Source organism: Miniopterus natalensis, chromosome 4 (assembly GCF_054644295.1).
Source record: "Miniopterus natalensis isolate mMinNat1 chromosome 4, mMinNat1.hap1, whole genome shotgun sequence".
Taxonomy (NCBI): domain Eukaryota; kingdom Metazoa; phylum Chordata; class Mammalia; order Chiroptera; family Miniopteridae; genus Miniopterus; species Miniopterus natalensis.
This window is the reverse complement of record NC_142084.1, coordinates 37,191,948-37,468,496: the sequence shown is the minus strand read 5'-3', so window position 1 is coordinate 37,468,496 and position 276,549 is coordinate 37,191,948. Positions and strand designations below refer to the sequence as shown.

General features: G+C 41.8%; 2 protein-coding genes across 2 annotated transcripts; one reads left to right on the top strand and one right to left on the bottom strand.

Annotated features, from left to right (window-relative positions):
* Nucleotides 1-6,125: 6,125 nt before the first annotated feature.
* NOAZFP (nucleolar atypical zinc finger) lies at nt 6,126-19,707 on the bottom strand. The gene is made up of 9 exons (XM_016206934.2): nt 17,517-19,707; nt 15,622-15,641; nt 15,454-15,524; nt 13,142-13,221; nt 11,114-11,240; nt 10,557-10,661; nt 9,337-9,383; nt 8,224-8,341; nt 6,126-7,101 (listed from the first exon to the last, which is right to left on the bottom strand). The coding sequence occupies exons 1-9, from the start codon at nt 17,634-17,636 to the stop codon at nt 6,830-6,832; spliced, it is 960 nt and encodes a 319-aa protein (XP_016062420.2). The 5' UTR covers nt 17,637-19,707; the 3' UTR covers nt 6,126-6,829.
* Nucleotides 19,708-68,013: 48,306 nt separating this feature from the next.
* On the top strand, nt 68,014-240,509 carry RNF150 (ring finger protein 150). Its single transcript, XM_016206935.2, has 7 exons — nt 68,014-68,500; nt 169,970-170,220; nt 177,426-177,497; nt 179,035-179,117; nt 198,003-198,099; nt 204,818-205,028; nt 231,980-240,509. Exons 1-7 carry the CDS (start codon nt 68,026-68,028, stop codon nt 232,096-232,098), a joined length of 1,308 nt encoding a protein of 435 aa, XP_016062421.1. The 5' UTR covers nt 68,014-68,025; the 3' UTR covers nt 232,099-240,509.
* The last annotated feature ends 36,040 nt before the right edge of the window (nt 240,510-276,549 follow it).

Sequence of the window (276,549 nt, the reverse complement as noted above, 5' to 3'; positions counted from 1 at the left end):
CTCCTATGATATAGTTTAATAAATTCTCTTTCTTTCTTGCATTGCTCTCTGTTGTGATCTTTTGGTCTCTATTTTGGCTCTTCACCCGTCTCCACACCGTACCTGCATGAAAGAAACCCTGGGCATTTCAGGCTGGTTGTGCTTAGAAAAGAGTTTTTCATGGGTCTCAGCCTAGGTCACCAGAATTCTGGATTAAAGCAAAATTCCCCACCTGATAATAAAGTATAACTGTGCCCTTTTCTCTGTATATTTATTTCATTCAATAAGGGTAGCTACGCTAGGGCTGGAATCTGGTATTCGTTTCTCATCTGGCCAAGTAACATCATTGTGCAACAAGTTATGTTTTCCTGTCCCAATAAGAGCATATACTTTTTTGAATCAATGGGTCCCTATTAAGTTTCTTATGTATCAACCCCAGAACTTGATCATAGTGGCTGTGTCAGCTAATCTTTAATGAATATTAATTACTGCTGTGCAGAAGAGCCTCAAGAAATTTGTTAAATGGGATGAAACGTTCCCTTTGTTTTTATTTCTTAAAGCCTCTAAGTGAAGAATTGAATCCAACAGCTCCTACTATTACTTTCAAACCACTATAGGGGAATTAAGATTTTAATGAGCAATGTTTTTGGAATGCCAACTTGGTGGAGTAGACACACTGAGGGTGGTCAAAGATTAAACAAACAAACAAAAAGGCACCTCTCTTACCCCCAAGAGCTTTATATTTCTAAATCACATTGACAGGCACATGTAAAGCAAAAAGGGGGATTTCAAAGATGGAGGGCACTTTGTCAAGCTGAAAGATAAAGAAGCTCAAACATTTTCTTTAGACTGAAGTTTAAGGCTGGGTTGAGAGGCCAGGTGGCATTCCAGACTGAAATTCTAAGAGAAAAACATTTTCTTTAAACTTTTCTTTTATCCAAAAAAAGACAAAGCTTCAATAACACTATTCCTTTTTTATGATTGTGTGGTAGTATTAAGTACATTTCTAGGAAAAAAAAAAAAAATAGAGACCCCCATCAACAAAGTAAGGTAATCTGATGAACATATCAGGTATATTATATACCCATTGGCTTAGACACTAGATACTTAAAGATCAAAACTATATAGATTATGTGAACCCACTTGCATTGCATTTTTAAAGCTTTTCTTCTTGGAGGCTAAGAAAAACTTGATGTCTAAGATTAGAATCAAGTAAATAGAGATTTGTACTTAATTAGTTTAATAAGGAATATATAAACATAGGTAGGTATATTACACAGGTAGTATGTAAATCTTAAACTTTAAGATAGATATGTGTATGCACCCTGCATATTACATTTGTGATTATACCATACAGTAGTCATTTCCTAGCATTAACCATGTAAAAATTAGTTACTTCTTTACAGTTATATGAGCTATTTAGAGAGTCTATTGTTACTTTTACTCTGCCTTTTATAGCTATGTTTAGCTTATACGTTTTGCACAAAAAGAGCTATGCCCTCTTAACAGGTACATCCCATCGACTTGTGGGGGTGCACAATTGCATTCCCAGGGCTGTGCAAGTTCTCAGATATGAGACACCGTCACAGAGCATTTCTTCTCAGCACATTTTCTTACATTAGCTCAAGTTTGGAATTCTCAACATACTACATCTAGCCCAGGGAAGTTGTACTGTAATAAAATCTTACTTCTCCAGTGTTTAGTGTGGGTTTGTTTTGGTATTTCATTAATGACTTAGAGCCTCATTGGTCTACAAAAGGCTCATAGGTGGTACTGAATAAAGAACTCCAGAGAAATATAACAGCCATGATAACTAGCAGTATCAATAATTTAGCACCTTTTGTTTTCATTGCAGCCTGGTGACAATATTCCAGAGTATAGAGTTTCATGAGGCAGTTTTAAATTGCTTCATTAATGCAAATCAGACAATGTGCTGATGTTGTGGGACTCGGTTTTCCCACCCTCTACCTCCACTTTTTGAGACATTCTATTGCAGTAAATTTCTGCACCTAACTTATGGTTTAGTTAATAATTACTTCACCGTAAACTCTGGGAGCATTTAAATTCTGTTTGGAAATAATAACTATGCTATGTGAAAACATCTGATCCTCTAGTTACAGGCCAAAGTGTTAATGTTTTCATTTAAGGTTTAGGGGACAATTAACATATTAGTTTCTTATTGCTGCTGTAACAAGTTACACGTTTAGTGGTTTAAAACAATGCAATTTTATCATCTTACAGTTCGTCGGTTAGAAGTCTGACAGTCTCCTGCACTATGATTGAGGCGTTCTTCTCTGAAGGCTCCAGGGGAGGTTCATTCCTTGCCTTTTTCTTCTCCTAGAGGTTGCCCGTACTCCTTGGCTCACGGTCCCCTTTCTCCATAGTCAAAACCAGCAAGGGAGACTTGAGCCCTTTGCCCATCGTATCACTTTGACTTTTTCTTCTGCCTCCCTCTTCCACCTTTGTGATTACATTAGGCCCATCCAGATAACCCAAAATACTCTTAAGAGCACCTGGTTAGCAAATTTAACTCCGTCTGCTACTTTCATTCCTCTTTGCAACGTAACATGCAGTTTCCCTGGGATTAACACGTGGACATCTTTGGGAAGGCGTTATTCTGCCTACCACACTAAAACAGATTTTTTAAAGCTGCCAAAACTCAAAAAATCTACCCATGAGTCAGGATCTCATGAGCCTATCTACTTAAGCCTCAGGTACAAATGGTTAACTTTATTCTGTATTATAATATTCATTTCCTGTTAAGATACAGACACAACTATACATAGTTCTAAAAAAAAGCACAGTATTTAAATAATTTGGATCAACTTACTAGGTGATCTACAGAAGACATCTGAGTAGGGTAGGGAACTAAACCAGGTGACACAGGGTTCTTTCTAACTTTGTAAATCTGCTGAGGACCTGCAGAGTCCTGCTCTTCCATTTGTGCCTTCCTCTCAGTCACCAGGAAGCCATCGATGTTTAATTTTTTAGGATATAGAAATTATAAAAATCAACTCCTCCCCAAGAGATCCACCAGAACTTCAGGATTCTCACCAAGTTCGCCTTAGGACTTTTCTTCTCTGAATATGGGAATGAAACTTAAAAATTAAAAAGAAAATCAAGGATATTGGTTGCCATGATTTCTCCTGACAAGCAAAAAATGTACTTACATTAAACCTGTATAAATATACTTTTTAAAACTTATGTCACTTAAATGTAAAGTTGGTAGAAAGAATTATTCTTATACTGATGGAAAACCAGACAAGATTTTTTAAGGCAAGATGTGTAAGTTAACAGAGTTTAGAAATAGATACACACAGTACCACAAGTAGATTTTTGTCATCCATATTAACAGAATCCTTGTGTGGATGGAAAACAATACAGCAAAGAGCCACAAAGGACTAGTTTCTATGCAGTAAACTATGTCAAGATTGTGACTGAACTCCAGCCAGAGTGAAACATCGGGGACCAAATCTACTCTCCCACCAGAAAAAAAAGGGAGGGTAGGTGGACAAAATATGTGAAATAATCATTTTCAAGATACAGGACATCAGGTAATGAATGGGATAGTGACCCCTAAGAGATGAGGAACACACAAGATGAGCCTTGCAATTGCCCCAACTTACTGCCTTCAGAGATTTTACACATCACAGCTGAGGGAAGGGGGACCCGGGGCAGTCCCGGACCCTGAGTAGAAGAGAAAGAGCTAAGAATCCGAATAGGCTTGCAGCTCGGCTTCTCCGTGCAGCAGGGAAACCAGCAAATTGCCGTCAGCATATTCGTTTGCCATCCCACAGATTCTCTCAGTCAGAAACACTCTGGCTTTTATATACATGGTTTTAATTCTGACTTACAAAGATTGCTTCAGTATGTCTAACGTATCATTTGTACTATGTCTGATCCCACAAAACATTATTAAGCACTTAATATATTTTCAGCCTTTGAATTGCTCCCATTGGACAAATCAGTAACCATGATGACTCTGTAAAGCCCAGGTGGGTGTGTGATACGGTCTATTCACTTTCTGAAATGCACGAATACATCCTGCATGAGCAGAAGCTTGTAGGTGACACGTAAAGGTCACCCTCACACACATCATTACATTAGTCCAGCAGTTTACTAACCACGACCAGAATGAAGAGGAGGAAATATATCCCCCCACCCACCCCGTTGTTATCACCTCCTACCTGACTGCTGCCACCTCTGCTGGTCTCAGATTACCTGGAGGCATGACCTGGGCCCTCATCCCCTGGGGACCTCGTCACCACACCCTTCTCAGGCTGGGGTAGTTTGCCATGTCCATTTATGGTCAAGTAAGAAAAGCAGCACCTAGAAAACCCAAGTGAATTACCTGAACTCCACTCATACTCCTCTCTGCTCCAGTCACAGAGGCAACCCTACCTCCTCTTAGAGTCACTATCATCTGCCAAGACAGTGATTTTTTCTTGCATGCTGATCCCTGGGCATAAAAAGCTAAAACTGCCAAGTCGGCAGGCACAGTTTATAATTCAATGGAGTGCTTATTGGGTACCATGAAGAAAGGTGCCCCCTTTGGGAGCATAGAATTCTAAACATGGACAGCCATGTCCGAGATGGGAAGAAAAATGCCCCCCCCCCCCCGTTAATTTATTTTTCCCCTACGGGTGCTGTATGCATTCTATCAGCCTCCTTTATAACTCTCCGCAGGTGAGGCCCCCTTGGCTAACCACTCCCAGTTTGAGGTTAGGCATTGTAGCTTGGCCAATATTTTTTCAGGGTCTTATCACCCATTGCTCTCAGCAAACTAAACTTTGTAATAGTTTGTTTCTACTGTGAGCAGTGGCCTAGTTACCACTAAAGTGTTTAGTGACCCTTGTCCCCTTCCTGCCCCCATCAATTCTTATCTTTATGGCCTTGTTCAATGGTCTGTCCCTGGCCTTCCAGTTGAACATAATCATCTGATGGATCTTCCACCAGTCAAAGACAATCCATCCACTCCAGCCTGTCCATTTTCCTCACACTTTTAGCCCTCCCTCCACCGTCTGCCACAGTAAACTGGCATTTCAGCTTTGCTCAGAATTGGCCATAGCTTTTCCTATGTTTCTAGCAGCCATCTCCTGGGATCCTAGCCTATTTAAGTCCTACTATTTAAGCCCCACAACCCAAGGACCCAATGTGGTGCTATCAAACTTCTCCCTAATTTTGTCTTGACGTCTGTTATCAACACCCTCAGATTCCAGTCTCAAGTGTACTCTTGCTTCTCCCAGCACATCCTGGCAAATTCTTGGGGCTCCTTTGGGGAATAGTGGCTTCTCCTCTCTGCTGGCCCAGCTGAGTTGTGCATAACCCTAATCTTCCAGTTATGTAACCCTAATTCTAGGCCTAGTAACCTGGGGATAGGACAAATCCTGAAGGGGGCGTATGCTGCCTGGGGAGGAGACCTCTGCATTGTCATCCAGCTCAGGAGTGGGATGGGGGATGCACGTCCCTAACAGAGAGGTGAGCTGATTGCAGGCTCAGAAAGTTCAGAAATCTGGGGAGTAAAAATCTGCAGCAGCATCCATTCAGATATCTCCATCTCACTTGTCAGGGTCCTGGGTTTTCCCCAACAGCGCCTTGCCCTTTGCATAATAGACCTGCCTTGATTGGCAACTGTTTTTGACATGCATCCATTCAGAGTATTAAATCCTGCGCTTGGTCCTGTTTTCTCAGCCCTGCTGCCATAAGAGATGAAAGCTTTTTCTGCATGCATCCAGAGGCCCTCTGGCTTTCACACCTGGTTTTCTTTGCCTGTTATTGCCCTCGCCTATTCATGATGTTTCTATAGAATAAACCATCCAACCTTGTTAACCTCAGACCTGCAGTTTTCTGCATACTTCTCAAACGCCAGTCAGTCCAACAATGCATTTCTATCACTTCATCCCAATTCACTGCCAGCATTAAGTTGTAACAACTGGAACTTGTGCCAGCAACTGTCTGTTCTCCGACTTCACCATGAATGATGGGGTCTGGCTGCGTAACTTTGTGTCTACCACAATATTAATCTCTGCTATCTATTTCGCATATTAAGACCAAAAAAAATAAAGCAAACAGATTATACAAAAATATTAGAATGCTTTCCAAAGTTTACAAAATTGAGAACAAGAAATTAAATAAAATATCAAAAGTATGGAACTGTAATACTAGATTTATTCAAAAAGAAATGAAATTTTCTGGGTAAAGCATCTGTGTAATAATACTATTTCTGATTCTGTGTCTGAAAAATGGCTATGTAGTCACCTTTGTCTATACATTTAGGCATTAATAGGTACTATTCAGCATGTACATTGTGAAGAAATAAATGAATCAGTTGTTAAAGCACACATATCATGACTATGTAAGATGACATGGAGATTTAATGAAAATTTAGCATAGAATATCTGACTTGTATTCTCTGGACAAAAAGGAAAAATACAATAACTCATTTTACCCATTACATTTTACAAAATCGGACGGAATGAATTTATAAGCAGTGTTTTTTCATAAAAACAGCAATTTAATTTCAAATATATTACCCTCCTATTCCTTTATCCTATATATGTATCTAATTGGCAAAACCTACCAGATTACTGAAATCAGTAAAATTCCAATCCATGATGCTTCAATTGCTTGTATCAATAAACATCTTACATTTGAAATTAATTTTTCTTATGCCATAAGCCTGATTAGCAGTTCCTATAAAAATGCTATGCCCCACTCCTTGCCCCAGTAAGTGTGACTAGTCTTTTGCACAAGGCTAAGCAACAGTACTTCTGAACATCCACACAGGATTCATCAAGCACACACTCCCCTGCTCCTCTCAGACAAGGTCACCAATGGGCAAGCAGCTTCCCTAATTCTCTTGTTCCTCATAGTGAGCATAGCCACTGGCGTAGGTCCTTCCTAAATTTAAATTAGTAAACAAATCTGATGACTCAGTATCTGAATCCTTTCCACCTTCGTCGTCGTCATCTTCATCATCCTCTGCTTCATACTCATCCTCCTCATCGTGGTAGCTGGTATCACCATACTTATCAGATGAAAGGTTCTTCCAATAGGCATCATACCCAGAAGCTCCATCTCCCTCTTCACCTCCAGCCTGCCTGCCAAATTTCAGGGAGCGTGCTATAAAACACAGATATGTACATAGCACCATATTAGTTCCTGTTCTCTACATTCTCATTTGGCTCTATAATACATAAAATTACATGAACTTAATTGGCTGCTTCCTACCCCAGATGAAAAAGCAAGCCACAATTTTCCTACCTTCCTAATTTAATGTTTAATTGGGGAAAAAAGACCTTAACAAACAACAATCTATTCTGTCCAACTTGGAGTCTACATACATACCACATGTAATAAATGATAAAGATAACAGTGTAATTTCATTAAACCTAGAAAGAGCTAGAAAACAAAACAGCACTCTCTAAACATAAATAAGGCATGCTAAAATTAAAATAAAATGCCCTTTACTTGATCAATTAAAAGTTTATTTTTGAATCACAGAAGAGTTGATTTTCATGTCATTACATTAGAGCAATTTTGTAATTCAGATATCCTAAAAGACAAAGCCTCTCATTTCTTCTAGCAACACAACAATTAGCGCAAAAAAATCAGCAAAATCATCAGTCTCACCTCATTTGATTAAGTAAAGTCATTTAGAATTATGGTTCCATTCTGATATGTTTGGTAAAGGGTCAAATTCTCTTTAACAAATTGTAAGCTGCATTACTATAAATGTTTATGGTAGTCTTACTCCTTCATAGAAAAGTTATATAAAAACCAGAAAGCAATTTCCTACAGTAGTGATGTAGTACAGAGTAAGTATAGCTGCTCAAATACTATACACCTAAGAATAGCTTCAAAATGAATTCCAACTTTCAAGTACTAAAGATTACCAGCACTTAAATATTAAGGATTTATAGCTACTCAATTATTTAACAAGGAAGCCTCAGCGAAAAAAGAAAAATCCTTTTGGTCTTAAATTTCAGTATTCACTATGTCATTAAACTGAGGCAAATGCCAAATATCAAAGTGAATAATGGTTTATTTCTTAAGTTAAATTGAGAAATTTTACCCATATATTTTCCAAGGCTGTAAAATCCCACTTCTTTAAGAGAACACATTCATCTTTTCATATATGAAGAACAGGCAAAAACAAAAATAGAAAGAAAGGAAAAAAAAGATACAATTTTGCCTAAGCATAAAAGCAAAATTAACCCACTGGTATTTTAAGAAGAGCCTTACTTGACATGCTAAGATCCTTAGTTTCCTGAGTTTCATGTCCACATTTAGGGCAGGGAGGTTGTTTTCCTTTTTCTTGTTTAAACACCTTGCTCCTTGAATGATCATCACAGAAACAAGCCTATACAGAGAAGTAAAAATAAACAATAAATAGTTTAAAAATACACAAATACACATTATGCACTATTTTAAGGAAATTTAAAGATATGGTTCATTAGGGCAGAAGAGTTTTATTGGGATTGGTCACACTCCTGACTTTAATTTCTTAAGGGAAATGGTCTCTGCCAGGACTCTTCAGAACTATGACCTAACACAAGGCAGAAACTATACACAGGGTATGCTATGTAGATACGTATATTCATTCACAAATATATTAGTATTCGCAAAGCCCTGATGACATAATGGTGAAGAGCCTATCTTACCTTCACACGGTCTGCAGTCTAACTGGGGACATAGACAAGTGGAGAGGCTACTACAAGACCCTTTATGTTGAAAGAGAAGTGCAGAGGAGGGGAACTAAACAAGATGCAGGATTCTGGAAAGAACATGACATCTTAGCTGAGATCTGAAGGAGAAAGGGCATGCAGTAAAGATGGAAAAGAGATCTAAGGCAGAGGAAACAGCTTAGACAAAATTGGAAAAGAATGGAAAGAGAAGTGAGACAGGGTTAAGAATATAAGCAAAAACCAGAGAAATGTTTAAGAGGAAGTGAATCAGTTGCATCTATTTAGTGATCTCAGACAAACAGAAATGCTGGAGATAAGTTCCAAAGAAACAGAATGTTATGGAAATCTTCACTCTCCTAAGTAAGTGCATTTTGACATTAATTAAAATACACTCCAGCATTTTGTTCAGAATGTTTTCCATAAACATAAGGTGTGAAAACAGAGCTCAGATTCAGGAGGAATGTGCACTAGTGTCAACTCTAAGACAAGCCAAATGGATGGCCTTTACAAAGTCACGAAGCTCAATTCCACAATCTCTGAAATAAGAGAACTAAACTAAAATAATGTTTATGGATCCCTGCAGATTAATTGTAGCTATAAATAACCCAAGAATTGGTGGTGAAGTATGGATTAAAAACAAAACCTAAAAATAAAAAATACGCAAGTATACCTTACAACGGAGACAAGAATGCTGACCAAGCCGATTGCACGAAACACCTGTGGGGAAACACATAATGTCCAGACTAAACTTGGAATAAAAACACTACTTTCCACAGATTTGTACTTGAAGTACTATCTTACATCAATTGCTAACAGTTTTTGTTCTGTCTCATAATGCAGCTAGAAGATACATAAAAATGAGACTGAATTCCCAGCCAGAGGGAAGGAAGCCAACAATTGCTATATTCCTTGAGATGGTCCTTTAACCTCTGAGAACTTCTATAAAAATACTGTAAGAGTTACATATATAAAGTTGATACATATGTCTTAGACATAGATATATCTAATAATGACATATATATGTATCAACTTTAAATTCATAGTGAATATAACGATTAACAATTGATACCAGAACAAGAACCAATTCAAGGAAGTGAGTACCTGGGGAATTTCAGTCTTTCCCATGATGGTATTTACTATATAATAAAGGCTTTCAAAGTGCCAGGTACTATACTTATGCTTTTCTTTATATGGATTCTCATTGCAATGAACTCTTTAAAAAAGAAATTAGCACTTCCCATTTAAGGAAACTCAGGTTTAGAAAGATTTAGTGATTTCCCCTAAATCATATGGCCAACAAGTAGTAGTAGTATTTAACTCCAAAACTTGAGCTTTTGAGAATCAGAATAGAAATAAAATGCAATCCATCTGTGAAGATGATACCATCTACCGTCAGTAACACTGATTTCAAACAGGAAGATACTTGAGAATTATGTGTGCAGGTAAAATACATGTGCCTGGCACCCACCACAGACTTAAATATAGAATCTCCAGGGATGAGGTCTGAGTACCTGTACTTTTAAAAACCTCTACAGGTGTCTTTGATGCATACTCCTGTCTAAAATCACTGGAAACCCGGGGGCATGTGGAAGTGTGTGGGGGTGAAGGGAGTTGTTATAGTAACTTGGAGGTGAAAATGACATTTTGTATTCAGGACTAGTAATGATCATTCCCACAAAATGAAGAATTGGCCCAATCAAAATATCAGAGGCACCTCTGTTGAAAAGAGAAAATAGATATTATGACTTCTTTCTATAAACAGAAAACAGATATTGAGCTAAATACAGTCCATAAGAGGCTACATAAAAAACTAGATTCCTTTTTAATTGTTTAACACTTAGACTATTAAGAAACTTGAATATAAAGAATACTTAATGTATAAAAACTTACATTTAAACGTTTCCGCCTCTAAAACCTGACAGCTGGCTTGATGTTCAAATTGATCATCTTCACAGAGAAAGTTCTGGCAAAAAGAACAACTGAATATTCTGCCTCCTATTGGATTAAAAACCAAAACCTCATAATGTATATACGATAAGCTTTCATTTAAAAAACTCTTATCTATAAAACTGCTCAAAAAGGATGGCAAGTTATTTCAGATTTACACCAAAATGACACAGGAGTTTTTGTTCTGGTACAGGCTACAATGAAAACTGCCAAAATGAATCATAAAGAAGTGGACTCTCACTATCCCCTGGCTACACATATGTAAAACAAAGCTCAGGGACACTTGCTTTCCTGTAACTCCCTTCCCTACCTGTTTTGGTAAACAATCCAAATGACTGATACTGATAGCATAAGTCCCTTTTCCAACTAAACTGATAACCAAAACAGTGCCAGTAGTTAGGATTGACAGCATCCTGAAAAAAATCTTAAAGAGTATCCAGGATGTTTCAAAGTCAGCCTTCACTCAAAGCAAAGTTCGCTGCCTGTATGTAATCACTCACCATGGTCCCAGACGCCTCGTTCACATTCTACACACTCGGCATCGGTAAGAGGGCAGGCACAGGCATGTGTGCTGAGACATTTCCGACCATGACAAACCCATGCTTCACAGAAGTCACATATTGCACCCTGCAACCAAGGAGCATGAGAAATTAACCTTTGTCACTTGACTGGCTGCAGCCATTGTCTAGCCCAGCAATTTTCAACCAGTGAGCCATATGGAAAGGATTACCTAGCCATATGGAGAGGCACTGTGCCCAACCCACATCCAAACCAGGACACCTGGCAGGGAGTGAGCTGAGAGAATAAAGACCCAGATGGTATTCTCCTTCTACCTTAAGGTATCCTGCCAGGGTCTCCCAATGACGGAACCAAAGGGAAGCCATAAGGTAAGAAAGCCATGATCCAGTCAGGCTCCCAGGGCAAAGCAGAGAGGAGAAGAGGGAAAGGAGAGGGAATTTTGATGGGCAAATCACTTTTCTAGAATTTATAACTAATGATTCATGATTCTACTTAAATGTTTTCTTTATATAAGACCATACAGACTCATACAACTCAGTGAATTAAAGGGTCTGATAAATTTAGACATAAGCAAGCTACCAAGGAAGATTACAATGGTTTTTGAATCTTCAATTGGTTTTTAAAAGATAACACTGATAATTCTATATTTAAAATAAAGAGGAATTCACAAGATGATTATGAATAATTCTAGCTCCTTGCATCCATAAGATAAGCACACATGAAATATATCACATAAAGATCTGCCTCATGATGGAAAATTATATGTTCTTGGAAAGTTACTACAAATAAAATATTCTGCTTTATTTAAAATAGTATTATTTTCATCGTGGACTGAAATTTGGAATAGAGTATAAAAATCACACAATAGAATACAGTAAAACTGGTTAAAAGGATAACTTTTTAGTGAAAAAGAGAGCAAATGTGTCACACAAAACATGTTTTTATTATATAAAACAACAAATTTCCTTAGAAAAGTTCTACATGTAATGAAGTTATGTACAACTCTTTAGTATGTGCTTTAAGCATTAGAAAAACTATTAATCCTAGGTTATTTTGGAATGAGGTTGCTTAGTAAAAAACTTGAACCTTAGTTAAGCAGGGCTTTCAGTGTAGTAAATGAAGTCTAATTAAGACACACTAGAAAGGTACCACTGACAAATGAATTTTTTTTAAGTCAACATTAAATAAGTTTCCATCCCTTGTATGTTTCCAAATAAGAAAAAAAGGAGGCAATCAAAACCAAGAGGGTAATAAAAGAAAATCATACAAAAAGCATGCCACAAATAATCCAAGTAACTCCAGACTGACTGAACCAAGGGACAAAGCAGTATAAAATACAGTGGTTATAAAAAATAACTAATGGGCCTGGCCAGTTGGGCTCAGTGGTTAGAGTGTTGGTCCAAGAACCGAAGGGCATCTCAGGTTTAACTGCCTGTCAAGGGCACATACTTTGGTTGCAGGTTTGAGCCCTGCCATGGTCAGGATGTGTGCAGGAGGCAACCAATCTACATGCCTCTGTCACATCAATGTTTCTCTCTCTCTCCCCCCCTCCTCCCTCCCCTCTCCTCTATCTGAAAAATCAATGGAAAAAATATCCTCCAGTAAGGATTAAAAGTAAATAAATATATAAATAAATAGATAGATAGATAGATAGATAGATAGATAGATAGATAGATAGATAGATAGATAGATAGATAGATAATCATTGGTCAGAATGACATTTTGTTATCCTCGGACACGTACTAGTTTAAGACAGTGATTTTCAACCTTTTTTCATCCCATGACACATAAACTAATTGCCAAAAAATATATTTGCCAATCTGACAAAATATGTATTAATTTGGATTCATTCACACCAGACGGCTATTTGTTGTGTTGGCTATTGTCATTTTTTAATTTGACAATTTAGAGAAAAGAGGTCAGTGCCCATGACTAATTAGTAAGGTTTTAAAAATTCTTGCCCCACACTGATTGAAAATCACTGGTCTAAGAGATGATGAGATGCTTACCACCATCGCAAGGCCAGTACTGTATACACCAGCATGCTTTATGACACAGTCTGAAGACTTCATCATGCACTTTGTCTTCCCTAGTAAAGAAACAAATTTGTACTATTAGCCTGGCAAAGCAGTACATGGAAATATCCATTAATTCTTCTCTTTATCTAGCCTAGGTTACTATAAAATTAGCAGTTTGCTGCTTACATAACCAAAAATAGAAAATGAATATAACTGAGATCTCATTATCTGAGTCAGATCTTTTGAGATCAGAAATTTATTAAAAATCAATTGCACAATAAAGTTATATAATTCATATTTGTACTAAAATCAGAAATTGCAGGTTATGTTTCGTAACCAAACCATCATTGTAGTTTAAAATCTTGTAAATTTTCTGATGAATTAAAGCAGATTTTAAAATACTATGCTTTAAAAGAAGTTAACCTTTCATAATTCACAATAAAAAGTCTGTTTTAAAGTTATTGCTTATTTCTTTCTACAGAGTATCTTAAACCAAACCAAACCAGGTTATATATCCTATCTTGCTCACTTTTTAAGTTTATCCATATGTAAAAGTTTAGACATAGCCTCCAAATAAACATTTTTCCAACAGAATTTTCAAATAGTCCCCAAGTGAGCATAAAAACCAGCAATACAGTGATAGAGCTAAAAATCACCATACAGCCACAAAAACTCTGATATAGCAGCTAATTACCATCCTAAAACACTGTCAGGAAATTCGCTTATCATATACTATGGGAAGATTAATGATGACATAGTAATCACCCATCTCAGACTCCACAAAGTAGAACATGAAAGAAACAGAAGATACTCAATTTTCCATTATCCTGATTACCTGAGGAACAAAGCTAGACAACAGGAAATGAGAAGAAAGAGAAATTGGAAATGAGAAGCAGAGACTACCCAACTATTCCACGTCTAACACTAAGTACAAAATAAGTGAGAAATGAATCCACGGATAGCACTATAAAATTTAAGCTCACAAACACTGAAATTATGGGAAGGTCCTAGCAAGAACTTAATCTTTTCCATAAACTATTTTCTCATTCTATATTAATTTCTTTTGTAAAATAAGGATATAAAAGCTGGTAGATAAGTGGTCTACCTAAGCCAGGATTATCTTTTTCATTAATTATAAACCTCAATGATGTCTTGTTTGAAAGCTAGAACTACACTAGAAATGTAACCCTAAACATTCCTAACTTTCTGCAATGTTATGATACATAAACACATTTAAATGAGCACATCCCAAAATGTGTTCCACCTGAAATTATTATTCCAGAACCTTTGTTCAAATAAAGGTTTGGGAAGAAAATCTGTATTTCTTTACTAGAGGTTTTCAGAAACTTTAACATATAAATATGTAACAGAAATCTCCCAGATGGGAAGGGGGTGAAACATGCAGCATTTCTCAAATGTATACACTGTACTCAGAAATACTTATTAATATTGAAAGTATCCTAAGGAAGACTATTTGACAAACACCAATCTAGTTCTGTGAACTACCATTTAGTTTTACTCTGAATGATCACTTATTTACTCTTAATAAATTTTCACTTATACTTTGGAACTGAGTACATGGCTTAGGAACTCTATTCTAATCACTTGGGAATCCATGTGAGGAAATTAAAGAGTCATATGCTAATGCCAAACAGAAAACAAATTATCAGAAAAACTGGCACCAGATAAATGTGGAATGAAGTTACTCCCAATGGTCTAACATACTGCAGGTAAGATCAGCAGGAATCAAAATTTAGAAAAGTAAACAAATGGCTATCCACAATACTAAGGTAGTATCATTAAAAATTCAGGATCACCAAGTTGTTATTAGGCTGAAATCTGATCTTTTAATGTTTAAAACATGTTGGTAGCCCTGGCCGGTGTGGCTTAGTTGGCTGGGCGTCGTTCTGTGCACTGAAAGTTGCTGGTTTGATTCCTGGTCAGGGAATATGCCTGGGTTCTGGGCTCAGTCCCCAGTAGGGGGTATGCAGGAGGCAGCAGATATGTTTCTCTCTCTCTCCCCTCACACTCTGTAAAAATCAATAAAAAAAACCTTAAGAACAAAGCAAAAACATGTTGGTAACCTATATATAACCTGTATCTTAATCATTTTCCAGCATTATATCAAAAAGTCAAAATCAAGACTTGATAGTGTTTTGGTAGACCAAATAATATTTAATGTTATTTTATAAAGGTAAAGCATAACATTATTGAAAACAATGATAAACCCAGTTTCAAACAGATTAACTGCCAAACAAATGTTTGATAAAAGGCAGGTGCCCTTAGTTATCATATATACTTACCACACTGCGCACAAATTGGTAACTTCTGTACAGAATTACAAAAATAGCAAAACGCTCTATTCTTCTGCCGCCTTGTCATGTAAAATAAAATTTTAAAATATAGTCAATATCAGATAAAAGATCAAAGGATCTATATTATTACATATAGATAAAGAAATAAAAATTTACCTCTGACACTTGTCACATTCCTGTAAAATATAAACATGACATTAATTTTCTACTGGCTGAAAATTATAAATTTTCATTATAAAGAATATCCTGGTCTTCATGTTAAAATTTAAATGACACTTGCCCAAACCCTCCAACATCCCCCAGTGTACAAGCATCTACACATAACAAAGGTATGCTCTTTCGAATAACACCCTAAAGAAAGAAGTGGCATTTTTACAAAAGAGGGTAAATACAGAGGTAGTTTGTTTTTTTAATGAATCACACAAATAATAAAGAATAGAGACAAGAAACAGTGGCGAAACCAATATGATGAAGCTTACAGAAAATCCAAAATCTTAAACATGGTATTAAAAATTCTCAACAATCTGGTCTCTACTTTTCAAACCTTGCTGGCCTATTCTCTTCAGATTCAAGTCACTATTTGTTAGTCATTCTCAAAATATGCCTTGTACTCTCTTTTTTTTATGCCTTACTTATTCTAATACTTTGCCTTAAAAAGTCCCTCCTCACAGTTTTTACCTGTTGGAAGTCCTGGTGATGATCCCATCTCTTCTGTAAACTATACCCCATCCGCACATTCAACTTTATCACCTCTTAGTCCTAACTGTACCTCTACTGCAACACCTACCAAGTCTGGCCGTCATTTTATGTACTCATGTATGGGAGTCACTTCTTGTTTTGTCTGACCGATACCCCTTGTCTCTAGAAATGACCCTGACACACAGAAGGGAGCCCCCACTGTCCTACCTGTGCTATGTAATCCTGCTCCCCAACTCCAGCCATAAATGTTAGTCCTGGAAATGGCACCCACCAGATTCAAAGAATCAGAGTTCTTTCCCCCTTTGAGGGCAACAATATGTGATGTGAGACATGAGAGTTATCAGTGCCTATGAACCCAAACAAATGGAGTAAGGCAACCTGAGAAAAGGGAAATAATAAGCAAAAAGGAATACAAGCAAAAGACAGAACTACACGGGTGTTCCAGTTGTCACTGTTCCAGCTATATCCTTGCCCTGCCCAACTACACAAGTTAGTCCACTATTCATTCAGTAAACTATTTCTCCCAGTTATTTAGGTTGAATTTGTAATTTACAAACAAACAGTTCTTAAGTAATGCACAAAACAACTGATCCATAAGCTTGTGAAAACAGGACTGTGTCATTCACCTATGTATCCCCCACAGCAGCTAAAATAGTAACAGGCACAGAGTAGATGCACAGCAGTTTGTGCAATTAAGTCATGTTAAACATTTCATATGTGTTTAATTAAACAAAAGAAGAAAAAAAGGGAAGCAGTGGGAATAGGAAAAATAGAGAGAAGTAGAAATAGAGAAATGTGGGACAACTCAGAGAAATATGGTCAAAGAAAGAAAAGGAGTAATGCTGACATAAATAATCTCTTGCTTTTCACAACTTTGACTAGGTGATCAGGACTAACCCATCTGGCACAGGGAAATAAGGTAGTAGAACAGGAAAGCAAAAGAGATGTCAAGAACAGTGGAAAGTTTAGAAATGAGAAATCAAATGAGTTAAAAAGAATTGCTAAGAGACAATGATGAAAAGGCTCCAACTAATCGGACAAATTGAATTAAAGTACATGAGGTGAGAGAAGCTGGAAAATTTTTTGCAGAGATCCTAGTATATATTCTTGGTCAATAAGTATTTATCACCTACAGTAGCCAAAGTAATATGCTAGGTTTTATAAATAACAGAAAATCAAACAAAAATCATGGCTACTCAGTGTTAATGAAAACAACAAACATGCCTCTAACACAGATTTCAAAATCAGTAACATATATGCAGCAACACTGTATTCACTAAAATTTTTTTCCGGTGTTTTTCAGATATCTGATAGTTTTTCAACTATCAACTGCTACCATAAAAAGCTGTTACCATTGAAGCGTTGCATGGGTGTTTAGCTAAATCTATGGTGCCTCTCGATGCTCGCAGCTGTTTTTCACGTTCCCGGCGGTTCTCTGCCTTCTTCCTCGCACCAGTCTTTTTTTTAGGCATTTTTCTCCCTCTTTCAACACAGGAAAACAGAGAAGGTATAATTGCCAGGTTGCATTTGCTATTTTAAATAAACTAAGAAATTCATTCTCATTAAATTTTAAACTCAACCCTGTCATTTTGACAGTTAAGCAACTTTAAGCCTTTATGAAGCACTAAGCACACATTATCCCAAATAAAATAGATGCCTTTTAAATAATGCACTTATTTGCACTACCAAACAATTCTAACAAGTGTAAATACACATACACACAAAAATCATCCAAGTTTTCTTTCCCACAGAAAAAGGTTTCCCTGATGTTAAGTATTCTTTAAAAATTATTCTGTACCAAGTTAAAAAAATTATTAGGAAGAAATCATTAACAAGAAATCATTAAAAAGTATATAATATATGCAGTTTATATCACTTTTTGAACTATATATTCAAATGACTTGATGCTGACAAGACCTGAAGATTAACAAGTCATATTTCTCCTATGTAATATCTAAAACATCTACTATTTAAGTCAAATGACATCAACTACAAAGCCAAACTAGTCTCCTAAAAAGATATTAAAGGTATTATAGTTGCTTTGACTCTGAAAGCTGCCCTCCTGTCTACATGCAATGAGCATATTCAGGGAGGGCAAAAGTATGCAGTTGTAATACAAATAAATAATACATTAATAAACAATATGAGAATAAACTTTTGGTTACTCTAAACTGTAAACCTACTTTTGCCCACCCCTGTACATTGTCTTCACTTAACCTTGTGCACAGGTTCTACCACTTTCAGTGAAACGACTTATAATGAAACCAATTTTTATCAATGGCTAATTGACAAAAAGGGGAGTTAAGTTCCTAACCATCTCATGGTTACAACTAAATGACTTGAACAAAATGTTATTCTATGACCTGCTGTAATTTTAACAGGGTTCAAATTTATAAGAGTATATCTTTACCACATACTAAAATAATGACTTTAAAACTTTAAATGGCTTTCATTACTTAGCTGAAAGAACTACTACATTTAATAAAACGAGGTTCTTGCTAAATAACATTTTTATATGGTTTTTCATCAGTCTGAAAACTGCAAGTTCCCTGAGGATTCCAGCTCCATCTTTCTTCGATGGATGTTTGCCTCCCAGCTCTGCCTGACGTATATTAAGCACTCAATAAACCAAGAGATACACTAATGAAAGGGTCTATGTGCTTGCTTTGACATCAGAATCTCAAATTTCTTAATATTCTTCAAAATACATATTTTTAAAGTCTCTCCTCAGAGTGATTCCCAAAAATAAACTGTAGAAATTCCTAAAAATACAGATTTAGACTTCTCGGCCCTACTCAAGATCTAGGAATTCCAAACCTCCAAGGATGGGCTCAAGTTTCCCTGCGACTGTGACACACAACCTCCCTGAAGGCATAAACGTTCTGATGCAAAGAAATCAAAGCGTGTCCATGATACATGGACAGAGTTCAAGCAAGCACACCATCAAGAGATTTGTATTTCTTTTTCAAAGGGCATATTACAGACAGCAAAATCATGCACCAGCTTGTACTGAAAACAACACGAAGCTCACTCATAAACTTTTCCTATTTGGGGTTTCAACGCTTATGTTAGAATATCCAGTAAGAAAACAAGTGATGGGAAGTTGAGACTTAAAAAAAAAAAAAAAAGAAAGAAAGACAAATCAAGCCAGGAAGTTTAGTAGGTGGTTACTCAAGTAATGTCCAAGCCCAGCAGGTCACCCTTCCAGTATTTCACATGACAAAATCAACAGGGTGAAAAAAAACACGTGTCCTGCTGCGGCCAACAGAGCTGGGAAAATCATCCCGGGGCGATCACATGGCCGAACTCTCTACGTCCCCAGGGGTGAAGCCGCTGAGAAAGTGGGGCCTCCACTTTTCCCTCCAGCTTGTTTTGGAAATTTAAAGAATAAATTCTTTTTCTCAGCCTTCTATGGGGTTTAAGCCCTTGTCCAGGAACGCTCCGACTTCTTCAGGCCGTGGCCCGTGTCACCGCGGCTTTGGGGGGAAAGCCTGACGCCGCAGGACCCGGGGGGCGAAGGGGGCGGCCCGAGGAGGCTCCGCGGCGGTGCCACGCGGCTCGGGGAACCGGCGACCGTCACCCGCCCGCGGAACACCCGCCCTCGCGCGCGCTCCGGCCGACCTCGCTCACCCTCGCGGGCAGGCCGGGCTCGCTCGGCGGGCAGAGGGGCAGGGGACGGCGTGACACCGGCCCGCGGCGACAGCAAGACCGGCTCGCGGACCGCGCTCCGGGCTTAGAGGCTACAGAAACCCACGGAAAGGCGGACGGTCGCTTTCGGAGCCTCGGAGCCGGACCGGATGTCCTCTGACGTCAGCAGCGTCCCGACGGCAGCGCGTCGCCAGGAAAGGGCCCGCCCACTTCTGTTCGCGCCTCCCCCGTTCCCCCCGCTCCGGCGCGGCGGGGGCCTCGCCGTCCTGCGGAGAGGACCTGGCTGGAGGGCGGAGGCCGAGGGCAGAGGGAACGGCGGGGAAACAGAACTTTAGGGGCGGGGCAGGCCCCCTCCATTTTATTTTTCCGGAAAAGGAGAAATTTAAGGAAAGGGGAACATCTAAAAGGAAGAGGCGCATGAGCTCACGAGCTTGGTACTGTATCTGTCGACCCAAACAACAAAACTCTGGCCTAACTCTTTGGGAAAGCCTCCGCCGCTGATTCCTCACGTCCCACTTTTGATGGCTGCTGCACGAGCTGTGCCTTTAGTTGCCCGGTGAAGGTCTGTGTGACACGCCTGTGCCTCCTGCCTCCACGGGGCCCCTGGAATTCCATGCTTTTGTGAACAAACCCTGCCGCATTCTGGGGCTCTGGGGTGCGCTGCCTGCCCTCGGCCGCGACCTGGCAGCCTCTCCCGTGCGGAGGCTGCCTGACCATCTCTGCAGGGAAGGGTGCTCGTTTCTCCCACTTCCTCTCCGGGGAGGAGGTGGCGTCGGTCCCCTTGCTCCCAGGGCCTCCTTCAGATCATTATTCCTCGTTCCCATGCAGCCATGCCGCTTCCTATCCTTCATTGTTGTTATTTTCTACCCACAGCTTGTTGATGGAAAACTTTGGAACCTGACTTCCAACTTCTTCCATGACCCAGAGTTGCATTAACATCCAAATGGAGGACCCATTCTCTTGGGTTCTTGATTTCTTCATCTCCCATAGCCACCGCCTGCACCCCACTACAGGCACCCACTCTAATGACCGCGCTCCAGGGCTTGTCATCAGGTGCATCACTCATCACTGACACCCAAAGTCAAACCACCCATCCAACCTCCTGCCTTACCAACTCTCTTGCTCTGCTGCCCCTCCTAAGGAAGATATCAAATCTCTTGACCCTTGTGTCTTCTATCAATCATCTCTCTGCTTTCTTTCCTTCCCTCCCCCATTTTATAAAACACAATTTTTCACATCAGTTGCAACATGCCTTATTTTTCTTCTGATCAAACTGACAGAAACATTCCCAGTCCAATAGCTTTTCTTTTCTTGCCTTTACTGGACTTCTGAGTGTTGTTAAGGAAAAACAGAATTACACAATTATCATTTTACTCTACATCCAAAGTCACCAACTGCCACAAGGCTCTCAAAATTGTCCCTCAGTCATACTACATTTTCCTAATCAGAGCTATCTTTTCCATTCTCCGCATGGCTTTAACAAATCTTCTCTTTCCTTAAACTATCCATCACTTCCTCCATCAATTTCAACAGGTATTAATCCCTCCTATTTCACAGAGAAAATATAATAATATCAATAATGGCTATATATATATCATTCCGTGCTACTGATATCTTATTTTACATGTGCAATATTAACGCCTAACTTTACCCGTGAGGAAACAGGCAGAGAGACTTTGCAACTTGCTCCAAGATTACACAGATAGTTTCGCTTGTGGTATTGTCTATTGCAGCAGTTCTTAAATTGTTTTTGTCCCAGAACCCCTTAAAAACTCTTAAAAATTGAAGACTCTAACAAGCTTTTGTTTATGCGGGCTGTGTCTATCTATAGTTACCACATACAAATATTAAAACAAAGTTTTAAATATTTATCACTTCAGTAAAAATAATACTCATAAATAGGTTGCATGTTAGTATACATAACATATTTATATGGAAAAAATAACTATATTTTCCCAAACAAAAAACATAGAAGAGTGCTATTCTTTTTCAGTTTTGCAAATCTCTTTAATGGAAAGCTTAATAGAAGGCAGGTGAATTCTTATATATGCAATGCTATTGAGAAACGATTTGATGTTCTCATTTTCCCAACATATGGTTAGCCAGAGTAATTGCAAAGATCCCTCTGGGGAAAGACTGCGGGAATTATTACAGTGTACATCTTTTATCATATTCCAGGGCTTCCTCCTGGGGATCTAGCCTTTTCTCTGTTGATGGTTTCCAGATCTGAAAAGGGGCTCAGATTTAAAAACTGGGCAAAGAATTGTGACTCATTATTGGAGTATTGCTCTCAGCTCCTGGTCTTGCACTCCTTGATTTCTTTTGATTGTACAGACTAAGCAGTGTCTTTGTTTGGTGCCCATCCATTATGCTCTTGGGGACACCATATTCTGTTATCCATCTCCCTAATCTTCTAAGGATCAGGCCCTCTCCCTCATTGCCACTCATCCCTTACCACTGATTAAAATAAAATTACATTGTAAAAAAAGCCAAGTTATTGACCTGGTGGTCAGGAGGAAAGCTGAGGGCAGATCCTGAAGGGACCACAGGTTGTACTACAAGAAGGAAGCCTCCTCATTGTTTTCAAGCAAGTGGAGAGCATTAGTCATTTATCAGGAATATGGCCCATGTTCCCACTCAGAGGGTTCAGGAAAATCTGGGGATTCATGTATTTCAGGTGTTCATTGCATCAGGGTTTCTTTCCAGTCCAGCATTCTGACCTTGGTATGGCCAACCTAACTGGGCTGCATGGTTGTTAATCTCCAGTGGAGCTCTGCCACTCTTATGATGCAATGCTGGGCTTTTCTGCCCTCCCACTGCAGGAGATAAAAGCTTCTTAATTTGATACCAAAGAGGCCTTTTGTATTTTACTCTTATATTTTTAATAGCCATTAACCGTTCTCAGCTTTTTGCTTTTTGCAAAGAATCAATTTTGCTTAACAACTGCTAATTCCCCTGTTTTTGAGATTACTATTTCCTCATATTACTTAAGTGCCTAATGCATCACACCCACTCTAGTGTACAGGTAGCCCTCACTATTCAGAAGTTCACATTACACCATTTTGCTTTTACAAAAGACCTACATTCGTACCCACTTTTACTAACCGAAAGAAATCCAAAGAGGATTTTTGCTTTTACCGAAAAAAAGTAAAAATAGCCTTTAGCATTTGTTTTGCAGGGAGCCCTTATTGAGCCAACTCTCACCTGAGCTGAGAGAGTGGCCCTGCCAAGCTCCCTCGCTGAGAATTACACTCAGCATCTCTCCACCGAGCCCCATAGCTGGGAACTGTGTCTGTGAGCATCTGCGCTGTATCTTGACTTATTTTGTGCTTTGGTAGGAAGATGTGTCCTAAGGTATCAGAAAAGTCTGAGAATGCATAAGGGTGTTATGCTTGGCATAAAACTTGACAAAATTAAGTGTTATTTTTGGTTTTATGTGTTATTTGGTATAATCTGTTAGGTTATTTTGGGGGTCTGGGAATGAGCAAACATTTTTCCATATACTTTAATGGTAATTGCTTCTTTGCTTTCTGCCATTTCAGCTTATGAAAGGTTTCATAGGAATGCTCTCCTTTCATAGCAGAGGAAGCCTGTATCGCCTTCCATTAGAATACATCCCAGTTCACTACTAGTGAAGTTTTACCTATTGCCAAGGTCTGTCCTACATCTGTCACCAATGAGAAGGTCTCACTGACAGTCCACTGGCCAACGATTCAAGCCAAAAATTCCATGTTAGCTTCTCCTTTCTTCACTCATCCCTGACATTAGCATCTTGGATCAGCTTTTCTGGAAGCTTATCAAGTCAGAGGTGAGTGCAGAGAGTTTATTAGGGAGTGCTTTGGAATACCTGCAAAGGGAGGGTAGCAGGATTGGACAGAAGGAAGAGCTGGCTTGCAAGAAGTCTCAGTGAAGGCCTCGGCTGTGAATCTGGATGTCTCTTCAGAGTTAAGGGAGTGAGCTCAGCCTTTATACACCTGAGCTGATACGGGAAGTGGATAGACTACTTAGGTTAGACTATGAAAAGGGCTGGCAACTGCATTTTGTCAGCTTGCCGACTCCCAGCAGCCCGGGAATAAGTCCCTCATTTTTTAATTGGGATCTGGGTAGTGCCTCACAATGTTCACTACAAAGGGTGATAACTAAATAAAGACACATTCACACAAAGAAAGAGAATCTTTACCATTTCTAGACCCTCACTGAAAGAATTCCAAAGAGTGTACATAGGAAGGTGAGAATGGAATTCAGAAGAAAGGAGGGGGGCGCAAAAGAGTAATAGTATGTTATCGATTTATTTAATATACAGGGTAAATCTAAAATACTTGTACAAAACTACAGTAGACAATTTTGGTTATGAAAACTATGAGGAAATGAAATATTCTCTAAATTCAATGGGATTGAAATAAAATCCTGACAAAGATTTTTCTTTTATTGATTTTTTAGAGAGGGAGAAAGAGAGAAACTGACTTTAAGCAATTCTGGTTGGAGCATAAATTGTTAAACCTGTATTACTATATTTAGCAAAAAATTTGAAACTATCTTTTATTAGAGGAGGAATAAATTATATGCTATCTATGTAACAAAGTTCATGAACTTCATCTATAAATATCAACATGCATTGTCCCAAAACATTACCTTAAAGAAAAATTCTAATTGAAATATTATTTACGTAAAATTGTAAAGCAAAACAACTTTATACATTATTTGGTACTAGTTAAGTACCAAAACATCCATAGAAATGTTATTAACATCAGATTTTTATTATCTCTGGTGAGGAAAAGGGATGAGATGGATGATGCAGGACAATAGTTATACTTTTAGTTGTCAGAACAAAATTAATTTAAAAACATATCTAATATCACATCTACCAGAATGGATAAAATAAAAGAATATTTCATTTCCTCATAGTTTTCATAACCAAAATTGCCTACTGTAGTTTTTTACAAGTATTTTAGATTTACCCTGTATATTAAATAAATCGATAACACACTATTAGCCTGCAAGTTGGGTAAAATCAGACACTTTGTAGACCTCGACAGCAAGATGGGAGATTGCAGAGATTTCCGAAGACCTTGGCCCTGTTTATTCACTAAGTATCTTGAGTTGACCTATTCAGTACCCTCTACAGAGTTTTTGTTTCTTTTATGTAAAAGGGGATAATTGAAGTAGTCTCTAATATTTCATGGTTCTATATTGTGTAAGTATTAAAACATATCCTGAGATCTAGAGTGAAGGCACTCGACCAGCTAAAAGGGAGCTTGCAAGGAAGAATTGAAGCTCTCTTATAATTTCATTTTGTGTCTGAATCTTATATCATTAAGTGCATTGGTGGATGGAGGTCCTTTTTTCTTCCTGCCTTCTGTTTTCTTTATTTTTCTCCACATGGGCATTGATGCCATGGGAACAATGGGCTGTAGAAATGTGCCAGCCACTCGGCCGTTTTCCTCCTGTGCTTTTCTCTCTGTTGCAGGATTCTGGGTTAGATTCCACCAGTGAGAGGCAGAAGCCGTTATTATTTCTCTGGCAAGGTAGACACTCATTCTCGCTGACAGTAGAAATGGAGTTTTGCCAACCACTTCCAGTCATTTTCTGAGAATAACTCATTTCAGCTCCATAAATTACTGAGACCCTTGGTGGTTTCCTGTGGTTCCTTCAGTTTTCACATTTCATGAGAGGTGATTGTCCTCACTTTTGCTTCCTCAGCTGTTGTTCTGTGTTCTTCTTGTTTGATTTTAAAGTACTTAAAATCTTGTGTTAAATCCTTCCTGCTTGAAATACCTACAATGGTTTATCTCATCCTAAATTGAACCCTGACCGATAAGGTAAATGTTAAGGAAAAGCTACTCTGAAGTGGTTTATTTTCAAAGTTTTATACTGCCAAAACTTTAACAGTAAAAACAGAACAAAAGCTTCTATTAGAATCTGTATCTATATGAGTTAGTTTTGTGTTGCTGCCATAACAAATTACCACAAACTTAGTGACTTAAAACAACACAATTAAAAAAATAAACACAATTTTTTTAATCTTGCAGTTTCTGTAGGTCAGAGGTCTGGGTGGGCTTAAATGGGTACTCTGTATAGGGTTTCACAAGACAAAAATGAGGGTATCATGGGGTTGCATTCCTTGGTGGGGGCTGTGAAGAAGAATCCTTTTCCAATCTTGTTCAGCTTGTTAGTTAGCTTCAGTTTCTTATGATTGTAGGACTGAGGTCCTCATGTCTGTGTGAGCCACCGTCAGGGGCTGGCATTTGCTTTCAGAGGCTGCCCTAATTCACTTTCATGCTTTTTCTGTGGCCCCTCCAGCAATAGACTCATGGGGCTGAGTGTCTCACATTTATCTCTCAGACGTCTTCTGTTGCATCTCTGTGACTCCAGCCAGAGAAGGTTCTCTGCTGCACCCACCCAGAAGTCCCTTATGTTGAGTGACATAACATATCGTAAGTTTCCAGGATTAGGGCATGGTCACCTCTGGGTGGGCCATTCTGCCTACCACACCATCTAAAAATTTGAATATTATTTGTTATATTATTTGTTATATCTTCTTTATATGACACCCTCACTTGAAACCTTGCCATTGCTTTGACTATGGCAATCTTCTTTAACTTGGTATATGGGTTTTTGGACACTCCTTTAGGAAGAAGAGAGGGAGAGTTGGAAAGGAACAGCCAATGCAAGGAGAGCAACGATAAGAAAGCAGGCCCCAAGGTGATTGTAGAGAGAGTGCTCCAGGAGCAGTCACGGACACACCTGGAAATGCGGAGTACAGCGTCCTATGAAGATAGCACCTTGATTTCATTTTTAAAAATTAAGATGCAAGACCCACTTCTTCCCTTCTCCAGCAGTTACACATGTTACTCCTTTTTAATTGAATAACCTCTCTTCCAATACACACACACACGCACACGCACACGCACACGCACACACATGCACAAACACATGGCCAGAATTGGGAAACAGCAATTTCTTAAAATCAGTTTTTATGAAAAGCCTGCTCTGACGTGGATGGGGAATTTAGGATTGCTTTTTTGGACCTAGAAATTAAGAAGTTTCTCTGTGGGATATGATGACATCACCAATTCTCTTGTCAAATAAACAAATTATGTGTCTAGCTTTATATTGAGATGAGATATATTCCCTGCTATTTGGCTCCCAAGAAGAAATATTTCTCATAATAATAGATACCCCCTCACTCACAAACTGTAGTTGTGCTTTGATGTGGAACAGAAATATTCCTTAGAAGAATGGCTGAACCTTTGGTCCTGCCTCTAATAAATCCATCATCTATCCCAATAATAGAAACTATTTTTTCTCTCTAATTTTGTCTTCCCAGACCCAATTCCCATCCTTATTGCTTCCTTTATTACTTATGAAGCATAGTCTAAAAAGGAAAAAAAAATATCTGCAGAGATAAATAATAGCTTAAAAAATCTTGTTTTATCATCTCAGGTCCTTTGGTTTCTGAACATTATAGAAAAAAATAGATTGTGAAAAACATTTTATAAGCATTCTTCATGAATAGCATGTACACCTTTACTAGCCACTAAGGGTATGACAGGAGCTACAGAAACTCAAGATGACTTTTCAATACTTGAGATTTATATTATAAAATGAACGCAGTGAATTTTATTCCAGCTATTGATAGAAAATATGCATCAAATCTAGCCGCCTGTTAATATTCTAGTCTGGTGTCAAATGACCTTAAAAAGCATGTCAATATTTATTTGATGTAAGATCCCTTTACTTTAAGAATGTTTATCCCAAATGGGTTAACTATGTTCAGAAAAAGACCTCCAGGCATACATTTATAGAAATATATCAGATGGCCTTGCCAAAATTCTGCACTTTAAAATACCCCTGGGTTTCGCCTATATGAGAAAGTTTTTTAAAAAGTAATGAAGTCTTAGCTTGCAGTCTTGCTGACATTAGAACATTAATATCTCTGGCTCTAAAATCATTTATTAATATTCTACCAAAGACTGAGGACCAACTAGGCAAGTGTAAAATGTGTAAAGGAGCATAATCCTAATCTTTATATTTGTATTACAATTTATGTTTATTGAGAATTTTACTCTAATTGTTTTCTTTGGACAAGGTGTGTGTCAAAGTTGTTGCTGTGGCCCCAAGAGCTATTCCCAGCTCTGCCAATGACAGTAACCTCAGTTTATCTCCTTTAAAATCTCTCTCTGCACTGAAAAAATTCATCAGTGCCACAAATTCATAGGAAAGAGAGAAGGAGATAGGGTGGAGAATATTTGTACTTATTACATGTCTACTATATATTAAGTACTAGAGATGCAAAGGTGAGTAGATAAATTTTGTCTTTCTGCCGGAAAACAACAGGAAATTAATGAGGCATTTTAAACAAGGTGAGTGGTCTATCATAATTACTTCTTGCAAAGATCTTTCTGGGTGCAGCAGAAAGACCTTCCTCTCAATCCTCACACCACATGGATCATAAGCTGTCTGTAATTGTGCCTACGTGCCTCCTCCCTGTTCCATTCTCACTGCCTCTTCACGAGTGCGAGGCTTTCACCCCTTCTCACCTGGAAGATTGCTGGGGCACTGCTGTGCCTGCTTCTAAGGACATCCACCTGCATCCATCTTCCAGCTGCGGCAAGACTGATGCTTCCGAACTCAGCCCATTCATGATGCTTCTCTATTTCAAATGGACCTCATAATTTATAGTGTGAACTCCAAATTCCTTCACAAGCCAGGGTGTTTCATGGCCTGGGGCCTCTGATCTTTGTTCACAGTGAACTGCTTTGAGCTCCTGAATGTTTGCATTTGACACAGTGTCTCCTGGGCTTGGGGTTCTTTTCTCCCCATTCTCACCACCCTTCCTGCTGAGATCTACTCATTTGTCCAAAATTCTTAACAAGAATGTTAGCCCCTGTTCCCAGTCTAGAGGATAATTTTTTCTTCACTGTGCTTGGAAGAGCATGTTTATGTTACTCATAATTAGAAGCCAAGTGGTGGTGGTGGAGGTAGTGGAGGTGTAGAAGTGGTGGTGGTGATGGTGGTGGCAGTGATGGTGGTGATGATGATGGTGGTGGTGGTGGTGGTGGTGGTGGTGATGGTGGTGGTGGGAGAGGTGGTGGTGGGAGAGGTGGTGGTGGTGGTGATGGTGGTGGTGATGATGGTGGTGGCGGTGGTGTTGATGGTGGTGATGATGGTGGTGGTGGCGGTGATGGTGGTGGTGGTGGTGGTGATGGTGGTGATGATGATGATGATGGTGGTGGTGGCAGTGATGGTGGTGGTGGTGGTGGTGGTGGTGGTGGTGGTGATGGTGGTGATGATGATGGTGGTGGTGGCAGTGATGGTGATGGTGGTGGCGGTGGTGGTGATGGTGGTGATGATGATGGTGGTGGTGGCAGTGATGGTGGTGGTGGTGATGGTGGTGATGATGGTGGTGGCAGTGATGGTGATGGTGATGGTGGTGGCGGTGGTGGTGATGGTGGTGATGGTGATGGTGGTGGTGGCAGTGATGGTGGTGGTGGCGGTGGTGGTGGTGGTGGCGGTGGTGGTGGTGGTGGCGATGGTGGTGGTGATGGTGATGGTGGTGATGGTGATGGTGGCGGCGGTGGTGGTGGTGGTGGTGGTGGAGGAAGTGGTGGTGGTTGATCTGTCCAAAGTCACATCTTTTTTTTTCAATGGGCCTTTTTTTTATTCACCTCAAAACCCAAGCAGCACTGTGGGAAAAAGCAAAAAAACAAAACAAACAAAAAATAATAAAACCTCTTTTGGCCCGGCCGGGCGTGGCTCAGCAGTTAAGCATCGACCTAGGATCCAGGCGATCAGGGTTCGGTTCCCGGTCAGGGCACATGCCCAGGTTGTGGGCTGCAGCTGATCAATGACTCTCTCATCATTGATGTTTCTATCTCTCTCTCTCCCTCTCCTTTTCTCTCTCTGAAATCAATAAAGATATATTTTTAAAAAACAAACAAAAAAACCTCTTTTGAAGGTGTTCCCAAGATAATTTGCAAAGATTAAAAAAAAATTCTGAAAATTTCAGGAGGGTTGAGAATAACCTTTCCAGTCCTGGTGCCTTTGAGTCTCTCAGGTAAATTCAATTGAAGCGACTCTTGACTATCCCAAGGCCACAGGAGGAGAACTTGGTGACAAGCGCTTAATTAGTTCTCAGTCAATCACACAGAATGATCAGCGTCCACACTTTTAATTATAATCACATTCTATCTGCATAAATATGCCATGATCCTTTCTGTATTAAAGAAAAAAACTGCTGAACACAGATCCAATTGAGCGGTCGGTCATATAGTGAAAATGTATATTACAAAACAAAATTAGAAATAAATTTTGTGGCATTTCCAAAAACATGAATTCTATTTTTAAGTGCCTGCCAAACAACATACTCTCGATTTAAAGATTTAGTGCCACTGTACTCTCTACAGCCAGTATTAGTTTGCAGTTGCTGAGTAAAATATTATTGTTTATTAGTTTGGTAGTGGTCTGAACCCTAAAGACTTTTGAAATTATTTTTCTGTCACTAGATACTTAATAACTCTGTTTTCTCTTGTTAAGACAAATGCTAGTGATAAAACATTCAACTGCAGACAAAATTTAATATTAAGTATTGAGAATATTTTTCTTGTATAACTCACAAACTGATTTTGAAAGTATTTTCATACAAAATTCTAATACCCTTTTAAATGTTTGAAAAATGTTTTAAAGAAGAGAGTCTCCCCCTCAAAAAAAAAAAATTTGAAAATAATCATTCTATATTAATTTGTGTGATATTTTAAAAGTCTTCCTTTAAAGTCACACCTGGTAAAACATGGATGAAAGTATATTTAAGAATATATTTATTAACAAAATACCTGTATTCTGACTAAACACTGCTTGTGCTTAAGACAGGAATGATTTAGATATTTTAGTGGGGTCTTGTCTATTATTTTTACCTGCCCAGGAAGTTTCCCCCTCTTTATTCTTAAATAAGATACCCATCTTCCCTGATTCCACTTGATCCAGGACTTATATTTCCTAACAGTAGTGAGATGGTACATAACCCAAACGGGGATCATCAAAGTTTTTCCTAGATTTATGAAGAAGAAACAAACAAAAAATAATTCCTTCTACTGGGGTTTCTAAGATCATGCTCTTGGTAGCTATCTCCCATACTATAAGGAAAGAACCTACCTGCAAAATGAAGCCAAGGAGAGAGAGACTTAATAAGGTTGAGTCCCTGATTTAAGAAGTCCTCAAGGCTTTGGCTCCAAGAAGGAAGTAGCAGCAGGACTGCACCCATTTTCTCACATTCATGGGGGCACTGGGCCAGTGGCACGTCCAGAGAAGTAAGGAAGGTAACCTGGTTAGATGTCCTTGTACACACTTGAATGACTGCCCTTCTGGCAAATAAATAATATTTACTAGGAGATGAGTCCTCATCTATGTAACGTCTTTAGAAGGATGTTCCTGGTCTACTATGTATGATCACTTATAATAAACAAATCTGGAATCTATAGATGTATGGGGCATAGCTTCTCAGTAAATCTCATGTAAGCTATGGAAGTATTTGGGTACAAAGCAGAGATATTTCATAACCAAACAACATTCCTTTGCGTGAGTGATGTAGCCTCGGGCATTATTTATAGAACTCGTGTGTTAATTTGGGCCAGAGTATATAATTTATGTAACAAAATCATCACTACTTTAGTTTACACCCTATTAATATTGAGGGCATTATAATTTGGGGCAAAAGATAGAAGGTGGAAACTACTTTTTTCAATTTTTTAAAATTTATATACAAATTCATTCTTTGTGATGCACAGTTCTATGGTTTTAACCAAAACATATACACCATTGCACTCATGACACAGGACAGCTCCACCTGACAACTTCCCTCATGCTGGGCTTTTGCCATCAACCCTCTGTCTTCATCCCCTGACAACCATGCCTTTTTGAGAATGTCATAGAAATGAGGTCATACATTATATATTATTTTGGAACTAACTTCTTTTACTTAGAAAAATGCATTTAGGATTCATTCACATTATTGAGTATATCAGTAGTGTGCTTATTTCTCTTGCTGAGTACTGTCCCATTATATGGATGTATCATAATTGGTTTATCCGCTTATGGGCCAAAGGACATTTGGATCATCTCCAGCTTTGGGCAATTATGAATCAATGCTATAACCATTCGTATAAAGGCTTTTATGTAAATATGTTTTCATCCCCTTGGATAAAAGTAGATTTCTGGTTCACGTGTTAGGTGTATGTTTAACTTTATGGGAAACTGACAGACTGTTTTGCAAAGTGACTGTAGCATTTTGCATTCCCACCTTCAGTGTATGAAAGTGCCAGTTCCTCCATATCATCACTAGAACTCAGTATTGTGGGACTTTTTTATTTTAGCCATCCTAATACATATGTGGTGGTATCTCATTGTGTTTTCATTTGCATTTATCTAAATGATTAATGATATTTAGCAACTTTCAATGTATTTATTTACTATCCATATTTTTTTTGGCCAAGTGTCTGTTCAAATCTTTTGCTCACTTTTTATTGAGTTGCGTTTTCTTATTGCTGAGTTTTGAGAGTTCTTTGTATCTTCCAGATATAAGAATCTTTAAGATATGTGATTTGCAGATATTTTTTCCCAGTCTGTAAATTGTCTTTCATTGCCTTTTGAAGAGCAAAACTTTTTAACTTTGATGGAGTCTAATTCATCTTTTTTTTCCCCTTTAATAAGTCACGCTTTGGAGGTTGTGCAACTCTGCTTTCTGCAAAGCTCTCTAACTGCTCTGCATTAGCCCTACCTGGTAACATTTATTTTGAAGGCAGAGAGAAATGTCTGAGTTACTCTTAGCTCCAAACAGAATAAGAAAACTTCTATTGACTTTTGTCACATATGTATTTGAAATTTCTGAGTTTGTGGTCTGTGAATCCTTTGCTAACCCCAGAAGCCTTTCAGATGTACATTTATCTCTGTTTGTTCATGGCCTTACGTCCATAGCACCAACCACACTTACTTACCGGTTTTGCTCCTGTCATCTGCGTGCTCTTCAACCCCCTCAGGCTCCTCCGAAGCAGAGATGGTGTGTTGGCTTCCCTGTTAGCCCAGCACATAACAGATGCCCACCAACGCTTCATGTAATGAATGAGCCTCACCTTGTGTGAGCACTTCAGACAAGCTGGGAGACTTTCTGCGTGAACACAGTGGAAACAGTATAACTGAAAAGTCTGTGAGTTAATCCCTCATGATGTGTGAAAAGGGACAAATAAAGAAGAGTAGTTTAATGCCCTCTAAGGTAGTTTGTAGTGAAGGAAATTGAATCAGATCGCCTTGTTCACTTACTGAATAAATATTTAATTAAGCACTTTCTAGGTGTTGGGCTTAGGTCATTTCTTGTTTAGATCATTTCTTAATATTCAATCACTTGACTTTAGAAAACACAAATTCAAAAAGTTTTGATAACAGTGAATTTAGAAAGAAAATAAATTGTTTAGCTTCATTTTCTTTGTTATTCTGAAAATTGTTAAGAATTTTTAAATTAATACATTAACTATCTTTTAGTCTTTACCTTCTCTTATATTAAAATATTAAGATGATTAAATTGCAAAAAAGGAAATGGAAACACTCAAAATCAAGAAAATATGCATCTACCATTGGTACAAAATCAATATATTAGTGAATGCTCAAAACAACCCATATATGTTCAAGTTAAATTTTTTTTTTTTTTAAATATATCTTTATTGACTTCAGAGAGAGGAAAGGAGAGGGGGAGAGAGAGAAACATCAATGATGAGGGAGTCATTGATCAGCCGCCTCCTACACGCCTCCGACGGGATCGAGCCCGCAACCCGGGCATGTGCCCTGACCGGAAATCGAACCCCAATCACCTGGATCCTAGGTCGATGCTCAACCGCTGAGCCACGCCCGGCCGGGCTCAAGTTAAATTTTTTAAAAGAAACAAAGATATTAAAAATTGGATTGCAATTGTGAATTCACTAATATTTTGAGATGAATAATTTTTGATAAAAGTAAAATTTATCATGGCAAACAGAAGCTACCACCCAGATAAAAGAAAATGTCATGAAAAGATAAATTGTTAAAAGACTTTATCTTTGGGACAAAACTTAATCCAACTCTCAATATCAACCACTAATCAGGACAAGATGGCTTCATGCTAATGCTTGAAAACTGGAAATTATTGAAACAAAGCTCATCTTGGGACACACTAAGATGGATGGACCGTCGTCTAAGGGAGCTTTGGATCAGCTGGCCACCCGCTGTTCCTCCTCCCTGAGAAGCCCATTCTGGGAGAGGGGCAGTTGAAGGACTCAGTCACTTGGGCTGAGAAAGGGGAAAGAGTGGGTCACCTCTTACCAGAAAGGTCAGTGTGTGAAGCGACAGGAGATGCCAAAATGCATGTCTCGGCAAGGAGCCAAGGCCAAGTACAACCACAGTTCATCACCAGTTTCTCAGCCCTGGGTATGAACAGCGAGGTGGTACAACAGGTACTAGGACTGTTCGTTTTAGGAGTCATAACAACAGCAAATCAGTTATTACTAACTTTGGATTTCCACCAAAAGCCTTTCTAACCTGAAGAGAATGGTAGAGGAAGTATCTGAAGCAGTTCTCAGAATCAAAGGCAAAACTGAAGAACCTATGGTTTGCAAAGGGGGAAGCTAGGACAGCGATGAGGATCCAGGTAGCAAGAACTGATTACTCCTGAAACAGGATCCATCGTACCCAACAGTCCTCTGGCACATCACTGCTCTCAAGAGTCGGAGTCCCAAAAGGAGTCTAACTGGTCTAATTTGAGTCTTCTGTCTACTCCCTTGCTAGAGGAAGACCTGATCAACAGTTCCATTAAATGGAGAAAATATAAGTTCCCTGACGGGGTCAGGTTTTGTTCTTAGTAGAAAGGGTAAGGTCTGCTGGGAGGTCAAAACCCGTCAGAACTATTTACCTCTTTGTTTTGCATACAATGAGTTAATTTCTATTTCGAACACTATTCCACTTCTTTTCTTATGGTTTCTCTCAACACAGGCATTTTACTCCTGTTCCAGAGCTTTCTGCATTGCCAAGGCATAGGGTAGGGCATTCTGGATTTTGGTCTACTGTCCACATAGATTTCTTGGAGGATCCCATTCTGCTGGCTCTTTAACACATTCAACCTGAGCTTTGCATGTAGAAATCTTTAATGAGGTGCCTAGGATCCCCGCTTCCCAGCACACTTTGCAGCCAGTCCTCTCTAAAGTCATGTCACACGTTTGGGACTTTGTCAGGGAACAATGGTTGTTGGGTCTCTTTTCCTGGTAAAACCCTCAGATTGCAAATCCTGTCACAATCCAATAGAACCTTTACAAGAATTGTTTTCCCTTGTGTTCCTTTTAAATCATCTGCTTTCACAAATTCACTCAATCGTTCTACCAACCTTACGAACCTTCTAATTATCCTACTGACTAAGAATTTGAGCAAAGAACATCCGTACATTTTCCAAGTTACTAGTGCTTTCCATCCTAACCGCATCCCCCTACTTCCCACGGTCACTGAAGCCAGAAAGCTGATAGTCCAAGTCCAAGGTCATCTCAATGGGGGCAAGAGAGGGAGAAATAGAGGTTGGCAGGGCATTAACAAAGAAAAGATGCAGCTGCCCGGCCAGGTGTGGCTCAGTGGTTGAGCATGGACCTAGGATCCAGGAGATCCTGGTTCAACTCCCGGTCAGGGCACAAACCCAAGTTGTGGGCTTGATCCCAAGTTGAGAGTGTGCAGGAGGCAGCCAATCAATGACTCTCTCATCATTGATGTTTCTATCTCTCTCTCTCCCACTCTCTCTCTCTGAAGTCAATAGAGATGATATTTAAAAAACAAGCAAAAAAAAAGATGCAGGGAGAAAGCCACATAAAACAGTATCTGCAAAGATTATCTAGTCATGCCAAGGTCAAAGGATTAGCACTACTGGCACATGGAAATGACCTGGAATTATTCCAGGGACAGAGTTTGCAAGCCTTGCAGGGGCCCTTTACATAATCCCCGCTCAGAGTTGCAAGGGCAAGCTGAGTTCATTTAAAGGGGCAGACACTACAACAGGATCCCCAGGAAAGAATGAAGTATTTTTCCTGGTAGCCTGTGAAAGCAACCTCTTGTCTTCATTTTGATGAGGCGTTTATTCTTATGCTTGTGTGTGTGTGTGTGTGCATGTGTTTGGAAAGGGAACATGAAAGGGGAAAAAGTAGAAAAATGGATATTAGTCTTATATTTTAAATTTTCATTTTGAGTATGCGTGATTGCATTACATAATAGTAGCCAGTATTATTGTGTCTTTCCTATGCGCCAGATATCATTCTGAATGCTTTAGGTGTTTTGAATTAATTCATTTAATCTTCACCAGCACCCTGTGAGGTAGGTGCTACTATTAACCTCATTTTAAGTGACAAGTTTAAGTTTTTTCCTCTGTCACTATAGCTGGTGAAGACTCATGGAAATCAGATCAGAAATACAAGGACATGTAAATTTTTTTCCACATAACCAAGTGCCAAGTAAATTAACAGGACAGGAGACATAGTGAATGTTAAATGTATGACTGAATAAAACCAATGGTATTAGTCTTCTATATCTGCAAAACAAACATAGTGACCTTAAAACAATAGTCATTTATTTTCCCACAGTTTCTGTAGGTCGGAGATTCAACCATAGTTTACCTGGTCCCCTGCCCAGAGTCTCACAAGGTTGCAATGAAGTTGTCTGAAGGGCTGTGCTCTTCTGTGGAGTTAGTTCAGGAACTTCTTCCAGGCTCATTCAGGCTACTGGCAGAATTTAGTCTCTCATAGTTGTAGTGGTAGGTGGTCTCAGATTCTAGCTACATGATCATCTCAAAACACTTCAAAGCCCACTCTCCCTTTTAGGGCTCACCTGATAAGGTCAAGCCAACCCAGGATAATCTCCCTTTAGATTAACTCAAAGTCAACTGATTAGGGATCTTAATTACATCTGCAAAATTTCTTCACCTTTGCTTTATAACATAACCTAATTCACAGGTTTTGCTCCCACTTATGGGGAAGAGATGAGACTAGGCGTGCACACCAGGGAGCAGGTATTTGGGGGGCAATCTTAGAATTATGACTATCATACCTACGAAATGAATAGTTGAGCGATCTACTGCCATGGTCTGTGGGTTTAGGAAGTGTTACTCACACCCCACTGGTCATTCATTGCCTTTTCAAGGTAAGGACACAAACTCTCTGTCTTCTTTGCACATGACCACCAGGGTCACAGCTTCTTGGGGTCTTCAGCTAAGATAATTATATATGGAAAATGTTTTTTTCCTACTTGTTCTGTTGAGAGTTGTTGGGCATTTTAGTCCTTTAACCAGTTTCTTTCTAAAATCATCAACATGGGAGACCCACATCTAAGTGCTTAAGAAGCTCCAGTGCAGATTGACATGCTAGTTCATCTAAATACTGGGGAAATCAATATAGAGAAGGTTTTAGGTACTTTTCCTTAAGGTCAGATATGACAGAGTTAGCAGAAAACAGGTACACATTCAGTCATCGTATGATAGGGGAGAGGCTTTCCACAAACTACATCTCCATGTTCACTCCTCCCACTTTCAACTTCTTCCCACTGCTGATTATAAAAATGCTGGGTCTGTCTGTATAGATATATTCTCCGTTGCTGTGGCATGAGTAGTTTACCATTTATGCCCAGTTACTATGCAGCACAGTAACAATGACACACACCATTCAGTACAGAGGGGAGGCAAAAGTAGGTTTACAGCTGTGAGTTTGCAAAAGTTTATTCTTGTATTATTATTTATTAATTATTGTATTTCTATATGAACAACTGTAAACCTACTTTTCCCCTACCCTGTACTGAATGGTGTATATCATTGTTACTGTGCTGCATAGTAATTGGGCATAAATGGTAAACTACTCATGTCACAGGTAAGGCGACTTTATATTTTATTTAAACACTAAACTCTGTTTGGATGAGCATAGTCTTCATACTTTTAGATCATATCACATGGACATTTGATGAGAGAGCAAAAAATAAATTAGAACATTTGTATGCAAAAGAGAAAGTGGTGTTGAGTGAGTCAGAATGTCTATGCATGAGTGATTGCCCATGCCTAATCACAGAAGTAAACAAAATTAGAGCTACAGGGTATTTTTAAAGAGGTCAGATCAAGACTATCAAATACATGAACTTCAAAAAATTGTTTGGCTGGCAGAATTCATTTATTATTAATTATACACAGATGGAAAAACTTTCAACAGTTCAGGTCAATCGATTTCTGCACCTAATCACAATTATAGAAAGATTATACAGATTTTATTCTTTTTTTTCATGTGAAAGAAAGTTACATTAGTAACTTTTATAGCATTACCTACTAAGTTACCAGTAATTACCTAGAACATTTGTCCATGTTTTCTTTTCATTCTTGTGAAATGAAATATGAACCCACTTGCCCTTCAGGTGCACCCAGTGACTTAAGATACCACAGGTAGGAAGGAATTCAGTGGCAGATTATGTGATAAAAGTTGGTGTCAAAACCCAAGAGGCTGGTTGAGTGCTGAGTTATTAGTATATAACATCTCTAGCAGGGACAGAGTTTTATTAAACTGCATACTTTAGAAAGTAACTTTTAAAAATTAAATAGAGAATTTTACCATAATGCTTCTCTTGACTATCCCAAATCATGAAATTACTGATGTTACTTCATTTCTATAAATACAAGATTTACCCCAACCTGGTATATACTTCCACATTTACTACTCTAGGAATTTCAGTACCTGAGAAGAGTCCATGCAAAAAGAAAAACAACATCTGGGGGAGGGAACTTTTGAAAAGGAAAAAAAAAAAAAGTAATATTTTGAAAATAGTACATGTTCTTCTGTTATGCTTAATATACCACATAAACGTGTGATTTGCTGGTTCTATGCCGAATATTTTTTTAAGAAAAATTCAGACGGGAGTTATGGCACCAGACAGAAAAGGAGGAACATCTTAAGGCATGAGGAGAATGCCACCACCAAGAATACGGTTCTGATCCTGTAATAAATGGCATTGCAAAGGGTTGAGCAGAGTCCCCAGATAGGATCTATCACTGACTCTAGGTAACTAATGCCAAAGCCATCTCCAGTGCCCTTCTCCACTCCCCATTACCTCCTGTAAGGACTGGACAGCCTATGGCTCTTTCTTTTGCCCCCCAGCCGGAGCAGCCATGTAACCAGTTCTGGCCGACGAAACGGGAGGGGAAGTAAAGGAGCTGGGAGGCTTTGAGGGGGTCCCTCTCCTGGCTGAGATGGGAGCAGGAGGAGAAAGCCTTTGCTGCTGGCTGTCCGAGGCCTGAACATGCAGCAGAGGCTGCTGGGGCTGCTCAGCCCCGATGGCCTGAGAGTCACACAGACGCCGACCCGAAGTCTGACTTCGAGAGCCTCGGAAGGAACACCGCCGCCCATCCACACCCAGGGCTCTTGTTACGTGAGAAAAACCACGTCCTGTTGAAGCAGGTCCCAGCCAGGCCGCCCGTCGCTCAGAGCCCCGCGCCCCCTAAGTGGATGCTGAATTAAGATACTTGCGAATAGGAGGAAAAAGACAAACTGGATGGGCATCGGGGGTGACAGCAGAGCCGAGGCCTGGGGGTTTCTTTACTCAGCTGTGTTTCGTTTCCCAGGAGAAAGAGTGGGCGCCTGCCTCTGACCGTGGAGCCCCACCTTTCCGACCAGCTGAGCGCACTGTGATGTGGACCGCGTTGCGTTTTGTCACGCTCAGAAGAGCCCTTTGGCTGAAGAGAAATTAGTACTAATTAATCAGCTCCGTCTTTCCCCCGGGCTCCGCACGGCATGAGGACCGGTCAGCAGCTAGAGGGCTCTGGCCTGCCAGCCACGGTGCAATGACAAATCAGGAGGACAGAGCTCCTGCCTGGAGCCATCCACACAAGAAAGGAAGCGAATGCCCCAAATCCCTCTAAACCGTGTGGTGGGGGTTATGGAAGGTGAAAGGGTCCACTACGGAAATACAAGTGGGTTTAAGCCTCTGAAAGGGCAAAGCCCCAGCAGTGAAAACCCTATAAACAAGGGAGCATTTGAAACAAAATGAATTTAACCTTTGAAAGATTATGGAATAGTCATGCAATCCAATGACTTCTCTTTTACAAGACAAATCGCTGTTGAACTCCTTTAAATATTAAATCCCCTCGACAATGAAGGAAGAACTTTGAAATTCTTAACCTAAACTGGTAAGGAATTGTGCCAATGGAAGGTTAATTGGAAACAAAGCCAAAGAAGCTTATAAACTACAATAGGAGAAAGTGAGGCAATATTGTGGGACTTACACATGGGGAATAGTGATCGACTGTCGACCTGGTGCTGATGCTGAGCTGCTGGACACGGCGCCCGCTCTGCTGGAACATGGGGGAGGAACCTTTCACAAACGGGAGAGCTTAATATAGGTCATACATTACATATATTTCTATACCTATGGTCCCCTGAAAGAAAGGAACAGAGTTCTAAGGCAGAAAAATGAAAGAGGGTCCTAATTCAGAGGTCAAATAATTTTTCTGGAGAAAGTGGCATTGAACATAGACCTGAAAAATGACTAGGTGTTAGCCAGGGGAGGAGCGGGACCAGCATCCAGGAGGGAATACTCAATCACCGGAATACTTAGACTGCAAAAATATACAATCGAACCTGAAATATATATATATATATATATTTTAAATATGTCTTTATTGATTTTAGAGAGAGGAAGGGAGAGGAAGAGAGAGAAAGAGAAACATCAATGACGAGAGAGTCATTGACCCAGTCCGCAACCCGGGCATGTGCCCTGACCGGGAATCGAACCCCGATCGCCTAGATCCTAGGTCGACGCTCAATCGCTGAGCCACGCCCAGCCGGGCGAACCTGAAATATATTAATTAAACTTGACATTTAAGAAACAGTTGGAGCCCTGGACAGCCTTGCTCAGTGGCTAGAGTGTCCACCAAGACCCAAAGGGTCGTGGGTTTGATTTCTGGCCAAGGGCTCGTTGTACCTGGGTTGCAGGCTCGATCCCTGGCCCGGTTGGGCATGTGCAGGAGGCAAGCGATCAATGTGACAGTTCTCACACTGATGTTTCTCTCTCTCTCTCCCCTTCTCTCCGTTCCACTCTCTCTAGGGATCAATGGAAAAAATATCCTTCAGTGAGGATTAACAACAACAAAAAAACAAAAAAAGAAGCGGTTGAAGAACCTAAACTAGCATCCACATGAACTCCATATGGCCTGGCCCTTCGTCAGCACAAGCTCAACGCTTTGGCTGTACCTCCAGTCCCTGGACATTTGCAACCTCCCCCTCCCTCACCAGCCCCCAAGGAACTCATCTTCTTTAAGCTAAAGACAGTAAAAAAATGACAAGTGGGTCTCTCAACGGATCATTTTGAGTAATTGAGAAGTGGCCCCTGCTATGTACCTTCAAGTTTCTCCAGGAATTGTTCTTTCTGATACTTCTTTAACATGGAAAAAAATAGAGAATGTGAGAGAAATTTACTTATTTGAATCCAAAATACAGAGATGACCCTTTTATTACTCATTCAGGAAATTACCATTTTTAACCTTGATGCATATCGGCTGTTTAATTTGAAAAGTGTAAGGTTGTCATTTCCCATTTCCCCTCGAACATTTAATTATCATATTTGCTATTGTATTTATTACCTATAGCGCACTATAGCCGCAAAATGTAAACAGGCAAACAAACAAAAAAACAGTAAGCCCTTTGCTCTAAAGGAGCTATCAGCAAGCGCCTCCTGATCTCCCCAAGGTATCAATTAGATTTGCTGAACAGTTACAGTGATAAAGTACCAGGGCTCTTAATTTATTTTGTTCCATTAATTTTCTTCTCTCATGTCAGAGAAAGCAGGACAAGCACCGAGCGTGAGAAATCACAGGCCCAGGAAAGAGACTGCTAGCGCAGGCATCTAGACGGCGGAAATGCTCTTCCAAAAAAACTGGCTTCCTGGGAAACTTGGCCATTCCTGGACAGGGAAACGTAGTTTCTGTCCTGATCTTAACGGACATTTGAGGCTGTATCATAGGGAGAAAGGGGATGGAGGGCCGTGAAGGCGCCGCCCACACCCACGTCTGCATCTGTAGCCCTGCCGGCTGCCAGACTCGGCCCTCCTCGGTGGAAACATGGCCTTGGGTTTGGGAAGTGTCAGAATGGTGCCACAAGGCCAGGGCTGATTTGTGCATCTCAATCGTGGGTTCCCTGGAGGAAATCAGGAACACATTTTTAAGTGAACATTGGAATCTTCCTTTGCATAGGATTGTCTACAATCTAAGCTTTGGATGTTACCCCTTTTGCGATGGTCCCTGTTCCTTATGTAACTATAGATTGCTACCGATGATATTATAAAATTAAACTTTTTAGAGCTTGAATTTTTTTTACTAATCCTTGACTTAAAAATAAAACCAGCAGGCATGAGAGTGTTTACTAGAGAACATTTAAAAGGTTTAAAAGCTTTGAGCTAGTGAAATAAAATAGTGAGAATAAAAGGCACTGGATGGGCTATTTTGCTTGTTAATAAGATAAAAGAGGAGGAAATATTTATAAGTTAGATTCCCTGTGGATACTAAAAATGTAATCCATATCTTGTGTGGTGAAAGTTCTTTTCATCAGATTTTGTTGTTGTTAATCCTCAGTCAAGTATATTTTATATTTTTCCCATTGATTTTTAGAGAGCGAGTAAGGGAGAAGGTGGCAGAGAGAGAGGGAGGGAGAACCATCGATGTGAGAGAGACGCATCGAGTAGTTGTCTCCCGCACTCGCCCTGCCGGAGCGTGGATGGAGACTGCAATCCAGGTTCATGCCCTTGGCAGGGAATCGAACCCGAGACCCTTGGGCGTGAGGGCTGACGCTCTCACCTCTGAGCCGCATCTGCCAGGGCTCATCAGATTTTTAACTGTTTTATGCTTTACTGTGTTTAAATTATAGTTTGTTTATAAGTATACAAGGCAGTACTGCCAGTGAGTGGGTGGGAAAGTGAGAGGAATTCTGAGATTCAACAATCCAAAGGCCACCTTTGCAATGGACAAAACCATGTACTCAAATTCAACTTGACTCAGTAATAGGTCTGGCAGGCAGACTCCTTTGCTTTACCTCTTAGCTGGTTCTGAGTTCAAGTGGAAAACAGAATTGCAATATATGAGGCCCCCTTGAACCTCAGCATAACAAGTTTGAATGAAGGCCGTTACTTTTTACTATTTTTTTCTATCTGTTGTATAAAAATGGATTTTGACAGCTCTGATCATCTACAGGCAACCTTCAGCCATTCAAGCACTATACAGTGATTCATGTCACAATTAAAAGTAACCTACAGGTGCCCCAAGACATGGAGTAAATGTCATCTCTATGATAAAGTTCCTCAAAATAACTGAGAAATTACAAGCTACTTGGTCCAAGTGCGTTCATCAATGTATTGTATATTATCTGGCTTAGAAGTGTTACAAACATTTATAATAATGGAATATATTGTTTAACATGGTGAAGCCTGAAAAGGCTCATTAACTCTAAATTTGATTCAGTATCTCCATTTCTTTTCATTTGCACGACCATGATTTGGTAGTTCTATAACATTAGCTCAATTATGTGAGCAGCGAACCATCCCTAAATCTAGATTCATGTTTAGTTTGGTGCAAAATAAATATTAATATTGAGGTCTTATTTCTGAAATGCTTTTCTGAACAAATTCATTCATCTCCTTTATTTTTTTTTTTTCCTTGGGATTTCTAGACTATAACACAAATTAGAAATTGTAGAATTATGGATTTTTAGGAGCTGACGACCTGGGAGGGCACAGAAATGAGAAGAATGTATTAGACTCATGACTATGATAAGCTAAATAGGTCTTGTAAAGGTACCAGGATCATAATTACTTTTATAAATGCCAAAAAGGAGTGAATGGCAAAAATTACAGAAAGTTTAGACTTAAAAAGTGAGATAAGTAAATAAACAATTAGACACTTAAACTTAATAACTTAGATAAAGTAGATTCAAACCTTAATAGATAACTCAAAGGAAGCTGAGAATATTGCTGAGTATAGAGAGAAATTTACTTCCAGATGTGCGCATGCTCACTCCAGCCTGTCACGAATTGCATCCCAAACTTTCCCCTTTCAAATTAAACATGAGCCTTTCTATTGTGGTTCTTGGACATTTTCCTACTACTCAATATGAGAATCTTTCGTTTCTCCTTCCTAATGAATTACTTTATTCTTTACCATTAATTATAACCATTAAAATACTGCCCAATAAGTATGTATTGAGAAGTTAATCTTACCTTAGGTTTTTCCATGAGGTGACACATATTTACTGGTAAAGTTTTTATAATTATTCTTCTTACTCTTTTTGGCAAAGACATCTTATACAAAGTTACATACTTTCACATTCATACAATTATATGACACCTGAGATACGAGTCATGTCAGGCAGGATACCGACCAGCCTTTTCCCCGTAATGCAGATTTCTAGTTTCTCCAGTCACCCCCCTCCAGCAGCTTCCCTTTCCGTACTTGTGACAGTTGATTTGCCTGAGCCACGTAGCCCATGACAGCTCTCAGACTTCCTCTTTTTCCTTATTTTGTAGTTCGTTCTGACTGGTGGCTGTGGAACAGTGTGTTTTCAGATTTTAGCACACATTAGGGTCACCTGGAGGGCTTATGAAAACACAGGCTGCTGGGCCAGCTCCACAAATCTGGGGCGGGGGCTGAGAATCTGCGTTTCTAACAGGCGAGGCTGAGGCCGCTGATGGGGAGCCCAGGTTCCAGGGTCACAGCTGCAGCACTTTGGGAAACACCGGAGCTGCACAGCGAAGGATTGTTGCAAAATCTTCACAACTGTTGCCGCTTGTAACAGATGAAAGTAGTTTGGGAGTTAAAAAAACAACAATTGGTGTTTGACTATGTCTGAAATGTCAGGTAAACAAATCAGAAGTAAGAAAGACAGAGCTGGAAGCGTTTTCAAAGGCTGAAGGCTCATAAACATTGAGAGGATTTAGGATTCCTGAAGCTGCTGTCAGAGCTACCCCCAGTGTCTGCCACCTGGACACCCCAAATAGAGAATATCTACTTTTTTACGCACTTTTCAAAATTATCCTGATCTGCTTTGATATGACCTTTCTAGGGTGTCATTCGAGAAGGTCATGTTCTTTTACTAGAGTTCTTTGTTTATCTTTTAATTTCCAAGGTGTAGCTCAAAAAATTAAGAGTCTGTTCCTGGGATTAATGCTGTTTTCCCCAGCGTGGTACAGCTTTACCAGAGTAATCTGTAATCAAATCCTGTGAGGATTTGCCCTTGCCTTCTTCTTGAAGCCTTAGAAATAGATAAGAGAATGGAAAAGCGAAGTCTGGAAATTTTATCTTCCCCACTCATCTTTAGTGCCAGTGCCCAGATCACTATTAAATAGTATCTTAGCAAACAGAGGGTAGAAAGTCATCTGTCCAGAAATAAAGGCAAAATCACAGGTTTTCCCGAATTATGCAAAGGTACCTGAATTGTCCCCATGTATGTCCTGGGTCATGTATTTAAGGAAGCAATAAATCTAGAAAGAGATCTAGTAATATAACCAATGGATCCCAGCATTGTTTACAATATTAAAAATTGAAAACAAGCAAAAGGCTTATCAAAGAGGCTTCCATCTCTGGAGGCTCCACTCTCTCACAGTGTTGTGTTTTCTGGCCTTGAAGGGGAAAGTAAAGGTGGAGAAGCCACACCAGCTGTGGAGCCCTGGCTGAGAGGTGACATGACTTAATGACCTTCTCTACATACCACTGCACTGGGACCAGCACTAAGTGAAACAGTGGTGTGGACAGTTAGAGGATTGCAGCTTGTCCCCTCTTAGGACCCCCCCCCACAAAGAGACCTCGATCTCTCAGGTTGCTCTTTCCCCTAATTAATATCTGAAGTCAGCAAGCAGGCTATTGGGTTGGAAAACCAATTCACAAGTTAGATACCACCCTTTTGCGAATTGTATCCTTACAGTCCCCTCAATCTTAATAGATGTCACCTGAAAATAAACAGGGTAAAGAAAAAGGGCATGTGGTCCAATGCAGGGGTTGGCAAACTGGGCCCACCGGCCAGATCTGGTGCGCTGTCTGTCTGGGTGCACATTACAAACTCTGTACAAAACTCATACCGATGAGAGTTTTTAGATTTTTAAAGGTTGGGGGAAAATGTGTCAGGGATATATTACGGCATATGAAAATTATCTAAAATTCAAATTTCAGTGTCTATAAACAAAGTTTCATTGGGGCACAGCCACTCTTTCTTCTACACACTGTCCACAGCCCCTTTGGTGTCACAGTGGCAGATTGGGGAAGTTCCAACACAGACCCAGCAGGAGCCCCAAAGCCCAAAGCAGGTCCTCCTCGGGCCCTTCACAGAAGTTTGCTGCCCTCTGGTGGAAATATTTGGGAGCAGCCGGCTAAACAAAGTGACACCAACTGTTCCTTTGCTGTTGAGCTTCTCCCCCATGTAAAGCACTACTGCGGTTCTGCAGCTCCAAATGGAGGCTAGCGTTTGCAGCATTTCCTGGGCTGGCTTGACTGAGGAGCCCTTCTTTTTATAGCAGGTTTCATGCCATACATATTTTGAGGAACACCACTTGGGGAAATGCCATTCTGGAGCACAGGCCCTCAAAGTGGGGACACAAATTTAACAAAAAGGAATGAAGAATTAATGATGACCTATCTATGAACAAATTAGCAAGGATGGCCCAGGCAAAAAGAGGATTAGAGTTCTAAGTGTCTCTCAAATTATACCCATAGGAAGTTATAGATGGGCTCTTCCTTGGGACTATCACAGTGGGGGGAAAACAAATTTGAGGAAAGAATCTTTTCTATTAACAAAATAATCCCACCATCTTTGCATTGTAAAAATAAAAATTAAAAAATGAAATGGTCGTTCTAAATATGGAGAAATGTCACAGAAAAAAAATGGTTATGTCAGCTCAGCAGAATGTTTGGTAAATGTTAACACTAAATACACAAAGCATGAGATTTCTATAGTTGTAATCCCTAAAGCCTGGGGAAGTCAGTAAATATTATGTAACAACAGCTCCCATCATTTCACTTGGGATTTTGTAACAGGATCAGGCTCTTCTTTCAGGAAAAAAAAGAAAACATGTTCTGTTTTTGTGGAACAACAGCGACCTCCCGTGGCTGTCTTGTTACAGTGCTTTATATTTCCTCAAACTCTCCTAAAAAAATTATAAAAATGGAATGCACATTTTCCAGATTTTAAATGTGAGTCCATTTATTTAACAACTGTGTGTTGAGTGATTATGATGTTGTCGGCAGTGTTCTGAGAATTAGGAGGGGAGAGCAGAAAGCGCCCTGGGCGGAGTCAGAAGACCTGAGCTGCAAGACAAATGCTACAACCAAACGCTCTCTGACTTTAGACAGACACCTTTTGAAACACCCGAGCCTTGGTCTTCTCGCAGCGCTGTTTTGAGTAACAGGGAAACTATTTGTAGAAGCGCTCTTTATATTAGAATGCATATTGCAAGTAAGAGATGCTAATATGTTATTATCACATATGGTTCCTTAGAGTTTTAAAACATGCCAATAAATTTGAGGTATATGGGATGGGTATAGGAATGGGCAACAGGGCAGTCGGGGCTCCAGAAGAAGAGAAAATAGGTTGCTTTCTGAAAGCTAACATATGACGTCAACTCCAGGCGAACTGGAGAAAAGAAATGCGACATCCCCTGGGTTCTGGTGAATTCACTGGGATGGATGGACATCATTGGTTGCCGCTTCCTTCCCTGTTCTCCCTTGCTGGCAGCACCCTAGTTTTGTCCTGGGGTTCACCCTCCTGTGGGGTTCACATGTACTGTGAGTCACGAGAGGCTACGTCAGTCATGCTTCTAGTCTCCTTCCTCAGTGAATGGATTTGACCCGGGTCAGTGGGATCTGACTCCTCCGTGGGGGCAACAGCGTGCATGGCCGTGCTAGGAAAGATTTCTCTTGCTACTTAAAAAGGTTTTATAGAAAGTAATCTCCCCCAACCCCCGTTTTGGAGGCGATGTTGTCATGTTTGCATGTGGTACCTGAAACTCCTGCAATTACCTCAGTGAGGGGAGACACTGATGACACCCTGAAGGCGACGGAGCAGGGAGGCCGACGACAATGACGGCCTGAGCCCTTGATGCCAAGGTTGCATTGTTGGCTTGGCCAACCTTAGAACTGTCTGCCTCTGGACTTCTTGTGAGATACTGAGCCCGTTGTTTTCTAAGCCGTCTCCAGTTGGGAATTCTGCTATTGCAGAGGAAGGCATTCTTACATATCCCACACCCTCGAAGCCTCTAGGCTTGGAAATGCCTGGACCTTGGATTCGTTTCTTTTAATCATCTATAGCATATGCTCAGAGTTATAATTCCATATAGTGTGTACCATGATTTTCATGCTAGTGAAACAACAGAAGGTCAGACAAAAGAGGCATCCTGAAGGAGAGGATACTGGTAAAATATCTCTTTGATGAAGAATGACATCCCCAGGCTTTATTTTTACAAACAGGCACGCAGTTCTTATCTCCTTCCCTTCATGCCAGGCAGAGAGGTAGGATTACTGATAGGATTAAGTACGATTCGCAGCCTGAAACAGCAGTTCTCATTGAATAATGGTTTCCCTCTCTTCCTAGTCTCTACCAATATGTATCCTTTCATCCATCATATTTTGTCAAGAGCTCACCTTCTCACATAAGCTTTCCCCAAATTAAACTCACTTGTTAATTTAGGCCCTCCTTGCACTCAAGACTGTGGCTGCTTTTTACGTACAACCGCTTGCTTTTCTGCTGCACGCTCGCATGTTCTGTCTCTCTAGATACACACCAGGACTGCAAAGAGCTCAGGCGAGGAGAGATTTGGGCGTCCGCTTATTTGTGAGTATGTATGTTCTCTGACTCTGCTCAGTTTTTCCCTAATCCCCCAGCATTTAGCTAGTGGGTCTAAACATGGCCATTACTAAGAAGTGGTGAGAACAGCGTGCCTTAGTAACCCTACTCACAGACTGGTGTTGAGCTCTACGGATGGGCAAATGAAGGTCAGAGTGACCTTGCTCCGGATTAAGCAGCCTGCAGAGTTCCTTTTTTAGCTTTATAAAAGCTGGTTCCTCTCCCTAAGAAGGGAGAATTTGGCTATTTATGTGGGAAGGAAATAAGTTGGAATTTGGCCAAAGAACTGATAGCACTATCACCCAGACCCAAGTCCTGTTTTATGTCAGCTATTAAGGCAGAGCTTCCTTTTAACTCTGGACATTCTGGAAACGCCTAATGGCAGAGGCTTAATGAGTGCCTTTTATGTGCCTGGGATCATCCTAAGTGCTTTTCCATGTGTGTAGTCATTTAATACTCACAGCAAACTGAGGTAGGCATACTGATGACCTCTGGTTTACTCGTAAGGAAACAGAGGCAGAGAGAGGTGAGGAACGTTGCCCAAGAGCACACAACTAATAAGTGGCAGAGCTGGGATCAGCCTTGGCTAATCCCCTCGGTAGCCTGCTCTCTTAGCCATACGTTACGCCTCAGTGTGTGCTCCCCGCTGCACCCCTCCCCCAATTAACTACTGATCCATTCAGGAGACACGCGTAAGCGCCTACTGTGTGCAAAGAGCAGGGAGGGAGTTCAAACACAAATTACACTTCATCTCTGCTCTAAGGAACACCACAATCCATTTGGGCGACAAATAGAAAAATAGGTAACAGAGACCCAACATCCCTCTGGAAGTTCTCTTCCTACTGCGTCATCCGCCCATTCAGTGCTTTCTTTCTGTTCAAATAGATTAATGCCCAACAGATGATTTTTTTTTTACCATGATTGCTTTGCTATGTATATTAATGTGCTAGGGCTGCCATCACAGAGACTGGGTGGCTTTAAACAATCAAAGTTTATTTTCTCACATTTCTGGGGGCTAAATGTCCAAGATCAAGCTATCAGCAAGATTGGTGTCACCTGAGGCCTCTCTCCTTGGCCTGTAGGTGGCCGTCTTCTCCCTGTGTCTTCACAAGGTCTTCCCTCTATACCTGTCTGTGCCCAAATTACCTCTTCTTATAAGGACAGCAGTCAGATTGGTCTCAGTCCCATCCTAAGGACCTCATTTTAACTTAATTACCTCTCCAAAGGCCTTCTCTCCAAATACAGTCACATTCTTAGTTACTGGGGGTTAGGACTCCAAAATATAAATTCTGGGGAGGACACGACTCAGCCCATTATACTGCACTAACTCCCCCTCCTTACCAACCTCTCCAAAATGTGCTTTGACATCTTTAATGCCTGTAAACCCCCAACACTTGGAAGAATTAAAAACGTTTCTCAGCTCGAAGGAAAGAAGAACATAATTATGGATATTGCAAGCCAAGTGTATAATTAAGATGCTGTGAATGAGTCCTAGGGATATGCTTTTGGTTATTGGAAAACACTGCCTAGAATTGTTTTCATAGGCCGATTTAATATTCTTTTCATGCCAAGATATTACACGTATTACATATGTGTGTGCCCTGAAGTTTATCCTAAACACAAACAAACAAACAAAAATAGGTTGAACTCCTCTCTTCTCTCCCCTGAAGGGGTTAATATATCTCAAACATCTTCTGGGGCAAAGTAAAATGAAGAGCTGGCCCTAAGGATGACAATGAAGGAAACGGAACGATTGGGAAGACCTTGATACGTGACAGTGAGGCCCAGTACTCACCAGTGCAATTGAAGGCAGTGCTTCCTGGGAATAAAGTTTACCTTTTTTAATAGGCACAGGGATGGAAAGCACAGCTTACAGAATATAGTCAATAACATTGTAATAACTGTGTATGGTGCCAAGCGGGCACTAGACTTACTGGGGGATCACTTCATAAATTATATAAATGTCTAACCACTACGCTGTACACCTGAAACTAATATAAAATAATACTGAATGTCAACTGTAATGGACAAACAAAAAAACTCCAAAAATTACCTTTGTTTTACAAATAAATAATAACAAAACAGTGGATGGCACTCTGCAACTTGCAATATGCTGTACTGAAGTTTAACAGTCACGTCGCAGGCTGAAGCAATATTTAGATATTCCAGGTGCATTTCTTCAAGATAGAAGACTGTTCCCTCCCCACACTCATTGTTTAGCTATGTTCATCTCAAAACCTAACAACTTGGAAAAGGAATTCTCATGCTTTCTTTTCATATGACTGGACAAAAGTCCACAATGTGGGTGTTTAATCCACCCTCCAGGGATGCAGGCAATACAACTGAATTCCTACCTGAATTTCATCCTGGTGTTGTCTTACCTACTGAAGAATCCCTGTGGCCTAATATAATTCTCTAAAAAAACTTCACAACTCAAAACTTCATTTATTTCTAATGATTCATAGCAACATTCCCCAAATAGCTAGAGAGGGATTAATAGACTGCATAAAAGCCGTTGTTAAAATTGAGTAAATGACAATTTTATCACTGTTACGAAACTATGTATTTTCTTTGGACATAAATGAAAGGATTGTAGAAGAACACAAGGTAGGCTTACATCATGAATTTTTCCAAGAATTAAATATTTCCCAACAATACCTATCTGTTAAATCCATTTGAACAGCTTTTCATTTCTGAATGAAATTTAAAGCTGGTATATTAAAGAAAATTTTATGAAGAATTTTATTTTATCATGACAGCACATTGCCTTCCTCGGGGAATTTGAAATTATTTGTCAATACAAATGTTATAAAGATTAAGAGCATCATTTTCTTACTCATAAAATCCAGAAAACTTTGCAAACAGAATAATAAATAAAAGCCTCCCATAATGCTAGAATTGTTCTATTCTAAGGTAAAATGTTAGGTTAGATAACATTTAAGTTTCCTTCTGTTTCTAATATTTTTGCAATTTTCTGATTCTTCCAGATTACTATCACCCTAGCTAGAATAGTGTATTTTTTCAAACAGTAAAGAGTAAAAACTTGTGTAAACCTCTTTTAAAGAAAAACATGTCTTTAGCTCCCAGAGTTGACTTAAATTACTTTTATAATAATATTATTTAAGGAAGTTCAAACATAAAACTAGGTATATTCTTATAATTCTTAGGCAACTATAAAGAAAGAAAACTTATTTATAAATCAAACAATAAAAAATTAATTTAATATACCTGATCCATTCACTCATTCCAAAATTGTCTATTAATTATATACTATATTCCAAGAACTAGTGGGGAGAGACGGAGAAAGACAATTTTTTAAAATATCAACTATGTGCTGTGTTAAGTGGATATGAATTGAGGACAAAAAGTAGGAAAGGAAGTGGGTGATACAAGAGAAGGAGTGCTCATTTTTAATAGAGGTTTTCGTGTGCCAGGACTGGAAGTGGTGTATATAAGTTTGACTCACATTCCGTCTCCTAGAACTCAATCACATGGCCTCACTTCAGAATGAGGAAGATTGGGAAGGTTGGGAAATTTAGTCTAGCTCTAGGAACACAAGGCAGAAGAAATGGATTTTGGTGACAGCATAGAGTCTTGGCATGCCAATATTTCCTCCCAGAATTAAGCAGACTCACTCCTGAGAAACAGCAGAGCACCCCTTGCAGGGTAGAAGGTGCCTCACTGAGCTTATAGCTCGGCTGAGAGAAAGGCTCAGAGTGCACCCTCTGTGTGGTCAAGATTCCAGAGACAGGGAGGAAAGGGTTGATTGATTGAACATTACTAATTATTTCAATCTCATCAATCAGAACAAGGAGGAAGAGAGACTCTAGGAGTGCTAATCTAGGAAAATCATCCACTGGGAAATACGACCCTTCTCCTACCCTAGCTCCCTGACACAGCTGCCTGAGTATCCTGTAAAACACAAGTCAGGCGGCCTCCCTCCTTTGCACAAAGCCTCCAGGGGCGGTCCATCTCACCCAGAGGAAAGTCGACGGGTTTTAGAATGGCCTCCATGGCCCTTCATGAACTGACTCCCCCCACTCAGCATCCCATATCCCTGTCCCCACTGCTCCTCTGACATCACCTTTGCTCACTGCACTCCAGGCACACTCAGCTCCTTGCTGTTCCCTGGACGTGCCACACTTGCTGTCGCTCAAGGCCTTTGCGCTGGCTGTTCCCTCTGGAATCATGGTCTCCAAGGTGTCCATGTGGTTCATCCCCTCACCTCCTTCAAACCTTACTCGATTTCATTGAACTAAATGATGGGTCTCACTGTGAACTATGGAATACGGTCTTCCCAGCTCTTCTATTTACCCTCATTCTTAGGATCAACTCTGTTATTTTTCATACTCTCCCTTCCTCACGTATTAGCCAGACGTAGAGACTTCAGCAGAATACTCTGAGGCCCTTGGGATGATGAACCGCATTACTGAAGGTCATTGAGTGACCGTGTCGAAGGCCACCTGCCAAGTAGGAACATTCTTATTGGATTTCTCATGAGCAAGAAATAAACTTTTGTTGTGTTAAGCCACTGAGATTTTAGGGCTGGTTTGTTTGCAAGACAGCATTATTTATCATAACAAACACATTCACGTTCTCCAAAGAGCTATTATCAGTAATAAAGCAAATATATTGCCTCCATATTTCTGAATCCTTGTCTGTGTCTCAATTTGTTCTAACCTTGGGAATGGAAAGAGGGTGTTATTTATAGATTCCTTAGAGCTCTAACAGATTGCATAGTTCTCTTGGTATAGATAATAAAGTCACCTTGCGCGGGATGGGAGGCCTATAAGATGCATACCAGCAGGGCATTTGGTGGGTTTCATATCTATGAATACTACAAGTTTTGGCTAATATTCAATGGCAACATTGTGTAGAGAGCAGTGTACGGTTTTATCCCAAATGTGGACATTTTTTTACCCTTGAATTACACCCTCAGCAGATTCTTCTTGAGCCACATTGCTGCTAAATTCAGAGGTTATCTCACCTCCTTCCTAAGTCTTGCCAGCGGGCAGCCGGGTTTCACAGTCGAGGAGAAGGGGGCCTACCCCGCACCGTAAGGGTGGCTCATTCGTACCCACGGGCTGCCCTTTTTCCTAAAGAAGGAAATTAGGATCCTGTGGATGAGGCAGTGAACGTTTCCTACAGTTAGCAAGCAATTAGTCTTTTATAGTCATGTGATATTGGCGGTTAGGATTTTAAAAAGTTAAAGGTTTCCATCTGTACAAGGAATATTTCACCTGCACATGGTTTTCCTCCCCAGGAAAATAGGGTCAAAGGCTTGATTATTTAAACACAATATGAGGTGAATATAAAGATTATCATGACTTAGCCAATGGACCAACCCTGATTCTGGTTCATTAAACACGGCTCCCTACATAATATAAAGTAGTAAATCCAGTGTTGGTTAGATCACATCTCCCCTTCCCGAGTCCTATAGAGACTTAACCAGTAAAGCTCTCCCTTGTGATGCATCCGGAAAAGGGACCAACGGAAAGCTGGTTATGTCCCCATGAGCAGTGAGACACTGAAAATGTCTGAGCCCAGGCACATACCGAGGCAGGTATGGGTGATGTTACATCCGTCCTGACACAGAGATACCCTGAGACACACCGTGACTCCTCAAAACCTCCACAAGGTGGAAAAGTTGGGAACCTGAACCACGGCAGAACCCGAGCACTGGATCTTCCATAAGATACAGTCATCCAAGCAGGCCTGGCCCATGAGAGACTTCTGTCCTGGGTGAGTAAATGGGCCGCCCAGTTGATAGGAATTTATCTTTTCTCCCTTTTTGTCTATACACCAGAAAGTGAGATTTTCGTTTTCTTTTTGTAATATCTGGTTTTAAAGGTTATTCAATTTAGCGTAGCCATGACAAATATAGCAAGAGTTGAAACAGGCTATCAGTCATTGGCTAGCCCACAGGAGTTACGCTGTGATGAATGGTGAACTAGACTGTTCACAAATCCCTCTCTCTCTCTCTCCCCCCTCATCTGTTAATTGGAAATGATCCATGCATATTTTAGTCATATAGCCTTTTGAGTTCCTTTATTTTAAAATTGTCTTAATAGTTTTGTATTTCTTTATTGCCTGACTCATATTAAGCTAAGCTTCATAATGTTCTGCATTTTTGCCTATTTTTATTATTTTCATTTTATTCATGCTAAATGAAAATATTTCTATCTCAATTTGTATTTACTTCTTCATAGGTCGGTGTTTATTTTCTTTTTGTCACCTTAATATTTCAGAAACGATTTAAATTCTATACAGTTTTATTTGCCATTAAAATGTTACATTGTACACCTAGTTTGGGTAAAGTTCAGAAAATTGTTTAGCTAATTATGAACACTGGCTAGTGTGGGAATTGAGGCGTAACTGTTATTATTCATTAATTATTTCAGTTCTCACCCCTGCTGCCCCCAGTTATCTAAATTACCTATGGTTCTCAACCTGGCCACACATTACAAGTATCTGAGTTGTTTTTAAAATTACCACTGTGAGAGCCCCACCCCAGGTCAACTGAATTCAAATGTGTGTACGTTTGTTTCAGATCTAGACATAAATGAAACGATTTGACTGACCTCTTTCCCACAGCTCGCATCACAAATGAATCGAGGATGTGACCTGCGAATTAGGCAGTAAGGTAAAGTGACTCAAAATTTTAAAACTACCCAGATTTCACAAGATCAAATACCTGTATCTGATTTTACATTTTTAAAAAATTCTGAAATGACTCCTTGAGCTATAGAAAGATAGATACACACACAGACCCATACACATATATGTAAATGTACATATGATTATATATTTCTGTTTTCTATCTAGTAGTGTGCCCTTGCCAACTGTTTGCTTTAATAGCATGAGACTAGTTCCTACTATAGATCATTACACAATTAGGGTCCTCATTTAATGCTTAGTAAGCAGTCGTAGTAGCAGAAGTGGTAGTAAGTTACAGCAGTAATAGTTAATATTTAGTTAGCGCTGCTATAAGGAAGTCACTGTCCTATGCACTTTACGTAAGTGAATTTTAGCCTTTCTGTCTTGTATGTACCCTATTATCTCCATTTTATATGCTCCACAGAAATACCTTTATTGCATTCTGTTTTAATGCCTTCCTTTGAATTGTATAAAGGGTCAGTGAAGAAATACCCATTTGTACATGATTGTGCTTTTGGCAAAAATACAGTTAGAGACATTGATTATGATGCTACAATAATAATCACAGTAAATGTGAATACCTTGAAATCAGTTATAAGAAAAAAAATACCTCTAAAGACAAATAAATTGTCTTCATTCTTTTATTACACAAACAAAAAGTACTTAATCCAACATGTTTTCATTTATGCCCTATTAGGAAATATTGACCAAATTCAGTACTCAAGAGCAGTAATTAATATATTCTTGTGCTGGTCACATTTTTTAATACTCCTTTTAGTTGATTTGGTTTCATTTTTAATTTTTAATTGGCCTAATTTATATTATATTTGAGGTTGTAAATCTATACCAGTTGTTTTCCTGGAATAAGTGCAATGCAAATGTGAAGTAAATGTCTTAAGTAACCAAAACTGCATTTCAGTCTAGACCTTAGAGAGATTTCCATACTTAAAGTTCAGGCCAGAGGATGTGTTGCTTTGTCCTAGAGATATAAATACTCTATTATCAAATTGAAAAGCTTAGATGCAGTAGCCTTTCTTGTTACTGGAATTGGCCTTGATTAATTAGTTTGCCCATCCTTTCTTCCCTACCATATACTGCATATTTACTGAGACTCTACTATATATCAGCCCCCTTTTTTTTAATGCTTCCTATATATAAGAAGAATTTCAGAGAGAGGAAGGGAGAAGGAGAGAGTTGAAAAATCAATGATGAGAGAGTCATTGCACGCCCCCGCCTGGGGATCAAGCCCGCAACCTGGGCACGTGCCCTGACCAGGAATCTAACTGCGATCTCCTGGATCCTAGGTTGATGTTCAATGGCTGAGCCACTCCCTGAGGGGCTATACCAGCCCTTTCTAAGCTTTAGGAATATAGATTGTGTCCCTGCTTTCATGCCACTTATTTCTACTATTTAGGAAAGAAACACATAGCCCTTTAGAAATACTGTCCAAAGTAAATAAGTATTTCTTTTGTACATTTTCTCTGATTTAAAAAAAAAAAAAAATCATGTGTGATGATCCCATCCTTACCTTTTTTCACTGAAGGAAGGAATCATCTCTGTCCTACGTTCTCTGCTGTGTAAGCATATTCATGTTCCTAAAAGCTTAACGAGCATTAGAATTGAAAACAGAGCTCATCAGCCACCAAGGCTGATACGGAGGTGATCTTCTGCACAGATGTCATGCTCACCCCCAAACAACTGGTCTGGGCTCCTAAAAGCAAGGAATCACTGCGAACCAGGCTCCAAAGCAATTGTATAGAGCATGACAATTGCCAATTGCAGGATACTTGAACAAAACACAATCTTGATCAATGTGGCAGAGCCTCTGGCAAGAGGGTTGGGATGGCTGGTCAGATTGGTGCTGTGATGATCAGAATTATGTTCTTGGAATAATGCCTTTTGAGCAAATGCATGTCAAATTACAGACCACAAAGTCTTATCTAGTCACATAGCGGTTACAGTTCTTAAAGAAAGGAGAGCCCCACACATAGATAGCATGGTGAGGATTTTTGGTTTCCCTCCCCCACACTTTATTCTTCCCCTAAGTGGGAAGAAACATAACAATTGAAGAGGGGTGTTTATCTAAGGAGAGTGGTCAGGGGAAATATCTCTGAGAAAATGGCATTTAAAAGTAAGGGAAGAAACATTAGCCCTGTGGACAGTAAGGGAAAGTGCATTCTAGACACAGGGAAAGCATGTGCAAAAGCCCTGAGGAGAGTGGTGCTAGTGCTCACCACACTGAAGGATGTAACAGAAATCCAGTGGGGCCTGGTGATGAGAGGAGGGTGCCAGCCCGGAGAAAAGGCAGGGGCAGACCAAGAAAGTCATGGAATCATGTAATGAGGTGGAGAGTCAGATTTACATCTTAAATTCACTTTTAACGCTCTGTTAAGTCCCATGGGAGAGGGAAGCCCTAAGTCCAGTTAGGAGACTACGTATGCACTATATTCATCTTGATGGCAGGGGTCGAGGGGCAGGTAGACTCGACTAAAGTGGTAACAGGTAGATGGGGAGGAGAGAGTAGGTTGAAATTTATTTTGAAGACTGAATTAACAGACCTGGCTGATGGATTATATATATGAGTAGGGGGTGGGCAGTGGTGATTAAAAGGGCGGAATCAAGAAGGAATCCTGGCTCACGTCCCTGAGTGGGTGATGGTGCCATTTACTATCTGATGAACATAAGAATGGGAAGAATTAGTAGCTCAGAGTTTGGCATATTAATTCTGTGATATCCATAAATCATCAATATGGGATACGTAAATTAGGCAACAGAATAAGCGAGTTTGGGGCCTCAAGAAAAGAGATTCAGGAACCATCAGTTCAAAAATGAGATACCCAACACTGGAAAGCAGGTCGCCTAAATAGAGTCTAAAATGAAGAAGAGAGGCCGCAGCAACCCTTGGGGTTAGGGTCACTTAGGTACAGGGCCTTAGGACACCCTACATTTGCCTGTTGGACAGAGGAGCCAAAAGAGCAGTTCTAAGAAAATGTGAGAAGAGAGACGCTCAAGGGGAAGACAGTGGTCAACCGTGTGTCAGTGTCACATAAGGTGAAGACAGGAATGCTGCCGTTGGATTTGGAAAAGCGGTGCTCACTGGAGACCAGAGGCATTTCAGTGAGCGGCCTGGGCAGAAGACAGAATATAGTGGGTGCAGGATGGGATGCAGTGGCTGGGCTGCAGCCAGCTGACTCTTTTGAAAAGTTTTGCTGTAAAAAGAGAGGAAATGAGGTAGTAGCTGGGTGAGTGCGGAAGGTTTTAGGTGACACTGAGCATGGGTGCATGATGATTGGAAACTGCCCCTCAAAGGAAGTGACTAATGATGTGCGAGAGGCAGGGGGCGATCTTAAACCCCACGGCCTTCAGAAGGCAGGAGGGGACGAGATGCTGAGCAACAGCAGGAGAGTCGGCCTTGAGGAACTGGAGCGGCTTTCTTCACTAAAGCAATGGGAAGGGTGAGTGGGGTGAAAGTGGGCTGCTTCTCAATCAGATGTTGGGAAAGTGAGGAACTTGATTCTGAAGGCTTCCTTTTTCTAAATCATATTTGAGGTGAGATCACAAGCTAACAGTAAGAAACTAAGGAGTGTGTAGAAGGCGTGACAAGAGGAAGGCTATGAAATATTCAAAGGGGAGTGGAAAAGTGAGCCTGCCAGAGAAACGGTAGCATTGCCAGGAGGTGCCGATGTGAGCTTTACATCATAAATTTAAAGTAAAATTGATTTGCTCAGTAGTGAGATCTTTAATAATAATAGTGAATGGGAACTCTTTGTGACTCCTGCCACCCAATGCTCTCCCTGGTGGAACAGGATGAACTGGCTGCCATGCCGGCGGTGCCTTACCTGAACTTTCTTATCACACTCGGTCAAAGAGGGAAGCATCTCCAGGGAGAGGAGGCCTGCTCTTCTGTCAAGAGAACTGAGTGCTGCACAATGCAATATACAGATGATTCATTATACAATTGTACACTCGAAACCTATGTAATTTTACTAACCAATGTCATCCCAATAAACTCAATAAAAATTTTTTTTAAAGAGAGAGAGAGAATTGAGTGGCTAGTTTCCCCAGCTGGAAATTCCAAGGAAGTTCTTCAGATCTATTTGGAGACCCTCACAGAGTCCAGCCTAACAACAGAAAGGAATTGCATGATTGTATGTGACCCGAGTAAGGGACTCATCCGATCCACAGCATGTTAGAGATCTGCAGAAACCATCGGTTCTGACACACTCACTTTACAGAGGAAAAACAAGCTCGGAATGGGCTGGTCTGAGCTTTCACATTCGTTACCTGTAGCACCGTGGCAAAAACTCAGGCTAGATAACTTATATGAAAACTACACAGGGCCTGGTTTATGAGAAAAAAAGTTATTTTCTCTCCCTTGTTTCTTCTCAGTGACTTTACTCTGACATGAGAAGACCAGTTAATGGAAACACAGTGATGCCAAAGTCATGTGACGGGTCTGTGGGACTCCACTCAATGGATGTTTAGGAATTAGTATCCAAAGTAAAGTGTGCCAAAATGAGCCATTAGTCACCCCACAGTCTTGACCTAAATAGCAAATTAGGCACAAAGCTGGGATTAAGACCCTGACACCTGCTCCTTTCAATCCTAAAGCAGGCTGTCTGTCTCCCTCGATTGTGCTAATGGCTGTTCACCGGCCCTGTGGGAATGCACTTCGTCAAAGGGAAAATATTTACAAAAGTGTCCTTCTAAACAGTGGGCTATAAAGGGCAGCAGGAGCGCCTGGAGTCTCTCCCCTCTGGTATTTGACAAAGTGCAGTTTACAGCCGCTTGTGCCTACCAGCTGTTCCGGGCAGTGAGCATGCAATTCTCTGAATGCCTTGGCTCGCAGATGCATCCTCCCCCGTCTCAACTTTCTGGTGAAAGGGGAAGAGATGATCTTGAAAAGAACAAGACAAGAAAAGAAGCCAGTTTTAAAAAATATACCCAATTAAAGTAGTAATTTAGAACAAAATTTGAACAACCACTTATGAAATAATAAGACAAAAAGGAGTTGTACTGTGGTGGAAAAGTTTTCTGTTGGTTTTGGCTCGCGTCCCAAGAGAGTTTTTACATGCTGACTTTCCATGTCTAGTCTCTCAAAGAATTTTGTGACAAACTTGTTTGGAAGGGTTCTGGTTAATGAGGTGGGCAAAGAAGATCAAATTAAATTTCAAAACTGTACGGAAGACTGAAATAAGAACTCATTTGATCATTTAAAGGAGCAAAAAAGAAGAAAGGTTATTTTTAGCAATGTATTGTTCTGAAATTTGAGAACTTAATAAAGGAATAGAGAGGAAAGAAATGAATGTTACTAGTGTCAGGCGCACTCTCCAAAAAACACCCCCACACGTTCCCATAACCTTCCATTTCCGTCGGCAAGACTTGCAGCAGAAGCTACAGGAATGGCTGGACTCTGAAAGTGCGTGGTCTCGGAGACGCACTCCCACGCATGTGAGGTCCAAGGGTGAGCGTCAGAGCTGGAGTGAACAAAGGAATTAGCCAGAGGCGAAAAGACTGAAGTTACTCATCAGAGTCAAGTTCATGACCAAGGTGGTGAAAATGCAGGACAAGGAGAACACCAATGGAACAGTACGGCCCTTAGGACCAGAGGCCGGAGTGAGACGGCCAGGAAAAAAATGCCCGGCTCCCACACCTGCTCCTTGCATGGCCTCAGGCTCTTCTTCAAGTTTCTGTTTTCTCAGTTGTGTAATGGGACAAATGATACCTATGTCATAAAATCATCTTGAGAATTAAATAAGACAGTCTGTGTAAAGTGCTTAGAATGAATGGTGCCTGCATAGCTATTAAGTGCTCAAAAATGGCAGCTCTTCATTACTGTTTATTACTCGGCACGTTTATTGATGCTCACCATGGACCAGACATTGCAGCAGGTGCTTGGGATGTAAGCAGGAGTAGGACGTCCCGTCTGGAGGAGCCAGGCAGGCCGAGGCCCCCTCCAGGGATCTGTGTTAACTGTGATGCAGAATAACCTGGTTAGGCCAGCCTTATATTGTGTCATTTCTATGTAGCATTTGCTCTCGCTGAATTCTTCTTATCTGGGTGTTTTTAAAATGACCACACTCTACCTTCACAATTCCCTTGGATGGTTATGTCTGTCTGTAAAACTAGATTCTAAACTCCTGGAGAGGAGGGCCCTTGTCTATTCCTCAGCATCCAGCACAGGGCCTAACACAAATCAGACAACCATAAAACATAAATGATAAAACTGACTTTCTTGAAATGTTTTGGACATTAAAATTTCTAGGCTCTGTTCCCTCCTATCCCCTTGTCCTGGCCTCTCCTTGGAGTCTCTCTCACTCTTCTATGTGCCCAACATACGTTCCCTTTAGAATCTTCCAACATTCCTGGGAAAAGGTGTAATCAGTCCCATTTTAAAGAGAAAACTGTGGCTCAGCACTGATAAAACTGCCCCTGTGGCAGGGCCCAGATTCTATCCTGGTTCACCAGCTGCCAAGCCCCCCACGCCTCCAACCCAGCACGACATACTTCCCCTCTGAGCAAGTAGGGAAGGTGGGGAAGGGGAAAGAATACATGAAACTAAATGCCACAGCCTGATGCTCCACAGGAAACAGATCATTAAAATAATAATACACGAAGGTGATATGAGTCCCCTGCTATAGTTTGAGGATTCTTCCCCCTTCACAGACATGGAGAATATATTTTTGATGAGTTTCCCCATATTCAGTCATGGGGATAGTTATTTAAGAGTTTAGTGTGAAGAACTGAACAGGCATCCATTTTAAAAACTTGTGATCAATCAATCAATTAATGTCAAATTGGAAAAATACAATATGGATCAAATCTTACACATTGAAATTTCTTCACATTAAACTTTTAGAAGCCATTAAAATATGTATATGGAGTGGGGATTGCATTTTCAAATGTTTCTATTCATATCCTAAAGGTCTAGCATAGAATTCCCTTTGAACACGCAATGCACATGAATGGCAAGGTGACAAGGCAGTGTCAGGGGTGAGAGCGTCCGGGGGAAAGTCCAGTGTGCTGGCATTCAGAAATGGGACACTGCCACACTCCGCTGGGGCTGCTCTTTGTTTCTGAGTCATACACTTTCACGTTGCATGCATTCAAGCCAAATCTGCCTCCACCCTTCAGGAAAACAGGAACACCTCCCTACACCTGCTAACCTAAAAATTAAAGCCAAAGTGAGAGGCAATAGCATTTATTTGAGGTGCAAAAGAATAGCTATTTGGGATGCACTGATTCAGGCAGAAACCCAAATAATGCTCTTATTAGGAGGCGAAAGCAAGGGGTATTTATGAGATAGAGAAGGGGCACAATTACATCAATAGCAGGAATTTCTATAGGTGCAGATAAGCTAACACAGGGATGCTAATTCTAAAGAATGTCTTTAATTTTTAACCCTGTAGTCACCATGTCTGCTTTTGTGTTATGTTTCCAGTTTTGTGGAATACCATGCTGCTTTAGGCCCAGTCTAAAGATTTTTGTGCCCAGCTTTAACATTCCAGAGGCTTGAGGAGTGAGACTCGCAAGGCAGTACATCTGGGATGGCAGCTCTGACTCCGCGTTAAAGTGGCTCCATTTATACCATTTTTCACACACCAAAGAGCTCTGGGGACACCTGCTAATTCTATGTGGCCTGTGCTGCTTGGCTGATGAAGAAAGTCCCCCCTTAGGCCCAGACTCACCACTAAGCTATCTCCTGGTGATATTTCAAAAACTATTTTAGGGAGCTCCCTTTACTTTGGGGGCATGAAAGATGGAAAAGCAATTTGGCCTTGCTGGATGTGTCAATAACTTGAAAACCGTTCATGTGCTTTGACCCGGTAATCTTCCTTCTGGGACACTATACCGAGGCAAATTACACGATCCTTACCCCAACCAACTCCTCCTACAATCTTCCTCGTCTCAGATAGTGACAACTGCATTCCACCAGTTGCTTAGGCTCCAAACTGTAGAGTCCTTCTGGAATCTTCTCTTTCATATCCCATTTCAGATGCCCCAGAGAATTCTGTTTGTTCCATCTTCGAAATAGATTGAGGATCTGATCACTTCTCAGCATGTTCATTGACACTGTCTTGGCATAGCACTGTCCTGCTTCCCAAATTATGTTTATAGCTTCTGGTTGTTCTCCTTGCTTCCATACCTGCTCCAATACCATCAGAATAAACTTTTAAAGCATGTCAGACTGTGTCACTTCTCTCCTTAAAGCTCTCCAAAGGTTCTTCTCACTCAGATTCAAACCAAAGTGTTCTTACCCTGGACTGTAAGGCCCCATAGGATCTCCCTCCCATCTCTCTGGTCTCATCTCCTTCACTTTCTTTCTCTCACCCCTCTCCACCCTCCATGGTTTCTTTGCTCTTTTTCAAGCACATTAAGCACAAACTTACCTCAAGCCTGCTGAGTTTATGACTCCCTCTTCCTGGTACAACCAGGCCCCCTAATACACACATGGATCTCCTCCCTTCTTTCAAGGATTCTATTCCGAAGTCACCTCATCAGAGCAGCTGATCCTGATGTAAAATAGCAGCGTATCTAAAATAGGTCACCCTCCCTCATTCTGATGCCTTTTTCTTTTTTTTAAACTTCACCCAAGGACATTTTTTCCATTGCTTTTCAGAGAGAGTAGAAGGGGGGGGGAGAGAAAGAGAGAGAGAGAGAGAGAAACATCGATGTGAGAGAGACACATCGATTGATTGCCTCCTGCACATGCCCTGAAAGCAAGGTATGTGCCCTTGACCGGAATCAAACCCGAGACCCTTCAGTCCACCGGACAACACTCTAACCACTGAGCAAACCAGCTAGGACTGATGCCTTTTTCTTAATAGCACTTTCTGACATACTCTAAAACTTAAATTGTTTTTCAATTTCTCCCACTTCAGAATGTAAACTCCACGAAAGGGAGAACTTTATCTGTTTTTTCCCTCTTCTATACCCAGCTCAGTGGTTCAAGTGAAGCTACTAGAGCAAAGGAGCAGTTGTGCTGGAAGAGAATCATTAGCACAAAGCTGGAAACAGATTAATATCCTCCAACCCAACCACCCTAAAATAGCGGACTTTTGACTTTCTATTTTTTCATGGATTGGATTTCAGCTTCTCTGAAATAGTGGCTAGAAGAAACCAAGATCTTATAGATTATCATTTTTTTTTTCCTAAACCACTTGAGAGCAAGGTGCAGACAGAATGCCTCATCACTACTAAACACTGTCGGGCACATATCCCCCACACAAGGGCATCCTTCTGCATAGCTACAATGTGAACATCCAGAGCAGGTAGTCAGCATTGATAAGGCACTATCGTCCAATTCACAGATCTCATTCAATTTTTGCCAACGGTTTATTTTTCCTGTCTGGTCCAGGACCCAATCCAGCATCATTTGTTGGATTTAGTTGTCACATCTCTTAAGTCTCCTTTGACTTAGATCAATTCGATCTTCCATCTTTCCCTCTCATAAACTTAAGAGTTTTAAAGAATACAGATCTTCCATTTTGTGAGATGCCGCTCACTGTGGGTCCACCGAAAGTTTTCCTATGTCCAGATTCAGGCCACGCATTCTCAACAGGAATGCGACAGAAAAGATGCTGTGCTGGTCTCTGCACATCACAACAGGAGGTATGAGATGTGACCAGTTTTACTACTGGTGATGCTGATCTTGATCACTTGGTCAATTTGGTGTCTTCCAGGGTTCTCTTCAATAAATTAACCATTTCCCCCCTTGTTGTCAATAAGTACATTTCAGAAGCTACTTTGAGACTAGGCTAGCATCCTGCTTCACATCAAACACCCACCCACCCACCACCCTCAGCACCCACTGAGAACTCCTGCCTGAATCAATGGACATTGCCCAAGGGTGACTTTCTATTTCCATCAATCTTAGTTGGCCTTCTTCCACAAGAAAGAGCTATCCTTCCTTCCTCATTTATTTATTTATTCTATCATTATTTATTTACCCATTTATATTAGCATGGATTCACGGATTCTTGTTTTATCCAATGGGTTATTATCAGTTACTATCATTAATTATTTTGATGCTCAAGCTGTCCCAGATTTGGCCAGTGGGAGCTCCATCCAGCTGGCTCATGTGCCCTTTGGCATGTTCTTGTCATGCTTTGAGCACTTCCCTCCAAGTTTACTTTGCACTTTCCCAGCTCAAGCAGCCCTGGCTCCTTCTAAGAGAGAATGGCACTTAGAAGCCAAGATCCTCTGATCACTTGATGTGTCCATTGCTTCTAGCCTCTGAGTGAAGACAGCTCTGGTGTGTGTATGTATATATATGTAGGTTCATATATATAGGTGTACATATATACATCTATATATAATGATTTTGCACTCATTTTTAATCCAATCCAACACCTCATAGTTCTTTATAGCTTTCTTTCTTTCCATATTTATAAATACCTTTTCCAATACTAAAAATCCCAGTTCCCAATATAGTTAATATTTCACATACCTGCCCAATGCCTCTGTACTTAACCAATCTCCCAGCCAGAATGCTGCCTCCTTAATCCTGCAACCTCTTCGGCCTCAGGAGAGAAAGGGTAGGAGGTAATTGTGCATTCTGAATGACAGAGGCTCCCCAAGGGTTGTGGCTGGAGAAGAAGTTATAGAAACCTCTCTATAAGGCAGAGAGAGGTTTGGGGAACCACCTTGGTCTGCTAAGGAATCTGTACAGAACCTAGCTGGGGGGTGGGGGGGGTGGCCAATGGACTCCTCCCTCGGATCTCCCACCGTTCAGGAACCAGGGAGTCTCTACTTTTGCCTAAGGTATTGGGCACTATAAAAAGCACGGTCCCTGTTGCCTAGAAGCCTATTTTCTGAAGTGAAAACACACAAATCCAGCACATCAAATACCAAAGAGACAAATTCTTCTTAGTATTTCTTCTTGTGCCTGCTTCTAGCTTGGGTATAGCCACCAGTTTTTTGCATTGCTGCTGGAAGGAAAGGAAGCCGCTGGTGAACGGTCTTTAACAGAGAAGCCTGTGAACTACTAAGATCCTGGGGGAAAGGTGCACTTTTGTCTGCATGATGAATTGGGTCCTGGGTTGTCTGAAAACGTGCCAGGTGGGAAGTACAATGTGAGGGACTGAAAACCACCATGCAAACTAACTGGTTTAGAGACTTTATATGGCCCATATCCCAAGCCAAGGAAACTGCTGGTGTGAAAGGATAATAACCGAACATTTAATTGGGAAGGAATTGTGCTGTGTCACAGTCTTAAGAAGACTACTCCAGAGGGGATGTACTCTCTGCTGACTGGTTGTGATCCCTCTGCACACCTGGAGAACACACTATAAACAATAACCCAAACAAACCTCCCTTGCCTATTAACCCTGCGAGTCCTCTGTTACCAGTCCTGACAACCACAATAAACACAGTGAAGAAACATCTCACCCAGTTTCTCCTCCTGTAGTGAGGAAACACTCATTCTACAGGAAAACAAATGTCCAGCGTTTGCTTCCAGATGGGAGGAAAGCAGCCCATTCCTGGACTTGCCTGAATCGAGCGGTCCCCAGACCAGCAGCATTCAGCACCCTCTGGGAGCTTGTTAGAAAGGCATGCACTGCCCTGGAGCCCTGCCCTAGCTGTACTAACTCAGAAACTCCGCGGCAGGACCCACCAGTCTGCGTTTTAACCACCCCTAGGTGACGCCCATGCACCCTCACAGTTGATGGTCGCAGCCCTAGATGCTGCAGGCTGGCTGGAAGGGCCTCTCCCCCGGCCGGCCTCATCCTGCGGCCCTCGGGTGGGTAAGCAGCGAGCGCTCTGCAGGTGCTCCTGCCAAGGGGAAGGCTGTTTCGAACAGGCGCGCACACTTCGCTGCGTTTCAGGTGCAGGAAGTTGTTCCTCCAGGCGTAGGTCCAGGGGGCCCTTCCCCCTTTGCCTCCACCCGATCCGAATCGCAGGTTGGGTTGAACTTGACACCCAGCAGGGGTCGCTGCTGCCTATAAAGTGAGACCGAGGGAGCGCAGCAGCGAAGCCCCGAATCTTTGACATCACACTAAGCTCCTCCTTGCACGCACACATCTCCACACACACACACACACGCGCGCGCGCACACCGTGGACAGACCGCGTACTTCTCTCTGCCCGCTCGCACCCACTGCCCCGGAGCCGGCCTCTGCCTTGGCTGTGTGTCCGGCTCGGCCGCCCGCGAAGCGAGGAGCCAGGAGCGCAGCGCCCGCAGCGGGCGGGGACCGGCGCGCAGCAGGAGCGGTGGCCTGGCCGCCCGGGCAGCACCCCGCGCTTCCAGCAGCCGCGTCCGCCCGCGCCGGGGCTGCAGGGCGCGGAGCCGCCACCCCGCGGGCTCCTGGGCCCCCCGCTACCCCTATGCGAGAAGCCGAGCGAAGGAGCAGGACGCTCGGCAGCTGGACTCCTCCGCAAGCCCCGAGCGCCGCCTCCGCCTGCGCCCCTCCGGCGCCCAGGAAGCGACATGCAACCGCCGCGCTCCGGCTGAAAGGGGAAGGGGCCGGCGCCTTCCGCCAGCTCGGGATCCGGTCCCCGCGGCTGCGGCGCGTCCCGGCCGCGGCCCCCCGGGCTTGGGAGTGAGCGAGAAGCGGGAGCGGGAGCAAGAGGAGGCGGCGGCCGGCCCGGGGTTGGCCGGGGCGGGGGAGGAGGGACGGGGCGGGAGGAGGGCGCGGGGGGCGGGGAGGGGGCCCCGGCGGATAAAGATGGCAATGTCTCTCATCCAAGCGTGCCGCAGTCTGGCTCTCTCAACATGGCTGCTTTCCTTTTGTTTCGTGCATCTGCTCTGCCTGGACTTCACCGTGGCCGAGAAGGAGGAATGGTACACCGCCTTCGTGAACATCACCTACGCCGAGCCCGCGCCGGACCCCGGCGCGCCGGGCGGCGGCCCCGAGCTGCGCACCGAGAAGACCGAGTGCGGGCGCTACGGGGAGCACTCGCCCAAGCAGGACGCGCGCGGGGAGGTGGTCATGGCCAGCGCGGCGCACGACCGCCTGGCCTGCGACCCCAGCACCAAGTTCGCCGCCCCGGCCCACGGCAAGAGCTGGATCGCGCTCATCCCCAAGGGCAACTGCACGTACCGGGATAAGATCCGGAACGCGTTCCTGCAGAACGCCTCCGCCGTGGTCATCTTCAACGTGGGCTCCAACACCAACGAGACCATCACCATGTCCCACGCAGGTGAGCGGCCTCGGCGGGCGCGGGGGGCGGGGAACCCCGGGGGGGAGGTGCTGAGAAGCCCCCAGCGCCTGGCCCCCCTCCCCCCTTTTCTGGGAAGTCTGTGCTTTGCCAAAGACGCGTCTCCGTTCCCTGGACCTTCTAAGTTTTGTTGTGCGTCACTTTGGGGGGGTTTACAAAGAAAAAAGACTACCTGCATTGGGGGACTAGGGAGTGTGTTCAGTTTAGATGCGTGCGCCCGGACTGGGGGTCGCCGCCCAGGTGGGCTGACCTCTCAGAGCAGGACCTGAAAGGTGCGGTTGGGGCCGAGCTCAGGTATTGTTCTCGCTCAGGGACTGGCCCCGCACCTGCGTGGAGCAGGTAGATCTGATAAGTCAGCTCTGCACTCGCCGTGTGCATCAGGTATACGCCTGGTGCGGGCGCTTGTGTGTCAGGAGGTGGGTAGGGTTTCTGGTGTGAGCAGCTCACCTCGGAGAACTAGCTTCTTAAGTCGGGTTTCAGTTCTTCATGGGAGATGGAGCACCCCCGCCCCTCCCGCTGCTTTGACACACATCATAAATAATGTTAAAAGCCCTGTGCTCTGCCCGGCTGTCATCCGGAGAGGCTGACAGGCGGGCACCATGGTAAATAATAACAATTCTCACCAAGCCAAGAAAAGCATGGTGGCCCTGAAGTTATGTCTACTTTTTTCAGTATTGCATTGTCTTTTGCTTGATCGGGAGGTTAATTACGCTTGTGCCAATAAGAGGATTTCAGGATAGAAAGACTAAGCTTTTCTTAATGATCGCAGGGTGCCAGCACTAGAAATAGGTTACTGCCCTGAAACTGGCGATTTTTCCCTGACTGACATAGCGGTGCTTCCGTGGTAGGAAGAACACGAAGTCCTCTCCAGGCTCATCAGCATAAGCAGCTAGATGGAGCAGACTCCCGGAGTCCAGGGATGCTGCTTGTTTCTGTGTGCCTGAGGAGCGCGCCCTCCTTCCCCAGAGGGCTTCCTGGGTTGAGACTGTGACATCCAGGGGGAGGAGGTGATAGAAATGACAGATGGATTTTCTGACCGGAGCCGCTTAAGCAAAAACATCATTTTTCCTTCAAAGCCAGATATGAATAAGCAGTCACACTACTGAAATGGAACACCGAGCTTTGGCTACACTGGGGCGGGGGAGGGGTGCATTCTTTGGGGACAAGTTTTCTTCCAAGAGCTCGTACCACCTATTAGTGAAATATCCAGTTGGTTTGCCTATGGTAATCATCACCAGCTGCTTTAGGAGAGGAAACTGTCAACATGAACACAAACAGGTGGGGTGTGGACAGCAATGCTTCTGTCACCTAGGGCAGGAAAATACAATGTGGCAGTTAATGAAGAGGTGGAGAGGCAGTAAACTTAGGAAAGTTACAATAGTGCATTTGGGAACATGTGATATGCTTTCTTGAGCTCAACAATTGTGTAGGGGGACCTCGAGTCATAGGAGCATTACTTAAACTATGGTATTCAAGGGTTTGGAGGACTTTGGAAGAGCACTTTAAGTCATGTAAAGTATCTTTAAATAAACATATTAAATATCTTAACTTCAACTGGTGGGGTGGTGTGAAGGAGATTTTTTTTTTCCCCTTTAAAAGCCAAGAAGATTGTTGGCTGACTTTGCAGGATTCTTTCAATGTTTCTTTGTGCATATGCATGAAATCTTAAACTTGGCTTCTTGGAACACAAACTAAGAGGCATCATTTGTTCCTGTCTAAAAAGGTTCTCCAGAACTGCCAACACATTGGATCAATTAATGGCTTGCCTGTTTTTAAAGAAAGCAGTAAGCTGATTTTCTACACAAACGATGCTTGATTAAGACCTCGTGGGAGTAAAGGACTTAGTAACAGTTTGAAAGTTAAAGCCTAAAAAATGTAAATGAAATTCTCTACTATCTATTCTGTTTAGAAAAATGTGTTAATGCTCTATCTGCTAATAGCCATGAAACTTCCATAGTATCATTTGACATACTGCCACACTAAGAGACTCTGTATTCACTTTACTCAGAGATTGCATTGATTTCTGCTAAAGTCTCATTATAAGTAGATACATGACTCGGTAGCTTGGCAAACCCTTCACTTCACTCTTAAGTCCTTCTGCCTGAATCTGAAACAGTGCCAGCACTGGTCTGGCTGTCAGTGTCTTACTCTTAGCTCCAGAAGGCTTTAATTTTTCTAGTTAACTTTGAGTCAGACTTCTAAATTCATTTTAGGAAATACGTGTTAGATGCTAGTTTCATATTCTTATTTTGTGAACATGGGATGCAATGTACCAGAGAATCCTTACACTTGTAAACTCTTTAATTCAGTCTCTAAAAAAAAATCTCACCTCATCTCTAGATCCTTTATTTTTGGAGCTGCTAGCTTTCAGGTGAGGAAAAGGTCTGAACTTAGATTTATACAACCCATCATGTAACACACATTTAGGGTGATATGACCCCCACACTCCCACTATCTTGGAATTCCGTTACATGGAAATCATTTTCTCCTTCGCCTTTCCATATAGCCTTTCTTTCTGAAATTTTTCCCTTTCCTGCTTAAATGATTTAGGGTTTCTGCCACTTCTGCAATTATGGTTTCTCATTCACAAAGATACAGGTTCTCCTGGGATAGGCTAGTAGTTTTACTTTGTAACCAGGTTTTAAATCTTATTTAAAATATGACAGCTTTATTGGCATACAATTCACATACCATACAATTCACTCATTTAAAGTAAACAATTTAATGGCCTTTACCATACTGACAGAGTTGTACAACCCTCACCACTAATTCCCAAAAGAAACCGTGTGCCCATTAGCAGTTACTTGTCATTACTCACCAATCTCCCAGCCCTAGCTAATCGCTAATCCATTTTCTATCTCTCTTTATGGATCACCGATTCTGGACATTTCATATAAATGGAATCATGTAATATGTGGGGATTTTTTTATGACTGCCTTCTTTCACTTAGCGTAATATTTTTGAGGTCTAGCAATACTGTAGAATGTATCAGTACTACATTCCTCTTTGCCAAGTAATATTCCTGTGTATGTATATACCACCTTTTATTTATTCATCAATTAATGGACATTTAGATTTTCTTCACTTTTGGGTTATTAAGAATAATGCTTCTAGCTCTAGCCAGTTTGGCTCAGTGGTTAGAGCGTCGGCCTGGAGACTGAAGGGTCTTGGGTTCAATTTTGGCCAAGGGCACATACCTCGCTTTCAGACTCAATCCCCAGCCCTGGTCAGGGGCGTGTGGGAGGCAACCAACTGATGTGTCTCTCTCACATCGATATTTCTCTCTCTCTCTCTCTTCCACTCTCTCTGAAAAGAAGTAGGAAAAGATATCCTCCGGTGAAGATTAAAATAAAATAAAGAAAGAATAATGCTTCTATGAAAATCCATGTACATTTTGTGGACATTTCTCTTGGGTACATATCTAGAAGTGAAATTTCTGAGTCACATGCAGCTGTGTGGTTTAACCTTTTGAGGAACTGCCAGATTGTTTTCCACAGCAGCTCCCGTTTCACATCCCCACCAGCAGTGTGTGAGGGTTCCAGTTTCTCCACATCAACACTCCTCATTATCTGACTTTTTTATGTTGACCATCCCTGAGGTTGTGAAGTGATATCACCATTGTGGTTTTAATTTGCTTTTCCCTAATGACTACAGTTACTTTTCAGCATAATCTTAATTCTTTCTCTGCTTTTCATTTTGTTCCTTCCCCCTTGTTAGTCCTTTATTTGTTCTTTCAGCTCATACACTTTTGTCCCAGGGAAGAGAGAGAGAAAGAGATTGGTAGAGAAAAGAGATCCATCTCTTTCCATTAAAAAAAAAAGTCCATGGACCAGAGATTTTATATGTCCCCTATAAAAGGATGTGAGGAACTGTGTCTTCGTTGCTTTAGGGAGCTTCTGGCACGGTTTGCCTTGTGAAAGTGACAGGGGGGCAAGAGTAAAAAGCTGTACATATAGGAATACTGTCTCCACCTAGGGAGAGCCCCAGCAGTGTCCTTGCAGGCACAGGCAAAGGCCATGAGACCCAAATTAAAGAGTGTGGCCTCTAGAGCCAACCACTTGAGTTTGTGCCCTGGCTCTGCTACTTTCTCTCACTGTGGCTCTTTGAGCAAGTTACTCAACCTCTCGGGGCTTCAGCTTCCTCATCTGTGAAATGGGAGATAATAGTAACTTTCTCAGTTGGTTGTTTTGTGAATTAAATGAGTCAGTACAGTGCTTATATCTATAGCTGGGATGTAGCCATCAATAAATATTAACCCTTATAAGCACTGTACTCAGTGACACACAAGAGCCACAAACTGGATCACCCAGCCCCAGTGAGCCCTAGCAGCCTTGGGAAAGAGCCCTTGATTTACCCTCTCACGCATGAGAGGCCAGAGCAGTTGCTCCAGTCTCTGTGGTTCCTGTGATTTGAAACAAGTGCTCCAGCTCTTTCTGATGGTTGCTGAACATTTTAGGATTCTCCTGTTGTATTTGTGCTTTCTCTTGGCTTAAACTGAAATCTCATCATGACCAGGACCTATATGATAAACATGGTAGATCTGTAAGTCAATGGATATGGTTTCCAAGTGGGTTGTGATGTTGAAGAAATGGTGCGTTTTCTTTTTCCCCCCCTTTTAGAGTGTGTTTGCCACTTTTTGTCTATGACTCGCTCATAGTTAAAGGGAAAGGAGAAAACTAAACACCTAGGCTTCTAGGAAGAACTGTTGAGAGACCCGATCCCTAATAGTAATTCAAGGATAGAGGGAGGAGATGGCTGCAGTTAACTATCTAGACAAAAAGCTCAGCCCTTGGCGAGGAAGCACCCAGGATGAAGGATATCCCATGTATTCTAGGACTTTCTCCAAGGTTCGAGGAGAAAAAGTAGAATATTTACTGAGGTTCTTTCCTGCTTAAGTGGGTGCTAAGAGTTTAATTCCCGGGTTTATGCTGCATTTATGACCATTACTTTAATTGCTAAAGTCTGCCTTTGCCTTAACTCCTACAAAGGAACTAGCTGATGTTAATTTTCCTGCAGGACTCATTTTTCTAGAATATTTGCTGGTGTGTTTTTATTTTTATGTTTTCCTTTAAGTAATATGTTTGCATTAACTCTGTTTTTCAGGGTATCGTAGCCCTCTCTGGGTAGTAACGATATTGCTCATGCAGTACTTGCTCCGCGTCAGGCATGTTATATGCACTTTATGTGTGTTTGTTCATTTAGTCTTCATAGCTGTGCTGAGATAGGTACTGTTATCATCACTGTTTCACAGGCAAGGGAACTGAGACCTGGACAGGGGAGGCGGTTCGGCCATGCAGGTACAGCTGGACCTGCAAACCTCAGCAGCCTGCCTCCTGAGCCTGTGCTTGTAACTACTGCTCCACATACCCTCTCAACTTGAACGGATGCTCTGAACACTAGATGTGGACAGTGGTGACTTAATGGAGATGGGAAATGATCTGAAGCCGATTCCCATTTTGGAATACTTGAACGAGTCTACAGGCCAGATGCGCCGACTTGCAGACTGCATTTCTGTGCTGGAAGATGTAGGACCCACCTCTGATTAACCATTTGGCTTTGGGTCAGCCATTTTTTCTACCCTGGGTCTCAGTTTTCTTACTTTAAAAAAAATGAGAGGTTTGGTTAGTTCTCTAAGAGCTGTGTGAACTCCACAATCTCTTCCTTATATATTTAAAAATTAGGATATTTTTACTAAAATTCAAATTTCTGGCATCCCATTAGAAAATCTGGTAGCAGGGGCCCACAGCCCTGCGTGGTGGCAGCAGGCAGGTGGAGCAGAGCCCTGGCCGGCCCTGGAGATGGTCAGTGTGCCCATTAGCTGGCCAGGTCCCCGTCACTTCCTGTGGTCTGTCTGGCTCTTGGCCTGCACTGCTCATTGATGCCCCATCCGAACCCCAAGGCCATATGGGGCCTCAGCTATACATTATGGAGTCAAACTGGGGTCCATGAGGAGAGGTTACAGAAAGCAGACTTGGCCTATAAAGGGGGGAAATTCATAAGGCCAGAACTGTTTAGAAATGGAAGAGGTTTCCCTGGGAGGGGACGCTTTCTCTTGCATTCAGATGAATGTTGTGTGCTTGCTGAGCGCAGGATTCACGCACAAGGTTCCCATGGGTGACGTCTGAAGGGCCCTCCGGAGCCTGAGAGCCCATGACTCTCTGGCTTTCAGATAGTTAAGAAACATTTCTGAAGAGCCTCAGGTTCCACTTCACTTTTCTTTTAAGATGCATACAGAAAGCTATCATTTACGTTTGGTCTTAATCTCCCAGGCCCAAACAGTCTCACCCGCCCCTCTTTGTTTGTGTTCTTTTGTTTGGCTCTCAGCTGTACCTCTTCACCAGTCTCTCCACTGGCAGCCAGATAGCCAACAGCCAGGAATTCCAGACTCTGTTATTAAAAGCCATACTTCAGTGTCAGTGTGAAATAGCATTATTGGCAGCGTAACTTAATATGGCCCAGGCATTTCAAGAAACTGTGGGCCTTGTTTACTCATTGCAGGTCATAGAAATACACATCTGGGGGATCTGAAAGGAAGCCTGTCTCCTACCTGCTAATCTGTAGTAAGAATTCCACCCTAGTCTCTCCTGATGCCTCTGTTCTTAGGGCTCCCCCGACTTCTCAGAAAGGAAGGGATTTCATGGCTGTGAAATCTGGAAAGGTTTAGAGAGAGCTTGGGACTCTGTTACTTGTTCTTCTAGTTTCTTAGAAGGAATGATTGTGTCTCTGATGCTGTGTTAATTTGTTTAGAAAACAGCCTCAGCTTTTGAAAGGGAGGAGCTTAACCATTACTGTTACATTTTGGGACATGAAACTCAGTATATAAAGAATTTGGTATTTTGTAGCCCCTGAAAGTCTTCAGTTTATCTGCAGAAGAGATACTTTATTTTGTATACACTCTAAGGATCCTCACTTATTACTGACTGAAGCGGCGCTGGAACTCTGTGTGTGTGATAATGTAAGTCGAGAGAGGCTAAATTTGAATTAAAATGAAACCCAAGTTGCCAGAGGGAAAGGGGTGGAGAGTGAAGGGGGTCTTAATATATGGTGACAGGAGAAGATTTGACTTTGAGTGGTGGGCACGCAGTGCGACATACAGATTTTGTAACATAGAAACCCACACCTGAAACCTAGATGATCATATTAACCAATGTTACTCCAGTAAGTTTAATAAAAAAAGAAAAAAAAAGTAACCAATTCTTAAAGAAAATTATTATGCTTAAAAGAAATTAAGTCCTATTTGGGTTGTCGCAACTCTTGGGGATTTTATTGGTAACATAAATCCCAGAGACATAAGGCAACCTTGTGCCTTGTGACTGTTCTCCTGAAGCTGCAACTATGGTGGTTCTAGTAGATGGAAACCTTGTCTACAGGTATAATTTTTTATTTTAAACTTTCAGGATTAATCACTTGACAGTTTAATATATGATAGACTAAGTGTGTTTTGTAGATTGAAATAAAACTATTAATGATTAGGGTTAGATCTAGTTCTTATTTTTTTCTGTATAAGAGAGAGAAATTAAATATTTTTACCGCTTCAAAAGCATTGGTTATAAGTTTATTTCTATAAGTATATTTTTAAAAAATATCTTGCCTATTCTATAATACAGTAGTGTTTAGAAAATCTTTCCCAGTAGAAAGAAGCATTGTTTATCATAAAATTTAAGCTTATGTATTGGATGTTAGGCTTTTTCATATTCAGTGCATGAATATATATTTCATATAAGACATTTTTTTAAAAAATTAGATGTATTTTTGTATGAAATATATAGCTTATTCATATTCATGTCCTTTCCAGGCAAAGATGTGCATACAGTGAGTACATATATTAGGTAAAATCCAGGAAATGTCTTGTTTCTTAACCAATTCAGTCTGGTACCTCTCCATCATAGATGGTGTTTTACACACGCAGTCCACTTAAGACAAAGATTTGAGGTTTCTCAGAGGTGTTGTCATTCTGCATGCACAATGCCCCTTTCCCCTCCTTTAAATATGTCTTTTCTGCTGTCATCACTGTCTACGGAACATATTGTCTGGCCATTCCGCAGCCATGAGCTGACTGTCACACCCTCATCAGGAATGTAATTCAAATGCTCCAAAGAACAGTGGAGGAGAAAAGAGATTTTCCCCTTTATTTATCAAGAAGATGCTTGGAATGTTCTTCCTCCCAGATACCCCCAGGACTGGCTGCCCCTGCCTCTCGAAGGTCCCTTCTCTATGTGACCTCATCTCTGAGGCACTCCCTGGCTACTCTGCTGAAAACAGCAGCATCTGTCCCGCACATCCCATCCCCAGCACACCCGGCCCCCTCCCTGCTTCATAGGTGACATGTTTATGCAGCAGGATGTAAGCTCCACGAGCAGTAGAGCTTTTAGACATGTTTTGCTGTTGTTCATGGTAAAGTTCCCAGACCCTGGTGCCTGGAATGAGCTCAGTAAATATTTATTGTTAAGATCTCTTACATAAGCAGGAGACTGGAAAGATGGACTCTGTTAATGTTAGTCCCTAATCTCATGAAAAAATATTCTATGACATTAAGAAATTTTTTCTTAGCTTTTGACAGGGAAATTCTAATTTGAGTCTCCCATTAAAATGTTTGGTCATCTTGCAGATGTGGCATGAAGTGAGTGCCTGGTTCATGTTCGTGGTGGAAGAGGAAAAAGACATACTAAGTAACAAGCAGAGGGACCCAGGGTTTCAAAGTTATAACCAAATACAATTCTGTGCATGTGTTTGTGGTTTTGCATCTAGATAGATAGATAGATAGATAGATAGATAGATACATAGATGATAGATATGTGTATCTATATATGGATGTATCTATATATGTATATCTTTTTAAATGAATGAAATATGTTTCATAGAAAATTTTGAAAATGTGGAAACATGTAAAAAGAGGAAGCTAGTAACCATCATTAACTCAGCTATAATATTCCTCATTATGTGGTTACCTATTTGCTTTTACCCAATTGGGAATAATGTTACCTATATGTTTTAGTGGTTTTTTAAAATACAAGGTTATATTTTGAAATTTCTTGATGTTTCCATGATATTTCTATGATGTTTCCACTTTTCCTACATAGACAATGCTGCTGCACCTACAACCTTATGTACCTAAAAATGGGCGCATATCCATGATTCCTTTCTTAAGTCAGGCTCCTGAATGCAGCCCTAGTTAGTCAAAGGCTCCTCCTGCCTGGCTGCATGCAGGGTTTTATATAGCTCTGCGCTCACTCATGGTATGGCTCTCCTCTGAAGTACAAAGGACAGCTGGCAGTTTGGGGTGCCGCCGGTGCTGCTGCTGCAGTCCCAGCGCGGCTTTTCTGCATCGCTTTGCTCCACGGTAAACTAGTTTGGCAGCTGGAGCAAGACACAGACGGTGGAGAATCAGAAGAAATGAAGCCTCCGTGATAGAAGCATCAGAATTACAGTCAGTGAGACCCCCCCCGTTTCCCTTGTACCCATTCGTCTGTGGTTTACGTGCTGGGGGTGTCAAATGCAAATTGAACAGGGAGTTAGGAAACCTGGGTTTCGTTTGTGGTTCTACCACAAATGGGCCTTACCGTTGGCAAGTCACTTCCCCCATGGGATCTTGGTTTAGACCTACGGCTTCCCACCTTTGTTTCACATGAGAATCAGGGAGTTTAACTTACAGATGCCCAGAGATTCTGTTGGAATGGGTCTGGTGTTGGAAGGGGACACTTCAGGCTATTCTCATATCCAGCCAGGGTTGGCAGCCACCACACTGGGTGAATCTACATTCTTCCTCAGGTTCTTAGATCCCATGAATCTTTATTAAGTATTTAAAGAAATACTTAAAACTATTCCTTGGACATTAAAATCCTGCATGAAAAAAAAATTTAATATCTTTGCTATAGTGGTTAAAACTATGGTGACATGTACAGTTAAGTGTTACCTCAAGACGTGGGTTAGTGACTCGCTAATAATAACCAGATTTAGAGAGCAGCAAGGAGACAAATGGCAAGTGCAGCGAGTACAGGAAAGCATACAAACTCGTGTAAAGCAGTCGAAAAGAGTACGTGTCAGAAATGATTAGCATCGCTTCCCTTCCTTCTAATATCTATTCCACCCAGCACAGATAGAAGTTTGAAGTCATTCGGTTGGTGAGAGTGAGATGCTGCCCTTCTGGGATGTGAGCAGAGTGGGCAAGGGGCTGCCCAGAACTGGGGGCTTTGCTGGGCAGGGAGGGCCCGGAAAGCTCAAGAAGCAGGGGATTAACCTAAGCCTTTGAGTCTCCTCCACTTGAGAAGTGAGCCTCACACGTTCTCCGTCAGAGCTGTCGTGAACGCTTACACTACACAATGCAGCAAAGGGGAAACGCTGAGCACTTAATAAATGATTAGCCATTTAAGTTTAGTTGGGTGAAATTTTATTGGCATGTTCATTATCTTGATTGTAGGCTCTGGCATAAGAGGTAGAGACACCCTGATATTTTTACCAAGTAGGAAGTACCCCATTCCACGTATCTTGGTTGTCAGCACCCAGACTGGAAGGCAGGATAGGGTAGTGGCGAAAAAGATGATTCTAGATGGAGTTGATCTGGGTCTGAACCCTGAGAGAGTCACCTGTCTGGGGAGACATAAAGCAACCTAGGGCTGTCAAAATATATACATATTTGCAGTCGGACTACATCTTAACACCTATATTGTCACCAGTTGAGTCCCAGCTATCCTGACCTCTGCCTGGACCGCTGAGCTCCTCTAATGAACAGGGTGATAATTGGATGCATATGTCTGGAACCAAAAGAGGTGACTTTCAGAAAGGCTGTCTTAGCTTACACAAACAAAGGAGAGAATTTTCCTCGGTCACCTCCCATGGGAAGAGACGATAACTGAGAAACGGCTCAGTGGCTATTTGGAATGGCCGTGTCCTCACGTAGTGGCTGCCGATGGGCTCTGCTGCGGTCGTCTCGTGGTCTCACTAGAAGCTCCTGCGTTGGAGACGCTCAGGCCCTGGCCCTCCGGGGAACGGGTGTCCGACTGCTGTATGGCCCCAGAGCTGATCAATACCAAGGCAGGGTCTGAGGCCATCACTGAGTTGCTAGGCAACAAGGCCCTGGGAGGTGGAGAGGCTTATGTCACACCCGTTTGCATTTGAACCCTGCTGCCCCGTGACCTTGGCAACTGCACGCAAAACGTTTTCAATGCCCCCGGTTCCTGATCTGCGCTTACTCCCAGGGCATGGCCCTTCCGACTGTGTACCAGGTGGCCCCCTTCTTGACGGGCCCTGAGCTGCAGTTTTTGTCCTTCCTAAGCTCTCTGGGATTTCGGACATAGCGATTAGCTTTTTAGTCTCCTAACCAGTGGTTTTCTGGTGGTTTTCAAAGCATCTTGCCCTAATTATGAGCAGCTGAGGAGTCACCCAAGGCCTCAGGAGGAAACTGCGGGACATCCTCACTGCTCTGTGGTTCCTTGTAACCCTGGTCCTTGGTCTCTCAAGTTCTGGCAACTTTGGTAGCCTTTAACTCCAATTTTTTTTTCCTCCCCAACCCAGTAAGACTGCAGAAGGCCTCAGCTGTCGCTTTCTGTTTGGACACTACGGGTTGAGACCAAATTGGCAAATTCCCTGAGGCCAAAAAAAAAAGCGAATGTAGGGCTCCCGTAAGTGTATTTTTCTTCTTTCTAGGATCTTGGCCCGCCCCAGGCCCTGGTTGCCTGGATTCCTGTCATGATCTTTGAGTAGATATTTGTTTGATTTTTCTCTGAACCTGCCTTTTTCTGTTGCCGTTAATGGGAGGGTTATTCTGCTACAGTCTGCTCCAGCGCAGGCAGGAGAAATCGCCCTGTTTATCCCTCCCTGTGCCTTTTGGCTCCTAAATTCACCCTACTATCGATGACACCCCAGTTCAGAGCCTCAGAACCCTCGTGTCAGGTGTGTAAGAATTAACCCAGTTGGAAAAACTGTGAAGACGCCTGATCTACCCCAGTAGCTGTAGCCCAGTGTCCTCCCCAGGCAGGTCCGAGGCAGGCCGAGGCAGGAGCCCTGCGGAGATGCGAGCTGCGTTGGAGAGCGTCTCACACGTTCCTCCCTGGGTGACAGGAGAGGACCGCACAGCAACTTCCCTGAGAGAGGAGTGCGTCCGAGGTTATCAGAGGGGAGGGAGAACTGGAACAAGTTCATACCACATGAGCCACGCTGGTTGTGATAGAAAATGTAATTGGTGTGCTGGGATGTGTCAGAGGACAGCCAGAAGATCTGAATGAATGAAACTGGCTGGCGACTATCGGCCTTTGTCTCAGCCCAGTGTTACGGCATTTTAATGATTCCGCAAAAGGAAAGTGGGTGTGTGTGTAGTGTGTATATGTGTGTGTGTGTGTGTGTGTGTGTGACATGTGAATGGATATTAAAACGGTTTGATCTTTTCTAGTTTTCTTGGAAATTCCACTCATCGGAAAGAATGCTAATCCACTATACAGATAAAATTCCCCTTCCATGGAGTCCAAATGGCTCGGGGTTGTTGTCAGATGATGTAGCAGACCTCATGCCCACTGGCATATGTCCTCGCCACCTGAGCACAGTTATGTTCAAAAGGAAACTAACATTTTGTCCAGAATTCACTGTGCGTCAGGCACTGTGCTAGCCCGTCATGTGATTATTTGGACAGCCTACATTGTCTTAGTCGTTAGAGCCAGGCGAGAACCAGATTTTGAGGACACAAATCCCAGCTCTGCCTCGTAATAGCTTTGTGACCTGGGACAAGTTAACCGACCTCCCTGCTTCCGTATGCAAAATGGAAATCATCATAGTGGGACCTACGTCAGGGGGTTCTTGTGAGAATTAAATGGGCTAATATATATCAAGCACTTATCTATATAATAAGCACTATGAAAGCATTTGCTAATGAGAAAGCAGAGTAGCACGTGGTGCTGGAGTTCATGTCTATTTTAATCGATAGCCTATGCTTTTTCTCTGTGATATATGCTTCTACACACTAACTAATGCCTACTATTATGCTGTACAGATCACATTAAATTGATGTCACCTTTGATTTCTAGGAAAAGTGAATGCTAACAGAGAGAAAATATCTTTTATTATTGCATTTATAGTCATCCCTATTTGGGCATTGGCTGTGGCATCTTTTAACCTTTGGGTATATATTAGGTGAAGGCCTCGAACATTAAAAGATTATAGTCTTGGATTGTGCTTAATATATTCGTCTCTCTTTGACGTAGTACTTTTCTCTACTTGATTTCATTTCTTCTTATAATAGCACTTCACAGGTGAAAAGAATACTAGTGTCGCCGCCCACACATGAAGGCGTTGACGCTCCCAGAGTTTAAGTCCTAGCCAAAGTAGGACTCAGATTCACATCTTCTTCTTTTTAATTCAAACGTGTTTCTCACTGTTCACCTGCGTCTTTAGCGGCTGTGAATTGAGCACTCACCATGCGCAGGTGTATTAACCCCCAGCTGTATGAAGACTAGGTGCCACTTTTTCCAGCGCAGGTCACCATCCGGCGGACGAGAAGGGAACAGTGGATGTGTGACAGCGTTAGAGTGAACAGAGGACCAGAGAAACACTAATCATTCCAGGAATGATTAAATGGCCTCCAGATTTGAGGGGGAGGCGATACAGAGGAGTTGGCATTTTACAATAAGCAGAGTTGTGTGAAAGGGAGAAGAGGAGAGCGCTGTAGGCCGAGGAACCACTGATTTGATCGTTGAGGGAAGGTGAGTGGGCCGAAGGGACCAGTCGATGGGTCGTATGGCGAGGTGAGACTAACAACAGTTAGAGGTGGGAAGGGTGCCGAGGAAGTCGGGCATTTTCTTATAGGTGATTGATAGGAAATGTTAAAGGTTTTTAAGCAAACGTGTCAGAGCTCTGTTTTAGAAAATAATTGTGCTAGGTACTGAAGTGTGTGTATAGGAGACACTGGTTTTCGGAAATGTTAATTAGCAGGCTGATCACAAGAGTCTAGAGAGTTCAGAAATAATTTCTAGAAACTGGTGCCTGAATATAAGGGCGGAGTAAAAGTGATATGTTTGTGTGGGTGAGTGATGAATGGCATAATAAAAGTGGAATATAAGGGAAAGGAGGGATTTGGAAGGAAAATGTGGATGCAGTGTTGGGTGTGTTGCAGTGCTGGGTGTGTAGCATTTCTGAGGCTGCACACAGATGTTGGTGCCACTAATACAGTCCAGGTAGATGAAACTGGGAGAATGGATGGGACCAACACCAGAGGAGGTGTAGGTGAGGATAGACACCCGGGGTGGGGTTGAGGGTAGGGGGCAAGCATTTTGGAGATTGGGAGTACAAAGCAACTTTTTGATTAGAGAAATTCCAAAATGACTAAAATTATGGAAACCTAGGAGTGAGAGAATTTCAGTAAACAAGTACATAACAAGGCCAGATGCTGCTAACAGGGCAAGAGGCTGACAATATTGGACTTGACAAGTGCAATGATGCACTTGAACTAGATGATATCAAAGGTCCTATTCAATTAACACATTGGCTCTTACTCTGAGCTTTCTCTATGTTCTCCCAAGAGCAAATAATAATATTAGGCAAATAAGCCAATCTGGAGAAGCCCTTTAATTTACAAAACCATTACCAGAGGCCTATTCTTGTTTATCTTTGGGTATAAATTTCCCACTACCATTGCTAATCCTGGCATTCAGATCTCCAGAAAGAAATGTAATGGTTGGGTTATATAGAATTCAGAAATCTCTCTAAATGTAACTTATCCTTCTAAACAATAGGCATACAGGGTAGAGATTATAAAAATGAGGGCAAAGCATAGTCAACATATTAATTTTTGCGTGCCGTATCATGATGGGGATAAATAATGTCTGGGGATGGCAGTTGATGTATAAAGGTAGAAATGTGTGTGTGTGTGTGTGTGTGTGTGAGAGAGAGAGAGAGAGAGACAGAGAGAGAGAGAGAGAGGGAGTCACCATGATGGTGCTGGATTTGAATGATCACTGTTTATGCCATTGCAAATGCTAGCATTTCAGCAAGCATTACCTATTATTTGCCAAAAGAGGTTGACAGACCTCTTGGGCTCCTCTTATGTCTGCTACCAATTTGGATTTGGGACATTGAATAGAATCGTCAAATTATTATTGTCGTTGCTGTTGTGCAGAGCACCATTTGCTGCAGGCTCCAGAGAGAGGAAAGCAGTGTTTTGCACAAGCTTGAATGTGTATCGCTCTTAGTGTATAAACAGATCTCAAGGTAACATCTAGTCATTGGAACCTTGCAATCTCTTATAATTAACTCTTTTCCCCCTTAAAGATTATAAACATTTTATAGCTCTTCAGCTGCCAACTTGCTACTCAGCTCCAACTGCCATTAGCTCTACTGGAGGTGATTCAAAACAGATAGAAGACAGAGGCTTCTGCACGGAGAATTTTTCCGAGCGATGATGGTGTTGTAAGCGGTTGGGAAGCTGACTCTTGTGGTTATGCTTGGAACCCGTGGAGTAAGGGTGCACAGACACTTTTTCAGTCTTTACTAGTGGCCTCTGTTCTGAATTACAGGAGTCACTGCTCTCCTTTTGTGCTGTGAGCAGCAGCCACCTAATCTTCTCCACCAGGTTCAGGGGTGAGCCAGTTAGCTGACGTGCACAAACCAAGAGAACTTGACCTTCACTCTTTTCCTCTTATGCCCCCAAACCTCATCACCTCTTGCTTCTCTTTAGGATCCCTGATCAGAACACTCTGCATCCATTAAGTATTTCCTTACTGCAGTGTAACCTTGTTATATTTTTATGGGCTTATTCAGAATTGAGGTTAAGCACTACTTCCCACCCTGTATTCTTATGTGTCCTTAGCTAAAAACTAAACGGATGTCTGAGACCTTTGTGTTTGTAATTTTGTGTAAATGGAATCATCCCAGTACCTAAGGGGGCGGAACTTGACATCATAGGTGTTCCTATGACTTCCTGGAAAGAAATATATTTAATTACATTTCCACCTGTCTCATTAACCTTTTATATTAGTTGTTTTTCTAACTGCAAATTCAAAAAATAAATTTAGAAGGTTGGACAACACTCTTTCAAACAAATGAAACAGAAGAGAAAAATATTACAGTTCACTGCACACAATAGGGGTAGCTATTGTTTTGCAAAACTTTTATGACATAGCCACGAATGTGTGTGAGAGATCACAACAGATTTAAAAGCTAAGGTCTTAGATAACATCCCAGTGATTCACTGTGGTGTTTTGCTCTACTCTAAAAAAAAAAAATTGTCCGCAGCATTCAGCATTATGACCTTGTGTCATCTCCCCGTCTCCCCAGGAGTTCGGATGTAGGCCGATTCCCTCCGTTGCCAAGATTGTTAATGCGAGCTCTCACACAAGGGCCCCCGAGTAAAGGGGTCTTCACAACCTCTAGGCTAGACTTTCCCAAACCAAACACTATCCCTCAATTGTGCAGAAGCATTTATGGTTTTTATCGGAGGCAGAGGGCTGTGTGCTCACATGGAGTAGGGTCTCAGCAGTTTTATCTCCTATGAATCAGCAAATAGGATCCAGATCCTCTAGAGCCGTGTGAGTCCAGTTGGTGGAGCTGCCCAGCTAAGGAGCAAGGCCCTGTGCTGTAACCTCCAACCACAGAGGGTGAAGATCATGCAGTTGGCCTCTTCGTTGTCAAAGTGTCTGCGGAATGGAAGTGAGTGAGTACGACAGAGAATCAGGGAACAGGAAGGAAAAGCTTGTGGACTGGAAGCCACATCCACCAGGTGTAGGAACACCAGAACTGCACTCTAATTATCTACAATTTTTATTTTTACTTTTATTATTCAGTTATTTCTTTTGCGTAAAAACCCTATTTAGTAAGAGTAAACAGTTCATTCCATTGTATGAGATACATTTTTTTCAACCATGGCATTATAAATTTGGAGGTTAAAGGCCCTTCCTGTTGAATTAGCAGCCCAGCCGCCGTGGCAGGCACCCCTGTCGTCGCAATCACTGTGTTGACGTCCCCGGAGCCGGGAAAGCGGGTCCACCACAGCGTGATTTCTGGACGGGGTTATTTTTGTTTGTGGACACTGCCACTTACATAGGAATTTCCCAGCTTCGGGGTGAATATGACATTATCTACCTCTCTTTTAATGTGAAAACAGCGACCCTCCAGCTGCTTCCTGGTGTGGTAGGGAAGGTAGAAGGTGGATGACGGCAGAGTATTGGTGCTGATGGGCTGAAGCGTTCATGGCCTTTAGGAAAGAAAAGGGTCCGGGAGCAGCTGCCTCATGTGTGCACTAGAGCTTTTTCCTCTCTTTTCGTGCATTCTGTGTCTCGGCTACTCTAACTTTCTTGCATGGGCGAAGTAAGCAATGAAATCCTAATTGATATTTTTTCTACTTGTTGATAGTATTGCTATAGTGGTAGTAGAGAAATGGCTTGAAAAGGCTAACACATGATTTTGTTTACACACCTTCTGTGGATATACTTGCAGGCTTATCCTAAATACATCTGTTTCTGCAGTGCACACTCGTGTGCAGGACCCTCAGTGGCTCCCAGGTTAGATATCGCCGAGGCTGCTAGATGTCAGCAGGGGGAAGGGGCAGTAAAATTGTGTCCCTGTGTCGACTTTGCATTGTATCGATCACTTTGCAATGTGAAGGTGTGAACACCCCTGATGCCTTTCCTTATTTAATAGCATATTTCCAGTATTTGCGATTGTCGCTTTGGACATGATAGAAGAAAAATACTACTCCTTTTTATTAGTGCAAAACAGTTCAGAATCCATTTCTGAATTTCATCTCCAATGGGAGATGAAAATCTCTCACCCTGCTCTCCCAGGAGAGAATTATGTATTTAATTCTTTATGGAAATTACTGCTTTCCTTAAGACAGATTCTGAAAGGAACCGAAGACGTTCACAAATATATAAAGACTGGAATGTAATTACCACACGACAGAGTTATGCAAATGGTATTTGGGTAAAGAAGTAAAAGCCAAATATCAGTTGGGGATTTCTAGTCCCTTGTGTTCCACATTATATTAAATTGAATCTTCTTTCTATGTCCTATAAAAGTTTAAATCGTCAGATTCTTTGAGCTTTCCAGGGAGCTTATATTTTCATGGTTATCATGAGACCTTTGCTGATGGCTGTGTTTCACACCACCGTGCCTCACACCACAGGAACCCAAACCGCATTGACCCAGAGCTCATCAGGTTTCAGTCTCCCTCTCTCCCCTCAGCCCCCCTTCCCCCCCCTTCCTCCCTCGCCACCCCTCTTTCCATCCCCAAACAAATGCCCTACTGAAGCGTAACACACACAAAATCACAACCTTGTTTTTGTATGTAAGATCCTACTGAAAGTCTGAGGGTCCCATCACATACTGTATAGTTCACCATCGCATTGCAAACATTCTTTTTCTTGGCCTTTTTCTGAACTTCGGTGATGTGGGTGGGTGGGTGGCACATCCTGTTCTTTGCTCTTACGTCGAGTCACTCCCTGTTATAACCCCGTGTTCAAGCTGGGGCCCGGTCCCTGATTTTCCCATCTGCTCTCCTGAAACAGGCGTCGCTGTAACCCTTACTAGCCCTTCCACTTCTCAGCAGGCTCCTGGGGGGCCCGTGCCCTTCCTCTGTGGTGTAAGCCCCAAGGCTGGAGTAAATTTCCCAGGTCCCTGTGCGAGCATTTGACCGCTCAGCAGAAGTTACCCCGGGTGCTTCTCCCAGGCACACGCCAAACTTAAAGGCTCCCTGGCTCCTCTCTCCTCCCGTCTCTTCTTTCTTCTGCAGCTGCCAGCTCCAGACCATGCATTTCTCTCCTACCACTTTGTGGCACAGCAGCTTCAGCCTCTCCCCGAAGCTTTGGAAGCCAAGGATGCTCTGCTCTTGAGTTCTTTCATCTCCTGCCACAATCAAAGACCTTTCTGTGTTTAGAATAATTATTCTGGTGCTGGCTCTTTTTAAAAATAAAAATTCCTTGGGAGTCACATTGGTTAATAAAATTATATAGGTTTCAGGCATACAATTAATTCTACGATACATCATCTGCATATTGCATTGTGTTCACCACCCCAAGCCAAGTCTCCTTCCATCGCCGTTTATTCCCCCTTTACTTTCTTCTGCCTCCCTCCCCTCACCCCCTTCCCCCTGGCGGTCACCACAGTGTTGCCTGTGCTCATGAGTCTTTATTTTGTTGTGTGAAGGGATTAACCAGCTCTTTGGAAAGTAATATTTTTTTTTCACCACTTTACCAGCAATCATGAGAAGTGTGATGATTATACAAAATTTTATATTAAAACTGTAAATAATAAATCTGAGGATTAATTTTCAGTATATCTATGTAAGGAGATATGGGGACAGGAGGAAGGGGAAGAAATCCCCAAAAGCTACATTTCAGGAAAAAAACCTTTAATCTGAGTTAGGTAATTACAGAATAGATTTTTTGAGGAAGTGCTAAAGAAGTCCATCTTTGTGATTGTTAAAAACAACTGGGGAAATAATTCAGCTGCTCGTAGGGCCACTATGTGTTGGCTGAGGTGAGTGGGCCAGAGGTCTAATAACATTTTTTGAGGTTTCTAACCTTGACTTTCAACTCAATGCAGTCCTTGTGAAATGAGGAAGGAAAACACAGATCAAAGTGCTCTGTTAACTTAGGAGACAGTCCAGTAGTCCCCCCTTATCCATGATTTTGCTTTCTGTGGTTTCGTTACTTGCGGTCAACTAAGGTCTGAAAATATTAAAAGGAAATTTCCAGAAATAAACAATTCATACGTTTTAAATTGTGTGCTTTCTGAGTACCATAATGAAATCTTGAGCCATCCCGCTGTGTCCTGTTCGGGACGTGAATCACCTCTTTGTCTAGAGACTCCACTCTGTGTGTTCCCACTCCTCAGTCACTCAGTAGCCACCTCGGTTATCAGACCGACTGTCATGGTATCTCGGTGCTTGTGTGCAAGTAGTGGACCCAATGTGCAATAGTGGTGATGCTGGCCATCGGGGTCTGCCAAAGAGAAGCTGTAAGTGCTTCCTTTAAGTGAAAAGGTGAGTACAATACCATAAGATATTTTTGAGAGAGACCATATTCACGTAAATTACAGTATATTGCTATAATTGTTCTATTATATTATTAGTTATTGTTGGTAACCTCTTGCTGTGCCTAATTTATAAATTAAACTTCACCATAGGTATGTATGTACAGGAAAAAACATAGTATATATAGGGTTCCGTACTATCCATGGTTTCAGGCATCCACTGGGGCTCTTAGAACGTATCCCCCATGGATAAAGGGGGGACTACTGTATAGTGAAATGTTTAAGAAGAGCACCTTTGGAGAAAGACACACTTGAATTTTTTGTTGTGGTTTTTACTACTGGGCAGTAAATGAGGAGAGTTGTGAGGTATGTATCACAGAGCCAGAATATGGGCATTGGAAATAGGTATTCCAGCTGCTCGTGGCCAAAAGCTGAGCAAACTGAGACCCAGACAGGTAAAATTACTCCTGCAAGTTAGAGGCAAAGCCAAGGTTAGGCCCCATGACACCCGACTCTCAGTGCACGGCAATGCCAGGGACACACAGAGGCCCTGCCGAACTTGTGCGCTGGGGCGGTGGCAGGGAGGTCTGGCCCGCTGTGGCCCCGGAGGCCTGTGCAGCTAGGCCGGGGCCGCAGCGTTCGACCCGTGGCCCTCAGAAGCTGTTTCTCATCAGACAGGCTTTTTGTTGCCCCTGCTGATCACATTATTACCCCTAGGCAGCTGTGAAGTACCCCAAAGTGAATGCTGCTCTGGAAAGACCTAGAATGTCATTCTTTGAGTGAAATTGTGATCAAAGACAGGACTCTGCTGCAGGTTTCTGGGGTCTTATCATTTTAATGTAGGCTGATGCTAACTGGAGTTATTTCTAGCTGTGTGACATTTATCTGTATGAGATTTCCCCCCATCTATGAAGAAGGTATCTGGAAGAGATTGGTAAAATTGGATCAAATCAGAAACAGGCTGGCATCTCTTACTAGGTGAATGGGTCTCTGAATTGCAAAAGACACCATCAACAAGGTTAAAATGATGGATAAACTGAGAAAAATGTTTGCATGGGATATAGCAGAAAGGTTTAATATTTTAAATTTATAAAGTACTATCACCAAAAAAGTGAAATATAAGCATCTCAATAGAAGATGTGAAAAAAAAACACCCACAAAAACAGACAGTTTACAGAGGGGACCATAAATGGTTAAGAAATTGGAGGAGGAGAAGGCCATTTTCATGAGTAATCAAAGATATACAGGTTAAAACATTATGCCATTTTTATGTAAAATTGATAAAGATGACAAAGAAAACATGAAACTTAGTATTAGAACTTAGGACACTGAATTCCCTTCCATGGAACTGAAGCTGCCATCAGTGTGAAAGCCCAACATTATTTCATGTGTTATTAAGAAACAAAAAAGCCATTGAGTAAACTATGATATAATGCTGTCTTCTTTAGAATTTCATTTTATAATTATTGTAAGATATTTTTATACTTCTTTAGATGTAGATTTTGACCTTAAATCATGCCTGTGGGTAGGTTAAGGGGAAAATATGCATAAAATAAATTGGTTGAACTGGTTATTTTCTAAAACGTTTTCACAATGAGTGCAATGCTTCCGAATCACTTTTCAACTCATAGCATCAACCTCCCTGTTTGTTCACACTATAATCATCTGTGCCATCTCGAGCTCTGAAGATGTGGCATTTCTTAAAAGAGAGCTCGGCTCTGTCCTCTGGGATTGTTTTCCCCATGCCACTGACACCCCTTCTGTGAGATTCAATGCTGGCACTTTCTTAATCTTAAAGAAGGTGTCAAAATGTTTTCAGACGATAGTCAGCACTTAAATTCTTTCCTAAAATGGTCTTTAGGCAGTTTTCTGGCCAAGGTGTTGCAGAGTAGAGCAGGCAGAGTGAACCATGTCCCAACAGCCAGCTGCCTGGCAGTAATTTTAACGTGCCATCGACTGTAAGGAGCATTTTGATTTCATAGGTGTTAAAAGGTAAAAACAATGAATCAGTGCAATGTGGAATTTGTTATTGTAGAAACTTACATTTGATAATGCGTACCCTAAAAAATCCTTTGTAACGTTTATACTTTGAATGCAGAAAATAAACCTCAAAGGGATTTACCTTTATGTAGTTATTGTGAATGGACAATTTTATAAAGATGATTATTGTTTTTAAAAGTAAAATTTCTGAACTTGCCCAGATGTCCATAGATGGGGAGTTGGTGAAGCAAAGTAGGAACGTACTTTCCAGAAGGTGATGAACTTTGGTGAGAGTTGCATGTGTGGACATGAAAAGATGTATATGCTGTTATAAGAGTAAAGATCAAGTCATAAGACAAAGTGTATAATAAATTAATGGTAACTTTTATTTTTCTTTGTTTGAGTTTTTTATACAGTATCTATCATTAGAACAAAAGAACAATGCTATTTTCTTTTTAATCTGCCCCAGCCATCCATAGAAAAGGTTTCAGGTTTGTTGACAGCACATTTAGAGTAGATTCCATGTTTGTCGTGTATGTGATGCTGAATAAAGGGACAGACTACAGAGTAGCCAGAAGCCCAGGAATAGGCCATGTGGAGCAGTGCAGGTAATAGAAGGTTTAATGTTTATTTGCTTAAGGATTTGCGAGTACCTAGTATATCCAAAGCACTGTCATAGTGGTCCAACTTAAAGATTGTTTCACATCTTGGCCCAGTGCTTAAAGTGAGGGAGATGCATAAACAAAATGCTATGCACTTCTAAGGAAGAAAAAAGTCATTCAAGTCTGGGACTCATTGGAGACTTTCTACAGGAAGTGGCGTTTGAGTTAGAACAAGATTAGAAGTGTTGAGAATGTGTTGAACTGTATGAACAGTAACAGAAATCCACTTACACAAGCCATATGCTTTTTAAAAGTGTTATTTTTTCCCCCCAAAGTGAACTTCCTATTAAAGTATAACATGCACATATAGAAGTGCCCAAATCATAAACCCACTGCTTGGTGGATTTTCAACAAGTTGATCAAGCCCAGATTAAGAAACAAAACACTAACTAACCCCATTAGTTCTTTTATGCCCCTTCTGGTTGCTAACTTTCCCAAAGGTAACCACTGTCCCTACTTCAAATTCCATAGATTAGGTTTGCTTGGTTTTGAACTTATATAAACAAAATTATACAGAATGTACTCTTCTGTGTCTGGCATCTTTCACTCAACATCAGGTTGTCAGTTTTATCCATGTTGTTGCTGGGTAGATAAAATAACAAACTACTTTCTCTCCTTTGGTGTAGACATAACCTCCTGAAGGCATGAAAGTGCGTGAATGGTATTTGTAACCTCAGTATCTACTATCAAATTGGCTTAGAGTTGGCACTAAGTAAAGGCTTGTGAAATATATGGGTGGCTGGCTGAAATAAATTAATTTTCTGAGCTCAAAGCAAGCAAATGCACTCAGCGAACAGTTTATCAGTACCTGGGGTGTTCCTGGCACTGCACTAGATGCTCACACAAGGTTCCTTGTTCTACAGAAATCACATTCTATTTGGGGAGAAGTAAAAGGCTCCCAAACAACATAGTCCAGCATATCATGGTCTGCTTTGGTAAATAGTGCTTTAATATTCAGGCTGCTGTCTCTGATAAAGACCCATGGAAAGAGTAATTGCATCACATTTTCCACTCACTGAGGACATGGCTGCATCTAAATGAAGCCCAGAAGATTTTTAGACCTGGAAAGAACATTAGAGAGCATTAAGTCCCACATAAAGACCTTCTCACTGTGGTTGTTGGCCATTGTTAGTCCAACAAAGGTATTTTGAAGTCACTTAGGGATAAAAGAAATATAACACTGATGATTCTTGAAGTTTCTTGGAATTTTAGCCTAATTTGAGACTAATCGGGACTTCAGGATCTCTTGCCTGAGTAAAGGAGTATGCACTCTTGTAAATCATCATGTTACCTTGCCCAGAAGAAAAAATGAAAGGATTATTCGATCACAGTACAGTTAAATGCTATTTTTTTCTGAAGTGAACAGATATGGCCAAGAAGACTCTAAGGTATCATTATATATGGTATCTTTATTTTTAAACTTTTATGATTTTTTGCACCTTAGAAAAATTAAAGCTGTATAAACCTATGCTCATCCCTTCGAGGTACTTTTACTTTGTAGCAGAAAAAGAATTTCCTAAAATGAGTAAAATTCATTGTTTTACAAGCTAAAAATTATCTTTAGTGGTTTTTTTAAGAAAAAGTATGAATGCACACTACTCCTTGTGTTACCAAAAAAAAAAAAAAAAAACCCAAACCCAGAAACAGAAGCACATTGAGCAAGAAGTAAACGTGGCCATTAACCCTCTCCTCTACCCTCCCCAACACAGAGGGAGCTACTATTAACTGTTACAGGCCTATCTGCACAGAACTCTTATTTTAATTACAAAATGTGTCATGTATGAATGAGTGCATGTAACAAATATGTAAAGTTAAAAGATAATGATAAATAACAACAAATACATCTATCCTGGCACTCACTGTACTAACTAGATGATTCATAAATGGCAAGTTAGAAGCCCCTGGGTGCCTCTTTAGGATCCAGTGCCACTATCCTGAAATGTCGTATTGTTCTTATTGATTTGGGAGAGAGAAGAAGGGAGACAGACAGACACATCAAGTTATTGTCCACTTATTTATGCATTCATTGGTTGATTCTTGTATGTGTCCTTGCCAGGGATTGAACAGGCAACCTTGATGTGTATCGGAACGACCCTCTAACCAACCTAGCTACCTGGCCAAGGCTGTTCTGAAGTTCTTAAGTCATGCCCTTGCCTTGTTGTTTAATCCTTACATATGCAGCCCTAAAAATAAATATATACACACACATTTTTGTTTATATACTTTATAAAAGTGTGTGTATCTATCATCTTAAAATATATATATAACCTGATATACAAATTTTATACAACTTTATAGAACCAGTTAATTTTACTTAAGTGGAATCATTTTGTCCCTGTGTTGAATTAATCTATTTGCTCTGCACGTTCCCTTTTTTAAAGGGTAAAACTCCATATTTGGTTCTATTTCCTGGAGAAAAAAATGATAACCTGGATATTGTCTTCTAGATACAGAGCTTGAAAGGATATTTGAGAATATGTAGCATTACTACAGACCCAGAGCGATGAGAAGATAATATTCTTTTCAATTATTTAGGAGACAGTGATAGCACTTCAGGTCATGGAAAGAGTTATTTGCTAAGCTGAAGTCATTGAATGGTAAACACTCAGGACCGCTGAGCTGTCATTTCTTTGTCTTGTGTTTCTGATTCATGCCCAGGGATAAGGAAGGTGCATTCCATTTGAATATAGCTTCTACTTAAATTTAAATATGATTAAAATTAGGTGCAGTCTTATCCATACCACATTATACTACTTACTAGCAGATAGAAGTTAGGTACATATGTGCAGAGGAGGGGATATAGGGCACTTACAGAATCTACTTCCAAAGAGCATATTTTTGACTTTTGAGCAGCCTGCCTTTATGCGTATTTTAGTCAGCTGCCTTTGTAGTTTTCGTAAGTGTCTGGAAAGATATTAGAGTCATGTGAAGGTTTCGTACTGTGCAGCTTTGTGCACAAACATGTGAACTGTGTGTCCACTTTCTGTCACACTGGCAGAAAGGGCTCCACAGCCAACTTTGTGCCCATCCTCAGGGCCTCTGTGCATTTGGGCAAAAAAGAAGGCATGAGTGGAACAAGGCTCTCCTGTGACTCGGGTCTCCTGCTGACCAGGGCCCTCAGGTGCCCTTCGCACACTCACAGGCCTTTTAGGATTCTGGGTCTCAGCTGGGTTCAGCATCTTAACTTCCAGAAAGGCAGAGAAAACTCCTCCCCAAAACCAACACCACCAACATGTAAATCAAACCTGTTGGTAGCTCTTCCTAAGCTGAATAGAAGAGGGAGGGGAAGAGGGCAAGAAAGGAAGGGCTTAATTTAGGACAGAGTGGTCTTGGGCACAAGGCATTTTCAAAGAGTCATTTGATTCGGGGTTTTTTAGTATGGTTATGGATGTTTTTCCTGGTTATGGATGTGTTTCCTTTTTCCTGGCAAAAAGTCAGGATCTAACGATCTCATTTCCTAATTCTACAAACTCAGAAACACTGGTTATTTCTCTGTGCTTTTTTGGGTTCTCGGTAAGTCTTCCTTTGTTATGAAGGGGAGTTTTATGGTACTGTTAGTGGATTCACCTTTTTTCATGAACCATTCTGACGGTTCATTAGGAATATGCCTTTTACTGCAGAGGGTCTTAAAAGTCAGAAAACATAGGATCAGCATACTCTTAGTCTATATGATAAGTGTCTACAGAGGGTTTAGAAAAGATTGAAACACGAGAAAAATGGTGTATTACTGTCTTTTTTTCAGATTGTTATACCCATTGCCTTAATGTAGAGATCCTTCACCTGAAGCTGGAAGGAAACCGTACTGAGCATAGTATTTGCAACTGTAGCTAACATACTACTTAAAGATGAGTCTGCCCCATATTTCTTGACTTGGCGGACAGCCTGCTCTATTAGGCACATGTTCCCCCCTTGCATTAGTTAGAAAGGCTGAAGCAAGGAGGTAGAAAGGCAGGAGCAGGAGCAGGAGGAGAGCTGCCCCGAAATCATTCATCTCAGGACAAGAAGACCAGAACAGTCAGAAAATGCTAGAAAAACCATTCATGGTGCATATGGCTATTAGACAAGAACTGAATCGAGTCCCTCTATTATCTCATGCATTGGTTTCAAAGTTCTTCTGTTTCCCAGAAGCACGGCTCATACTGTATACAGCTGAACAGCGGTAACATGGAATCACTATCTAATCTCTCATTTATTATGTGCATCGCTTTCAGGCTTTTTCAAAAACCTTCAGGGAATATGGTAAATAATATGTATGACTACTTTGGATTATTTTAGTCTTTTTTCTCTGAAGAGTTTGAACAGCAGAGGGATTTGGAGCTCAAATGATGGTATGGCACCTTTAGGCTTCATGTGGGGACTGAGCAGATAACCTAAGTGGCAAAGCTGACGTATGCTTTGGGGGAGCAAACTGCATTTGGTTTCTTTGGTCCGAACACATAATTATACTTTGACAGTGAAACAGTACTGAATGGAGAGTAACCATAAAGCTCTGAGAACCTAGGGCACAAGTAGAACAGTTTATGGTTTTGAAAATTAAATAGAATTCCCCACAGGGAGTAGAAATGGGAAAGAATAATAAAAGCTCTTCTATTCTCTTGATATTAAATGGGGGCATATGCAAACACTATTGAAGGAAGCAATTTAAGTGATTTTTTTTTTTTTTAACACATGAAAATTCCCTATCTCTAAAGGAATAATTGGTTTTGGAAAACTATCAATCTATTCTCTTGCCCTGAATATAGGTAGGTAGATAAGTTCTCTCTCCGCACCACCTCCCCTCTCTCACACACATACCAATTGTTCAGTTATTTTTACTTTGTTCGAAAAGGCCTTGCATCTCACAGATCTCTATCTTGTCTTTGCTTATATTTCTACATTATGCTTTCAAGTGGTATTCAGGGATTTTTTTCAATAAATTTTGGAAGATAAACATTTCACTCCTTTAGCAGGGAAGTTTCATAAATTTAAAGGTGCTAAATATGGAACACACAAATCCCTCCATGCAAAGATCTGGTTGACAATGGTGTTTTCTTGTCTCCATCCAATAGAAGCAGTCGTCCCTAGGTGCTTCCATTTGGGGCAGTGTGGGTCCCTTTTTGTCTTATTTTTATTTCCTGTTTTCTATCAGCAAACACAAGAAGGCCTCTCCTGTAATTCCCTCTGCTTAGACTGAGTCTCTTGGCAGATGGAGTTAAAGAGGGAGCTCAGAGGAGACACAGGAAGAAGGCAGAGGAAATTTACCTAGCTCAAAATAACAGCTCAACTAACACCTAAATATCATTTATCTTAATGACTGATAGGGCCGTTTATAAAATGAAATAGAATTTCCCGATGCTGACACATCCTTGGCCCTGGCCTTCCTTTCCAGAATTTGAGCAGTAATGGCTGCTTGCATCTGACAGGGTCCTGTCCCTCAGGGCTGACAGTGTTGAAAGCTGCTGACACAGCAGCAGACCCTCCAGATGGTTGTGACTTCAGATGCTGTGTTAGAGGTGCTGTGCCATAGGAGGCCACTTATCCAAGGGTAGTATTTAGGAAATCCTGCTGCCCCTTAATGGTGACAACCATATCGGATTCATGTTCCAGTAAGTAGGTCACTCAACGCAGAGCCATATGAGCAGATCACGTTTGGTAATCAGACTTCGCATGTGTGGCCCAAGAACTTTCCATCCTTGTGCTCCCCGACTTCAGAGAGATTCTCACGGACTTCTTGTCACACTCGCTGCACCTTTGCCCTTGGTCTGACTTTCCTGGCTGGGGTGCAGCTCCAGTACCCTAGTCTCTCCCACCCCGGTCAGTCTTGTTCTAAAGCCCTCCTCAGAGCTGAGCTGGGGTTGTCACCGCTGACACATGTCCCCTTGCCCTTTCTCACACAAATATAATTCTTTCAGAGGCAGAAAAGAAAAAAAAAAAAGCAATTTTAGACAAGTAGCTGATATTTCACAGAACAGAACCTTTCTTAGGAGTCGTCGTGAGAAGAGAACATATTTGAGATGAGTCAGGAATATAAAGTGAAGCTAATGAAGAAATTAGACATGTCTTAAGCAGTCACAGTGCCACGTTGTGACAATGAGAAAAGAAAATTTAAATTGATAATAGCAGCTGGTGTTGGATTGGGTGAAGATAACAAAGTAGCCAGAATGTGGACAGGCATTTCAAATGTGATGGTGAACCAGAGGTTTGGTTTTGTATTTGTCTTTTGCAGCAAAAGCAAACCCAATAGTAGCAGACTGGCCGAGAACCTCCTAGTAGAGGGGGCGGGGAGAGGACAGATTTCAGAGATGCCTGAACAGAGGCAGGGGATTGCATGATAGATTATGGAGCGATTCACAGGGCCCTGGGGGTTAATCCTCCTATTACTGCCCACTCATCTGGCCTCCCTGGGAAGAGGTGTTTTTCAAGGGAGAAGTACTTTTTCATTTTCTGTTTGTTTAAAATATTACTTAAATATGACTTTTTTTGAACTAGGAATCTTTTTTCCAGTTTTCTGTATAATGTACACGTCTGGCTTATAATTTTAAACAATATATATTGAGTCCCGACTCTGCTTTATGCACCTTATTTCATACAATCATCGCAGCATTGCTCTGAACTCGGTACCACTTTCATTGACATTTACCTGTAATGGACTGCACTTCAAGGAGGTTAGCAATTTGCTCACAGTCTCACAAGCTTTCTGGTCCAGAGCCTACGGTTCTGACCACTATCACACAGGAGCAGGATACCAGCTAAATGCCAGGCATTAAGTCTGTGTCTAACAGACCCGTCAGGAGGCACTATTAACCCCATTTCACAGATGAGGAAACTGAGGCTCAGAACACAGGAAACCAGTACATGTTAGGATTTAAAATCATGCCTGTCTGACCCTCCAAATCATTCTCTTTCTACTGGTGTTTGTGGTGTTCTGTAGATGTTGACCTAATAACAACAGCTGCTTATAGGGGCATACCTCAGAGACATTGTGGCTTCGGCTCAACACCATAAAGCAAAGCAAATTCCATAAAGCAAGTCATCTGAATGTTTTGGTTTTACAAGTGCATACAAAAGCTATGTTTATACTATACTATAGTCTAAGTAGCATTATGTCTAAAAATTAAAAGCAATGTATATGCCTCAATGAAAGAAAACCTTTGATGCTAAAAAATGCTGACCATCATCCAAGCTTTCAATGAGTCATAATCTTTTTGCTGGTGGAGCATCTTGCCTCCATGTTGATGAAAATGCAGTATCTGTTAAGTGCAATAAAGCAAAGGTCAATAAAACAAGGTATGCCTGTACTTTTATAAAACTTATTATGTGCCAGGCACTGTTCTAAGCTCTTTACATTTATTAACTACTTTAAAAAAAATGATCCTGTGTGGTAAATACTCTCACTTACTATACCCCTTTTCAAATGAGGAAATTGAAGCTCAGAGAGGTTAAGTAACTTGCCCAAGGTCAGGTAACTATTCAATGGTAGAACTGGAATTTGGGCCCAGACAGTCTGACTCTAGCAGTTGATAACTTTATACACTCTTCTCAAAGAATGAAAATGAAAATAAGAAAAGAAAAAAAATCAAAGCTGCCTTTTGGCTTTCTTGGGAGTTTTAGTGGCCTAATGTTTTCAGAATAAAGCAAGGTTTCATTTGCTGATTAAAAACAGGACAGGACGTGCTGCAGTTGAGGAGAGCAGAAAGCCATCCTTTTTAGTGCAGTTGGCCTCTCCAAGCAGTCTCCACGCAAAGAATGCATCACAGCAGCGATACCCTCCTTATCTCTCTTTACAACAAATTAGGCAACTCTATCAGCAAGCTGGTCTCTATTAGAACCTGATGGGACTGATAAAGATGATGAAACAGCCTGGCTGGTATGGCTCAGTGGTTGAGCATCAACCTAGGATTCAGGAGATCGAGGTTCGATTCCCGGTCAGGGCACATGCCTGGGTTGCGGGCTTGGTCCCCAGTGCGGGCGTGCAGGAGGCAGCCGATCAATGACTCTCTCATCATTATGTTTCTCTCTCTCTCTCTTCCTCTCCCTTCCTCTCTCTGAAATCAATAAAGACATTAAAACAAAAAAATGATGAAACAACTCTTTATTAAATGGCACTACCTAACCCCATGCCATCACTGTGAGGTGTGCTTAGATATTCTGCGTTTGAAATGGAAGAGACTTTTTATAAACCCCTCCTTAATCTTAAACTCCTTTTAAAACTATTTTTAGACATAATCTGCTCTGATTTTGAAAGCAGGCCTGGTAATAGTTTAATATGGGATAGAGTGAAATCATTTCCCTTGCAAAACAGCAAAGCATGTAAAATGTAGGCCCTCTCCTCCAACACACCTTTTTTAAAAAAAATCCCACAAAGTCTTAGGAGATTTGGACTTGAGGTGTGGAGAGGAGAAGATGGACAGCTTTTCCTTTCATTCACTGAGGTCCACGTTGGCCCCAGGCAACCCAGTTGCACTTCACACTGACCCAGGGCATGGTCATGGTTACATATACAGTAAAATCTACTTTATTTATTGTACAGTCCTCTAAGCTTGACAAGAGTCATGTTCCACTGCCGCAGTCAAGATACAGAACAGGCCCATCCCCTGTGCTGCCCCTTTGTCAAGTCCTGTCCCACTTCCATCCCTAGCAATCACTGCCCGTTCTCTGCTGTATCCCTTGCCTTTCCCAGGATGTCATGATTAGTGGGATCATACAGTACTTAGCCGTTTGCATCCGGCCTCTTCTACTGAGTACACTGCGCTTGAGATTCACCCCCGGGTTCCCATGTAGCAATAGCTTGCTCCTGGGTGGCGTCCCTCTATGCGGATGTATCAGTTTGGGTGTTCATTCACCCACTGGGGACATTTGGGTCTGGGTGATTATAAATAAGGCTGCTGTCAACTTTCATGTGCAGGTTTTTGTGTGGACATCTGTTTTCACATCTCTTGGGTCCCCTCTTGCTTTTGAATGGGCCTAACTCATTAATTTTTATCTCCCCCTTTTTATAATTAAATTTATTGGGGTGACATTGGTTGATAAAATTATATAGGTTTCAAGTGTACAATTCTGTGATACATCATCTGTATATTGCACTGTGTGTTCACTACCCAAAATCAGATCTTCTGTCACCATATATTTGACCCCTTTTACCCTTTGCTGCTCCCCACGCCCCTTCCCTCTGGTGACCACACTGCACTGTTGTCTGTCTGAGTTTGTACGCGTCTGTGTTGTTTGTTCATTTGTTTCCCCTCTCCCCCTACGGGCAGAAAGAAGTGTAGCGAGCTCAGTTAAAGAGCACCGCAGCTCAGTCCCAGCGACTTTCCCAGGGCCCTTGGCTGCTCCTTCGCAAGCTGTACCCATCAGACTCACACTTTGGGGTTGGAGAGGCAAGAATAGCAATCTCATTGATATCAGGTGACTGGAGTGATGAGTTAGACCGAGCTGTTTTCTTTCAAGCAGGATCATTTTGACCAAGGGAAGGAAATGCCATTCACTGGCATATGAATGCATTCAACATTCAAATGTAAATAACATGTAAAGGCAAACATTTATTTAGTGCTTATTATATGAAATATTTTTGTGAATTATATTTGTGTTTTATAGGCAATATGGTTTTCTTTTGAGAGACTTACAAGTAAAGATCTCAAGAGGCCCAGCGTGTCAGTTCGCTAAAAGTATCAAAGCTGGTGGTGTAGGGGAGTCAGGAAGGGAGAATCAGGGTCCACCCACATGAAGATGCTAAATTTTGCAGGAAGAAGAATAAATGAAGGAAAAAACCCATAGTTTGAAGCCTTGAAAGAAAAACATATTGTGAAGGTGAAGAACCCAACCCTGAGTGACTGGCTGAATGAAGTCAGATGTGCTTGTGTTTTAGAATCCATGGCCTGATCTTATGCCTTAGGTCAAGGAAGAGAAAATAAGCATCTGTTTTAAGAGAAAATGAAAAAGAAAAACTGAATATGAATGATACAATTGTCTGCTATTTTTAAAAAAGCAGTTTTAATATAGAAATGGGAAGTAGACCTCAGTAAAGGCTGGTAGAGAGGAGGAATGAATTTGGAACAAAGAGCAAAATGCATTAGAGCAAAGCTTACAAGACCTGGGAAGCACTGGAAATGATTTAATCTATGCCTGTCAGCATATTTTGTGCAATGTTAGAAAACTCCAAAGAAATCTTAAAAGAATAGCTCCTTTTTGTGATTTTATAAAAGATATATAATCTTTTAATGGGTAGTATGTCCTCATGCATTTTTATGAAAACAGTTGACTAGATAGTGTCATCATTTTTCGATCAGATCTTGAAAACTGTTTTTAAAAGGAAAATGTTCTTATGCTAGAGATTTTCTCACCAAACCTCACATTAACAAAACGTAGGAAGGAATGACAAAAGTTTTTTTAAGTACTAGAAATGAAAATATTTTGGAAAGCCCAATGGAAAATTCTTTAAAGTTCTATTTGAATTAGATGCAACTCAAATTATATAGAAAAGCTGTAAGTCAAAAGTCATGAATTTAAAAACTACATTAGAGACAAAATAAAACTAAAGAGATTTTTTAAGTGATTTATTAATATAGAGGCGCAGTTCAGGGAAAAATACAGTAACATTCTGAATCTTTGATTATTAGACTGAGATTAAAGGGTATAATTATAGTTAGTAAACAATAGTGGACATTGGCCCTGCCCTCAAATTTTTAGCTGTTATCTAATGTTTCGTTTTGAGAGTTACTTCAAGATGGGCTTCTTTTACTGGGCTGACATTGGGTTAGACTTGGGTTAGAGGACCATGGCCCTCCCTGAGGCCAAATCCAGCCCACTGCCCATTTTTGTGAATAGTGTTTTATTGGAGCACAGCCACACCCATTTGTCTGTCTAGAGCAGGGTTGGGGAAACTTTTCTGTCAAGGGCCATTTGGATATTTATAACATCATTCAAGGGCCATACAAAATTATCAACTTAAAACTTAGCTAGGAAAAAAACTCCTAGATTTATTGAATTCTGAGTCCTGCCTATGGTTGAGTTGACAGGGCCAGACCAAATGATTTCACAAGGTGTATGTACACACAGGCATTCCCCACCCCTGGCTAGAGCTGCAATCTCACTGTAGAGCAGAATTGAGTAGTTACAACAGATTATGTGGCCCACAAAGCCTAAAATATTTACCTTCTCACTCTGCAGAAAAAGTCTGCCCACCCTTCCTCTAGAGTCAGCCCTGGAACCAGGGCTTCCCTCAGTTGGGTGACTTTGGTCTAGATTCAGTTCCTGGGACCAAGATTTTTTTAAAAGTTAAATTTGGTAACTTTTAGTCTGTTTGCATTTATTTAGTGTTTATTTTTTTATGTTATAATTTACATTTTATTTTTTAATTGCAGTTTACATTCAATATTATTTTATATTAGTTTCAGGTGTACAGCATAGTGGTTAGACAATCATATACTTTACAGAGTGTTCCTCCCCCCCGGTATTTCCAGTACCCACTTGGCACCATACATATTTGTTACAATATTATTGACTATATTTCCTATGCTGCACTTTACATCCCTGAGACTGTTTTGTAACTACCAATTTGTACTTCTTAATCTCTTCACCTTTTTCACCCAGTATCTTAATTTTCATTCAGGGAGATTGACTTGTACTAACAAAACTCATAGGAGGCTGTATTTCAAAATATAAAGAGCTATACCTGTTGCAACAGTTCCTGTGACACTGCTGCATGGTTGTAGGTGGACAGGTGCTCAGTGGTAATGCCCTAGAATCTCAGTAGAAGCTGCTGTGTCATAAAGAATCCCAGGCCCCAGACCTACTGAATCAGAATCTTTATTCTAACAGTATGCCTGGGTGGTTCATATGCACATTGGTTTGAAATTATGGCAGAATCTTTTTTGTTTTTCATTTTTTCTCCCACAAAGAAACAAAATAAGGGTTACCAAGAGCCAGCCCTGACATTCTAGCTTTCACTCTTTGGGACTGTACAAGTGCAGTGCTGTCCAGCTTTCAGAAGCGGAGGATGACCTTTATCCTGAAGAAACAAAAGCTCCCATCATGACCTCTTTTGATTGAAATGTCTGTACTTCCTAAAAGTGTGTAGGTGGCTCTGCTACCGTACAATTCTCCCTGTGCCACTTAACACATGACCTTTCAAGAGCCATAAGATGTGTTTTCATAGGAAAATGTTATCACACTCAAAAATCCCATATTTAAATTTGTACCATATTTTCCATCAATTAAACTCTAGGCCAAAATGTTTCATGCTTTTCCCAGCAATAAATGTCCTTCCTCACTCCTTCCTTCTTCCTCTTTTACTGCCTTCCCTTATTTTATTTTATTTTATTTTTTTATTTCTCCTTTTTGTTGTCAATATGCAAAAAGTATTTGAGGTCTCTCTTAAGAATTAAAGTGGAGCCCAGCCGGGTGGTTGAGCATCGACCTAGGATCCAGGACATCGAGGTTCAATTCCAGTTAGGGTTGCGGGCTCGATCCCCAGTCCAGGGTGTGCAGGAGGCAGCCGATCCATGACTCTCTCCTCTTTGATGTTTCTACCTCTCACTCTCCCTCTTCCTTCCTCTCACTGAAATCAATAGAGATATATTTAAAAAAAAGGAAAAAAGAATTAAAGTGGAAATGCTACCCAACTTTTTTATTCCTTTTTTTTTTTAAAGACAGCATTCACCAGTAATAACTTGGGGAGTGTTTTTACTTCCTCAATCTCAGTGCTAAAACTTGCCAGATAATTAGAGCTAGTTCAGTTCAGGAAGAATGTATCTTGACTCCATCCCAGTGGTAGAAAAAGATATTTTATAGGTGAATTTCTCCATAGAGATCCTTAATTTTTACCTGTATCTTTAGATGATTGCAAAACTTTTTATTTGGCCTTTCCTCTGGAGTTTTTGAGGTGTTTTCCATCTTACCATAAAGAGCCTTTCTGAGAAATTATCCTCTCTGAACTTGGAAACTGAAATCAAAGCTGAGGCTCTGAGCAACCACCTTTTAGTAATTTATAGTCAAGTCATTTGGCAAATAACCAACTAATTACATGATGATATTTAACAGATCAATAAAACCAATCTAGATTATTGGGACCAAGGAATTTTTTTCTTCGATAGCAGGGAGATAACATGTCCTGAATTTAATCAAAGTATCTCCTGCCTGGTTTTGACCACGTCAAGACAGGCAGTAAGTGCTTAGCCCAGCATTTCCTGGTTCTTGCATATTAGTCAGATTGTTTCTACCATATAGACATACCCACCGCAGACTTTGACTTGATGAGTCCAAGGAAAAGCTCTTGCAGTGAGGCACCAGGCTGCAATAAAACTAGTCCATTCATGGTGCTTCTGATGGGGAAGACCTGTTTTCTCCCTGAAAATGACTTTGACTCAGAATGTTAATAGCTTAAGGATAATTTCAAATTTTTGCAAGAGGGTAATTTTTAGACAACCTCGGTCAGTCTATATACACTCTTTGACAAATAATAAACAATATTCTAACAACAGGTTATTTTATCTCTTATGAAAACAGTGCCACATAACTGAATAGGCAAAACTTGATCTATTTGCAACTAATTTAACTGAAGTTATTTAAAAACATATGTGGGATATTGTGGGCACTCAGTATTGAAAATTCAGACTTTACACTAATTTAACTTCGCAGTCAACCAAGTATTTTACATTATTTATGATTTGTGGTTTTGTACGTCTTCAGTGTTTGAGGAGAAATCCACTTTGCAAAGGAATTTGTGAAACTATTAATTTTACAAGACGTTTCAGTTTCTTAAGTTGTCATAGCCCAATTCTCATAAGGTATGATAACTCTTTGCTTAAAAACATTTAGAACACTAATACTCGATTTAAAAGAAAACTTTTGCTTCATATCGTGAATTCTTGGCATAGATATCTTCTCTAGTATCAAGACACATTTGCATTTGTGTCTAAAGTATTTTGGAAGCACAAACTAACTAAAAGGATGTGGCTCTGTGCCTGTGTCTAGCTTAGGCTTCAGGATCTGAATTGCTGCTTGCTGCTTTGTTCACAGCTTAATGATCCCTCCATGGGAAGGAAACGCTGCTGCTGCTGCAGAGGGTAAGCGGCCCTTACAGATTACGGAGATACACGCTCTTGACATTGAAAGTATAGCTGGTGGAGTGCTAAATTGCTGAGGAATGGATTAAAGTCTTTTACACAAATACTGAGCAAATGATAGCTTTTAACAAGTGCACCTTGCGCTGCTGTTCTTGCATCCAGAGGAAAAGGGTCAGAAGGAGAAATAATTTAGCAGGAGGAGGAGGGAGTTCATGGTGATTCGCCCCTTTCCAAATTGAACACACTTAAATCAGATGAATCAAACGATGTTGAGAAGGGTTAGGAGATAATCACAGAGCAGGGGCCGGGAAGATGGAGCGGCTCTTGCAGAGAGGATGCCTGCAGTGTGTTATTGCAACACGAGCAGCTGTAGGAAAGAAAGCTTTTGCTGAGGCTACTGTGTAAAGATAAAGGATCGCAGCCGATTTCAATATGAAAATCCGGACGGGTATGCTAGGTGCATCATCTCCATTTGGGAGTTGCATGAAAGTTGTTTGACTCTGTGGTTGGATGGAGGGCATGCAAGTTAAGGGGTGGAGCTTGACAGACAAAGAAAGGCGAATATTGATCTCATACTCCAGTGGTCTTGAGGATGTCAAGGCCAGTTTTTCCAATGTTTGACCTCGTGAGTGGAAATGTTATTATTAAATTGCTCAGTTCAGTCTACCTTTGAAGAGTGAATTATAACAAATTTCTTGTGGAGCCTATATACCCTAATTCATTGCCTTTTAAAATTTGCCTTTTGTTAAGAGGCATCTCCTAAGTCTTATCTAAACAGTTAGCATCTGATATAGAAAACTTGAAATTTATTACAAACAAGGATGTATTTTTCCTATATGTAATTCTAGGAACTGCTTCTGTTTCTAATATTTTTGAATAGCTTTTATTCCTATTTGGAGAGGAGTCAGAAACAGTCAGGCATCAATCATGTCAGGGAACTTCTTTTATGTTCTGTATTTTTCTCTGTCACTTTCCTTCCCTGCCTCTACCTGTCACACACCCATCCCAAGTGTGTGGCTATCCTACACCTTAGAGAGCAGCAACCAGGTATGCCAGGTTCATTGCTGAAACTGGAGAAGCAAGTGGATCTGCAGACATTGAGCCTGGTACATACGTAGGGCATATTTAAGAATTGTTGTGCTATTAAACTTGTACCCTATAGAGCCACATCAGTGTCAAACCTTCTGCATTGCTTTTAGTTTAATGAATAATGCTTGGGGGACACTACGTCTCATTTCATTGATATTCATTCCACTGCTCCCACCCAATACCACCACCATGTTTTTGTCTTTTATTATGTGTTAGTTTTTAATAGGAGTATAATGAAAATATAACTAATTAGCTTTTTTAATGGAGGAAAGCCATGTATAAAGCATCCTAGTTTTAAATCTGGACCTTATAATATTCACAACCTGTAGGGCAAAAGAGAAACGTACATAGTCAATAATGGTTAGGATTTTCCAAGGGCCTACTATATAGAAGGCAGAGTATAGAGTAGGGTGCATTTTCTTACTTAGTCCACAAAAGTTCAAATGCCTCCTCTGAAACTTACTAGCTAATGGCATTTGGTTTTTCTCAGATGTAAAATGAGGGAATTATAGTTCTTAACTCATAAGGTTGTACCAACATTAAATTAATTAAGATGTGCTAGGTGTTTAGAATAGCATCTGATACACAGCAAATATTCAATATGTTTTATGATGAGTAGAATTTAAAAAGTAAAAAAATAAAGTTCAACTTGTTTGGTTTAATCAGGGGAGTCTATTGTTAACTTGAATTAAATCTGTCTATGAAACAACCAGTCACATTTATGTAGGACTTTTTGTCGTTGATTCATTATAAAATGGTGGTTACAGTTTAATGAGCAGGAAAGGTGAAGGCCAAAACCTTCAACTAGAATAAAGGGTATGACTGTTGCTTACTCCGTTTTTATGACCGCAAACCCCCATCACAAACAGATACACATGTACACACAGGGAGACACACACATATAGCTATTACACATTCTAAACTGTGAGTCTGTAAGATCTGCAAAGGAAAGAGTCTTGTATTTATTTTGTACCCCTTGAATCTAGCATAATAACTTGTGCACTTATGTTCTAAATCAGTTTGTTTTTACTCATGGCGCCAGATTCATCAGGCCCTTCTTGTAGAACTAAAAACAGTGTAAGCCCCAAACCTGTACTTTCACCTGTAACCAGGAGAAAGGTGATCTGGCACAAACTTTCAGAAAAGTCATTGTTTGTTTTTATTTAAAACGTTAACAATAATTTATACTATTTGTCCTACTAATTTAACTTTTGAGACTATCATTAGGAAATAGCTTACTCACAAAGATGTTGGTCTGCATTTACTTATTAAAAGATAAAAACTTAAACACAACCTGGATAGCTTTAAGTATAGAAAGGAAAATGATGAAGTAATCTTTATAGGTTCAGTAGAATTAAAGCCCATGTCCTTTTGGGAGGCAATTCATTCAGTTTTGAAACTTGGAACTTGGTTTATATTAACTGAGGTAGTAGCATCTATGTACTGTAATTCAGGTTTTTTTGGTAAGTGGAATATGCTATATAAATGTTAATGACTCATTTAATGCAATATTGACACATAAACTTAAAAATATTTATGAATCATTAAAATCATCTTTACAAAGTTTGTTTTAAACAACAAATATAATGTTTCCTGGGGGGGAAAAATAGAATACAAAATTGCCTACAAGTAACCTCAGCTAACTAAAGAAGGCATAGGAGCAAGGGCAGCTGGCAGGGTGCCGTGCTGTTCAAAGGTGGTGCTTCTAAGCAGAATATCATGAGTGATTTTTCACTCCTGGTGCTTTAGACATAAGTATGCCTTACAAACCTGCTATTGCATGAGCGTGCATGCATATATATTTCTTTTATAATATGAAGAAACTTGCAACAATAACAATTTTACATAAAGACCCAAAAGGAAAACTCATTACTTCATGCACTTAAGAAATAGATTTTACTATACATTTTTAACTTAACTTTCCTATCTTACTTTACCTTGAACATAATATGTTTCATTTTCTTTTTTCAATTTTCAAAATTGTTTCTTTCATACTCTAATAAAAATTAGTCTCCCAAATCTTTAAATCTTAGAAATCAACAGGTGACTCAGCTACAAGTTGTTTGAAAAAAGTATTTTGTACTTACCACAATTCTATAACTCACAATTATAGGACTGATTCTCTTATCTTAAATGCTTCAATGGATTTTAAATCTATATACTTTGGGGAGGTATTTTCTTTACTTTTGAACTTTGGTTTATTTATATCAATTGAAGTAGAGCCTACTTAATTCAAATCTTTTAGTGCATAGGTAGAACATGCTATAATAAGCAAATCTGATAATAACTCATTTAAAGTATGGTAAAATATATATTCTTATGACTATATTTTTATGACTATCCTACTTCCTAAATTTTTCATGTGTAGTTGCCACTGTACTCTCTGAGCTAAGTGATCCTAAATTTGCTGGAGTTCCTTTGAAAAAGTGATAGGAATTCATTGACATTTTTTTGATATGTTAATAACTTTTTTCTCTGATGAAAGTCAGTGGCTTTTTTTTTTTTTTTTTACTAATATGTATTGTGTTCATTTCTCTCATCTTTTAGGAGAGCTATATTGTATTCTTTTTATTGTGGGCCAGGCTAGGCTTAAATTTCCACTAGTCTGATTATTTTCAATTATCATTTCTGTCGCTGCCCTATAAGTATTAGGTAACATTTACTGTTGGTTATTGAGTTCCTTTTTCCAAGCATTCTTTTCTTTAAGAGCATATTTTATCTATCACCAGGATATGAGCAAATAGCTCAGTAGCTCAAAATTTATTTTCTGAAATGGTATGGAAAGAATAATTAAACCTCCATGCAGTCATAAAAAGTGGAAATTTAGCCCAGTATCCATGGGACCTTACATGAATGTACATCTCTGCTATAACCACACAGAAGACAAGGTGTGAAGCAGCATTTTTTCCCTTTAGAGTTCTCATATCTTGACATAATTTACATTTACAAATGTAAGACAAAAAAAAACAAACCCACATCCTTCCTAGATATAGCTCACGCTCGATACCTATGTTTAATTTTAGATTTGGTTGCTGTTTACCACATATTTGACAATTAAGTAACCCTAATTACACAGAATCTCCTAGTAGATTTCATTTAATAGTGTTTTATGTGAGCTTTCTGTCATGAAGATGAGTGCATTTGCAATAAAACATGGAATTATTTGAATTGAAATTTGAACTATTTAGAAATAATGTATGATGGCTGCGGAAGCTTTTATAAATTTTTTGTAACCACATGATTTCCTTTTTATCTCATGATCAAGTAGCTCATTTGGAGATAAAGCTACCTTTTCACATAGCAAAGTGTATATCCAGAGTTTTATAATATTAAATAAAAGTTATGTTTTTAAATGAAATTTAACCAAATACTTTTCTTCTCTGAAAACTGAAAGGATTAGCTGAGAATTAAAGGAGCCAGAAATATGAATACTAAAGAGTGTTACCCGGCTGGCGTGGCTCAGTGGCTGAGCGTCGACCGTGAACCAGGAGGTCGCGGTTCGATTCTTGGTCAGGGCCCAGGCCCAGGGTGGGCTCGGTCCCCAGGGGGATGCCTGCTGGAGGCAGCCTATCCATGACTCTCTCATCATTGATGTTTCTCTCTCTCCCTCTCCCTTCCTCTCTCTGAAACTAATACTTTTTTTTAAAAAAAAGTGTTGAAGTTGTCATTTATTCTGAAGTGAGTATATACAGAAAATATTTTTTTTATTATCTTGTGAACTTCTTCAAAATAGCCTCCTACTCCTCCCTTCCCCCCTCCTCTGCTTCCCCCTCCCCTTTCTCCCCTCCTCCTCCCCCCTTTACTTCTCCCTTGCTTCGTCCTCTTTGTATTTTCCAAACATTTACAATGAATGTAGTAATTTTATAAGAAACCTGTTATTAAAGGGTTCCAGTAAGAACACATATCCTATATAAATAGGAAAGCCTCTGTGTAGTATATCAGTATCGGAATGTACATTGTATGTGCACATTTAATTGATAACATGCACATTTCGTTTCCTGCACAGATTGGTTTCATCAGGTAGCGCATGGGATCCCAGCCCTGGCGGTGTCCTCTTGTTGCTTAAGAGTCAGCGATGTTGTGTTAATTAGAAGGTCTCGCACCTTATATCCCACATAGGGAAGTTCCGTCTTCATGCCCACCACTTTCAGAGCAGATGGTGTGGTCCTGTTGGTGGGCAGGATGTTAGGGTGTTGGGGTCTTGCCCAAGTTTGCTGAGTGTGAGGCTGAGAAGTCAGATACTAGAATGCAGGGGCTCTGTCAGAGGGAGTGGAAGTGAGAGGTTATCAGGACACAGGGGAGTCCAGTGGAGGCCGGGGGGTGGGTGAGCAGGAGAGGGAGGTGGGGGGCTGGCAGAGACAGCCCTCGGGGACTACCCTGCAGGGCCTTTGTGGACACCTGCTGTGGTTTAAAGGCCCAGAGGCATGTTCATCAAGCAGACTGTTTCTCCAGGTTCTTTTGTTAATATTAAAGCTCATTCATAGAAAGCAAATAAAGCATCATGCTCTTAATTACCTTAATGTGAATTATTTGCTTTGTGGGTTTAAAAAAAGAGATTAAATACTGACCAACTTCTTTTGCTTTCTGTGCATATTACTGACTCTCTTACTCCCAGAATTATGACAATGAATTTGTCAAAGGAATCACAACTTCATTCTAAAACCAAATAGATGATTTTTCAGTGATCTGTTTTCAATCATCCGCCTCCTTGTTACTCTTGATTGGCAACTATAATTAGTTGCTTCTGCCGCCATCATCCCATCAGAGTGTCTAGAAACACCCAACTGGGGAATCTGAATGGTTGAGATACCTCATCCTGTATGAATTTCAAATTAAATAACCCATTTTGGCTCTCAGAGCCTCTAATTGGACAATGTATTCCCTTCGTCCCTGCTTAATTTTGACAATGACATCAGGGGTTGTGATCTGTTGGTTTATTTCATGCATAGAATTAAACCACAAATTTTCACATTGGCAAACAAAATACTTTTTGTTGGTGGTGTTCTGATAAAGAGCATAACAGTTACACCATCAAATGTATGGAAACTTAAGGAATATAATTCAATTACATTTTCTCTAGAGCCATAAGGATTTTGGGAAATCTTGTGTTGTTATGAACCAATACTTGTTGGCCAAAGAAATTATATTGTCCTTTTGTAAGAATAATGTTTTTCAAAAGGGTAATTTTTTAAAGACTATTTCAGAACACTGGGCATGTTTACAAAAGCTAAGCCAGCTTAGTCGCATAAGGAAATACATTTTTTAATATCTTTATATTTGGGGAAACAAAACAAAAATACTAGTTGTCTTAATTATTCATGATTTTTAATGTATTTCTCTTTTAATAAGTATATTGGTAATACAGTCGTCCCTGCCAGTCCTCAGGGGATTGGTTCCAGGACCCCCCTTGGATATCAAAATCTGCAGATCCTCAAGTCCCTTATGTAAAATGGTGTAGAACATTTTATAGAAAATACTGTTTTCAATACAAGATTGGTTGAATCTATGGATACAAAACCCAGGGATATGAAGGATCAACTCTACAGGTTGGGGCAAAAATAGTTTATTGTTGTGAGTATGTGAAACGCAGAGTTTAGTACCATTATTTATTAATTATTGTACTATTTTTCATACAGCTATAAACCTACTTTTGCCCCACCCTGTATATTTATCAGAAAAAAAATCCCAATATAAGCAGACCCACACAGTTCAAACCCATGTTGTTCAAGGGTCAACTGTATATTTTGTATCATACATAATTATACATATTCTGATTATATAAAATATAATTTAGATATAACATAATTCTATAAAGGTAATTTTTAAAAAATATATCTATTGATTTCAGAGAGAGGAAGGGGAGGAGAGAGAGAGAGAGAAAGAGAGAGAGAAACATCAATGATGAAAGAGTCATCATTGATCGGCTGCCTTTTGCACGCCCCTGAGTGGGGCTCAAGCCCGCAACCTGGGCATGTGACCTGACCGGGAATTGAACCGTGATTTCCTGGTTCATAGGTCGATGCTCAACTGCTGAGCCATGCCTGGTGGGGTATAAAGGTAATTAAAAATAATAATAATAATAATAATGAACATATATTGAATACCTACATGTGACAGGCACTGTTCGAAGTACATACTGTTCTAAAATAAATCTCAAAAGCTACAACTGGACCCTAATAGTGTCCTAATTTCCACCTCACAGAATCTCTGAGATAGCAACTATTTTATTCCCCTTTCATAAATGAGGGAAGTGAAACACAGGTTAAATAACTTTCCCAAGAGCACACAGCTAAAAATAGATCATCAAGACTAAGCTCAACCCTTCATTTTTAAGCGATCACACTATTGTAATTGCTTAAAAATGAAGGGTTGAGCTTTTAAATATTGCCTCTCTTCTATCCAGTTTCTTCTTTTGATACCCTCATTAGATATATTAGACCTCCTCATTCTCGGTCCTCCATCATATCTTTGAGCCACTTTTGTGGTATTTTCTATCTCCAGGACTCTGTGCTGTATTCTGGGTTGTTTCTTCTGATCCGTAGTTCTGCTTACTAATTCTATCTTCAGCTGTGTTTAAATGGTTACTTAATCCTCAGGGCCCATTGTACCCAATGTTAGCACTTAGTTTCTTTTATGAGCAGTTTTAACTAATTTTAAGAATTGATGCCTCCTGATATTTTTTAGAGGTCTTTAGAAAAAAACAGAGAAAATATACTAATTTCTAATAGGATAAAACTCATTCCCTCTTGAAACTACCATGTGGGTGCATTGAATTCTTTTATCACTTTACTCTTCTGTAGATTATTTATTAAGGTGACTTAAGAATATAAGCAATAAAAGGATGCACTGGACCCAGAAGGTAAACAGTGAAGAGTACCTTTCCTGGTATTCCCTGGATTAAACCATTGACAGAGTATTTCTGTTTCAATAGTTATGCGTGTGTGTGTGTGTGTGTGTGTGTGTGTATGTAGATATATATATATTTGAATCTCCTAATCATTGTTATCTCTTGTTATTTGCTTTTGTGATACTCTTTTAAAATTTTAATCATTTCATAGCTATTTTTTATTTCAATAAAAGAAGTCCTTGTTGTCTAACTCTTTTGTTATTTCTGCTGACTCTCACTCATGGAGTTCAGAGTGAGTTGGCCTTAAACAATGAACAACTAGAAAATCTAAATTGAGGATACTTTTCTCCAGAGACTCTTTGTGTTTGTCATCAGGACTTGCTGACTTGGGGTCACTGTAGCCCCTGAGAGCATCTCAGGCTTAATTAAGGCCTCTGGCTTGCCTCTGCCACCTTGGTGCTGCCTCACATCCTCGTCTCCCGTTGTAGCACTGACGACAGCATTTGCTCTCTGGAAAACAGCACTTTTGCAAGCCCCTGGGTACTTTTTGTTTATTTTCACCTCGGAAATTTCTCTTACAACCTGCGAGTTCAGAGATGCAGTAAAACTTTTTACTACTAATTGTGTTATATTCGAGAAGACCCTTTAGAGCATCTAAACAACCTGTCCACTGAAAGTGGAATTGTACAGCATTATGTAACCTCTGACATACAATTTCCCTTGAAAGTAGTTTGAGATAAAACCAAGAAAACAGTGTCGTGACCACAGCTGATTGTGTCACCCGAGGACCAGATGGAGACAGTCTGCAACCCTGCCTGTAAACTCACAAACATGATACGGCCATTATGTGGAGCATTGCCTGGGGTTTGCTGCATATCTAAAGAGGGGACAGACCTTCCAACTAGTTCATGGAGGGGTGGCCAAGGGCAGCAGAGCTGATCTTGCTCTCATTTTCACTCTAGAGGCGTGATCTCAGTGTGGCTAGCACTGATGGACTTGGGCACCTGGCAATAAATAATATTTTATTACCCAAGATGGTCAGCTGAAATTACAGAACTCCCAGAATTGGTTCTTTTGCCCAAGCTGGTTTGGCTCAGTGGTTAGAGTGTTGACCCTCAGACTGTAGGGTCCCAGATTTGATTCCTGTCAAGGGCATGTACCTCGGTTGCAGGCTTGATCCCCGGCCCCAACCAGAGTATGGGAGGCAGCCAATCGATATGTCTGTCTCACATCAATGTTTCTCTCTCCCCCTTCCACTCTTTCCGAAAAAGCAATGGAAAAAATATCCTCAGGTGAGAATTAAAAAAAAAAAAAAAAAAAAAAGAAAATAATTGGTTCTTTCATCCCGATGAGATTAACTGAAAGACTAATCAATCTCATTTCACATTGCCTGCATGAAACTAGACTTTGTAATTATCCCCCATGCCCTCTCTCTTTATCAAAGCATACCTACACTCCTTCCAAACCATTTTTATTACCTGTTGTTCAACTGAAAACTACGGCCAAAGTTGTTTCACTTTAATTGTGCTCTTCAATAATCATAACGTTGACATCCCTTTTTCCCATGCATTTTTAAGTAATGGTGTTTAGCAGATGTCACAGATTTTTAAAGCTTGATTTTATCCATTAGCTCTTTTGCATTTACAATTTTTCTGGTAGTCTGTATGATGTCCAGTTTCAATCTGATACGTCCACTCACTCGTCCTTTTATTATATTAGTGCTAACACAGTCCAGAGCTGTGCCTTACTCATATTTCTCAGTGTTGGATAATTCTTGTTTATTAGATTTCGAGGCCTGAAGATTTACTATCGCGTCTCTGCTGGGCAATTTATCCAAAGAGAGAAAGTTTCTACTTATGTCTTTACTACCAGCACATTAACTTTGTAGGGGAGTGTAGGGGGGAAAAAGCCATGCCTTGACATTCAGTTGTACTCTGTTAAATGGCCAATTTTTTCGTGTGTTCAGATGCTTATGAGGTCATGGGACATTTTTAGAACTGAACTGTGAGTTGATATATATCGCACTTCGGGCTAAGTGCCTTTTGTTATGCATCTGAAGTTCCCAGTCTTGTTATTATAGCATTATAAGCCATGGATGCTTGTCTTAATATATGTAGATTAAAAGGAAATAAAACTGTTTATACCTTTTGGCTCAGTCATCTCACTCCTTTGAATTTATCCTGAGGAAATTGTCCAACAGCATTCAAAAAAATAACTTTGTGTGAAACAGTGATGTCGTAGCATTTTCTGCAACCGTTCATAAACAGAAAAGAATGGTCATTATTTAAATGCCTGATGCCTGATGTTTTATTGAATTAGGGAGTATCAACTTGATGAACTGTTATGTAGACATTGAAGTCATAACTATGACCAGAGAAACCTAGAGTTTCTACAAAATAGATAATAGAATTAAATATACACACTGATTATAGCTTGACAAATCTGTAGGCTTATGGACGTAAATTAGACAGGAAAGTACAAAAATGAAAAGAATTGCATTTGCTTTGGGAATTAAAGGTATTTTTATTCATTTTAAAGATTTCTTTCAAATGTCATTGTCATTTTTACAGCAGGTGTGTGGTTTTTAAGAGGCGTGGAGAAAGTGTAGATAACTATAGGACATCTCCATTGTCTCTCAGCCCAGGTACTTGCAGAGATTTTATATCCCGTGGAGAGAAGGGACATTCAGTGGGATGTTAAAGGGACATTTTAAACGTCACCCTTTGGAGGGAGAGAACATTTTGAAGAGGCAGCTTTAACAGAGGAAGTGAGGTTGGATCATTTATCTCATTTTCTCTCTCATTTTTATGATTCTTGACAGGTTTAACCTTTTCTCATGACAACCCCTCATAGCCAAATGCCCCAAGTCTATTCCCTTACCAGGGCCCTACTCCATTCAGGGAACCCTGTCTAATTAATATGCATTCTCCATAGACTTTGATGGTTTCCATGATATCTTCCTTAATTTCCTAATCAATTTTCTTTCCCATTATCTCCACCTATTTAAATATCACCTCTTGTCCTGTTTTGGAACCTGCCTAAAACAGGTTCCTGAGGAAATCACTGGGTGTGTTCAAGTCCCATACCCAGCCGTGCCTTATAATCCACCAACTCATATTGCCCCTTTGCCTTAAAGTTCCCACTTTTACTTATGGTTTTCCTAATATCCATTGGTTCATTTTATGGTTTTTGGTGCATATCCTCAAGTTGACTTAATATTTGCCCTGATTCCTCATTGCTATTCTATGGACAAGGGCAGGCACCTGCTTCCTTTTCCTTGCCTATTTGCACAGCCCTTAGAACAGTGATCTGCATTAAATGTGTATCAGGAAATATTGTCAATTGACTTATTAGCTTTAGTACTTTTCAGTGGAAAGGTAGTCATGAGAATAGTGGCCTTTTTGAGGGCTTACTATATGGCAAGCACTAGGTTAAATGTTTTTCACTTATTATTTAATGTATTCCTAACTGCAACCTTATTTGGTAGGGATTGTTATTATCTGACTTTTACAGGTAAGGAAACTGAGACATAGAGAGACTAAGCAAGTAAGGAAAGAAATGACTGAGAGGGCATCTGAGACTCCAACACCACCCATCAGATGGCAAAAATGGCCACAGCTGGGGTTGAATGCAATTGTGGAAAGATTTGATTTGATTTCAATATTTCAAAACTTGAGAGACTTCATATAAACATCTGAGTTTTTTCTTTTCCTGAAAAGTAGAAAAGTCTGGCAACCATCTGCAAGAGTGGAGTAGAATGTTCCTGTAAAGAGGAAATACTTTCCCCCAGGATGCCGCATTGGGCACATGTCATTTATAATTTTATCATACTGTTTAATATTTAGAGGTTTTCCTGTTAATATGAAATCTTGTGTTTGTGAGGGGTTTCTGATTGTTTAAATTTATGTTAGCAATTTTGAGCATTATGGGGAAAATTAATGTGAAATCCCAAGTGGCTCAATAATTTGAAGTTCATCTTAAGGTTCCTGTAAAGTGGACTCAGTGTACATAACCACTGAAGTGTAGGGTTGTCTATCGCAGAGTTAAAAAATAGAAATTGAAAGCAATTTGACCAAAGAAAATTTTAGGTTTGCTTGAAATCTCCAAGAATATTCTGTTGTTCTCCTTGTCATGCCAGAGTTTGATATTCCCAGTGCTTTGGTTTAAAAAAATCAGGCCTACCAAAACGATCACTTAAAAACATAACTATGATAGTATCTCATTCCTGCATAAAAGCCTTCGGTGGCTCCTCACCGCCTGGGGAAGGTCACAGGCTTTGCACGCTCACCAAGGCCCTCATGGTCTGGTCTGTGCTTTCTCAAACTCAAGCCTCATCTCCTCCCACTAAAATGCTGCATTAAACCAGGAGCCCTGGAAATGTGATTGAGTAAATATTACAAAAGTGAAATAGTCTGGACAGGTTTAAATTTTAGATGGACTAACCAGGTGAGATGTCCCTCAGGAAACGACTTTGAGGAAATACAAGGTGCATATCTGGGGAACAGTATTGCAGGCAGAAGAAACAAGTGCTAAGGCCCTGAGGCAACCACATTCAGTGACTGTTTGAAGCACAGTGTGCTGGAGTGGCAGGAAGGAGACAGCAGGGACTGATGAGGTCAGAGATAACAAGGGCCAGGCCATAATGAGCCTCTAATAAGTCATAAGTACATCTATGTGGCACAGAAGCTATTGGAGGGTTCTAAGTAAAGACATGATCCGACATGTTTTAACAAGATCATCCTGGTTCTGGTACTGTTATAAATTGAAAAGAGCAAGGAGAGAAGCAGAGAGATCAGTTAATTCTTTTGCAATAATCTGTACAAGAGTCGATGGTAAAAAAAAAAAAAAAAGAAATAGTGAGAAGCTGTAAGATTCTGGGTATCGTTTGCAGGGTGGGGAACCTTTTTTCTGCCAAGGGCCATTTGGATATTTAAAACATCACTCGAGGGCCATGCAAAATTATCAACTTAAAAATTAGCTATGACTAAAGCTCCTAGATTTATTGAATTTCGAGTCTTGCCTGCAGTTGCCTTGGCATGGCCAGGCCAAATGATATGGCCTGAGAGCTGGACATTCCCCACCCCTGGTTTAAAGGATGAATCAACACATTTGGTTAACAGACCAGATGTGGGTCATGAGGTAAAGAGCAGCACCAAAGATGAAATTAAGGTTTTAGGTGTGACCTCTTGGAAAAATTAATATAACTGAGCTAAGGAGGACATAGGAGGAACTTGTCTGGGGCCAGGCAAGGAGTTCCATTTGAGACTGATTACATTTGAGATGCCTGTCAGATATCCAAGGGAGATGTCAGGCAGGCAGTCAGATAAATAAGCCTGGAGCTCAGGAGAGAGGTTGGGCAGAAGATCAGAATTTGGGAGTCATCAGCATATAGGTGTTTAAAGCTGCGAGCCTGGGTGTTCCAGACAATCCTTAGAGATCAGGGAGCTGGGGGCCGGGGGAGATTGAGAAGGAGCAGCCAGAAAAAGAAAGAATTTGAGGCTCTCCTTTCATGTTGAGAGCTTAGGGGGAAAGCATTCAAGGAAGAAAGAGTGATCAGCTACTAATGATAACTCAAAGATGAGATGCAAGATTGACCTTTCACAGGCAACCTTGAGCAGAGCAGTAGGCAAGGTCCCTGCCCTCTTAGAACTTACATGCTCGTGAGGAGTGTAGGCAATAGAAAGTTTGACAGGTGAATATGTAAAATATAGTCAGGCAATGATAAATGCCACAGGATGAAAAAAACAGAAGGTAGGGCCATGAGATAATGGCAGGAACGTTGTTTTAGATAGGGCTGCCAGGAAATACCTCCTCCAGTGGTGACCTTTGAGCCCAGCTCTGAAGGAAGCGTGGGCACCAAGGCTGGCATTCGGTCTGGAAGCTCCTGTACAGCCTCATGGATTTTCACCCAGCATCCTCCTAGTTGCCCAGATGTTTGGACTAACTGGTTGTTTCCTAAAAGAGGTCTAGTAGGGGAACATTATGCATATAACCTCTGGCTGAACCGTGTGACTATGTGAGGGAAACTGTTTCAGGTGGACAGAACAGCAACAGCAAGGTCAAGACCCCGAGGCGGGGCACGTTCATTGTTCAGGCAATCCACCCAAGGCTATCTTCCCCTTTTGCTTCATACTTTTAAGGTATTTTTCATCCTTTAGATGAAGCACAACTAATTAACAGCATTTCATAATCCCTGTCACTCAGAATAGGTGCCAACCTTGAACAACTGGCCTGGCCCTGCCGGTAGCATCAGGCCTGACTGCTGCTCTTGTTTTGAAAGTCTGCTACTGCTACCCCTTGTTCTTAGATTTTATCAGAAGGGAGAGTGAGAGATGAGTGAAGAATTATGTGGATTTCAGCCAGCTTGGCTTCTTGAGGTAGCGGCCGCAAAGCTCCATGTAGCAGGAAGCAGCTAGGAAAGATACCCCTTCTTCATCTCGTAATCGCAACAACCAATCGTCTCCCCCTTGCCTGCAGCTCTGACCCATCCTCATGGCTGCATGCCAGGCTGGGCTTCTCGCGGGCTTTGTTGCCCAGCAGCCCATTGCTGGGTAACATTATATTTCTAACATTCCTTTAGAACATAGCTAAGCGGAGACCTTGCACTTCAATGTACTTGCAGCTGCTTCTTTCACTTTCTTTTCGCTTCCTTCAGCTTACCATGTAACAGTTGCTGTGAATCACCATGCGCCTCTCCCCCACACGTTCTCAGCCATGTGATGCTGTGTTAGAGCAAGCGGTATTTCGCTGGTTCCATTCAACACTTTCGTTTTTTCTGCAATCTGAACATGGCTTTATATCACATGGATGAACATGCCCAGGAGCATGAAGACAAAGTGCAGAGCAGATCTTGGTCTCTTTAAAGACCCTACAGAAAGTCAATACTCTGGTGTCCATTTTAAATTAATTTGATAGAATTTCTTGTGTGTTTGGGTTGCATTTAAATTTTTTTTATTTGGCTCCCATTTTCTGTTTTTCAAGGTTAAATGACTTCTAACCAATATCCACTGATATACTGCTTGAAAGTATTTCTTTTTGATGAAAAGTTTATTCTGTGAGTCACCACCTATGTGTGCGTCTATCTTTGATCAGTTCTGGGAATGTGCTTAGTCACACTAGCCAAGATCCTTGATTGGGTCCAGCTTCTGCCTTTTTTTTCTTTTTTTTAATGTTTTTATTGATTTTTAGAGAGAGAGGACAGGAGAAGGAGAGAGAGAGAAAAGCATCAATGATGAGAGAGTCATTGATCAGCTGCCTCCTGCACACCCCTTACTGGGGATCAAGCCTGCAACCCAGGCATGTGCCCTGACCGGGAATCGAACCCCAACCTCCTTGGTCCTAGGTCGACGCTCAACCGCTGAGCCACGTCGGCCGGGCCAGCCTCTGCCTTTCGTTGCTACAGATGGAAATGGCGTTGACCGCAGAGAGCTGTGGGCGTGCAGGAAGGGGTCACAATTCCTTCAGTAGGAAAGATGGAAGGCATTCGATATGTTCAGCATTTTAACATATGTAAATACCAGCACCCTAAAAAGGCAATCCCTCACACATGGTTTTTGAACTTTTTGTGATATAGGCAAGCTGCGAAATAGTAAAGCAGGGAAATACACACACGCGCGCGCGCACACACACACACACACACACACACTGCTCCCATGAGCCTGGGAAGGTCTGGACTGGGCTTCAAAACTGAGTTTGAGTATGTTTTTTTTTTGGGGGGGGGGTCATGTTGTTTTATTACCGTCTTGGGCAAATATTAAGATTTAAAAGGCAAAGAAAATGATCCAAAAATGTATTGCAAACAAGGTGAAACAAGCAAGATATCTCCTTTTATCCTCACGTGTTTCTAAGGAATGACAAATATGCCTCCTCTTACCTAGGCCCAGTCATTGTGAGGCCACGTGACGTCCTATTAGGCAGTCATCCCCTCACCAGTGGAATAAATGGAGAAAATGTGAGCATGATGAATTGCCTTTTGACTTGAATTCATCTGCAGCTGGCCAGAAAATAATAAAAATGGTCATGGGAACAGAGCAACACAGATGTTCAGAAGCTAGGGAAGCAGTCTGCAGTTTGAAAAGAGTTCTTCATACACCACGCTTCCAAAGATATGGAACCAATGACTCATTGAAGTGTAAACTTCAATTTTGTCCCTGGTGGGTGTCAGTAAATAACAGTCTACTCTGGAACTTCCTCCCAGACTTGTGGTTGTATATTTCCTCGAATGCTCCAATAACAAGTTTATATATGTCCCAAGCTTTGGCAACCAAAGAGTGTACTCCAGTCCAGTCATGAATGTGAGAAACAGAAAAAAATGCGTCCTATTTAAAGAGGAGTGTCGGTATCTATTTAGGTAGGAGACACAATTTGAAAGCTTTATGGAAATGTAGTTCCTCCGGCCCCTTTCCAAGGTTATAAGGAGAGACAAAACTTTATCAGCAATCACTCAGGCCAAGCTGGTATTTGAAAGCCTTTTACCTGCTGTGCTAAAGTCTATCTTAGGCTTTAGCCTATCATAATTAATTCCAGTATTTTCATAACTTGAAATTTTTCCCATTTTTGTCTATCTCCTTTTATTCCCCCTACATAATTAGACCCTTCTCTTTAGCTTTCCTATTCAGTCTTTTTTTCCTTTATATTTATAATTTCATATGCAAGCCTTGACCAAGAAGTGTGCTACGTCTGAATTCAATTTCATATGAAATATATTACAAAAATATTGATACTTAAGAGTGAAAAGAACACTTTGGGGGGGATTATTTATCTAAAAGTGATTATAATAACAGGTAAGGATGTTTTCATAAATTAAAAAAAACAAGAAGGGGCCAACATGCTTTTAGGTTACCACATCAGCATAATTGCTTGAAATCAGGGACCTGACTTAATAAATGTTTAAAACTCAGAATCAAAAGCATAGTGCTTAAGTGGAGTAAGACCTTAGTAAGTGTTTATTGAGTTTGATTTAAGGTTTGTTGAACTCAAAACAATGATCTTAGCAGTGCTAACCAAATGTCTCTGACATGCACCTGTACACATTGGAAAATGAAAGGGCTGCTATGACCCTCTGTTTAGAAAGATGTTCCTCTGAGTTCTCCTACTTTGTCTTAAATTGTTGCATTCTACACCAGTGCATCAGTGTTGGGAATTGGGCAGCGTTTAATGATTCAGAACATGGCTTGCATTCCTGGAACCAACACTTTTTTGCCAAATGCCTTTGCACAAGTTTCTTAACTTCTCAATGCTGCCAGTTTTCTTATCTGTACAATGGGAATTCTATTGGGATATAATCATAAAGAGTCATTGTGAAAATTAAAAGAGATAATGCTTATAAAATACTTAGCTTAGTGTCCTGGCCTATAGTGAATGCTTCATAAACAATAGCTATAAATAAATAGATAGACATGTTAACAGATTACTCCTGTTCTCAAACCAAAACAAATATTGACATTAACTGATGTGTCAGTAAGATGTTTTTCAGAGATTTGAAGTCCAGTCAGACCTTCCCAAGCTCACGTGAGCACATTGTGTGTGTGTGCCTGTGTGTGTGTGCCTGTGTGTGTGTGTGCCTGTGTGTGTGTGTTTTCCTGCTTCAACATTTCATAACTTGTCTTTACCAAATAAAAGCCCTCAAACATGTGAGGGTTTAGCTTTAAATGCTAGTTTTTGGATATTCTAAATTTGATCTCATTGAAGGAGGCTTCTTATCTGTGTCTACATGGTTTTAATGTTCTTTGATTACATCTAGATGCAAAAAATAGTATTTCCCAGTCCAAGACAATATTTTTTTCTGTCATTTTCTTTTTCAGCTATGACTAATCATATTATATAAACAGGAGGTTCAGAGAATGAGAGTGGCTATTGAAATTTTATGTATCCATTTTTCATATATTACTGATTAGATTACATGAAACTGGTAATTTCTTCTCCATGGCCAGGATTTGGAGGTACACCCAGAGTTCCCCTTTAAAAAGACCAACATTTTGAACCTGTGGTTAGTGCTCATTTATAGAATTTGCTGCTAGGAAGTATTGCTAAACTGGTCTGCTTATGGGCTGTTAAGTGGTCAAGATTTGGATTATACATGTTGTTTGAAGGATCTATAATACTCTCAACAATATAGATTTTAAAAATATTTAAATTTAAAATTAGTGAGGCATTTTGCTAACATTATGTATGTATACTCCTTCCCCTTTCCAAAAGGCATCCTATTTAATGTGTCGATATATCACCTTAAATATGCCTGTATCCTTTAAAATATTGGGCTTACTTTTCACGTGTGATTTAATTTACACATAGAAGAGAAGGAATCCTGATAGATACTAATAGAATAAATTCACTTCAACACTACTACATATCCTGCAAGGATGCTATGAAGGTTAAATGGGGTAATATAAAGAACCTAAGTATGTGTTACTTGTTTTGGTTCCTCCCAGATCCTTCCAGATAAACTTAACACTGTTGCATGTGTATTTGGGGGTTAGGGAGATGATTATTTTAGGGTCTGAAGTCAAGCGTGTGGTCCATGAATCCTGAGTATTATTTTTACTTCTGCATATCCTTTCACCTGCAGGATGACCTCTTTTACTCTCTGCCCTGATACAGAGAGGAATGATTACCAATCAAACCAGTGTGTTCCCCGGATTCAGAAACTGGCTAATAATTGAGTCACCCAACCGCTGACCTGCTTAGCCTTCCCCGACAAAGGAGCTTCCCTTCACCTTATGCCAACCTCTAATCTCCCCCCTCCTAAAATGACTTAATTCTGCAGGTAGACCCACGGCTAGTCTGGCTAATAATACAAGAGAATAGACGTCCAAACCTGGACTCAGACACCAAGAACTTCTTGTTAAGAAGAAAGTATTTCTGTATTTTCAGTCTCCCTACATAGCACTTCTTTAAACAAGATGTTAAAACTCATCTATCAGGTGAACTTGACGGTGTGCCTGGAATCGGGCCTCCTCCCCCCGATATTGCTGAGCATTTTGGAACAAATGATTTTCCTCAACTATTTTATAGGAGTGAATGTTTTATGAATTCTTACATAAAGAAACGGGAACCCATTGCCGTATGAATAGGTAAACTCCTCCCAGAAACCCTTCTTTGCTGTCACCTATTGTAGGCTGGCATCTTCCCTTCATCAGAGAGACTCAGAAGTCAGCTCTCTGCACGGTCCACCCCTCTCCTTCACAAGCACACCCTGTGAAAATCTTAAAACCCAAACTCTCCTCTTTGCTAATAACCTATCTCTTGGGCAAGTTCCCAGTTTTCCTTTCCAAATGGGTCTGTATTATTTGCAGGCTCTCGGCTCACAAAGAAATATTGGAATATTTTTCTACATACTTATACTAAGATTATATTTTCCAATAAAAAATAAGGCAAAGCATTTCCCTTGAACGACTTGGTCACTGAAACATATTTTATTTATTTTAGTTTTTTTAAATTTTTTTTAATTTTTTTTTTTTAAAATATATCTTTATTGATCTCAGAGAGAGGAAAGGAGAGGGAGAGAGAGAGGTAGAAACATCAATGATGAGAGTCATTGATCGAGCCCGCAACCCGGGCATGTGCCCTGACCGGGAATCGAAACCCGATCGCCTGGATCCCAGGTCGATGCTCAACCGCTGAGCCACGCCCGGCCGGGCTGAAACATATTTTAAATATGAGAAAAGACTGTCATACAACTCTCCCAAGCTTTCCCTGAAATATTTAATCCTTCCTTCAATTCCCCTGGAAGAGTATGCTGAAGACACGGTTCAGGGACTTGAAAAACCCCCCGGAGGGTGCTTTACCCCCCCAACCCCCCCCACCACACACGGAGGCAGGGAATGCGAATGAATACGTGACTCTCAGAAAAACGAAGGAGATCATTTATGCTGCAGATAAGAATCACTACTTTCAATAGAATTGACCAGTTACCACTCATTTTTGGCATTCAACTTATATATTCTGGTATTTATTTTAGTTTGGCACCGTTGGCAATTGCTAGTATCTTTTGTTTTCCGAGTCATTTTAGGATTTGTTTTCTTTGGTGCGAAGTGAAAAATGATACATGCGCCTCTGGAGCCAAATTGCGTTTTGTCAGACCCATCTCATCTTGCATGGAAAGAGCCTCAGGGAAGGAAACACAACTCGAATTCACCCAGTTGAAACTTTGAGAAGGACCCCGCTTTTGAAATGCCTCGGACCTTTGCAGTAGCTTATCCTTCCCGAATGCCTTCGAGGTGGTTGACGGCCCTGTGGAGAGGGCTGAGGCCTTGACGTGCCCTTTAGTTGACCTTTTTCATTTTAAACTTTGTCTTCAGCAAGCTTATTATTCTTTAGATAAAGTGAGGCTCGCATTTTATGCAGTAAGACTGACAGTCTCCAAATGCAAATGTTTCCTTCCGCACGCTCTAAGTAAATCGGGCCTCTAATTCACTAGAAGTTGTTGGGTGTTACTGATTTATTTCGCACTTTCTCACAGGCAGGCGAGCTGCACATGTCAACTGCCAGACACGTCCAGTAAACACAAAACTGTTTCCTGTTTACTGATGGTTCCGTATTCTTGAATCACCAACTTTCCCTAGAGAAAGGAGCTATCTTTCTAGTATTGGCCCCACGGAGACCTACAATTATATTATTCTTTATGGATCAAGATACAACTTCATGACAAATAGGTTGGCTCTTCTGTTTCCCCTAGGGCGTGTCACTTTCTAAGAAGGAGATGCCTTCACCCAATAATTGGTTCTTTAATGTAGTTCATTGTGGCTCTGCAGATGGTCCAAGGCTTGATCTCTTCTATTACAGTACTCATTTATATAATACAATGTACATGTGAAAACTGTATTCACTTCTTTTATATTTTCTTACATTATATTTGACTCAAAGCAACTATCATATTATTGGCATTTCATCCAAAGTAGTACTGTACTTTCTGTTAATTCTAGGGTGTGTGTGGGGGGGGTTCTTTATTGATTTTCTTTACAGTGACAAGCAAAAGTAATCGATGAAACTTTTTTTTTTTTTAAGTCAAGACAGCCCATAGAAGAAATACATTTGAAAAATTCTGCTCCTGGTCAGAGGTTTCCAAATTGTATCTGATGGAGTCTTGGCACCTGGGAACTTTGGGCCAGGTGTGGTATTTGTGTAGAACTATGAGTTTTATAATTAGGATTTAAGTGAGGATACTATTTCGATGTGCATTCCTTTGTGCTGTTCCACTCTCTTCTTATTTCATGATGTTCAAGTACTTTTACTCCCTCCTCCAGTGTCCCCTTTACCCTCATATCTTTCCTGACCACCCCCCAAGTGATCATTCCACCATCTGACGTCAGAGCACTTCGTTTATACCTCGGTGTGGCCGTGGCCGTGGTGTGATGTGATTTAGCTGTTTAGATAAGACATTCATAGGACTCGCTTGTATTTATATCACAGCACTTACCACAAGAGGCTGCAGTTAGTTATCTCCCTAACTGGGCTCTGAGCTTCTCAAGGATAGAAACCACATTCATATTTTTAAGCTTAATACTACATAGTAGATGCTCAATTCCTTGGGATTTTGTTTGTTTGTTTTTGGATAATGAATGTTTACAATAAAAACCAACATTTACTAAACAGTTTGGTAAGTGTTTTGGGTAATAGTGGCCCAAAAACTGAGTGTCAACACTTTTAAAGGTTAAAAGTTTGCTCAGCCAGGCACTTGAGGCCGATGGTATGTTTAGGAGCCATTGATTGATAAAATACCTAATGATCAAAGTCTACCACACATTTTGTAACACTGAAATTTACTTGAATTGTGTAGAACATAACACTGTGTAGACATTTGAAATCAATGCTATGTAGATCAATGTGTGTATTGTGATTCCATCTACTGACATCCTTACTGGGCGTTTAGATTTGTGTACTTCTTAACGGTACTTCTTACACAGGCAGGAAGCTATTGATATAAGTGCTGTTTCACACCTATCCGTAGAGGACAGGCTCCCCAGTGTGCCTAGGACAGCCCTGGTTTATGCCTGGTGCCCTGGTGTCATTTTTAGTAGCTGCCCCTTTTACTCTCAGAAGTGCCTTAATTTGGACAATAAATTATATGGCCACTCTACCTGTGGGCAGATATTTGTATTGCTTTTTTTTTTTTTTATCTTGACCCAGAAAAAATACACATAAGAGAGAAAGTCGGAAGCCTATTATTTCCATCGCCAAGTGCATTTTCCCCACTGATATTGTTAGTTTGATTTCCACTTTCTTCCCTGTTGAGCTTAAAGTAGTATATGTTTTGCTTGTCATTTCTAGCCATTAAAATGTGTGTGTGTTTATGTATTTGTATTGCGTTATTATAGTAAGTTAGAAAATAACTATTCTGAGGTCCCATTTAGTGTATCCTTTCTTCCTTGTTTTTTGGAGTGGCCTAATAGTCAGCAAATCTCACCTCGTTTTGCTCTACGTAGCTCACGTGTGTAATTGGGGTGTGTGTGTGTGTGTGTGCGTGTGCAAATTTTAGGAGCTATTACAAAAGGCTCACAAAGTACATCCATTTTATAATACACACTTTACTCCCCAGCCACCACGTCAGCACAACTCGGGCGTTTGTACCCTTTCTAAGGGTAGACAGTGTCTTAGGTGTGCCTGAGTACCAGTTCCCGGGCCCTGAAGCCCCTGACCTGTGAATCTGCCATCCACCTTAGAATGTCAAGCCGTCGCCCGGAGCCACCTCCCTTGTCCAAGGGCCCGGCTGTCTTCGGTGAGGCTGTTGCTCACATCTTGCCTCTGGTCATGTTCTTCCTCTTCTGTTGTTGGGGGGGGGGCTCACTGGACACCCTCAGCCTGTAGTGAGTAAACGTGATCTCTGCCCCTATTAATTCTTTCCGCTCTGTGACCAATGTCTCTGCTTCTCCAGGTGTCTCTTACCATCCCCTGCTATTTCATGTCATTTCTCTGTTCTTTTTAGCATGCAAATGGGAAAGAAATTATTTTTTAAAGCTACTGGGTCGCCAAATGTCAGTCTGTTCAGCCTGCTAGAGCTAAATATTACAGAGTGGATAACTTAGAAACAGAAGAAGTTTAATTCTCACAGTTCTAGAGACTGAAGGTCTGAGATGAAGGGGCCAACATGCCTGGGTGAGGGCCCTCTCCCAGGTTGCAGACCTCTTGGAGCCTCACTGTGGAAGGGGCTGGGGAGTTCCTTGGCATCTCTTCGATAAGGCACTCATCCCCTTCACGGGGGCTCTACCCTTAGGATCTGTTCACCTCCCAGAGGCCCCACCTTGCAACACCGTCACACTGGGTGCTAAAATTCCAGCCCGTGAATTTGGGAAGGACACAAACATCCAGACCATGGCCCCCAAAGAAGTTGCCAGCCCTGTTAACTTTTCAGCCTTCTTTCTTGATTTCTCGGTCTAAATCCTCTGGCCAGGAGAGCAGATATTTAAGTGGTACCACCAAAGGTCATTTCTAAGGCGTGTCCAGAGTATGGCATGCACCCCACGTGTCTCCGTCACTTTTCCCAGAGATGGAGGGGAGTCTTTGTCTTCCCTCTTTGTCCGGGAGTTTTATTTTCAGGAACCTGACGCCCACCACCCTCTTCACGTAGCCCCCAGGTACACACGCAAATAGAATCAGGTGTGACTAACCCGGTGTCGCAGGTTTCTCAGGATGGTGGTGCAAAATACAGTCTCCCTCCTCTGCGTGTGTTAGCATTATTTTATATATAATTTAAATTCTGTAAACTATAAATATTTGAACTTAGCAAATAAAAAATTATTTATATTTCAGCATGTTAGTGTATATGATTGTTTATAAGTTGGTTGCTTTGAAATGTAAATTTCTCTATATCCAGGTGGGAACTTAAATATTTTTTGTGATTCCGGTTAATTCTGTAAATTTGTGTACATGGTCCCTGCCCACTTACTGATTTGCATGGTTAGTCTTACATTGAATGTCTTTTCTGAAATATTATACAAATGACATCGAATTTGGCTACTACCCGCTTTCCCAGGAAAAATGAAATCTTTTACAGCTGGAAATAATTTAGTCCTTGGCATTGAGCGCCTTAACTTTCTCTCTTGGGAAAAATGCATTTTGATCTAACAGTTTATTGCAAAAAAATGGTTCTGGCTTCTGTTTACATGATGAAAAAAGAAAATAAATTATATTAGTTTATTGGGAAACTGGGATTAAATGTAATTCGAAGTAATTTGGAAATTCCAAATCTTGTTGAACCATTTCATTTTCTTCAGGAGAAAATGCAGATCTAATGTTCTCATCAGATTATGTTTAGGTTTATGAATTCTCCCAAATTCTCATAATGAAATTGATTTCTCTTGCTATCAGTTTATCCTCACATTAAAGTGTTCCCTTAAACATTGTTCATTGGCTTATTTTTAAAATTTTTTTTCCATCACCATTTATATCCCTGTATGCTCTTCTACCTCCCCCCTTCCCCTGTCCCTCACAATCACCACTCTGTTGTTCATTGGCTTCTTAAAGTCTTTATAAATGATGATGTATTGACTTAAAGTAGGTTAGTTTAGTTCACACTGGCTGTTTGAGTGATGTGCAGTAAACTTCTGTGTGATAGATACATTTTATGCTTTCTAAAAAGCTAAAGGGTGAGTTAGTAGGAAGATGGTGAGCAAAAGTGATCTTACTTACTAAAACCAAAACCAAAACCAAAAACACTTACCTTTTAAGTAAGATAAATAGATTACAGTTAAGAATATGCTTCTCTTGAGCTGTGCTGCACTGTGATATTAGGGTATTATTTTGAATAATTTCTTTTTTTTTAAATTAAACGTGACATCCACAAGCATTATCAATATTTTTCAGATACATTTATATATCAACACTTCTAACAAATATATTGCAACTGGGATTTTCCTTAACAAAATAGGAATAGAAAATTTGGGCATTTTACTGTAGAGATTCATCAACCAGCTAATGGTTTTCCCCTGGTGTGGCCCATTGGTTCTCTAACACACCCTAACATTACTTACAAGTTACTTACCAAAGTGCAGGAATCTTTCCCAAAAACTTTGAGTCATATTATTGCTCACAGAACAAAATGTTAAATGAGTTGTTCAGTGGGTATAGACTTTTAGTTTTGCAAAATGAAAAAGTTCTAGAGACATTAACAATGTGAATATGCTTAACAAAAAATGTTATGTGTTATTGCCACAATAAAAAATTTAAATATTAAACTTAATATTTACATATTAAGGGCAGGCATGACTTGGCCTTCCACCTGTCTTCACATCATCTTCTGTTCATTCAACAAATCTTTTCAAGCACCTGTTCATGTCAGAAACATACAAAGCACAGCAATGGAGAAGGCACAGCCCCACATGCAACATTTAAAATAAAATATTGCTGCAGTGGAAAGGGCTGCTATATTCTTGTTCCTTAGGCTTTTGCCATAGCGCTTTACCATTTTCCAGGTACGCTTCACATTTGTGTGCTTTTATGGCTTTGTTTGTCATACTCTCTTAGTCCTAAATGCCCTCCTGGCTTTCTACTCACCTCAGTTCTTATTCTTACCTGTTAACAGTTCTTTTTTAAGAATCCATTAAGAACGACCCAAAGATAAAGCCTCCCTTTGGCTGCCATGTCATGTAGTGTTCAGCTTCCCTTGTCCCCCAGGCCTGGCCCAGTGGTTGGTACAGTGTTTTGCATGTAACAGACACAGAAGAAGGTTTATTAAATGAAGTGACATATTAAGATATCTTAAATTCTCTTCTTAATACCAAATACATTGTTTCCTTGTTTAAATATTCATGTATATTTAATTTTTAATTAAAATTATTAACATGTAAACTTATATTTATATTTAGCATTTATTTATTTATAATAGTTATCATCTTTCTCTTTTGGGATCTGAAGACTCAGGTGCACGCCACCAAATGCCATATGTGCTTCATTATGATTGTCACGCTTACTTAGAAAGTGAATCAGTGCGGGGACCTGGCCTCCAGTAGAGTAATTAATGAGGCTCGCTGCCTTGCAATGCTGTGCTCTAACCAGTATTGTCTCCTGCAGCAATAGTCCATTTTATGAGATTTAGATCACTTGGGGCTTAGGAAAACATACATTCCCCATTGTTATTAAATGTGTAATTAACTTCTGTAGTGTCTTCTCTATTTATCCACTAAGAGTTCCATGGCATTCTTCTTGGCATAAGCTGTAGCGAGGGCTCCCGTGTTCCTGACGCGCAAGGCTGTGAAGGTCAACCAGCGAGCCCGGGGGAGGGGTTCAGCTTTGGAGCCTCTGCATTCTGGCTCACACCAAGAGGACTGACACATGGGCATGTGCCAGTTTCTGCATCCCCCAGAGCCAGAGTGAACGTCTAGTTCTAAGTAAATGTTTTCAATTATTCCTTTTTTTAATTTCAGCTTTGCCAATGTATAATTGACATGTAAAATTATAAGGCATTTGAAGTGTACATTGTGATTTGATATACCTAGACATTGTGAAAGGATTCCCACATCCGTCCTCACATATGTTTATCTCTCTTTTTTAATTTTTTTCCACGAGGACATTTACATTCTACTCTCTTGGCAAATTTCAGTTATGTCCCTTTATTTTTCACCCAGCTTTGGAAGGAAGAGCACCTAACAACCTCAGACATGTTGCAGCAGTGGCTTTTTGAGTCAAATGGTGGAGCTGGTTAAAATAAAAGATACTTTCACCACCTTACAAGTTGCTTTGATGGGCTGAAGAGCAACCAACACTGCCTTTGGGAGACACAGGATTAACTGTGGTTTCTTTGATTAGCCAGGACTATGTTTTGTTTTGTAATTTTTTTAAGTTTCCACTGTGGTAAACAACATAAAATTTACCCTTTTAAGTGTACAGTTGAGTAGCATTAAGTACATTTACATCGTTGTGCAACAGATCTCTAAAAGTTTTCATTTTGCAAAACCGAAACTCTGTGCCCCTTAAACAATAACTCTCACTCTTCCCTTCCCCCAGCCCCTAGGAACCACCGTCCTATTTTCAGTTTCTATAAACTTGACTACTTTAAATACCTTATATAAGTGGAATCATATAATACTTGTGTTTTTGAGACTGGCTTATTCCACTTAGCATAATGTCCCCAAGGTCCATCCACGCTGTTCATGTGACAGGAGTCCATCGAGTGTACATGGCGCATTATAACCACCTGTTCATCTGGGGATGGATACGTGGGCTGCTCCCACCTCTTGGCTTTTGTGAATAATACTGTTGTGAACATGAGTGTGCAACTATTTCTTCAAGATCCTGCTTTCAGTTTGGGGGGATATATACCTGGAGGTGGGATTGTTGGATCATATGGTAATTCTATTTTTTAACTTCTTTAGAATGTGTGTTTTCCATGGAGGCTGCACCATTTTACGTTACCACCAACAGCGCACAAGGGTTCCAGTTTCTCCACATATTTGCTGATACTTTTCTGGTTTGGTTTGGTTTTAATAATAGCCATCCTAGCAGGTGTGAGGTGATATCTCGTGGTTTTGATTCTTATATCTCTAATGATTAGTGATGTTAAGCATATTTTCATTATTTGTATATCATTGAGAAAATGCCCATTCAAGTTCTGTGCTGATCTTTAATTGCGTTGTTTGTTTCTTAAGATGTAGTCCTTTATATAGTCTGGATATTAACTCCTTATTAGACAGATGATTTGCAAGTATTTTCTCCCATTCTGTAGTTTGTCTTTTCACTCTGTTGATTGATAGAACTGACTTTAACATTTGGTACCATAATTTGTGCAGAAATTATCTTTGGCTGGTCTGCTGACAGATAACCAGTAATCTCCCCTGCCCAAATAAGTCCATCGGACCATGAAGTCCAGTTCTGTGTTAAGGTTGTCCAACTTCCATAAAATTAATAACACTAGTAAGGGCAATGTTTTAAAACTTTTCTGTGCACAAAAGCTATAATGAAAACCTCAGCATTTTCTTTGTTGTAACTGTACTAGCATGTAAAGTATTAAGTGTACTCTGATTTAAGTTCTCCATAAATGGAACAAGTGTTGAAGTGGGAGGTGCAGGCAGGCTGTTTGGCCGTAAGTCTGGTGTGACTGATCCTGAGTTCCTGGAGGGGGATGCCTGGTTTGCATGGTGTAGCCACTCTCACTGAACTTGAACAAATATGAGCTAAACCCATAGGGATGATCTGGAAGTTACTTGGAGTTGCATGTGGATACAAAGCCTGTTTCTATATATCATCAGGGAAATGATATACTAAGTAACCAGGGTAGAATCCATGGAAAATCCAGGGAAAATGTTTGCCTTTTTTTTTTTAAGGAAACATATACAATCTATGATTTCTGATGAACCTTTCCTTTTCTTCTCAGGGAATTTCAGTGTGTTCACAATTTATATATAGTCAATTTCTCCATTAAAATGCAGCTAGCTATTGGGTGACTGCAACAATAGCTGGGAAAATATCTAGGCCACCCATTCTTAGAATCAAATGCTTCCTAAGTACTCACAGAGAAAGCAAGTAATCGTTCAGGATTATGGTGTATTTTAATAAATGATGTAAATTTGAGTGAATATTAATGTTATTGTTGATTACTAATTTATGAATCTTTCCTAAATTAATGTCATTGTATTATAAAAAGCCCAATAACTAATTGGTTATTTTTTAGGATATGAGCTTTACTGACAAGGTTTATTTTTAATTTGAAATGGTATTTTTACTATTGGAAAACAAGAAATAAAATGAAGTTTCAAGATTACCTTTGGGAATTTTATAGTGTTTTAAATTTAAAAAGCACTTCATTTTCATTGTAATCCTAGCACTAACACTGAGTCCAGAGTCTCTCAACAGTTCTTGTTTGAAAATAAATTACAAAATCATACTCTATATTTAATTTTAAAGGACTGTATTAAGGGGCATGGGTCTGTGTTATTGATTTCTTTTATTACTTTGTTTTTTAGTGTTCTCTACTGACAGTAAAATTCATACTCCATTTGTCTAAAGAGTCATAAAGCTGGAATTTCCTAAGAGCACTGTATATAATGATTATGGCAAAACTCCAAAATTTTCCAGTGGGAAACAGGCTTTTATTCTTTTCTAAACTGTCAAGCTGTTGGCAAAAGCAAGCACTCTAGTTAAATGACTAAGCAAATGGTTTCTGAGACATGCCCCAGTCCTTCAGAAGGATCCATAAGAAACATCTGGCTAAGTGACTAAACTCCATTTGTGGCCATGCATATCAAAGATTAATCATCGAGGATTCTGACTAATTCTAGCCACTACCTCTTAATGAATGCCAGATGTAAACCCATCAGCCTTTATTCGTATGACATCAGTAACATTTGAATGGAGCAGTTGTCTGGCGAGCTACGGAATAATATGATTAATTCTAAAGAGGGGTTTAGGGGTTCCAGCTTGTCCTAACACTGTGTACTCAGGATACAAAGTGAGATTTCAACAGCGTATCCATCAGTAGCAGAGTATTCTCAGTGTTTTGCAATCCATCATCTGTTATATTCTACTTTTAAATTCCTGTCATATATACCTTGATGAAACAAGATTAGACAAAAAATATGTCTTAAGCTCATTAACTAAGGATCTTTAAAAACACTAGTAGAGAGGGGATTGAAAATCAATTTCTAATGCAGGTGTCCATGAACGAGAGCCCGGTGGAAGCAGCCGGAATATATCCATACGTTCTGTACAATGGGCCAGGAGCGGCCCACTGCCGCCTTCAGCCAGTCCCAGGCCACGGCTGATAGAGGCCTCGCCTTCCTCGTGACACCGCTTCCAAGGTCGCTGTCCCTGTGGACATTCAGCCAGCAGATGGGAAAAGAGAGGGAAGATAAATGCGGAAGGTTGTGGGCCAGGCACATAAGTGACACATATTCCCTTGGCCAGGGTGTAATCACGTGGCCATACCTCCTTGCCAGGGAGGCTGGGGACTGTAGTCCGTGTGCCAAGGCAAAGCAGGTTTAGACCCCAGGGTCCAGTCCCTGCTATAGAGGGGGTAGAAGCTGCGTGAAACAAGAGCGGAATTGAGGCATTTCATTATATGAGTGTGTGCGTGTGTGTGACTTAAACGATGTAAATACATGATCCATTCAAAAAATGAAATGTTTTTCAAAATCATTGTCCATATAACACTTAGAACTCCTTACCTATTTATAAGCCACGTTCCCCAGAGAGTTGTGTTGCTCATCATGGCTTATGAGCACGCTCTAAGTCCTCGTGAGCCAAGCTGGTTCTGGTCTCAGGGTGAACCTCTGCGTCACCTGGTTCGCTGCAGCATGGGGACCTGTTCGCCCCTCTCATCTCAGTCGGCAGGCCAGCTGAAGGGGAATGACTGTGGGGTCCCCTGGCAGGGAGGAAGTTAGCCTGCCTGCGGGTCACTGGGGCGAGCATCCCGCCGCGCCCCGGTGCAGGCGCTGTCAGGGCCCCGCTCTCAGATGTGGCCAGGGAGAGGCGGCTTTAGAAGCCGCGTTTGAAACCCAGAGCATTGCTCCGCACTCCCACTGCTCAGATGTCTCCAGAGCTTCTTATGGCTCCTCGTCGCAAGATCCACATTTCTTAGACTATCTGATAAGGTTTTGATCTGACATTTCCCTGTTTTCAACTTCACATCTTGCCAGTTTTTTTTTTTAAGTTTTCCCTGTGACTGAAACCAGAGTTTCTCACACTGATATTCCACAGCGGATTTTTCTGGGAGGTATTACAGATGTGCTGTAGACCAAATGTACTACATTAGTATGGAAAGTACTAATACATTTGTGAAACATTACACTGCTTACCGCATTCCCTCTGGGGGTACATCTGTACTGAGTGTTCTGAGAAGGTCTGCAGCTTAGATGCTTGTTTAATGTTCATCCTGGAATTTACCAAACTCAATTGAACACAGGAAACACATTGCACACCCTACTTAAGTGCCCTTGGGCACACTGACACACAGAATATCCAGTTGGATGCTGCTGCTCTAGATGTGTGTGGTCCATTGTGATCTCCTCCACTAGTCGCAAGGAACTGCTGAGCACTTGACCTGGATCTCATACTTTATTTCTATTGGACAGCACTACTCTAGGATTTCTTGTTAATTTTTCTCTGAATTTTATTATAATTATACCCATTTTAAACAATTGATGCTTGCTTATATATAAACCCATTTTTACCAATGTGTTTTAGAACTTTTTTCAGAAAAGGCCTTTTAGTGGTAAAACTAAATCTTTACCTAAAAAATGCCCTTATTTCAACATAATTCTTAAATGGTAGTTTATCTAGTTATGGAATAACTAGATCATCTTCCAGCTCACTAACCCTCTCTTTAAACTGCATCTGAGTAACTATTTAACCCAGTTATTGAAGTTTTTTTTTATTAAATGACTATACTGATCATTTCAAGTACAATTTGTTTATTTGTTTTCATCCACCTGGTCTTTTTTTGTGTGTGTATGAACTTTATTCTTTGTAATGTTTTAGCTGACTCCTTTTATGACTTTAATATTTTGTGTGTATTTCTTTTACAAGATCTCTTTGATATTTCTATGATCAGAACTGCTTGAGGATATCTAATCCTGCTCTTGGTTCTGTCATCTAACTCTTGCATTGTTTTCTCATTTGGTTTATAATTTGGAATTGTGAGCTCATGTTTGGTGAAGCTTAACCAGTTATAATCTTACGTGCCCTTGGATGAGGGTATATCCCCCATGAGATGTCTTGTGTTTGCTTCTGCCAAGCACCTGGTAGTATTTCTGAGAATTACTGAAACATACATGTTCATTTAATTTTGAACCCCAAGCCTAAGTGGGGAGAGAGACCCATAGGTGTGAACTTTAAGAGGAGACATTTTCCCCCATTTGTACTTATTGTCTTCCTGCGATTGAGGGAGATTGTTTTTCCTAATTCAGTGTTTTACTGTGGGAAACACATTCTGTGGTCCCATTGTTAGAGATGGATTTCAACTCCAACTCATGTCTTGAGCATCTGCCAAGCCTTGTTTTTCTTTTGTTATGTGGAAGCCAAACTTCTCAGTTGCCTGGGACCAACCCCTTGGCAGCTCAAGTACCACCATCTTCACCTCTGTCTAGTTTGTGGTTCTGGAAATTTTTCTTATGTTTCCACAACTGTAGCTACACATTTCAAAGAATGTGTTTTAGCAAGCATTTCTGAGGGTTTTATAAGAGGGGGGCTTACAGTATAGTTATTCTACCATATTTCCATAAACAGTTAATACATGTTAAGCAAGTAAATGGATCCGTGGATGAAGTATAAGAACAATCTGTAAGAGAGAACCGAGCAAACAGATAAGGGAGGCAGGAAAGCACAGAGGTGGTTTGTTATCATTCAGTTTGTCTAGACAGATGCTATCCAACTTGGTAACCACTAGTTCTCCCTGGCTGTTGAGCCCTTGAAATGTGGATGGTGAATTGAGACATGCAAACTAGACATGCAAGGTATAAAATGCAAACTAGATTCTGAAGACTTAGTGTAAAAAAGAATGTAAAATATCTCAGTCGTTATGTTGATAATGTATTGAAATGCTATTTGGATATATTGGGTAAAAAGGAATATTAAAATTAATTTCACCATTTTTTTAATGTGGCTACTAGAAAATTTTAAATTTTATTTGTGACTCTCCTATTTCTATTGGCCAGCATTAGAGTACGTTGTAGGTACACAAAAAGTACTGGATGAATATAGGAAGGCACTTAGTACTCTCAAATGGTCTCTCACTGTTCCTGAACATGGTATATGATGAGACCCACAATACCTGCAAATACTTCCCATCCTGGGTCCACTATGGACCCCATTCTTACAACAAAAGGAGGAGTGTGAGGTGAGAGAATAGAATTTAGTTCACTGTGGTGTAGCAAATTTAGGCAGAGAGTAGTTGGGGGAAATGAGTTTAGATAAATGCTTTTGACAATCACTTGAGTAGAATAACATACCTATCTTTAGCAATAGTCTTCCGTGGTTTTGTCACACTTTGTTTAGGTGACGTAAAAAAGTTTTGATGCAATATATAATGAATGAAAAGCACTTAAGGAATCAAAAACTAAAATAAACATTCTTAATTTGATACTGGTTTTTTCCCTCTAACATTTTAGCCCATCCACTTCCCTACATCGGTTTTCATTAATTTATCATTTGGGTATACAGAATGAAAAAGAGGGTGCTAGCATGTGGGAAACGCTGTACACTCAGAGTATATGTTTCATCCTGGGGTTATTAAACTTGCTCAGTCACTGAATGGTATTCTGCCTTTAGGTTGAGAAATGAGCTGTAACTGTAAAGTCAGCCAACCCAACAAAAAGTTTCCAAAGGCATCGTTGCGCTCCCATCTGCGACTAGTCATTAAGCCAATAATGTGACATTTTAAGGGTATTTTGCCATATTTTGTCTTTGTCACTCTATACATTTCACAATAGCCCATCAAACATCATCCATGTTTTTTTTTCTAAGTGGTGGGGTAGGGGGAAGTAAAATTATGAAAGGGGATCATAAGTTCAAAGATCTGAGGCTTCCAGAGAGCTATGATTCCAGCAGTCTGCAGAACAAACCCCGGTGCAAAGGGATCATAAGCCTTGGTTCCAAGTTGTGTTTCAGCTAACTCTCCAGAGACCACTTGTGCCTGTGTAAAGAAGCCTTCCTTTCTTATTGCCCCTTGTTCTCTTAAATTGTCACCAATGCCTTAGCACATTGGCTGGGCCTCCAGTTGTAGTCACTGTAGCTGCCATCCCAGGATTCTGTTCAGATGAGGAATGGACCCTGAGTTGCAACATAAATTCTCCTTTGTTCACTTGCTACAGGGGGAGTTAGCCAGCTGTGTGGCTCAGCTAAGGTCTCATGTTTTCCCTTTGAGTCCAACGGCAACAAAAGTTTATTTCATGTACAGTGTCTCCATGTGAGGAGTACTGGTGTGGGCACCAGGGACAGATGGGCTTTGTCCTAGGGTGTCACTGATAACCTGATTCCCAACTGGTGGGCCTTTACCTGGAACAGTGGGACACATCTGTTCCCCCAGGGGCCTGAGACAGGCATAGGGACCAAATGATTAAAGCATTTGAAAATGAAAAGCACAGCTATCTTTGAAGTGGAATCATCTGTAACTTTTATCAGATGTCGTCCTGATTCCATCCATATGTTTAGCGTTCCAGTTCGAAGGCAAGAAATTGTCCGTTTACTACCTCCATTGTTGGCCAGAGGAACAAAAGGTTCCAAAAGCCAAGTGTAGAGCCAGACTTAGTGATTTATGCCTCTTTTCTTCCATTACCTCTTGACCCCTAGATTTCTGATGCCACGCACTAGTGTTTGTGAGCAAGATAGCTATCTTAGCTGGAACGAAGCCGCCAAGTTAGAGAGGGTGAGAAAGTGTTTTACCTGTTCAGTGCAGCTTAACCACAGTGTGTGTTTATTTTCGTGGCCAATGTGAAGGGTCTAGTTTAGCCAGGATCTCATTCTCAACTCTCCATGCATCTTACTCGATAATTTAATTAAATGTGACAGCTTAAGTCATGGAGATCTTCTGAAAAGAGATTAACCAAAGAATGTATATGCATATTTGCATTACCCATGGACATAGACAATTTTCAGTGAAGGCCGGGTGGGGGTGGGGGTGGGGGTGGGGGTGGGGGTGGGGTGGAGAGGGTTAATTGGGGGAAAGGGAGGACATCTGTAATATTTTCAACAAATAAAGATAAATTTTTTAAAAAAACACACCATTCGCATGAAATGATGATGTGTTCTAGCTTTAGCCTGACTGTAATCAGCCGGCTGAGCTGAGTAAATAGGAATGACTGTATGGTTGGCCATGGTTCCTAGCATTTGCCACACTGTCCTGACTGTTTAGAAAGATTGGGGTTTAGATGCCCGCAACCTCAGCATATGCAGCCTTTCGCAGGGGCTTTACCTTAGAATGTGGAGTTGTATCACGTGTGCATATAAATTACCCAGATGAAACTCTTAGTTCCGGGGGAATAGGGGAGGGGGAAGAAGAGAAAACATATCTTTAAATATTCCCACAGACCACGGAGTCAGTGCACATACACCGTAGGCAATGGAGCGGTCAGCCAAACACAGGGAAACCTACAAAAAGCATGTATGAAAGAGTTTAAGGACTTTTTTTGCCATTGACCAATAACACAAAATAAAATGAGAACAAACCAACAAACCAAAAATAAAAATAAAAAAATCCCCAGTGGCTATTGAGATGAGAGTGCTGTGTGGATGAAAAGCTGCCCAGGGAAGGGTCCAGAGGAGCACCGACTGTCAGAGTTCAAGGTGGCGATGGAGCTGCCAAGCGGGTGGGCCAGTCGGCACCAGCCAGCCACTTACATTGTACCTTATGGGTGGTTCGGGGCGTTTGCCAGGCTAATTTTGCCTTACAAGCTGAATTTAGAGCCTAACCCTAAGATGCTGCACTATTCAGTTTATGTATTTAAAGCTCTCTGTCAACGTGAGAGGGGCCATCAGAGGACAAAAGCAATAACCTTGCTTCTGGAACCTTTCAGAAAACCATTTGAATTGGTTGGCATTAAAGACACGTGAAAAACATTTGCTCGTCGCAGACTTGGAAATGTAGAGAGGTTTTCACATGCATTTCCAGATGGCAGCTATCTGAATTTCAGTTTAGTTCTTAAACATATGCTGGGGAATTTGGCAGTGGGGGTTGGGAGAGGTGATGGTAATGATTATAAAAATGTAGCATATATTTCTCATAGCTCACTTGAGAAGTCACTTTAAAACACTGTGTCTTATTCTCAGATTTTCTTATAGTAAAATTTCCACTCAAAGGAAAGCCATTGAATTGTTGATTTTCTTCATCAAATAAGATCTAAATATAGTCTTTCGTTCAGACTCTTATAAAGCATGACAGTGATGCTTTTAAAAATCTCATTTTAAATCAATTACATAGAACTAGGACCAATACCTAAAATTATTTTCTTGATAATTTTAAGGTCTTTCACATTTGACATGGATCTTTTCATTCTAGACCATTGATTTTATTTACATTTTGAGACCCATGAGTTGGTGTCTTTTTGTAAACAATATTAAAATGTTAATGTGATCTACACAGAATCAGAAAGTATGTTTCAGGAAATCCTAAACTCATGCTATTCATTGCAATGCATATCTTCTAACATTCTTTGGGTAAAGTTCCTTTTTAATATATTTCTTCATTGCAAGGTTGCCTTCAAAGGATGTTTTTGTGATGCTACACATGTATAGAAGGAAACCCCAGCAATGCTGTATAACTGGGTCAACCCGTAGGAAAAAGCCCTGTGCGATGTTTCATTGAATGTATTACCTTCACCACTTTATTTCTGAGTAAAAAATATGGGGTCAGTAGTTTAGTGGCAAATTCAATTTCCCTACTTTAAAAAAAATGTATGCATAAATACAAGTGCACAATACCGGGAGAATGGTGGCATCTTTTCTTCCCCCAAATCCTTTTGTGATTGTACTGGCAGGCACTGGGCAGCAGGGGCCCTTTCTGGGCATCCGGTCTCTAGACCCCTTGGTGAAGGTGACAGGGAGGGACCTGCATGGCAGGAAGCTCAGAGGAAGACAGGTAAGGCCAGGGGTGTTACTTTGACTCTGATACAGAAAACGTGCAGGGAGTGGAAGGGCAGCCCTGGGAACTGTAGGCAAGGCCAGCAGCACTTAGAGGGACACTCTGAGGTAGACAGAGCCAAGAGAGTGTCCCTGGAACAAGCGGGAGGTCTCCCTGGGTAGGGAGAGAACTGGTCTAATTAAGCAATAAGGTGTAGAGCAGGGGGCATTGGGTGTCTTTAAGATGAAGAAAAGCAGAGGCTAAATGAAGGTGGTCGATTTCCTCTTCTCTCGACCACATCGTTCTCGCTTCTAATAACCATTTCACTAGGTTTGTCTTTGAAGATCCAAGTATTCTCCTTCTAAAATGATATCATTTCTTTAAAATGTGGTTCTGTTGATTTACCTCATCAAAGCACTGACACGATCAGAGCCCCTCACTTCTTAACATCCTTAAATTTATTGAGAAAAAATAAACATCTCTCCCAATGGGAAGGTCCACCTGGGTTCTTCATTATCCTCCCCCAAGGATATGTTTTTACTGATTTTTTTAGAGAGAGAGGAAGGGAAAGGGAGAGAGAGAAACATCGATCGGTTGCCTCGGCCCAGACTTGGGATGGAGCCGCCCCCTGGGTATGTACCCTGACCAGGAATCGAACCCATGAGCACAGGATGAAGCTCCGACCAGTGGAGCCACACCCATCGGGGCCCCACCTGGGTTCTTAACTGTGCTGGTCACGTAGGTGGCGTATGTGTCTGTGTAAAGGACAGCTGTGGAGTCACAGTTGCTCTCATGGCTCAGCAGTAGCTCACACTCTCTGGATTCACTTTGAATGGAAAAGAACCCAGAAACTCTGACTAATTGTGATATTTTTCATTAGTTCATAGAAATGTTTTAAACCTAACTTGAGTAAGCTCCTTACAGGAAGGACTTCTCCTTTTATAAAAAACTATTTTTCCCCCTGGAGCTTCTATTCCAGTGCTTGGCAGGGAGTAGTCTCTCAATTAGACGTTGTTGTGAATTGTTTGCACACAAAAACAACAGAGCTTTCCATGTCCCTACCCAGTTTCTTTTAAATATAATGTTGGGGTGTCTGTGACAAGCAGCTTTGAGTTGTATTCTTGAGTACAGAAGTTAGTGCATCTTTTATATATAAAAAGAAAAAGCTACACTTTTTTGTTCATGTGTACACAGTCTCCATTTATCGTGCCAATCTTTGCATTTTGCTAACATCATACACACACACACAAACTCAAAATATTATAATACTATAATGCAAAAGGAGAGAAGGGGGAAAGCCCATTTATGTACTCATCCGTACCCAGCTGTTACATTGGAGGGACAGGGAAGTTGAATTCCTGTGGCTTCACAGCCAGGTTGGGGCCAGCAGCCCCCCACTGGCTGCCCAGGACAAGGGGGGCCCTGAGCTTGTTTGCACACAGCTTCCCAGCATTTCTCCAGGAGAAGCAGCCTCCTCCAGAGCTTTTATAGCTCTTTGTAGGGCTCCTTGTTCTGATTTGAATTGTGGCTTTTGAAAGGAAAGATCCGTTATTTCACAATAACTTCAATGTGATTGGCAGTGATTAGTGAAAAGGTAATATCTAAAAAGAGTAGCTGTGCTCAAAAAAGAATGCGGTTAACCGGAATGCAGCCCTAACCTTAGATTATGACGCTTTGGAGCTCTATTTAATAGCGAGAATGTTCTTTGTTCTCTGAGCCACCAGGTACATCCCTTGAGAAGCTTACAAAAATTCCTTTCTATCTAAGAAGAGTTTTGTGCATGTGAATCTGAAATTTGATTTTTATATGTCCTAATACAGAATTTCTAATCAGTGAGTGAATGAGAGTCACTTAGATTCTAATTTATCATTATGGATTTACTTTTGTGATGATTGAAAATTTCAAGTGGAGTGCCGTGAAGAGAAATAAAAAGCACAGGAGAGGATAATGGAGGTTTATTGGATATCTCGGCACTGTGCCAAGTCCTTTTATAGAAAGGATTCTATTTAATCCTTACAACTTGTGGACTTTATGGTGTTAACCAAGCCCCTGTCACACAATGACAAGATGACAGAGCTAAAATGGAAATCAAATCTATTTAACTTTAGAGCTTATTTTTGAGTTACTGAGGCACGTTGTCTAGACAGGGAGCATATTACAGATTTTGTTTTTCTCAGAATGAGTAAGTAGAGAAATCAGATGGCCTGTCATCTGTGTTTCTGAGAGAAGGGTGGACTCTGGGAGGAGCATAATCTGGAGTGGGGGTCGGCCATTCTGTCCAACTGCCAGGGAAGAGGGTTTCTGATGGGAAATATGTTTGTGACTTTGGGATAAACAGAAATTTCCTAAATAGGAAATAAAAAGCACTAACCATAAAAGGATTGATAAGTTGGACTTCATTATATTAATAATGTGTGTTCATTAAAAGACTCCATTAAAAGAGTAGAAGATATTTGCAATACATATATCCAATGAAAAAGACTTATATTTAGAATAAAAAAGCTCCTACCAATCAGTAAGGCAGACAGCCAACACAATTAGAAATTAGCTTGTACGAAAGAGGCTAAGTTATCAAAACACATTCCAAATGATGTTAATAGATGTTAAATATGTGTGTGTATCTTTCTATCATCTATCTATCTATCATCTATCTATCTATCTATCTATCTATCTATCTATCTATCTATCTATCTATCTATCATCTATCTATCATCTATCTATCTATCTATCTATCTATCTATCTATCTATCTATCTATCATCTATCTATCTATCTATATAAATTCACTTTTTAAATTATGTGCTAATCCAACGATCTGAAACCCCCAAGTCAGATGGCTACAGGGAGAGTACATTTTCTTAGCTGGAGCACCTGCCAGTTGCGTTTGGCTCGGTCAGCACACCTCGAACTCAGCCGTGACTGCTGCGCGCGGCTGGAATCTTTGTTGGAGGATTGGAGCTGCATCGTCTCCCAGGTCTCACTCAACTGGCTTCACTGCTCAGGGTTTCCACTTCTAGCCTTCACTCACTTCCCTTGGGCCAATGAAACTGAACTTACCCTCACAAAAATCTGAAGAATCTTTCTTGTAGGGATGCCTACTGCTTGGAGGTAGGAATGGAAATGGTAATTATATATCTTACCGGAATCAGCCAGATGCATGCGTATATCCGTACACACACACATACACACACACCCTCCATGAAAATCCTGAAGGCTCAGAACATCAAACATCCTAAATACCAAGATGAAGATATAGCCGTTTTGGCCCACATATATGAAGGCCTCTATGAGATAAAAGAAGAGTTGTAATTGATCCAGTCCACAGCCCACAAATTACATGACCTAGTCTAGGACTTCAGCAGTGGAAATCTTTCACCCCCCCTTGCACTCCCAAAGTAGTCATTGAGCACCTACTTATGCAAGGCTTTGTGTTATAAAATGAGCATACATAGGTAATAGGATGCTGTTTTCCCTCTAATAGTTCAAGGAATTACCAGTCTTTAACTGGGTCTCTTGGAGGCAAAGTGGTATGCTGGGAAGATGGAGTTAAGAATTAGCCAGGCCTAAGTGCGTACCAAACCTATTAAACCTGTAAAGTCAGCTCTCTGGCAGCTTAATGGAAAGGGTGTTCTCATTTCCTCACCTGAGTTTAGCTTGCATCATACTTTCTAAGCCCTGGATGGAAGGAAACCTGTTGGCTTTACAGGTATATGAACAAAGTTACCTTTGAAGGTCAGTCCAGACGTTCACTCTATGGGAAGGTGGGGAATGTGAAGTAGGCAGGTTGCAGTGAATGGCAGTTCATGTCTATAAATGTTATTACTCACACCAAGGAGTGGGAATCACAGCAACTTGAATACACGTTTGGTCAAATAAAACCTTTAGGTCTTTACTTGGATAGTTGGGTAATTCTAATTCAACATCCGGTGGTTGTGGTTGTTTTGTATATCCTTATTGTATATCCCCATTACTATTTTGTAACTTCTTACTCCCTTCATCTTTTTCACCAGCCTTCCCTCCCCCCTCCCATCTAGCAGTCTTCAGTTTGTTCACTGTATCTATGAGTCTGTTTCTTCAACATCCAGTCTTATTTTAAAAAATAAGAAAATTTAAATGCATGCACTAAAAATCAGACTGCTTTTCAAGTACCCAAGATGATTGGAAGCACTGAGGTAGCCAAAATCAGCTGACACAGTATAGACCTGGCAGATATTTTAAAGATTACGTATGTAGTCCACTCATCATACGTTAGAGAGAAAGAAGATGAGTTTTTGAGATATTTACTAATTAACTAAATTCCTACATTTTATCAGGGCAGAAACAAGACAGGAACCCAGGTCCCCCAGATCTCTGCCCAGAGGCCTTTCCTTTCCAGGAGGAGTATTTTCAAGGGTTCTTGCAGAATACTGGCACGACCCCCACACCATTCCCCCATAGGGATAAGCTTAGTGTTCAATAAATCTCTCTTCTGTTGAAACAAGGTTGAACCCAAGCTGTCTTCCAGCTCTCTCTGTATTCAGATCTGTAGAGATGAGTCAGTGTGCTATTCAGGAGACAGACTACAGAAGAAGGGATGATGGTTGATTAATGCCTCAATTCCTTTCTAACCTTTGGAAATGCACATTTTACATTGAAAACCAAAAATTAATAAAACACAAAACTAGCAAAGGTCGGAAACTCTGAAATACCTTTTAGGAACTAGCCTAGAACATAGAACTCTTTTTTTTCCCCATGAAGAATTAACTTTCTCGGACATCTGTAGTTTTCTTATAAACATCTATATTTTAGCCCAACACTCTTCTCAATACAGTATAAACTCAATTATACATACATTTTGCTTAAAGGAAGAAATTCCTAAATCTGGTTTGTTCTCCTATGTTTTATAATCTCAAGTGTAATTCTGAAACTTAAACATATGGAGTGAAGACAACTGCAAGAAAGAAAGATGTATTAATCTTCAAAACACTTCTTCAGGTTTTGAAATAATGTGCTATTTAACTAGACTGTTGGGTGTGAAAGAAGGTCAAAGCTGAGAATTTAGAACCCATGCTTTCTCAATGCACCTCCTTGTCCCTGGGAAGTAGATAAGATTTGAGTAGAGCCACAGCCTCAAATTTCCAAATGTCAAGTAAAACAAACAAGCATCTATTGCCTAATCAACCCTGTCTACTTCAATCACGTGTTACTGAGAGGATTCGGTATGAAGGAACTTGACATTTGTCTCTGCTTTTAGCTGTAGTCCCTCCCCCAGCTCCTTGTTGCCAGATGTCAGTCTGCCAGGGATCATCTTGGCCAATTCTTACTGTGCCACACAGAAGGAGGGTTTCACTAGTTTACAGAAGACTACAAACCTGACAGCTGAGCTAACCAGTCAGAGACCAAGGGGAAATGCACCGAAAGTGGGGCAGTGTATCTATGTCTCATTCCTCTTTGCTCTTCATTCTAGTTCTTAAAAATAGAAACCCAACTTTTAGCAAATTCCAGGAAGGAAGTGATAGTAGGAAAAAAGGGAAAGAAATAATTCTCTTTGCTCAAAATATTTAAGATGTAACCAAAGTAAAATGTCTCCCTCTATCACAGTACACACGACACTCAAGTTACTGATGGGTTGTGTTCTAAAAGTTAATTTATTAACACCCATATTCATGTAGCCAGAGTTCTCACAGGTTTCATCTTCATTTCAGGACAGAGTTTCCAGGGTAAGTATTTTGCACAGTGCTTAGGTTCTCATACCTCCTTAGAGAAGCCTACCACTCCTAGGAGTCCAGGATAAACACTTCCTCGCTTACCAGGCGTGCTTGTAGTGTTGGCCATACTGGGTTGCCTTGTGTCTCTTGGGTGCTGTTTCTCTGACTCTTTGACAGACTCCTCTTTAGCACAGCACTGAGTGTGGAATTCCTCAACACTTAATCTTGGGCTGCCTCTTCTCTCTGTGTGCTGTCTGCCTGTTCAACCTTGTCCACATCTGGGCTTCAAGTACCATCTACATTCTGACAGCTGCTAAATTTATATCTCCCTTCCTGAACAGATCATCCACAGTATCTGTTTGGATTTCTAAAAGTCACTTCAGACTCAGCATGTCCAAAAACATGTCTTCTCTCCTAAATTTGGATTTCTTCCATGCCCCCCCCCCCCCCCCCCCCCCCGCCAACATAAAAATGGCTCCACCATCTGTCCAGGTGGGTGGGTCAGAAATATTGGGGTTGGTCATTCTTGGGCTCTCCCCTTCTCATTCCTCAGGTCCTTACAAGCGCTGTCAGTTGTACCTCCTAATCTACCTATTCCTCTCCAATGGTCTGCACATTTTGTGCTCTTTCCTGCCACAGGGCCTTTGCTGGTGCCGTTTGTTGAAACAATAATCTCTCATAGGAGCCTTTATTTTTTTTAAAAAAAAAAGGAAGTCATCTGCTGTAGTCAATGATTTATTGATTCATTCAGGCCTAAAGGGAGAGGAATGTAACATTTTGAAGTTTTCCTGCTAAATACCAGGTAGAGAGCAATTTCTTGTGACAACCAGGATTAATGGTTATATTAGAAAGGCAATAACTGTTGAAGTCCATATGTCTCACATATGGTGACAACTTCGAAAAATAAATGTAGCAAGGACAATTTTGATCTTCCAAAATACAAAAAGAAGTTATTGTAAGACTCTAAGTTATTATAGAACTAATGACACAGGGTCACTGACCAGAATCCTGTCTCCATACTCACCTGGGTCTGTAATCTCTTCCTAGCTTACTAGAGTCTTTTCACTAACAACTGCCTTTTAGCAAGTTTTCAGACATAATTCTATTGGCCACCTCTGAAGAGCATAATGGAGAAAATAATGGGCATAATTTTAAAAGTTCGAGGGGTTAGAATTTCCTGCCTCCTCATATTCCTCCCCCACCCCCTGGCTGAGAAAGCTCCCAGTCATCCTTCAGAGCTGAGCTTTAGCGTCAGTCCTCAGAAAGCCTTTCCTCACTCCTGGCCCTACCCCAGGCTCCTTTGTAGAACATCCCCAGAGAATATCATTCCTTTCCTTCTTCATAGCTATCTGAGTCTGTAATAGTTCATTTATTGCTGGAGACTTTTTTATTAATATATGTCTCTTCCACTAAACTTTTAAGCCCATAAAAGTAGGGAACCTGTATTTTTCCTATTCACCATCATTATAGGCCCAGAGCCCAGCATGGCACATTGTAAATGCTCAGTAGACATGTGTTGAGTGCTGCTGAATGAACGGCCTGAACACAGTACAGAACCACGACGGCAGATGCAGCGTGTCTTTGAGAAACTGCATTCGGAATCCTACTTGGTTTCTGGTACACAACCCACTCCTTCCACTTGCTTGAAGAACCATCCTTCCTCCCTGACCTTGGTGGAACTCCGCTATCTGCAGACACCTCTGAGATCTACACAACTGGTGGTATCCTGATGGCCTGAATCAAGGCTCACCAGGCTGAGGCTGGGGAAGCAGAAAGACGAGAATGGGGAAAGACCTGGAAGGGCAACAGAATGGAAACAGGGTGCTGGACAAGAGTGGGGCTAAAATCCTTAGCCGCGGAGGCTGCCTCATTTCACAGAGAACCTTGTAGGGTGGCTTCTCTTCTCTCCAAAGGCTCTGGCGGTTGAACTGCCCCTTTACTTCCATCGCCTGCAGTCCACGCCAGGACTCCACTCTCTGTTCAGTGGGAGACAACTCAGTCTTGCAGCATCTTTTTCCCACGTTGGGTCAGCAGAGGCACCCATGGCCTTCTTCCCCTTCACTTGGATTTGGGGTGTTGTGGGGAGAACAGACCAAGTGTTCATGACTGTTGGTAATTGGAATGTGGCCAGTGTTACTGAAGTAGGAAAAGGCAATGGGAAGGGTGAGAGAACAAGAGAGGATAAGCCATTTACCTGCTTTCTCCCTATGCCATCGGTCCCCTCAGCAGACTTCGGTAAACTGTTCATCCTGGTAATTTGCCAAGGTTGTAGTTCAGTCCAATATCAATCTTTGTGTTTGGGGTGGAGGACACTGCCTAGGTCCCTCACCAAAGTCTCCTGAAAGAGTTATACCATATGGTACATGTTCTTTTCTGTGATGTAGATTAGTCCTGAAAGCTAGCACCCATGGTAGCCCTGTTTTGTATGGTGTGTCACACCCTAAAATTATTTCCATGGTCCTTTCTCTCCTTGCTTCTCAAAATTCAGTTCTTTCCTATTTTTTTCTTTTTATTTCTCATACTTGTCCAGTAAGTAATAAGTAATTATGTGTCTACTCAAGAAATACATCCCTGTAAGGATAGAAAGAGAATCCAAGTCCCCTAAATGAATATCACTTCAGAGTGGTGGTGAGAAACCTGCCACTTGGTTCATTCTTTCAACAAATATCTTTTAAGCACCTACTATGTGTCAGGCAGTGCTGTAGGCATTAGGTGTTCAGAGGTGAATACTACAGGTAAATGTTCTTTCCTTCGGGAATTTTGACAGTGCTCCTTGAAGAGCTTAAAGGACGTAACTGGAAGAGTCCTTTGAAATAATCAAGGCTGAGGTGCTTCCTAGTTGAGAGCATGGTGCTCCGTGAGGGAAGGTGCCCAGCCCTCCTCTTCAACCCTTCACCTCTGCACTACATCTGACTTACTTATAAGCTGCTAGCCATGTTCGCAGTTATGCCACTTGGTGTATGCAGCAGGCCTGTTTAAAAGATTTAGCAATTTGTCAGTGGGATTAGGCCAAATGGTATTATTTTCAGTGCAAGCCCAGAGAGGAGATGCAGTCTCTGGCTGAGACACATTGAGTAACTCACAAGGGAAGCATTTCCATAAGACAGAAATAGTAGGTGTTTATGTAACCACATCATTTTGACCCAAGCTCTTAATCATTCAGTGTGGCATAGTTTAAGATAGTGAGGAGAGGAAGGGGGTGGGGGAGGGAGATGGAATAAGGGCTGACATCATAGATCTGTTCTTAGAATAAGAGGCTGTTGATAGAGCTATGGTAGGAGTCAGATAATCTGCCCTGGTGTGAGTTTAATCAAATACAGGAAAGATTGTGCTGTGCATGAGGCTTTGACAATAAACAAATCCAAGGAAAACCCTGGTGAAAAGCATTTCTAACACTCAAAATTGTAACTCTTCAGCTAATACTTCTTTTACCGTATAATAATCTGTCATAAAATTATTTCTTTCTCTAAGCAGAACTGAGATATTGTATTTTCCCAAACTAAAGTGGGAACTCATACCACGGAATGATTTCAGGTGATGTCTGGGTCAGTATTGTAGACAGAAACATATACACGTGTAGATATAAACACACATGTATCATCCACATCTAGTTTATTTCACAGGTGTTATTTGCTACTATGAAAGTTAGTTTCATTAAATTTGATTACATTTTTTTAATTCTCCTAGGAGGTTATATAAACTGTTCCTTTCATCATCTTATACAATTGAGACAATAAATCTCTGTTGTGTAATTACTGAAACAGAAAGGACAGGAGAGAAAGAAGTAGCGAGGATAAATGAGGAGGGTATGTTAAAAGTATGAGCAAGAGCAGGAAAACATGAGAAGACAGAAGATGGTCAAAGAGAAGCATATATCAAACAGTATCTAAAGGAAAGAGAGGAAATTGCTCAGAGAAATAGGCTTTGATGGAGTACCACAGAATTTAATTCACCTTGAGGGATTTCCAGTTAGAGTTTTAAAGATGGGCTGCATTTTACAACCATAGGCAAATGGGAGTATAATCTCTTGAATGTTTTCCATAAGCGTATAGATATGGGAAATACGTGGCCTGTGTCTTAATGGGTTAAGTCTGTGCACCTCAAACATTTTTTCCAACATAATTATTCAATTATAAGTTAAGTCAGGCTAATTTATTTAATTTGTCTTCTATGTAGCGATTTTCAAAAGTTCACAGATAAATTAGTACTGAATGAGTCATTCTTATAGTTATTATAGCATAAGACTTGTAAAACAGCTGAAAGGTTTTATATTGTTATACTTATTTATAGTTGGTGCCATTTGAAATTCTAGCCAGCTGAAATAACTTTTGAATAAGGATGCCTATGGCCAGGGATTAACACTTACGAAGCCTCCCGGACAAAATCCACGTTGAAATATAACATTGTAAGCAACAATTCATTTGGATGCTTGATTCATTCTTTTTGATATTTATAGAAATTTTTCCCCGTTTGAGGTGTGGGGAGGCAAATTTTTAACAAATCCCGTTACCTCTGTCTTGGCCTAAGTGTGTAGTGAGAACAAAGTCAAAACTTTTTAAATCAGTGTAGGCTATTATATTTCTCTTGAAATTGATATACTTTTCAAGATCCTCTATTTGTGCATGAAAATTTTGTTGCATTTACTTTTAATATTCTGAAGGAGTTAAAATAGTCTGCCACCTGCATGGCAATTTGATGTTGCTCAAAATCGAATATATTTGTTGGTAAACCAATATGTCTGTGTACTTACAGTATTTAATAAGGATTCAAAGAATAAACCACTCTTACACCCAGAGTTCTAGCTACTTTCCAGGTTTAACAGCTATAAACAGGAGTCTCCCTTACATATACTGACTGACCCAAGGAATCTAGAATGTAATTATGAAATTTGTGCTCAAATATTTTCTTGTTTTTGAACTACTTAAGTAGATAAAATTTTGCCATATATTCAGAACTATCTACCAGGAGAGATTTGGAGGCAGAATTTTTCTAAACCGATTCCTTGAAGAGGCTTACTTGTTTTCAAAAACTGGTTTTCAAGGTCATTTCAACTCCTAATCTGATAAAGCTCTTTTTTCAGCTTTGCTAGGGATGGGTACAATGGAAATGGGTTCCTTACAGAGTCCAGAATGAGTTCAAAAATATGAAATCATGCTCGGCCGGGCGTGGTTCAGCGGTGGAGCATTGACCTAGGATCCAGGCAATCGGGGTTCGATTCCCGGTCAGGGCACATGCCCGGCTTACGGGCTAGGCAGCCTATCAGTGACTCTCTCATCATTGATGTTTCTATCTCTCTCTCACCCTCCTTTCCTCTCTCTGAAATCAATAAAGATATATTAAAAATATGTATATGAAATCATCACCCACAATCCTGGGTCATGTTTTCTCTTGAAACCGCATCCCCCAAATCTTGATAACAAGCAGCACTGCCATTCTTTTAGCCTCATTGTCATTAAGGAAATTATTCCCTGCCCAAACCATGATATCCGTTCTTAGGTGTTGATAAGAATTCAAATCTTAGACTAAAAAAAAAAAAAAAAAAAAAAAAGCATCAGCACTTCAAGTAGGTTTTTTAAAATTGCTGCTCGCCACAAGAGTATCCCTGGGTCTCTCTCTCAAGTGTTGGGTCAGCCGGTCAGCAGAGTCACTTTCACTTTCCACTTGGGCACGGATAATACCTGAGCAATGTGTGCTTTAGTGATTGGCTTCACACCACCTCTCTTGCTTTGCTAGCAACAGGAGGTGTCCTTATCCGCCTGTGAGATGGAGTACTTCCTACCGCCCGGTTTGGGAGTATCAGGGTTTCTGAAAGGTGGGTTTTCAGAGTAGTAACTTCTCGGAGTGGAGCATGTTCTGCCCTCCCTGGAGAAGGCTAGCAGGGCTCGGAATGAGGAAGATTCTGTGTCCTCAGCAACGGGGGCAGCAGCCACCTTTGCGAGGCTTTAAAATCTAAGTAGATCTGCTCACACTAACTGGGGGCTCCTGGAAACAGCCTGCTATTTCTCTTTCACAAATATGAAACTGCACTATTTTTGGATGTGAACGTGACTCTTGGCAGTGGCATATTTTGCTGTCTGTGTGTCCTAGACCCTAGTACCCACAAGCTGGAAGGAACTTAGAGATGCTTCAGACAAATCCTACAGAGGTTGATAGCTCAAGGTCACGGTCAGGGAGACAGCCTGGGAACTAGGACCTAGGGCTACTCACACACATTCTTTCAGTTTTACCTAGGGGTGTGTTACTGTGCGTCAGCATTGCTCCTCTGCAGGCAAGGCATTGTAGCAACCACCTGAGCTCAGCTTGCACTGGCTAGAGTCCATGGTGGTACCTGCCTGACTTTGCTGGGGCTGCCACAGCAAAATACCACAGGCTGGGTGGCTTCAACAATGGAATTTTATTTGCTCACAGTTCTGAAGGCTGATAGTCCAAGATCAAGTTGCCAGTCGGGTTGGTTTCTGGTGAGGGCTTTCTCCCTGGCGTGTAGGCGACTGCCTTCTCCCCGTGCCTCATATGGTGGAGAGGAGAGAACGCTCTGGTGTCTCTTCCCCTTCTTATAAGGTCATCAGTCAGGTCAGGCCTCACTCCTATGACCACATTGACCCTTAATTAACAAAGGCTCTATTTCTGTTGGGGTAAGGGCTTCAGCAGATGAATTTGGCTGGTGGGGGACACACACACACAATTCAGTCCATAACAGTACCTAACCATTAAATGAAGTCCACGGGTAACTGCACTGGACCCTACGTTGGACAGCTTTATTTTGCATTGTTATGTACCTGGAAGCAATTTCAGCTAGAGTCTCTTCAGGGAACATTGTTTGTCAGGGCTTCCTAAATTGAAGTCAGGGTGCGCAAAATTACTTGGAGTCTTTAAAAGCATGGGGCCGCCAGATGGTACTTCTGAAGTAATTTTTGAAAAGATAATACAAGACTATGATACAGAATCCCAAAGGCTTATAGTGACAAGTACAGTCGCCTCTCACTTCTCTATCCTAATCTGTTACTGGTGGCTTCTTTACTTTGATGCAGGTCGTCTGTGCACTGACAAGCAATCTGTCATAGTCTTTTTCTTTGTTTGTACACAAATAATAGCATTGTAGGCACAGTTCTATACTTTACTTATTTTACTTAATAAATCTTGACAATTATTCAAAATCGGTGCATCTGGAGCCTATTATATATGTTACATTTTATAAAATGGGTGAAATATTTCATTAAGGATATACCAGTTTTCTAACCAGTCTCCTATTGATGGGCTCTGAGGTTGTATTTCTAGATTTTAAAATTTTATTTCCATCAAATATACAAACTGGACTGCAGAATATCTTTATAAATATTATTCATGTGTGCACATGCATATGCACCTGTAGGATCAATTTCTAAAAGTGGCAGTGCTGTGTCAGAAGATATGTACAGCTTATGCTCTGGTAGATAAGGCCGTGTTGTTCCCCATCGTGGTTTGTAGGAGAGGGTTTGGGGAAATTATGCAGATTTGCTTCTCACTATCTCTGTATATTGGCTCATGAATTTCTCACATTCTGGAATGTTCTCCAAGTTCCTTTCTGCCTCATTGCACCCAACTCACATGCTTCTCTCTTATGAAGTTTTTCCTGATGACTTTTTCTCACTTTTAGTCTTGGTCTGTACCACACAATGAACCTTAGTGCATGGAGTCAGGAAATCTAATAGACTCCAGGACTCTAACACTTTGCTAAATACAGTTTTTCTCTTTATATTTCTTGTGCATGTGTAATTTCCCTAACTAAATTCCCTAAGTAGAACCTGAAGTTTACCTTGCTTCTATAATAGCGATATGTATTTTTATAACATTTAATAAGATAAGAAGAACTTAAACATTCATATTTTATTCTTTCATCAACCTTTTGAAGTAGGCAGAGCATAATAATAATAATGATAATAATAAATTCTCAAGCTTATGTAAATTATTATTAGTAATGTATGATTATAATATATAATTAATGCATAATTAATATACAATATTATTGTTTCCTCATAGAGATAAAAAACTGAGACTCAATGAAATTAAATGCCCAGATCACGCAGCTATGAATAAAGGCAGGACTTCAGTTTTAACTATTCCAGATCAAATTTACTTTCCACTATCTCATGCTCTCTCTTAACATTTAGTAGTGCTGAGCACTCAGTAAAGAGTGGTAGATTGATTAAATATAAGCTTCCATCCAGATAATCCACGTGAAAACCAGATGGGTGACAGCCTTGAGTGAAAATTCCACCCTGTTCTCTACTCCGAGAGCCTGGCAGTGAATCATTTTGCCCTTCAGGGCTACTGGTCTTTAGGGAATACTTAAAACCTTTTTCGTTTTTTCTTAGCTTACACTTCCTCATTCTCAGGCCTTACTTTTTTTGGACTTGATGCCTTCTAAATGTGGTTTTTGTTGTGTGGCCAGCCACCACAATAAGGTCACTCCCTGTTCAATATTAGCCTCCGGCTTCAGTTCGTTAGGGCTGATTAAATAGGCAGTGGAGAGAGAGAGAGACAGAGAGAGAGAGACAGAGAGAGAGAGTGTGTGTGTGTGTGTGTGTGTGAGCAGCAGCCCCACAACTAATACCCACATTTATTAAGAATCGACCTCCGGATGAGTTGTATTCTCGCCTTCAGCTTGCACCCTTGGTCTGATAAACACACAGATCACCTGGGTCCCAGACTTGCCTCTCATCTCAGATTCTCTGGGCCTCTGCCTTCAAGACAACCTGGCAACGATTCGTGTGGGGAGATGTTAATATGGCTTCACTTATTAACATCGTTAATATTGCTACACTTGACCCTCTTTAAAATCTTTCAGGATTTGGTTGGGCTTCTTTGGAGCAGGTACGGCCTTAGATTTCCACTCCAAACATGGTTAATAGGCTGGCTCTTTTTGTATCCTTTCCATGAGCAGTTCTCTCCAAGAGCCTGGAAGCATGCATATGTGCCTCTGTGCAGCCTGTGAAGGTCTAGAGGGAGCTGAGAGGAACGAATAATTATTTGGAAAGCTCTTACATTCTCAGATGCTGGGGGCAGCTATTCTTAGGCCCTAGGAGGCAAATTACCACTATTATGCCAACAAAATTCCACACATGTAACTTTTTTCTTGCCAAAATGGACTAGGCCTGTCATCCTTCCTGGCCAGTGTTTTACAATGAGTGAATGTCACTGCCTTAGTTAGAATTTATGTCCCTAGGATCTTGCTCATGGCTGAGTGCCTGCCAGTGTGCTAGGATTTGGGTTTGGGGTCTTAGTGGGGGCAGGGAGAAGAGGGGAGACAGGGATTAGCTATCTTCCATGACTTTGAGAAATAATAGCTTTAACGTTTATTGAAATCAGCCCACGGCTGAAGTCAGTCTATTCAAGCAGAATGAAGGCCTTAGGGAAATCATAAATAATCTTACTTCTCCATCCATGTAAACACCTGGGGAAAACGGGGGCCTTCACTATAATGAGGAAAGATCTGGCTCCAGTTGCATGCCCCTGGGAGACCTACTCCAGAAATACGTCTTACTTCCACCTTCAGCCTGGTAGGCAGAATAATGCCCCACCCCCATCTCCAGAACCTGTGACTGTGTTGCCTCTATGGCATAAGGCACTTTGCAGGTATGATTAAGTTAAAGATCCTGGATTAGCCAATGTAATTATAAGGATCCTTATAAAAGGGAGGCATGAGGGTCAGAGGGAAAGGAGGAGATGACAAAGGAAGCAGGGGTGGAGTGATGTGGCCACAAGCCAAGGAATGCAAGCTGCCTCTAGAAGGTGGAAAAGCCAAAGTTTCTGCCCTAGAGCCTTCAGAAGGAGCACAGCCCTGCTGACACCTGGATGTTTGCCAGTGACAACCATTTCAGACTTCTGATTTCTAAAACTGTAAAATAATAAATTACTATTGTTTTAAGCCACTAAGTTTGTGGTAATTTGTCACAGCAATGGGAAATTAGTATACCCAACCATGACTGATTTTGACACCCCCAGGGAAGATGTGTCACTCCCCAGACAATCATCTCATCCTCTCCACCTGGTCCCCTGCTGCTCTGAATCAAGGGATGTCCCTTGATTCTTGTGCTGGAGGAATCTGTCCATAGTTGTCCGTGGGTGGGGTACTCGAGGAGGATTTGTCATTGTGCCTAGCTCACCCTTTGAAATAGCTATGCCTGAGTGCCTCCACCCCACCAGGGAGGACCAGCTAAGAAAAGCATCACTCACAGAGTTAAAGGTGGAGCACACTGTGCTCTTCTCTCAGCTGCTTTGTCATTGACCAAGTGTCTCTCCTGCTACCAGCCACAGGAGCAAGGCCAAGGCTCATCTAACGGTGGCAGCCCCCCATACATCTCCCACACCTGGCCCAAGACACAACTCAACTGTGCAACCTCCTGCTTTATCTTCCGTTTTACTTCCCAATCCCTGGTTAACTATCTCATGATCCCCAGTGAGTTTGTCAGAAAATGCCCACATACTTAGATGGAAATTCTGAAACCTAAGAATAAGTCACTTAAAAGTATACTCATGTGTACTAAAATTTTAAATAAGTGGAACTCAAGTTGGAAACATTACCACACATTCTTTTGTGACAGGGAATCCGAGAACTTAAAGAATTTTTTATATTATCAGTAAAATCCCTTTCTCTTAGGAACAAGACAGGTTTACTATCTTGTATGTATTTTCAGATTACATTTTGCAGTATTTTAAGAATTTTGGTTCTTGAAGGACCCCATTAAGATCTGCACCATCTGAAGATAAGAGCATTCACATGATTCCAGTCTTTCCACACTTGGAATAATTTATTTTGTCACTCTGCTGGGAACATTCAACTGTGCTTTTCCGGACTCTCTAAATGTACCCGTTAGTTACTATTATTCCCATATAAATTATTCTTCTCAAATTTCAGTTAGAATTTATTGATTTGCTTCAGATTTGGAAAGCTGCTACATCGGTTGCTCAGCAACCCGCAAATATAAACATCTTTTGCCTTCACTAGAATCTTATTTAAGGCTGAAGTCTTGACATTCAGAGTGGAATGTTTCTAGTGAGCAAATGGAGTTTCATGGTTGTAATCTGTTGGAATGGTTTTGAGGCTCCAGAACTAATATTCGCAAATGATTTTCCAAATCAAAGCTGCTAATGTGATGAAGAAAGCTATCATTTTGTTTCACTTCAGAGTTGTTTGTAAAAGAGAGAACAAGTAGTAATTTCTAGAATAAGCAAAGGGAAATGATTAGTACCAGATCACGGACACTCTGTGTTGGCTGTGAAGACTGCGTATGGACGGCCTGCGATGGGCGCTGGGAAAGGCCATTAGCTCCTTGGTGGTTAGAATGCAGACGGTGCACGCGTGTCCCACAGTGGATATAAATTATAAGGTGATGGCACATGAGCAGGATTTCTTAGAATAATCTACCTGTAATTTGGAAAATTCAAGTAAGTGCTGAAAAACAGGTCCAAAAAAAGAAACAGCAATTCTTTTTCATTTTTTCATTAGTGCTTAACTTTTTTTTTTTCTTTTTTTTTTTTTTTTTGGTTAGTGGCCACAGTCTCTTTAGACAAACAAGTCAGTGACATTCATCCCATGTCTAAGGACTTTGTCTCTGAATGAGAAGTGAAAAATGCTCTTAACTCTTCTTTTCAGCAGCGACCCATAACTGGCTGGTCGTTCTAGAACAGCCTAGCTGTCAGCATTTACCTATAATTTGCATAAGTTCTATCATCTCCGAAGCCAGATGCTAAGTAATTAAGAAGCCTCAAGATTTGTGTTTCACGTGGTAAAAACAAAAACAAAAACAGAAAACACGGCAGAAACATGACGATTTGATGCTTCAATTTCCACATTTACTTATAAAATATTGTTACAGTATTATAGGATCAGTGCCTAAGAGTTAGAATTATCTATATCATTAAACAAAAACTTTCTCAGCTACAAGCTTTTCTGAAAGACGGGTTTGTTGAGCTATATGCAGGCAGCAAAGGAGCAGGCCCTGGCACATGCAGCCTGAACCAGCGGCGGCAGGGCTGGTGGAGGCGCGTCCAGCATTCGGGATTGGCAGGGGTCTTTCTCACAAACCGTTTGGGGAAGAAAGATGTAAGTTGCTTTGAAAGAAGTTACATTGGCTCTAGATAAAGGAGTGGGAGAGGGTGGAGGAGGCTAGTTCTGGGACAGGTGTGGAGTCTGTAAGGGAACTGTGTTTGCTTGTGGGGGGTTGGTTTGGGCAACAATCCAGAAATATCATGCATAAGCAAGATGCGGTGGCGCCTGGTGGTCGACTATTTGTCTGGATAATTGCAGAAATAGCCACCTGGAAGGAAGTTAACTCAAAGCTTGGAGGTACATTCAGGAATGTTATTGGTCTTTTGTTGGTTTCGGGCTGCAGCTGTTACCTGATTAACCTCTCTTGTTTCTCCCTTCCACCCTCCCACCTGCTGTAATTTAATTTAGGACATTTCAGAATTTTCTTCTTGTTAATTTGAATATTTAAATGATTTTACTTCTTCCAGGAAGCTTAGCTTATGCAAAATAACAACACCCATCTGTAAGATCATAATTTCTCTGTTAGCAATCAGTTACTTTCATCTTTCTAAATGTTTTGAAAAGCCTGCTTCCAAGCTGCCACCAACCCCCTTTTTGTCTTAGGTAAATCTGGGCCTTGGTTTTTTTTCGTTTGCAAAATATGGAGATTGGACTTGACAGATGGTCTCCGGGTGGCACCCAGAAGTAGAACTCTGTGGTTCTGCAACAGCTTTCCATGGCTCTGTCTACATCTGGGACCTCTTTCGGTGGTCAGCTGAAAACTGGTGCATTCTTTGGATGAACAGGTCAGATAAGCAAGATCCAGAATGTCATCACCGCCGGCACCACCACGATAGCACAGCTCTGTCTTCACATTCCTACTGGTTCCACATTACCTGATCATAAAGGCCTCTCGATCCTATTTTCCAACAATGATGAGCTCGAAAGTTCGGGGTTAAACAAAAGGTAATTCTGGGAACATCGCTGACACCAGCCTTTATGTGCTCCAGATGTGAGGGTCACTTCGGAAACACCCAGGTTTGGGCAGCAGTGAAGCTAAAAGACCTCTGTGGCTTGTGATAGCATTTGCTGAGGGGCAATCAAAATGCTTCAAATAGGCACACTCTTTTCCTATTGTAAATATTTATAAAAACTACTGATTACTATTTTTAAGTGTGCTGAGTGTTTGATTGTGGTGTTGGTAGTACCGTTTGGCTGTTACTTAATACACATATGTCCGCAGAATACAAATAAGAGAGTTTTAAAGTTGACTTGGGAAGTAGTTTTTCCCCCGTTAGATCACCATGTAAGACAAGCTCCCAGGTGACAGCTGCATATCAGGCTTCAAGGCAACCAGTCCGTGTTGGAGCGGAACAGTGGTTGCAGGAGGGAAGGGTCTCCGTCAAAAAGACACATGGAGCTAATGTGTTTGAGGAGTACAGAAAATGTTATTGGTAAGCACACGGCAGAGAGAGTAGCATTTGTGAGGAAAAATAACAATGGAAATATGGAAAACCAGGCAAATGAAAGAAGGCTGCAATTATTTATTCACTTCAAGAAAAACAAAGAAAATATGCATAATTGTAATGTGCTAGCTGGCTTTACAAGGAACGGTATTTGCATCGAATACTGTTGATTTATCCAGTGAGGGATGAGGTGGGGACATAAGTAGAGTGATAGTAAATTACATCTTCATCTACCATGGCAGAATGTCAATAGAAAATGTCCAAAATTGATAATCTAAGAAATATTAGTATCATCATATTATTTAGAAATATGGAAGGAATTATGACAGTAATACCAAGAAGTGTTGGTACATCTGAGAACCACTTGTTTGAATATACGAACTTTGCAATGACGGAGAAGTTTTTAAATAGGAACATAAATTATATTCAAGAATTAATTTTTGTGGGGTTTTTGGTTTTTTTGAGAAAGAACAAAATCATTTCTATCCTTAAACAAGTCTCCTAACCTGGCTAAGTCATTTCTCCTTATCTGTAAAATAAAGGAGGCAATGATGTCAGAGAAGATGATCCAGGTGCCTGATTTTGTTGTTCCATTGAAGTCTAGAAAGGTGACATTGGCACAGCACTTGGTTCATTGTTCAGGCTGAGCAAGCCTTATAGACTTATAAAGATGATGACATTATTTCTTAAGTCACTTTCTGTAATTTACTTTAGTATCATAATCTATTCATGTAAAAGAATAGCTACTTTCCATGGAAAAGTTTGACATGCCTTTACTTTTTATTTTGCTTCTAAGTTTGACTTCAATAGATTACTGAGCTTGCGACGTTCCTTTTAAAATGTCACCTCCTTAAGAACAGGGAGTGTCATTTCTTTGTCTTCATCTTTTTATACAGCAGTGATTTTTCCCACAAGACTAGCAAATAAAAGTAATGAGTAGGGTGACTGAACAGTGCCATCCAATAAAAAATATAATGTGAACCACATATGTAATTTCATTTTCTAGCAGCCACATTTTTTTGGTAAAAATGGAGAAATAGGAGAAATTATATTTAATATATTTTATATAACCCAACATATCCAAAATATTATCATTTCAACATCTAATCAATATAAAAGTATCTTTATTAATATCAAATATTAATGATTACTCATGGCATTTTTTCATATTAGTTCTTCAAATTCCAGTGTGTATTTTATATTTCAGCACATCTCCATACAGATGCTAAATTCCACCGGACACATTTGATCTGTATTTAGATTTTATAAAACTTACACTAGAAAAAAGTAGAGACGGACTTAGAGAGCAGGCAGACAGCATTGGGGGATAGTACTTAAGAAAAAAAAAAGAGATTGAACTCATGGCCTTGGACAACAGTGTGGTGCTGGAGTGGGGGGGGGGGGTAGAAGAGAGCATAGAGGGGAGAAATGATGATGGAAAAAATTAAATTAAAAAAAAGGAAAGAAAAAAGTAGATGTTCATGCTCAAGTTGTCTCAAAAATACTTAAAAGTTTTCCAGTAATTGAACTGAGTAATGACTTTAAATTAAAATTTAAATGAACTAAAATGAGAAATGCAGTCGCTCAGTCATGCCAGTTACATTTCAAGTACTCGGTGCCGCACGTGGCTAGCGGCTGCGCGTCAGACAAGGAGCCTTCCAGAGTGGCCGATGTGCAGTCATCTCAGCGAGTGCTCAGTATCCAAAGAATGTCCCCTCCCTAAGGGCAGCGAGGGGAGAGAAGATGCTCCAGTCCCCCAGGTAGCCGAGTGAATGCTCCTTTTCAGCAGCTGTGTCACCACAGCTACCCTCACGGCGAGGGGGCGTGAGAAGGTAGGAGGGAGCTACTTCTGCTGAATGATTCTGCTCCTTTTTATAAGTTACAAAATAGATGGGGAGGAGTTCAGGGGTTTGCTTTTGATGATATTTATGAAGCAGTGTCTGTTTGTCCATAAGACACAAACCAATATAGCTATTATTTAGGGCATCGGAATTATAAGGAAAGGAAAAAAAGAGAGAAATAAGTTTTGGCACAGTCTTAGTTTGGGCTTCCCCAGGAGCAGACCTAAGACAAAGGTTCAAGTACAAGGCATTTTGGAGGTGATTCCAGGAAACAGCAGTTTGGGAATGGAGAAACTCAACAGTGAGGCCAAGGAGCCAATAAAGAGTGTGCTCTTAAGTTCCACCGGAGTCACTGCAGCTTAATCCCACTGGCGAGCTCCTCCAGCACCGGGAGGAGGGAGCTGAGGGATTTATGCAACAACTTCCTCAGTAATTACTTCAGGACTGCTCCCAGGTGGTGGCAGTTCCTCCTTCCTGGCCCACGCTCAGTCAGAGTGATGTCTAGTGGTCAAGGAAGGCCATTTAGGCAAGGAGATGCTGGCCGTTGAAAGGCAGGACAGTGTTCACTAAAATGGTGTGGACTAGGGGATACGGGTGGTAATGGACAGTATCTGCCATGGACACTCTTGGACTAACAGTGTAGAGCTTATGGAACAAAGGGACACTAGGTATATTTCAGATCTGTGGAGCTTTTTCAAAATGCATACTCAATGGCCCAACTCTTCTCCCCTTCCTAGACCTTCCGAGACCTGAGAAATGTACCCAGTTCCCCTGCCCTGTGATCTACCCATGAAGGCATAAAGACCAAGGAGCTTTATAGACTTTATTCACTTATATTAGTCTAAAAGCGCTTCATACTAATGTTCGTTACAACTAGTTGTAATTTATGGGTCCAGCCAAAGGAGATGCAGTGTTTTCCCCTTCTCTGGAGTTTGAAAGCTCATCTTTCAGAAGCCTGTTTACATCCACCAAGTTATATCAAGTTCTGTCCCACTTTGCTATGTTTTCTCATATGTTAATAGTTGGTCTTTTAACTGACATTATTATTTGATCTTACCATAAGGAAAACTATGTGGGGTTTTCCAACTTCTAGAAACCAAAACAGTAAACTTTAACTGCTCTTAAGAAATTGATTTTCTTTTTTTAAAAAATATATTTTTATTTATTTCAGAGACAGGAAGGGAGAGGGAGATATAGAAACACTAATTGCCTGCCTCCTGCATACCCCCTCCTAGGGATTGAGCCCGAGAATCGAACCGGTAACCTCCTGGTGCATGAGACTACGCTCAACCAACTGAGCCACACCGGCTGGGCATAGAATGAAAAATATAATAGTTATAAAGAACACAATAAGTGAAGTAAAATATAGAGTGGATACCACTAAAGACAAATTCATGAGCTTGAAGATCAGCTTGAGAAGCTCTTCCACAAGTCAGCAACGACAGATAAAGAGAAATTATAATGAAATACTGCTATATAGCTATTACAATGGCTGAAATTAAAAAATAGTGATAATTTCAAATGCTGGCAAGGATGTTGGGAAACTGGATCGATCATACATTTTTGGTGGGAATGTAAAATGATACAACCACTCTGAAAAGCAGTTTCTTTTGGTAGTTTCTTTTAAAAACCAAGCATGCAGCTACCCTGCAATCTAGCAATTGTACCCCTTGCCATTCACCCAAAGAAATGAAAACTTATATTCACACAAAAACGTGTATACTAATGTTCATAACAGCTTTATTCTTAATAGCCCAAAACTGGAAATAACCCGTATGTCCATCAATGAGTGAGTAACAGCTATGATGTACCACATTCTGTACTGTAGAATACTACTCAGCAATATACAGGAATTACTGTCACACAAAACAACTTGGATAGATGTTAAAGTCACTATGTTGAGTGGGAAAAGCCCATCTCAAATGGTTCCATTTATAAAACGTTCTAGAAATGACAACATTATAGAGATGGAGAATAGATAAGCCAACATCCAGGGGTTAGGGAAGGAGAAGAGGGGGAGGGAGGGAAGGAATTCCTTTGTGGTGATGGGCCATTTCAATATTTTAATTGTAGTTATATGACTCTATATGTATGATAAATTTCATGGAATTTTACACAGACATTTTAAAAATCTGTACGTACCAAAACTGGTGAAGTCCGAGTAAGTCCTATAATCTAGCTCACTGCACTTTGCCAGCCAGTTTCCTGTTTTGATAATGCACTGTAATATGTAAGACCACCACCATTGGAGGAAGCTAGGAGATAGGTGCATGGGACCTCTGTGTAATATTTTTACCACTTATTGGTCTATAATTATTTCAAAATAAAACATTTTTTAAATGAGAGGGGAAAAGCATTAAAAATATGGCAAAGAGAAGAATAAGTGCCACCAACAGGATAATAGGAATCACAGGAAAGAAAAATATAAGAGGAAAGACAACGGTTTTAGAATTAAAGAAAAAATGAAATACCTCAGATTGAAAGTATCCATATACTACCAAACTAACTGATGAATACTCAGACACAGTGACATTTAAGAACCTGAAAGACTAGCATCTCAAATATAACTCTAACAGGTTACAAAGAGGAAGAACAGGTGACTTCCAGAGAACAGGAATCATGGTGACATCAGAGCTCTCCACAGCTATGATAGCTTAAGTGGATATAACCCACATTAAGGAAATTTCTTTATATTACTATTAATAAGAATCAGGAATGGGTGCCATCCCCAACATATGCTTCCTTCTTTAAGAAGCTGGTTGTTCCACACCTCTCTATCTGGAGTCAGATACAAGGGGAGACAGGGTCTGGGGTGCACATACTCAGTCCTTTATGGATAGGACCCTGGAGTAGCCAACATCATCTCCACCCACATCTCAACAGCCAAACATTAACCACAGAGCCACAGCTAGCTGCAAGGGAGGCTGAGGATTAACACTTTGCTAGACAGCATGTGCCAGGCTAAAACATGAATACTGTAGAAGTATAAGAGACCAGATATTGGAGGACAGCTAGGTACACAAGATAATCATATGCTTTATTCCTTTAATTTGTTAATGCACTAAAAAGCATTCATATATTTTCCAATATTAAATCACCCTCACCTTCCTAGGACAGATCCCACCTTGATCATAAATATTTTTTTACTGGATTGTTGGAGTTGATTTGTGAATGCTTTATTTATGATTTTGGCATCTATGTTTATTAAAAGTGTTTTTAAACTAATGCAGAAAATGGTAATACTTTACATTTATATGGTACTTTGCAGTTTTTTGAAATTATTTCACATATGTTATCATCTGACTTTAGAATAGATGATTATCAGGAGCTGACTATTTAAAAGGCAGTAGATAATAAGTGTATAATCAGAAAATATCTATAAATGAAAACTGCCTTTTCTTACTATTGCCTAAATTCTAAAGGGCTGTCAGTGAGACTAAAGTAAAGATTAGGGGAGCGGAGGATGTATAGGACTGAAAAAGGGTTTTTGCTCACACAAACCTAGGAGGGAGTTACCACCCTCCAGGATGCACAGGGCGGAATGGGGCTGCTGGCCCTTTAAATGTCTAGCCCTGTGCTGGTGTTCCAGACATTCTATCAATGCAATGTTTGAACAACCTGGCTTTAAATGTATAAATAAAGGATTTCCTGATTATTAAACATTTTTTCTTAACTTTTGTTTTGATTCCTTACTTATCTGCATAGACTAAATTAGGCCATGGCAGTTGAGCTCCCTCTGGGAATAGGAAGCACTACATACACAGGGTGCTTCTGCTACCTGCCTGGCGGCCAGGTCACACGCACGTCCTGGTCACGCATTCTCTCAAGGGCTAGCGAGCTTTTCCCGAATACACGGTAATTACTTAACAGTGATCACTCAGAAGTATAAAGTGCCTTTGGGAGGAAAATAGCTGGGTGGCTGACATAATTTTGCAAAAAGAGGCAATTGATAATAGATTAGGCATCACAGTAAGCACAGAATTGCCCAAATAGCAAGGCCTGTTTGTAGAGTTTACCCAGAGAGAATGTGCTGTTTGTTCACGGCTCTTCCGTGAGTCTCAGAGCCTCCGGTGTGTCATAGGTTAGGTACTTAGGGCAGTGTTTGCTCTAAGGAGATCACTCAACTGGATTTTCAGCATCTACCGCTCCTCAGCCCTGCTTTCTCTCCCCTCTTCCCTCACACACCCCCTCCGAAGCAGTGACACCACAGTGTAGCTGGGGAGAATCTGCTGGCTTCTCCCTAACACTGGCTGCATGTTCCAAAATGAAGCAAAGACCAGGGAATTTTTTGATAACTCACATGGGTGCATGTGTCCCATTGGAACAGATTCAATCCTATGTCACTTTTTGCCCTGGACTTTGTGGATTGATCAGACTGGTCAGATAACTCATCCAAATCCGTTTTACCTTGTGCTGTTTTGGGAAAGCCTATGTACCTAAGTTCTTAATGACTGTTTCTACTGGGATAAATGCACACCATGTACATTATGTAGGCTAAACTGCATGGAAAAATGTCCCAGAATCCTCTCTCTTTTTTACCATCATCAGCCCTAGAAATTGAAATTCATTATGAATACTGACAATGACTAAGGTTCAAGTTCAGATGACCAGAACCTCCCCACTGCCATTTTCAGTCTCTCCAAGCGGATGTCATGTATTATGAAGACACAACAGTGGTGTGAACCACACAGGTAGTGTAACTACACACTTCAGTTTAAAATAGTTAATTATACTTACCCTACAGGAAGAGAAAATGTTTTCTCAGGTTCCTGAAAATGGATGATGAGTAGTTTAGAACTTCATGGATCTCCAAACTTTGGTTGCCTATTTTTAAAATGCTGAGCTGGGGTTTGAAACAAACTGTTCTGTTCCAGAGCTCAACTCTTTAGCATTAGGCCCTATGGTCTCCTCATATAGTACATAAGTGGAAAAATATAAGGGGATAATTAGTGGAGGAAGAGTTAGGCTACCAGACAGTAAATATATTTAAAGCCTAGACAACTAAAATAGCCTGGTGTAGGTTCAGCAAAAAATAGGTCAATCTTACAGTGAAATAAAATCCAAAAGTAGATCCAAATATGTCTAAGAATTTAGGGGAAAATAAATTGCATCCTAACTGTCTCCTCTCTACCCATCACATTATCACATGTTGTGTTGTTATTAAATCACATTTAGGTTGTTCAAGATGTAAACGTAAAAAGTAAAACTAAAAGATTTTGAAAAGAAATTTAAATGAGTATTTCTGTCATCTGTGGTGGAGAAGCTTCCTAAGCAAAGTGTCAAAACTGGAAGCCATAAAATAGAATAATAAAATTTGACTACTAAAAAATATAAAATTTGCCCTGCCTAGTGTGGCTCAGTTGGTTGAGAATTGTCCCATACACTGAAAGGCCACCAGTTCAACTCTCAGTCAGGGCACATACCCATGTTGCGGGTTCAACACCGGGTCAGGGAGCATGCTGGGCAACCAATCAATGTTTCTCTCTCTCTTCTTCTCCCTTCCTCTCTCTCTAAAGTCAATAAAAACATATTTTTAAAATATATATATATATATATATACAAAACTTGTGCAAATCTGAGCATACAAAGTCTTAGAAATAACCCCAAATCCCCTTCTCAGAAAAAATATCTTATTCTAGAGCCTTGAATAGACACACTTTAGAAATATAAATAAAAGGATCAATTAAGTGAAAAGTTATGAATCTACCACTATTTAAATATATCTAAAAAAGCTACAGCATCAGGATGAGCCCCACCAGGCCAGATTAGTCCAGTATACAAAGAAGTTATTTCTGTAGAGACAAAACCTGCCCACAGCCTTAATCCCTCAAGAAACCTCAGACCACATGCAGCCATTAGCCAAAATAAACATGGAAAGAGGAGCATTGGAATTGTCAGTAAATTCTGCAAAGTTGAAATTCAAGCCATCCAGTTTCAGTAATTCCCAGAAGTTGACAGCTAAATCTAAACACTCTGTGGCTTTGTGATTTTACAGTTGGGCCCATGCAAAGGTTTTTGGAATTAAAAAAAAAAAAAAAAGATATAATTGATGTAGCCTACACAGACACCTTTGTATGTAGCTAGCTTTTAAAGTATTTATTCGGCCCCAGTGAAATAACATCAAGGAATCTAGACTCGAAAACCTGCGTAGAGATCAAGGTCAAGTGAAAGCCCTAAGTAGCTTCTAAGAGACTTGCAAGATCCTGAGCAAATGTGATCTGGTAGCTCCGTCTAGCTGGCTGACTTCAGCATGTGAACAAAGCCAGCTTTAAGCAGCTATGGTGGTGCTTAATTTTGTCCCTAAGCTACAACATCCTAGCTGTAAATTTGCTCTCTTGAATTTGTAGTGACCCCAGGTAATAGGATATCTCCATATGGAACTTGGGCCCATGAAGAGCTTTGTGGGCATAAATTTGAATCGGGTGATCCCTGAGAACCTATTGTAGTGAAATTGATAGTCTAGTCCATGGATCAGTCACAGTGACATGTCAAGTTGCTCCATTTGGAGCTGGTATCATATCCTTACAAAGACCCCCTTGTAGAGGCCCCAGAACTCCTCTCGGAGAGCCTGTGCCTCACACAGTGTGATGAAGAATAGAGACAATGACCCAGATAACTCACACCCAAGGAAGGTGCCCCTTTTGCTTCAGACTTTCCAATAACGGGCATGTGGCGGGAGTATTTGAGAGTGGAAGTGAAACAATCCTGGAGTTATTTGTTCAGCCTCCATCTTCCCTTGCTTGGTGAGGAATCACAAGCTGTTTGTATCGAATTAGTAGAAAATCATTCTGAGACCATTATTTTATGTTGACAAATCATGTTAGAGCTCACTAAAAAACCCTATTTGGGGTTACTTCGGGTACTCTGTATAGGAGAAAATTGCCTTGAAAATGATAAGTAGAGATCTATAATCAAGTATTCATAGTGTTTGAGTGAGGGATAGAGAGGGAGGTCGCAGACAGATGGCATAAAAATGCATTTTACCCTTGTGCCATGGGGTAAGAGTGCCTTTTCCTCTCCTCAGGGTGGGTTGTGAAATGCAACATAGGGCTGTAAACTTGGACTGGTTGGGAAGGGCCCACCTTTATTTACCAGGGTCAGTAACACCTTGGGCAGTTAAAGGGTAGCTTGATCATGACCTCGCTGGCACCAAAATTATGAGTTTATTTTAGGTTCTTTTCTTATATATAAGACAGCAGCATCCCAAGGTAGCTGAAGAAAACAAAAATTTGATTCAGTTTCTGGCCGTTGGAACTTAGAAATTAGACCTGGATATTAGATCTGGCAAATAATTGTCAAAAATAGTATCATTATTTGGTTGTGTGTTACTTTATCCAGACATTTCACTATTATTTTCCCCCTCTCTCTCTTATCCCCTTACCATTGTCCCTCTCACAACAGGGGTAGAAGAGATCGTGGCAATAATGATTCCTGAGCCAAAAGGCAGGGAGATAGTCAGCCTGCTGGAAAGAAACATCACGGTGATGATGTACATCACCATCGGAACTCGGAACTTGCAGAAATATGTGAGCCGCACGTCAGTTGTGTTTGTCTCCATCTCCTTCATCGTCCTGATGATCATTTCCCTCGCGTGGCTCGTCTTTTATTATATCCAGAGGTTTCGATATGCAAATGCCAGGGACAGGAACCAGGTGAGTAGCAAACAGTTTTTTAAAGAACTTAAAAATTATTACAAAAATGAGACATGTTATTGTATAAACTTAGAGGAGCACACAAAATACTGAGACAAGACCAAAATTACCTGTTGTACCCCCACTCAAGATAAGCACTTAGTATTTGCTGTATAGTTTTTCAGATCTTTGCCAAATACACATATTTTGATATTTTACTAGTATTGTTCTGTAAAGTTGAGGTGCTTTGTCCTGCATTCCTATTGCTCATCTTTTGGACAATTATTTATTGAGGCACATAAAGGGAGAAAGGGGACATAAGCTGAGATTATGCTAATGGTGGCAACAGAATTTGGGAAGAGCCAGGATTTCCTTCTTGTGGATAGAAGAAAAGAAGATAAATAAATAAAAGCTATTTTTTAAAGCAATTAATTTTGGAAAAGATAGTATATACACATGATATGAATTGCAAAAGGTATAAAATGGTATAAATGAAAAGTAATTGCCTTCCCATATGTGCCCCTTAGTTACCCAGGTCCTCTGCCTGAAATTTCTTCTTCTTGAGACATTTTCAGTGCTTGCAAATTCATGTGTGTTTGTGTGTGTGTGAACAAATAATAGCACACTTAACTCTGAACCCTTATTTCTCACTATATCTTGAAGATTAATTTATATCAACACTCAATCCAAGCTGCCTTCTCATTTCTATTGACTGTATAACATTTTATTTTCTGCATGCTACATTTATTAAACCAGCTCCTATTGATGGACATGTTTTCTCTTACCAAAAAAAAAAAATGTACAAGTGACACTAAGCACATTCTACTGTTTGAATTTGGCCCTTTTTGGCTTTAGAAGTAAGGACTGGTTGTTAAGTCCTTTCTAGTATCTAGTCTAAGATCCCCCTTATCTGAGGGCTCCACAGAGGCGGCTCAGGATTCTTCTTCTACCCAACTAATCATCTCCCTTCCAGTGACCTCTTCTTGAACTCTTGAGATAGAGAGCCAGGACCATGACAGATTCTTTTTTTTTTAATTGATTGATTGAGAGAGAGAAGAAAACCTCGATTTGTTGTTCCACTTATTTATGCATTCATTGACTGATTCTTGTATATGCCCTGACCAAGGATCAAGCCTGCAACCTTGGTATATCGGGACGATGCTCTAACCAATGGAGCTACCTGGTGGGCCAGGGCCATGACAGATTCTTGACCAGAACGCCAATATCCATATGGGCACCCTCCCCGCCCCACCAGGAGGTTAAGAAGTCATGTGTCCCTCATTCCCCAGATGTGCTACTTTGATGGCCATTCCTGAATTCTTATCCTGTTCATAGAAACCCTGCAGAGGGCAGAGCAAAGCCAGCGAGCAGCACTCCTGCCTTGGCTCTGGCCGATGAGCCTGCCTTCCAGTGATGCTCTGGGACATTGACCCGCTGTCTCCTAGGATAGCCCATCTCCGACACAAAGACTAGGTCTGTGTCCTGAAAACCACAGGACTCTCAGTAGAAGGCGGCTATTTCAAACATGGGCAGATCAGATAAACAACATTAAGCTCTTTTTTTGTTTTTTGTAAACAATGTTGCCTTTGAGGTTAATCCAAGGAAACCAGACCTGGTTTGTGTTGTTTTATGTGAGGCCTGGTAATGACATTCAACCAAGCTTTCTTGAAAGAGTTACCCTTCTGTGTGAATACTTTTCTTAGTATTTGCACGTACATGGCCCATGGCCATTTGTTTTCATTTGCACATATTGGCCCTGAAGTTATGCTGGAACAAGAGAAGTAATGGTGTTTAAGACAAACTAGAATGTCACAGGGAAAGAGAAAAGGAAGGGAGAAGACTATGCCAAGTGTCCCAGGGGTCAGAGATGCTCCTGTCTCCTAAAGAGCAACAACCAAAACGATCTCTTCTCTGTCCCTAGAGAAAGTGCAGAGCCCACGGGGGACAGAAAGGCGAAGTGCATGTTGTTTCCCTGACGTCTTCAGTGAGGTCATTAGCGGTTGATTTGCCATGTTTAGATAATTCAAGTCTCCAAGGACCTTTGCCTCCCAGTTCTCTTCTGCATGGAAGAAAATCCTGAGCTGGGAAAACCAGAAATGACAAGACTTTACGTACTTAATTTTACTAATGAGGGGAACTGGGGTCCAGAATGTTGAGCGACTTGACCAAAGTCACACAGTTAGTGACTGAAACAGGACTGAAAGCTGGATCTTCTCACTTCTGAGCCATTGCTTTCTCCTCTACAACACCTCCCACAAAAATTAACCCGGCGTTTCCACCTCATGTCACATGTACGCAAACAGCTTTAAGTCATCACTCTGTGAGGTCACCGTGGCTGGCAGAGCAGTCAATCTCATTCTCTGACCCACTTTTCTAGATTTACGGAGTGCTGATCTACATCATAGAAATTGTGCAGATTTCTGTTACATCAGCCAGGCCTGGAAAAATCATTATAATGTATTAGAGCGAGTGAGAGAAGTGTCTGAGTCACCGTGGCCTCGAGGTTCCAGACGACTAGTACCAACTCTGTTTATGTTTACAGTGTCCTCTCTCCACCTAGAACAGAAGAGCACTTTATTTTTCCACTTGGTGGTGCTGATGATAATGACGATTATCAAATACAGATGTCAGTAAAAAGGGGCAAATATGATACAGAACTATCCTATCAGATGGCATAGAACATAAACTCTATTTTTATGCTGTTTGGCATCCTTACGTCCCTAGTTTTTTATCATCTTCACTGCATGTCTGTTTGTAACCCAGAAGGGGTCCAGGGGAAAGTGTCTTCTTTTTCTCCATTTCCTAAATATTTAGAAAGTCTCTAATTTACATGTCTTGGGTTGAACTAGAGTCTATCATTGTTTACCCTCCTTGCTGGCATTTATGTAGGATTTTCTTCGTTTAATAAATGGTTCTGTTTTTATTTTCCATGAAGCCATGTATCTTCACTATTGTCAAGGAACTAATAACCTTGGTGAATACTTTCTTATACTCATTTAGATTAAATTGATGGATAAATCAATTACTAAAATGCCCAACTCCTGATACACTCTAGTGAAAAGCATGATTTGGATCTAGTTGGGTCAGAAGAAATCTGTAGGAGCCCCTGGACAAGGGAGAGGAATCCCCCCTGAAACAAAAGGCTTCTAGAAACCTGAGGTCGTCCCTAAATCTACCTGAGGTGGTCCCTAAGTCTCCCATTAACATCCTTTTAGTCAGCATTTCTGAGAACCACAAAGGAAAGGATGTGTTGTGTGACAGATGTATCCCCCCATACCAGGCTCAGTTTGAGCAGGGCCTATGGTTTTTCTATCTTTTTTACCTGGTGCAGTTAAAAACCCAAAACCCAAAACCAGAAGAAACCAACTGTAAAGGCTACAACTGTTTTAGTTGGGCCATTTCATTAAGAATGTTTATGTTTTTACTCATCTCTTTCATTTGCATTTTGGTAATCCAGTAATACTAGTTAGAAAATTGTTGAAAGTGAGTCAGTGTTTTTATTCAGAAGTCAATATTTCTGTGTCATTTTCTTGTCACTCAAAAAGAAATAGAGACATGCATATACTGACAAAATTTGGTTTCATGCAAATATAGCATTTTTTAAAACTTTGTGGTGCTTTTCCCCTTATTTTGTTAATCTAGACTCCTGTTGAAAAACCTAGCACTCCACTGTTTCATAACTGTCTTCTGTATTTCCGAAGTGGACTTCTCTGTATTCTCTGGGGTATCTAGAACATCTGTTCTGCCCCCTAGCAGGTCAGACTCATTTACCCTTCATCAGCCACTCACACAACGTTACCCCTTTCCTCCTGAAAAGAAGTATATGTGAACTACCACCTGAAATGAGGTTGGACTCAGGGCACTTCACACCAGTTTTTCAGAATGATCAAAGAAAACGTGTCTGCCTTCCTGTGTGCATCATCTGGCCTCAGGACCTCCAGGGGGAAGGCCTCATAGACTTGATGTTGAGAGGGCTTTGTCTTTCTCTCTCTTACTCGGGTGTCTCCATCTGTTAGCCCTGCCCATTTGAGAAGCCCGGCTCCAAAAGACTGTGCCCTCCACTGAACTCCTTTAACCCCCCAGGCCTTGGTCAGCAGAATGTGGGGAATGAGATTCCTCTTTCTAATGCCCTAACCATTCACTCTGCTGGTAGCCCTAATCCCCAATACGCTCAGGTCAGCTTACTTTACATTTCCTGAATAGATAAACCATTTTCTTTTATTTAATAAAGGCAGCTTGCATTTTCCCTTAAAGGGGCATGGAAAAGGCTTTTTATTTTCCTGAAGAGAGAAAGGGATGTTTTTATTAAATACCCCATTTTTATTCAGATATAACCAAAAGTTAAGTAAAATCCATTGACAAGATAGAAAGCAGACTTTGAATTTACCTTACATGTTCCCATTTTAGACAGGCATTTCATTTGCTAAAAAAAGTATTTTAAATAAATTTTGAAAACATTATTTCTGATTCACCTCCTTAAAAAAAAGTTGCCTTTGAGTATAATCCAATACCATTGTTCAAAAATAATTTTTGCTGCCTAATTGCTCTGCTTAGCCTTTCCATATAAAAAACAATTTAAGTAACTGAATTAGGGGCAGATATTATAAAATACCAATTAAACACAATTACAGAAATATCTGAGCTCATAACTTAAAATTAAAACAATCAATGCTTGTTTACTTTAGGTCAAGATCTCTTATTCTAAATATAATCTGCAGGTTTACTGTACTCACTCTTTGTAACTAGTAGCCCCTTCTCCATGCCTTTCAATTCCTGCTCCCAGCTTCTTCAATGAAAAGCAGCTCATAGATGAGACAGGCTGGATTTGCCAAGGTCAGGACCATAGCTTTGCTTACCTAACCACATGTATTACTTATAGTTTGTCCATGTATTTTCCTGGCTAAATGTCTCAGGTTGTTTTCCATGCTAAAAATAAAAAAATAAAAACCTCTTCTTTTAAGATTTTATTCATTCATCAATCGTTAATGGAGTTTCTACTAGGTAGTAAATTTCGGAGAGCAGGAATTTGTGTATGTTTTCACTACCCTTTTTTTTTTCCCCCCCAAAACCCGGAGCTGTTCCTGGGACAAAGTAAGTGATCTGGAATATATGTTGAATGATCCAGTGTCAATTACTGACGGTAGCTCTATTCATATTAATGGGAAGCAAACATAAACACAGTCCTGTCCTCAGGGAGCTTACATGAGAGAAAAGTAACTGGGATTGGTCTTAAAAATAGCAGATGTTATCACAGTGCTATGAAGCAGAGGGACAGGTGCTGTGAGGGTTTAGACCAGAAGGACCTTCTCTCTTGGAAGACATCTAGGGAGGGCTCCCCTCAAAATGGCTTGAGATGAGACCAAAAGATGATTAGTCAATAACTAGAGGAAGAGGAGAGAAAAGAGTTGCATCCTGTTTAGTTTTACCTCACTTCTTTATTCCCCTTCTCACCCTATGTCCCCCGCTGGTATTTATCATTATAGACTCTTAACTATTTTTCCTGCCACCATAGTTTGCTAGCTACTCACAGACTTCTGCATAAATCTCTGTGTGTGTAGGTGTCCTTTTAGGAAACAGCCAAAGCTTGCTCTCCTGGTAAAAATGCCAGTGATTATTTTTAAAACTAAAAAATGACATATCAAAGAGAAAAGTAAACTAACAAGGAGAGCATCTCCTTTTGTACTTATTTACCGTAACTACTGTATGTTAAGGGAAATGCCTCATCATAGGTACTTCAGAGATTTTGATTGGTTGGCCAGCAGGTTGGTTAGCTGGTTGGCTGAATGGCTGGTTGACTGGTTAGCTTGCTGGTTAGATGTTGGTTGGTTGTCTAGCTGATTGGTTGATTAGTTGAATGGCTTGCTAGCTAGCTAGCTAGCTGATTGGTTAGTTGGCTGGTTGGCCACATGTGAGTTGATTGGCTGGCTGGCTGATTGGTTAGTTGGCTCTCTGGGCAGAAGTTGGTTGATTGGCTGACTGGCAGGTTGGTCAATTGTGTGGTTCCTGAATAATGAGAATGATAGTTTAGCTTTGGCTTTAAAGTCAGACTTAATTTTATTCATATTCTAGCTGACCTTTCACTAACATTATAATATTAAAACAATTTACATGAACTATAAGTCTTAGTTCATTCTACAGAACAATATTTTTCTCATAGGGTTGCTGTAAGGATGAAAGATACTGCACTTAAAGCTTTACCATGGTACCTTGGATAAAGTAACAGTTCACTAGTATATGCTCACTATTTTAAAGAAAAGAAAGAAGCTTGAGTGTTATTTCCAAAAGGAACAAAATTAGTGAAAGCTAATGCTTATTCTGTTTAAATGCTTGTTCCATTTATCTCAGTCCTTCAAATATGTTTAGTGCTGCAAATATACATCTATAACAGACAAATAGTACATGTACTTAGAAAGGTGATAAAAATGTGGAAAACTCACAAACACAGAAGCAAACCATTTTTCTCCTTGATGGATTAAAACAATTCTTTCCTCACCCTCTTTGTCTCTCAGTCTTCCTCATTACATTATTGTAGTACTCATTAGAAAGTAACTTTACTTTTAAAAATAATGCATAATATAGTATTTCTTGATGTGGGTTATGCTGGTTATCTAGGGGTTTTCTTTATCATTATTTGTTAAACTAAACATACATATTTTATGTATATCCCTATATCCACACGCACACTTAAACATACACAAAGGAGGTAAAATTGGCATGTAAGAATGTGGTGTAATAGGATATTACAGACTAAATATGAACCTAGTTTGGGTCTACATCAGCAAAGGAAATTCCTTAAAATTCCAAATTGAAAGGAATATACAGACGATAAACCTTGATTGTGAAAAAAGATGTTTATTCTAATTACTCCAGATTGATTGTGTCTGTCACAAATTAAGTGGCTGGAGTGGCAAATTACTAAGCTTATTTTTTTTTGCTAGTCTGCATAGATGTAACCTGCACTAAAGTCACTGTTGGGCAGGATCTTTTTATATCATATGCCGTTTGCTTAACACGGGGCACGAAGAGCTTCTCCTTAATAGACCTCAATTACTAGAGCCACTTTGCACAGATATCACCAGCCCATCTCTCTTCCAGACATCATCATTAGCATTCATGCCACTTGTGCATAATTTCAGTGATAGCTGCTCTGGTTTATTAAATGTTATCAGAAGCAAAGTCAAGAATTACAGGCCTTTGTTACTAACACACAGCGTTTGGTGTTTCAGCGCCGACTGGGAGATGCAGCAAAAAAAGCGATCAGCAAGCTCCAGGTCAGGACCATCAAGAAGGGGGACAAGGTAACAGCCTCTTTTCTTTTGGGTGAGGGGCTATTCAAAAAGAGCCTCGCTTTACTGGCCACCGGGGTAGAAGAGAGAGACGGATGGGAAAGGGGGATGTGTGCTAATAATTCTCCCATAAGCACCTGTTGTCATACCCATCTTTATTAAATATAACTTAAAGCACTTTATGAAATGCATACAGTAGAATAGCAAAGTAGTTTGGATAAGAAATATGAGAAATTTAAAAAGTAATGTAGGAAAAACAGATGAAGCCAGGAAGAAATTAGTATACAAATGTATAACAGAAGTGGGTCTCAAATTTAGGTGGGGGCTTTCTAGCAGCCAGTGCAAAGAAGGAAATAATATTCAATTTTCAAGCAGTAGCTAATTACCTTATCCAGTGTCCCACAAGATTTAAAAAGACAAAAAATAATCGTTCCTGTATTAGGACTTGAAAAAATTTTTTCACAAATCTCTGCAAGGAAGACAGTGTTATGTGCTGAACGATATCCTCCGCTTACATCTGTAGTAAATGCACTGAGCATATTTAGTGCTTCTGAAATCCCGTGTCAAGAGCCCCAAAGTCATTGCCAACAGTCTCCCTCGCTGTAGAAGGTTGACATAAAGCCCAAAGCAGCTGCACGTCTAGAGGACCGACGACAGAGTGCTGCAGGCCACGCCTGCGCCTCCGAAGGTCTCTCTTCGCCCCAGGAGAAATTTTAAAGCAGTGGGTTGCAGACATGGGTTTGGGGCTCCTGGGGGCTTGTAAGGGATTCATGACTCTCCATGTATTACAGGTGTTTTCTCTAGTCTGAATAATTGATTTGTCTCCCTAATTATGTGCTGCTGCTTTTCAACTATATAGATGTACCATTGAGCTTATTAATATAACATTCACTTGTTTATTTTTTAAATTTATCTTTATTGTTGAAAGTTAAATTTATCTTTATTGTTACAGATGTCCTTTTTTTTCCCCATTGACTCCTCCTACCCGGCACCCCCATCCCAACCCAGGCCTTCACTACACTATTGTCTGTGTCTGATAATATTCATTTAAAATCACTACTGAATTTAAAGTAGTTTTTTATCATTTTCCCCTGAAACAGAGAATAATAAAAGAATAAGAACTACTATATAAGTAATATTTTATGGAGCATTAAAATAGATTTATATACTTGGGAGCGGGAAGTTAAAAGCACTATTTTAGAGTTGTACACATTAGATTCCCGAGAAATGGGTAAATATCATTCAGATACTTCTCCATAAATGATGTTTCTCATCTTCGAGTTTTTGCTATGCCACTTCTAATTATAACAAATAGCATTATTGGTAATGATACATAAAAAATTGTTTCCTCACCAAAGCACTTGCAGTGGAACCCAGAAACCAAAAGTGGAGGTTAGAATGAATGGAAACTAAGCCAATAAATAGTAAATTATTGATTAAGAAAACTGACCCCAAGACTGTTGCATGCTGTCATTTGGCCTGTTATCTGGGTGTCTTCACAGGAGTTGGAGCTACGAAAGCAGGCTCATGTGTGCTTTCTGTGTTGCAGGAAACAGAGCCCGACTTTGACAACTGTGCAGTCTGCATCGAAGGGTACAAGCCCAGCGACGTGGTCCGGATCCTGCCCTGCCGGTGAGTCACTAGGCCGCCCGCTGGCCCCTGGCTCAGCCTCAGACCTGCTAGGCCACCTGCCCAAACATTTCCGTGCTTCAGTATCAAGCAACCAAAAGGCTCGTTCTTTCTGTTTAACTTTTCCCTTTGAAATTTTTTTTCTGATCCTCTGTGCACCAAAGGAGTAGTGTACCGCTAGGAACTAGAACCTCATGACACAGTTTGATAACATGGCCCCCAGTGTGAGTTTTCTTTACCACGGATCTGTGACATTCAGAGCCAGTTCTCGACTTTACAGTGCTATTTTAATTAAATGAATAAAATCTTTCAAATATTTTATGAATGATCATGAAGGGATCAGCAGCCAGAAAATGGGCAGGAATGAGTAGGAAGCTGAAGGCAGATTCCATTCCCCTTGATTTTTTTTTTCTTCTGTTTGTTTTTTTTTAACTAACGAGAACAGAATGTGACAGTCCCCTGCCAAACTTCTAGAATCTATAGGAAAGAGTGCCAGCATGTGTAGTTGGAAAAACTTCCCAGGTAATTCTCACGTAACCCTCATTCCTCCCCCTAAATGAAATTTACTGTTAAGGTTTCTGAATTCTTTTTATACAGTTAAAATGAAATACATTTAAATAGTTTGATTAAATTATTTTAAAGTTTCCTTAAAAGCTGTCCTCCTATAATTAAAAACCTTTTTTTAGTGTTTCTGCATCTGTGCAAGTGTTCTAAAAATCAAAATCAAATTCTGCCTTGAAGAAATGGTCTTCACTTAAAAAGACTGGCTTTAAAAGGTCTTAAAATACTTAAGTAAATAAAGTAGAAAAAAACACAGAGAGATAGAAAACATGCAGAGATATAAAACAGTCCATTTACTCATAAAACATTGCATCTTTAAAAACTATTTATTAGAAATACAAAATAAATAAAGTATGCCTTTAGAAGAGTTGGTTTAATAATCCCAAAATGACAAAGAAGTGACAAAAAAAACCACCCAGGATACTCAAATAAATGCAGAAACTCTCAAGGGGAATGTATTGTACTTGAAATGCTTTTAGGCAAATTGATTGTTAGGAAACCAGGCCTGAGGAAGTGCACTCTGGTGGCCCTAGCCAAGGCCTTCAAGTGGGATTCCTCTCCTTGGTGTATAGATGCCTGACTTTCTCTAAGATAAAATCATAAATCGGGCATATGAAGACTTGGTAGTTTCCTTCATATGAGGCTACTATACATAAATTATCTCTCTAGACATTATACATGGTTTTCACTTGGTGACTTCTAGAACACTGGCAAAGAGGCAGGACATGAACCACCAGAGCCTCTCAGCATAGCATCTTCCATTTCTGCAGATTTTATTCAGGTTTATAAAGGCTGATAGTTAAAAGCAAGGAAAGTGCTTCCCTTCATTTTATTTCTTAGAGATTGCTTAGAGCCTGTAAGGTGGTTCCTAATAAAAAAATATATATATCCAAAGCAAATTGAAGTTAAATAGCAATTTTTTCCCTGAGACTCCAAAGAACTTTACAAATGTAATGAAGAAAATACTTTAGAAACTAGGTACAGCATTACTCTAGCTCTTAATTCATAGTGTACAATAGCTTGTTCATTTAGAGCTGTCATGAGCATATTCCATGTTCTACATGCAGTTGCTAGAGGCTGCATAATAGCCCAGCCATAGACGTACCCACAGTTTACTTCACCATGCCCACGTGTGTAACATCTGGCTGATCGCAATTTTTTTAATTATGACAAATTACCTGGCTTTAGCAGCATTTAGATTGTCATGATATATCATGCCAGATCTCCCTTTACAGTAAAATGTTTTAGAAATATTAACCAAGAAAAAAATAGCATTTTAATATTTATCACACAAAAATAATAAAACTTTAGGAACTTTTGTTTTATTTATACTAGTCCTTGCCCTAGGCTGTTTCAGTTTGGCCTCAAGCTTTTCCTTTTTACATCATTATTTGGTTCTCAGCTCATTTCTTGATTCTTTTTGCTTTAAGCTCCTTACTGTCCATCAGCTTTTATTTTCTTATTGTGGGACCTGCTTTAAATAGCAAAATGCACCCTGGCTGGGCCTGGCTCAGCAGTTGAGCATCGACCTAGGATCCAGGAGATCGGGGTTCGATTCCCGGTCAGGGCACATACCTGGGTTGCGGGCAAGGCAGCCGATCACTGACTCTCTCATCATTGATGTTTCTATCTTTCTCTCTCCCCCTCCTTTCCTCTCTCTGAAATCAATAAAGATATGTTTTTAAAAATAAATAAATAGCAAAATGCATTGAGCATTCCCAAGCACAGGTTATCCTTACAACTTTGATCTTAGACTCGCCACACATATTCACTCTTTGAAGAGCTCATACATTTTTTTCTATGCTGACTTTAAAATCAAGATATTTTTATGCCTGTTGCTGTTATCTGCCAGACAGTTTGCACTAATGGATGTTATCAAACAATTGCACTGGCATTTGCTTTTTGCTAGATAATTTCCTCTGGAGTGTTGTTAAGCCTTTGCTCCTATGAACTTCATAGACTTTCCCATTGTTTCTAGGCTGACTCATCCACAGAATTCTTTGCATCTCTTTGGTGTAAAAACTGTTTCAAAAAAATGATCCAACTTATTGTCTTCCTTCTCTGATACTCTTTTCTGTGACCTCGGCACCCCTGACACACTGGGTACCTCTCTGCTCTGTTGTTGCTGGGTAGGGTATCTTTCCCTATCATTCAGGACTAGATGCTCTTGTATCACCACATTTTCAAAATCATTCTGTTGTTTGTCTCTTTCAGAGACCCTTGCACAAGTGAGGGACTAATAATAAATTATTTTCCTCCTGTTTGTAGCTATGGTGATGATTAGAATGAAGACATGCACAGACATACCTACCAGCTCCAAGTACGAGTTTTCTTTAACAACAGACCTAAGCTATTCAGAATCAATTCTTGTTTTCACAAGTGCTATTTTAATTAAGTTAACAGGCTCTTTAAAATACTTTATGAATGATCATGAATGGATCGGCAGCCGGAATATGACCAGGAATGAGTAGGAAATCACAGGCAGATTCCATTTCCCTTGATCTTCTTACTAAAGGGAACAGAATGTGCCAGCGCCACCAAAACTTTTGGACTCTAGGAGAGGGTGCCAGCTTTGTGTGCTGTGTTTTTCACTTAGCCTTGACTTTTATTAACAGAAAAAAATTGTCAATGAGGGAACTTAGATTTTGATGCAAGAATCTACTTTATCTAACTAAAAATTTGTTTTTACATACCCAATACAAAACCTGACAAATAATGAAAATATATATTCCTACTGTTATTATTGCTATTATTACAATATAATGTGCCATTACTCTTATCATCATTAGAACTATTCCTGTTCCTAGCACCATCATTACATCATTATGACCTTCGATTTGGTTCCGTCTTTCTTTAGTAGCCTTCTCAGCTCACTCCTTCTACTCCTGCCCCTTAATTATTCATTCTGATAAGTCTATTTTTAATTATCCGGCTAGACTAGCTTGACTCCAGGTACTTTTCATCAAGTACAACTTTAACTTCATTAAGTATCAGAAGTATGACCAAAAAAATTATTTGGGGGAAGATTCATTGAAATATACTTCAGTCCTTCTATCTCTCTAAATTCTACTTCTGCAACAAGGCCAATCCACAGAAAACTAAAAATGTGCATTATTTTCTATTGGCTCCGTACAAGGGAATTGAGTTGGCTGATGCAGTGGCCGCTGCTTTCCTCGGGATCTCTGCAAGAATCGCCCTCGGAAAACCTGCCGCGTGTGTCTTAGTATTTTGTGTGCCCCTCCGTGGGGACTCGCCACAACAGTTCATGTATGAAATGAGTGCATTTCTCCCAAACAAGGGGATTTTTCATATTGTGGCTACTAAGGGGTGATACTGTGCAGATTTTTTTCTCTGCTTGCCGATGGAAAGCTAAGCACCAGATGTGTGGCCGATGCACAACCAGAAGGTATCTTTGCGGCCTCACCCCGACTCTGCTTTATGTCGCCATTCCTAGTTTTCTTTCTTCTTTTGCTTTTGTGGCACATTTTGGGATTTCTGCATCTCCTAAGTCATCTTAAGTCCTTTCTAGAATAAATAGTTTCCATGTCTCTAAAACTTTGTCATTTTAATTGTTATATAATATCCTGTATGCCATAATTTATTTGATTATTTTTGGACATTTAAGTTGCCCGCCCCCCCCCCCACACACACACACACACACAGACACTTCTTTTGCTGTTAGAAATAAGGCTGTGATAAATAGCTATGTGTGTAGACCTTAGTTCACATTTTGGAGTCCTTTTTTTTTCCTAAGGTTAGGTATTCAAATTACTTAATTGTTTTACATAAAGTTGTACTCTTTCAGTTTTCCAGTCAGAGCTAAGGAGACTATTCCAAGCAAAGACAACTCGCAGTAACCAAGGCTTGTTAGCTTGTAATGCACGTGTCAGGATGGTGGGGGAGCGGGCTGACCCAGATCCTTTAAGACCCCAACGCCCAGCCCAGGAGCCTGACTGCAGCCAGGTGCTAGGGGACCCTCTGCGGGGTTCAGCTGGTGCCACATGCACGGCACGCTGGCACTATGCGGAGTGTGGCTCGAAGGGATCTGACTGGAGCTGGGACACTAGTTAAGAGACTGTTAACCTAAAAATAAAAGGCCAAAGTGAAAGGCAACAAGCATTTATTTGAGATCAAAAAGAATATTTCTTCTGGAAACACTGATTTAGGCATAAACCCAAATAGTGTTCCAAAGAAGAAAGAAAAGTTAAAATCTCTTAGAGTAAGAAGTACATTACTGAGAATTATCGGTCCTACATTCTTAGCACTGTAGGATTGGTCCTGGATGGTTATCAGTCAGATGTCAGACAGACTGGATGATGGATACCAGGTGGTCTAGAAGATGGGAACCAGGAGGTCTGGTCACGTCCAGTGGTTTGGATAATGGATGTCAGGTGGATGTATATGTGAGTACTTCAGAGTGTATATAATAAGGTGGCCTGGATTTGTGAGTCCTTCAGGGGCTAATTAAAGTGTTAAGTTATCCGCAGGTCCAGATGTCTAACCAGGCATTAACGCTGAAATGGAAAGTTCAAAAAAGTATAAGTTTCCAGGCTAGTGAGAGCAGGAATAGAGTCTCTCCTCACGCCACAACTTTCATAATGTTAATAATTTTAGCAGCTCAATTAAAGTGGCTGCATTTTATATATCCCCTGCCTTCACTCTTTCCTCAAGACTGTTGCAAAGCCAAGGTAGGAAGTGATGGAGGCCTGAAGAGGAGCTTTGGCACTGGGGATGTAGAGAGAAGGGCCTAGTCAGGAGAGATGCAGGAGGAAAACCCAGCATGAGTCAGCATCTGGAATAGTGGAAAATGACTCTGTATCTGTTCGTATTTAAAACATGCTCATATCTTTTCATTCCGATTCTAAGAAATAGAAAAAATCCCCCAGCTAGCACACTATTGCTCAAAAACCATAGCAGAAGAAACAGATTTCAAGCACTGAAACAGATTTTTCTTTATCACTCAAAACACCGAGGACCAACTTTGGCTTATCTTTTGGAGACTTCTTTCTGAGCTATCCAACCCCAGAACACTCCCATACCTGGGTCACTGAGGCACACTTCCATTTTGGATAGATACTGTTTGATTTTGTGTGTAAATGCTGTGCTACCTTTCCCCTTTCTCTTCTCTCTGTTTTAGGAATGAGGCTAAATTGCAGTTGTATCAGTTTAAGAGCTCTCCTTAGTAATTCGGGGCATGCAAGATATAATACTGTTGTTTTTCCTTTGAAACTTAAGCCTACATTTTTACAAAGATCAGAACATGACTAATAGTATTCCTGTTGAAAGAGATGAAATGCAGATTTAAACTCAGTAATATGCCAGGCTAAAAATCAAAAACAGAATAAGTGGTTACTGTTAAATTGCAGTACAAATTAATAGTGAAAGGACAGATGAAGCTTGTAGGTGCCAATTGGGGACATAGATACCCTAAGTGGCAAAGGAATTCCTATTGACTTTTCAACATCTGAGTCAGATAGAACCTAAAAGCAATAGGCCTGAAGATTTGGAAAAATAATTTTTTTGAGGACAAAGCCTAATTTTGGTCTACTAGTTTCAATAGATTCTTTGAAGGTCTGTTATGTACCATGTGTCTACAATTGACCAAGACACTCATAACCGTCCCTGTCCATCTAACCAGTCAGACAGACTGCTACTTTTCTTTCTCAGTTGATATGACTGACATATATTTTTAACATGAACCTGATTATTGACTCCTCAAATTTGAGAACCCATTAACTCCTGTCTCCAAAGGCAGATGACATTGTCTTCTACCAGAGAAGTAGCTCTGGGAGATATCTAGTATAAAGCACATGGCAAACAGTAAAGGGATCCATTTGCAGAACTTTCTGAACAAGCACATATCATAAGACTTCCAGACTTGCCTGCCAAGGCCCAGCCTCTTTAAAATCAAATTAACAGGATTTGCTGAGCTAATGTAGGGAGAGCACAGGAGTACACCTAATGAGTAGCTAGCTTCCAGAGGGCCTCCCTGGGAGGCTGTTTGGTTAGTGCATCCCAGAGCCTTTCCTTGTTCTCATTGGATGTTTCTACCTGGGCAGTCCGTAGCCTCACCTGCCTCTCCTGAAACTGCTGCAGGATCCATGCCTTGGATCCTTTAATGATGACCCAACATGACATCACAGTTGGATGCTGATGTTCATCTGGGAACTTCTCTCTTGTGAGGGAAAAGAGAATCTCCTCCAGTCTCCTTGCCAGTCACAACATGATCCTTATAAACAACATGACATAACAAGAATTTTAATCTGACATAAAAATGGACATCATTTTAATATCTAAAAACCCAAAACCATCACAATCAAGTTTTACCGAAAGCACTAAAAATAAACACAGGCCCCTTAAGATGCTTTCCCTAGGGACCAGTCTGCTTTTAGATGAGTCAGATGAACTGAATGTCTGTGTAGACAGAAGATTCCAACCTCTTCATGAGTAAAAGAAATTTACAGAATGCTGAAATGTGATCAGGGTTCTATGAGTCCCATAACTAGTGAAGTGGGAAACAAAGGGACGCTTTCTAGCCAGGCAGAAATGGTCTGTCCTGACTTCACCCTGTGTGCCTGTGACATATCTTGATTAGGAACACGTTTTTCCCCAAGTTCCTTTTTTAGGAAACAGTAATAAATGTTGGCTGGTTTTCATAAAGTTCGACTTATTCTTTCAAGCCCATTCTATGCAAGTTAGATTATTGGGAATTCTGTTTATATACAGATGTGATTTTCAAAATAACTTTCAAGGTTTTATTGTTAATAAACACATTTTGACCATAGAGAAAGTATAAAGAAGTAAACAAAAAAACAACCCCACCACCCAGAAGTTATTATTGACATTGGTATTTAATTTTTACAATGCATGTATATAAATACCATGTATATTATTTTACATTGTATGTTGTTAAATATATAGCATGTTATTTGTTAAATGTTGTAGAGTCGGGCCATTAATACAATTTTTATTCTACTTATTTAACATTAAAAGGTAAGCCCGGCTGGTGTTGCTCAGTGGTTGAGCACTGACCCATGAACCAGGAGGTCACTGGTTCAATTCCCCGTTAGGGCACATGCCCAGGTTTCGGGTTTGATCCCAGTGGGAGGTGTGCAGGAGGCAGCCAGTCCATGCTTCTCTCTCAGCAATGTTTATATCTCTCTATCCCTCTCCCTTCCTCTCTCTCTAAAATCAATAAAAACACGTATTTTTTTAAAAATAAGCATTTTCCATAATTAGATATTATTTTAAAATATTTTAGTGGTTGCAGAGTAGCCCATTATTGGAGTTTAGTTAACTGCCCTCTTATTGTTTAGCATTTAAGTTTCTTCCAGTTTTTATCATTATAAAATCATTACCTTAATTGTTTATATATATACCATATATATATAATATATATATATTATTTATATATATCCATTCCTTAGGATACATTCCTAAATTTGAACTTGCTAGGTCAAAAGTGATTTTAAAGGACCTCAATAAGTTTTGTCCAGCTGTTTTCCTGAAATGTGGTAACAGTTTACAGCCCACCAGCAGGATGTGAGAATGCTTATGTTAGTGTCACTTTGGAGCCATGAGGCAGAACCATTTTAAACAACTTTCTCATCTGATAACCAAATAGAAAGGTAGCACTAGTTTTAATTCCTATGTCTTTGATTTCTCTGAGATATTACTAACAAGCTCTTCATGTACATATTATATCTAATTTAAATTGTCATTGGCTATAAGATGCTTACTAATTTTAAAGATGTTAAAATGTGGGGGGTAGGGGGATGGTATGGCCTAGAATTGATAGAATGTGATATTAACTATTTTTAAATTTTTGTTTTTATGTTTTTAATAAATAGTGCTTTTTCTCATTTAAATATTTTACTTTCTTTTGATAATGTTTTTTGATTAACAGTAAAAAGATAAAATATATGATTTTTTATCTTTGTTCAGTTTTATCTCTCCTTCTTTATGCTTCCCTATCAAGAAATAAAATAACATCAAGTCACTACATTTTTAAAAATGTATCTGAAATTTATGTTGGTGTAAAGCATTCCACTCAATAGTCATTGTTTATGAAAACCATTATTTAAAAAAACTCATACTTTCAGGAACATAACATACTCTGACAAATTAAAAGTTATATAGCGTGGTGAGAGCTTAAAACGGCACAACTGCTTTGGAAATTTGACAGTTTCTACTAAAGTTAAACACACACTACCCTCTAACCTAGCGATTCCACTAAATATATACCCAGGAAGAATGGATGGATGTATACCCAGGATATATACCCAGGGAGAATGAATGCCTACGTTCACAGGAAGACTTGTACAAGAGTTGTCATAGCACATTTATTCAGAATAGCCAAAAAAATGAAAGCAACCCAAATGTCTAACAACAGAAAATTTATAAACTAATTGGGGTATGTACATGCAATGGAATATTGCTCAGAATTAAAAAACAATGTATATTAGTAAGTATACATCAAAGCACATATAAACCTGAAATCATCGTGTTGAACAAAAGAAACCCAGGCAAAACAAGAATACTTACTTTATGATCCCATTTATATGAAATTCAATCACAAGCAAAGCTCATCTATGCTGACAAGTCATAATGGTGGGCACTTGGCAGGGGGTGGGTATTGACTGGTAAGGGGCAGGAGAGGTTGCTGGGGTGATGGAAACTCTTTATCTTCATCTCAGTAGTGTGTACATAAATATATACATACTCCATCATCGAGCTTTCTTAAGATTTAAGCAATTTTTATACCTACATTTAAAATAATGGGGGGGGGGGATTTTAAGTATCAAAGAAGCTATGCTGTGAACTTAAAAAAAAAATAGTTCACTTTGTGCCTTAGTCAAAATTACATAAATTTTAAGTTCAAAGTGTGCTGATGGTGCTTTCTAATAATTTTTCTTTGATTACTTTGGATTCGTATGTGTACCCAGCCAAACATGAGGTGCTTCACTGAATCTAGGGGATTAGAGGAGGAAACATGAAAGGAGATGCCGGTAAATGATGTCTGATGTGTCTCTGTCGTCTTTTCAACAGAGCAAATGCCGCCCTAGGAAAGAAATCTTGAACTGTAATAACCTTGTTAAATATGGCATTCTGACTTCAAATGTCCTGATCCCCAGTTATATTAATCAACTAGACAGACGGGACAAATGCCAACCAGCTTTGCTGCCCCAGCCAGACGATATAATTAGACCAGGGTCAAGTTTTCAGCTCGGAGCCTCCCTCCACCAGGAGCCAGCGGATGAGTGAGCCTGGCTAGGAAAGGAGGGCTCGGCAGTCCCCTCGCAACTTGCGTTCCCCAAGGATCGATTTCTTCTACTGTAGCTAAAAAAAGAAACTGAGTTTAGTAGCAAGAGGATCTGATGCAGTGTCTTAGTTTTTTAAGTTTTATTGGTTTTTCTTTACTGCTATTTAAATCCAATACTATGAGCAACTGGGTGAAATAAGTGGCTATTTATTAAAATACTTTAACTTTGAAAAGCACTCTACTGTTTACAAAGCTCTTTTACATGTAATAGCTAATTGGTATCACAATTATATATATCTATATATCTATAATATAGAGTAGGTACTATTAATGACTCATTATTTTTTTAAATATGTTTTTATTGATTTCAGAGAGAGGAAGGGAGAGGGAGAGAGAGATAGAAATATCAAAGATGAGAATCACTGATCAGCTGCCTCCTGCACGCCCCCTACTGGAGATCGAGCCCACATCCCGGGATATGCCCTGACCGGGAATCAAACAGTGACCTCCTGGTTCATAGGTCAATGCTCAACCACTGAGCCATGCTGGCTGGGTTCATTATTTTATTTTATTTTTTTTAAATAAAAAGCTTAACTCAGAAATTGACCACAGGGCCCAAAGCAAAGCCAGGTTTTCTGACTTCTGAGCCAGTCTTTCCACTGTACCACTGGCTGTGGATTTGATACCTTGGCCCCACCTTCCCCTTGCCCCCGAAGGGTGCTCTGCTGTGCTCTCAGCTCTCTGGGAATATGGTTTTGGCGAAAAATCTGCCTCAGAAACCATCTCCCCCTGAGCCAAATGTCTGAGAACCCCAAGCACATCCGATCAAAACTAGTCCAGCATTAAGGATTTCACCTCCACAGTGAGTCCCAGCTTGTCTTTACGGGCCTCCTGTGCTAGAGGTGAGTGGCAATGTACTTCACCACATTCCTTTTCTTTCTCCGGCAGGCACACCTGCTGGCACAGCATCTGAGTAATTATGTTTACAACAGCACCAGAATATGGTTACTACTGGTTCTGTGTGGCAGCTCTTCTCCCTTTCCTTTTCTTCTTTTAATTTTAAACAATGTTTGCATAACCTAAGCAGAGGGAATCAGGAAAATGCCATGTCTCATAATTGGTCCGAACTCTTCAGACCAAGCCCAGTGGCAGAGTCGCCCTGCAGCGGGGCACTGGGCCAGCTGGAAGGAGTCTGAGCAGGAGGGCCTGTGGCTGCTTGACTGGCCTGATCCACACCGAGCCCCAGAACATAGCATGGTGACCCCTGGAAGGACTGTCTGTAGAGGAGATGGAGAAAATGAGGCAGTGTGGGAGGAAATCACTTAATGACAAGAAGTTCATCCTCACAAGGAATGAGGGCAAGTCTGGCCCAGGTCCTTGGTTATTTTCCTCGCTGCTCATACCTCTTTTCCCTGCATCCATCTAGATGATCTCCGAATGCTGGTTCGAACCCGCCCTTCCAACTGTATTTCCTATTCCTCTAAAATCGTCCACTTCACCCCCAACTGAGTTTCTCTCCGCATCACTATACACAGCTACGCTTGAATCATGTCGGTTCCTTCTCCTTGGATTTCTTTCCTCCAGTCTCCACACGTCAAAGCTCTCCCCATCCTTCAGTTTCCTAATTTCCTCACAAAGTAACTGCCCCCTTCCTTGAATTCTGTAGCACTTTTGCTTGAATCTATTTATGACCTGTCACTTTCTTTACATGTTGTTCTAAGATCCCTTAAAATAGTTAATGTCACTATTACTCACTGAAGACTAACCAAGCACTTTACAAACAAGCTATTTCGTTCTGACAACAAGCCCATAGGGTATTTTACTAGTCAGGATAGGCTAGGCTTTGCTGCAGCAAAAACAAACAAACAAAATTCCTCCAACTCTCAGTGGCTTAGCACAACAGAGATTTCTTCCTTATATTTTGTGTCTGTTGTGTGTCTGCAGGAACAGTCTGCTCGTGCCAGTCAGGCTGACGAGCAGTCACCATCTCCAACATTGTTAATTGACCGGTATATGATTAAATGCCAAGGCCTGAAGCGAGATTTGTCATTTCTCTTCATAACGTATTGGCCAGGTTTAGTCACATGCCCATAGCTACCACCAGGAGAGCCTGTCATCTTCCCACGTGCCTGGAAGATACAGAGCCAGCATATTGGATGAGTAGTATTAATGAGTGCCTCAAGTAGGTACTGTCATTCTCATTCAATAAATGAAGGCTCAGAGAGGTTAAGGGGTTATCGCAGGACAGTCAGCCAAGATTAAGAATGAAAATGAAACCTGCTTCATCCCTTATCTTTTAGCCTGTACACAGTATGGACTTTGCATCTTCCTGTGAATCTATCACCAACAGGATGCATGTCTGAACTATCTCTGATGATTTCCCTCCTTTTTCTCAGGACCCCAAATTCCTAGCAGTGAGTCCTCGTGTCAGGTTTGGAATCTCTTTAACAATACACAGGAATATTCTTTCTCATGTATAACTGAGAAATCCACCTTTCTTTCTATACCAAAGCTCTTTTCTTACTGACAGGCATAAGGATTGAACCTCCTGGTTTGCATACCACAGTGCAGTAGAAAATGTAGAGAACTTCCATGACACACTGAGAGCCTGGGTTGCTGGTTACTGGACCACAGGCGGGGTGAGACAAGGAAAATGCACAGAAAAAGCCAGTGATTTCCACATGATTCCCAAAGCCATAGCAGTCAGATGCTGGTATAGTCCTCATTGAATTCACATGATTGTAGGAGCAATTAGACAAAGAAATAAATCAATGAGAGCAATTTAGATGTCTTTTGTCCTCTGGATGGGAGAGGGGTATGTTTCTCCTATGCAACATCCATTAACACTGTCTCGGCTCGGTCAGCACTGGGTTAATGCCACCACCACTGCCATTTCAGCCATTCTAACCGAGTAATGCCTGTGCCCAGGTGCATAAATCCATGCTCCCAAGGTGAAGGAATGGCCCTGTGTGACATCTGCCAGGCAGTCGAGGCAGAGCCGGTTCATCACTGTCCATAATGTCCTCTTTAGGAGCCCCTGGCCCCAGAAGAAAGAAGTCTGTCTTATTTTAGTGGCCATGAAAATGAAGGAAACTGCCTCAGACTAAGCTCTGTTTCTGGAGGAAACCCACTTGCAAAGAACTACATTGCTGTTAATTAATGATTTGGGGAATCTGATCTTAAGGACATCTTTTTTCAGCAAACAGTACTGAGAGCCCGTACTATTCCAGGTACACTGCTAGGCTGTGGGAATAGAAACACTCCATCTCTGCTGTGAAAGGTGTCATGGGCTCACTCAGGACATAGAACAATTGGCCAGGTGACACTGAGCCTCGGAGGGCTGTGCTTTGTTTATACTGTGCATCCATTCTGATTGATCCATGCCCAGGCTGCACCTGTAGTTAAAATATTTTTAATTTTACCCATATATGAACAAGAGATTCAAAACCACAAACAAGCAACAAACACAAAACATTGAGATACTCTAGCTTCTTAAGAGCCAGGTGGTGTTCTAAGTGTCTACATCCTTTGTCCTTGAATTCATAACAGTCCTCTGAAAAGTTAACCTCAACAATAGTAATACTTCAGAGGATGTTGTGACAATTGAAAAGCATTGTCGTAGAGCACCCAAGGTCACAAAGCTAAGGTCTGATCTTCAAACCCTGAAAACCAAATGAAGTCTCAGCTGCTGTGACACATGTTGGGGAGCAATAGGGAGAGTCTGGAGAAAAGAACTGGATGGTCAGGGAAGAGAAGGGACATCTGAGCTATGGCTTGAAATATGAGCAAGATTTTCCCCACCAAAAATAAAAAGTGAGAAGGGCATCCCCAAGTTCTGGTGAGAGTGTGGGGTGAACCGGCTGGCAGAGGTGACAGTGTCGGATCGGGTGGGCTTCTTCGTGTGCAGTGTTCAGGCACTTTGACTTTGCGCTGTAGGCAGTGGGAGCAGCTGAAGCATTTGAAGTCTGGGGAGTGATATCCTACTTGTGTTTTAGAAAACTGAGACAAGAAAGAGAAGCCAGATCAGGTCGGGAAGAACGCTGGCAAAAAAGTGGATATTACTTCCTGGGCACTTCATGATCCAAATTTGAAAATTTGTTTGAAAGGTGTTGGGCTGTCAACTCCTCATTTCTCAGGTCCCTTGTTCAGCGGAGAATGGGGAGCACAGAGCTGAGAGGCCCATGTTACCCTCTTCATTTGTGAATCCAGCAGCCTGGTATCTAAGGGTAGGCCCGAGGAGGCCAAGATCTGACAGCTTTCCCGTCTGTAGCCAAGTGAACTCCCTATAAAGGCAATCACCTTTCCCTTTGGTTTTGCCTGATCCTCAATCTCTATAACTGAGATACTGCCTCCTTTAAGCTGGAGCACAAAAATACATTTGGAAAGAATAAAACTTTGAATTTCTCCAACTCCTCCACACCTGCCCATGACAGTTTATTGGGGGCAGAAGGGAGAAGGGCAGTGGAGTGAGGAGTTGGGCAAAAACACCAGCTGTGGGCCTGGGCTGGGCCTGGGTTTGAGTCCTAGCTCTGCAGCCTACTAGCTCTTGGGGTAATTTAATTTACTTTAATGGGCTTCAGCTTCCTTCTCCATAAAACAGGAATAATAAGTTTTACCTTATAGGGCTGTTGTGAATTAACAGTGTATGTTACATGCCTGGGATATAGTAGGCATTCAGTAACCAGTAGGTATTGTTTATTAATTAAAAACTTACTCATTTCATCGGCAACTTTGCCAATAAGATTCTGAGGCTCTGAAGAAGCATTTGGGCTACCATAGGCGCACTAGCTGTGTCTTATTTAAGCAGGTCATGTTATCTGGGAGAATGGATTCTCAGGTCTCCATGACTCACGTTCTTTGGTGACCATTTCACCCAGGGGAATGAAACAGCTTGCGCTGGTGCTAAAAGGAAAGCCACGGGACCCTAATCTCAGTGGCAGGTGGCAGGGTCTAAGAGCCTGCAAAAAGGAATGAGATGGAAAGGCCAGAACAACCCTTCCTCCTCCACGTGGAGAAAAAATGTCATTCATTTGGGGTGAGGTTCACACGTGCAGGTGAAAGACAGCAGACTACTAGGATCAGTAGATGGGGAAATGGGTGGAGCCGGGTTTTCAGTACTGCTAGAAATGTGAGACCTTATTTTATTATTCACAGTCCTCTCTGCATCATTATGCAGCTGTGCACAGCATGTTTTGTTAGGTGTTTGGAGAATTTCTAAACTCTTGCTTCCCTTCAGTGAAAAAGGAAGGAGGAGAGTTTGGTGAAACCCCCGTTGTATTTCCAGCTTGTGCTTCCTCACCTAGCCTTTGCCAAAACATGGTAAGGGACAGTGCTCCACTGAGACTCACGCAAATAGGACAAGTGGGGACTGACTTTGCCTTAGAGATGTTTACTAAAACTGGTGGTGCATTTCACTCAATTCCAGATTCTTCCCCTATTCCTTAATTAATTTATTTAGTCGAGTGACTTTTGTTTTTCTTTCCATTTGGGAGGGAAAAATTGGTTTGCAATCCAATTATAAGGATATAGTCTTTGTAGTTGATGGCTAACAAGAAATATGGTGCCTGAAATGTTAGTTAATCAGCATGATCATCCTGTGGGTCCTTTCAGCACTTTTTTTTTGTCTTTGGTTCTTCCCTTGATTTTTAAAAATTTCAAGTTCCTTGCTTTCAACGTTAGAAAGTTCATTCTGAAGATTATAAATCAGAGTAAAACTTAATATCTAAAACAAGATGCAATAATGGTATTGATAAGACTAGTGGTCGCTTACAATTAAGGAGGGTCAAGACTTATGATTTAAGCTTTGTGGACATTGTTTATTCTCTCTTTCGTTCATGCACACACACACACACACACACACACACACACACATTTGCAAACTCCATACCTATAAGATAAAATTTCAGAGCTGAGGGAATGAGTCTTGGAGAGCTAAGAGGTGCCTAAGATCAAACAGCCAGAAAAACGGATGCAGGAGTGTGGCCTTTTGATGGCCTGGGCATTTTAGTTCCCAGGGAACCTCTGAAGGGCTGTGGCACTGCCTTGGAAGGAGGGACCTTGTCTTACTCATCTCTGTACCCAGCTCCTAGCACAGAACAGAATGAACAAGGGAGTGACGTAACTCATACTTTATTTTAAAAAGATAAATCTGGCAAGGAAGAGTGGGATGAAGAGAACAGAGAAAGGCTGGTGGCATGGGGACCAGCTTGGGTGTTATTGGAATAATACAGAGGGGAAAAAAGGTCATGAGATTGTGAATGAGGGAGCGGCACTGGGAAAAGAAAAGCAATGAATGTGAAAGAAACTTAGGAAGCATGAATCCACGGGATGCAGTGGCCAAGTGCAGGCAGTGAGGAGCGCCAGGACCTTTGATATATCCATTTATACAGCAAATATTTCTCGAGCATCATCTGTGTGCCAGGAACTATTCGTGATGCCGGGATACAACAGTCAATCAGACAGACAAAGGTTTTGCTCTCCTGGAGCTTATATTCTCCTTGGAGATTGCATCAGTCAGGGTTCTCTAGAGAACCACTATATCCCACTATACATTTTCAAGGAGTTGGGTTACATGATTGTAGGGGTTGGCAAGTCTGAAATCTGCAGGACAGGCCTACAGGCTGGAAACTCTGAGCAGGAGCTAAGGCAGCCTCCTTGAGCCAGAATGTCTTCTCTTAAAAAGGTTTTGCTCTTAAAACCTTTCAAATGATTAGAATAAGCCCAGATTATTTGGGATAATCTCCTTTATTTAAAGTCGACTGATTATAGATATTAATCATGTCTACAGAATACCCTAGATTAGTGTTTGGTTGAATAGCCTGGCCCAGTGACACACAACACTAACTCTAACCACCACAGAGGCTATAAGGCCGACCGGCGCATGGAGAGAAATCACTTAGGGCATTAGAGAAAAGTACTGACTTCTGTGGATGGACGCTCAGGGAAATCTTTTCCATGTGAGTAGCAGACCCTCATCTTACAGATGAGACAAAGAGACTTGGAGATATTTTTTTTTTTTTTTTATTAAACATATCTTTCTTGATTTCAGAGAGAGGAAGGAAGGGGAAGAGAGAGATAGAAACATCAATGATGAGAGAGTCATTGATCGGCTGCCTAGCCCACAACCCGGGCATGTGCCCTGACCAGGAATCGAACCCCGATCTCCTGGATCCTAGGTCGATGCTCAACCTCTGAGCCACCCCAGTTGGGCGAGACTTGGAGATATTAAGTGACTTCTTTAAGCTTTAGCAGCTAATGATGGGTCCGGCCCTCATTCTGACTCCAGCCTGTGTTCAGGAGACACTGCAGAGCCTGCCTCCCAGAGACGGTCAAAGGGGCCAGATGTTTGACTTTGTTCCCAGTAGGAACACCAGGTGGTGAGCAAATTCAGATTAGGAACTTGTTTCCTGAGTGTAAAGCCTGAACATAGGGAGGGAGGTATTGCTAGGGGGCAGGGGAGGGGTGCGTGGCTGTGCAGAAAGGACTCTATTCAGCCTCAGCCCCTTCCTCCCTGGGCTGGGACCACTTTCCTCCAGTGCCCAGCTCAGGGCTTTTGTCCAGCCAGTGGTTCTGCCTAGAATACCCTCCTTCCCTCCCCTTCATGTGGATGTCTGTGCAGCCCTCCGCTCTTAGCTTTGGCACTTCATCGGGAAACTCTCCTTGTTATAATCCTCCCAACTCCTGTTCTTCTAATGTGGTACTTAGTACTGTCGTCATTAGCAGTTTATTTATATTATTATTTTATTAATGTCTGCCCCTCCTGTTATACTCCCTAAGGGAAGGGGCCAAATCTCTATCATAGCGACTTCCAGTGATGAGCACAGTTCTTGGCAGACACTACTTGTTGGACAAAGGTGTGGATGAGGGAATGAATGGATGAGATACATACCTCCCAAGCAGCAAATCTGCAGGGCATTCTAAGCAGTAATCTGCAAACACAATGACACATCTAAGTTGCCTCTCTCCTTTTTTCTAATCACCAATTTGATCAGATCCTGTATATAGCTAATCCCATCCTTGGCACGTGGGTACTTCCCAAGTTCAATTTAAAAGGCAACCCCTTCTTGCATGCTTCTTTAATTTGGGGTCCCTTTTTAAGCATTTGGCCTAAAGCCATCTATCACAAAGAACTTTGTGAGAACTGTTCGCATGAGAGGAAAGTGAGAGGAGAGAGCAGAAGTGCTCCCAGGTGTAGGGTACCATTGAGGGGAGAGGGTCAGGCACTATGGAATGTCCTAAGGAAGCCCTCACTCTTAAGACAGATAGTTCTCTCTCTTCTTGCCCCAGGCAGGAACTTTGGGCTGCTTCTGCCCATGGTCTGGAGTCTTGTGAGTGAGAAGACAAGCTCCTGACTCCAACAGTGCTGAGTGGGCTCCTGAGAGCCAAGTTGAGAGGAATTTCAGTTAGGAGCCCTCCCACATCTACCAAATGCCCCCCATTATCCTGCCACTCAGATGGATGCTCGGAGAACCTGGCACTGGGGATGGAGTGAAGTGAGCACATCAGCTGTACAAACAGTAAAGGTTACAACCCCTTTCACTCTGGCTTCTGACTCGACAACCAGCAGCCATAACAACTTAAAAGGTCATTTGTGTTGTTAAATGCTTGCAGGAGCTCTTCTGCCCTTTATGTCAGAACCCAAATATTAATGGAAATGAGTCTTTATTTTTGCAGTTGTCTTGCAACCGTGGGAAAAGAAATTCTGGAATTATGTAAAATAGCATCTATCGAGTTATCCTGAAAGGTCTGTGCAAGGTTCTCCCCTTGTGTTCTTTCCAGTAAACATTCTTCCTATTGAGAAAGAGAAACACCTCTGTTTCTACATTCTCTATGTGCTCTGAAACTTAGAATCCTGCAGGACACTCCTGGGATCCAGACAACGTTTGACCTCATCACCACCAGGGATAACAGGAAGCACATCGGCCCAGGTGTTAGGAGACGGAGGTTTGCGTCTTGACTCTGCCGCTGAGCAGCCGAGTGACCCTGGACAAGTGCCTGGGATCTAGCGGACTACTAGGGAGTCTCTGCAGTTGCCGCCGCTCTAAGCTGTATGGTTCTCATTGCAGGCATCTTTTCCACAAGTCCTGTGTTGACCCCTGGCTCCTAGACCATCGCACCTGTCCCATGTGCAAGATGAACATTCTTAAAGCCCTAGGGATCCCGGTAAGCACAGCACAGCCTACAGCATCGTAATGTCTGTCTTTCTGCATTGCCCCAAAGCAAGGAGAAAACGTCACGCCTGGCTCTTCTCTGTCCCCTCGACCCCATGGCGGTGGTGTCATCCGATGAGGCCCCAAGGGAATGCTCATGTCTGAAAACACTTCTCCTCTCACTTTTTCTCAGCCTGAGAACATCGTGACTTCTCCCCGTGTCCATTTTAGTTGAGAGTCGAGGCTTCTCCTCCAGGCTGCAGTGAGTGGGCACAGGCGGGACACATTGGTTTCCTCTTGGGTCATTGCCCCTGTGCTATCATCACAGAGGTCTGCAGGCCACATTTTCTGATTGTGCCCCCGTCACCTAGCTTTCAGAGGAAACAAGCTCTTCCCAACACTGGGCAGGGAGGACAGCTGCTGGGAAGCTGGCTCGGAGCCTCTGCTGAACTCAGATCTCTGTGGAGACCTTGAATGAGCAGGAAACCTGAGCTAGAACCACTGCATTCTAGTGTGACCATCCAGCTGGTGCCTCCCCTACATGTTTGATAAAATCGAATCTCCCCACCCGTGCAAAGAGAATCCCACCAGCTGGCTGGCTTGACACTCCAGGGAAAGACTTTCCCAGGCCCATAGCAAGTGAGGCCCACAGACGTGGTTGGTGAGGCAGCAGCTGCTGTGTGAGAGCATGAAGCCAGCCAGGCCACCCAGGCCAAGGGCTGCACAGAGAGGTGTCAGAAAAACACAGGCGCTGCCTAAAAGGAGCTGGACAAACAGGATGCAGAAAACGGCCTCCCCCTTCCCCTCCTCCCTGCTGCAGCCTCCCTGTTGTCATTCCTCACTACACTAATGGCAGAGGATAAAGAGAATGTTAATGGTCCCAAGATGTCACCGAAGGAGGAAGGATCAGATCAGATATTAAAGGTTTTCTTTAATGCCAGAGGACTATCAGAGTGACTCTGTTGGAGAGGGCACAGCTGAGCATTAGAGGGTTACGCATTGGCTGAATTTTCTCCCTGAACCAGCCTCTATGCCAGCCATGTGCCCAATTTTCATGGTTGATACACCAGGCAAAACTCAATTTGTGTGACTTTGGCTTTGAGCTAGACTTTGAAAGGCAGTGCATTAAGTTTTCAGACTGGGGTTGTAAATGCATAATGCATTCAAGGTGAAAAGCAATTATTGTAAACATGGAACATTAGTTAAAACCCAACATCTCCACCAGATACTGGTGACTTAGAAAATCAGCTCAGTGTTCACACTTTCACATCCCTGGCTGTAACTGGTTCTTACAAGGGAGGGGGAAATGTATGCATGTGTGTGCTTGCACGTGTTACGTGTGTCTTTGGTCTCCAACATCTTTAGAATACGTACTCACAGTTAGAGGTAGACAGTCGCATCACTTGACCTATTTCCTATTGCTCAGGATACTTTCAAAGCTCCTAAGTGTTGATTCCAGTGCTCCTTAGTTAAAATAATGAAACCAAATTTTGTACCAAACAGCATTTGACTCGAGACTTTTCCTGGGGAGGTGAACTTCTCCAGAAGCTACTTGTAAATGAGTTGTGAATACAGTTATTGTTTTTAAAATAGAATTATTGGGTGGCCATTTGGCTTATTTACAAAACTAATAGCATTGTGACTTTTAGCAGTTGGGCCTTCTGGCCAGGGTTTATACCTATCAGGACTGGATAGGATTTTACTTAGCACACTTGACTTCCAGAAAAATAAACATCAGTGGCATCTTTTGAATTTTGCCAAGGATTCTTAAAGGCCAGGCGAACAGGAATGTGAGAGGCATCCAAGCTCGCCCCAGAGAACAGAACATCCTCGTTGAGGAAGGCTCATGGATTATGCTACTTCTCAGAAGCACCGAGGCTTATGGCTCCCCTCCGTGCCTTCCTGAGGATTCCCTCTTTTTGTCCAATACTGAACTGAAGTCTGGATCTGGGAGGACTTTTGGGTGTAGTTTCCACTCCATCTTCCATCGTTGGGTAGCACTAGGCCTAATTAGGCCAAAGAGATGAAGTTATTACTCCATTCTTAGAACTTCCCATGTCATTGGCCAGGCTCACAGCCTTCTCGGCTGGAAAACACTTCCTATGCCTAACTGAAACTCCTTTTATGCAGCTTATAGAATTGTTTTATAGTCTTCCTAAACTCCTCTACTCCATTTCTTCTTAATCAAGGGAAATTGAAAAGAGCCTGTCACTTTCCCTGATCATTGGTGCCTGTTAATCCTTCATCTCTTCATCCCTTACATGTGCTAAGTGCTCAATACATGTCTGTGAGGTTGCAGCCCCTCAGAGTCTGAAGGCTGCCAGTCACAGAACCGTGTGTATGAAACTCACCCCGATCCCCCTTGAACAACAGCCACTCACCAACAACTTGTCTGTAACCCTGATCCACTAGATGGTCCAAATGCAGGTGGCAGGGCTCTTCTTGTTCATTTTTGTTTTTGTTGTTTTTAACTGAGTGTCCTGTGGCTGCCTGTGCTATAAGGCAAAAAAATATAAATGGAAAGCTAAGAGCTAGAAAGGTTTTCATTTTGTAAGTGAGTTTCTCTAAAATGAACTAAAGAAAGAAAGCACAGCTCAGGACTCATGAAATTCCCATTACAGTGGGCATCTTTTTTCATTATATTTTGCCAGGAGAAATAGAATAGAGGTGAGGGGGTGGGGGAGTCCTTTATTGTCAGGAGTGTTTTCATCTCTTTATCTACATTACAGTGCTTCACCCTCCTTTCTCTCCAGTTGGGTCTAGGTGTGTATTTGTAAGATGACAGAGCACAGGTTTCAGTGAGTACTCCTGTAAGGTACCATATAAACTGGGTTTCTCATATCCCAGCAAACACCTTCTCCCATGACGATTATCCAGGTCTGAACAGGATGACTGACAGCAAAGGCCGCGTAGCTGGTGTCCTCACAAAGCCCTGGCCGTTTGGCGGTTGGTTTACCGGGGTTTCCCCATGCTAACCCGAATTTGAACGCCTATATCTTGTTCACTTACAGATGGTATTTGACCTCTTTTACTAAACATTGAACTGTAATTTCTCTTGGATATAAATTAGATTTCTTTACGAAATATGCTATTTGATGAACCATTTGGAGTGAATATAAACTGTGAGATTCAGTAAGGTTGGTGTCTTAAATGTTATATCCAGTCCAAATTATTGATGCAGCTAACAGTCTCACTGAGCTAATTCTCTCCTCTTTCCTCTCCCTGCTGTTAAAGATATAATACCACTCCTAGTCCAACAAAGTAAAGGCAAACACCCTGCATCAAAATTAATTTAAAACTATTTTTAAATAAGGAAAAGAAATAAAGGAACAATATCAACAAGCCAACACAACATTTTGAAAAACATGTCAGTTGTTATCACATATATGATTGCAGTCAGCTGCTTACGGCTGAAAGAGCAACCGCACATTTTCCCACTGGGAAACCTTTCCTCCCTGATACCCCACATAGTGGGTCTTGCTTCGAAGCATCTTTACATAGTGTAAAGGAGGGGAAAATTATTTTTCCACCTACCTTCCTAGGTTCTCCAGCAGGCAGCCTGTAAATTACACTCATAAAAGATTAACAAGAGAAGATCAAACCAAAGTTTATTAACACATGCATCGTGCATACACGTGGCAACAATTAGTGATGAGCAACTGAAAGAGGTGGTTAGAACTTGAGCTTATATAGCATCTTCTAAAAAAGAGCAATAATATTTTAGAGAAGTAGCAAGACAAAGGAAGGGATTTTGAGTTTCTAGAACAGCGCATTGGGAGGAGGTAAATATATGGAGGAAACTAAGGGTGGATAAGGTCCTGTTAGTAAGGTTGGTTTGTGCAGATCCATTTCAGAGTGATTCCCAGGCACTGGTGATAAAAATGTTCTTCTCTTCCTGGTTCAGAGAGGGGCACACCTTTGCAAGTGTATGTCCTGCTCTTAGGCACATGGGAGAGAGCATTTCTTTATCTACTTCTCAATTATTTCAGCTCAAAATAATCTTTATGCCAACGTTGCATATTTTGCAGTAGGATGTTCTGCTACCCTTCAATAGCATACCTTACCTTTGCACAGAAATCTGTTTTTAAAGTATTTTCTCAAATCCTTCTGTAATGTAGGGCAGATTCTAATGTTACTAAGTTTTCTGAGCAGTAAGCTGTGACTCAGATAAAATTTTCAAACTGACATTTGCTAACCACTTAATAATTGTCAGTCACTATGTGAAGTCTTGGAATTCAAGAGCAATATAGTGTAGTTGAGTCACTTTAAAAAGCTTGTGTCTCACTTATAGTGGGACCTAAAAAACTGAACTCATAGAAATAGAGAACAGACAGGTGGTTGCCAGAGGCAGGGGGTGGGGGGTGGGCAAAATAGGTGAAGGTGGTCAAAGGTACAAACATCCAATTAGAAGATAAGTTCTGGAGATAAAATGTACAGCACGGTAACTATAGTTAACAATACTGTTTTGTATATTTGAAAGTTGCTAAGAGAGTAGCTTTTAAAAGTTCTCATCACAAGAAAAAGAATGTAACCAGGTGAGGTGATGGATGTTAACTAAAGCGATTATGGTGCTCATTTGGTAATATATACATATATCAAATCATTAAACTAAAATAATATTACGTGTTAATTATACCTTAATAAAACTGGAATTTTAAAAATATGCAGACTAGTAGAGTGAGACTAACGCAGTGACCAATGACCATAACAGCGTGGGAGAAGTAGGAATAAGGTGTTATAGTGCTGAAGATGACTACCTGGGAGGGAACACTACTTAGAAAAGGTGACATTTGGACTGGGAATTGAGGGATGATTAGGAGTTCACGAGGAGGGTTAGTTTGAGACCTTGCAATGGGAAAGGGGGGCCAGATAATTGGGGCAAATGTCACCCTGAGTAGAAGAACAGTGTGAGCTAAAGCTCTGAGACAGGGAATATACGGTATTCAGTGTGTTTCCAAAGGCTGGAGGTGAGGCCAGAAGAGTAGGCTGGGGAGGCTGTAGAGTGCCTGTTTTGCCATACTAAGATTGTAATTCATTCTTTAGGAGAAAAGAAGAATCATACCTGTGTTTTTAAAAAAAGAGTACTCTGGTGAGAAAGCAGAGAATGGGATGTATGGAGAAGGAGACTATAGGGAGATTATGAGACCAGTAATGGATGAGAAATGTTCACAACATAACTGCTCACGCCCAATGTCACAATCAGTGAATTTGGTGGATCGGTCATTCAGTGAATTGACTTTCAACAACTTGAGTTTCAATGAGTTGACTCACTTCCAATAGAGACAAAGAAGCAAAAAGAAAAGAGAATATAGAAAAATAGGGAATGAGCTGAGGGTTTTGTGGGGTGATGGAGATTTCTAGCTGACTGTTGAAAACACAGGTGTGGTGGTAAGAGACTAGTTTAAGAGTGGAAATCTAGGACAAGAGTTCAGTGCTTTGAATATCTTGCATTATGCTCCCAGTGAGTCCATGAGCTGTGGATTTTCTCTTATAATGAACTTTAAACAAAACATAATCAGTGTCAACCCAGAGTTCTCACCTAATCCTGCACACTCTGTTCTTTATCCATTGGCAATGCAAAACCATTTAATTATCATCACTCAAGGCAATGTTGATGTTCAGACCAAAGCAAAACCAAAAACTAATGAATAGCTATTCTTAGTATTTCTCAGGCCCATGTCTCTCCAACACCACCTTTTTTCTGAGTTTGGGTGAAGATATAACAACTGAAAGTCATTTAAAAGCTGCTTATGGAAGAGATATAAATATATGCAATACCACTTCAAACAGCAGAAGTAAGACCAAAGAATAAAACTTGCCACGTTGCCCAATAATGGAACAGTCCAGAGAAGCTGAGCAACACAGGCTGCCTTGCAAATTTTTGCCTTGCAAAAATTCAAAAAGCAGAGAGCTCCCGTATGTATGTCATTCATGTGGATATTGGGGTAAGAGTCCTGCAATGCTGGGTAGTTACACTCAGTGGTCTCACCCTAGTGTCATGATTCTAAGATCTTCATCTAGAGGATTTGACAAATGTCTGAACAATTGCATGTTAAGTAAATAGGGCTTTTTTTGATAGCTGGTTTTTGGCTTACATTTAACAACAATAAATAACCTCACCTTGTAGTGTGTGTGTGTGTGTGTGTGTGTGTGTGTGTGTGTGTGATGAACAATTCACAATGGTTCAGATTCGTGTGTGTGTGTGTGTGCGTGTGCGTGTGTGTGTGTGTGTGATGAACAATTCACAATGGTTCAGATTCGTGTGTGTGTGTGTGTGTGTGTGTGTGTGTGTGATGAACAATTCACAATGGTTCAGATTCTATGCCCCTCTCCTGTCACCAGAATATTTGCAAAAATGCATGGGCCTTCAGCATTATCATGCTCTCAGCTGCTTCCTAGACGAGAGATAAACACCCTCTCTAAGGAAGGGCTATCATAAATAAACATCGTGTTATTGCCCCTAAGTAATTACATTAATGTATGGATATTGCTACTCCTGGAATTAAAAACTTGTATGTAGATCTAAATGGAACCTTTGGAAAGGAAATTTTGGAAGATGTTTTCATGTTCATTACAGAACTTTATGTGGACATTTTTTAAATAAAATGGTTCAGGAAGAAAGCAGTAAAGGACTTGGTTTTCCATCAAGACAAAATACTTAGGCTGCAGACATTTCTCCTCTAACTTAATGACACACGCACTAAGAATAGATTTTTCCCTGCTCCCGTCAGCCCAATGCCGACTGCATGGACGACTTGCCCACCGACTACGAGGGATCCCTGGGAGGCCCGCCCACCAACCAGATCACCGGCGCAAGCGACACAACCGTGAATGAAAGCTCAGTCACTTTGGACCCTGCTGTCCGGACTGTGGGAGCCTTGCAGGTGGTCCAGGATACGGACCCCACCCCGCAGGAGGGAGAAGTCATCTTTTCTACCAACAGTAAGTTCTGTGCTTGATAGAGTTGTGTTCTAGGGCTGCTGCGCTTGGGAGCCGGGGGGAAATTGCCAGGTCAGACGGTGCTACCTGCCCGGCCTTTAGAGCCCCGCCCTGTGCGGGGCCAGCAGGCAGGCAGCACACCTGGTTCGTCACGCCCGCCCGCGCGCACCAGCGCTGCGCACCGCTGCCCGAGCAGGCGGGGCGTGGGCCCGGCCTTGAGGATGGCTGGGAGGCAGGCGACAAAGCAGCCGGAGGGGGTGCTCGGGGACCAAGGTAGGGCACAACCCCGCTCACTCATGTGGGGGGGGGTGTAGCCCCCTGAGGGCACACACACACATACTTTACAGTGCTCTCCCTGCTGCCGCAGGACTCAGACGTAAATGACACTCCTTTAGATGGGCGTTTTCCCAGTACAAGCTAAACCCCTCTGCACACGGCATATTCAAATACCTATGGGGTTTCTTCCCTGCCTCCTGCATAGACTCTAACTCAATACTGTTCTGTTTGATGTTAGTTATAAAAATATTAAAGTAGCCATTGTTAGCATCAAGATTGAAGCAAACACCTAAAGTATTTATTCCTCAGTCTAATACAGCTCTAGGAGCTCTGAGAAAGCCAGCCTGCAAGTTAACGTAGGTTGAAGGTTAGAAGGGTGGGTGGATATTGCAAGTTTTAAATAAAGTGTATTGTTTCCCTGTATAGAAATAACTGATTCACTATAGAAAATTTGGAAATATAGAAAAGCAGATTAAAGCATTTTAGGATATTTCCTTTTAAGTGGCCTCTTTCTTACATATCTGTGATGTTTATACAATTTGTAAAATCATTCATGCTGAAATTTAAAGATACGCATTTTTCTAATGAAGAAACGTAATGGTCCTCAGTGTTAAAAGATTGAAAGATGAAGAAAAGAATTTTACAAATTCAAAAATCATTCAGTAACCCATTACCCAGAAATAATCACTCTTAACATTTTGGTGTATTTCCTGATAATCTGTTATGATCTAGTTGAAGCAATGCCACAGGGGCCGACCGTTGAGTATTGTAATCATAGGACTTTCACAGGCCCTGGACAGAAAGCATCTTCAAGAGGAACTTGGTGATAAGTATCTGCCATGCAAGATTTATTCGTTTGGGGTAGATAAGTGTTTTAACTTGGCTTTTAGAGGCATAAGGACCACAATATTGAAACGATGACCATCAAGCATCGAAAGTCCTCAAAAATAGGTTTTGCTTCCTTTGTTTTGAAGGTTTAGAGAGGTGTTGTCTACTATTAACAATGCAACCCGCAAAAGCAGTTTTAAGTTCTCTATAGCCACACTAAAAAAAAATAAGTGAAGTTCATCTTAACAATATTTTTAACTCACCCAATAAATCCAAAGTATTTTACATTTTTGTACTAACTCAAAATCTGGTGAGTATTTTACACCTCCAGTGCATCTCAGTTGCACTAGCCATGCTCCACGTGTTCAGGAGCCACATGTGGCTAGTAGTCCCATAGGAGAAGACACATTTAGAATCCTAGTAATTTAGGGATGGAAGGACCTTGAAGTTCATTTGATTTTAACCATGATAAACTTCTCATTTTTACCATGAGAAAATTGTGGCCCAGAGGAGTAAGTGGCTGATTCAGGCCAAAAATAAGTTCTCTTTTCAGAGTACAAGATTGTCCCATAATATTTCCAGTTATTGGACATCTTCAGTTACCATCAGTTATATCACTAGTGGCCCATGTGAAGTATATTGGAAGGTGTGATAAAATTTTACTAGCAGTTCAAAAAGCTTGAACACATGAACCTTTTTTGAGCCCATGAGAAGAACCAAGTCAAAAATGCATTATTTTCCTTGCAATGAAATGATTTTTTAATATTTAGGAGAAAATGTGTCCTCTGTTAAATTCCTTACTTTGAAAAGTGATTACATACTTCATATATCTCAGTAAAGCCCAGACGGCAAATGAAAAGGCATATGTGAGTTAAAAGACATCCAAAAATGAAGTTGAAAATTGTGGTTGGTGTCCATACAATTTATAATCCATAAACAGCTTTTGCCTAAAATAGACTCTGAGTGTTTAGGTCATAGGAGGCATTCAGTAGATGTTGATTGAATGACCTGAGGTGCAAGTGTTGGATCTAAGCTTGAAGCAGGGAGCTTCTGTTCACAACAGAAGGAAGAATGCCAGGTAATTTCGAAGGAAGGTGTTGGTAAAGACAAAAGGTATGTGATCACATCTATAGTCTAAAGACTGATGATATATATCCATATGGCTAGAGATAGCAGTCTTATAGTACAGAAACTGAACTTTTTCACAAAATGTTTTTCCTAGACCATTTATTTGTGATATGTTTTATTTATAGGGATTTAACGGAATATTCCAAACATAAACAGTCCAATCTCATTCTGATGATATGTTAATGATTTATACCATTAACCAAATGACTGTAGATTCCTTAAGGGGAAAATTCTGTGCTCTCTACAGGCTTGTAAATTGCCTTGTGCCCTAACTCAAATAAATAATCAATAAATGAACAATCACAGATGCATGAATAAATGGGTGAAAAAATTCAAGTTCTTATCAACATTATTAAAACCAACTCTCTAATGCTATCTTAAAAAAAAAATGTAGATGGAGAAATAAGTGTAGTTGGGATACAATATTGCTACAAATCACAAATAAATAGCCCATTGGAGATTGGACCTGACTTTTCTTCATATTATCTTTCCCCACCTCACATCTCTACAGACTCAAGAAGTTACTAGAAAATGAGGAAATAACAGTAGCTAACAAATATATAACACCAACTACGCACCAGGCACCCTTTAAAGCCATTTACTATATTAGCTCACAACAACTCTATGGTAAATATTACTTTTACCCTCATTTTACTGATGCAGAAATGGAGGTACAGAGAGATTAAAGTACTGGCCCAAGGACAAGTAGAGCTGGAATTCAGAGGCGTCTCTGGCCCAGAGGCCCATGCTTAACTACTCTATGCTCAAAGGTGAACTAAGGGAGAAAATGGACACAGCTGCTCACTGCCTTCTCATATTATTTATTTACTCTTTTTCTCCATTTCTCTAAACCTCTGAAAGTTCCATAATGTGTGTAGCTCCTACTTGATTTCTCACTCATGCCTATCTCTAGCCTTCCTTTCCTGGCAAAGACTGTTGTGTGTGTTGACCAAATGCATGTAAAAGTCATCTCAGCGCTCGGGGGGTTGGGGTGGTGGTGGAACAGATTGCCGTTAGAGTGAACATGGGAAAATCTGGCATTAAAGGATCATCTTCAGCTCCCAGGAAAAGAAACAAAAGCATTGACACAGCAGAGGAAATCCGAACTTGTTTCAAGTCTGACATTTGAGAGAAAGGCGTTCTCTGTGCATACCTTTAACGTTTCTGACTTTCCACCTTGTATGAGCTCATGTGGCAGTCCCAAATCGCAGTGTTTCTCCTGCACCTTAGTTAGTGCAAGGGGTCATTTGTTCGACTTTCCAGACGTCACTAGCCAGTCTTGATTTGCCTGCCTGATTGCACCAAATGCATACTTTGCCTTCTGATTCCCCAAGCCCAGGCTGCTGTTGTTGGACTTGCTTCAGCAGGGGGAAAAGTCCCTTGGGATCAAAGGAAAACACAGCTAAACAAACAGCCCCCGGTGTTTGGAGACTCCGGAAAGGAGCTAGAGAAAGATACAAAGGAGAAGACTATCACCCCTTCCTAAGACATTCAGTGCAGCTCTGAGTCCTCTCAGGAGGGCCAGAAACCTTCCCTTTGTTTCCCAAGGAAGCTGTTGATGCCGCCATCCATTTCCTGTACTGAATCACTACTCAACCATCTAGTGGTGCCTCTAGATCATTACCCATTTGCCATTCTTTTCCTCGAACTAGAAGGACCCAACTGTCAGCCTATGGGGTGGAGTGGAGAGTGGAGGGAGCTGGGGGCAGAAAGACACCTGGAAGACAGACTCAAGATGGCTCAGACCTGCCCCAGTACACAGAGGAGCACATGGCGCAAGGGGTTTGGCCAGAAGAAGACCTGTCTTCAGGTTTTACGGAAGGAAGCAGTTCATATGAATTATTGCTAAAACTCAGCCAGTTGAAATGAACTGTAGTATGGGATTCCTCTGAGAAGCTTCCTCTGCTAACTTCCTATCAACTCTGATCCTTGGGGGACGTGGAGTGCATCTGATATGTTGAGCAAATATCATTTGTGATGTATTCAGACACCTCTCTCTGGTTGCTGCATGGCCACAATTGTGTTGAGTGGCCGTAACATTCCCCCAGCCCTCGGCTGAAAATTCCAGCAAGAATTTCTGCTTACTCTTAGATAAAGGACAGTTCTAAGAATCCATTTAGGTCCCAAACACAGACAACAGAATTTTTTTTCCTGCGGGGCCCTTTTCCTTGTAACAATGCCCGTGACTCCAGACAGACCAGTCTCTTTCGCTTCCTCACGAGGCCTCTTGCAGCCCCTGGGCATCCAGCCAGCCTGTGTGCAGCCTCTGTCTGCTGAAGTGCCTTATGCTTCAGGGGGTCCTTTGGGAGAGGGCCTAAGCACAGCCCAGTCCTGCTCGCTGCCCCACGTGGCCAGCCCTGGGATACTCACACTTCGCCTGCCCCGACAGTCCTCTTCAGTACAGTGCCATCCCCTGGCCTCAGACCCACCCAGCCACCGCCTCCTCTCCCCAGATGCCAGGCAGGAAGGAGTCCCGAGCTCACAGTCTGCCTGCTTTAGCTTTTCTAAGGCTGGAGTCAGTTCTCCCCGTGTCCCCCCTACAGGGGACATAGTTCAGAATCCCCTGGTGGGCTCCCACACTGGGAGTGGGCTGGCAGGGAGCCCTCCTCACCCCTCTGGCTGGAGGAGTGGACTCAGCATGGAAATACCCTCCACAGACAACCTCTTTACCAATTTTCCCACCTTCCTCTCCCTCTCTCTCTTTTTTATTGTCTCAGAATGGGTGATGGGATGAAGAATCCCAGACCTGCTTCCCTTCATATTCCTTGTACATAGGGCAGTGGGTGGGGAGCAAAGGTGGGGGGTCGGAGAGGCTGCCTCCTCCTTGCTGTCCACATCTCTGCAGTAGAAATGGAGGCGGGAAGCGTCCCAGGAAGTGTCCCATGTGACAGGATGAGTTCCTGAATGTCTCCCCTGCAATGTGGCCACTAACCCACAGTCCCTCTGCAGAGAACCTAGGGATAGGTCAGCCTTTGGGGGGGGAAATGCTCATATTCTGCAAAATGCACTCAGAGATGAAAATCATTGTCTCAGCACAGCCGAAACTGCAGCCCAGAAAAAAGTCATTTTCACACACACACAAAAATCGTTGACAGCCATCACTGCAGTCACCAGGAGCTCTCCAGGGACACACAGGCCATGCCAATTTTGAAAAGGCTCCCAAAGACTTCATCAGAGACCGTGTGGAGTCTCTGGAACACACCACTGTCTCTTACTGGAGGGACTCAGTGTAAACCTCTCTGGGGAGGCTTCATTGCTGAAGACACATTCTCTTAAAATCAGACAGAAATGACATCCACTCTTGCATTTTTAAAGTTCTGTGTTTATTGTTTAGGGAGCAGTTCACAAAGGCTTCAGAACATCTATGTTCAAAAGTTTTCAGTGCCCCTGGGCATGCTCTGGCCACAGCCTAAACGTGAAAACAAGAGAAAGTGTGTCTGCGGGACTCTTCCAGGAAACTCGATTCTGAACCTCTGAGTCCTGACAACTGAGAGCAAAGGGAGGGTTGGCAGGAACATCACGTTTCTGCTTCAAATGTGCAGCTACACTTTGCTGCATTTGCAAAGCAGCAATTTCCAGGTTTTATGTGACTGTAAAATATACTGGTGCATCCAGAAATAAACACGTCCCTCTAAAGCGTCCCGCTGTTTACGAGGGAGGACAAGAGGGAGCAGCCGCGCCCGCTTTTTCGACTCGCATCACAGCCTGAAATGGCAAAGGAGCTGCACCTGACTGTGGGTAATATGCTGGGTGGAACCAGCGATGAGAATGGCCTCCCTTGGGGCCCATAAAACTCACATTAGCCCTGGCAAGATGACTGCTTTGATCTGTGAGCATATTTCATTGTGTCAGACAACAGAATCAGCCAACCCGTTAAGACTATAGACCCCACTGTCATCTCTCCTTCGGGAAGTAGGTAGGCCACGATGGACGACTCTACAAAACAAAGCATTTGCAGATTGTGACACTGCTCCCCATGTCTCATAACGTGCCAGGTCCCTGAAGCAACTTCACCACCTTGTTTCTGAGCCTTCCAGCTCACCAGCTCAAATGACAGCTTCAACAGAGGGACAGCTGTCCCAAAGAGCAAAGATCTCTGCAATAAGCACAGGCCTTGATCATCAAGTGACCCAGATGGCAGCTCTCCAATCGACAAGCCACCCGGTTTTCCATGATAACATTCCTCCTGGATTAAAAACACTTGTCAGTCCAAGAAAGCCCACAGGGCCTGCCTCCCAGGGTTTTCCTGTCTTGTGCATCTGGTGCCTCTGACAGGCAGGACTGAGGATCTGCAGACTCACAGACAGTCTGGGAGAGAGTTCATCAGCTTAGACCACAGATATATGGCCACTTGGAACACTCAGCTTGGAACGACACACACCATTCTCTAAGAAGAAACTCGTCTTCCCGAAACTGAGTAACTCAGCCAGCAGAGGAAAATCATCCATTTCTAGGAGACTGCCTCATTCCTGAGTTACTCATTGATAGCACCATTTCCCAACACTGTCTTGCCTTTGGTAAGTGTCACGACCAAGCAGCTGTTCCAAGCATGAGCTGGGGAAAGGGCTGTTGAGCAGACCTGCATTTTACCCGACACTGTCACACTGAACATGGAGTTCAGCAGGGAAGTGACAGCTAATGGCAGGAATCACAGTTGGCAAGTCAGCACTTTTTCAGTGCTTGAGCAGCATGAAGTGTAAATAAGATAAAGTTTCTCTTTCCATTTCAATTTCAAAACAAATCATGGGGAGTTCCATCATTCAGAGATTAAGAAAGCAGAAACAGCCAAAAATGCCTTTTGGATGACATAAGAATTGGCTCTGAAAATTCAGAGTGTCAGGGTTCTACAAGTCAAAGTATTTTAGAAACGAATTTCAATGTCAGGGGAAAATGAAAAGTGTAACCACCAGAACATTACTGGGGCTACTTGAGGTAAGATGATATAATGGAAACATCACTAGCCAGAGGCAGGAAATTTGGGCCCAAGTCCTGATTTGGCCTCCAATTTGCTGTGCACCCTTGGCAAATCGCTTACCCTCTCTGCACTTTCATTTCTTCAGTTGTCACAAGTCACTTTTACTAAGAAAAAAATACCTTGAATTCATCGATTGATCTTTCCCCCTAAGATCTCAAAGCATAATTCACCCTCAGTATCCTGTTCTGTCTGCGTAGCACTCTTGTACAATAGAAACAGCAAGTAATATTTATCCCCAAAGGAAAAACTGGAGCAGAGGAGGTATACGTCAAGTTTCTGCCCTGGCTCGATTGTCTCTCCAGTACTGGACCACATCATTAAACTGGTTCCTGCAAAGAAATTCCTGAGAAGCTCACTTATTCCAGACTAAGAGTGCAGAGTTAAAAATGGAATTCAAACATGCCCCTATGAGGCATTTTAAGACTCAGGGGCATCAAGATTGGTCGTCTTTGGTAAAGGAACTATCTAGAACCAACTGAAGATTTCTAGCTACGCATGGCAGATTGAACCCACAGGTTCATCTCTGCTGCCTAACCAAGGCCTGCCAACCTTGTAAAAGGTATAAACCTGCAAGGACACTAAGAACAGAAAAAAAGATGACAACAGACAATATGGCAACACATTTTAGATGACAAATGAATGGAAATTCTCTTTGTGAAACAGAGAAAGCTAAAATCTTAGTGCCTCCAAAGGGAGAAGCCAATAGAGCCTCAGGATATAGAGCACCAGGTCCCCAGGAAGGCTGCCGTAAAGACTTGTGCTCAAAAGAAGATGCGGTGAAAGACTTTATATAGAGTGTTTAGACCCCCCGCAGTTTCTCTCCCCATCCTGAACCAACAACTAGTTGCCTTAGGCCCACATTGAGGTTCTCTTCTCCAATTGGCAAGCCCTACTCATGCCCACTTAATCACAGTGGCTCATTTGTAAATAGGAATGGAAAGCAAGGATGGCTAGAGAGTTGCAAGAAACCACTAAATCTAAGAGAGAGAACATAATGAATAAAAATAAACTCAAGGAAGCCAAAATAATTCAGAGCACAGAATTCTGTAAACCATCATTTGTATCCTTAGAAATATGAGATAATATTGCATCCATGGAAAAGAAACAGATCATAGGAAATTTCAGAGAATGAGGAAGAGCTTTTGGAAATTAAAAAATATAGCAGAGCAAAAATTCCCATAGAATGATTAAAAGATAAAGTAAAAGATAAAGTACTATTTGTCTTGTTAAACTATGTTTGTGGTGTGAAATGAAAATTTGTAAAAATTAATTTGACTGAAAAATTAAATTTAAAAATAACAAAGAACAAAAAGAGACAGTTGACTTGCAGTTGAAGAATTAACCCTAATTCAACACACATTTTGTTAGTGTCTCACACACCATCCCCCAAATGTGCTTTTTCTCATGATGAAAATTATGGCCTTGTATGGCATTCTTGGCTTCAGAAATTGTGCATGGTACCAAATTTTTAAGTGTTTCCTTATTACATGCTACATTTGTGTTATATTTGCAATGCTCTAGTGTATAGATTTATTTTATAAGTTAGTGCCTTCAGTTTTTATAGTGAAATTACTTCCCAGTGCTCAAGCCAATAACACACAGTTACCTTATATTCTTTCCACTCTATTGCTCTCTATAGTAAAACAATCACCAAGCCATGTTCATTCTCCTTTAAGTCTCTCTTCATGTGCCATTTCCCTCTGCCATCACTACCCTTCAAGACCTTATCGTCTCTTACCTGGATTTCTGCCATGGTTGCCATTTCGCTCCCCATTTCTAACCTTACCGTTTCCAGACTGTCCTAACCCTGCTTCCTCGATAGACAGCTCTAGAAATCTGATCTTAGTTCACTGTTTTGCTCAAAACATTTTTATCACCTATTGCAAGCTGGCTAATCAAAACAAATCAGTAAGCATTTGGCCCCTGCATCTCTCTCTGACTTTCCCCCACTCCCACCTGGCACATCACACAGAAGCATTTCTGAGCCATTGGTTCCAGATACAGTGCCCCTGACACATTGCCCTCCACCCACGAAGCTCCACATACCCTTCTTCTGTGTTCTCTGAGACGTCTTCTCTGCTACTCCAAGTAGGATCTGGTACTCCTCCTACAATTATCTCCTTTCAAACAGTTAGCTCTGTTTTGATTCCTTGAGAAAGCATCTGTCATCCCACAAAACATATAGGTCCTTATAGAATTCGGACTCCAGCTTTTCACCTGCATGCTCCAAAGCTAGCACAGTTTATGGCATCCATGTAGACTCAATAAACATTAGTTGAATGAATGAATGAATGAATGAATGAATGAACATGCTGAATTTTAAAGAAAGCCAACAATAGCTATAGCTAGAAATGGAAAAGACTGTATCGCAATATGTATTTGCATTTTGTGTGCTACTGAAATGAAAAGAAAATATATATATTTATATTTCTATAAATTCTTCCAAGGCCCCAACAGACCAGCCTTCCTAGGAACTGGCTAGTTCCTATGGGATGACTCTCTGACCCTCCCCCCATGTGACAGGAACACAAATGCTAAACTGTTCCCCCATCATGAAGAAGGCAAGAGACTAATACCTTGTAGAAATGGATTGATGATTTATTATTTATCACTCTGGATATTGGACTACACAGTAGAAACAGGATTAAAAGCAGTGGAGAGAGACGAAGTGGTGGAAATAGCAGCAACGAGAAATGTGATGGAGAAAGGCTCTCATGCCTGACCATGCATTGATTTCTGCAGACGCCCTGGAAACATCATAAAACCAAGTGCCCAGAAACCAGTGCAGATTAAATGAACCTCTTCATTTTTGTTTTATACCATTGGTGCTATTCTTAGCATTAGCCCATGATGAATCAAGATGACCCTACTAAGAGATAATACAGGCTTGGGGAAACCGGATGACTTGGAAATTGGATGGATCTGGGCTCAAATCCTGGCTACCCACTGAATTAGAAGCCAACTCACTTAACCTCCCTGGTTCTCAATTCCTCATCTTTAAAATTCTCCAAGTAAAATCCACCTCACAGGTGAAATATATCCGTATGGATACAGCTGCTGGCTCAGCGCCTGGCACTCAGTAAATCATAAATGTTACCTCTTTTCCCACTGTGCTCATCTCTCCCAGTGGGAACACGCATTGAATAGACACATCCCAGGTGCCTATCAGTGCAACTGAAATGTCCTGATACAAAGATATCTGCGCAGCACCTTTCTCTAGTAGGTTCCAAAGCCTGGGAGCTCTAGGTTGCATCCTAAACCATGTGTCTGTGGGGATGAAAATGGACTTTGCCCTACTCATCTTTGATTATCACAATTGCTTTGTTTCCTGAGCCAGAGCTGCATGCACACTTGTCATCATTTATCTTTTTCATAAATTGATCACTTGAGTTCTACTGAGTTGTAAGCTGTATTCTTTATTACCATGATCTCGTATAAAATGATGACGTCCTTACAGCACCATTTACAGAGAAACCTCTCAGGCTATGAGCATCATCACGAGGCAGCCCATCGATCAATCAACAGCCCATTAGTGTCAATTCCTAGAAAGTCATAGTTCTGTCTTCTTCCACATGGCTCTCTATGGGTTGTGTTCCAAAGACAGCCACCCTACCCATAATCTTAGAGAGTGTTTTAAGCATGCAGACCTCCAGACAAATGATCTGTGGAGAAACTAATAATTGCAGATTGGCTAAGTCTTGATCCTTTTGTGTTTATACATTTAGCCTTAGGGAACAGTTTGCAGCAAAAATTTTGGAAGAACCCATTGATATAAACCTTCAAGTTTGCAGCAATGGAGTCCTACACCTCCACATAGAAAATCCACTAGAAATGGTTTAAAATACAGAGTTTCTAACTCACCAGCTTCTTATAGGGCGGTCTTCACTGCACTTCCTTCCTCCCTTTAGGGAAAAAAATTGCAGGAAAATTTCTGGAGAAAAGAAAATACAGAGTGTCCCTCAAAATGTATCCACACACTCTGAATAATTATAAAGGCCGTGTTTATTAAAATACATTTCATTTTCAAAATTGAGCTATCAGCTGTTAGAGTGTGTACGCATTTGAAGGGGGACACTCTGTATATATTGTGGTTAAGTGATTCAGGTGAACTCCTCTCCCCAGCTCCATACAGGCCACAGCTGCGGAGGTGAGCAGCTAACTCCTCCTGAATTCGGTGTGGATAAGTCTGAGAGTGCCAGGATGGGAGGGAGACTGGCCCTCCTCCTCACTTTGGAGGCTTCCCGTGGAGCACACACCAGGACACCAGGGTTAGAATCAAGCCAGGTTCCCTAAAATGCATGCACACACATGCACACATACATGTACACGCATACACATGTACACATTCATGTGTACACGCATATCACTAACTTGAAAAGGTTGAAATCATGAGCCTCATTCTCTTATGATGGCAATTGGCTGTACCTGAGTCGGGCAGTGCCCTGGAGATGAGGCATGTCCTCTGCCATTCACCACAGCTTTGCAGCCTCAAATTGAGGGACAGTTTCAAGGCTACAGTACTTATTTCACGTGCACTGATGTCTAAGGGACAATCACTGTTGTGAATTGTCCTATTAGGTCTCATTAAAATAATACCTATTAGTAAAATCATGCAGCGCAACCTATTAAGCAACAATATCCACAGTTAATAAGCTCACTGGTAACTAGCATTCACGGCAGGGAGGAACAATTAGTAGGACTAAAGCTCCATCAAAATTTTTTGTCAAACAAATCATTCATTTATATAAAGACTTATGCCTTAATCAAAGCTGTCAGTACTAGAAGGATTGGCTGCACTTAAACTCCCGCTGTGCAACAAGAATAGTAGAATGAATTTTTTAAGAAAAAATAAACATTATAATAATACTGAAACCGTTATTTAAATATGGAATTAATTAGAAAATTGGAAATCAGAGTTCAAGCAGAGACACAATGGATTGGAAAGCATGTCTTCGCTGTTATGAAGTTGAGGAAAATTCGTGCAATGGGATAAATAAACATTTGCATACATGGGCACACACAGACACACACATGCCTGTGTCGAAGTATGCATGTGTGTGCACATATTTGCTCCAGGAACACACATGCACCTACCTACACACACAAACATGCATATACACACGTTCCTGTCTGCATATCATGTGAAGCATGTGTACGTGGCTCAGACAGTACTTTACACACACATCTGCACGTTTGAATGGTCTACATGCACACCTGTGCACAGACACATGACTTAGCACCATCAGTTCGGTGTCATAGGTGTTAACATGTCTCAGCAGGAGGACTTGAAGTTTCTGGTCAAACAGCTCCTCAGAAAGGGAACAGCTCCCAAAACAGATTTATATATTATTCTATTTCATTAATGCACTTAAAGGCTGTCCAATATCTGGAAAGAGGAAACATGCCCCTACGTAGAGGTAAGGCAGTCAGTCCTTCATTTTAGGTACAGTGTATTTCTAGCACCTGTGTCCTATAATAGAATCACACACTCTCTGGCCAGATCACAATTGTACATGCCTGTGTCCACACTGAGCATGAGGTCAGCTTCAGCTGGTGAGGCGTCAGAGAACATGACCCAGTGCCAAGGGTGCTGGGAAGTTAAGGGTGGGTCTTTACTGGACAGCAGAGAGAAGTCTTGAAATCCCTGTCCTAATTTATACCCCTGAACACAATTTAAGTTCTCGCCAGTAGAGCTAAGTCAAGGCCCAGCCCCGCTGCCTCTGCAACCCTGGGCAGATTGCTCAACCTCTCTGAACCTCCATTTCCTCATCTGTAAAATGAAAGTAATGAGAACACTTATCTCAGGTGATTAAATGTAATGCAAACTCCTTAGAAAAGTTTCTAGTCCATAATAAGCGTTCGGAAAACATTCTTTCTATCTATCTACAGAGGAAAGGGTAGAGGGAATTCAGACATTATTAAGCATATACCATGTGCCGAGGATCTTGCAGAGAGCTTGCTTTCTGTGTTTTATTTAACTTTTACAATCATTATCACTCTTTTACACACAAGAATCTGAAGTGGAGAGCAGTCCAGGGACCTCATCAAAGTCACACCTTGAGTAACTGGCAGGCTGGGATGAGAGCTCTGGTCACTCTCTCCAAAGCCCAGGTTCATTCCACCAGAGTGGATTTCTCAGATGTGATCTGAGCACCTACTGGGACTAGAAGTGCAGTGTAGACCTCTGGGCCTCACCCCAGATCTACTAAATCTCAGTTTTCAGGGGTGAGCTGAGAACAACCATTCCTATCCAGCTTCTTCCACAATTCTTTCTAAAACCAGATTTGGAAAACGCCTGCCACTGCCCCAGAAGCCTACCCAAGGAGGACAGTCCCGGGTGACACGTGCATCCTAAGTGTGCTCTTACCACTACGGTCCACGTACATTCTGTCTGTGTCTGTCCGATGCTCATTCTATTCAGGGGCATTGGAAGTGGAACTCTCTTCAAACCAACAACTTCACATAGTTCTTGTTGCCTCAGCTTTGAGGATTCCCCAGCCGGACACCTTAGTGTGATGTTTCGTGATTGGTCCCGGGTGGCTCCTTTTTCACAGACCCCACCTGTTCTATCCATGCATGCGGTATGGACGGGCCCCAATCCCTGTGAGTAGGAGCCCAGAACCAAAAGGAAAGCCATAGAAAATACAAGTACATTTTTATCAGTCCTGCCTTTTTTGTGATCTTAATGGAGGTTTAATCCTGGTAGCCAACATTGCTGTACAGGGCAGAAGGCCACTCTCTTTGTGCCGTTGTAATAATTGCTCCTTTGCACATGGAACCGTGTGGACCTGACTGCACGCCGTGGCCCAGGCACTCACTGACACTGAGCTTAAGCAGGGACCCCAACATCGTCCACTGGTAAAAAGGGGCGCTTTCTCTAGAGACAATCCTTCAACAGGCTCAGATACTGCAGTTAAGTCCTTGATCCAGTAGAGCAGAAGATGAATTTGGAAAGAACTGCAATTGGTATTTTTCAGATATATAATTTTACTGAGGAAAGAGGTCTTTAGTGTCATAAAATTAACTGCTGAAGAAAAACAGATAAGGCAACAAGGTTACATTTTATAGTTCCTTCAGATTCATGGCAGCTAAGATCTACTAATTAATTAGTTGGTCACAGCTAAGCAGCCTTTTATCTTCCACCGAAGATACAGGGTAGATAATACCTTTGGGGAGCTTAATACTTGGAAGGAGGTAATCATGGTAGGAACTCTATCTTTCTTTGTTATTATTTTTCTATCTTGATGAGCAATTGCAGTTATGGAACATAGAACCGTGACTTAACTCTCATAGGATATGCCCCTCCTTTCTTAGAGTCAGATGTGTTTTCCCCTCTGAAGCATATTGCTGGGAATTTGCCTTTACTTGTATGCGTGTCTGTGCTGTGATACCTTCATCTTTTACTTCTCTTGTGCCTGCATATGCATTCCTCTTCTAGAGAAACCCTGGGTCTAAAAAAGCACCCGTAGAACAGAAAAATATACTTACCCATGTGGCTGGAATTACAAAGTTTTGAAGGGAAAATATTCAAACAGTCTCAGAAATCCCACCCAGTTCTCCTGCGGCCCACACCCCCCTCGCCCCTGCCCTTGAGACTTTCTCTTAGGGCAGCCTGGGATTTAATGGGTTAATGAACAGGCTCTGCAGATGTAAAGTTCTCAGGACCCTTGATGCTTTCAGCCGGGGCTTGCAGACTCCCAGGTGAGGGTGTCTGCTCTCCCCGGAGGCTCCTGGGAACTGGCTGCTTCCTTGGTATCCATGGAGACAGCCATGCACCAGATGAGCTGCAGATTCTATGTGATCTGGGCACTTATGGATTTTTAACCACTCTGTGCCATATTTATCATTGTTGACAAAACTTCCCGCTTTGCACGAGACTTTAGAAAGAGTGTGGGCAGCTATTGTTCTGTGGCAAAGTAAGATAAAATATTTGCAAGCAGGAAAGAAAGAAATATTGACAACTGCATGGTAAGACCTGGCCAGTGATTGAGGGCCTCCTGTTGGGACGCGGGCTCTGCCTGTGGCTGCAGAGTTTTCAAAAATACAGGTTCCAAATGTTCATTGGTTGTGGGCTACTGAAAAATATTGGCAAAATGATCAATACAGCTTGATCATTACAGGGTCACAGTGAGGCAGGAGCTCTGTCCTGAACAAATATTTAGGATAACTGTGGAGTTAAAGGTGGGGAGGGGGCCCATCGTCAACATCAGTGATCATTTCAAATAGCAACAGCACAGTCCTTTAAAAACATCCAAATCAGACTAACATGGGCCACATGTTGAAATGACTTGATGTTGTGCAAAGCTCACAAAACATGTTAAGAATACTGTAATTAGGGGAAAAAGACATCACAAAAGCACTCTGAAAATATCTGTAAGACCTCCCCAGAAGTTAATCTAGAAGTCTGTTTCATTAATTAAACAAAGCCATTTTTACCAATGATATCGGGGATATAGTCTAATATTTATTAATGCCTGTGCTGAGGTAGGATGAAACTGCCTTTAAAGAAAGTTAGATTCTAGCAGATGTCAAACAGATGTGTACAAAGTAGAAGCAATTTTGCCAAGTGCTATTTTTAAAAAATAGGTCTCATTTGCCATATCTGCTAAAGGCTCTGTGCACATACAGAGTTTGTATTCATTTATGAGAGAGAGAGAGAAGTGGTCACTCTGGGACCAGTGCAGGAAATAGTAAGACCTTACCCTCCCACAATAAATTCCAGGAAATCCTACTGGGATTTGTTCAGGGAATTTGGCCTTTTAAACACAGACTCAAGGCTATTAGGATGAAATGCCTCCTAGGTTTCCATTCTTACTGCTGGAAATTTGCTGGGTTTTCAGTTCTTTTCTAATTCTGTGTTTATCGTGACTATGTCCACCCAGTCGTGATGGTCCATCTATAAATGGTACCTTTACAATTCTCACCACTCCATTTTTATGTTTCACAAGCCGCTGGCAGAACAGTGTGCTTAGCTGCACCCCACCTATGCCCCACAGGGACAGAGTTTGCACAGGGACGAGCTGAACCCAAGTCTGAAACCGTGAAAGAGCAACAAGAAACAGTAAGCTGGCCTTAGAAGATGCCTACTAAAGTGGAGGGGTCGGGAGCAGGCAGCGATTGCTGGCCCATGTAAATACATGAAGCCGTTGACTTGCTGTGTGGTCCAGACCTGGTTTTTCTCCGCCTGTTATATGGGGTTGCCTTGCCCCCTTAGTGCAGTGTACCCCGAGTAGCACTGACCTCAGGAGAGGGGTCCCTCTCATCAATGTTTTTAGCCTTTAAAATATCAACATGACTTCTTCATATCTTCCCATTCATTTATTCATCCCAGTGATAACCATTACATTTCTTTTTTATTGAATTTGTTGGGGTGACATTGGTTCTATTTGTATAGCATTGGGGGTGGAGCTTTGGGACATTCTGTGCAAAATAAGTCCCCACCCTCTGTGAGCAGATAAGGAACCCAGGGCAGCTGCTGGTGAAATCGAGCAATGCTTATCATGTCAGTGTTGAGATTAGGTCTTCAACTCTGTTTCCCCTTTATGAGCACATTCCCAAACTTTTTTTAAAAAAACACTATACTCTCTTCTGATAAACATGAAAATCATCCCTTCTCACAAGGGTTTGAACCCACAGTCCCCCCGCCCCCCAACCTTGCCCTTGAGAGTCACTGCTCTCTTTCCTGGACCCCCGCCTGTCGGGAAGATTTTGTTGAACTTTAGAGCCAGTGTTTTAAAAAATGATTTACATTTTGGTATTGTCCAGATGTGAAATGAAATTACTTTATGGGATGTTTTTCCAGACATACTGCCCTATCTGCCTCCTCACTTACTAAGTTGGTGAAATGGGTTCATCCAGCTGTGAAGCCAATAGAAACAGCAGCTTTATCATGATCAGTCTCACAGGCTCTGTTTTATTAAGTGTTTCTCTGAACCAGAAATGAGGCTCAGTGTTTTATAGCCATTAGATTATTTGGTTGACTGAGTGACAGATTAAGGAAACTTGAAATCTCTTCTCGCTCTGTCCTCTTGCTTATGAAACAAAGCAGAAGATCCAAGAAACTAGAAGGGCAGAGGTTTCTATCTTCGAGGAGCAGCATGGAAGAGAGATGTATGGCCAAGCTTAATGTCCCCCATATTTCTTTGCCTTTTACAGGCCCTCACCTTGTTGAACAGCTCTCCTCATTTGTATCTCCTTTATTCTCACCCTGAACTCATGGTGCAGAATTCCCACTGCATGCCCAAATATTGATTCTGGTTTTTGTTGTAAACACAAAGAGCTAGAAACTGTATTTTGGGAGCCAGACGAATAGGTGTAGTTATGATTTTATGATGTGTGTGACTAGACCACTGCTCTTGCTGTTATATGCTTTAGAGAGAATCCATTAGGCCTTTCAGGAAGGCATGTAAACAGCTAGGGCAATTTCAGAAACATATGGTGGGCTATCAACCCATACTCTGGGTCAAAGCATCAGGCCTCTTTTCTTTAGCTAAGAGTAAGCCGATCAGTTTTTGAGGACTTATTCGTGCACCCACTTGAAGCCCCCCCTCCTTGGCCATCCCCCAAAACACCAGGTTGTGACCAGTCCTCAAATCCACCAAAGGTGAATGATGCAGCCTTTATTGGAGGAGGTGCAGGCAGCCAACGGTTCTTCTAAACAAATGACTTGCACTCTTGAAGCTTTATGATCAGGCTTCTCACATGCTTTCTGGGGAGGCCGATGGTCAGAATGGTCATAAATGACAACTATATTAAAGACCATAAACCGACTGAGGTCATAGAACAGGTTGATGTAAAATGAAACCCGCCAGCCGATAGAGACCCAAATGTGCTCATGGCAGTGTTCTGTCTGCAGCTTAGCACTGAGCTGTTTACTTACCATATAATTTGCTGATGCTTTTCTTGAGGACTGATATTTTAGCAGATTATATTTTAAATGCTTCTTTCCGTTTGAAAGTGTATATGTAAGAAAGTGTGTCTACTTCTGTCCTCTCCTCTCCAGCCCCATCCCAAAGGAGGTAAAGACCCTCCACTGTGCTAGGTCCGGCGGCCTGACCTTTCAGCGAGACTGTTTCCATCAGAGCCCTGTTCTCTGGTTTCTTCTGGCGCGCGCACTGGACTATCTTATAACAGGGTGATGCTTGTATAAGCAGTAGTGGCGAGGCTGTCACACGGCAAATGAGCTCTTTACGAAATGTTGATGCATCAACCTACATCTGATTACACTGAAGAAATAAAACATTACAGAAACAGGGGGGTAGTGTCCAGGGAAAGAAAGGACACCCCTTGTGCATCAGCTCATTAATGGACAAAGAAGGAAGCCAAGAGGCTTATGAGAAAGTCCATGGTAAATATATTAAATACAGTAATTGCTGGATATTATCTGGCATAACGTGTGCCGGGCACACTGTGAGGTGAAGCAGTGTATTATTATTATCACCATTTTACTGATAAGGAAACTGACATTGTTTACTTTTCAGCAGTTTATCAAAGCAAGTACTTATGCATAAATATAATATAATCCATCTATGTTAAATAAAGTCATGGCACTTTAGCTCTGTATTCAAATCCCTCTTCAGTTTTAGTACAGCCTCTCTCTCCAAACCCATTGCCTGTAATCCATGAGACCAGTAGGGAAAATGGAAATCATTCTAGGTATTTAAAAATAGGGGAACTTAGCACACACCCATCAAAGCTCTTCAAATCACACACTTTAAGTAGATGCAATTTATTGTAGGTAAATTATGCTCGAGTAAAGTTGATGTACAAGAAAGAGAGAGGGAAAGAGAAAGAGAGAGAAAGATGGAAGGGAGGAGGGAGGGAGGGAGGGAGGGAGGGAGGGAGGGAGGGAGGGAGGGAGGGAGGGAGGGAGGGAGGGAGGGAGGGAGGGAGGGAGGGAGGGAGGGAGGGAGGGAAAGATTGGAAGACTGGAGCAGCAAGAGGGGGTTACCCAGAGCAACTGAGCACACCCCACTATTCTGCTGTCTTGCTTCTGCTGTGGAAAGCACTGGCACTGCTGCAAATTAGGAATTCAGGATCTTCCTCCCTCAAATGCTCTTGAAACCACTGCAAGCGCTTCTGGAGCCCACAGTGACCTGCCTGAACCAGAAGTACAATAGCTTCCCTCTTCCTCCTGCCTTCCAATCTCCTTGGCAGGACCTAAGAGACCCCCAGCTGGCCAGGGAGTCTAGGAAGTGTAGTTCCGAGCCTTCTAGCTCCCCACGAAACAGGAAGAGGGTGGAGTACCTACCAGGGACCTCCGGCTCAGAGCCTGTCATTCTGCATAACCTAAGCTCAGCCAAACCAAACCATCCCCAGGCCTGACATTTGCTCTGTTGGGGCCTAGTCCTGCTGGTTCTCCTGAAAGGAATGCCATTTCTCTTCATCTCTATGCTTAATGCTACTAATCAGATCTCCCCCCACTGGTTTACATGTCACCTACTTAAGAACCCCCTTGGTTACCAAGAGGTGCAATTCCCCCATCCCTTTATTTCCTTGCCATTTTATTTATTCCTGGACTTTAGCACATATCACCTTGTATTAAACATGCAGCTACAAGTCTGATCTCTTTTACTAGATCAAATTCAACTTAGAGGCCGAGCCTCTTTTTAGCTCACCTTTATCTCCCCCAAAGCCCATCAGCAGTGCCGTGTACCTGATAAGTGTTCAATAAATACCTGTTGAGCCAATGAGTAAATACATAAATGAAGTCTCTATATAATTTTATACAATTGCAAAAATGGGTGAGTCTGCGTGATTTTTGCCTGTCTCTCTAAATCCACTTGGTAGCTGCTTCTTTCTCGCTTTTTTCATTCCAGTCATACTCACATCTACAAGAACCTTCCATGTACCAAATACTATGCTTAATGCTTAAGGTTTCCTGTAGGTGTCTCTAATTGGGATTGTAAAAATAGCTGTGGGCAGTATAAATGCTCACTAGATTCCCCCCCCCCCCCCCCCGCCTTGCTGCAAAAACTAATGTAAAGCTAATGCAAATGTCACAGTGTTTCTTCTCTGGGCACTTAGTAAGGTTGCCCAGTGAGTGAACTGTTCAGGAAATCGGCAAGGAGTCTGGGCCATTGAAGAAACGTTTCTCTTGCTGAATGAAGTGTCGCAGAGAAAGAAGAGCAATGACGAAGAGAAAAGCCAAGTGAGTTCAGAACTGTGTGACCTAATTTAACCTACACCCTTCCAGGGAATTCTCTTTTTACCAAGTCGGAACAAAAACAAGGCTTCAGACCTCCCCATCCAAAAGGTAAGGAAGAATTTTCCTGATTTGAGCTCATGATATTTGTAACGAGGAGGCAAGAATTTTAAAAGGCAAAAAAGTACGAGTTCCATCTGAATGATTTCAGGCGTCGCTTGGCCAAATGGATGGATTTATATGGTCAGCCTGGAGCGCTTGGTTCCCGAAGGTGGCCCAGCGTCGTCTGTGAGTTCAGCTGAGCTGCCGAGAGAAGCCTGGCCGGCCGGCCGCTGCAGAATAGTGTCGCCGTGCGCCTGGGGGGACTCCGTGGCTGCCCCTTTCTCTGTGCTTGACCTTGGACAAGGTGACTTCGCCCGGAAAATGTGAAGCCGCCATTGGAACCCCACACCTACTTCGGCGTGTCGTTGTCCAGACAATGCACATGACGTATGCAATCCCTTAGCACAGTGCCTGCCACCTAGGGGGGAGTCCACACATCCTAACTATTATTGTCACTGCCGCCCAGCCTCTGAGGAAAGTGACCCAGAGCCCTGCCATCCTCACAGCGGAAGCTGCTCACAAGAGGGAACGTTTAAACCAAATTGGAAGATCATCTCCCCAGAATTTCTTGTTAACCAAAGTATTTGAAGGAGTACATTTCCTTCTTGCAAACACTCATTTGAAGCCTCATGAACTGTCCCACGGAGGTTACGACGGGAAAGTCAGAGGCGGTGCCCCAGCCCTAAGAAACCTCAGCTCTGCGACGAGACGCGACGAGCAGCCTTGCCGGTCGGCCAGTGGCTACCCAGCGGTGTTCTTGTGTAATATGAGGGGCTTGGAAATGATGCCCTATTTTCAAGAAGATGAGCCTCGGTAGCAGTGGACAGAGAGATGCATTTTTTCTTTCGAACCTAATGTTTCAAGTACAGTGGGGGGGGATGAGCTCCTGTGTGATGCAGAGCAGCGCCCAGCCTGTGAACGCGGGGCCTGCTGGAGAATCAGGACCTGGGCCGTCACGTTCATCGCCGTGTTGTTTTCCCCCAACACAGAGGACACAGGCGACGCTAATTCCAAGGGCGACTCTCGGTGCTTCCTAAGAGAGGAGGCCTGTTCCAGCCTGCTGCCGCTCCTGCCTTCTTTCACAGCACAGGCCGCCGAGGAAATGTCAAACCTTGTTCTGGAAAGGGTAATTTTCTGCTTTAGCTTTGCATAACCATCATAAAGAAACAATTAAGAAGGAAAGCACCGACTTGGTGTGAAAAGTGTCGTGTTAAGGGAGTAGAACACGTAGTCAGTGAAATGGAAACTGAAATACGCTTTAATAAGAAAGCCAACTCTTGTTGCATATGAAAACGTGTTCTCCAGCTCACCCAGGATGCAAAAGCTCTTGCGTGACTGCTTCTTAGCCTTGTTTCTGTGAAAGCAACCCTCTCACCAGAAAAATGCACAAGTGCACATGGCCATAGAAGTGTGATTGTCACTCTAGGTACCTGGACTCCCCTGAAAGCCCGCTAATCCTTTGGTTAAGAATCTCAACTCTGAACTGTAGATATGGTCAAGTTCATGGACTCTGGAATCAGACAGAGCTAGGATTGAATTCTGGTACCAAGTCTACTGCCCTGTGAGCTGGGGAAATTTTTAACCTTTCCGAGCCTTAGTTTGTGTCACTTAAATATGGAAATAATAATTCTTCTTATGTCATAGGTTAATTGTGAATATTAAATTAGACAATCTATTTAAAGAACTTAGCATAGTCTCTGTCATGTATTAAGTACTCAGTAAGCACTAATATTGTTATTAGTTAATAAAATATAAAACTTGAGCTCCTCAAAGCCAGAGAGAAACTTCAATTTCACTGCTACAGACATTTACCAGTGATGGGATTCTAAAATGAGACTGTGGACAATGGAATGGGCCTGAGCCAGGGAGGTCATAAAGATGGGCCAGGTGTACCCAAAGACCAGACAGGACAGACCACAGGGTCTTACGGTCTCAGGCTGGAAGAAACTTCAACCAGACCCTCTGCTATAGATAGTGATAGCCAACCCATGCCAGAGCTACACATGCAATGCCCATTTCACAAAGAGAGGTCTCTGATTCCTTAGGTAACATTTTATGTATTAAAGAGGAAAGAAATAAACCAAAGATATTAATAATTTTGTAAAATTAAAAGAGGATGAAGGAAGTAGAAGAGGGTACAGTGGGGATAAATGGTGATGAAAGGAGACTTGACTTGGGACCAGGAAGACAATACAATATACAGGTGATACATTATAGAACTGTGCACCTGAAACCTATATGATTTTATTAACCAATGTCATCCCAATAAATTCAGTTAAAAAGTAAAAAAAATAATTTATAAAGTTAATAAAACAAATCCCACCACTGAGAATTTTTTGGTTAACCACAGTTAAGCTACTGATTGAATTTCTTAGAATGAAATATGGAAACAAATGAAAGCAGTAGTTATGGGTCAACAAGGTAGGTTACAAGGCTCCATTGAAAACAGTATAGTCTGCTTACCAGCTAATCAGATTCCCTTTAATGCTGTGATAAAGAGATTCACAGCTGAGTAGTAGATGACTTGGGATCAGTCTTTAAATCCACCCTAACCAATGAAATACCCAGAGTATCTCATTTCCTTGGGTATGGACTCTTAACTGTGAATCAGTACCCATAAAGGAAGTAACGAAGCAGAATACATTTAAATGAGAAAAAAAAAAATCAATGACACGTGTTCTCTGGCCATTTTCAGGCTCTTTGGGGGTTTACCCTCCTCTGCTATGCCCAGCCTTTCCCCTGAATATGAGATTTGAAACTCAAATGTCTACACAGGCCAAGCAAGTAACATGATCCAGTGCAGCAGGCTGTTGGCCAACCATGGTGCCCTCGAGCCTCTTTGCCCAGTTCACCCCAATGATTTCCATCTGGGAACCGGGCACATGTTGCCACATATATTTTTCAAGATAAATTTTAAATATAAATTTGTATGTGAAATAATCTGACTTTTAAATACTGGTAACTAATTCACACTTTTAAAAAACAACACTGTATGGGCCAAACACTTTATGTTGGAGGCACCAGTTTGAGGTTTTTCCCATTGGTTTTAGTGTTCCTGGGAGCTCTAACCCTAAGTCATCTTTTCATTCTATTGTCTTTTTCTAGAAAACGTCATCTGCTTCCATGGTTTCAATACCTTCTCTATACTGGAGCGTCCCAAATTTACTGATAGTCATGGCCCCTCCTCTAAACTCCAGACTCTGTATCTAGCTGCCAACTCCACGTCAACTTTGGATTTCTTTCGGGCACCTCAAACATTGCACATGCAAAACTCAGCTCTTGATCTCTCCCTACCTGTTTGGCTTCCAGTTTCTCCAGCTCAGTAAAAAGTGCCTGTATTGCTCAAAAAATCTGGGAGTTACTCTGCTCTCTCTCCTCTCTTTCTGCCCTTGTCTAGTCCATCACTTTTCTGTATATCCTGCTTCTAAAATAGTTGTTCAGGGTGTTCCCTTATCTCCAGTCCTTTTGCCACAGCAAGCCACCGTCCTGTTTTTGTTTTCCACAATAGCTTCCTCTGAATTATCTCCACCCTTTGTCCTACGAGTCTATTCTTCACTTAACCACCAGAGTGATCTTTTAAAATATTAAGTGGATCGCATCACTCTGTTTAAATTCTCTCAATGTCTTGACAATGCATGAAACCCAAGAGAAGAAAGTGTGTCAAGTAGGTATTATACTACCGTGTCAAATGGACCAGGAGGATTTTTTTCATCTGTAAAGCAGGACTAATAATACCTGTGTCGAAGGGTTGCTGTGAGAATTCAATAAAGGCCACTGTTATTTTTGCATTAGTTTAATGTTAGCCTTTGCAGGGAAGAAGGTAAAATTTATATTGTTAATAGCTACTTTACACTCACCCACAGAGAACCTTCTAAATGTCTTAGTGACGACATTTTCCTTTGTATGATCATGATCTCAAAGTAAAATGTCTACTTCGATTAAAAAATAAAACCCTGCTTTTAAAAATTATGGAGCAGCCCTGGTCAGTGTTGCTCAGTGGTTGGAGCATCAGCCCACACACCAAAGGGCCGTGGGTTTGATTCCTGGCCAAGGGCACACACCTGGGTTGCAGGTTCAATCCCCAGCCCCGTTGGGACTCATGCAAGAAGCAACCAATCAGTGTGTCTCTCTCACATCGATGTTTCTGTCTCTCTCTCTCTCTGGGCCCCCTTTCACTCTCTCTAAAAATCAATGGAAAAAATATCCTCAGTGAGAATTAACAAAACAAAACAAAAAAATTATGGAGCAGACCAACTTCAATTAAAAACATAGGGCACAGTAAAGAATAATTCCTGATGTCTTCAAATCACTTATTTTAAAGTTTTGAAATGGAAAATGATCAGATAATGTGGTTGATGCCAATGCCACATCATAAAAATTAAACCATTGGTTGCAAATCTCTATTTTTATTGATTTGAATTCATCTTTGCCTTGAGCTGTGCAGGACAGTCACTTTCCAAAATAGCATCACGACTTCAGCAGCCCATAGTTTTAGCAGTCCCCATGGCCCTTTGTGCTTTTAATTCACACATTCCAATTTAGAAAACACCATGGTGAAAATGAATCCACGAAATCTGCTTGGGCTGGTGGCTGAAGAGCCAGAAGCGAAGGTGAGAAGCTACCACGTGCAGGGGCAGTGAGCTCTCTTTCTAGAGCCCTAAGTCAGCGCTTCCTCTGTGCCGCCTTGTTTCGCTAGATCCAGATGAAAGTCACTAGATCTATCACTATGATGAGCTCTTAACTGTACTTCAACGTGAGAAAAATTATATCTGATTATCAGAGCAAAAGTTTTATAACCATCAGCCTTCAATACTGAGACATTTTGTTTGATCTTTTAATTGCATGTTTCTCTTGCAGAATAATTGAACATACAAGATCTTTTGGTTTTATAGCTGCCTTTTACGCAGCTGAGCTCCCCTGACTCCCCTGTTCATACTCCCTAGCTTGACTCTGCATTCCAGGCATATTAAAATATGATCTGATGCCCAGCTAAGGGCTCTCTGTCACCTCCAGACACCTGTATGTGCTATTGCGATGCTTGCAAGATTCTTCCTTCCCATTCATCTGGCTAAAATATGAGTTATCCTGTAGGACTCAGTTTAGTCATTGCACCCTAAGCCTTCTTCTATTCAGCAAATGGTTAAGTAGCCCTCTTACCTGCTCCTGTAACACCAAGTGCGTCTTCCAGCATAGAGCTCATCCCATTGTCTTATAATTGACTAGCTAATGGTTGGCCTACCTACTGGACAGGCATTATCTCACTCTCACCCAAAAAAGGCCATGGGGACTGCTTAGACTACAGGCTGCTGAAGTCCTGGTGCTGTTTTGGAAAGTGACTGTCTTGTACAGCTCAAGGCAAAGATGAATTCAAATCAATAAAAATAAAGATTTGCAAAAAATGGTTTAACTTTTATGAAATGACATTTGCATCAACCATATTATCTATCCCTAGCACCCAACACAATCTTTAACACAGAGTGAGGACTCAGTATGTCTTGAGTGAATGAATTATAATGCATTGCAGAATGTTTGGGAGTAAAATTGAAAAAAAATTTTAAGACAATGAATGTAAATCTTAAAACTTGAGACAACACTTATTAGCATTTTTTAGTTTCCTTGCTTCCAGTTAATTTTCTCTGTGAACCTCACTACATAAAAAGCTGTGAGCACTTCTGTGTTTACTTCCCAGTATACTACAAGCATTTCCTTACGTAACTACAGATTCTCTGGAAATGTCACGTAAATGGCTGTAACAAGATTTCCTTTAGAAGTAACATAGTTCGGATATTCTCTATTGTTGGACTTTGTTACATGGAATAAATAATGATTAAATGAATGTTTTTGCATCTCTGATTATTTCTCTAAAATGCATCCTGGAAATGACATTAGTGGGTGAGAATTTCACAGTTCTACATGTGATCTATCAAAGTGCCTACCTCAATGTATCCTTGACTACAAGGCTATCTTTTTTAAAGAGTGAAGGTTTCATAAACAAAAACAGTAGCTCATTTTACCTTATGTTTATTGGTCATTTCTATGATATTCTTCTGTAAATTATACAACAGTAACCTGCCCATTTTTCTGTAAAAATTTTATAAATATTTCTATTGTGATGTACACCTTTTGATCTTTTGTGTGTGTGTGTGTTTGTTTTAATGTTATGTGCACTAATCAATCTTCTGTGAATTGTTCAATTGCTTTTTCATATAGAATTTCTTGCCCTGGTTAGATTCGTTTTCCTACTTTGACGTATTTTCTTCTAGCTTTATTAGTTTCTCTTTTTTTTTGCATTTAACTTTTTGACCCATTTAGAATATATTTTGGGTGATAATGTCAGAAGAGGCTCTAACTAGATGTTGTTTTTTTACAAAATAGTCAATTTTTCCAATATCTTCCCTTGACCATCAAAGAAATGCTATTAAAGACAATTGTGCTGAAATAACCAGCATCATCCAAAGACGTAGCTCACTGCTCACCATGCCCTTTGCTCTCCCCTCCCAGGTGAACAGGAGCCAACTGTAAGCAGTGATTCTGACATCTCCCTGATTATGGCGATGGAGGTTGGACTATCTGATGTAGAACTTTCCACTGACCAGGACTGCGAAGAGGTGAAATCGTGAAATGGCAAATATAGAAGAAAGGGATGGTAGGACCCGAGGGAGAGGGAGGGAGGAGTGCCCCGAGACTTGGACCAGGCACGCACGCCTCCAGAACACCTCGGCATCTGCAGGGCGCTCTGCTCAAGAACGGTCACGAAAAGCAATATCCAAAGTCACGTTGATTGGGATGCAGTCTCTCCATCTCTACAATGGTCCACGGCCTTGGCAGCTTGGAAGTGGAAAGCTGATTTTCCCTCCCGTGTCCTTGTAGACACACACTTCAGAGGCCCCTACAACAGACTGAAAGGACACTTTTAGGGCTTCTTAGTTTTCATTTCAGTTTTTTCCCAGTCTTGTTTTCTTGTTTTGGAATTGTTGTTTGATTTCTTTGGCAGTTCCTTCTTAAAGACTGTGTATAGTTTCCTTTAGGTCCACTCCTTTGTTTTTCCTTCGAATCACTCCGGCTTTTATATGGAGCTGTGTTTCCAAGCACCAGTCCCTGCTGTGATCAGTTTATATCCCATCCCGGAGATGAATGACCTTGACCTCTCAGCATGAAGTGCGCATGGCTTCGGGAGGTGCCTGGGCACCCTGAAACAGTTGAAGGCCAGCTTTCATTAGGAATCTAAATTCTTTTAAATGGATCTTTAAAATCCCAGCTGCCTGAGACCCCAACACTGAGCTCTGAATGTGCTGAGGCCGCTGCTCATTAGTTTCAGCGACATCACACCGGCTTCCACTTGCCTGGCTCTGGGAAGGGCCCATGTGACATGAGAAGGAAGCTCTAGGGAGGCACTTTAATTTGTCTGGGTCTTACAGTCCGTGGCTGAGATTCTGAACTCAGAAGTCCCCTCCAGGGCATGAAGGCCATTCTCCATGGCTGTAGGGCTCGTAGCTGGAACCACAAGCCTTGTTTTCAAACCAGGTGTCATGCATTCTTCCCGAAAGCAAAACATCTGTTGTACTGGCTTCCCCAAGGCTAGGACAGGCTTCGTTACCTCACGTGGCTTCTGCAGGAGATGGAGGCTTTAGACAAGTCCGCTTTGAGCCCAGTGTCCACAGTGCGGGTTTGACCTTAATCCCAACACACCTCTGTTACACCTCGCCAGACCTCAGGAAAGGGTTTAGGCGAATCCTTTACAGGTTGTTTCCCAGGGTTCCCCGAGTGTGTCCAGACGCCCAGTGAGGAGGGAGGTGGGAATGAACCACTTGGTCTAGAAAGCCCAGCATGGGACCTAGCTAAGTCAGGTTTTTCCTGACTTAGAGAGACAAAGAGGGAAAGGAAAAGAGGTATCTGTTTATGTTTGCATTCTTTTTTTGTAACTATGGCAGAAATGTGCTATTTTTTTCAATGGGCGATTTTATAATCCATGTAGACTCTCCTGATGCAGAGACAACTAAGGAGGTGAGCAGTCTCTGGACAGCTGCAGCACGTGTCGTCCGTAGGAGGCCGCCGTGTGGGCTGGCCAGGAGAGGGGGCCCCCTCCCTGAGTTCTCTGCACAATGATGAGGCTCCTGCCCGCACCCCACACTAACACTCACGCAAACACGGAGTTTGGCTCCGCCATGAGTCCTTGCTGCCTGCTGAAGCATGAAGTGTGCATCCAGGGACCCCCCGGGTGCTTTTTGTCACCACCTTTGACCTTTTCCTATTTGATGCTTTCTAAGTAGGCAGCGAGGCAAGGAAAACTATTGCCACCTTGTGAAATGTCCCATCTGTCTGGGAGTCCAGCACCTCCTGTACCGAAATCCAGGGAGGAATGAAGACAGGACTGAACTAGGAATCGGGAGGCCCGGATGAGCCGCGTGCTTGCTGGGCCTCAACTTCTCCCTCTGTAAGTGCAGGAGTTTCACAGGATGGCGCCCAAGACTCCTTCTGGCCGCGGGACCAGCAGGGAGCGCTTGGCCGGGGGAGTCCGTTTTTGCGGGTAACGATGACATGCAGCCGACTTTCTGCCTTGGAGAGGCAGAGGTGCTGGGCGTGTAGCAGAGAGCAACAGCTTTGGGGATTTGGAGCTCCTGTGTTGCCGAGAACGAGCATCTCAATGATTGAAGTTTTCAGTCCACGTTGGAGGGATTTGGTTTCACTTGTTTTCAATCCACCATTAGTCATGGTTTGCCATCTCTGGGCCCCTCAAAGCCTGGTTCTCAGCGTGCAGCTCTTAATCTCAAGGTGTTCCCTGTCTCGGTCAGAATAGGCTGCAACACCTACTCCTCCTTCTGTCAGCGTGGCCCCAAACAAATTTTGGTATTAACTTAAGTGGAATTAGAAGGATAATTCAACAGCAAAAGAAATATGCATTGCATTTCATACCCAGAGAGAAAATGCCTTGTAGCACACAGGCCTCTGTTGGACGAGGCTTCTCTCTTCCTGCCGGTGACCAGGTCCAGCAGGAATTGATTGCATGTGCCCGCAGCAGCCCCTAATGGGCACTGCGGAGATGCTGAGGGGCCCGGGAGGCTCACTGGAAGCCTGGGGACCTGACCACAAGAGGCTCTGCTGCAAACCCCCTGAGTCTACGAGGTTCTCCAGTTACCAGAGGTCTGTTTCTGGAGGATTCTCCTGTGGTTTTGGTAGCTAAAAAAAAAAAAAAAATAGGCAGCATGGAAGGATGCAAAAGAAATGGAAACAACCCTTCTCCCACAGTGTTCCTCACCACCCCCCACCAAAGACCTGGGGACCCCGTAGTAAACAGAGGGTTTCCAAAGGCTGGGGAACCCTTTAGAAGTATATGCAGATATTGCATATTTGCTGATGTGCATCTTCCTGTCGTGAGTATCTAGACCAGCCGCTGTCCAATAGAAATGCAGTGCAAGTCACACGTGTAATTTTCAGTTTTCTGCTGACCACATTAAAAAAAGTAAACACATATAAATAATTTAATAATATATTTATTGAATCCAACATTAGTGTTTCAACACGCAATTCGTGTAAACATTTTTTTTTGTACTTAGTCTTCTTATGCTGTCCTGTGTTTTACACTCATGGCGCATCTCCATTTGGACGAGCTACCGATTGGACAGCACAGGTCTCCAGCTTCCACAATATTCTCACAAGGTTCCCTGCCCCTTACAAAGAACAAAAGTGAAAACCTAATTACCTCCCAAGAGAACCAGACTCCACCCAAGTTGCCTAATCCAAGGCCCAGAGACCCATTTGTTTTGTAATGGGTAAATGTCCAGGCCACCCTTCCTGAAATTTATGCTTGAACTTTCTAACCACACCACCAATGTCCATTACCACTTACTGTGATTCCTCTGACCAGTTGTTTTGTAGAAAGTCACACAAACCATGTTGATGTGGTGCTGAAACAAAATTATATCCCTCACTTCTATGGCAATTCCTTAGACCGATACCTGGCACTCAAGAGCCAAAGAGAATTCCACACTGCAGTCATCCAACTTGACCTCAGCCCCTAGCTGTCCTTCCTTCTGCCTGGCAGGAGGTCTTTTCCTAGTCCGGGTGGCCCCTGAAGATTTCGGAGGGAAAAGTGGGGAGTTCCGTATGGACTCCAAATACAAGACCTTGTGTGGCCTTATTGAGAAAAAGTCTTTGGGGCTTGTGACCATCTGGCCCCTACATGGTGAATTATGACTGCCTGTCAACAGCCCAGCTCTCAACACAAGTCAGCATCCTCCTTCCACCCGAGGCTGTGGGCAAGAAAAGGACCATGTCCCTTCCCTCCGAATAATTTAGAGCCACCTCTAGGAATTGCTACCTCCTGTGTGGCTGGTCCCTTTAGGAGGAACTGAGCCCTGATTATGAATTTTTATGGAGTCTCCAGGGTTTGTCACCCCTGAAATGTCAACTGCGTCATCCAGGCAGGAAGAGTGGAGAGTCTGTGAAGGGAAAAAGTTAATAGTGGCAAAGGTACCTACCTATTCTGACATCACATAGTAAGTTAGCATCATAAACATGGAGACAAGTCTTTGTCCAAAGAGGCCGTTTGTTATTTTGTCTTGTTTTCGCATTTCTCTCATTCTGGTGGAAACACCTCTGGAGGTTCATGTCTCTGGGTTTGGTCGTATGAAAAACTGTAGTGCCCCGTGGCTATTTCAGTTAATACTCTGACCTCCTGTGGCTGCCACGCTTTTAGAACCGAACATGCTGACAGAGGGCCTAGCATAGGATTCTTTCTCATTTGTGACTTTTGTTTAAATGAAAATTCTTGCAGAGCATGCAAAATAAATTGCATTTAGTTATCCATTGAGTGCTCACCTTGGCTGAACACAAAGAAACCCCATGAAATCAAACCTCTTTCAGAAAATCTGGGATATACAGGCACACCCTCTATGGAGCGAAGACCCAACCCTCTGTGGTCCCAGGGTCCCTGAGGCAATTTCCGGTAGCATTTTTTATGGGCTCTCACTTAGATCCTTTCTCTTTTCTGTCTCTATGCCTGGCTTCCTCTGACTGCCTGTTTCTTTCTTCGTACGCACACCCACAGACATTCTCCCACTTTTCAGGACAAAAACTTTGGTGGCTCTAGATCTAGAGAGTTGCTAATGTGGTTACGCTCATTAGTGTTGTTGGCGTTTTCTTATTTCATGACAACATCGATAGTTGTACTTCAGACAATAATACCCAGTTTACTCTAAAGGCAAATTAACTTCCTCCTTAAAGGAGCTAGCCCGCTTTTCACTTCTCATATCTAATTTTATCACAGCCCGTCTATAGCTATTGCCTTTTTCTCCCAGGATTCCTTGCCAGAAGAGTCTCTCTGGCAAATAATGGCAAAGAAACAACTCCAGGACGCTGTCTAGGTTTATTACCTTCCACCTCCAGCATCTGTGTGTGACCTTCCTAGGTCACCCCAGGCCGTCTGGGCTGGGGTTTCTTAGAAACATGTGTGGGCCATACTATACGTGACGGCCACTCCTGCTTGTTAACATCGTAGCACGAGAGCTTGCTCTTGGTAAGTGATAGCAGAGGCCACTTCTTTCTTAAGGCTGAAAAAGAGACACAAAGGAACCAGCCTCCTAAGGTGGGGACATGCAGTTCCTCAGGCACTGCTCTGTGTCCCAGAAGTCCTCCCTCCACACTGTTGCAGGGCCGGAACTGAAGAGTACATTTGGTGATGGCAGGTCAAGGGCGGTATGAATACTAACTACCTGGCAGGGAGTGGGAACTGAGGATGGCAGGACGTGAACATGGGTGCTCTTCCCGAATACATGCCCATCCCCTAGGTTTAGAGCCGACCTGATTCTTTCGTGCGCGTGCTTGTTATGTGTGTGTGTGAAGGAGTTAAACACTCATGATTGCAGAGAAGGTTTGGATTGCCTGGAAACTAAATTAATTCTGAGAAGCAGGTATGAGTTTCTCATCACTTACCTCTTCCCTTTTCCCACTTTTCTTCCCATCTCACAACTCCAGGCCCTTTGTCGTTAGAATAATCATTTGTAAAGACCCTTAGATCAGTAGCCACAGTCCTCCACGCTGAGTCTTTTTGACAGTGCTGAATTATCACCCCAAAACTAAAGAAGGGATTTCAGATCCTAGATGAGGACCTTTAATTATCGAGCCCCTTAATTGCAAAACCTGCTTGTTTTGCAAAGAACGTGCTAAGGTCGTTCGCGTCTCTCCTTACCGCCCTCTGAACTATGCCTGCCTCGAGTGCTTCAGCGGTGGCTCTTTTTCAGGAATCTCCATGATCCAGGACCTTCTCATCTTTGTTACTATTGATGTTTGCACTTCCTACGGAGCCATTCGCTCTGTGGCCACCCGATCCATGTTTGTTGATGATATGATAAGGCGAGAATAAACATCTCTTAAGAGGTCTGCAGGTCTAAATGGAGCACAGGAGAAAGATCTGTGGAGAATGTAGAGCAACCTGAGTTACCCATAGTCACTGCTTGGCAGAGTGTCTGTGGTCCTGTCATCCTGACTGAAGTGGAGGGCTTGGAGAAGAAGAGATGTGGGGACCATGTGTGCTCTATAAACCAAAGACAGCCCAGCCGGTGTGGCTCAGTGGTTGAGCATCAGCCCATGAACCATGAGGTTGCTGGTTAGATTCCCGGTCAGGGCACATGCCCAGGTTGTGGGCTCGATCCCCAGTGGGGTGCGTGCAGGAAGCAAACAATCGATGATTCTCTCTCATCAATGTTCTGTCTCTCCCTCTCCCTGCCTCCCTCTCCAAAATAAAAAATAAAGTAAAAAATTAAAAAAACATTTAAAAAAACAAACAACAAAAACACACCAAAGACGGCTCACCATCCAAATAGACATGTTTCTTCCATTGACCAGTTGAATTTTCTCCTAATGTTCTCATAAAGAAAAGTGAAGGTGGGTTGTCTAGTCGAAGGAAACTGAAATCTTCAGGGGTTTTCTCTTGCAGGCTGGTGATTGACCTTGCCCTTACTAAATCCAGAAATCTGAAAAATAACGTCCTGTGGCCTTCGTACCACAGCATCTTTCAAGTCTAGTGGTTAGTGCCCCTTTTCCCTCAAAAGTTTTAGATACATTGAGCGCTTTATTCAACTCAGAATATTGTTCTCTTGGAGAACGTAATGATTTTAAATAGCCAAAGAATTTTCCTCTATAAGAGCTCGTTGATTAACATCCCACTCTTGCAAAGAAAATACCAAACTATTGCCTGTGCTAATAGAGCAGTGGAAGGAAGCCGACCAGCAGGAACTTTTCGGCCTGCGTTGGCCTTGGCATCTCTGGTACTCGCCGGTCAGTAGGATGCTGTTGGAGAGGGCAGAGCGCCCTCTGCTGCAAAGTCACCGTCATTTTAGCCAATTAATTTGACGAGTCACCATTTCATCAACAACTAGTTGTTTGCCTTTAATTATCCAGTTCCCTCAGGAGTTGAGAATTTGGTTTATCAAAAGAGAAAGGAATGTCACAAACCCTGAAAGACTGAAAGAGAACTCCACCGAAGACCTCACTGTCAGCAGCCCTTTCTTCTGCAAAATGTGGACACATCTTGTCAGCTCTGTTTGTAACTAGATGCCTCTGGCTGGAATGTTTGTACAGTTATAAGGCAGGCGCCTGATGGTTTTGTAACTTAACTTGATTCTTGTCAAATTGCAAAGGAAGATCAATAAACAGACTTCTTTCATATGAATGTAGATGGTATGAAATACTAATGTGTTTTGTACGTGTACCTAACACTATATGGACTTCCTGCTTTCACATTAGTAATCTGAAATGGTCCTACCGTTTTATAATTAGAAAGAGATGGAGGGGTGGGGGAGGGGTGGAAGGGTTGTTATTTTTATAGTGGGATGTTCATTATATTTAGAAGACTTGAAGTAATTTTGTATTTGTAAGAAGTTACATTCCATTCATTTCCTGCAAAATAATGGGTCTTGTTCTTGAAAGTATTCACGAGCTGGGGGAATGACGATTCAAGTTTCCAGGGAAGCCTTCCAAGAAATTTAAGTGTGATGCTCACTTCTGTAGACTGCAGACCATGACCAGCAATTGCCAGTTCAATGTGAAAAGAAAAAAAAAAAACACAACTTATTTTAACCCCTCTGTATATAGCACGTTATTTCCACTGAAAAAGACATCTGTTACAAAGAATGAATTTCCCATTATGAAATAGTCAGATGTGGCTTCATAAATCTGTCTCCAGTAGCTCCCTACTAGCAAGGGGGGGAAAAATCCAATGGATTCATTTTTTCTTTCTAAACATGAATTGTGTGCTTTTATTGTGAAACCAATGATGTCACAGGTAGAAACTGCTTAGCTCCCCCAGGAGGTCTTTCTGTCCCGTCATTGGCAGATCACACACGAGATGGTCCCCAACCTCTCCAAATTCAGATCCTGAGACTGAGCTTCCTGGATGTATCTGCCACATGACTCAAAATCAACAAAGTTATTCCTGATGGCATTTTCATGGGTAGCTTTTAATTTGGACTTTTATTAGCTCTTAATAGCTGAAAATTTTAGTAATGGATTATGTAGCTATTTTACCCCAAACATCGTTTTCTGTACAAAGTCATGGGCATATTTAAATGATTAGTTAAGGCAGTGTAGGTTTTTTCTTCCTGTACAAATTTCTTTTTTTCTTCCTCACCTTGGGGACTTAGCTTATTCCTTCCAAAGCACTTTATATCTCGAAATACAAAGTTTTAAGAAACGATCTTTAAAGGGATTTGTCTTCTGTCAGGAGACACGGGCTTTTCTTTCCCGTGATTCTATTCTGTGTGTGCTTGGAGAGCATGGACAGTTTGTCACCTACTGGGGGTGGTGAAATGCTAAGGATGAGAGTCGGAAACATTCAAACGTACAACGTGGCTATTTTTGTTATATAGAAGACTATTGTGTAAATAAGTGCCATCGTGTTCTTATGTACTGGTAAAAAAAAAAAAAAAAAAAAAAAAGCAACTCTAATGATTGGGAAAGGATTGTGAATTCCAGGAAATTTCATTGCAAATTTTTGTTTGGTTTTGTTTTTTAATAAAATGGAACCAGACGCCGGTGTTTGTGTCATCCATCTTTCCTTACTGTGTTGCCTCTTCTTGAGTTCCAGAGGGGGCCCTATGGATTTTAAAACTTGATATTTATCATGAAATCCTGATTATGGTAAAAGAATGAGAGAATTCAATAACTTTGTAATTTCTCTCAGGTAAGTCAAGTGCTAGGCACCTGACCTCCTCGTATCTTTTGTTCCTCTCTGTGAAGTGATGAAAAATTTTGAATGATTCAGAAGAATGGGGGCTAACTTAGCTGGAGGTGCCGTCCTGCGGGGACGGAGCCCTACTGTCTGAGCTGTCCGGGGCAGGTGACCCTACACAGGGTTACACCCTGGGGCCCACCAGATGGGCTGGGGTGGCCAGGTCCCTTTTTATATTTACTTGCATACCTCTAAAGGATTTTAAACAGCAGTTCTTTTGAATTAGCAAGGAAATAAAATGCTAAGGAAATATGAAAGATGGGATCTGCCAGCCTGGGAGGGAAGGAAAGGAGAGGCCCCTACTTACTGTTGACTCACTTGAAACTGCCAGCCCCTGGGTGTGGCCCGGCCAGGGTTGTGGCACAGCCCCAGCCCCTGGAGGAGCAGGGGGCTGGACGCGCCAAGTGGGGTTCAGCCGGAGAAGCCCGCCTTCCACCTGGCCGGGCGCCCGCCCCGCGGGCTGGGGCCTGCACACAACCTGCCCGCAAGACCCTCAAACTGCTCCGGGTGCGGGCCTCCCGAGCGCTCCGCGCCCCGCACGGGGCTGCGGGAGGACAGTGGAAACATCAGTGCCGGGCTTTGCTCTCGGGCCTCACGCTTAGCTCGTAGGGAGGAAGATACTCTAAAGGGATTGTTAGTAACAGCGATCGTGCCACATCAGCTCGTGCGGCACTTTTAACTTTGTTCAGGCTTCAATAGCGCAGGTTTCCTCTGCCCGGAGCCCATTGTCTGCCATGAAGCTGACATCTGGACTGTGACGCTGGATACCGCACAGAGTCCCAAGGTCAATCCGGTTGGAATAAGGCTTCATACAATACGTAGTAGCTGTTAAGAACCTTCGAGAAGGCTTTTATTAAGTCCCCGATGTAACTTGGTTTGACTCAGCTTTTCTAAAGCTGATTGAAGACAGAATCCCATTTTTCAGCACTGCCTTGGACGAGACCACCTTGTGTGGACCGTGTTGGTGTTCAAACTAGAAAGAAGCTGCTCGACCTGGTTCCCCACCTCCCATCTCACATGCCCCATAGACCGTCCTGTCTCTCTCTGGTTGCTGTGCCACCTCTATCAGGTAAGGCCAGCCTGATGCCCCGGGAAACCCGTGCCCGGGTGCCGCTCGGAGACAGGCTGCGGGCTTCCTGTCATACTTTTTCGGGGAAGTAGGAGCTCTGCCCTCCTGGTCAGTCCACTCTGGGCTTTTGTTTTGCAGCACATTTATCCTTTTGAGGGTGGAAAATGGAAAACTCCCCAGAGCTTTGCAACAAGCCAGCTAGACCAGCTTTGTGCCCGATTCTTAGTCTGCTAACACCTCTGCGTGGGTACTAGGAGCTAAAGCACTATTCAGAAAGCACAAAAACGCATTTGGGCTTTTCTAAGTCTCCTAATCCCTCCTAAGCCCACGTTAGCATCCCTGCTCCTCTCCTTGCCTTGGCCGAGAAACGCATCGCGCCCGGCTGGGGCATGGGGCTGGCGAGGGGAGAAGGGGCATCGGTCCTGCTCTGGGGTGATTTCACGGACGAGTGAGAGTCCAGCTCAAGAGAGAGTCGGGTGGCGATGTCTGAGATATTTTCCAGCAACTGCTCCACCGCCCTCGGTGATCCAAGCACAGAACGTTGGTTTACCTTGTGCATCATTTCACCCATCGGTGCGGAGTCTCCCTCAAGCCTCACTGTGTCTGTTCTCGGCTGTGAGAAGAATAAGAGACGGTGACCCTTCCACGGTGCCACCTAAGACCAGGGGAGCCCTCGGCTCACTGCAGTTAGGTCTCCCTTCGCTGATTCGCCCCCACAGTGCCCAGCACAGGTAGGATGCCCCCCGAAGTCCAGCCAGTGGAGCCTGCCCTCGCTGGCACACTGGGAGGTGGAAACTGAACTCCCAGCCCCTCGGACCCTTCTGTTTGGGAAGACATTCCCACCCTGTCCCCAGGGGAACGTCCAGAAGGCCTGTCCTAGTCGTGACCCCCCCAACCTCAGCACCACCCGCTCCATGCCTCCCTCGAATATTCTGCCTTCTTTGTTCCCCAGGGTCGTTGGCTGAACAGGAGAAACCAGACCCGGCTCTGCTGGCGGCAGCTGCCTGGGGTTGCTATGAGCTCCGTATACACAACACAGCTGTCACCGGCGTTACGGATCCAGAGGGAGCCAAGGCTCTCAGCTCTCTCAGAAACACGCAGAATTCAGAGCTTTGGAAACGGCATCGGTATCTATAAATAAGCGTGCGAGCAGAGGAGTTAATTAGAGAATATAAGAATACAGTGGAGTCAGGCCCGAGAATAAGCCCCGTCACTCGGGCCGGGGTCTGATGTGACGCCAGCAAAACTCTCGGTAAGTCCAGAAACTCGTGTGGAAAACTAGGAGTGGGCCGCTGCCTCTTATCACCTTCCCTTTCCCTCTCTTCGATTCCCTTTGTTTGAAAGGCGGAGGAAGGGGAAAGGGAGGGTGTTCATTAGGGCCAGAGTCAGGGCTAGACCGTGGGTTTCCCGACCCCGCGGCCAGCGTCCTCGGAGCTGCACCACAGCCTCCCATCCGCAGGCGGCTGCAGACTGCTCAGGGCTCTCAGGAATTGAAAGCCAGAAGAACTGAAAGCTGCGCTTTGTTACAGTGATGTTAAAATTATTGTATAGTCAGGAAATACTCCCGGAACAGGAATACTTCTAACCTGCAAACAGTAGGATGGAGGCAAGCACAGAATGTAAGAAGGTGCAAAGACACACATTCACACACACACACACCACCACAACCACAACCACAGCCCCCCACACACCCCACCACCACTGCCACCACAGCCCCAGCCACGCGGCGAGTCCCCAGGGAATGCTGTCCCGTTTTAGCTGTGCAAGAAAGCGCATTGCATTAAGATCTCAATGGGAGTTATTATTTTCTAGACTCCTTCAAAATAAAATTAGTTATTGTTCTGTGCTTTTCTCCTTCTGGTCCTGCTCTGGCGCTGAGGCTTGCTTGATGGGAACTACAGAGGGAGGACTTCTTTATATTATATTCTGGAGGGCCTAGAGGTCAGAAAAACCCTCAAACTACAGGACACTGGAAAACATGGGAATAAAATACCTTCAGTCTCCTAAGATGAATAGCTCGGCTGGTGGAAAGTAAGCGAAATGCCTGGAAACCAGAACTATAAGAGAGAACCACTCAGAGGAGAAACTGACCATGAGAAAGGGAGTTTGCCCTGGGCCCATATGCTGATCTCAGATGGTCCAAGGATCTACAGCTTTTTTCTTCTGTAAAGGGTCAGATAATAAATATTTTAGGTTTTGTGGATCACATATGATTTCTATAACTGTCTTTCACTGGTGTTGTTTTTAACAACCCTTTTTAAATGTACAAACTGTGCTTAGCTCCAAGGCCATCCAAAAATAGGCCACAGGAAAAGTTTTCAGGGGACAGGAACAAAGTCCAGGGTCAGAGCCAGAGACCTTGGCACAAAAGCAGCATCCACTGTGGTAGATAAACGAGATACAGATTTAGTTTAAAGTGGTCCCAGATTGGCAGCTACACTAAGTGTTTGGTAGAATCAAACTCATATCTCACTGAAGCTGTATTACTGAGACCCAGGCCTCAAAGAAATCCTCATAGACCAAGTTTCAGGAATATAAACTCACAATCAAAAATCCTCAACAAAGCCCTGGCTGATAGCTCAGTTGGTTAGAATGTCGTCCGAATACATCAAGGTTGTGGGTTCAATCCACGGTCAGGGCACATACAAGAAGCAACCAATGAATGCATAAATAACTGGAATGGTAAATTGATGTTTCTATCTCTCTTACTTCCTCCCTCTCTCTAAAATCAATAACTAAAAAAGAAAAGCTTAAGGTGGTAAATTTTTAAAAAAATCTCTACATAGCACATAGAGGAAATGAGCCACTGGGGGGAAGAAAGTCCAGAGTCAGACTCATAAAGATTGGCAAGGTGGGAAATATCAGATACAAGATAGCAAATTCATGTTTAAAGGAATCCTTCCCGGTGGCTCCAATGCACTATCAAGTTTACAAACCACCACTGCAGTCATTTCAGGCTCAGCAGAGGGGCCCCAAGAGCAGAGCGGGACTGGAGAACAGGTGACGTCATCACTTTGGTTAGGCTACTTTGATCTTATGATGGTGGATTTGGAGGAGATTGAACTTAACCATAAAATGTTTTGTTGCTTGAGACTCACATGTAAGGAAGGAATAATCTAGGTTAACCCGCAGGGCCCATATGAACTAACCTTACCTACATCTCCCATTTCCCTATTTGTAACTTTCCTGTAAAATTAAAACCACTCTAAAATAACTTTATTTTTTAAAAGATATTTTCATCAAATAAAAGAACCCACTGAATTACTAGAAACATGGAAATTAGCTTTTGATGATGTGGAACTTTCTTTTGTGGAAGTTATAGAAATAGAACAGAGAACTGAATATCTTTTTTAAAATCTTTGTTGTTGAAAGTATTACAGATGTCTACCTCTGGCCTTCACTATTGTCTGTGTCCATGGGTTATGCATATATGCATATAAGGAGAACTCAGTATCTTGAAGAGGTTATATTTTCTTCTTGAAGTTGGAGACTGGACTGGATTATTTCTTAACATCAATTCCATATCTTTTAGTGATTTTATTTTACTTTTTAATTAAATGTATTGGGATAAGTTTGGTTAATAATATATAAATGGCAGGTGTACAGCTTTATAATACAACTGTATACTCCATTGTGTGCTCACCTCCCAAAGTCTATTCTCCTTCCATCACCATATATTGAGCCCCTTTTACCCTCAACAAGACTATAAATTTGTGACTTACGTTGTTACAATGATTCTTTAAACCAGAGTAATTGGAAAATGTACTAAATGAGAAGCTAATCATTTATGAGTCATAGTTATTGCAAAGGTAATAAGTAAGTTTCTTAGCTGGTGCACAGCAATTACATTCAACATTGCACGTGTAAACCACACAGACACTAGTACACCAAAGGTTACAGAGCACTTGCCCTCTGTCTTGGTATTTATTGTAGTTGAGCTGTTTCTCCCAGTAGGGGGCGCCATTGACCATCAAATAGAACAGATGCCCTGGCAGAGGGGTCGGAGGTGAATGGATTCCACCTTGAAGTTTATAAGGTAACTTTGAGGAGGATCAACCATTCAGAATCTTCTCCAGTAATACTTGTACCCTAGGAAAGGGGGAGTTGGGCAATGGTTGGAGAAGGGTGTGTTTCATAGAAGGAAGAAAGTGTATTGGACTGTACCATGTAACAGCCCTTAGGCCTACATATTACGGAAGCCACATATATATCACTCAGTGAAAAGCAGGTTAGAAATGACAAAACTGGAAATGCCTTATCCTAAGCCAGACAGACCTATGTTCCTGAAAAAATGTGGGAGCAATATTCTTAGAGTATCGTCTAATCATTGATTGACCACAAATGTTTTGTTCCACATAGCATTTCATAGCGTAGTTCATGCACCTGATTCTTTACCTAAACGAAGCAGCATGAGCAGCCTCCACACACCCCCACACACACCCACACACCCACACACCCACACACACACACATACACTGACTCAGTTAAAATCCTTTAACGCCCTCTCATTTCTATTAAGCCCCAGTGCTGTACAGAAGCCTTAACATGATCTTGGTCCCAGGTGATCTAGCCCCCAACACCATCTGCAGGATGCTCTTACACCGCTCCCACTCCTCCCTGGGCCCCAGCCCTGCCCCTTCCTCTAGTCACTGCCTGCCCACCCCCTGGACTTCGGCTCAACAGCCTTCCTTTGGAGAAAACTTCTCCCCTAGATTAGGTAGCCCCGTAAATGCTTACAGAGCACCTTGTACTTTGCCTTCGGAGCTCTACGGTTAGGTCAGCTCCATGTGTTAAACACAGCACTAAGCAATGTTCAGCATTAATAATTCACGGGTGCCATTGTTAGACTGATTTCAATTATCCTCTCTAGTTCACATGTTCCTCGGGATTAGGGCTCATGTTTTTAATCTCCATATGTCCCCAGGCTCAGCACAGGGCCCGCTTTAGAGTAGGTTTTCCATATGCATTTGCAGAATAAATGATTGAAGGAACAACCGGGTACCTGCTAGCTGTCCGGCTTTCTCCTACCTGTTTTACTCTTTTTATCTAAAAAGAAAAAACTTTTCACCCAGAAATTAGAACTAGTAATATTTGGATATTACACACCAGGCTGATGGGGAAAATAATGGAAGCAAAACACTTAAATGTTAGCTGCAAATTATGGAGGAAAAATAAGAGATAAGATGATATAAAACAAAAATGTTGTCATATTTGACACAGGTCACAACAGTCTCAGAAAAACACTTAGATTTCAGAATTTACTTCTTCCGATAAGAAGAAAGCCCACTCCTGCTGACCTCAGAGGAAGCGAAACCAGAGAGACAAACAATAAAAGAGTATCTTTGTCATAATGTGTAGGTTCTATGACATTTAGTCTCTTAACAAAGCCCATCTTGTTTTAAGAAATGCTGAGTTAAGTTATTCAGACCAGTGCTTCTGGTAACAAAACAAAACAAAAACTTCTTTTTAAAATAAGAAAAAATATAAATAAATATAGACAATTACATCTTAAAACAATTAAAGAACTGACAAAATAGGAAGGAATTACTAGGCCCACGGTGAAGGGAAATCAGGATCCCAGAGGTGCTAATGAAAACAGAAGCCTCTTCTCTGAGCCTTCACCTGGAGGTCTTCTCGACTGGAGGCCTTAAAGACTCAGAGACTAGCTTGTGGTTTGCTCTGATTATTACTTAGGATAGAGGTATCCTGGCCCACTGCTTCTTCTGCCACTGCTGTGGTTCCTGCTTGTAAATTAAATACCTAGAATGCCCCTTGTAAGGCTCGGGGACCACGGCAGAAGAGGTGGGCTGGGGAGATTGTAAGAGCCAGAGAAGAGGGACACAATGGGCAGACAAATCTAACTCCATCTTACAAGCTAATCGTCCTTCTTGATTGACCCACACCCGGTTTCCCTATTCCTCAAGACTGAGGCGTGATCACAAGAAGGGGGAAACTGGAACCATGCAGAAACTCCATTTCTTTAGCATGACCCTTTCTCCTCTTTGTCCACTCCCTTCCTTAATCATTAAGTGCTTAGGACATCAGATTCTGGTCAGTGTCAAACTCTCGTAAGAACAAAGCCTCAGATCTGTTGACACAAAAACGAGTTTCGGTCAAGCTAAAGATAATATCTTGGCTTCAGTTGTGTTTCAACCCCAGGCCCCTGAAATGGAATGACCTTACCTACCATCCAACCTCACAAAACCTCACAGAACACTGCCGGGGCTGACATGAGGACCTGATCCAATGCTCAACTACTCCCTACCCTGACCCTAACCAGTCAGTAGTGCCCAGGACCCCAGCTCCTTTAGGCACCATAAGTAATGACTTTTCCCGTATATAACCCATTCCCTGGAAGCCATCGGGGAGCCAGGGGTTTGTGCCCTAGCTTATCTTTGGTACTCCGGGCTTGGTGCCATTTCCTCAACTAAAGAACCCTTGCTTTCTTGGCAGCAACAAATAAATAAACAGAAGTTTCTTTCACTCGGAGAGTAGTTATCCACCCTTAAAAATTGGGATTTTCATTTTGGTGGCCTTCCAGAGAGAGGAAGAGAGAAGTCAAAGCCCAGAGGCCACATAAACCAGGAGGTCTAAATAGGAGAGTCACCGTTTCCTTCATTCTTTTATTATCTGCGTGTGACGTGGAGCCACTTCCAAGGGAAGACCAGGTGAGTTAAAAGAAATGGATGACAAGATCAAAGAAATGGATGACAAGCTGGGCCAGAGAAGAAGCAGAAGTGAGACTTTGGGGGTGGATGGAGAAGAGAGAAGATGGGGAAACACTCTTCACTTCCTTCTGAAGTGAGGGCTCTGTGGATTGAAGCTGCCACAGGTGCAAATCCTGCTTCTGTTTGTTTGTTTTTTTGTTTTTTAAATATGTCTTTATTGACTTCAGAGTGAGGAAGGGAGAGGGAGAGAGAGAGAAACAGCAATGATTAGAGAGTCATTGATCAGCTGTCTCCTGCACGCCCCCTGCTGGGGATCGAGAACACAACCAGGGCATGTGCCCTGACCGGGAATCGAACAGCGATCTCCTGCATCCCAGGTCAACAACGCCCAACCGCTGAGCCACATCCAGCTGGTCTCCTGCTTCTGTTTTCAACCATCCTCTGGATGTGTGAACTTCGTGCAATTACAAAGAAAAACTTGTTAACTGTCCCCCATCTATCAAAATGTTAAGGTCTTAGCTAAAGGATTAAACTGAATTCAAAACCATCAGGCATGGAGAGTACAGTGGGTCATACACAAGTGAGAAAAAAGTTAAACCAGAAGGTGAGGTCAGCCGGAGTAGCTTCAGTTCCCCCAGTCACTTCCTAATCTCTGCAAGGCCCGGAAAATGTGCGGCATTCAACTTTCTGCACTGCTTGGGGAACACAACTGGTGCTTCCCAGCATCTGCTTATTCTTTGGGGCATAAGGGGTGAGGGCTGCTGATTCAGTTCCAGTCACACACAAGTCATCCCACATCCCCAGGCTCTCATCACCCCCCAGCTCAGCCTCCCTGTGCAAAGACGCTGTGAGACGGAGTGAAACCAGATGGTGGTGGGACATGGCACAAACAGTGAGCAGGAGAAAATGATGCCCACACATCCATCACTGACCAATTTGGCATTTACTAATTGCATCTCATTTCTTGACCTTATGAACAAATTAAATCTAATTCCTTTTTGGGGAACTGATAGCCCCGGCTAAGAGCATCACTGGTTTTCTCTGTCTCTCTAATCTTACATGAAAATGTCCCCAGACTGCAAAGTGAGGCCTGAAAAGGAAGCCTGGCCTGGGTGGACTCTATTCATTCATTCAACAAAATGTATTAAGCATCAACTATGTGCCAGGCACTGTTCTAGGGTTTGGGTAGACAGTAGAGGAAATATAAAGACCCACATCCTTGTGAAACTCATATTCAAGCAGAGGAGAGATAGACACTAGATGGTAAAGATAGTAAGTTATAAGTACTTTGGGAGGTAATAAGTGATATGGGGATATGGGGTAATAAGTGATAAAAAACGGAGAGAGTAAGGGGAAGTGGGCCTGGGTATTGGGGAATCCTTGCATTGTTAAGTGGGATGGTCAGGATAAGCCTTGTTGAATAGGTGAGGACTTGAAGAAGGTGAGAGTTAAGAAAGTGGTAGCCCTCCTGCTATGAGCAAGTATCTTTCAAATATTTCCCTCAGGACCTTCATGACATAGAAAAGAAGTCTTCTGTTCCCCAAAACTAATAGAGAAACCATTTCTATCTTAAAAGGAAAACAATTACTACAATGCACAACAAAATTTCAAGGTAACCCTATGACATTCAAACTTAGGCCTCAAAGGGAATTAGATCCGAACACAACCTCCTCACTTTTCTGTTCCTCTTTTTTAATTCTCTGCTTCTCCCTAGAACCAGAGAATTCTCAGGCCCATGAGAGCCACTTATTACATATGAGGACCAATAACTATATGAGGCAAACAAATAAAGAGAAGTCTAGATTATGGTCCAATGAACTGCAGATCCAGGTCCAGCATCAACAAGACGGGAGCTGTCCTCCTGAGCCACCAGAGCAAAGTCCTGGAGAAGGAGACATTGTCAACATGTTCTCTGCTATAACTGCCCTGGACAACTGTCTACTTCTTAAGCACACCATGCTGTCCCATGATTCCTTGGCTCTCTCCCTGCTGTTCCCCTGTGTGGAACAGAGCCTGGAACAGATCCTTCTTTTCCCACAGCCTTCATAAGAAACTTGAAAGTGCTTTGTAACATATAGTTCAGCTACAAATGTAAAGACATTATTAATATTAGACAAATGATTAGAAAGCTCCTGAGACCCCCATTTCCTACATCTGAATGTGGCTCGCCATAGCTCCACTTCACGTGAAGGGACCAGCCCCTCCCAAGGAAGTGGGCAGTTGCTCCAAAATGAACATAAACCCAGGCACTGTCCATGAGGCCAAAGCCATGCGGAGCCTCCTGCAAGATCCAGGCTTCCAGGTCACTGCGAGGCACGCCATGCACAAACGGGAACCAAATTAGGGGAACCAAGCCAACCACAGTCATAAAAAGAAAAAGTACTCTAACTCATAAACAGATGTGTATTTTTCATGCATAGCCCCTGCTTTTGTATGTTAGAAACTGAAACAGTACAGTTGATACTGAAACGATGCACGCAAGAAGATTGCACCTGGCCTTGCTTAGCGAATGTCCTGAATTATTCTTTGTAACCGCCCAACTGGTAGGAAATTCTCCTCCTCAGCCCTGTGCCTTGCTGTTGGCCCTTGAGGAGTTCTCCTGTATTATTGAACTGACAGTGAGCCATTGCTCCAACAACAGCAAGGAGGGAGTTCACTGCTGAGGTCCTGGACTGTCATTGGTGAGCAGGTGACATGGATTCAACATTTACTCACATCAATAATATGAGCTTTTCACCCAAAGACAACGTGGGAGTCAAGTGGATTTTTGGAAGACAATTCTAGGAGGAATATGAAAAATCTGTCATTCAGCAAGAGAAGAGGTAGTTGTTTTGTGCCCAAACAAGGCAAATGAAACAATGGGGCTTACAATAACATTGTTAAAGGAGGCCCATCTAGTTAAAGTGATCACCACAATAGTGTTGAAGGGGGGGGATCAGAATCTAATGAACAAAATAAACTGATGAACAAAAGAGATACAGCAACATAGAAGCATGGAACAGACTGATAGATCTCAGAGGGAAGGCGGGGGGGGGTATCAGAGAACTTATATGTGTATATGCAGAACCCATGGACACAGACAATAGTGTGGTGAAGGCCTTGGGGGGGCAGGTGTGGGGTGGAGGGGGTCAATGGGGAAAAAAATGGGTGACATCTATAATACTTTCAATGATGAAGATTAATTTTTTTAAAAAAAGGAAAGGAGTGTTGGGAGGTGACCAAGGCAGGGTGGGTAGGCTAAGCCCACTTTGCCTTGTGGTGTTTTACAGTGGATTTAATAGCTTCCGGTGTGCTATTGCTTTAGCAACAGAATAGCTGGACTCCCCTGCGCCATGCCCAGCTCCCAGGCAAGGAGGTCAGGCACAGGAGAAGGCAGCTAGCTCGTGGGCAGGGATACCAGAGCACCAAGGAAGAGCAGTACTGCGCACAGCCAACACTGCGCAGGGGACGGGCCAACTTCCGAGAAATACACCGAAAGTACAGCCTAAAATTTCTCACAATGTTTTATCATCCCGCTGGCTGCATTTTGGTCTGTTTTCTGAATTACATCAAAGAGAGGAAACGCTATCATTTTTTCCAGTTCCACAATTTGGTTGATCAGGTCTGGGTAAAATTGTGTTTTAGAAATGATTCACAAATAACACTGGTAGCACAGTACCCCTCTGGTATGGGAGGGAGTGCACGTTTAACGCCAGGACTGGCTTTCGGCAGCATCTGCCCCATGAGCAGCTGGTCCTTGAAGAAGAAACTCCAGTCTTAGTCTCCTCACCCATAAAATGTGGTCCATACCTTCTTGTAAGAAGAACATACGTTAAGGGGTTAGGCCAGTGTGCTCTGTGAGTTTAAGAGCATTACAAAAATGTATAATTATTAGTAATAGCAAGAAAGGATGCTTAGAAATTGCTGACAATGATCCCCGAGAAGTCCAATGATAGCAGATGCACAAATTAAATACACCTAGCTGATCTCGAGGCATGAAAACATCCTTCCTCCTAAAACTAAATATAGATACATGTATAAAGCGGAATCCTAAAAATATGAAGTTGATCTTTTAACAGCTTTATCTTTAGGATAAAAACATGATGCATCTTTGCAGTCTTCTCTTGGAAGAGCAAATTTACAGCGGCATGTGCAAGCTTTGTTGATAGCTAACTGGATTGTATCAAATGAAATCTCTAAGCCTTCAAATTGGATTGGAAAAAGAACTACAAACAGTCTCCTCAGTGATGTCATGACTGAAGATTGGGTATTTGGGACACCTTATTTTGGTGATTTGATACAACACATTTATCTGGTTCATCCCATCCACTTGGGGCCTCCAGTTTCCTACCCTGGAACCTTCCTGGGGTGGGGGAAGAACCCCCCAGACAAACACTAGATACAGCTCTTGGACACTTGTTCTTTCCTTTCCTCTGCTCTGGCTCTCTTCCATAATTTTGTTGGCCAAGTCCAATGAGGATGCCTCTTCTCTACCACCAGGGTTGGCCATGGGCGTCACACTGAGCCTGCACAGATCTGCTTTAAAGCAACCTTACCTAAGTGGGGAACATGCCTTCCTCTCCCACCCTTGTCACCACAATCCCAGAGATGGGCCTGGGTTCCCAATGCCCTACAGTGACCTGTGCGTGAAAACCATGCTTTGCGTTTCTGTTCATTGTCCCTTCCACCCGAGACTCAGGCTCAAGTCTGTGGGATTAGCAGGAGAAGAAACTCCCAGATAGAGCACATACTTCCCCTGACATTCGCATCCCCTTGCTTCTATCCTGATTGCTTTCCCACTCCTCTGACCAGCTATGTCGAAGTCTTGTTTCCACCATTTCTCCATAACAGGTCACTCTAATGAAGCTTTGTGTTTCCCCATGAAGCTTTCACTGATAGCTGTAACTCTTTGGTCACTCATTCACCACTAGCATCCTACGTCTGGTACATTCAGGTGGCAGCCTGATGGCAGAGGCTGGGTGACCAGAGAAAGTGCTGAGCAGGAGAGGACGTACTAGTCTAGGTTCTAGCAAAACTGGAATAATTCTAGTATAGGTGTAAAATTTCCATCATTTATAGGCTTTTCTTTTCCTGGTGCTAAAATCTGAACCATGCCCATGAGCCACAGTTCACTCATGTCCTGAAAACCTTTATTTGCGTGCACTTTAGCCAGAGTGAATTCTGGTTCCATCTCTTTCCCTAATCAAAATATTAGGTTCTGCAAAGCAAAATGCCCAGGTCCATCAAATACCCCTGGCATTAGAATAATGCTCTAAATGATGGGAGCATAAAGTAAGTGCGCGTGGGGAGACAGCCCACTGGCCCATAGTCCACCCTAAAGGATACTGCAGTGTGTGTAACAGAAGCTCTGTCATCATTCACTGGATATTTGCCAAGTGCTCCATCATCACGTCCCCAAGCAGCTCCTCGCCACCGGGAAGGCTGTGTGGGAGCCATCTGCTGCTGGGGAACTGCTGACTCCGCTGCCTGCAGGACTTGTCACTGTCGAGAAGACTGGAAGCATCCACCGGGAAGAAGCAGCACAGGGCTCACGTGGTTTCCGCTCTCATGCGGCGCCTTGCTCGCAGCCTTCGGTGTCTTCAGCGCCAGTCTAGTCTGCTTCCAACGCCGACCTGGGAACTTAAAGCTCCTCCACGGCAGGGACAAGGGCCTGGTTGGTTTTTTTGTGTTCTGTTGTTTCCCACTTAGCGTCACCCTTTGGAGCACTGCCTTGAAGTGAAGTGCCTGGGCGGAGGAGGAGAGCCAGGGTGGGAGGGACTGTCTCTCAGCCGCAGAGGGGACAGCTGAGACCTGCAGGGAGCCAGGCGCTCTCTACCCCAGCCGGCTTCTCTGGCTGGGTGCCCAGAGGAAAGGGGCCCTGCCGAGGCAGCAGGCCCGCAGAAGAGCCCGCCAGCTGGGTCTGGGGGACCCAGGGGCTCTGAGGCTCCCTCGACAGCTGTCTCTGGGAGAGGTGCCTTATGTCCCACCAAAGAGGTTTGGCCATCTGTTCATCTTCCTGTGAAAATCTACTGTCTGGCCCTGCATGGCGCCTCTCCCTTTTGACCTTTTCCCATTTAAAGAACTCACTTTATTTGTTTCCTGGTCTCATTAGGAAATATTCCCATGGGGTTGGTCCCCGAAAGCCTCTGTGTTTGTTAGTGAATACAGCAGGTGGTGAGGCTCCCCTACTTGAAAGAGGTCTTACCTCTCCCCTCTCCCCACCGTGATGGTTAATTTTATGGTTCGACTGAACCACGATGCTCAGCTAGTTGGTCAAACATTATTCCAGATGTTTCTCTGAGGGCGTTTCTTTGGATCACCTTCCATTCTGTGGGCGGGCCTCATCGGACCAGTGGAAGGCCTTCACAGAACAAAGACTGACCTCCCCAGAGCAAGAAGGAATTCTGCTAGAAGGGTGTCTTTGAATGTGGACAACAGCTCTTCCCTGAGTCTCCAACCTGTAGATTTTGGCCTTACCAAGCCTTCAGAATTGTGTGAGCCAATGCCTAAAAATAAATATCTCCATAGATGATAGATAGGTAGATAGTTAGATATGTGATAGAGATATAGAGATAGACATAGACATAGATACAAATAGACACCCACCACACACACCCACATACATATACATATCCTGTTGGTCTGTTTATCTGTGAGAGGGACCTTATGTCCTGACTAACACCCCCTGTTCCCACGTTCTGACTTCCCTTTTGGGTTGTGAGGTTTAGAAAATCACACTTAGAGACCTAATTGAAAGTATAGGAGACAAGGTCTGCTGAGCCAGGGAGGTCCTCGCCCTCCCTGGCACTGAGGCATGGCAGGAGAGAAAGGCCCCTCAGTCCAGGTTTCCTGGTGCACGTCCCCATTCCCCACCTCCCATCTCCAAGTCAACAAACCATTTCTGAGAACCAGTTCTGGGACCAGCCCTGGGCTGGACCTACCTGTGGAGCTCACAGTACAAGGAACCCATTCACTCAAATCTTCTCAAGGGCCCAGACTCCCCACCTGAAATTCCTGAAGAGTACTAGAAACAAAGGACTCCCTCCCTGTGTGGCATCTGGTGGGTCTAAGACAAGTTATGAGAGTGTTCATGTGCGACAGACCACTCGTCATGCAGGAGAAAAGAGGTGAGAAGCCCCGGGGCAGGGGCCACAGAGGCTGCTTTCTCAGAAGGGCTGACACATGGGGCTGCGTCTGGACTGATGGATTGGGCTTGACTGCGTAGAGAAGAGCCAGGAGAGGACCTTTGCTGAGTCAGGGAGGGAAGAGGTAAGATGATGGCAAGAGATTTTAAAATGACGGCTATCAACCAGGCAGCCAAAGTGCCAGGTAAGCCTGCTTTTAAATTTTATTTGATTTCAAAATTACTATCTATTCACATGGATTCCAGTTTCTCCTTCTGTGAATCACACAAGAAGGTATTCCACCTGCAGCCTAGAAACCTCAGAGAGAACATTGATTCTGATACCAAAAGGTGGATTTCCTTATACATCCATGCATGAAGTCAAACCAAGCAGAAATTCTCACAAAGGGACTAAAGAAAAAATATTCACCCTTCTAGATGGCTTTTCTCTTCACAGCCAATGTAAGCTAACAAAGGCAGATTGAAGCTACCACAAGGGAGGCCTTCAGCTATGTCACCATAGTTTCTCCCACCCGCCCTGTAAAACTCCGAGAGTAACATCACAGACTCTGTCCCTGATGCTTGGCCCAAGCTCGGGCGCCACAGAGCAAGATCACAGTTCAGATTCCCTGTTTCGTGCACTTTCCCCACAAAGTTCCTCCATTTCCTGGCTTCGTACTCTGTCTTCTGATATAAAAATCTGCCTTATGTTATTTTTGATCTGCTGACTTCACTGGTCACTGACCGGCAATATTATCTTGACCAAAATTTTAGGCTAAGGGTTAGTTTCCCCTTCTCTAAAATGGTGATAATAATATCTGCCTCACAATGGTATTGTAAAGGTAAATAGCACAATGGATATAAAACACTGAGCCCAGCACTGGGTGCATAGAAACGTTCAGCGAATGTGGGTAATATTATCCGACATTATTTGCCCAAAGAAGAGAACTGAAACCTTGAGGAGGAACCCACTGAGCCAGGTCGCAATGCGCGACTCTTTTCTGATGGCATGTCCGTGACCTTGCTCATAAGTAGAAGAGCTGAGACATAACCTCCTCACCTATGCAAATGTTCCTGCACAAACATCCGAGTTATTCTAGGAAGCAGGAGGAAACATCCGCAAATCAGAAAAGACCAGACACTTGAGCAGGAAACCAGACCCAGGAAAAAATGAAACATATCTAATGCAAAATGACCTTATAACCATCCCCATTAAATGGGGGAGAAATCCTGACAAGTGCCCAGCAAGCGGGAGATGGTACATGGCGATGAACTGCCCTGTGCCGTTTAACTGAGGCCATGTTTAATGTCACCGATGGCCTATTTAGTTAGTGTGCCCTCCATCATTTGAGTTTAGAAAATGTGATAATATTTGCAGGTTCCCACAAGGTCAGTTTCTCTGTCCTATTTTTTCCTAAGGCCTTCAGTTACCCATTTATAGACTTCCTTACTATTTTTAGGTTAAGTTTCAGGGAAAAAAAAAAAACTGTTGGTTATTATCTAAGTGATTGTTTAGTCCCAATGAGTTTAACTTAGCTGCCACCAGTTATACTTGAGATACAGGGAACTCTGTTCTATCTCTAATCTTCCCTTCGGCTACATCAGACAAGGTCTAGCCTTTGGCCTTGGCCACTGCTAACAGCTCTCAGCTCCAGCTGTGGCCTTAAACTCGCAGTAGCCACCACCAACACCCCCACTCCTCATTTCCACTTACCTGCTCTGATACCTGCAGAAAGATGGCTGTCCTACTGTGTATCAGACACGCCATGACTTGAACAAAACCCACCAGTCTCTCTGCTAAGCTGTCTAGGCCCCCAGTTTCCAGGTAGAACACCAGGACTGCCACCTACGACTGATGGCTGGGCAGGAGCACCTGGCAGAGGGGCCAATGGGGGCCTGAAATCCAGCCTGTACCCAGAAGGGTGACTTTATCCAGTTCTCACAAAAGCACTGCAGGTGGTAAAAGGCCAGCAGGACAATGACAGATATCTTTATCGATGAGACCTCTCTCTTCTTTCTAATGTCACATCCATTGGCTGCCAAGTCCTGGAAATTACACCTCCAGATTAATCCCCACATCGTAGTCTCTGCAAAGCCCTGTCCAGGTGCTTAGTCCTTCCTGTCCAGACACAAAGTTCTAATCGAAGGGTATCAAAAGCACCCCTAAAGGGTAAGTCAACAGACCTGGGATGGGCCCTGGGCTCACAGCACTAGACAGAGCAAATGATATACCCATTCTACAGATGAGGGTGCCACTTTTACCCAAAGCACAGAAGAGATGTGACTTGCATGGCAGAGCTAGCAAGGAGTGTGGCTGAAATCCTCAAGGAGGGCATGCCCCAAATATACCCGTGTGGCCCTCTCAGCTGAGGATCTTTTCCAGAGACAACAGCACCTGTCCTTATAGTCAAGAGGAAGGAAGCAAAAGGGCCTGAGGGGTAGAGGGGTGGCTGGACAGATTTTCACTTCCACATTCTGAAGGCTGATGCAAATGCGGGGAAGCCAACAGAGCACGCATAAAACCCAATGGAGATGGTTAGTTACCCAAAGAACCAGCCTGCTGCTGGGTCCCCGCCTCCTCCTCTGCACCCAGCTGAAAGCTGAATGGATGTGTGCCTTTTCTGTGTCCCGAGAAAGGACAGGGAACTCACCCTTACTGGCTGCACCCTCTGTGCTGGCACTTGGCATGAGTTTTTTGACTTCATTCTCGAGGACCTGGCCTCATCACAGCAGCTGCTGTGGAACTTAAAATACTGCATTTGGTAACCATTAGCATGGAAGAAAAACATAAAACTGTGAAATCCTTTTTAAGAGAAAAAAGCAAGTGAACAGAGTATGAAATAGCTGCAGAGAAGTGAACATGGTGATTGGGAAAGGTGATTTGGAGTATATCATGAAACCAAGGGCCCTGAAGTCTACCTGTTTTAGAGTGTGTGTCAGATGGTCTGGGTCCACCTAGATGTTCACCCATCTGTCAGCACTTATTGGGTACCACTCTGTGCCAGTCTCTGCATTCATGGTGGAGAAAGGCAGGTAACAAACAGGTGAATGAGCTGATCCAGAATGAGTGCTGTGGATTCATTCATTCTTCTAATAAATATTTCAATTATTGATTCTAGTATCTGGGCGACGAGGTCAGGAAGGCAATGGAACCCAGAGAGCATAGTCTGCTGGCCCATGGCGAGGGCTCTGGCTCTTACTCCAAGTGAAACAGGAACCTATCGGTGGGTTGTGAGCAGAGTTGTGATGTGACCTGACTAATCTTTTAAGAGGATCACGAGCTGCTGTGCAAAGGGCAAACTAAAGAGACCTAGGGCAGGAGCAGGGAGATTGTTAGATTATTGCAATAATTTGAGGGGGAAGCAGTGGTGACTGGCTGGCCAGGAAGCGGCCGCAGAAGTGGTGAGAAGTAGTTGGAGCCACAACTGGTGTTGAAGGTAAAGGGCAGAGTCTGCTTGCAGATTGGGCAGGAGGTCCAAGCAAAGGAAAGACATGGAAAGTGACTCTGAGGTTTTGCCCTGAGTGACTGTAAGAACAGAGTTGCCATTCACTGAAATGAGGAAGGAACAACAGATTAGGGGGAAATGGGTGGAGGAGCTGAGCTCACTTGTGGATGTGGCTCTGCTGACTTTGAGGAGTCTAATAGACAGCCAGGTGGAGATGTCAAACTGGCAATTGGTTGTCACAGCCTGGAGTTCGGGGTGGAAATCCAAGCTGAAAAAATAGTTGCTGAAAGGAATAATAAGGTATGGTCATGCCATTCGAGACAGGAGAATTAAAGAGGACCTCTTTGAGAAGGTAATATGTGAACGGAGACCTGGCTGGAAAGAGGGAGAAACCCATGTGTCACCTGAAGGGAAGGGGAGTCCAGGCAGAGGGACCAGCTCGTGCTCAGGGTTAACGCAGAGTGTGCCTGGCTTTTGCAGCAAGAACCAGAAGCTCAGTGGGTGACCAAGGGACGGCCTGGGAAGGGATCCAATCATGGGTTCAGATCCTTGCTCTGCCACTGGTTAAGAGTTTGCCCTTAGACAAATTACTTACCTCCTCTCAGCCTCATCTTCATTATAAATCCAGGTAGTAATGGAACCTACCCACTGAGGCTCTTGAGAGGATTTAAATGAGATAATGTTTATCGAGTGTTCCACACATTGTCTGCACCATAGTTCCATTCCCCAGGTGTTGACTAATCACTTTTTTTTTTTTTTTAATTCTCACCCAAGGATATTTTTTCCATTGCTTTTCAGAGAGAGTGGAAGGGGGAGAGAGAGAGAAACATCGATGTGAGAGAGACACATTGATTGGTTGCCTCCTGCACGTATCCCGACCAGGGCCAGGGATCGAGCCTGCAACTGAGGGACATGCGCTTGACCAGAATCAAACCTAAGACACTTCAGTCCGGGGGTGATGCTCTAACCACTGAGAAAAACTGGCTAGGGCTCTTCACCTTTTTAAATGGCCTATGGTATTTGCTGGAGGTGCCTATGGTTTCTGGATGGGGAGTTTTGCCCCACCTGGACGTTAGGATTTTGTCATTGGATTTGCTATTTTGCTGATCACTGGTGGAGATGCCTGTCTCGTAGCTTGTCCTTGACAACCGCAGCCACCCTTGGTCACGTTAGCGTGGACAGGGACATCTGAAAGAGCCACAGTCACCAACTTGAATTGCACTGGGTTTCCTTTCTGCAAGGGGCCACCTCAGGGCTGGCAAGACCTTCCGTCAAGTCATCCCACCCCAAACTGGTTCTTACAGAGCATCAGCAGGAAACGCAGTCATCTCTGGCCTCCACTGAACCCCAGGCAGAGCAGTGTCCCCGAAGTTCCTACCTAGACCTCCCTTCCATCTCCTGAACTGGTGAGGAAAGGGGTGGTTGGAGCCCAGAAGGTTTGCTCTAGTTACTCAGGGCCACGCTGGGAAAACACATTTCGTTTCACACACCAAGTCTAATTGAAGAGCCCCAACAGAATATTCTGAGAATATCCTGATACAGAAAGGACAGGCAGGAGGAGCAGAAGAGACTGAGGAAAGGAGAGCCCAGAGAAAGTGAATTTTTATTAAGCCTTATCCAAGGTCAGAGTCAGTCATTCAGGAAAAAACTCGGAAAATATGCTAATGACTATCCCCTGGCCAAGGTGCCACCACGCCCCTCTGCTGTGCCTCAGCGTGACCCGGGTTTGTCCTTCATCGGGAGAGTCCGACCGTTGCACTTCCAAAACTCAGTGAAAAAGAAAGACGAAAACCTGGGAGGAATGAGAGCACGGCGCGGGCACGCGGAGGTGGGAAAGGCTGAACGAAAGCGGCGCTGGCGGTCAAGGGTAAAGAACGCGGGACTCCGGGAGAGCCACAGGGGCTTTGGTGCAGTGACAGCCACTGCGATGGGGAAAAGGCCGGCCTGAACTCAGCTCATCTTGGCTGGCACAAGGCAGGAGCCCTTTGGGAGGCTGGGTGTACTACAGAAAGGCACCGAGGGCGTGAAGAGGGCTGCTCCGTGTGGCGGGCCACCTGTGTTTGTTCACTGGCGCTCATCCAGAGGAGAGACAAACTTCTCAGGTGTTTATGACAGGAAGCTGTGACATAAATCACAGAAAGGTGCCCAGTGGAGCAGAAAGTGACACTGCCTCCTTGAATGTTTGCATCTCAAAGAGACGGCTCTCAGGTCCTTGGAAAGACAGTTCTGGGTAGTAGAAGATTTGCGTCTCAAAGGGCAGAGACGGGATTTGTAATTGCAAGCTTTCTAAAGTCACTGCCCCGGGACAGGGTTCAGCGGCCCGTCTGCCTCTTTCCAGCTTGGGCTGGACCGCACCGTAAATGCTCCTGGCAGCACCGAGCTGTCTCCCGTGGGCCCTTGAAGTGGGGCTGAAGTCGTCCTGGGGATGTGGCTTTGAGCTGTTGCGCCTCTTAGCGTGTGTGTACCTGGGGCTGGGGGGTCTGCAGGTTTATTGACCAAGTTTATCTCCTTAGGCCTATACCTTCATTCAGTGGTTTTGTGAAGAAGACATAAACAGATAAGCAGAAAGAAGGGATTAATCCAAAAGGGAAAATGAGAAGTGGGAATGAGAGGAACCAGCGAGAGGACCCTCCAATAACTGGCTGGCTATATGCTGGAGGTGAATTCAGTTCTGACTAAGCTATGGGTCTGTGTGGCTCCTCCTTGCAGACTTCCCAGGTCTGAGATTTCCCTGGTAGTCTCAGGTACAAAGTTATTTCAACCTTTCAATCTACAAGGGTACTGCGTGTAGTCCAGACACATAGGGTGGCTCCAGGGCCATTGACCTGAGTCAAACACTGACCCAAAGACCTGCGGGCCCACCTGGATGGATGTTCAGTCGCGTTGCTCCTAGTGGCTTAGCTCCTCTTTGCTTCTCTCTTCTCCCAGCCAAGAGAACTCGTGAACATCAAACTCCCTCCGTGAGCTCAAAGATGATGGCGGCACTACCCAGGCCAAGGTGCCAGGCACCCATGGAGTGCATCAGTGGACTGGTGCTGGCCTGAGCCAAGATTACGTGTAACAAAGGAGTGAGCAACAGCCCCATTCCAAACAAACTCTGGGTTTAAAAAGCTTGGAAGAAGAAACAGGCAACTGGGAAAAGGGGGACGATCCCCCTGGAGCTATGGTGTTGGAGGCACCTGACCAGCAATAAAGCTGGGAGGCTGGGAAGGAAACTCCCAGCCCTAAAGTCATCCCAATCAGAGAATTAAAAACTCAAAGAGGAATTAAAAGGCAAAGCAGGGTATTACCCAAAAAATCTGAGTAACACAACTTAGTGCTGAATAGATTTTTTTTTTTTCCACTCTGGGTAGAGATTCCAGTTTTCATCATCACTAAAATATACACAGTAACAACTCAAGTTGAGGTGATGCCCCCCAGATCCCTCCTGTCTGTTGCCCAGGGTGAGTGGGGAGGCAGGGCGGGAACACTGAGGCAGAGAGAAGAGCCAGTTCTAGATCCTCTATCCCTAGCATCCAATACTAGAAACAAACTCCCATTGCCAACAGCATCCAGAAGCTATTTAGTTTACTCTTCTGTTTATATTTTTTTCTGATCTTTAGAGAATAATCTCACCCTAATTTACATAATTTTATTTTACTATATTTATAAAATTTTAAGCTATTTTTTATTTTATTTATTTATTTTTTTAAATATATCTTTATTGATTTCAGAGACCTGAAAGGGGAGGGAGAGAGAGAGGTAGAAACATCAATGATGAGAGAGTCATTGATCAGCTGCAGCCCGCAACCAGGGCATGTGCCCTGACTGGGAATCGAACCCCTATCGCCTGGATCCTAGGTCAATGCTCAACCGCTGAGCCATGCCTGGCTGGGCTAAGCTATTTTTTATGTCAGAAAACACTATTAAGGTAATCTTAAGTATTGTGTATGGTTTGACTTATGGGTAATTATTCTTTAACTTTTGTACACATTATCTGATTATCTTTACCAGCTCATTTTAAGTCTTTATTGATCTATGTTCACATTGGGAACAGAAAATATTGTCTTTAGAAAGAAACAGATACCAGTCAAGACTCCAAACCTGGGGATATAGATGTCTTCCTCCATACTAGTTGGCTTTAAACAGGCACTTTCATGCTCCTGAGCAGATTCCCATGTAATTTCAATGAAGACCTAACTATGGTCAGATGGGAAATGCTAAATGCTGCATTTCAAACCATTTGGGTTGCTTAGGAGATGCTCCATCCAACATCCCCAAAGGAGATGCATGGATACCATTCAAATAATGGGGCCATTTTGTTTCTGAGATCATTCATTCTCCATCTGGAGATGGATCTAGGTAGCCAGGCCAAACCTATACCACAATAGGCTGAGGTCAGACCTAGAAAAGGAAGCGGGCTGAGAAAAAGAGACAAGTGGCAACACCAAAGCAGAAACGGAAGTGTGCGCCTGGTGATGGATCTTGAGTGGCTTATTTGGTTCTGGGGCTGCCGAGCCCAGGCTCTCTCTCTGCAGATTGTCGAAGCGGCAGACAAGCCGGCTGGTCCTGGATGAGGTCTCTGGCATCCACAGCCATCATAGCTGACAGCGCCTTCAGAATTAGAGTCTTAGAGTAGCAATTCATCAAGGAGGAGCATTAGTGAATTTCTTCATGTTCTATTTTTTAAAGATAGACAACTGCCCTGATACTGGCTGTCTTTTCTTATGAGTCTTCTGTGGTTTAATAATTAAAAGTAATTTTTTAACATCTAAGAACTAGTATTGAAAATAAGCTAAAGCCAAGTCCAATTCTTCACTCTACTGGGATCAATAAATAGTTCATGAATTTTTTATTTCAAGAGAGAATTTCATTGTTTTAAACTAGTCTCTTTGCCATGTTCACAAATCTTGAGTCAAAGAATCCTCTAAGTCTTATAAAATAAAGTTCTGGAGCATGAATAAAGAGACCCAAAAACAGAGTTCTGAGTTAATGAGGTTTATTCCTGTTGAGTGTGCTACATGTCACAGACACAACCCTTGTTGGGATGCTGGTGGCCTTTGACTGGGGCAAGCTACAGCGCTTTATAACACCCATTATCACAGCCTTGATTTGATCTTCAGAGATGTCACAAGGGCATGGCACCCCTCCCCTTCCCACTCATCCTCATCTCAACCCCAAAGAGGATCTGAGAGAGAAACACAGGCCCGCTGGGGTGGAGACAGGCCAGAAAGCACGCACACAGCCCCAAATCCCCACGTACACATACTGAGTGTGCTGTACAGTGACCGGCCTCATCAGAGTCCTAAACACAAGCTATCTGTCCCCTCTCTAGGTTACTCAAGACCAAGCAGTAAACGTACCACACAAACAGGATACCTGCCATTTCACCAACTCACAATAATAGCTGGCATTTACTAAGTTTTCCTACGTGCCAAGCACTGTTCTGAGTGTGCTACATGTGTCTCTAGAGGGGATAAATAATTTGCCTAAAGTCTAGCTGGGACGTAAACGCCAGCAGTGCTATTCCAGAACCAGGTGCTTTTAGTCTTCACATTCTACCTCCCTTAACTTCTCTCTACCTCAGTGTCTCCCAATAATAATAACAGTACCTTAGTGTAGGAAGCTATGAGGGTAAGAAGAAATGAAGCCCCTTGACATGCTGCATGGTAGAGTCAAAGCTCAGTGAGCGCTCGTTGCCAGACAACTTGCCCAAGTCACAGGGCTGAGTGGCTGAACCAGGACTCCACCCGGGAGCTGCTCCTGCAGTCCATTCTTAACTCTGTCCGTCCTGCTGCTGAGCCAGTGACACCAGGTGAGGTGGGGCGCGCCCAGCACTGTCCCAGGAACAAAACAAACATTCAGGAAATGTGTCATGTCCCATTCCTGGGCCTCCCTCCTCCTGCTTGCCGAGGGATGAGCCAACTAAGGTGATGAGCAGCTTTGAAAAGAGAAGCCTGATTCCAATTCCACCTCAGACTTCCCTTCTCACGCTCACACTCGAAGCCAAATGTCAAGTACGTGAAATAGGAGACACAATTTTTGAAAAGATATCGTGGATTTGGCTCCCTCTTCCTTCCCGATGACCGCCGTGCTCCTCTGTGTGAGGACCGGCAGGATGCCTTGCATCCCTCCTTAGTCATGCTGTGTCACCTGCCCCGTGTCCAAGGGGACGCCTGGATTACTCACACGCACAGCTCTGTGCCGGGCAGTTGGCACAGTGAATTGTGCAAGAGCAGCGTCTGCCTTAAGCATGAGCTTTCAAGTTTCAGTTTTGAAGGAAGTTGGCAATCACCTGATCTGTCTTTAGTAATATAATGATGCACTCCTGGGGTTTTGCTCCTGGAGAAATCTTGTAGTCTACGTCGTATGGGAGACAACCACCTGACATCGTCCTCTGATTTGCTCCATCATCTTCAAAATCACGAGGCGATCACTCTGGCTGTCTGGGCTTATCTAGATTGCAAATCAAACCGTAAAGATATACACAGAAAAAACTTAGCAGATGGGTCTTTCCAGGAGGAAACCAGCTCCTCTTTAGGAGCCAATGTTTACATTACTGAGTTGTTAGGAGTCTGGTCTTTTTGGACAAAACAGAGGATATGCTTTCCATGCTGTAAATGGGATCTTTGCTTTATTTTCCTCGCAAAATCTCTAGTATTCATCTGCCCCTTCCCTAGGAAAACAGCGTCAAGATATTAAACATGTACTTTTTACAGCACATAGTAATTACAGGAGATGTTCCAAATCTGCTCTGCACATGTCCAAATCCTCAAAAAGTATATGGAACTTATTTTCCCTAAAAAATGCAGTATAGTAAAATTTTAATTTATCACCTTCAGGAACATATCAATTTACTGCAATCTCAGTTTTGAGGAGGGAGTAATAAAGAAGAGTGCGGCCACTACAGGCTCAGGTGTTGGGTTGCTAGTTCCCCTCGCTCACTAGCTAAGAGTTCATTTTCTCTGACACTGGGGTCTCGGCAGAAAGACAAATCACTTACTGTGTGCCTTCAGGTCAAAACAGTACATTTTAAATGCTTGAGGAGAAGAATCAGCTTGGTCTGTTTACACATCTATCATCCAAACAAGACTGTGAATTTCGGAAGAGCCGAGGGAGGCTATGTCTTCATTCCCCGCACGTAGCATGGGTCTGCCTTGAAGAAAGGCTGCAATAAGTGAATGAGTGTGCAAGTGTTTACCCACATTCCAGTGTAAAGAGCGCTCGGTTCTGTAACTGCTCTCTTACCTCTCACTTTGTGAAGAAGTGTTTCCCCAGCTTGACTTTCAGAAAGCAAGCAACCAGACAGGAAAGCAGGCAGGCACCTTTGTGCACTGAGCTCCTCACGAGTAATAATACTGGATGTGGAAATTCTACCTCTAGTCCTAAGTCTAGTCTGCCCCAATCCCCAGTTTAACTAGGAGAAAGCTCTGATCGCTCTGAACTTATTAAATTGGAACTGTTAGATTAAAAAATGTGTCTTTTTAAAAATACCTACTGTGTACCAAGCACTATGCAGCTGTTTAGGATGCAAAAGTAAGTGAGACAGAGAAAGAGAGAAAGACAGGCCAGAGGTGAGGAAGCACAGGAGAGAAGTAGGTAACCTCCAGCCCGAACAGAGGTTTCCCAGAGGTGATGACTCTTGCACTGAATGCTGATAGAAGGGAAATTTCAGGCTCAGGATGCAGTGGAGCAGAAACAAAGAATCTAGAGTCAGCGTGAAGGGGGTGGTGCCCGCATCCAGAGCAGCCCTGCGTCGCCAGAGCACCGAGTGTGGTGAGGGTGAGGCCGTTGCAGACCAGGCTGAGACTTGATTTGGAAAACCCTGGGGAACCACTACAGGACTACAAGTGGGGCCTGCTGCACCCATCTGAGTTGCCACAGGACCTCTGACTGCCCCTTTGATGGCTCTTTTTCTTCATTCTTCACCTCTGCCTATTTCTCAAGCATGCTGGGTGTACTTTCCTTGCTTTGGAAAGCACTGGAAGCAAAAACATGGCCCGCTTAGACAATCAAGCCTTCTCCCTCAGACTTCATAAATTATCACAGGGGACAAGATCCCTTCCAGCGCATTATGGCTCACAGGCTGGAATGCTCAGATAAAACCAAGGACATTCACCCGGAAGGTGCTGAAGGTTGACTCAGCCAACACATCCAGACTTTGTGTTTAACAAGTGACTTAACCCCACTAAGACTCAAGGTGGGTAAGAAGTTCATTCAAAAATTAACTCTCACGTACAGTAATTCCCATAAAAGTACCATAGTTGGCAGAACCACTTTTGATAAGAATCACCTATCAGAACAAATAGGTTAAAGGAAAAACTATGAAAATATAGGTTTAAAAAAAATTAAATGTGTATATTATGAACTGTAAAAAAAGTTCTACAAGACATCAGTTTTCAAAACATGTTAGATTCATGAAAACACTGAAGCAGCTGTGCCTGTAGGTGACCCTTTGCTTCCTGAACCTGGGCCTGGCCTGTTTAGGAAACATTGTCTCTGGCTGTCAGGAGCCCAGGAAAGTTTACTACAAACTTTACATAGGAACCTTGCTGTCCTTTAAAGGGAAAATTCAGAGTCCTTGGCATAGCCCCATTTCCCTTTCACATGTGAGCACGATGCCGGGGTAATCACTGACCTGTTTATACACAATGATGATTCTTTCCAGTGCCTAGTCTACACATCTATAAGAAAGTGGAGCATAAACAGGTCTCCCTGCACACGGACCTGTCCTGCACAAGGTGAAAGGAAGCGGCCAGAGCTGCCGCCCTGCTCTCCAGTGTAACTACACATAGGGAGAAAGCATCCAAGAAATCCCTAATATCCAGAGGCAAAGCCATGTTGTCTCTAGCACCTAGCCCTGGGAATAAAGGAGGCCTCTGTCCACATATGTTTATACACACAGGTTGGTATTTGCAACGATGTTCACCAAAAGGACAATTGTTATCTTTAAATGGTGAGATCCCTAATAATCTTGATAATAATCCTTAATTGTTACCTCTAAATGGTATTTTGGGGAAATTTTACTTTCTCTCTTGTATTTTTCTATCACGATCATTTTTTATAATAAACACATATTATTTTTATAACCTATTATGAAACTATTTTCATCTTGGAAAAAAAGTATTATTGTGTCTATTGAAAGCCCTAAAATGTAATGAAAATTACAGTAAAATTCAGTCACATAACTATGTTCCAACCAAAATAAAAACCAGTGTAAATAACTTTCATCTAACATGTGTTAGATGAGGTTGTAGAAAAGTAGGCGCTGTTCCAATGCAGCTCCGGGAAAGAACTGGATATGATCTTTCTAGGGAGAAATTCATCAATGTGCATCAGGAGCATTAAAAAGGTGCATTCTTGATGGACCTGAAATTTTACTTTTAGGAGCCTATATGAAGAAAATGATTAGTTAAATGTGCAAAGGTATATAGTGAAACATGTTCATCAGAAATTTGATATTTTTAAGATACAAGTAATTATGGCAGATGAGTTAAAAGGTACATCATGTAATTAAATAATATGCAAGTAGTGATATAAATGTACATTGAAAAAATCTGGGAATGTGTTCACAATATTATTATGCAACAAAATAAGTTACAAAAGTGTATGTGTAGTGCAACTTTATTTCTGTTTGAAACCAAAAACACACTATACACATATAGATTTATTCTCATTTCTTTGTGCTTATCTAATTTTTCTACAATCAACAGATCTCTTTGTGTGATTAAAAATTAAACATCAAGAGGAATGCTAATTGGAGAGGTTTAAATTTGTAAAATAATTCACATGACTCCCTTATCCACACACACACACAAACCCCTTATGATGTAGATGGTTACTTGCTCTGGGTTCTGGTAAAGTTTATATATGATCTGGCATCAGCTTCGAGGGGTCTCAATGCAGCCATAAGAGCAGTTCTATGGAGTTGATTTAATCAAGTATAACCTTGAACACAGCACTGCTCATTCAACTACCAATCAGCTATCTTTATCCAGAATTCCGTCATCTTCAACAGGCACATCTGAGATAATATTCTCATTTCTCTCAAAGGCTTCTTAATTGAGTCTTCACATTAAGATTCGAGGGCCACAGTTTGTAGAGAAGGATGCATAAGATAGGTTTTCCTTTTGTTTTCAATTTGTGCCGTCCACCGCGGCGTTCTTTGGGGAGTGAGGGCTGGCTCTCTGTGAGGGAAAAAAGAAGAAATCCTGGTTTAAAGAGTTTCACTCAGAAACTAAATGTCTCAGAGACAAATTAGAGACAAACTTCTAATTTGATTGGCCGAGTCATTCCTGTGAAAAGCAAACTGTAATTTTCATTGGAACAATTCAGTGTGACTTAACACATTCCTTTTTAGGGAAGACTGCATTTCCCAGCCTGTAAGAGGATCACAAGTGACAAAAAAAAAAAAAAAGCAAAATCATCACCAGTACAACTTTATAATGAAAATGTCTATTGAGGTCTGTATTTATGTTATTTTATTTTATTATTTTATTTTTGTTAATCTTCACCCAAGGATATTTTTTCCATTGATTTTTCTAGAGAGAGTGGAAGGGACAGGGGCAGAGAGAGAGAGAAACATCGATGTGAGAGGGACACATGGATTGATTGCCTCCAGCACGAGTTGGCAAAACATTCTGTAAGAGAAACCTCAGTGACAAATGCCTACAGAGAGGATGTTGAACGCTTTGGGAACAAGATCGAGGCATTCTTTTTACTTTTTCTTTATTTTGATAAAGACAGCCCCAACAGCCTACACTCATGTTTACCCTTGGGGAGTTAAGTGATCCGAACTGATATGTCTCCTTTGGTGCTGTGAATATTTATTTTCTCACTTAATGTTCCATGTCCAAAGTTTTTCAGAGATTTGGGATCTTCAGATCATATTCCGCTTTAGGATCTGTAATCCTGTTTGGAAGCTCTGGGAAGCTGGAAATTAAAGGGCAAAGGATTTAAACGTAGTTGATAAATTAGAGTCTTTGGGTGGTAAGTTATTTTGTGTTAGTGGTCATGTCTAGGTATTCCTCTTTATTTTAAATCATTGAGTCAAACACACCATAAAAACATTTTAAAGATTTGAGATTCAAGATAGAATAGAGGAATTTTCTATTGAGAAATGTTGTCAGTGTAATAAAAACAGAGCCAACTTGCCCCAGCTGGTGTGGCCCAGTGGTTAGAGCATCAGCCCGTGGACTGAAGGGTTCTGGATTCGATTCCAGACAAAGGCAAGTATCTCAGTTGCAGGCTCCATCCCCTGGTGCAGTAGGCAAGCAATCGATGTGTCTCTCTCTCTCTCTTCCACTCTCTCTGAAAAGCAATGGGGGGGAAAAATCCTTGGATGAAGATTTAAAAAAAAAAAGTGAGCCAACTTGTCTTATTCTAAAAGAAAACTATGGCATTTTCCCCTAAAGTCTTGAATTAGAGAATCTGTGTAAAATTAATCTTCTTTTATAAAAAAATACCGGTGCAAATAAAAGTGTTTTTTTTTTTCAAAAAGATCAAGACAAATGTTCTTATCCTCGGAAGAAAACAGACTGTATTCTTCTATTTAAAAGAAACAAACTATTTGTTAGGCTTATAAGCACACTCGCAATTCAGAGAAAACACTGCTGCTGCCTTTTCATCCGTGTCCCAATCTGCTGTTTACTCTGATTTACATGTTTGCTACTAGTACTTGTTATTTAAGAAATCTAACTGATGGGGGGTTTTTATTGTTGGTTGTTTGTGATTTTTAAAGAGAGAGAAAATGGACAAATGAGTCACTGGCAACAGAACAGCATGACTGTGGGAGGAAAGTTCATCCCTAAGAGGAATCAGGAGGCTATTTTACAACGGTCAGAGCCCACAACTACACACCACGTTAAGGAGCTTCTGCCTTTACTGATGATATAAAGGCTTGTGTACAAAAGGGGAGGCTTCAGATATTTCCCAGCTCGTAGGGTATTTGAAGTCCAAGTAATGAGTCATCTTTAGAATGACTGATTTTGTGATAAAGATGAGCTTTGAGTATTTGTAAAGTATCAGTCGCACAAAATATGCACACACACACCCCTGCCCTGTCTTGGTGATCTGACCGAATGGCAGCCAGTCATAGGCTGGGCAACAGCCTACTTCTTGGACAAAATGTAAAGAAAGCCTACTCATTTCCCCCTCATGAAGTATAGCTCAGTAACACACAGATCAAGTATTTTGTTAATGGTGGGAACTATAGCTTGAAAACAACCATAGAAAGATGGAGCCAGGGAGGCTCTCACGCGTCATGTGTATGCTTAAGTTATGAGGAACAGAAACTATGTGTAAGGAAAGGAGCTTGGTCGGTGAAGGAAAGTCACTAGCACAAATTTACAGAGAGAAGCAGAGGTTCAGAGAGAGGGGGGGAGAGAGAGAGAGAGAGAGAGAGAAAGAGAGGTCCCAGAGCTTCCTAAAGCTCTCTGCCCTAGTTTAGCCTTGCAATAACCTCTTTTTTTTTTTTTTCAGGTAACCTAAATGATCTCTGACTCTAATTATCAAAAGGCTCAAACCACTAGATTTGTTAGCACTAAATTAAAAATTATGTTATATTTATATAATATAAAATTGCAACCAAGAGGATACAGTTATTAAAAAACAAATTTTCAACAGTAGGTTGTCTAGGGCACTGTGCAGACTTGCCCACAACCCTGCATCTGATTCTGAAAAGGGTTCCTTCATTTTTCTTTGGGGACTCTACCCCTCCCCTCTGTCACCACCTCTCCAGGTTGGGCCTGGGACTCAGGCCTAGCCAATCAGTGGATACCAACACTCAGACCACAGTGATAAATATGGCCATGGACATATTATATAAATATGGACTCTTAATTCTCGAGAAAAATGTGATAAATAATCTGTGGAGAAAGAAGGAAAAGTTGCAATGAAGACTTGGGGCCATAACAGTCTCCTAAACAATAGACCAGCTTCTAATTCTGCTATTCATTCCCCAAGTGACGGAGTCAAGTCCCTTCTCTTTTCTGAGCTTTAATTTCCCTGTATAGAAAAGGAGAAGCTCAACTTAACTGTAATCAGGGTTTCATAAGGTCCTTTGCTTCCTAAATCTGTAAACCTTTCTTAAGTTTGGAAGAATTTCTAAACAGTCACTGAAGCACTTCCTTGTTGGACATACTCAGGGGCCCTGTGCTAAGCCTGGGGATTTAACAAGATCTCACAGCCTTGGCCTTCAAATAGGCAAGTGTCTCCCCACCTTTCCCTGTGGTCTAAGCTCTTTATCACTCTTTCTCACCCATTAATACTCCCCCTCCTTCATAACCAAGAATTAAGCAGAAAACGAATCTCTGCTAATACCTTGCTTCATTTTTTCCTTCTGAAGAGGTTGCTGTCTTCTTTCCTTCCTTCATCCCAGGAACACAGATGCATTCGACACAGGTCATCTGGCCACAGTATCTCCAACGTGGACAGAAATAATGTTTTATTCATTTTTGGCTTCCAGAGCATCTCAGAATTCAGAAGGTGGAGTGATCCACTGAACAGAGGCAAGGTAATACTGTTAGATGGGCCAGGTACAGAGACTCACCGGGGCAGGAAGCCCTGGATGCCTAGCAAGGGGCAAAACTGGGAAAACAAGAACCTTGTCCCCAGGGTAACCTATTCTTCCCCAGCATATCGCTGGTCACTAGGTTTAGGCCCCGTGAACATTTCCTCCCTAAAGATAACATCTAAGCCTCAGTTCCATCTCAGTGCTAGGCCCAGAAAAACAGCAAAACCAGACAAGTGGCACCCTCGACCAGCTACACTGACTGATGACCCCCTGCCCTGACATCGACTAATCAGTGAAGACAGTGACCCCGAAAGAGCACCCCTGGAAAGCTGATGAATATTCTATTGAGACCCTCCCCTGAGCCCTCCCCTAAGATTTCCACTTGTAAGAAAGAGATAAATACGCTCAGGGCAAAGAACCCAGTGTGCCCTCCCCACCAGGGGAGCAGGCCAGCTCCAGCTCCATCCCCCTTCTTCCCTCTGAGGGGGACCCCATGAGACTTGCAACCAGGGGAGGAATAGGCAACAAAAGCTCGCCCCGGGCTCACCCCCTAAACCTGTCTCCAAGGCCCCCATCTCTCCGACTTCCCAGGGAGCCAAAGCAGCCCAGCCTGGGCTCTCCTGTTGCTGCTTCTATGGCCTTCCTTGTTTCACTGTCCCAAGTATATTTTTCCTGCCATCATGGACCCGATACCCTTTGACTCAGTGCTGTGTAGCCCTTCCCTTTGGGTCTCTCCACTTTCCATCCCCTTTCCTTAAATAAATACAATTTTTCTTTATTCACAATGAGATGGTTATTTAACCTGCCAGTGCACCACCAACCCTTAATCTTTCTTTCTTTTTTTTTCTTTTTCAAAAGTCTATGCTCACTCGTTGGCCCCTCACCAGAGCCAAGCCCAGAGCTATAGACAATTTTTTTTAAAATATATCTTTATTGATTTCAGAGAGAGGAAGGGAGGGGGAGAGAGAGAGATAGAAACATCAATGATGAGAGAGTCATTGATCAGCTGCCTCGCCCGCAACCAGGCATGTGCCCTGACCGGGAATTGAACCCCGATCTCCTGGATCCTAGGTCGATGCCCAACCGCTGAGCCACGCCCGGCCGGGCAATCTTTCGAATACTATAACAGATCACAGCTATGATCTTTTCCTTCGAACTATACTGTGTGTGAGGATGGTCCTGCCTGCTGACCTGTACTTAAAAGGGAAAGAACTAAACTATAGCTTCTGTGTCATCAATTAGCTCTATTACTTGCAGAGTAGACATTTTAATGACTGGTTGGTCTAGTTTTTCCTGCTGGATTAGCAAGCAACTCAGATGCACTGTGAAGGTCACTATATCAGATATCAAAGCTCCTGCAAAGCCTTGGCTCTTGGAAACAATATTATCTTGCCTGCACAGACAGTCCACTCTTCTCCTTCTGCCTCACTGGACACTAGATATTCCAAACACCCTGCTAGGGCTACTGCCCTTCTGGGCTAGACAGGGCAAGTCTGGGAACTTTTTTTAATGGTCCATGTTAACACGTTATCTTCTGCTAGAAGGCTAGGGGAGGTGTTGACCTATTCTGCTGGGTGAATTCTCACTGTGAAAACTAGAACTGAATTTGTTACTGTCCTGGCCACTCCTGAGAGCACTGGGCAATGGGTTGCTAGGTAAGACTAAAGTTTTGCAGCTTTTAGCCCTAACTTCTGAGAGACCTGGGCCATGAAGGAGGGCGCCGCAGCGGGGGGTGGGAGGTGTTGGCAGGAAATCAACTTCCCCAAACTCCATGGTATTTTCGAGGGTGGTCAAGTCCCTAGAGGGCAAAGTAGAGGAGTTATAGGGAGAAGGGTGAAGATAAGAGAGGAAAATACAACACTAGGAAGGCGAAAAAGCAGAAAAGGTGGAAATATGATAAGCATGGAGGTGAGACGTGCCAAATACAAATTTATGACCCTCCTCACAATATTGCTTTAGGCAGATCTGCCCATTAAGTGGTAAAACCATCGCTTGCTCCAAGGTGGGGCCATCAGAACTCTATGGGAGTTGACTTTCCATTTGGGGTAGGCCAGAGAGGGAGAGCTCAGCAAGACACAAAGACTACGAAGTCGTCTACCCCTATCTTATCTAGGCCTCTGACGGGCGCTTTTCCTCTTAAGTGGTTTGAAACAATCCTTGGGCTTAATACCAACAAGAATGAATTGAAAGCTAAAAATACTCACTATTTCACTGAGAAGCTGGTTGGATTAACTAAGTTCTCCTTGTGTTATTTCTGGTTCAGGAATATTTGATTCTTTTTTTCTTTTTTCTAAAAACAAAGCCACATTTTAACAAATGAGCAGTTAGCAGTGTGGGCCAGCAAGCTGCCATAACCTCCTTGTAATTTCTCTGATTCTTTGCAACATCCTCTAGCACAGGTTATCACAATTCATTATGATCATGGAAGCCCTGATTTTCTGGAGAGAATGCTCTCTAATTCTTTCAAAGAAACAGAAAGTAGCTAGGATTTAAAAAAAAAAAATGCTTCTCCTTCCTCTTGGTGTCCAATCTCCTTTTCAAAGCTGGTCTTTGTAAATTTGATTTGGTTTTTATCATTAATGTTATGTGTAGGTCTTCATGAAGGCAGAGATTATGTAGGTTTTGTTCACTGGTTACTCCCAGGGTCCAGTGTGTAGCAGGCATTCAATAATTATATGTTGAATGAACGCATGAATAAATTACATAAGTAAGCAGCATTTTGGCACCAATTGATAAAAATGCTAATCTGATTTCACACTCTAGGACTAGAGTAGAAATGTCAAGCCACAACATTGAACAGTGTAAGGAGACCTCGAAAGGTAGTATGAAGGCACTCTAGTAGAGTTTAAAAAAACAAAACAAAACACTAATTGCATAAAACAAAAGAACACTTATGGAAGCACTTCAAAAATATTAAAAGTTATATAACTATATTATTAATACAGTTTTGAAATGTGTGTTTTGCAATCGTATTGTTTATTGCTTTTTATTTGTAATAGATTTCGTGACTGAAGCACCCTGTACTGTGAGTGAAGGTGCCAAATGACTTTGAGTCTGAGTTAAGTATGTGAAATTCCCACAAATGTCTGGAGGTCTGAAATGTTTTCTGAAGAGGCAGAAGATCGGTCAACGCGACAACATAAAGGGAAATTTTTCATTCCTTGAGAGCGCACCGGATAGGACACCAACAGATGCAGAGGCAGCCTCCTGAAAATGACTGGAGGTGCCCCCTCGGCCATCTGAAGGGGTTCAGCTATCCAACTGCCAGCGCTGCCTAAATAAAAAAAAATTCAAGTCCACCCAAGAACGTGTCCTCTGAATGCTCTGCTCATCGGGAAAAGGGAGAAGTCCCTAGGATCGTCCAATTTCCACGACAAAGCAGAGCTTGGTGAATTCTCATCACCTGGGAAGAGGAGCGCCTTTGTGCTGAGCCACCTGCAGGTCTCCTGGGTGTAAAAAGAGCCGAAGGATCATCAGATACTTAGGCGGACGAGCTGTGATCACCACAAGAGAATAGAAGTATGCGGGAGAAAGCAAAGCTGTCTAGGGATAAAGCTGGCCTGGTTTGTGCGTCTCTGATTTCAATGATTTTTTTTTTTAATGTTTTAATCCGCCTATTAAATGTGGATAAATCCCAGAATTCTGCCATGCTTGGCCCTGGAAGCTCCAAATGCCTGAAAGAGGAGCAGCTGTGGTGTGAATTAGTTGGTCTAAGCTCTTGGGCTGCTTCCAACTTCGCTCTAGCGCGTGCCCCGCAGGTCAAGGAAAGAAGTGATGTAATGCACTTAGCCGGGCCACTCCGCCGCGGAGCGGAGAGGGGGAGGGGTTACGGGCGGTGACAAGTTTAGCGCATGACTCGCCCTAGGGATGCAGGAAACAAAAACATCGACAGCCATTGGCTGAGTCCACTTCCGACCCGGGTATCCAGCTCCCAGTCTGGAACCTTGAAACACTTTCTTTCCTGGGAAGAGGGGCGGCGCTAGCCGACGGAGCGTGCACCGCAAACACACACCACCCCCGCGGAGGCTGGCGGCGTCCGCCCCGCTGGGATGGGCGTGGGGCCGAGGG

Bases quoted from the DNA above. Each gene is read 5' to 3' on its own strand.
- NOAZFP (XM_016206934.2), bottom strand. From the start codon at position 17,636: ATGCCTAAAAAAAAGACTGGTGCGAGGAAGAAGGCAGAGAACCGCCGG. The intron at 15,642-17,516 runs GTAACAGCTTTT...TATATTTTACAG, and splicing joins ACCCATGCAACGCTTCAATG to GAATGTGACAAGTGTCAGAG. The intron at 9,384-10,556 runs GTAAGTTTTTAT...GTTTCCCCACAG, and splicing joins AGAGGCGGAAACGTTTAAAT to GTGTTTCGTGCAATCGGCTT.
- RNF150 (XM_016206935.2), top strand. From the start codon at position 68,026: ATGGCAATGTCTCTCATCCAAGCGTGCCGCAGTCTGGCTCTCTCAACA. The intron at 179,118-198,002 runs GTGAGTCACTAG...TTCTCATTGCAG, and splicing joins GTCCGGATCCTGCCCTGCCG to GCATCTTTTCCACAAGTCCT. The intron at 205,029-231,979 runs GTAAGTTCTGTG...CTCCCCTCCCAG, and splicing joins AGTCATCTTTTCTACCAACA to GTGAACAGGAGCCAACTGTA.